The 258,668-nt window shown below is 41.7% G+C and overlaps 6 protein-coding genes across 8 annotated transcripts; 2 read left to right on the top strand and 4 right to left on the bottom strand.

Annotated features, from left to right (window-relative positions):
* Window positions 1–12,612: 12,612 nt before the first annotated feature.
* On the bottom strand, window positions 12,613–16,949 carry dact2 (dishevelled-binding antagonist of beta-catenin 2). The gene is made up of 4 exons (XM_073482522.1): window positions 16,668–16,949; window positions 15,222–15,354; window positions 14,804–15,094; window positions 12,613–14,631 (listed from the first exon to the last, which is right to left on the bottom strand). Exons 1-4 carry the CDS (start codon window positions 16,947–16,949, stop codon window positions 12,746–12,748), a joined length of 2,592 nt encoding a protein of 863 aa, XP_073338623.1. The 3' UTR covers window positions 12,613–12,745.
* Window positions 16,950–45,215: 28,266 nt separating this feature from the next.
* smoc2 (SPARC related modular calcium binding 2) lies at window positions 45,216–70,226 on the bottom strand. Of its 2 annotated transcripts, none has more exons than XM_073481599.1 (13): window positions 69,913–70,226; window positions 63,644–63,806; window positions 61,448–61,554; window positions 61,150–61,249; window positions 59,869–59,901; window positions 57,564–57,611; window positions 55,875–55,949; window positions 54,084–54,270; window positions 52,010–52,092; window positions 47,042–47,141; window positions 46,653–46,900; window positions 46,099–46,136; window positions 45,216–45,760 (listed from the first exon to the last, which is right to left on the bottom strand). In XM_073481599.1, exons 1-13 carry the CDS (start codon window positions 69,985–69,987, stop codon window positions 45,737–45,739), a joined length of 1,281 nt encoding a protein of 426 aa, XP_073337700.1. In that variant the 5' UTR covers window positions 69,988–70,226; the 3' UTR covers window positions 45,216–45,736. The 2 variants fall into 2 exon arrangements, with proteins under 2 accessions (XP_073337700.1, XP_073337699.1); XM_073481598.1 differs by having other exon boundaries at window positions 59,860–59,901; window positions 69,913–70,225.
* Window positions 70,227–71,754: 1,528 nt separating this feature from the next.
* eif3s6ip (eukaryotic translation initiation factor 3, subunit 6 interacting protein) lies at window positions 71,755–77,451 on the top strand. Of its 2 annotated transcripts, XM_073481596.1 has the most exons (15): window positions 71,755–71,904; window positions 72,222–72,264; window positions 72,466–72,676; window positions 72,800–72,879; window positions 73,852–73,913; window positions 74,025–74,094; window positions 74,203–74,276; window positions 74,368–74,539; window positions 74,797–74,951; window positions 75,094–75,264; window positions 75,541–75,674; window positions 75,934–76,107; window positions 76,454–76,643; window positions 76,941–77,021; window positions 77,284–77,451. In XM_073481596.1, exons 1-15 carry the CDS (start codon window positions 71,860–71,862, stop codon window positions 77,353–77,355), a joined length of 1,734 nt encoding a protein of 577 aa, XP_073337697.1. In that variant the 5' UTR covers window positions 71,755–71,859; the 3' UTR covers window positions 77,356–77,451. The 2 variants fall into 2 exon arrangements, with proteins under 2 accessions (XP_073337697.1, XP_073337698.1); XM_073481597.1 differs by lacking the exons at window positions 71,755–71,904; window positions 72,222–72,264; window positions 72,800–72,879 and having other exon boundaries at window positions 72,506–72,676.
* A 421-nt stretch (window positions 77,452–77,872) lies between these two features.
* On the bottom strand, window positions 77,873–91,230 carry LOC141009828 (cadherin-23-like). Its single transcript, XM_073482546.1, has 23 exons — window positions 90,843–91,230; window positions 90,621–90,737; window positions 90,283–90,507; window positions 89,940–90,109; window positions 89,237–89,374; window positions 88,863–88,982; window positions 87,606–87,783; window positions 87,157–87,368; window positions 86,436–86,630; window positions 86,228–86,341; window positions 86,009–86,138; window positions 85,426–85,689; window positions 85,183–85,344; window positions 83,389–83,645; window positions 83,206–83,303; window positions 82,957–83,077; window positions 82,787–82,866; window positions 82,607–82,647; window positions 82,401–82,461; window positions 81,549–81,678; window positions 80,802–80,921; window positions 80,361–80,471; window positions 77,873–79,724 (listed from the first exon to the last, which is right to left on the bottom strand). The coding sequence occupies exons 1-23, from the start codon at window positions 91,120–91,122 to the stop codon at window positions 79,383–79,385; spliced, it is 3,666 nt and encodes a 1,221-aa protein (XP_073338647.1). The 5' UTR covers window positions 91,123–91,230; the 3' UTR covers window positions 77,873–79,382.
* Window positions 91,231–91,541: 311 nt separating this feature from the next.
* Window positions 91,542–255,359, bottom strand: LOC141009724 (cadherin-23-like). The gene is made up of 47 exons (XM_073482415.1): window positions 255,240–255,359; window positions 254,610–254,667; window positions 239,893–239,986; window positions 235,184–235,258; window positions 211,952–212,094; window positions 211,614–211,661; window positions 211,130–211,222; window positions 183,818–184,012; window positions 183,595–183,723; window positions 180,312–180,390; window positions 163,225–163,337; window positions 161,232–161,420; window positions 157,365–157,370; window positions 152,875–153,024; window positions 152,052–152,210; window positions 137,116–137,180; window positions 135,885–136,122; window positions 133,835–133,940; window positions 133,543–133,670; window positions 128,849–128,921; window positions 127,793–127,909; window positions 127,263–127,375; window positions 126,981–127,088; window positions 124,918–125,107; window positions 124,414–124,559; window positions 123,897–124,116; window positions 123,207–123,359; window positions 122,849–122,962; window positions 122,208–122,356; window positions 117,389–117,449; window positions 116,734–116,882; window positions 116,265–116,400; window positions 115,254–115,642; window positions 114,766–114,867; window positions 114,314–114,463; window positions 113,525–113,653; window positions 113,091–113,219; window positions 112,780–113,007; window positions 96,345–96,566; window positions 96,130–96,249; window positions 95,274–95,454; window positions 95,051–95,184; window positions 94,439–94,648; window positions 93,190–93,297; window positions 92,475–92,577; window positions 91,875–92,000; window positions 91,542–91,783 (listed from the first exon to the last, which is right to left on the bottom strand). The coding sequence occupies exons 1-47, from the start codon at window positions 255,245–255,247 to the stop codon at window positions 91,542–91,544; spliced, it is 6,378 nt and encodes a 2,125-aa protein (XP_073338516.1). The 5' UTR covers window positions 255,248–255,359.
* vsir (V-set immunoregulatory receptor) lies at window positions 99,800–111,772 on the top strand. Its single transcript, XM_073482450.1, has 7 exons — window positions 99,800–100,067; window positions 105,776–106,189; window positions 106,487–106,540; window positions 106,632–106,742; window positions 106,991–107,018; window positions 107,629–107,804; window positions 109,972–111,772. Exons 1-7 carry the CDS (start codon window positions 99,980–99,982, stop codon window positions 110,007–110,009), a joined length of 909 nt encoding a protein of 302 aa, XP_073338551.1. The 5' UTR covers window positions 99,800–99,979; the 3' UTR covers window positions 110,010–111,772.
* Window positions 255,360–258,668: the final 3,309 nt, after the last annotated feature.

Here is a 258,668-nt window from a genome sequence, read left to right as displayed (position 1 = left end):
AGGCTAAATTGGCGCAAGATCCTGGTCAATTTTTACTGAGGAGCTATAGAAAGCATCCTTACTGGAAACATCACAAACTGGCATGGCTCATGCACGGCCCAGGACAGGAAGGCTCTACAGCGGGGGATTAAAACCACCCAGAACATCACTGGTACCCAACTACAGAGCATCAGTGACAATGGGGAAGTGAGATGTCTACACAGAGCCCAAAGGATACTAAAAGACACAACCCACCAGCCACAGTCTGTCAGCCCTGCTGCCATCTGGCAAAAGATACAGAAGTATCTGCTGCCGTACCACTGGAATACAGAGCAGCCTCATTCCCCAGTTCGTGACACTCTGAACTCTTCCTCAACACTCAATTGCCAAAAAAAAATGTAGCAGGACACGAGGACTGTAAACATTATTTTGTTTTTTAAACACAAGGTCAGCAGGATTCGTCTTCTGTTTACCATGAATATAAGTAAAAAAGACATTGTGCCAATCCATCATGTAGAAGCTAAAATATTTCACTGGATAAGGTAATGGATACATTTTGACCTACTGGGGGCACTAGAGGAAAAGCCATGGGGTCACCAAAGCCAATGGGGTTCATCCTCTGGGGAACATGAATGACTGTTCAAAGTTTCATTGCAATTAATCTTAAAGTTGTTGAGACTGAACAAGCAACAGACGGTCCCACATTGCTATTCTTTGAGCTACACTGCTAGCTTGGCGAAAATTGCTCTAAAATGACAAGTGATGTTGGTCATCCCAGTTTAAGTCTGTTTTGTCTGTATTAGGTGTTAAAATGTTGATTTATATTGCTAAAACAAATGTTGCATGCCAGATTTTGCAAATCAGATTTGCAAAGTGATGCTAAACAGACAAATTGGAGGCTTTTACCTTTTGACACCCAACATTTAACTGAGTAAAGAATATCTTAGTAAAATGGTCAAAACATTGCAATCATTACAAACATTCATTACAGTCATTACAAACATTACACAGTCAGTACTTTTTTATCAGTATTATTCAAGAGTAATGATCTCTTCCTACATGGCAAGAATTTCTCCTGTAGTGCGAGCTAACAACCCACCATATTGACTCGTGTTAAGAAACAGTAAAGATCTTTACATCAACAGGGGAGCAGGTTTGCCCTTTCATTATGCTAAACACCACCACACATCACTTCTTAATTGAGCCACTGTTTACAATAGGTGATTGATGACAATTATTCCCCTGCCACCACTCCAGCAAACTCAATGGTGCATTAAGGATTTACAGTAGTCCATTACTGGTGCATTTGCGTGCTTGTTGAGAAGGAACATTGTTTAGGAAATTGATCTCACACCTGGAAAAGCCACTTACACTTCCAACCCAGATTGCAGTCGGCTATAATAGCTGATGTCAGGCTAAAATAGGTCAGATCACTGTCCTCTGGCTTAGATCCTTCTATAAATACAGCCTGGTTTCCTGGTTTACAAAGCCACTTAGAGACAAGAGATGTCCTAACCTCTGCGTCAGAATATGCCAAATGTTAAGTCCTGCCCACTGAAGTGATGTGTGAGGTAAGAAAACGATGAGGAGGAAGGGAAAGAGCAGAGAGGATGTCTGTCATTAGCATTCTAGCCAGTACGATGGAAAAGTGACATAACGGCTCAGTCCTTGCACACCATTGTCATCTCAGATTAGCTTCCCTTCTCTGCCTGTGTGTGCTGCTCCTTCAGAGTGGATCCAAAGACTTCACTGCTGCCATTGTGGAGACCAGCATCCTGTGCCTCACTGCAGGATTGCCCAAGACGCTTGGTAAACACAGGAAGTACAAAGCCCCTAAATACATCCCTACTGTGTTTGGAGGACTGCCATGACAACACATAGTGGATCTCCTGGAGAGCCGGGGTGTTTGTTAGGTGGATACACACTGAGATATGCCCAAGCAGTGCCCTTCTGTGCGAGGGCACGCAGCTTTAGCTTATGCACTGTCTGTCACGCCACCAAAATAAGAAGCCTCTCTCTTGCAGGGACACAGAATTTGTTTGAGACAGGAATTCACTCTTGGCTCTCACAGCATGCCTAACTGTGAAGGAATGTCAGGATAAAAATCTCAACTAAATGTAAACACTCTTATCTGCTCTGTGGATCTTTACACTGGAATCTTCGAGATAAGGCTCGGAGGACTGCTCTGTGGGTTTTTGACACAGCGTACCTGCTCTGGCTTTCTGTTGCATGGTTGAGGATCTCCAGACAGCTTTAGATTAGCCCCTCTCTCTCCAGAAACAACTGTCAAGGCTAATCTGCTCTGTAAGCACAGGTCATCTGGACGCCAGATCCACACAGAGCCGGCATCAAAGCTGGACTCTCTCTCTCTCTCTCTCTCTCTCTCTCTCTCTCTGTCTCTCCCAAACTGTCTCTACCTCATTCTACCTACTACCTCTTTCTTTTCATCCTACTTTCCTTTAAGCTTTAATAGTCTCAAAGACCAGAGAGGAGGAAATCCACATCCACATCCTGCAGAGGATGTCTTCGCTGTCATCGATCCCACTGAGGGAGGTTATGTTTTTGGTGCCGGCTGTAAAGAGCAGTGAAAAGGGATGAGCATTGATCCAACTCAAGCACACCTAGCACTGATCAATAGAATAGATCTGCTAAGGAGCCGTGAGTGTGGTGGTGTCAAACTGTACTGAGAGAGGGCAGACGGCAGCCTCGCAGGAGCCTCCAAGGCCTTTCTTCACCCTATCCTTCATCTTTTGTCTTATTTATTTAATGATTATGGCATTTGTAAAGTGGCGCCATGAGGTAGCGTGACTGCGTAATCCTAACTGAGGTCATATTGTGCGGAGTTCCCATGGAAAATACTATAATTGTTGTTTTGATCTGGAAAACCTCACGACCTTAACATAGAAGAACCACAAACTTAAATATTGTTTGAAATAACAACTTAGCTGGAAAAACAAGCTGCTTTTTTTGCTTGATATGGTTTGAATGCTCTGGCACCCACACACTTACAGTACTTTGTACTAACACAGTGTTTTATGGCTCTTTTACAGCCTTTGTGCTGCTTTTATCAATACTATATAATGTACATTTTCATGTAGCCGCTGATCCTATCAATTAACCTCCTTTCTGTGACCTGTGTAGATAGTTGCGGCTATCACTGCCAACTGAGCACATGGTTTACTGAAGTCAGATAGAGTTTCAAGGATGCTTTGATGTTAGAACTTGACCTCATCAGGATATGTGTAAAAACACACTCAGACCCTCATATCTTCTACTCTCCAAGGGTACAGTGTTTTGATACATGTGAACCTCATCTGTTTTATTTTAATGTGAGGCAAAAAAAAAAGAAAGATGACAGATCTCAGTCGCCGTCCTTCTCTGAGATTCGCTAAATCCTCTGTCCTTCATGTGCAAATCCCTCAACAAACTGGCCTAGAGTGTCACCCTGGGTTGTCCTGTTCAAAGGAGCTGAGGGGTCAAACCTGCCAGGTCAACCTCCCTCAAAGTGACAGAGTTTACCCCCAAACTTGCCCCCTTCTCTCTAAAAACACATGGGGCCCCAGATAGACTGTCATCCTTCCTTACACTGCAGGCCTGTGGTGATTTACTGCCTCGGTACACAGCCCATATAAACATATCATCCGCATGTCATCATCCAGGCCTCTGGGGAGTCTTTACACAGAGCTGTGGTCCAGATTTTAAAGATTTATCCACTATCCACACTGCTGTTAACATGATGAAACATTGGCCATGGCCAGCTCATGATAGGATTTCTGAAGTCCCTTCATCTTTGCCACAAGAGCTTAGATCAAAATAGTAATATTGGTTTATCTTGAAGCTCATTCACTGTCAGGTGTCAATGTTTATCTTAAGAGCCATAAAGGGAAGTTCAGTTGCCACCCTTTTAACATATTTATGCCAGGAAGCAGTGGTGCTAACAGCCTGGAGCAGATAAAGGAAGGCTGGCCATATGTCACCTTTAGGTATCGCTGCTTCAAAATCAACATAATTAATGAAATAACAGTATTTTTGCATGTCTATCCACTGATAAATTCTTTCTTAATACCTTCTACTTCTGCTCACAACAAGATCCATTTCTTGTCTGTAAGCCATCCCCTTCAACTTTCCCTAATACCCCACTACAAAGGGTTAAGGCCAGCCCTCCCCCATCAGTTGCTTTTGTGTCATGTTTCAAAGACCCATTCATCAGTACAACATACACAAATGACAATACCATGCATCATTTCAAACATTTGCCCTCTTCAACTTTAAATTATTACGTTTCACTTGGCACATAAGTCTAAATATTTCCCCCGATAATCACTGTTCGCATGCTAAAACTCATTTAAATGTGTTGAATCACGCATGCACGCTTTTCTACCGATTATGATCAACTGAACTGGTCCTGGTTAGTCTGACGGTGACAGCTGTTTGAACCTGTCCGTCCTCATCATGTTTCCTATAGGTGCAGAGACTTAATACTGCATGGAGGATCAGTCTGTTCGCTGCATGACCCCCGACCCCTGTGCTGAGGTTGGGGCCGGCCTGTCCAAATCAGTCCAGAGACGAGACCTCAGGGTGTCCTGCAAAGTGTTAGTGGAGCCTGCTGAAATCACATCTATCTGAGCCTCAGTTTCGTTTTTGTTTGCTTTGTGCCTTGAGACATGTGGAAAAATGAAAAACAAACTGTGAGATAGAACTAACGTGCAACAAGAGGACAGAAAGGAGAGGAACTGCGCTCTAAGTCTGAGTCAGGGTGTGTTGAGAAAAGAGTCTTATTATCTTCCAGTTTCTCTCCGTTGGATCTTTTCCACTGCACCTGCGAGCTGGGACCTGTCTCAGATGGGGGAGCGCATGCTAACCACTAACTATACCTGGGAGACAAAGGCAAACAAACCAAACAGCAAACTACTGACCCCAAGGAAAAGCTGCAGTTTGCCCCATAACAAGCAATTTCCCCCCAGCTGAATAGAATTTAATTGGGCGGTCTAACATGCTTTGGAAAAATGAGTGAGTGTGCTGTATATGTGATTTTTTCATTTCTAATCTGGATAATTGTTTTCAGACTGATTGTATTTTTTCCCACATCACAAAGAAGTAATTTAAAAAATCGTTAAAAAGGAAAATCAAGGAAGTGAAAGAGGAGGACGAAGGGCCATAAAACTGTGAGCTCACCAAACGGTTTTCAGCTCATAAAATTAATAGAATATTGACTGTTAGAGACGTGCCAGCTGAGCCCGTCTTTAAAGGTGCACTATGTAGTTTTGTGGGAGATATTTTAAGATCTTCATCGACTGATTTTATGCCTTAAACAAACTAAATAAACAAACTCTCTTTGTTTTCATGACTGATTAAACTGACTAAACAAACTGACCTTAAAGGACAACAAAATTTCATATTGTGTTACTTTGTTTACATTTTAATATTAAAATTCTGAGGTTGAATTTTTACATAATGCCCCTTTAACTGGAGCACATGCACTGGAAAAAGACAAGCTTCTTTGCCCAAAGTCTAAAACATTTTTTATAGGTAGACTAGACTAGACTAGAGTCCATTAGGCTTGGAGCTGTAGGAAGCTCCTGCTTTCAAGTGGTCATTGTGAGCACACACCCAACGGGTTTATGGCGTCTTGTAGAAGGAGAGCAGTCGCATGTGAAGGGCAGACAAATAGTGTGGAGGCGATAAGTAGAGATAGCTAGAAAGAAAAGATAAAATGCTCATGTAGCGCCATGCTTGAAGATATATGCTTTTAAAGGAAATAAATGCTGTGTTCTACTTCTAGGAGGCAAAAAAAAAAAAAACAAAACGGCTGGAGAGTCAAAAGGGATGGACATGCTGGTGGGTGAGGGACTTGTTAGCGGCCACATGGGAGCAGCTAGGAGGGTGCTGGTGCGGGAGGGAGGTACCTGTGGGGTCCCATGTTCTTCTGTCACTCTGATCTTATCAGGGGGCCTGACCAAGAGGAGGACCAGCTGTCACTCTCGCCGCTCTTTTGATGTCCTCCTTCAGAGCTCTCTCTCACACACACAAACACACTTCAGAAGAGTCGAGGCCTGTTTTTGTTCATAATGAGGATCGGTGGCTTTGTTGGTGAGCCAGTTGACAAACCCCACAGCAGAAATAAAGCACGATAAAGCAAGACTATAAGGATATGTGGGGCCAGGGCGGTTAAATTTAGTTGTTTAGAGCCCGAGGCCTGACAAAAGAGAGGTAGGGCTCTGAGCTGACACAGGACATCCTGCTCATAAAACAGCCAGGACGTCCTCACAGAGACACTGGGGCTGATAAAAGGGGAAACAGCGTGTATTCATCTGCAACCCCTTCACAAATGCACTTGCCACTGTTGCTCATGAGCTCATGTCTTCTTTTCAAAATTGCACACTTTGAGTAGAAACCTCTGTAAGCTACAGGGCGATTGTGGAGTAATTATTTTTGCCTACCCAAGCATGAATGCTTGTTCCAAGAGTCAGCTAGACTGTTTTGTAAAGGTTGACACTCAAGTAGCACAAACATGTTTCAGCCAAATAAGAGTACGTTTACGCATTTGGAGGATTACTGGATTACTACTCTTATTTTTCAGATCCCACTCATTTGTATAATCTTGTGGCTCAACTGTTTTTAGTTGAGAGGGCACGTGTTCCTCCTATTTTCTACACTCCCTACTTTCTTAAACATATCTTCATTGTCACTGACAGACAGCACTCACATTAACAACAACAGTGTTTTTTAGCCATGTTAGTAATGGCAATATCTGTCTGTCTGTGTGATCTTGAAATATATCCATATTTTCGGTGATCCACTGACTTTTCTTGCAGGGCCACCCACACATTTTCATACCTCAACGTCATGCAATGACCATTACAGTGTACCAGTGACAGATGTACCAGTGACAGATGTACCAGACCTTCATCGTACAGTTGTGTGCTCTGTGTTAACTTCTTATTAGGAAATGTTAGCATGCTAAGACGCAGAACTGTGATAGTAAACAAAGTTAACATTAAACCAACTAAACATTATCATTTTAGTGTTGTCATTGTGTGCATGTTAGCATTTAGCTCAGGTATGCCCTCTCAGAGCTGCTGTACACTCTTAGCCTTGTTCAAAGTGAATTCAAAAAGGTACATTTTAAAAAAGACGACACTATAATATGACTTTCAGTATGTTTTAATAAGAAAGTCCAGCGGATTAATTAATAAAAAAATCAAACATCTGTCAGTAATGGAATGTAAATTTACTCAAGCACTGTGCTAAAGTACAATTTTGAGGTACTTTTACACAGTATTTCCATGTAATGCTACTTTATGGACATTTTGGAGGCATATATTGTACTTTTTGCTGCACTACACTTCACTACATTTATTTGGTAAGTTTAGTTACTAGTTACTTTATCTGCAATTGGATTAAAAAAACTGATTCCACTAATTAGATAAAAATGTTGAACATTGGAATACATACATGTATGTTTTTATTGTATCATTGTCTATTGATTGGTACGTTTTTCTGTTTATTGTGTGTGTTTTTAGTTATTTGGCATTTGTTGTATTTTCCCAAATTATGTTAAATTCATTTTGATAGTTTTTTTGTATGTATTCTATCATTTTATTAAATCATGTAATTGATTTAATTAGTTTGATTCTATCTATGTTTGTGTGCAAACAAAATGAGAATAATAATAATAATGTAAATATTATGTATAATTTTCTGTACTTTCAATACTTAAGTATGTTTAATTCCAGATACTTTAAGACTTTTACTACAGAACTAGTCATAAAGGTGACTTTCACCTTTACCAAAGTAATATCTTAACAAGATATCTTTGCTTTGACTCAAGTATGACTCTTGGGTACTTTTTACAACACTGCTATCTTTACATAACATTCTTTGGTAATGCAGGGCACGTTGCGGTGCACTGTAGTCCAATTATCTATCCCCAAATATTGGTTGGTTCACCTCAAAGAAAGTAACTGAGGTTGGCCTCAAAAGCTAGAGCCCAAAGTCTCCTTCACTTGCATGCACAGTGGTTTCTCTCTGCCTCACACAATTGCCTGGCAGGGGCGAACGCACTCACAATGCCCTCTGTTACCGTGAGTGCGTGCTCTCCATACACTGCGAACTTTTGAACCACCTCTTGACCACAGCTTGAAGGGAGTTGAGACAATGGTCAGTAAACACACTGGAGTGAATGAAGGGATTAGGTATTAAATGACAGGATGTGCTTAAAGAGGAGCAGGTGGTGGTTTAGGGAAGGACCAGCGAGGCCTTGCAGGATTGGAAACCGCATGCATCTCCCTGTGGCTTTTTCACCATTTTCTTCATCTTCATGCTCTGTCTCTGTTGCTCTCGATCTTTCACACTTGTCTCCCGTAGCTCATCTCTTCCTGCTCATTTCCCTCGCTTTCTATCTCCTCATCTTGCCGTTCTCTATCTCTATTGTCCTCCTCTACACAACCAGAGAAGCCTGCTCCTTAACCCCGGCCTTGGACAATTGACATTCATGAGGTTGGACATTCCGGTCCAGCCCCATTCATATGTACAGTAAGCAAAGGGACAAAAGCCACCACGCACTATAAACCCCATCCCCCAAGTTAAGAGTTGCCCAGGATCTGAGTAAATATCAGTTATTTCACTATAGATGTAGCTACATATTGTTAGTTAAATATACGTTGCAAAGTAGAATCTGCACATAAAGAGTCTGTAACTACTGACCTTGTTCTTGTTTGTTGCTGTGTCAGTACTGAAATTTATCCTAATTCTCGTCGTATTTTCCATCTGATATCACACCTAGAAAAGTGTTGATGCTAGCAATACAGCTTTTATGATTCTAGACAGAAAACTATTAAATGACATGTCTGAAGCTAAACAACTGAGTCTGTTTTCCTAAGCACATCTAAATTCGGTGAGGATATTTAACATGTCAAACTGAAGATAATCCTTCCTGCTTCACAGGACCCCCGAAAAGCATGACCTCCTCTGCCTTTCCAGGGGTGCATTGTGGGTAGGAGTGGAAAGATCCTCTCATCAGGGTGGTAATGAGTTCCTGAGCTCCCACTTGTCAACATAGTAAATCCACAGCTTATATCCCGTGGCCCAGCACCATCAAGAACATCCAGTGAAAAATACGTAAGACCACGATGTAAAGATACACAGACAAGAAACTGTAAGATAACATAAAACTGAGACAGTCTTGATGTAAATAGGAAAAACTGGGTATTAAATGCTGAACGGTCTGCTGAAATAATGCTGAAGAGAGAAAAAACTGACGGCTTGATGGGGAATTATGTGTTTTGTGCATGGAGACAGGCTGAGAAGAGCTGGTGTGTGTTGGGTTTTGGGATTACCTCATGCACGCAAAAGAGAGAACCCCTCCTCCAACTGTGACCTAATGTGAACCATGTCAAAGTTTAATTTGCACCTGTCTGTGGCCCACCCTTTGTTACTATTACCCGCCTTTCTGCTCTCTCTCTCTCTCTTTTTAAAAAAAATATTTTTCTTATTTTATGGATGTCACAGTGTCTTGGTGTCGTTCAATCTACTGAACAATGCTGGGTTTGATATTTGGATACATTTGGATGATCCTTTTTGTTTTTATCTGATTGAAAATAAAATAAGATGCGTGTTAGCAGAGTAAAGAGGAGTACAGTGACCTGATGTGTAATAAGATCACTGTCCAAAGCAGCTCAGAGGTGTGCGTTCACTGCATTACCTCAGTGTTTACCTGTCCCGGTGCTCAGAGTAGTTTAGCATGATACTTCCACCTATTTATATCCCACTGGACGTTGGCAATGTTCTACTGCAGTTCGGTTTAGATGGGGAGGAGGAGTGTGAAGTCAATGAGCCAGTTATTTTTATTTTGCTGGTTAAACCATGCACTTTCAGTACCTTTATTTCTTAGATATATTATTATTACATTTCACATTTCTATTTAAACAATGGCAGAAGTAAAAGTGAAAAAGAAAGATACACAACTGCAACTCTATTCATGAATCTCTAGCCATGTGGAAAAGGCATCAGGTCTGTGTGGTTGAAAGGCCTCACTTAAGACATTATATCGGCAGGTGTGGCGTCAGCTCAAAGTCTGTGATCTTGATTTGATGTGACCGTTTGAGCCATGTGTTCTCATGTATTCAATGTCAAAGTCAGAGCACCTCTGTGTAATGAGATCCCACGCGACATCTGTAGGGAATATTTTATAACAACCCCCATGCGCTTGCACTCAACTGTATACCCTATAAAATATCATGACTAAATCCTATTCGCAGGTGCACCCGTACACCTGCTGCACAGGTTGCTGCCTCCAATCCGACCCCCAGAGGTTTCACTCCCCAGCCGAATTACCTCTATCCAGCATCCAATTACAATATTCTGATGATTCTGCAGAAAAACTTCCAATGTATTTATTTTGATAGAACAAACTTGAGCAGGAATGGGGGTCTTAACTTCTTTCAACAGAGTCAAACCAAGATCCAACAGTCCCCTTTAAATCAATCAAGCTTAATCCAATATCAAATGAAACATATTTAACTCTGCTAGATCTAGATTTTATTTGGATCCGCATCAAACTTAACTCACTCATAGATAATAGCCACCTAAAAACTCTTTTGTTCATCAAGATTCATGCATTATTTACCAATAATTCTTTTTTAAATGTCAGAAAAGGCAATGTTAAAGAAAGCAAGAGAAATGTCTTAATCCATCCCTTTATCCAGATCTGCACGTATAGGTAATCGGGTCTATTCTTGACCAAGACACATCCACCATCCAAGTTTCGTGGAAATACTTCAGTAAATTTTGTGTAATCCCGCTGACAAACCAACTGATCAACCGATAAACAAACGGACAAAAACATAAGCTCCTTGGCGGAGGTAACAATGAGTCACAAGAAAGTAAATGGCAAACATGGTGAACACAAAAAAAAGACAAGCCCAGCAACAGCAAGGGTACAAAAAGGCCCCTGACCTCTCTATTGTGGGCCGATGTGCCCTCAGAGATGAGCCAGCGCTACAGCTGGAAAGGTCAGCCAGCACACAAGGTCAAGCCGACACGGTCCTGCTATCCTCAACATCAAAGACAAGTCCAGCGCCTGTCATGCTCCTTCTGAGCCGGGTTGAAAACAGCAGCGCTAATCCCACCGACCACTCGCTCTCACTCTTGTGAAGAGGTTAGAGGTCGGCTGGATGTACAAATCCTAATAGGCTGATTCAATTGTAGCAACTTGCTAAACTTAAAATTAGGTTTTTGCCCTTTAGACCTGTCTTGTGTTGGATGAATGGAGAAAAGAATGCTGCTGAATTAACACATGCCCGTTTAATGAGCACTTTTATTCAAAGAATGATGCACTTTTCCTCTTTGAAAGCAAACTCCAGCTATAGGAGAGAAAATGAATAAATGAATGATCCCTGAGACTTAAAAATAACGGTCTCCATAGTGATTACATCTGCAGGGAACACAACTTCAAAGGAAAAGTTGATGAAATGCTAAAAATGTTTGTCGGCCCTATAAGCTCCTTAGTTGGTAACTCTGAGGTCACAGTGGCTGCCTAATGGGAAAAAACATTATTATGTATGACCACGGGAGAGAAAGCTGATGTCTGGTAGGCCAGTCACTGGACTACTTACCTTCTCCAGTGCCCTTTTGCTCACCCCGTCTTTGAAAGAATTTTAATGGAAAGATACCAAGGCAGATTTTAGAAATGAGATTATTGGGCAACTCTGTGCAGCTGCCCACTGTCTAATCTCCTCATGACAGCTCAGAAATGAGGAGCCTCTGATCATCTGTCATTCCCTCTTAATCCTGTGTGCCCCTCGCCATAAACACCAACTGTTTTAAAACTTCAGGTCTCTCCTCAGAAACCTGAGCTTCTCCTGCCGTCATCTTAATGTCTGTTTGTGAAATCGTAGGAGCGTGACTGTGTGTTTTAGTACTTCAGTGTAAGTGTGTTTACTTACGTTCAAATGACTGAGGCTGATAAGTTTCGCCCTCTAATTAAACATGACTGTCTGGGTTGATCGTCGAAGCCGCAGCTTATTAAACCAACTGCTGGGCAGAAGCAGGAAACCAGATAAGGAGCCATTAGCACTATCTGTGCTAAATTAGTCAGCCTCCGTGGGTCGTTTGTAAGGATAAAGTGGAACATTTTTTTGTCGTGTGTTATAAATAGTCACCAGAAGAAGAAAGAAGTTGGCAGATGAGATGTTGTAAACACTGCTGATCAACACTGCTGAATAAATATTGGTGAAACTGATATCAAAGCCGCAAGGAGAAGACTCAGAAACTCAGTGCAAACTATCTCAATATATATTAAATATGTTTATTCTACCAAGACAAATATGGAAAGTTATAATCAATGAGCAAAATGGAGAAATGAACAGAAAATAAACAAAAAGAAATGTAAAAAGATTGTTTTTTATTTCTCTGGTACATACAAGTATATGACAGAAATGTCCATGAAATTGTCAAATGCAGCCACATGCTATGAGTAACTTTAATTACAACATAAATATCTACAAATTAAGTGTAAGTGTAATCATTGTGTTATACGTGTTTTATACAAGACACCATTTTGTACAGTTTCAGGTTCATCCATTGTAAATTCTTAACTTTTTTTTTTCAGTGCACACATGCAGTCCAGTTTAATTGCTGCCTCTCTGTAATGATTAAGGGTGCTGTGCCGAGGGACCAGGTGAGATCAGCACCAACAGTTTTGAAAGCATTTCCCACAGCTTTCTTTGTTTTCCCAACAGTTCTCATTCTGCCCTGGGGTAACTGTTTACACCAGGGTCATGACCTTCAGGGAGGCAGGCTGGAACCGACGAATCTTCTTCTTCAGGGCTCGGGAAGCTTTGATGCGGCAGGCTGATGGCTCGGGGCGTGGGAGCTGCTGGAGGGGCCGTCCGGCGGCGGTGGGCCCCAGAGCGGCCTCAGCCCACACCAGACCCTTCTCCTCCCCCTGGCTGTCCACCTGGTCCTCCTCATCCAGCGAAAGGCTGCTGTCAGAGTCCGAGAGGGACTGGAAGCTCTGGCTGGACTCGCTATCCCCAAAGCGATTGGTGGTGTTATCACTCATCTCCCCCTCGCTGCTTTCAGCGATGGTGGAGTGGAACAGTGAAGCACATTCAGCTGAATACTCGGACTCACATCTGGGTGGGTATTGGCTGGAAATGTGGAAGGGTGCTGGGGGGTATCTGGCATTAAGACTGTGGAGAAAAGAGTTTGAGGACATGGAGGATCGTAAGGATCGATGAGGCCCCATCCACTGGCCTGGCCTGGCACTCATACTGCGGACCATCTGCATGTTCCCTGGTCCCTGAACATTGGGATCTCTTGACCTCTGACGCTGAGCGCAGGAGGCCTGGAACATCTCCACATCAGATTGCCATTTGGCAGCCCCCTGCCTCCTCTTCCTCTGCTCTACAGCCTGCTCGTACTCCAGACTCTGCTGTCTGCGACTTTTGCTGGACTTTATCACAGCAGGGATGGGATTTGGCTTAGGATGGACCTTGTGGGTATACATGAGACCCGGGCTACAGTGGCTAGAGTCTGAACCTGAGCCCTGTCTGCGCTCCTCTGTGTGACAGTTGGTACATTTCTGGGTCATTTTTCCTTTTCCTGATCTTTTCTGTTCCCCCCTGCTTCCACCACTGGCCTCTCTGGTCCTCTCACCGGAGGAGTAGCCATGTTGCTGCCTCGTTGCTCGATGCTTCTCGCTGCTTTTTCGTCTCAGTTTCACAGCTTTCGTTTTACGGTCTGCCTGTCTCACCTTGACCCTCTGAGATCCAGCAGGGACAAATTTGGCGTGGACAAACTCAGGGGAAGCTGTGTGACCAGTGTGAACCTCAAAGCCTTGACTCTCCTCTGTGCTGGAGCTGTGGGCCATCACCGATCTTTGCCTTTGGCCGTTCCTTTCTTGTTGCCTTGACTCTGGATTGTCCCCAGATTTTTTCTCTGAGTTGCTCCTTGCTAGACGACCATATTCTCCTTGAGGTTTATCATTCTTCCTCAGGGATGAAGTGGTGACCTCATCGGAGCTGTACTCCCTCATGGTAGCAGGATAAGAGTATCTGTATGAAACCTCCGGGGCTCTCACTAACTGTTCGTGGTTATCAGCCAGCTCTTGACTGGAGTACGTCATACAGTGTCTCTTCTGGTCGCTATCTAGTTGGATGATATTTGTGGTCTTGGCTGGAAGAGGCTGCAGCATAGACACCTCTTTCTGTGCCACCTCAGGAAACACAGTTATAACTTCAGTGGGCTTCCTATGATAGTCACTGTTTGTCTGCATAGTCTCTGTGACTGTTTCACTCTGGATTTTGCTCAAGCTGCGCAGGAGGAGCTTGTCAATATAACCCAAGGTCTTGGTCTCATAACCCATTTGTGCCCTCTGGAGGGAGCCAGAACCGTTCACTGGGGGTCCTTTGCCCTCTAGAAGTCCAGGTGTGGCTGGGTCGTTCCCATTGGAGAAGATTGGGCTCTGGAGAGCCACAGCATGCAGGGGGCTGGGGTAGTGGTACACTTCGGTCCCACTGCGAGACACCAGGTTGCACTGGAACTTAGGGTCCATTGTGGAGGTCTTGGGGTTTGTGCACACTGAGGGTTTCCTTGCATCGACAGATTTGTAGTAGCCCAGCCCTTGAGCCATCATCCTATCAAGATCACCTGATGGGCAACACAAAAATACTGATTAACCTTTAAAAATCACTCATCCACTGAAAAATTACATGTAATTATGCAGAAAAGTACACGTTGAGTTGCTTAGTAACAACCGCTGCACGGTTCCTGTTACTACATCAGAGATTATCTTCAATTAGAGATGAAGAGATTTGGTTACCTGTCGACACAGGTCTGGGTCGGGCCTGTTCAGTGCCAGTAGTGCTTGCTCGGATCCTGCTGCTGCCCAGGTGGACGCCTGTGGCCCGCGGAGGGTTGGGCTGGGTAGTGCTCTCATCAGCAGAACGCCGGCGAAATACATCGACTTGTAATTGAGAGCTGATGTTTGAATTTGCCGGGCTCGTGGGAAGGAGAAGAAGGCTCGTCTGGGAGGATGACATACACTCGCTGTACACAGAGGTACAGGAGTTGGACAACGAGCACGAGCCGCCATCGCTCAGCTCATAGAAACCTGGAGAGAGCAGGAACAATCAGACGCATGAGTATTTTTCTTAAACATCATGTGATGGTAGCCTTGGTGGATGCTTAATTACAATAAGGTAAACAACTCCTGTTTGTTCGAGTGTGTGCTTACACACCTGAACTTGGCCTGCTGTCACTCTCCAGCTGCTCTGTGGAGGCCTTGCTCACATCCAGCTTCAGCTCACTGATTTGTTGATCCAGCTGTTGCAAGTGAGTCTTCAGGCCTACATCCTGTTTCCGAAGACGAGACTGTAAAACAGACAAACATTAGATTTTAGCCAACGCCCAAAGATCATTTGTGGTACAACCTTCACCAAGGGGAAAGTCTTATTTGATGTTCTCAGGAAAGGAGAGTTTGAGAACGGAAGTTATTCAACTAAGATCCTCAATGCTCACACATACAGTTACGCAGACATTCTCTCAACAGGAAGGTTAAAATTAGTGGAATCTTGCTGAGAAAAGGTCTGTTATTCAGATAAAGGATGCTCTAATGTACAGCCATCAGGAAAACAAAAGCGACTCAGCTGTGGCTGATGATTAACCCCAGCAGGACATGGGGGAGCATGGAAGAAGCAGTGGTGGGTAACTCATTTCTCCCCCACAGCGAGGGCCTGGCCATTGTGTAAACTACTAGAGGAGGAGAGCTTGGGGGTTGGGGTGAGAGACTGTTTGCTTTGCAGTTAGGGCTTGGCATTTACTGTTACAGTTGTTGTTAAAATGAGGGCTGGGGGTCAAAGCCTGTAAAATGCGCCATTTTAATTCATGCTTCATTCTCCTGTAAGATCAAGTCAGCAAAGTTGACTTCTGTTTAAACTATGGCAAAAAAAGTTATTGGACCATTTAAGTCTATATGTAGCCAGTGGTGGTTTTTAAACATAGCTTAGTCTGCAGTGGATCCATTTTGAGTGTAAAACACAATTTAAACCTTATGTTTTCCCAGTACCAGTTCCACTAAAAGTAAAGCATAGCACCTTAATCCCTGTACTTCCTGTGAAGGGCTCTAACAGAAAGCATGCATGGAAAAAGCTTGTCATGGAAAAAACTCCCCACAGCCAGTTGTCTCCAGGACTCAGTGGTCTCTGGTGACAGAGACGCTCACTGAGTGTCATTCACAGCAAAACATCCACCTTTAAAAAACACTCCATGATTAAAAAAAAAAGAGGAAAAGAAAAAATCCTGGCATTAGTGGTTAATGATTGAGGGCTGCTCCCCCCTGCAGTCTGCACACGCACGGTGTGCGCGCACATACACATCTCAAAATCCTGCTGGTCCTGCAGTGAACCTTGATTTATGACACCTATCTTACTTCCTACCCCCAGCTGAGAGCATGAAAGTGTGTCTGGTAATAATTGAAGACGGAATGCACATGAGCATCAGCTGACGACTTTAATCCAAGGGCAATTTAACTTCCAATTAAATGAATGGGAGCCCAGTGTTAATCCCATCCTAATAATAGGTAATAATCATAATGAAAGAACAACTATTATGCTGACATAAGAGCAGGCGCACAGAGGTGTTTTAATCATTCTGTTTTATGGCTTTAAATTGAAATGACTTCCTACCAGCTGTTGCTTCAGGGCTGTTAGGGTCGCCTCCAGCCGCTGCTCCTCAGCCCCCATCATCATCATCATCGCGGGACCCTCCGGGCCTTCGTGCACAGAGGTGACCGGCTCCTCTCGGTCCACCCTCAGCGCCCAGTTCACCATCTCGCTCTGTCTGTCCTTCAGCAGATGCAGCTCCTGCAGTCCGGCCAGGGCAGCCTGAAGCCTCTCCCCGACCCTGCTGCGGTCTACCCCGGCTGCAGCGCTCATCATCCCCGCGCAAGACCCCTTTCTGCTCAGCATGCTGAGGAGCGGCGTCCGATCATATCCAGAAACAAACTGCGGTCGAAGAAGCGTCCTCCTCGCAGGATAACCACTCCGTTTGTCACTGTCTCTCTGCTGCTGCTGCGGCTGCTGCTGTTGACCTGTTTGGTTTTTAAACTACCTGTTAGAATAAATGTTGAGCTCAGAGGAGAGACTCAGCTCCTCCCACAGACCAAATGGCCCTCCTCCCTATTGGCTGGCCGCTGGGTCCCAATGAACATCTGGTACTAATCCTCCCCATTCAAGTCCCCACTGGAGCTGCCCAGGCATGTACTATAAGTCCATCTGCATAATACCACATGGCAAGATGAGCATATTATTATGCTATTTACACTATCCTTCTGTTGTTGTTGTTGTTATTCTCTCCCTCTACCCAGAGATGTGTGATCGACTTTGTGAAAGTCTGTTTGAGGGAATGTGAATGGGGATTGCAACCACCCACCAAACCAAATCTAATCAACTGAGAAGCTTATATTCAAGCAACCTTGAGACACACGTGTTGTAGCTACAAACTGTGTGTAAAACCCATTTACATTGGACAGATCCATAACATATCACTTACTTTTCATCCTCTTCCATATAACGTATATTCTAGATTCCAAGCCACCACTAAACAATCTGATTTAGTGGTTATTCTATTTCCTAATGAAAATAAAGAGTCAACAGGACAAGTCCTGGCACTATAGAGCAGTGATAGATAAATGCTGCCCCCTTGTGGTAGTAAAGACTTCATCAGTTTGTTATCATCCACATCCCTTGGCTTCAGTTTGAGCAACATGCATGTGTTAATCAGGCTGAGAAGTCAGTTAAAGGTGCACTATGTAGTTTTTGGGGAAGAAATCTTTATCAGAATAAAAACGTTTTTTTTAATGCCTTAACAAACTAAATAAACAAACTCTCTCAAACTTTATTTTCGTGGCTGAATAAACTGAATAAACAAACTGAACTTAAAGAACAACACAGTCTCATACTGTTTTACTTTGTTTATATGTGGCGGACCCTGCCACCTTTCTAGCTTCAAACAGTGTTATGTTGGCCTTATTTTCTGAGTTTGTATTATTACCTCATTATTATTGTAAATATAAAAAGTCTGAGTTTGAATTTCATCCCCAAAATTACATAGTGCCCCTTTAAGTGATCTATAAATGAAAGTTAAAATAAAAAGGCAAGTCTAACCTTAAAGTCTCCTTCCAGTCAAAATCATGTGTTTCTTCTTGTTCCTACAGTTGAATGTTTCTCTCCAGAGTTAAGCATACTGAGTCTGATAGTTAAAACTGTCTTTTTTAGAGTTTGATGTGTTTCGTTAATAGGCTACCTTTGCGATAATTACTTTACCTTTAAAATGTAACTTTTTTAAGATTCCCTAATAATATAATAATAATTTTGGTATTCAGACAGAACATAAAAGAAGAATTTGTTGGGGATGGGCTGATACCTGAACACTTAAAGCAACATTATATAACTTTTTTTACATTAAAATAACAGCTTCAGAATCAATGTGATGCTACAGTGACTTGTAATAGGGTGAATGGTGTCTCTGTCTCAGTCACTTGTTTCTGCACTATGTAACTTCAGTGAGAGGGTAGGATCACAGCGTTACATACATATTTACGTCAACATACAAGTTTTCAACTTGGCACCTACATTACATCTGACAAACTGTTACAGAGCTGGGATTTGTATTTACGACAGTGGTGTTGCACTCAGAAACTGTAGGGGGCGCCAATCACACAAAATATGAAAGAAATATGTGTGGGAAAGTTGCTGTGTGTCTTCATTGGCTACTTTTTGAGATAAGTCAGGGTTGTTTGCTTTTTACAAAATCAGTTTTAACAGCTGTATCTTTAATTTAAAATTATAGAAAAAGGATGACTGATTTATTTGTGAGCTAAATATTATAGTAATGTAGAATCCTTGAAACTAGTTTGTTGTAGTCTTATGAATTCATACTCGTGAATTCAATTAATCCGTTATTTTATCTCTGTTGCTATTTCCTCCTCATAAATATGACTCATAGCACAAGTATAACTCTTGTTTTTGTCATCTAACTAAGACAAATGAAGCACTTGTTCATTGTCAATAATCTGATAACAAATAAATAAGCGAGTGATTGAGCCCTCATCACAGGTGAAGGCAACATGAGGTAGGCTGCAGACTATTCACTCACACTGCTGCTGTCCGCGCTGTATCGCAGGTGGGGAGATTCTTTCATGCTGATATCTGCAACTATCTTGTAGCTGGAGTTCAAAGGAAATACCTAAATACCAGGAGGGGTGAGCACCTGTGTGAGTATGTAACACACAATGAACAAAGATAGGGTGATTAAAGTGTTTTAAATATGAGGTAAATCAACTCATTTCCTGTTCATCAACATTTAGATGTTTAGTTTGAATGTTTTGGTGCTTGATTCACACTGATAACATGAAATCACTGAATTTGAAACCATCAACTTTGAGGCACTAGAGGGCAGTGTCACACTACTTCTCAATCTTGCGAGATTACTTTTATACTGTCATATACTGCTGCTGGATAGTTTATATATTTAATGAATGATGGATGTTTGTCTCACCTGGAAATGTGGAATCGAGTGAGCTGCCTCTTCCATTCACCCCGCACCTGATCGCAAAATTTACAGATTTATTTTGAAGATACGGAGCATAAATCACTTGTTTACCCATCCCTGATTGCAAAAACACACCCCCGTCACTTTGATGGTGGACTCTCATCAAGATGCTCATATTATATTGTGAAGCCCACTCCTCACAAGGATAGCGTCACGTCCTTGTAATGCTGCTGGCGTACAACGCTGCATTGTGATGCCTGGATGTCCCTCTGCCCCCATCCCCTTCAAAGCACTTCCTTCAGGGTGACATCAGCTGGGGTGCTGCTCCAAAAGGTGCCCTCTTTTTTTTTTTAGAAATCAAGTGTGGGCTTTGTACCGGAGTCAGCAAGGCTCCTTTAGCCTAAAACCTTTTACCTACCACTTTGCAAAGCTGAATCCAAATAGTTTTGTCTCACTGGAGGTTTTCTCTTTGTGTTGCTTCTTCTTTGTGCTCTGCATTTATCAGCAGATTTTTTCCATCCTCCCACCTTTTTTCCATCCACTTAAGAAATGATAAAGCGGCCAAATGTTGATAACAATACAAAAGCACATGAACAGGGATCCCTTTTACTTTGTCCATGCTGCTTCTTGAAAACAGCTTCAGTGGAGAGATAAAGGGTTTGTACCTGCTCAGGTAGACACACACGGGAACAATGGACGACGATGCCACAAACAGGATGCGTGGGGGGGTAAACATGGGGTGTTGTCATATGTGGGACTGAGCGAGTGTCTGTGTGTATGTGTGAGAAGAAGAGCCGGGGAGTGAATCTGTTGTCAGCTCTGTGTACATGGAAAAAAACAACCTATTCACATGTAGGCATTATGAGCTTATGACTTCAAAGGAGGAAAATCTGATATCATACATGAGACACTCTTGCACGCTTAGAAAGAAGCAGCAGAATTCCGATGATGGGTGTTGTTGATTTTGAGCTATTTCCGGGCGTTTGTGTATTTTCACATATTTCTGTGTGTGTACGTGTGTGTGTTGCGTGTCAGGGGATTCCCATGCAGGTTCTCTGATTGAAAATCCCTTTCCCAGGTATTCTGTCGTCAACAAAGGCAAAGATAGGGTGTTTCAGAGATCAAAGTGGCCTCTTGTGTCTGCCAACAGAGGCACCCTCGCTCTGCCACCTCTGACCGCTGCACAACTACAACCTACAGCACAGTCATCACACGCCAGAATGAGTGAATGAATGAACCTCGCACACTGAAAACCTACTTTTTGATGTTGGTATGTGGCCACTCCAGCCCAGTCGCCAGGATAAAATGTTGGCATGTTACCTTTTTGGTAAATCACAGGTACATTCAAATTTTTATATCATATGTAGTATATCAACATTTCTACACTACGTGTTATAGTATGTTCAAATTACATGTATATGAGTTAAATTTCATGACGTGACATTAAACCTGGGAGAGATGGATTCCAAGCTAGAAACCACTGTTTGAGGCCGTGTGAAACCACTGGATATTTTTCTAAGACATGGGACATTTATCCAGTAATGTTTGTGGCAACAAAACTATATGCTTTTGACGAGCCTTTGGGACAATTTGCAGCCATTTTTGTATTGACAGAATCAGGTAAGCCTAAACATAGTCTGACTCACTGGCCCTTCATTGGGGGTGTATTTCAGGTGGCCTCTCCTCCCAGCTATCTACATGTTACTGTTTTTTAAAATCCCTGTAGCTATATGAAACAACAGCATCTAAGATAGCAACCTAAACGCTGAAATTGGCAGGTTAACACTAACCTGGTCGCTAACGGTATGAACATAAACAAACTAGCAACTCTTTTCTTTTTTTTTGCGGGGATTAAGCCATTTTAATGCCAGGGCTTGACTCCCCACATGCAAAACAGTTCCCTCTGACACTGTTATGGAGACAGTGGCCCTGCTGCTGCATTCTGGGTTTAGCATCGCCCGAGATGATTGTGATTGGTTCAAAGGACTACAAACAAGCCAGAGTGTCTGGCTATGCAAGACAAGCCTTAACATGAGGATTTCCAAACCCTAACAAAGTGGTCTTTGTGCCTAAACCTGACCAGTCCATAAGCGCAAAATTGTCACAGCTAGGGCTGCAGATATTGATTACTTTAGTAATCAAGTATTCTACCTATTATTCCAGTGACTAATCAAATAATAAGAAACATTGCATGCTCTGCAATTTTTTTGTATTACTTTTGCTTTATTTAAGAGGAATAGTAATTATACAAAAAACAACGTAATTATAACATGAATGAAACTAAGGTTTTCACAAATTGACAACAGGTTATTATTTTCTTGTGCAAAACTCTTTAGGGACACAATAAACCATATCCAGCTATGCTATGTACAACAAATTTGATAACCCAACGTTAGCATTCAACCAATTCCTAGCTAACGTTACTGTTTCATTTTCTGGCTTAAATAAATGTTCATATTTTAGAATTAAGTTATGCCTTTCCTATTGCATTGTGCACTATCAAACAGTAATGTTTACTAGGAAGTGGTTGAATAACGTTAGCTGTTGTCTAACGGTAGATGGTGGGTTATCATATTTGTTGTTTCACCTTGAAATATGGCCTGAAGTCCCTACAGATTTTCACTAGGTTGAGGTGCAGCAGCATTGACAAAGTGCTACTGTGGTAAGCTACTGTACTGTTTTCTTTTAATTCAACTTGTAGTGATCCCACACTTCGGTCGTTTTCACTGAGCTGTCTCTTCTTTTTGTCCCTTGCTACTTTCTTTTCTTCCTTCCTCCATTATTTTGCGATCCGCACTTGATCTCACGTTCACATTACAGCATATCAACAGCGAAAGCAAGCGTTGCGTGTGTATCATCATCCAGTCTCGAGGAAAATCATTTGCCTCGATGATTTTTGTGGTCGAGTTACTTGAAAATAGTTTCAGCCTATTCACAAAATAAAACTGAAAATTGAACCTAAAGAAATGTAAAACTTCAACCTAGTAAAATGTAATGTTTCAACATATCCGTGGTTTGCAGAACCGTAACAATGTCGCCAACATGTATTTTTGCGATTGGGTTGGGCCACTCTCCAGTTGATCGCTTAGATCTCTTCTCCTGAGTTACTGAGGGAGATTATGGAATTAGATTTTATTTCCAACTGAGTTTTACTGGCAATGAAATGCATCTGTTCTTCATTCACAGCTTCTTAAAAAGATATATCCGTTTAAAAGAAAGGCTTCCATTGAATTAATCTCCAAACCTTTGACTTATTTTTAATGCCCCAAGTGAAATCCAATCTAAAAAGCTCTATCTGACATGTCAGGGATTGTAGGAGGCTTTTTGGGAAGTCTTTGTCTTAAAGTCCTGACAAACAGAATTCACATTCGTTGTTCCAAAGAAATTTGTAGTCAAAGCTGCATCCAAGAAACACAACTTGTCACTGCCTTTGACACTGACTGATTGCGATTTTGCGCAGAACATTTCCCAGGGATTTACTAGGTATTTGCGATATGTTCTGCTTCATAACTGGTAGCGCCTACAATAACTGTCAAACCTGCTCGAGAGCAAAAGCTCAGACAGTCAGCGCGCAATCCACCATATCAGTTTCCAAATCATTGTCAGTGGAGCAGCTCCAGGATTATTTTCCTGATGAAATCCAAGATTAGAGTTTTGTTTCTGTGGGTTTTAGCTCTGATTGAGAGTTGTTCATGCCAAGAAATGTTGAATGAACTGTCTAATGTTGTTGGAATTTCTTTCAGGTTAATTTACTTAGTCCAACAGTGATATTTGATCAAATAATACAGTGGGATGTTCATTAAACCAGTCAGAAAATTGGTTCCTTTAGGTAAATCAGTCAGATGTTGAGAAATTTATAATGAACTCATGTGAATTGTTGAGTCCTGTAAGTTTAAAAAGATCCATTGGATCATTTTTGAAGCTACAAAAAGGACTTTGACTGTTTTGTGGGCACGTGGAGGCCTGTCTCCAGTAGTGGACCAGATCTACCATATCTCCCTCTATCATCTTGTCCACCGCTTACTGAACCACCTCGTCAGACTTTCGGTTGATTTGCCCTCAGAGTGCAGCACCGTGGCACATGAGAGAGACCTTTATGCTGTGTGCTCGCAAAATTATCTCCTCATCAAATTTTATTTGAGCTGAACAAATTTTTGTTTATTCAGCAAGTGTGTGAGACTGGCTTCCATGCTGTACTCCTGCAAATCATAAAGACATCAGTCTTAATTAACTGATTTAGCATTGCCTTTGCCATGAATGCAGTATGCTGCTTTCAGCCAAGTTCCCATGGAGAATTTAAAGCAGTCAATGGTCTATACCTCTTGTGTGACAAGCTGGGGGAGCTGTTTGGAAAATGTATTTTCCCCCTGTGTATCGTCAAGGGGATTTGTCAAGGGGCACAGTGTGCCACGCACAATTGCCGTGAATGTGATGTGAAGTTTTTATCATATTTATATGTTTACACCTGCTTCACCCACAAGTATTTTATGGAAGGTGGAGATAACTTGTGCAGTATATGTGTCTGTTTGGGCCTCAGAAGGAGAAAAACAGAATTAACAAGACGTGAGTCTGAAAGACATCATTTACCTGGGGAGGGCTACATTTCAGGCGTGGATGTAAAAGTGTCAAAGTCCATACAAGAGAGACTTATCATGGGGAGTCTCTGATGGCCCGTATCTTTTCATAGGCAGGGAGACACACGTCTGAGCTGTGTAAGACTTGGACATTGTACTTAACTGACCCTGTCTGCAGAGCCCTGGAGAGCCACGCCACTTCTGCTGAGTCAGGACCAGACTGAATTCCACATCTGTTAAAAAAAGGAAGATCAGATTTGATTGATGAAATAGTTTTCAACCGTGCACACAGTATCATTGTCTATTGTGGTTTGCAAGCTGTCATCTCTGCTCAGTTTCTGCCCATAAAGACCAGATAGTTATTTCTTTTACACATAGTTTTTATTGCAGCTCTAATGGTGGCACTTTATTTTTCGGACAACATAGTTGAGCAACAGTTTCAGCGTGTGCACAAAAATGCCTGAGGGGTAAGGACAATTCTTCTTTTAGTCAATGTTCATTGTGCTACAGAGGTTGAGTCAGCAAGTCTTTGGGTAATTCAGCTGTGGTTCAGTGGAGCTGCCCAAAGAGATGTTTTGTGAAATTGTGCATGTAGAGCTGTGGTTGGTTTTAGCCGCTCTAGCTGTGTGGCTCTAGGGACGATAATGTTGGTCAGTCAGTCAGTCAGTCAGTACACCACTTTGGTCCAGACTGAGATTTCTCAATACCTTTTGGGTGGATTGCCATTAAATCTGGTACAGATCAGATACATCCATGCTGCCCACATAACTGACTCTTTTAGCACCACCATGAGGTTGATGGTTTTTGAGTTAAATGTCTAAAAAACTATTAGATGGATGGATATTTAATTTATTACAGACATCATTGTTCCCCTCAAGATGAATTGTAATAATTTGTGATAACTGATCCATTAAAGTTTCCTCTAGCACCATCATCAGATCAAATTCTTAATTTGTGGAACTTTTATGACCAGGTGACCTGCAAAACTAATGACATTCACATCATCCTCATCTGCACTTTCTCTGTACTAAGATGGTAAACATGACACCTGCTGAACATTATCATGTTAAAGGAACAGTTCACAGAAAATTGAAAATTCAGTCATTATCTTTTCACCCCCATGCCAGTAGAAAGACAGGTGAAGTTTGCTGCAAACTGTTTTACTGTGAAGCTCCAAAAATGTTGTGAACTATGAAACTTAACCCGACTTCCTATCTCCAAGGGGGGTGAGAAGATAATGAATGAATTTTCATATTTGGGTCTCCTTTAAGATTGTCATTGACAGCATGCTAGTATGCTGACTCTGACTCTTTCGTTTTTTTCTAAATGTATCCTTTTGAAAAGCTCATTTTTTTGTCCCCTTTTTGACTTTTAAATCACTATATAGCCAGAAAAGCAATGTTTACCTCAAATGTTCTTTTTTCACTTCATGCAAATGCTGTAGTTTATTTTGTATGGTGTTTTATTTTGTCTTTGCATATCCGTATCACATACTCTGTTGAATCTGTATCCTTTGTTTGGAAATATATGTTTTTTTAAAGAGTAAACCCAAATGAAAACTAAAGACATATGTGGATAGTCTACCATAACAGATCTCAAGAACTGACCCAAGCCTTTTAAAGTCAAAAGTGTAAAGGAAAGAATTAAAAATAAATAGTCCCTTATCACCATCTCTCTCTGATGCGCACGTAGAGAGGAAGTCTGTTGTCCAACCCAGCATCTGTGAACACCATCCAGCAAAGGGAAGCTATGTTGTCATAGCGAACAACAACACAATGTCAGTTGCTGTGTCCTTTGTCCTGTGTGCACTGTTTACGTACATTTATCTAGATGGTGGCAGAGACATAAAACCCCGGTTTGGCCGCAACAACTAAATCTCCTCTCCTCCTTTAGAAGGGCGGCTATTTTGACAGAGCAAGTTTCTTCTTGTACACAGGAACACCAGCAGACGTGGCTTTAGACATCCACTAAGCTATCACAATGCAGTTGCAACACAAAGTCAGACTCAGGAGAACCAAACTCTCTTGTCTAAACTTCCCTCATGTCTCATCAGCATCTGATTCCGGCATCAGATCTAAATCAGATGAGTTCGTGCTGAGATATTTAACCTTGAGGTTTGGGTTCATAGGAATATAACCACAGGCTATACAGGTTCTGAAATGCTGCAGCCGCTGTCTCCACACAGGTGTGCAGTTTTAAGAGGCCTCTTTATTTGCAAAATCACCTGAAGTTTTTCCACCTGTGGGGAGGGTGACAGAATTGCCAGTGCCCTCGGGGTGGCATTACAATCCGTCTGTCCACACAGAATTGTTATTCATCAAAATGTGCACACAACTGCCCCACTCTTCTTTGCCTCGTTCAGAAATAGAAAAAGATGAGGTCTGTGTTTCAGCTGTCTGTCTCTAAGGCATAAGAGCACTGCTGCTGAACACTGATGACAACTCAAATGTGCTGTGTGGTTTGTGACCACCAACCCCCATCCGTCAACCCAGACCAAAACAACCTGCAGCTCGATAGGAAAACATCAGACTCAGGTGATCTCAGACAAGCAGAATCCCCAGTGTGAACCTGGGTGTGAGTAAATTACACTTGATAGGTTGCCGAACTGAGGCTTATATCAGTGTAAGCCGGTTCAATCAAAATAATACATCAGAGGACATTAATTTGTACTCGAAGGGAGATCAAATGTAAAACCCCAGGCTGACCCTTGAACACTTGCTCCTGAACCCTTTATCCCCTCCTCTGGTGTGCTAATCCTCCTGAAGCCCTCCATGGGAGCTCATGTGGCCCAGAGGAGATGGAGCGGAGGAGGATGAGGCTGACAGCACCAACACAGCTGGCCTGCAGAGTCGAGGAAGCTACGCTCACAGATGTGCCAGTCCCCGATGAGCAGGAAAACCCAATTGTTCTATGCCATGCCCACCATGTGCTCGCCCCTTCAGAAACCACACTCCATGGTGAACATTGTGTTTTGGCCACTGATCTGATGGCTAGGAGAGGCGTGCATGAGTGTGTTTCATTAGGCACAGGACCACACAAGACTGTTGTTGGGTATTTCCATAAACATTTGAAATAAAAGGCTACATCTATCAAAAGCACCAGATTAAAGTTTGATTTTGCACAAACAAAGACTTGGGGGCCGCTTTCCCAGAGCCATCATACAGCGAAAGTCCACTGAAAAATGGACCTTTTGTTTTTGAGGTGTTTCCCCACAACCTTTGCAACTTGCATGTCATTAAAATTATGAGCAGACATTTACGGGGGCCCACACAGGGGAAGACAGGATCACTCTGCAGCATTTTCTTTTTCCAAGACTTTGATTTTATTGTATTTTCATCTCAGAGGCCAACTCACAAACATCAAATCATCGCGTTGATCTATCATTTAAGGTACACCGAATCTGGCAAACAGGGCTCGGCACAATAGGAGAAACAATTGCTGCGAATCTCTCCTCGAGGAGGAGCAATTATCTTTCCCTCCTATTAGGGAGAGAGCGAGGATTAGGAGTGTTTGTAACACGATAATGTGCAGCAAATGTTTGCAAATTCCTCTGCGTCACTCACATATTTGAAGAGTGAGAGCTCTGAGCTGTACTTGCAGACCTTTATGGTGCTGTTTTATACTGCATGATATCCTTCTCTGACCAGGAGATGACACCTTACTGTATATTGAGGGATCCAACGGTCAGGCTATGGAGCACATGGAGTCATATATAAAATGTCTGAGTGGTTGGTGGAGGCAGCAGGAAAGTTTTATCTGTTGGAGGTCTTAAATCCTCTATCCCTGCCTGTCCTTTCTGCTCTGAAAGTTCAGCTTGCATTATGTTTATGGAGGGAAGATTAAAAAAAAAATCAAGGCCATTCCAGTGTGGCAGGAGGACATGAGAGATGCTGGTTGATGTCATGTGTAGTGGTGGTCAGAGCTCTCTTCTGCCTTTATTGGTCATATATTTGTCCTGACAAGGCCTACAAAGCACTTATGTAAATCCTCCCTGTATCACATATCAGGGCAGGTATTTGAAAAGGTACAGCCAGACGAATATTTAAGTCCCAGCTCTGAATTAATTTATCGCTGTGTTTGGAGGGCAAATAGATTTTGATGGAGTGGCTGATAGCACCGACGTGTTTCTGGACATAACTGGGTGGTGAGTTTCCCAGCTGCCTGAGCCAAGAGCTGAGACGCGTGATTAGAAAGGGAAATTTTGGGGTGAAATAAAAAACTCCATCCCTGACATTTTCTTGTGGTGAAAAAGTTGTGAACTACAGGGGAGAGGCAGGGGCCAAGGCCCCATAATATAGCCCTTCTCTCCAAGGCCAGGTCTGACGCAGGGAGCCCGACGCTCTGCGGGGTTGGGACAGAGAAGGTCTGTGTGGTGAGCCAGCCATAGAAACTCTGTCACCTCTCTGCGGTGCGTGGAAACCCCTGTGCACTGTCACTAACAGTGTCCCACAACAGCCACATGTTGACTCTGTTCATTTATGAAGCATCACCTGCATTTTGTTTCACACATAAAGATATTTACAGACTATATCTGCTCCTGATTTAAACAACTCTTTGTCACTCACATTGTTATGACTAACTGATGGAATAATTAATTCAATCAACAATTCTGTAAAACATGTTTTCATATTTGACCTGCAAATGAACCCAGTCATATAAAATAACAACATTATTCTAAATAGACATGTACATCTTATGCATTTTTTCATTATGAGCGTCACTAAAGCTAGAGTTCAAATAAATAGTCAAAAGGGCGATGACCTGGAAATGAGAGTCAGTGAGACTCTTCTCAAGAATTGCTCACGCCAACTTTTGGGGAGAAAAAGAGGGAACAATTTGTGGGGTTTAGGGGAAGAATGGAGAAGAAAAATGTTTGCTATGGTACATGTTTAAGAGCTAAACTAAATTCAACATGGGATGGAGTTAGAATTTGCATAAAGCAGGTACAATGGTTTGAAATGTTATTTATGCACATATCAGCTATTTACTTACTTTTACATTTTGATTGGCTCCTGCATCTTCAACATTTTTCTTTTATTTGAGCCACAGTTAGCAGCTTTGGCCCTAGGAAATGCAATGTGCATCCTTTGTTTGGTTGGTTCACAACTTTGTTCCACACTGAAATATCTCAACATACTGGATGTTGAGCCATGAAGTTTTGTACAGACAACCGACTTTGGTGATCCACCAACTTTTCCTCTCACATCATCATGAGGTCCTCAACTGTAGTTTTTAGTGAAATGTCTCAACAACTAGTGGATGGACTGCCATTTAATTTTTGTACAACCATTCATGTACCCATCAGGATGAATTGTGTAGGCCTAGTAAAGCGTTAGTTAGTGTTTACAACACTTTGGTTTAGGACCAAATAACTAAACTAATACATTCCCATCAGCCTGAGTGGAACTTTGTGTTTAGTGCTAATCAGCTGATGCTAACTAACTAAGATAGTATACATGTTAAACATTATACTTTGAAAACATCGGCATGTAAGCATTGGCATTGTTAGCATGTTAGCATACTGAGGTTGGCATTTAGCTCAAAGCCCTGCTGTGTACCTAGCCTCATAGAGCTGCTAACGTAGCAGTAACACTTAACAATATGGTGCTCAAAAATGTGAGTAGTTACTGAGGAGCAAGTAAGGAATGAATCAGGGACAACTTGATAGTTAGTGAATCGTTAATAATGATGATGATGAACAGAATGGGGAATAATACATTAATGAATGATCAGGTAATGTTTAGTCCATAAACATGTTGTTCCTGATTAACTGTCAACCGCCTGGTGATTGGCATGAAGTAGTCAGTAAAGTGAGACATCATAGTAATTACCTTATAGACTCATTAAAGACTAATTACATAAACATATAATAGATTAAAGCAACCCCAACCCTAACTAATGATTCAGTTATTAGTATTTAGTGAGTCTGTTGGGTAACTACTCAGTATTCTGTTTCACTTACAAACAGTAACTAATGGTTCAGTAATTAGTCATTAATGAGTCATCACCAGTTTGTGCCAATCAGCGGGTGGTTGATAGTTAATCAAGAACAACTCTTGAAGAAAGTGGTCAGTGTGTTGATTCACAGGTATTTATGATTTACAATCATTACCTAATGATTCATATATGTAGTATCTCCCAGTCTGTTCTCCAGTAACTCATCATTATCCACTATATAGTCAAAAACTACATTTTTGTCTACCTTATTGTTAAGTGTTCCCAACTTAGCTGTACTTTGTGCTTGGTAATAGCCAAAATACAGAAGCAATAAGGGAATTTATATGTTATAAAAGTTGAAGTAAAAAGTAAAAGTTATGTTAAACTCAGCCTTCACACGGTGAAATACAGCATCGTGATATAATCTGTCCCACATTCAGACAACATGCTGGAAATCCTGTGAGGTCCAGCTCATGTCAGATCCCGCCGTGAGTTAAAACCGCCATTCACTGATTAGTTCCTATCAGTTGTCTGTGTGACGGGGATGTGCACAGTGAGAGGTCTGGGTATCTCTTTGGGTATCTGAAACTATGTAAACTCACCACTGTGGGTCATGACGCAACAACTCCTTCCCCCTGTTCTGCACAAGAGACGGTGGCATTGGTAAAAAAAATATCAGATTGCTCTCAAGGTTCTGGTCTGCAGGATGAGTCACAGATAGTGTCATCACCGTGATGAGACAAAGATGAAAGTGCCAGGGTGCCATGTCTTTATCACGACTGCTCATCTTTATCTCAACTGCAAGAGGATGCAGGAAAGGTTAGTATATCTTGTATAATATAAAATATGGGTATTGATCAGATCATTATCATCAGTCAACACCATTTAAAGGATGGCTGTGGTTACAAAAACACCGGCAGAGCTGAGGCGGAAACATGGTGGGTGGTGCCGGCACAGGCCTGTGAGAGCTGACCAATCAGAGCAGACTGGGCTTCTTGGAGGGCCTTAAAGAGACGGAAAATGGAGTGATCAGACCAAGAGTGAATAGAGGTGCTGCAGCAATTGGCAGTATGAGAAAAATAATGTTTTTTCAACATTTAAGCATGTAAACATTTTCTAGTAGACACCCAAAATAGAAGTATGAGCCTGAAAATGAGCATATTTATGAGACCTGTAACGTGAGCACAAAGTTGTATTGTTTCAGCCTTAAATAACTAACACATGTCCTGCCCAGAGCACTTCACATTTTCACAAAACTCAACAGATTTGCACCAAAGTTTAAGCACTAGTTATGTATTTTGGTTTTGTTAAGTTGCTAAGAGAGGGTTTTGTTGACTGTGGTATCCCAAGTCCTGCTGTGAGTCAACGACCTGCCACACACTCTGTGCCCAGTGGCACTAAAAGGTTACTTCACAGACTCAAACAGACGTATAGCATTTTTAAAAAACGACATATCTAGACTATAATTGAGAGCATGGGATAGAGGCTTTGCCTGGAGAATGAATAGACTCTACAGGTTAGGTCTCAGATGGTTGAATGAAGAGTTAAATTTGGGTTCTCTTGACAAATTTAAATTCTAATGAAAAAGTATTAATGATATGCAAAGAAAAATATCAGGGTTGAAGTGGGGTGGGGAGCCACACATAACTAAATCACGTACAAAAAGCCAATAAAAACTTTGCAAAATGAGGCATGAATGCTTTCTTGTGCCACCAAATATTAGATTATGCAAGTAATCCTCTCAGTCAGTGATGGCTTGGAATTCGACGAGGCACCGAAGGCCAAGTCATGTCAAGCCATCAACTCCTTTCGCCAGCTCGTCGCTACGCAGTCGCTGCTTTTTGTGATTGATGACCGTGGCTTGTACATGACCTAGCCCAGTGAGGAGCCTTCCCAGCACTGACCAACACTGAACACTGCAGGGTTTTACTCAGCTGATATCATGGTCAAAAGAGCCATAATGTAGCCCCATATTTCTTGAATGTTGATATTTGAGAGCCAAACAAGTCCACACCTTGATATGGTGGGCTTAGACCCAACGTACTGTCTGTATGGACTCATAAAACGTACGTCTTGAACCGGATGGATTAAGTGGAGAGTTTGAACTTGAGCGTGGAAAAACATACCTGGGTCGATGCCTCTTTCATGGTTTTGATTTCAGCTGGTGTTTGCCAGACATTCATCCGAGTTGCAACATAACGCACGTTATGATGTTTTCTTAAAGATAAGCCTTCTTTCTGCTGGGTTCAATCCCAGCATGGCAACTTCACAACTCCATCTTCAGGTGCCAACTGTGAGTGTCACACCTGATTTTATTGACAACTGTAATGATTACATTTCATATACTGTAATTGCTACAGTCAAAATATTGTCTCAAAGCCTGAGGAGGTGCAGGCTCTAAACAAAATACACACACAAGGAAGGGTTTGTGGAAGAAAATCCTGTTTGCTTGCACTGCAAATGTTGGCTTTAATAATTTCGGTAAAAAATGGTGTCATGCAGTGTTTTTCTGCCCGGAATTCTTTCGGTGGAATCATTTAAAGATGACAAATCACTGGCAGGGGATAGAGACGGAGACAGTGAGATAACAGAGAGGTACTGAGAGTGTGGGAAGGGAAGACAAAGTGAGAGAGAGTGGGTAGTGCCTTTCTGTCTATCTGAGTGCATGTAGACCTTTTGTGCGGTGGGGGGAAGTTTGAGCTCTGAATTATCTACATTGTTTGAAATTCCCATCCCTCTTGTGTCTTGGCAGACGAGGCACAGGCCGGCGGTGTCCATGTGGGTGACTGTAAATGAAACATTCCGCGCTGAGTTCAGGACGGGGTTTCTCTTGACTCATCGTCCGTCATTGCATAAAGCTCGCTCTCTGCTAGTGAAGCAGCCCATTCTTCTGTCCATGGAGAGCCAGGCAGTAAATTCTCAGGGCCCTCATTGTTGAAAGCTCCATCACCTCCCTAGATGCCTCTATCTCCCTAATCCAACTCTTGTGAACATCTGCAGCGATGACCTACAGTGTATAACGCACATCTGTGGCTGGAGCGTCTGTGTTCACATCAGTGATGCTGTAGACAAACTCAAGTGGATTATCTCAGAAAAAGATCAAAAGTAAACACCTGCATGATTTTAGCTGTTCATGTAGAACAAGTCTCTTTGTGCTCTGCTGAAAAATGAAGACAAACTGCGACATAATCAAACCAAGGACGTTCTGACTCAGACAAGCAACTCCTTTTTTAAACTATTATTTATCTAAGGAAATTTATAGCTGTGCATGCATGCTCTTTTTTATATTTAGTAGAATTACACACATACACATCTGGGAGCATCCTAGTACAAACGCTACCGTTGTAAGCTGAGCAGCTGTACAGTAGCAATTTGCTTTTCAGTGCCTTGCTCAAGGGTAGTTAAAAGAGGGGAATCCAGATATGCTTTGGTCGCTTGGATGAAAAATATACTACTCGAGGTTGTCTCTGGTGCGTGTCTGAGTCTGACTCTTAATTTGCAGGTGTTTATGTGGCTAATTCTTCATAATGCATTTTGGAGAGGAGTGAAAAGCTCTCCTTGGGGAGTGAGCAGGCCCAGGTAGCCCTCACATCTGAAGAGCGGCCTAATGGGAAAGCAAACACAGTGATTACCAAGGCCCCTTTACAAGGAGCGGCCTGCAGTGAGAGCGCTGCACCCGAACAAGCACGTGTGTTCATGTGTATGTGTTTGTATGTTTGCATGTTCTTGGGAAACATACATTTTCCTCCTCTCTCTGATACTGCCCAGTATTGTTGAATTCAATTTTTATATTAGAGGTAAATTGCTGTAGACTATTTTAGAGCAAACTTGCGACATGTCTCTCATGCAAAAGTGAACTTTGCTTGCAAGTGACCACTTTCTGCACGGCTAACTAAGCTAACTAGTTAAAGGCAGCTACAGTTTGCAGCAGTTAGCAGTTATTGTGAGGATATGCTGCCCCTATTTGTTTTCAGTATGGATTGGACATGTGGCCAATTCCTACATATTGCACCTTTAAAGGGGCCCTATGTGGTTTTATAGTATTTAAAAAACAATATAAAATCTAAATTTAGTTTTATCATAACTGACTAAACAAGCTGTTCTCCGAGGAAAATAAGGTCCCCACAACACTGTTTGAAGCTAGAAAGGCGACGGCGTCCACCAAAGTTTGTCAGTCTGTTTATTCAGTTTATTCAGTCACAAAAACAAAGAGAGTTTGTTTATTTAGTTTTTTTAGGCATAAAAAAAAATCTATCAGTGAAGACTTTCTTCTGTTTTAAGATTTCATCCCCCAAACTACATAGTGCCCCTTTAATATTGCATCATTATTGTATATATTAGATCATCATAAATTTGGCGTGCTGCAATATATTTGCCATCTTGGAATTTTTAAGGACAACTCAGACAACTCCTGAAGGACAAAGATGGTACCTCATGACTTTATGTGATGACACTTAATTCGTAAAATTGTACTCAAATGTGCAATGAAACTCTAATTCAAGTTAAATGCTGTGAATCATTGGAATAATGTTTGATTAACTGTCCATTTGAGTGGATTTGTAAATATTTTCAACATATAAATGACTGTATAATTATTATCTATTGACTTTGTATTTACATACTGTACACATTTCATTAATACTTTTATTCTTTTTTTTAAATGATTCCCAGCATGGCAGCCTTGTGCTGTGGTGTGCCATGTCTCCTCAGGGACCGCGGCTGTTGCATAGAGGGGCTTTCTTCGCAGCACACGGGCCCTCTTCACTCTGTGTTGACTTAGTAAATTACTTGGGATGTCAGGGCCCAACCACAGCTTATCCTCGGAGGGGGAGGTGGAGGGGATGCAGGGAAGTAGTGAGAAAAAAGGAGAGAGGGAGAGAAATCATTGTAGAGGGCTGGAGCACAAAAATCAGACACTGAAAGCTTTGGAGTCAAAGTGTAGGAAAGAGCTTGTTATGCCCTATTTCTGAGTTAGGGACTAAATAACACAAAACATTCATTATATTCACACGAAGCAAACGGCGTTAATAGAAAAGGGCCCCTCACATTTTTTCTCTGTGTTGTAATGTGTCATTGTCAATGTCTGGAACCTCAAAACAAAGATTTGCTGTTTTTTTGCTTTTTTTTTTCCTGGCTCTCGCAGTCGATCCAGGTGGATGCAGGAGGCCAGTCAGCGAGAAAGAGAGAGAGAGAGTCCTGCAGGGCACACGGCTGAATGGTATGCACGCCGGGCGCTTAGGGCTGTCTGTGCTGCAGCCTGTCTGTAGTCAGGCAGGCAGGCTGCACACCTGTGGCCCCTCTGCTCAGCCCTGTTTGCTTTGACACCTCGGATGCTGTCTCCTTCAACAACACATCTTTCATCCTTGCCATCGACCTCATCACTCTCTAAACCCTCCTTCCCCCAACCCACACTTCTTCTTTTTGTCAACTCAGATACCAGAACCCTTTTTTTTAATTTCTGGCAGAGAAAAAGTAAGGAAGGGTCCAAAATGTATGCAACCGCCAGTAAACTGCACAGCACCTCATTCTTTGACAGCAGATTTTACTACTTTCTCAGCTCAGTGTGCTGTACTCCAAATGTGGTGAATTATGGGGTGAAACAGGCTTTTTGTCTGATTCATAATGGCCCGGTTCCATCAACACTTGCTCTCACTGCTTTTCTCAGTTCCCTTACACTTCAGTGGCTTCTTACATTTTTTTTCTTTTCCTCATTTTTTTTTTCTTCAAAATCACATTTTCCCCTTCATCTGTCCACAGAGCACGCTAAGCCTTTGATAGGGATAGTGGCGGCGGGGCATGGGAGCGATGGGAGTGGAGGGTGATGTGTAATTGTGGGTCGGGGTGTCAGTGGCTCCCCAGGACCTGCTCTGAAAGGATGTGACTGAATCCCTGGCCAAGTGAAGAAAAAAAAAATGTTCTCAAAGAAGTGCTTTGTGCGCAATCATCAAGCCGTGATAGCGGCACAATCGCCTTGTCTAATTTGTCATAACATGCTTTGTCATTTGTTGACATCCCCTGTCCACCTTTAAAGGGAGGTTTCATCACTTGGCCACACCTCTGCAGGTCTTTGAGTCTGACTGGAGGTGGTGGGCAGGGACCAGACTTGGGAAGTATGGATAACATGATAATTGTAAAAACAGTTTTCCAGACATAACAATATATTTTTATTAGTAGTTTTTTCCATAATATACATACTGTATATTTACCATCTTCTATCACATTTCTCGGCATATAAAGAGAAAAATATGGCCGATCATTCCTCACATTTTCTTAACTTATTTCATCCTCTGTTACATACAGCACACTTAAAAAAAAAAATAAAGAAAGAAAAATGTGTTTAATTTAGCAAACTTCATTGATATGTTTTCATTTTTTAAAGAAATAGTTTGACATCATGGGAAACATGCTTATTCGCCCTCTTACCAAGAGTTATAGCACCAATAGCACTCTCATGTTTATGCACTAAATATGAAGCTCCAGCCGGCAGCCGGTTAGCCTACTGTGCATTCATGTGCCGTCGGAATGATCAGAAAAACGTTTTTCCAACTGGCAATATTCATGTGCATGCCCTCTCAAGTTGGAAAAACAAATTGGAAAGTCGGACAAAATTTTGGTACACGAGTTGTTGAGTGGACGTCATATGACTGTGAAACACAGGGATAAAAGTTTACATTGGGTTGATGGTAAGAAACTTTTACCAAAGTCACGGAAATGGGACCATCCAAGGAGCATGTGAATGCAGCATTAGCTTAGCACAAAGACTGGAATCTGGCGGAGGCCTAGCTTGGCTATTAAGTTAACCACCTCCGGCTACTAGCACCCCTAAATCCCACTAATTAACATCTAATATGCTGTATTTTCTGAAAGCCAAATCTTTTAAAAACATTTCCTCTTTATGAAGTTTGGCATTGTAATGAAATCAAAACAAGTGTATTTGTAGCATTTTTCACACAATACACACAATATGAAATTTCTGCCACTAGGGGTCTCTCAATCGAAACAAAACCAAAGACGTAAGTAGTGTGGGATCATGGGAGTTGTCCAACCAAGACGGCTGACGAAAATCTGTCGTGAGTCAGACAGAAATGTTCAAATTATACTTTAAGGTGGTTTATACAGTAAAACATAAAAAGCAATTGAGACAACGTATTAGAGAGAAATAGGCCAAGCTATGTTGGATTAAGACGGAGCCAATTAAAATACTCAGAGAATGAAAATGACCCAAATTTAATTTAATATAAGGCAGGGACAAGCAGGAAGGTTTTAAAAGACGTACGAGTTGGCGCAGACCTTCAGTTTTCTGTGAGTTTGTTTCAGAGATGTGGTGCATAAAAACTGAATGCTGCTTCTCCATGTTTTAGATTTGTCTCTAGGATCAGTAAGCAGACCCGTCCCACAGGATCTGAAAGGTCCATACGATTAGTAATGTGGCAGGTTATCAGAACAGTATTCGGGACCTGACACACAGGAAGCCAGTGTTAAGACTTGAGAACTGGAGTGGTGTGATACACTCTCTTGACGACTCTAGCAACTTTCAACAGAGACCTGTAAAGACAGCATTAAAGTAGTTGAGCCAAAGATTAATGTATGGACAAGTTTTTCTAGGACTTCCTGAGACAGAAGTCGCTCCTTTCCTTTCAGTATTCATCAGGAGCCACAGTGTTTCTTCATCTAACCCCTGTCCCACTCTCAGGCCCTACAGCAGGATAGGAGACAGCTTCAGTAGAATGGCGGGTCTTTGCTCTGATACAGACATTCAAAACTAATGCCATTTAAGCAGCCCTCTGACACTGGACATTCACATAACCTGACTTCTAACGTTTTCCAGCCGGGTGGAGGGGGAGGGAGGGCGGCAACAAGAGCCTCTTTCAGGGACATTTCAGCGCGGATTACAGCGGCTGACTGCTCCCCACGTTTGAACAATGTGAGCACAAGGCCTTTCGTGATTTGTAGCTTTGCTGGACTCGGCAGATCTAATAAATCATTAAATCACCTTATTCACCATTGAAAAATGAGGGAGAAAGATTAGAGCAGCATGAGAACCATATGCAGAGACAGAGTGGAAGGCGGAGGGGGCAGAGGAGGAGATATGTCCGCTGTCTGGCTCATAAATATTACACTTAGGATTCAAGTGACAAGCTACAACTTGGGTAAAATTTACTCTAGCGGCAGGGCAATTGTCTTTCAATAGAGGGCACCAGACTTCAATTACAGATGTGGAGTCAGTCAGAGTAGGCAGGATTAATGAAGGAAAGAATCATGAGATGTGTTTACCGTTGGCTTGTCGCCTCGCTTTCCTGTCGCATCTGGCTTGTTTGTGAGTCGTGTGATTTAGAGATCTATTAATCTACCTCTGTGTTGTCCTGGTTCTGTGCAGCGAGCGACTGGAGGAGAGTTGTGTGATGAGAAGCTGCTTTGTCCCGGACTTGTTTAAAGCCGGAGCTCAGCCGTCAGACTCTTCCAGGGAAAGTACAAAGCCTTGCCTGGTGGTCTGCACACATGCCTGGATGATCTGCCCAAAACAGCCTGGATGGTGGGGTGGCAGAGACACACCTGCTTTGTCAACACCGTCTTCCTCACTACTGCGGCCAACTGAAAATCCATCCTGTATAATTGCAAAGACTGTAAGGCACCATAGATCTGAAGTAGCCTCGGTTTCAGAGCACTGAGTACTTAATCTGAATACTTACGAGAAGAAACACTGAATTTGATCCAGGTGCGGAGATCTTTGTCATTTCCTGTTCTTTGATTCTTGACAAGTTTTACTTTAAAAGTACTTGATGTATGAAATGTATTGATTGCTTTAAGGAAATGTGGTTATTGCATCAGCAAAAAAACATTGTACAGTAATCCAGTGTGGGAAATGAAGAAAAAACTAAATAATTAAAAAGAAAAAGAAAAACTAAGCAAGCTAAAAGAATAAAGATACAAATAGCGTTTCAGTTCTATACCAGATAACAAGACTAAGTCATGCTTGTGGCTCTGTTAAACTGTATAACAGAGCATTGACTCTTTAGCTAAAGTACATAGAGACGTGTAGGGATGACGTATTCTCGGAGGCTTACCCGGAAGTTTACATTGCCCGGCTTTCCTTGTCAAAAAGCCTGTGAGATTTTTGATTCTGATTTTAGATTATTGCCGAAAATAATCTCTGCAACACCACTTTTGTGAGTTTCAAAGCGTAAATTAAACCGCCAAAAGTAAAAAGCTAATGTTAGGCTATAAACACACTACGCTGCGGTACCGTGATTTAGACGCCAGCACCACTAAGCGTCTTACTACACAATTATGGTAGACGTTTTCTATAATTGATCAATCTACAAGTTGTAAAGTTGTGCCAAAAATCCTGGGATATTTCATATCAGCGAAAGCTTTGACTGGCTTGTTCACCAAAATCAGTAGAAAATGTACATAATTTAATGTCAGTCTGTCAGACAGTTGCTGAGACATTTCAGTCTGGACCAAAGTGATGGACCAACTGAGCGACAGACAAATGAAGCAGTACTGTAAAAATAATTCAGAGCAATTGCCCCGAGCAGTCCCTATCACATTCACACTACAAAGTTACATTCACTTTAAAATGTACTGCTTCTACACTTCCCCTGTGTTTTTCCTTTCTTTTTGCCGCTGCTAACTCAGAAACCAGAAGTCTGCGACGTTCCTCCAGAGCATCCACCTGGATGCCAGAATGACCCCAGTTTATCACCTTTGACCTCTCAGAGACTCAAGACCCACCACCTGAGCCTTGTGTTGTCCCACCGTGTTCGCCTGATGTTTGGATAGACTACCTGCTTCTCAAAACAGGGGAGACATGGCGGGGCAGGTCACCGCGGAGAGAGCAAAACAAAGAGTCAGATTTCACAGACCCTCTATCAATCAAACATCTTAGAAGCACAATCAGGCTCGCACTACCTACAGGAATCCCAGCGGCTTCAAAGGGAAACGTGTGAGGGATTTTTTTCCTCACTTCTGAGTGAGGGATTGTTGCAGATCAGCAGCAGTATTGTCCTTTGTTGCTACTTGACACAACCTGAGGATGTTGCTAAGAGCGTGGTGCATTTACTGATATGGAATTAATGCAGCGTATAAATAATAGTGGAGAAAATTAATCCTTTGTCTCCCATTTCAGCAAAGTAATACTTAACACTGCGCGGCAAGCATGGGCAAGCTCTCGTACATTCCCAAACATAAATTATAGCAGGACAAATGAATTCACTCACTGTTGTGTGTGTTACCAAATGCTGCCATGTCTGCTTTGTATACAGCACGCTGGTTAAATGACTGGACTGACATACACGGGCATTGTTCTGGTGTGAAGATTAGACGCAGCTTGCTTTTTCACATTCAGAGCACAGATTCAGCTGACTCTTAAATCTGCTTAGGAGGGTGTTTGTGAGCCTTTAATTCATGGCCTGTTTGTGAAGCGTGTAAACTCCCAGAGTTGTTTTGAATTGCATAATAATCTCTCTACAATTACTGCGACAGATTGCTGTCTTCAGGTGGTGTAATCTCTCCACGCCACGGCTGAGGTTGATGGGCCAGATTGCTTTGAAACGCTCCACAGAGGATCTTTGGCCAAATTGTTTATTGATATACTTGTCAGTCCGGGGCTGCGTATGGAAGTCTGTTTTCCTCCTCACCACCTCAGCCACCCTGTCTCTCTCGCCCATCCACCCACCACCCGCCTCGCCTCGGCCGTGCACCTGTCTGTAGCAGGCAGCTGTGGGTGGGCGGGTCTTGGCTGTCAGTGGAACATTCCAGAGGAGAAGTCACCCCGTTAATCCCTTGAGTTTAGACCCGACAGTCCCCCCACCTCCCCCTCTCCCTCCTTCACTACCCCCAGTACCCCTCATTGCCTCCCGCTCTCTCTCCCATCGCCCATCGTCGCCCTCCCTTCCTCGCGGCTTTCCCTCTCAGCCCTGGTCAGGCTCAAATGGGATACCGCTATGTCAAAGGTAGACACTGTGAGAATGAGATTAAAGGACGAGTACCCCCCACATGCACACCCACCCTCCAGCTCCCAGGCCCAGAGGTTTTAATCCCCCCAAATATTCAAGAATGAAAGCAAATATTGTTATGTCCAGATCTGCAGGCTTGTTTTGGAGGGAAAAGGCTACGTGGACATGTCATACATCACTGTAACCTTCTAAAGGTTTGAAATCAGATGAATGCTCTACACATTTTCATAAGTATCTATTCAGTCTATTCTGTGAATGTGTGTGTAATTACTTGGTGTTTTTTTTTTAGGTGTGAAGGCCACGCACACATGCACAAATCTGTCTCTTGTCTACTGGAAATTTCACTCCTCTAATTGCCCATATCACTCTCTCAGTATCGTAGTTTTTTCTCTCCCACTGTCTATTAACTGTGATTCAAACAAGAGTCTCTTTATCACCCCGGGAAATTCTGATGTCAGGCCAGATCCCGAACTTGGCAGCCGCCCTATTCAGCTGGAACACATAAATGAGAAAAGCTGCACAATTCAACCCGACGAGCACAGAAGACGTCGACGTTCCTTTCAGTTTTCCCTCGACACTGCAGACACTCTATCTCAAGCGTAACATTTTATCTTGCTCGCTTGGCTGTTTTGGCAGGGATGACTCATGCTGTTTGTGTCCATCTCAAGAAGCTAGGACAGCTAATGTGACTTTGCAGCAGTCTTGACAACAACAGTTGTTGCTATGCATTTGATGCACTGACGAGGAAAATATCAGTTGTATGGGCTTATACAGATGGCTGGTATGAGCAAAATGTACAACACAAGACAAAACCATTGCACACACTTTATGTAGTCTGCAAAATGGTCTAGTTGTGTTTGCTTTAATATAGTTTTTAAACTCTAAATCTTTAAAATAGTTCAACATTTTGGCAGTGGTGGAAGAAGTTCCCAGATTCCACAGATCCTGCATTAAAACTGTAATACTTGAAGGGACAATATGTAAGTTAAAGACATTAAAAAACATAACTAAAATCACATTAGACATTACAGTATAACGCCTATTTATTGTGTTGTAGATATGTTAGCATGCAAACTTGCTAGCCGAAGCCTGTCACGCTCTAAAGCGTCTGTGCTAGCGGTGTAAACACCAACACACATCTGGTCCCCACCATATAGCTGCACGGCTAACTGAGCTAACTAGCTAACAGCAGCTCCAGTTAGAGGCAGTTAACCTTTTACTCTCTTGATATGCTGGCCTTTATTTGACAGGTGGCCAATTGTTACATACTGCACCTTAAAGTAAGTTTTAGCACCTACATTAGGTCTAACAAATTGTTACAGACCTGGGATTTGTATTTATGACAGTGGTGTTGTACTCAGAAACAGTAGGGGGCGCTAAATCACACACAATGCCATTTTCTACATAATGTTGCTTTAATGTAGCAGCTGTTAAATGTGGGGCTAATTTTAAGTACTTCACTAATTTGTAAAATGATCTGAATCTTCTAAGTAATTAGTAACTAATGTTGTCAAATAAATGTAATGAAGTAAAAATTACAAATGTAAAGTAAATGTAAATGAGCTTTCATTCCACCACTGCATTTTTGGAAATACCCTTGTTTGCTTTTTTCCAAGACTTAAATGAAAAGAGCAACACAACTCTGATGTGTGTAGCATAAATTTGACAGCCAGTGGCCAGTTAATCGAGCTGAGTATAATGAGTGGAAACAGGATGAAACAGCGTGCATGGCTTTGTCCAAAGGTAACCATATCTGCCTAGCAGCCCAGCTAAACCTCACTTAATAACTCTTAAGATCCTGTTTGTTTAATACATACAAAAAACCACAAAAAAAGTGTGAAAATGCAAAAAAAATAAAAGTTGTGATTTTTGCGAAGGTATGTGTGGAACTATTTTCTAGCCAGGAGCAGTAACTTGTAGAGTCTCCTCTGGTTGTTCAGCCAGGAAGTAGTCCTGCACATAAACGCCTGGAAAAGCACAACCTGTCATTTTGGCACTTTGGTTTTGTTGGAATTAAACAAACAAGATATATCATGTTAATTAGGGAACTTTAGAGGTGGTGCCAGGCAGAATTTGTTACCTTTGGACAAAGCCAGGCTAGCTACTTCCCTGTTCCCAGTCTTTGTGTAAAGCTAAGCTAAGCTAACAGCTGGCTGTAGCCTTATATTTAATGAAATGTGAGTTGTAACAATCTTCTTAGCAAAAATTCATATATCCCAAAACACCTAACTATTGCTCCCCCTTAAAGAATGAAATTATTTTGAGGGGAGATAAAGTTAGTGAAAAGGCTCTTTGTGTGAGTGTGCCTATACAACACTTAACGCCACTTGTATTTCTTTTGCACACAGTCCATTAAAAAGTCACACCTCTTGTAGCAATTAATTTTCTTGAGTGTAATGACTGGCGGTGTCCCGCGGCGCTGGCTTGACTGCTGGGGTGTTTGGGCCACACCAGGGGAAGCAGTAAGAGAGTGAGAGAGGGTCCCAGGGTGCAGTCCTCACGCTGTTTACCCACAGACCAGAGCCCCTCCGAGGGCCAGGGGGAAGCTGCGGCTGGGCCAGAGGCTATTAAAGCCCTGATGGCTTTTGACAGTAATTTCTTCATGAGTCCACAGCCCGCGGGGGCTGCCAGTGGTGAGATCGGGTGCCTCCTCTTGCCCATTAAAGCACACAAACTGTGCCCACAAATCCCGCTGAATGGTATCTCTGTGCTCGGGGAGTGTGTTTGTGCATGTGTGAGTGAGAGAGGTGAGGAAGCAGGACTGAGGAGCAGGAGAGGGGGAGGCCTCGCCAATCGTGAGACGGTCCTGGTAGCCGGCCCAAAAGGTTTGGATGCTTTTCTTCAGCTACTCCATCAGTTCAGGCAAGAGTCCAAGCCATCAGGGGAACATACTGGGAAAACCATGCCTTGACATTCAGCCAATTTGTAAAAGGTGTTTATGTGCATCTCAGCCCGGGGGAGTAGAAATCACATGACAAGGCTTTAGCATTGTGTTGGATGGGGGTTGGAGCTTCGGCAGCATTTGATGGGTTTGGCTAGAGGTTTAGGTGGAGGCTGATGAGTTTGTTGGATGGGGTGTAGCTCCTGCACTGCTACACCTGTAACCAGCACACATTAACAGATTACATGGCTGTTTGGGAAAAGCAAATGTTGTTCTGGGCATGGTGCTAACATCACCTTCAGGGGGATTTAGGTCAGGAACATGGGTGGAAATAAGGAACGTTGTAAAAAGATGGAGCTGTATTGTGAGTTTATAATTAGACAACTGTGTTTTAGCGAGCAAATAAGAAACACCACATGATTTTGGAAAAGCTTGGTTAGGGATAAAAACATATATATCCCTGCTGTTGCTTCATATTGAACTTTTCCTTTGCTGTGGATGGAGAAAGTGCTTAATAAGGCCATAGGTTATCCATCTGTAATCCACCGTCTTAGAGCTGAAAGTCATAATCTCTCCTCTGTGTTCCCCTGGGGTGCTAAAACCAGACCATTGGGCTGGATTATACCACAGAAAGGAGACTGATGTGTTAATCATAAATTAGAGGCTAAGCCTCAGCGAGCAGGTCAGTCTGAGGTCAGTCGTGCAGCCCTATAGGGGACTTTCTGTTTGAAAAGCCACGGTTTAGCCCCAACTTAATCAGACGGGAACAATGTACAGTAGTGTAATGTGTCAAACTTGCCCTGAGCTGAATCGTGTTCTTTAAGAAAGAATCCATTGACACCTCACTGACTGTTCAAGTGTGCATTCACTGTATACATGTAAGTATACCTTATGCAAATACACGTTCACACACACACGCACCGGCTCATATAACGCCCTTTTAATGGGCACTAGTACTACACACAGCCGAGATTGGTCCATTTATCTGTCTTCGGTCTACGTGGGAAATCTGTGACGAGGACAGAAATAAGTACCATCCCTTTTTCCAATTCTGAAACGTTGCCTCGGGGGAATTGGCAAGCTGTCTGAAAATGGGATGATACACGACCTTTGCTATGTATGACTAATACTTGGCTCCTAAAGACTGTGTCAACAAGGTGTTTTATTAAAGACACAGCGAGAGAACACAAAACGACAAGACATTACAAGACTTATATAACAAGAAGGAAAATATAGAAGGCTAATTGGATTAGAGAGAAAAACAGAGGAATTTGCTGACCCAATTAACCCCTCTTTGACGCATTAAGACCGGCAGAGCCTCAGAGAACAAGATTTATAAAAGAGTTCTTTATTTCTAATAAACATGGATACATGTGAACATGTAGGACGTTTTATGATCTATGTTTAAAACATTATTGCAAACTGCTGTACAAAGCTGAAGAAGAGATGCTCTAAGTCAGTACACGAGAGATGGTATGGTCGAAGTTATTGTAGCCGTGAAGATCCATCCATACATCCGCTTTAACATCATCAACATGAGAGGAAAAGTACACCGGGGGAGGGGGCACAAAATGCAACATCAAACATGAAAACTTGTACAACTCTGAAAAGTATACTTTTAGACACACAAAGACACACATACATTGTATGTGTTAAATAATTTTTGTTTGTCAGGACATAAAAAGCTAACTACATCATTCACAGATTCAGCAGTCTGTTTAAATACCTTATTTCTACAAAGTGAATTTACATTTTTTTTTTTTAAAGTACAAAGTGCAAATACTATGGTTTCCATTGTTGCCGATTGGTGAGGGCAGGTTCTCCATGAGGGAGGGGAAATCTCAGCTGCTGGCTTAGCCTTGCTTCTTCGAGGGATTCTGAGGAGGGAAAATGAAAGTGTGTTCAGTCTGGCACATTACCTTCACTGCAAAAACTCAAAATCTTTCCAAGTTTATTTGTCTTATTTCTAGTCAAAATGCGTATTTACACTTAATAGAAAGTAGCATTCAGTGACATTGTTTTTAGACAATTTTCTAAACTCATACTTGAATTTGCATTTTCCCTAGGGCTGTTCCTTTACACTGACAATGTTTTTAATGACTGTAAATTCCTGCCTCAGTCAACACTAAAGATAAAAGATACAGTCTGTACACTGTGCCACTAATTTCTCTTACAGCCATTTTATCCTCAATTACAGGAGGAGTAGTTTACTTACTAGTTTACTGGAAGATAAGACTTCTCCTGGTTTGGCCCCTGTGAGACAAAAATAATACAAATCTCAACAACCATAGTATGAAGAATACTGTGGGTCAGTTGAAGCATCAAATCCTTGCCTCCACTTAAGCCTGATAGTATCATAACTGTCAAGCTGTCTGCAAGTCACACTGATATGGTGGCAGTTTTAAAGTACTTTTGAAATATTGGGTCCATGATTTCCAACAGATTTCCAACAACTGCTGCCAGCAGACTGTATTAGCTGTAGTTAGCTAGCTAATTAATGCTAGCTCCATCAATTGGTTGTTTCAGTATTTTTTTGTGTTTCTCAAGCAAGACGATTTTTGGTGATACAGGACCTCCAACCAAACTTTTTTTAAGGCTTCCTACGGCCCCATGTGCACTGCTTCGGCACTGGGACTAGAGCCCGACCAGCATATCAGTCGGCTGATATTATTGGCCAATATTAGCCTATGGCAGATATCAATATCGGCACCGATATGAAAAGTTTTTTTTAGAGATTATAATGCAGAAAATGCTTGGTATTCAGCTCACCCTCTTCTTTGGTCACCCCCAGGCAACCCATCAGCTCCTGCAGGGACAGCGCCTTGTCATTGCTGATGTCGCAGTACTCCACAAACTTCTTCACGCACTTCTTTGGCTTGGATTTCTTGCGCAGGAAGCGTTTGAAAGGCTTGATCTCCTTCTTGCCTATGTCCCCGCTGGAGTTTTTGTCCAGCTGACTGAAATACCAATGGACCACCCTTTCCTCCAGGGTGTGGCTGGGGTCGGGCTCGGCCATCCTAAATGACAGATACCAGTTCAGTTTATAATCGCCTCTTCTTCACCTCATCCAACAGAATACTTTTATGCCTTTTTGTTGAATGACTGAATCCTCTCCTCAATAACCGTAAGATGAGCAAATCCACTTCCGAATGTCATACCTTCCGGCGGACGCTGGATCTGTGACAGCGTGCACCATGTCTGTCGACAGCGCGTCAAGAACACTTGTCAGGAACTCTGTTTTCTTTGCCCCAGGACAGCCTGGAAAATAAAGCACAGATACCTGAATGAGCATGTGCAAGCATACAGTTCATATGGAAGCAAGTGTACGTATATGTCAGCAAACACCGAAAAATTATCTCACAGTCGACAGCGCTACAACAATGTGGAATGCTGCCGTCATAGGTGGCCTAATAAATGTTTGGGGAGGGACGTCATGTAACAGCAGCGCAGTGTTAACATACAGTAAAGACGGCGGAGGAGAAAATAAACCCAAACAAGACTCTTGTAGCTGTCTTTTCCTCCCTCTCATAAAGTGTCAGACCTCCCCTCATCTGGAGGAGGAAGAGGGTACCTGCCAATCATCCTGGAGGCCCCTGAGTGGTTTTGACAGCTAGAGCAGAGGAGACGTTTTTGAATATTGTGTGTGTGGACAAGAGGCTCCAAACAGCACCTGAGACTCACCTGAGACTGACAGACACAGTGTTACTCTAGATTTTGTCAGACATCCAGAAAGCGAAACAGCTCAACACATGATCTTCATTGTGAGGTGGATTACTGTCTGAAATGTCAGCCAGAGAGGAGACTGATATAATTAGCCCATAAACCTATAACGTAAGCATTATTACATGCAGAATGACGGAAAAATCTAAAAATGAGGGACAACGGGGGTGGAATGACCCTAATTATAGTATTTGTCTGTTCGGCCATATAGTTTTAAGACTGAGGAGGCCAAGGTTGTCCTGGAAGAGCTGAAGGCTACGGACGTCTGAGAGATTCCTGGATTCCTCTCCTGGCTCTCCTCTGCTTTCTCACAGTCCGGCTTCCCTCTGCTATTCTGCCTTTGGAGGAGAAGAAATTCTCCACAGTGCACTACTCTTTTTATGGCCTAGGCCTGCGGGGCCAGATTCTCCTGTGCTGGAGATAATAGCATGCTTGGCTCGTCTCTAACAGGTGGCGACCAGCATCGGCATAAACACCCAGCCTCCACTCCACCTTTCCCCCCAAGTAGCGCAGGGCTTCAGCAGTCTGCACCGAGCCGAGGGTTCACATGTCCAAACTGTTCCACAGCCTCCTTTACATACTGAACAGACTTGCACTTAAGTTTTAGTAGGCCCTCCGTGGCTCTCGCCCAGTAAAATATCTGACCCACCTGTTAATGGCCAAACCGGTGCCTTGTGGAGCCTCTTGTGGTAAATTAGTCTAGACAGTCACACAATTTCAACCACAGAAGGCAAAGTGTTTTTATCTGGCTTGTGACTGAGGAGAGATTTGTGGGATGCAGTTGGACTTGTTTGAGGCTTAGTGTTTTTCATGGAGAGCGCACGTCCTCTCCGTAATGCTGCAAGAATCTGTCTGCAGTTCATTCAAACGAGAAGCCATCAGGTAAGGCTCCAGTCCCTTCCTCTTGGCTGCAAAGGTTTTTCATGTGGGGGCGGGACAGATCAGCTTCTGTCTGTCTGGACACTGTTTAGCTGAGGGGCTGGACACAAATGTTCCTGCTGTCATTCAAAGGAAATTGAGTCTGGCCATTTTCCGTTCAGTTCAAGGCTGCAGCCATAAACGGCCGCTGTCTCATTCTATAATGATTATAATTATGTAATGCCCAAGTTTGACAGATGCAGGATGGAATCAAGTTGAGAGAGCCTCAAATGATTACACTTTTTCATGTTGAAAAGCTGCAGCACCATTCATACGCCTCTGTATATCTGCTGCTTGTAAAAAGTTGGCCAGTAAGTGCATGTTTGCATGTGTGTGCCCCGTGTGTTACTGTCAATAAGAAGCAGTGTTTGTCTACGGAGCCACATGGGGCAGAGGCCTGTCAGCACTCACAGACGCAGCTCCCAGTGGCTGCCCCGATGCTATCCCATGATCCCGCTCTGGGGAGAAAGCAAGCCAAAATACTCTGCTTTCCTCTCCTGCCCCCTTTCAGAGCAAAGTTCTCCGTTCTCGCATCTCGCCCCATAAACCTCTCAACACCAGCGCTTCAGCAGCAAATGGGCTGCAGCGATGTGAAGGCAACATTTATAATTATCCCCGCTTCATACAGTAACAGGGTTTACAGCCGTTGACGCAGTTGCTCATAAAGAAAACAAGATGCTGTGTTTTTTCACTGTGTCCTGCTGTATTTTATAATTGGAGACCTGGCTGATACGGTTCAGGTTTTTTTTGACAGCTTTAGAATGAAGCCTGTGTGCTCTAGGTGATTGAACGGCTGAATAAGTATATTGTTTTCTGTCCGACCACTATGTGTTTAGGAGGTGTTTGGTTGGGCTTGAGGTCTTTCTCATGGGATAGTTGTGGCTGTTTTCCACCCCATCACCACCTCACACTTTCTGCTGACAGTTACACACCCCATTTAATCCTGCTCAATGTCTTAGCAATAATATACACCACCAGTGCCACTGGAAGGCAAAGATGAGTAACATTTGTTGGTGTGAGGAGCATTCGTCTGTGACTGTCTGTCCTCAGTGTTTTAAACACGCTGTACAGGAGTGCTGGATGCCGGAGCAGAGACAGAGTGCTGCTCTGCTGCTAAATGCAGCACCTGCGAGCAGAGAGCACAGCTCTGGCCCAGCACACTGTTACATAAACAGTTGTGGATGGGACAGGAACAGTGGCAGCTCTGTTCATATGCTGCTGGATTATTAACATGTTTACCAAACCACCTAAAAAAAACAAAAAAACCCAGCTAATTTGCCAAGAACTGTTCAGTGATTTGGTTGTATGCGGCACCTGAAAGGTATAACTCTACTTTGGCTATCATTGGTTGTAATGATGAGGACAAGTCACGAAATTACTGAGATCTTTGTTATCTAGTTGAGCTGAGTGCACTTTAAACACTGTGTATAACTGTCCAAGCAAAACTATGATGAGTAGAATAGATGAAGTTGAAGTTAAAGGAGACCTATTATGCATTTTCATTTTTTTGCTTTCCTTCAGTGTTTTATATCTTGTGCATGTAAAATATCTTTAAAGTTAAAAAGGTAAAAGTCCACACCACCAGAAGCTCCTCTCTCCCACTGAAAACACTGCTCCTGAAACACCTCGTCAGTAGTCCTGCCTTTAATTCCGTGACTTTGTGACATCAAACTACATTGCTATGTCACACATTTACATAATGTATGCCAATTCAGCACAGCTACTCTGTTATTGTTAGCTATACTGGCTCAAGCATGTGTGAACTGACCAATCAGAGCAGACTGGGTATTCGGGAAGGTGGGCATAAAGAGACAGGAGCTAAAACAGAGTGTTTCAGACAGAGGGAGAATATAGAGCTGCAGCACTGGACAGTATCAGAAAACTGATGTGTTTTTTGAGCATTATAGCATGTACTGTAAGCCTATTCTAGTAGTAACCCAAAATAAAATGACAAACCTGAAAATGAGCATAGTATGTCTCCTTTAAGACTGGAAGAAGCTCGGCAAAATAGGGACAGACAAATCAGGAAACAGTTTTAACCGTTACTTTCATTTTCACATCAAAAGAAACCGTCACCAAATATACATACATCCTGTAATTGTGTTAGAAATGGATTGATTTATGATAAAAATAAACTTTTCCCCTTTATACTAGGGACCCCCTGGATCCCTCATCCATATAACAAAGCTAGACCTGTTCAGAATTGATTGAATGGTTAATGTTTGCAATGCCATGTGGGTTCCACGGTTATTAGATCAACAGGTGGAATGAAGGCTATAAAACAAGATCTGACTTGTAAAAAAATGAACTGGAAAACATTTTAACACCAAGCTTCATATAACAAAATCAATATATCTCCTAGTTCAAACATAACCTGGTTTCTTTGATTGACCGTCTCCTATGTTCAGAAAAAACTGGATTCAAAACAGTCTTCCTAACTAAGAGCCATGGGTAGTCATCTAAAACATGTCCTTCAATTCAAACACTTTTAATAGCCCTCAAAAATGACACATGCGACAAGCATTTTCTTATGTGACATCCGTTATTGGCTGGACAACATGCTTTGTCACTTCCTCCCAAAACCGTCTTTTGATCTGATACCACGATGGTTATGGTTTGGTTAGCTTTATGGTTGGGGTTGGGGAAAGATCGTGGTTGAGGTTAAAATAAATACTCAGTTAGGGTTAGGTTACGCATGCTTAAGAGACAACATTGACTGTTGGTCGGAAGTGGACAGTGGTCTGTTGTGTAAAAGTCTGATGTTTTGTTTACCCATCGAACCATGTTAATCTCCTCTGTTGTCAGTTGAATTAAACAAATTTGGTTTTGCTGTTTTTCTTCTATGCAAACCAAGTGAAAACAGCCTGATATACCTGATCAGGCACTTTCTTTGCTACATTATTTGTCAAAATCTGCCTCAAAATAAGTTGTCACATGATCAGTGCATCTGCCTTTGGTTCAACCCTTTTGTAAATAACACTCACATACATAAACATTTAAAATGTGCAGTAATGAAGTGTCAAATCCTGACAAGCAAAACACAGACTCACCTGTATCTAAGCCCCCCCATGACCACCACCCCCAACATCTTCTTATCTCCGCTGTTGCCAGTCCCTCTATCACTACCTGTCTCTGGCATCCTATTATCCATTATCTCCACCTCTCCTGCCTGCTGTTTCTCCTCTGTGCTATCATCACAGTATCCTCCATCTCCCATGTCAGTTGAAGATTAATTCCACCCCCGATCCATCTCTGTCTCCTTGCTTATTGACCAGCGAGGGCCGGTATCTGGCAATCCTCAACTCTTTATCAAGCATTTCCTTGACCAACAGTGCTAATGATGTCAACAAACACACACACATAAACACACACTTGCTCTGTTATCACAACCTTGGAAACACCGCAGCAGTTGGAGACCGACTGCTGAAGAACTTCACCATGTGGTCTGAACAGAGAGGAAAAACAGAGTCCGGTTTTTGTAGACCTACCTTGGAGATGTCTGCTTCTATAATGGTCCTTTGGTTTAGTTGGGTGGGCCCTGGCATTGCCATCGCACTTTGGCTGTTCATACCTGTCACAGAGAATACACCATATGTGAAAATGTTGATTCATTCAAAGTGAAATTGGTGAAAGGGTTTGTTTATATCAGTAAAACTATCCTCAATGTAAAATCAGAGAGGAGTTCCATGTTTTCCAATTACCCTCGTACAGTTAAATCTCAGGGATTCGAATAATTGTTTTGTGGCAAACCAGAGCCTGTGAAACATATCCAAAAGAAGGGAGGGATTTGGGGCTGGTATGAGGACAGAAAGGGGGAGCGAGGGTGAGAAAGAGAGAGATAGAGGGAGAGAGGCAGACAGGGAGCGTGGGACACAAGGAAGCTTTCACGGTCTCCCTTGGAGAGCCGGCGGAGCCCCGATTGCTGCTGTGCGACTGGGCCAAAAGCTGGCCTGGGACGAGGAGAGAGAAGGGGGAAAATCCACGCTTCCATATGTGTGCTAATGTGCTGTCTGGCACTCTGCCTGAAGCCTTGTTAATCTGATACCCAGCCTCGCTGCTCAATAAGAGTGCACTAGTGCCCCACTCTGCCAGGCTGACTGACCTCCGACCTGACGCTCACTAGACCACTGAGTCACTCTGTCTCATCTGCAATGGAGATGTCTGTCTGCCTGCTTATGTCAGACTTACTGTATGTGCAGTCTCAGATACAGAAGCTTCTTTTTGAGGGATGCTTTATTTCTAATCATTTCTTCTAAATAGACAATATTCTTCCTATTCTTAGAAAAAATAATGTTCTGTGTTGTTCTCAGACATATTAGTGAAGAAGATATTTGGCACCAAACGGCTTGAAGCAGGATCATCCAGTTGGACAGCCTCTCTCTGCTGTGGAAGGCTGTATTCACACAGAATCAGGCATTGAGGCGAAAACGCCAGTCTTCCCATTCATTTGTGTGAGAGTAGTGTGTTTAGGCTGCGGAGATGCGGACCGCCGGGAATGCAAAAAACAAAACAAAAACACAGCCGCCTGCGTCAAAAAGTTGAGACAAAATCAACTCTCTCTCAGAGGACATTACAGTCTAAGTCTAATGTTGCATTCTATTGAACCGGGAAGTCAGAATTTCTAAGTTGCCAGTCAGCAATTTCAAGTCGGATTTCTCTCTCACCGTACCAACCCCAACCTCAAATTCCAAAACGGCTGTTCTAGTTCTTAGCTGTAAAAGCTGTAGAATATACTGTTTATTAGCACTTTTGTCTTATTTGTGTCTCATTAAATCAGTCTTACACACCATACCGCCCAACTTCTATCTGTGGACATGTTGCTTTTGGTTTTATCTGCGCAAAACACCCTGTAATTCGTTGATATCAACTTGGCTAACCTGACTAGAACTGTTTTTCTATCTTCTTGTACTGGAACGCAGTCAACTCCAGTATGACGCCATTGCCAGCTCTAATTTCTGACTGCTGAGGTCAATGGAAAGCACTGTAACTTTGGATAAACACAAATGTCACGCTGCGGCCAATCGGTTAAGGCAGCGATCAGACTGGAAGACGATCAGCAAGGCTAGCAAATGGTAGCAGCAGTCACTCGTTTGGCCTTGTGCACCAGTTTAAAACACATTCATAATAGGCGTCATATCCTGGTTATTTATTGAAGATACTTTTTTTTCAATATGGACAATCCCTGTAGGACCAACATGCTAAATTGTGAATCCTACTATGGTGAAGACATGGCTCGCAGATCAGAAGTAGAGTAGGACGGGTCATTCGTACAGTAGCATGGCTAAATACTCACACCAGGGGGAACACAATGGATATTTGTTTTTGTAACATTAACAAGTCTCACTTGTATTCCCTCAATTTGGTCTTGTGCAAAACCCACCATAATCACATGCCTCTCATCCTGGTTCTTTATTGAAAGTAAATGTGCTTTTATAACTTGTCAATGTGGACAAACAAGCAATAAATTCCAAGAATCTTTGTAAATTAGGGTAAAGGTACCATAGATAAGCCCCAAAATTGCCATATAACACATGGGTTTGGTCACGGTGAAGTCTGTCCCACCTGGTGGAGGTTCCAGGTATGGGCCGCCCAGTGTCCACCAGCACACACCAGCAGTAGCCGGTGGATGGGTGGCATTGGACTGGCTTGTACAGTCCTCCTTGGGCACAATCTGGCACGAATACAGCGTCATTCTTGTGCTGCCTCGCCTCTTCCTGGGCAGACTGTTGCTCCTGGTCACATGATGAGGCTGGAAAGAGGGGTCAGAGGTTACACAGGAATCAGCAGAGGCATCAGTGGACTGCTAACACACAAACACAAACCGCCTGGTAAGACAGCATTCACGTAGGTGGTCTAGGCAGTGTGACTCGGCAAATACACACCCCAGACACACACACTCGCCATGAAGAAATGGGTTTGTTTAAAGTCAAGAATAAGAGTCACTTCCTAACAGACCAGACTATTACATTTTGGTTTATAAAACATACAGGACGTTTGAATTAAGTTTGATCTAAAAGCCAAATGCATGCACTGCTGTGTCATTACACTAAGCATTGCTGAGGAGGAGGAGGAGGAGGAGGTTAGAGCGCTGGAGAAGACAAAGGGGTGGAGGATGAGTGCTGGGAGACGGTGTGTAGACTGCTATATCAGCCCCCTGTGGCACTGTTTACGGACATTAACGGGCTAATGACTAAGTACAGCTCCCTATGCCCTGAGTTAAGTAAATATTTAGACACTCAACTGCCCTCTGTGGATGTGTGTGACAGAGAGAGAAGCAGACAAGACAAAACCAGAAACAGTGGTCAGTCGAGCCCTCGCCTTCACACACCCACACAAATTGACACACTACTGCAGGGTACTGTAAAGTACCAGGGATATATATGTTTACATATTCAAAATTCCCAGGGAAAAATGCGATGCTTCCTGATCCGTTCTTTTATCCGCACGTACAGAGAATGCAGCAGCCTCGATGGGAGAAAGATAGGGTTGTGCAGAGCCTCAGCAGGATCTAATCAGACTTTTTATTCTGGGCAGAAACCTCCTTCTCTGCCTCAACATTAAACTCAGGGATGAAAGTAGAGCTCTTCTGGCCATGAGGGCTTTCATCGCCAATCTCTCCCTCTCTTTGCTGCTCGCCTCAAGGCTCGGAAGCTACTGCGGGATTATGGATATCCCTTTTCTTTGTTTATTTTCATTAGAGATCTTTACCCACACAAAAGAGACCAAATGAAATGCCTCCCCGCTTTCTCAACCGACTCTCTTCGCTCCAGTTCCTCCGTATGCGCTCTCTTTGTTGGGGCGGGTGTTTTTTTTTCACCCCATACCCCAAAGAGCACATGGTAATCAAAACCATCAATGCCGCATTTCTCTGGCTTTTTTTTATTGGTTGTAAATTATGATAATGGGATTCACACACAGATGCACACATGCACGCAGGGTTCTCATCTCTATGCAGGCCTCAAAATAGCATTGTTTTATGCAAAAAGGTATCATATTTCCCCAAAGAGCAAAGAGGCAACTGATCTGTACAATAAGATAAACGTGCATGTGTGTAAAGAGGAAAGCAGAGCAGAGCAGCCAGAAGAATAGGAGATCCTGTGTTTGTGCCATGTGCTGATAATTACACATATGCTGCAGCGCAAAGAACCACATAGAAGCAGATCCTCAAAGCCTGACGCACTCCAACACCAAGATGTATTGGTTTCACAACCCACCATCTGTCCTTAAAAGACAGGAACAACCTCAAACCATGATTGCTCAGACAAGTAGGAAAAAACACCGAGCGTGCTTTCAGTTGAGGTTTGCAAACACCCAATCGCCCTCATTAAAGAAAAAGTGGTCTTTGAAACTCACATGGTGCCCTGGTTCTATTGTTCTGTCGGCTGCGGACCTGCTCCGTCCACAGAGTGGGGTACTGGGAAATGATATCTGAAAGAAATCAGCGAGACGGCTTTATTAGCCTCAATCGAAAACACACTCGTATATTATGTGAGCCAAACCTGGTGGTTCCAAAAATCACAGACTGTAAAATGCACATCAAGGTTATCGTATCTCAAACTGCTGGAGTGGAGGCGGAAAGTAAATTGCATATGACAGCTGAGACCAGAAATAAAACAGCAAAAAGAGAGGTAGGTAAACTATGACTGAGTCTCCTCCTGTCTTATCAAATGATCACATTCAAGTGAAATCATTAAACAAACATAAAACTTCCTTCATTATATAAAAGGCTGATAAAAAGTGCTCAAATGCTACATTGCAAAATGTGAATGTCTGCTTCCCATTAACAATGATGGATTATTCTTTTTTGAACTGGAGACGTAGGAAGTTGTTTTCTCTGCCTTTTGGAGTTTAAAGGAAGTGATCGTAGCAACATCACAACATCAATTATTTGAATTTTTGAATGGGTTTTCGGTTAAATGCCTGAAATAAAGTCTGTAGTTACCACAGGCTAAAGATATTTACACGTTTTGTTCTATGACAAAATATTTCGGTAAATACCCCACTTTGAATTTTAAGGTGTGTATGTGTCTTAAAAAGGGCATTTGCTGACAGCTGGCTAAATGAGACTGAAGAGGTTGTGGGGGACATTAAACATCATAACACAGAACACAGAGACTCATCTACTCACTAGTCTGTCTTTAGAGGCAAAATCCAATAGAAAAACCCCATAGGCTTTGTGTCAAGGGAACAAGGGTGATGCTAACTTGAAGGTTAGCTGACAAAACTACGTCATCCCTGCAGCACTATATTGATGCGGTCAGTTATATTTTAATTAAATATAAAGTAACCAGTAACTGGAGCTTTCAGATCATTTAGTAGACTAAGAAGTATAATATTGGCGGTAAACTTAAACCTGACTTTTACATATGAATGTCCATGCAGGAATTTTTAAATCTGGAGTTTTGGCGGCTTTCCCATGCTGGTGCACTGGTACAGCGATGGATTTTTATGTCAACCAGTACAGATTGGTTTGCCGAGGTGAAAGGGGGAACAATTGTAGCGATGGAGCAGGCTACAGCAAACTGGAGTATGGTAGTCTATGGCGTCATAAGCACGTCAACAGTGATTGTGTAATTACTCTCAGTGCCAGAGGGGGGGACAAAAGTTTCATAAACACATGTTGCTCATTTACTCATTATATTACAGTAAATTTGCTAACTTAATGACTCTACTATAGTAGAGTCTATACTGCTTTAGCATTTGCTAATATCCTGTAAGGAAGGGTGCTATAAAAACAAAAATTGCTTTAACATCAACTGTACGAAAAAAAAGAGCAGAAACACAACTCATTCTGAAATAGTCTTTATACTTTCCTTCATATTATCAAATCTTATACATCTTACCGTTTTAAAAATGTTTCACTATCACATTTTCTTCACTGACCTTTTTAAAGCATGATGCTGTAAATGCCTTGTGTGCATGCTCCCTTTCCCTTTTATGGATGTTTTAAAGCTACGCTTTTGAGTCAGTCAGTAGTGTCTCAGTAAACACAGGCGCGGCATCAAACATTTTTTACTCACAATCTGATGGATAAAAGCTCACCTTCTTCATCGGCAGGAGGCTGTGGATCCACCTCTAGGCCAGTCTCATCTGCATTTAGAATGGAGAATATTTGCAAGGAGACTACAATTACGAGAGTGAGCTAGATTAGAGAACAGTTAACTATGTGAGATTTGCACATTGCCCGGCTAAGAAGGATGAAGGCAGAAGAGGTAGAGGGGAGGAGAATAAGAAAGAGAGGTGTCTGTGTGCATTGAAAACTGAAAGAGGTGACTTATAGTAAGAGAAGAGAGAAGGAAAATCAGAAATATAGTGGTCATATATTCCCATGGTGTCACTTCATACAACAAGGGAGATCATTATGCGATGGAGGATAGACTGAGGTCAGTGAAAATGAATGAGGAGAGGATGAGGACCAGTTGTCCCTGATGTTCTTCTCCATCCTTCCATTGCCTGCATTTGAGTAATGAGAGCTGTGTGAAGGTGGGAGAGACACAAGATGTGAACAATGCAGTAGCCAAGTCTGGGACAAACCAATTAACAGTGGAAGAATCCAGCTCAGTGTTTGTTTGGTCTCTGTTTGTTTGTTTGATTTGTGGTAGGAGGGAGGTTTTGAGCTGCTTAGGGTGAAACCACGGCCGTAGGTGTGGTTAACCTCAGTGTGGGTCACTCACTCTGCTCAAAGTAAAGCTCTGTTACTGCATGAGTCAGGGCATCTCTAATGGGCGCCTCCACAAACAGGGATTAAGCTTCAATTTCTTTTCTTCAACAATGAGTTCACCGTTGCAAAATCAGGATTTTACATTTAACGCAAGTTCGTTATGCCAGACATTCATCATCTCGAGCATGCTTGGTGGATAAAAATACATACAGCCAGTGTGACTGAGTGAGGCAGGCATGTTATTACTCTGCTCACTTAATGGATGGAAATGCCATTTCAAAACGTGTATTTATGATTCGGATTTACAATAAACCACTAATGACCTATCTTTACTTTGCGGCCTTTTACATGACTGTAACACCTCTTTTAGCATCTGCCAGGAAACCCCCGCGCTATTTGTGGTCAAAAGGCATTAGTTTAACTGCTGTTTGTCAGTCGTCAGCTGCATATGATTTCAGCATGTGAATGAATTTGTCAAGTCAAGCACCAGAAATGGGTTTATGGTAAAGCATTTGGTGTCGAACATTAGCAATATTCTGATAATAAAAGTGCAGCAATGGCCACTGTGGAATGCCTAGGCACTGATGGGCTTCTGCTGAATCAAAATATTGATGCAATCACTGCTATTTTCAGTGCTGGCACACCACAAATCTACAGTTTATTCTGCTTTTCACCACCCTGTTTATCCAACCAGTTCAGATTGAACCACAACCCCCCCCCCCGCTTTTCCTCCCTCTTTCCCCTCTCCCACCATCCCTCCTCCTCTCTCAAATTTTGCATTCCCACTTGATCTATGTGTAATGACTTGGCCGGGCTCAGACAGACACTATACCCAAGACTGTTTACAGAAAGAGAGAGAGGGAAAGAGAGAGAGAGAGAGAGAGAGAGAGAGAGAGAGAGAGAGAGAGAGAGGCGCAGACGTAAATGTCACACTGACAGTAATAACCCATGTGACAAACACAAGTGGATGCATACGCACTTTCTCTCCACCACACACACTTGCACACACACACACAATCACATAAGGAATCGATCGTAGTCGAGCCAAATTCCAGTTTTTCTTTGTTAGCCTTCAAATCACATCAGTTAAACAAATCGTCTCTCACAAGATGAGAGCAAGATATACAGTATCTGGAGTGGAGCTGGAGGGAAACTTAGTGGTTCTATATCTGGAAGAGGGTGGATGTTGATGAGAGACACAGTGAAAATAGGGTGGAGGATAAAGTGTGAAGATTTCCTTGTATCTTATGACATTGTTGCTGAAAAAGAACCAAGACCAAGCAAGGTAAAGTTAGAGAAGAAGAGCTCATGGTAAGTCAGTTTTCCTCTGCTCTGGCTGCTTCCTGGCCATTTGGCTGCCTGGTAAAGACAGCAGGCTGTTATAGGCACTGTAGCTGCTGGTGGTGTGCATTAAAGCTCACCACAGCCGCTCTCTTAAGACTTGTTACTCAGTAACAGACTGCTTTTATATCAGCCTTCAGGCTGCTTGCACTCTCTCAAATTGACAAAATATTAGAAAGGCAAGCCTTAACAGGCGACCCACCCTGCACATCTCCGATTCAGATGCCGGCAAACTGACAGAGATGCAAAATTAATACACACACATGTACATGCATGCTTAGATCGGTACACATGCACAAATAAAAGGAGTCCATTCTTCTTGCATTAAACTCTCACCTGATTTACCTGGCTCTCTTGTAGTAGCTCTCTCTGTTTTTCCTGAAAAGCAACAAGTTCAAATCGATTAAAAATTCACCACAACACACCTTTTTCATGTTATTATCAATAATGAAAAAATCTTTGGCAAGCTTGAAGAATTTGGACTCATTTTGTGGGACATGAACAAACAGCCACCAGATTTAATAAAGGAATGAACCACAGTGGAAAACTCTTTATTGACTTTTTATTTTCAAATGTTATTAAGTGGCTCAGATTACACAATACATGTTGATGGAGCTATGATTAAGTACAGCCGGCAGTTACAACTACTACTTTGCATGATCACATGCGGTGAACCTCAAGGATAGGTCCTCGGGCCGTTATCATTTTTCATTTATTTTAATGATTTATGTAATGTTTCACACAAACTGTTGAAGGTATTATTTGCTGATGACACAATTTGTATTTATTCACATAAAGACCCCAATAAAATCACTAGTATTAAATCAAGAAGTCATAAAGATAAGGGATTGGTTTGGCTAGAACAACTTTTCTGTCAATATTAAGAAAACATGTTATGTTTTCTTAGGTATTTGGCCAGAGAATGATGATCAGTCCTAATAAATACTATTATTGATCGAGTTCAGTCAGCACAAGTTTTGCAAAAAGTGCTGTGATCTCAGGAAAAGTGCGACTCATGATAAACACTGAGGTAGCCACTCTTCTATATTATGCAATGGTTTATCCATACAAATATTACTGTAACTCAGTATGGGCGAGCACTCATCCCACGAAACTTGTTCCTTCTAAGACCCACACTTCCGAGGCAGCCCCACAGAGATGCACAGGGAGGACATGTGGCATTGGTTATTTGATTGTTTGGCATCCTCCGAGAACACTTACATTCCTTACAGTTTAACTTTGTTGCTCAACTCTGCAACAGGGATTTTCTACTTGGCTTATTTACACCGCAGCCCCATGCCTTGAGCAACGCTCAGTCCTCGGGTGGCTTTCAAACCCTGTGGCCGTCAGTCCAGTCACTGACCGCTTTCCCACAGGACTGAGCATTATACCTCCCACAAACATGGAATGTCATGCTTTGCTGTGCTGAATCCGATTTATCATCATTGCTTCAGAAAATTAAAGGAACTACATTCTAGTACAAATCAGGGATTTTAAATAAATAAATACATCTGGCTTACTGCAAAATGAGATGCCTGTACCAGCGAACTGCAATGACAGTATGCATAACTGTATACATTATTGAAAGTTGGCCATTATAAGACATGTTGCTGGGGTTTTACAGACCTTGGCATCGAGGTTTTTTATTGGCTACTGCTGAGCCGCTGATGGGTCGGCCATTGGGGGTGACACACCAACAGTATCCAGTGTAGCTGTGGCACTGAACCTGTAATCATAATGGCATTTAAACATAAAGTCAGCACAGAGTAATCCAGTAAAGGCATCAGTAGTAATGAAATGTGAAGGCACTGTTAAAAAGTCATTAACAATTAAATTCATGCAGAGCAGTTCTTGCTAAAAGAGTTGCTCTTTTCTACTTCTGTCTACTCAAAGCAAGCATCATTCATGTTGTGTTTTTTGTTACCTCGCTATACGTGCCATCAGGGTTGCATACAGGCACGAAGACCTGTGGGAAGAGCTTCTTGGCCTGCTGCTCTGTGTACTTCTTCTCTGCTACACATCTGGATGTATCTGAGGAGCACCACAAATCACCAGAATCACGACACATCACAGAAACCCTCGACTCAACCCACAGCTAAACTATTTTCTTATGCTGCACAGCTATGAAACCAACACACTTAAAGTCAGCGGAAGATGTTGAATCTCGCTGATGATCAAGCATGAAAGAAAATGCGGGGAGCGAGGACAGACGCGGGGGAAACAATTCAAGACATTTCGGAAGAGGCAGATACTTGTGTGGCTGGGAATAGAACCAACACCCCCAGTCTTATTAGGAACGAGTCAGGCAAGCCTGCAGAGTGCCTGGTGGTAAAGCCATTACTGAGCGAGGCAGCTCGTGCTGCTCCTGTAGAACATTCCAGTCACCCAAGAAAAGGGCTGATGCACAGGGAAAACCTGACCCTTCCTTAATGTCTCTGAGTCTGTCTCACTCTCCTCCTAAACCTCCACCGTCTCCTCAGTTCAGCTTTCGCTGTCCTCTCGCTATTTTCTCGATATAAATATCGGTCAGCAACTTTTCACCTATGTGCACCTCGAGTCTTTTCACATCTCCCTGTCAGAGTCGTGGCTCATCCTGTCATCCCATTGCGGCTTCATCTCACCTGGCCAACAGCACCAGCTGTGCAAACTCTCAGGAAACGTTGGGTAGCGATTGGTTTGATGGTAACTTGGTGTGACACATGACCATGCAGTGTCTGGCTGGCTGGCAGGTTCAAATCGCATTAAAACAATGACTCATGCTGGGTTTAAAAACGTCTACCAGTCTGGTCATGAGGCTTCATGTCGCTGGCATGGCTTACAGAAGATTGTCCATTAGACACACGCAGGGGAATGTGCACTGGTTTCTCTCAGTCTAGTGTGTGTGTGTGTGTCACTGTCACTGGTGAGGAGAGGGGGCAAGGCGCTGGATGTTCTGGATGGAGGAAAACAGCAAGTTGATGAGCTCTAAAGTTAGCTCCAGTGGAAAAACCCAAAACCATCGTCCTTCTCCAGGGGGCTCCGACCAAAAAGCTGACTGGAAAAAATGACAGGACACTTGAATCATCTGAGCGCAGTGATAGAAAACAAATGTGGTGCCAGTCTCACCATCCTTAAACACAATCCCATCTCTGTGCTTTTAGACCGGGCCGGCCTTCGGGTTTATTTCGGCTGCTGACTCGGCTGCTGCTGCTGTGTCTTTCACCCCGGCCGTCCAGAAGCAGAGGGGGGTCTCAACTCTTATAGACCCAATGTTATTGACGCATACAATACGACTTTCATGGACTCTCGTCCCTTTCAGCTTCCTAGCTGGAATCCTCTATTCTGTGTCCCGGCGCTGTCCGCCACATCCAGATGTCCGCTTAGAGACGTTGCCATAGAGACCCAGCACGGGCATAAAATCGCGGAATGCTTTTCCATCATATGAGACTTCTTTTTAAGCAAACCCTTTTGCTCACGCTCCCTGCATTAGCGATCTAATATTGTAATGTGTAAGAATGGGGCATTGTCCCCAGTCTGTAGAGGGATGAACTAGCAGTATAGAGTAAGTGAGTGGGGCGGGGTGAGAGGGTTCGGGGCTGAAGCGTTGGGGTGTATGGGTGCTTCGTTCCAACAACGACTAACAATGAGGGAGTCTGTGAGCCGCCTGACCTCACTGGCTCTCCATCCTCATTTTGCTTTTCATCTCCAGTCTTCCATCGGTCACATACGTGCAGCTTTACATCTAGTATGATGAAAATGAGACCATTAATTCTTGTCAAGATATCTGTCACCTCTGCATGATAATTTGATTGTCAGAGAGCTGAAGCCATTTCAAATCAATGAGGAGGTTGTTGGGCCCATGATGCAAATCCAAAAATGTATTCCACTGAAAACAAAATCATTTAGCATTTTGACAAATTGATGTACACATCCTTCATCAGTACAAATTGTGTGAAATTATCAAACCAGCCAGACAGCAGCACCCCCACCCACCCACTTTCACTGTGTCAACTCCACTCGTCCTCCCAGCACTCAAAGAATCAATTATGCTGAAATGAATTTAACCCACAGGTTTCTACTATGACCCCCTCTGCGCATTTGAGAGCGCCAGGCGGCGCTGAAGCGTGACTCATGACCTGACCTTTGCATGGCCCTCGGATGACCTCCAGCTGGGGGTCGCGGCACTTGGCTCGGAGGAACTCGCAGCGAGATGTGAAGGTCCTGCCATCTGAGGCGCACAGGGGCTTGCGAGGAGTTCCGCTGCATTCCATGTTGCACTCCTTGTCCTGATCCACCCGCAGGAACTGCAGAGGTGAGAAGAAGAGAGGAGATAAGCAGAGAAAACATTTTATAAATGAGACATTTTTTTTCTGGGAACGGATGAGCTCTGCACCAAAACATTTTAATCTCCACAACAACAGGTGTGATTCTGGAGGGATTTATGAGGACGACTGGTGGAGGTTATGTGGGGGCAAAAACAGGCTGCTACACCAAAAAGTCAGTCACAGAACAGGTGTCCATTACCAAAGCAATAAAAAATGTTAAATCTGTTTCAAAGGTTTTATCATAACCAAGTGGAACATCCTTTCAGACACATTGATAAACAGTACAACACACAAAGACGAGGCAGCGTCACTTTAAGCTTGTCAGGGTGCAGCCAAGCTTTGTCTTTGTCTGAAGGGCTGGAGAAGACTTGACTGACGCTTCCTCTTTTCTTTGTCTGTGCCAACACCTGCACGGGTATTCACCTGGAATCGCTCCTGAGGATGTTTTACTCAGCCATGAAAAGAGAAACAAGGACGGAGACTCCTGGCTGAACGCATCGGATCACCTGTGTCAATGCCACCATTGTATCTGCCACCGTGGTATGAAACCCCCTCGCCAGGCCACACAATGGGGCGGCGGTGGCGGCGGCGAGGGGGGCTGGCAACAAGCTGTGACTGCTACAATGAATGAAAACAGTGAATGATAGAGTGGCTGAATAAACGAAATGTCAGAGAGCTTTGTGCGGCTACAGTGTGAGTGTTGGGTGTTCATAAAGTTCGCGTGATTCATTCAGTTGGGGTGGATAATGACCTGGGCCGAGTGGAGAAAAACAAACTCTATAGCCATGCCTTTGCAGGTGCTGTTTTCAGTCAGTCATATCCAAAGATAAATACCTCTCTGAGCTCTTTTTGTCTTCTCTTAAAATGAAAATATTTGCACATACGAAACGCTGTAATGTTTCATTCACTTCAGTTTTCTGTGGATGCACGAATATCCAGAATCTATCTGAATGCCCTCTGTCAAATGTTCTGTCTTTCACTCGCACACACTTATCAACCTGTCACACAAAGCAGAGAATTAAAGCCGTCACTAAAAGGTCAGCCATAAAAATCTGTTATGAGTTATCAAAAGAGAGGGCATGACAGAAAAAGAAACAAAGGGCAGGATGATCACCCACAAAAAAATTTGTTGTGTCTGACATCTTACAAATGAAGTGAGAGATGAGGTTTGGTGGCAGCCCCCTGCATTCAGACGAGCAGGGCTGCAGGGCTCAATGCACCTGGAAGAGGGTTGGCAGGGAAGGCAGTGTCGCCCTGGGCCAGGAGTGGGGGTGGGGGGTGGAGGGGTACAGCCCCACTCTGTCAGCCCTGCTCATAAATCTTCCTGGGGGGGATCAGAGAAGAGAGGCCCGTTCAAACACATCGGAAGAGCAGCCGCGAGCGAGGGAAGCTGAGTCTTTTGGTCTGAATGAAATTTTTCAAAAACCAAAGTTTTTACAAGCTGCTTTCTTCCCAGGCTTTTAAAATGATGTGTTGTCATGAGAGGAGCACAAAAAGGATCTTGTCACTGCCCTGCAGAGCTGGCTGCTTCACAAGAACAGTCTCAACACCAGCTCTTCATTTTTTAGACAGAAATATGGAGAGTAATACCTCTTCTTCCTTTGGTAATAACAGAAAAGGAGATGTTGTTGTCTATTTACAGTGGTCAGGGGGAAACTAATACAGACTTGTCCTTAATCTGGCCATAATAAGACTTACAGTTTAGTCTACAGCAGTGGACTTCATATTAATCATGGAGTTTGGATCCTCTGAAAACACTCCAAGATAACTTTGAAGGGTTAGAAGATGATAAAAGAATAGAAGGAAAGGGTACAAAAACATTTATGTTTGACAAAATTATGTTTATTTTTCAGACTTATTTTACAGAATTTTTGCTTTTCCTTGTAAAGATAATGGATTATATTTGGCTATCTTATGCCTTTATTCAATACCAACAGCAGGGAGATGACAGGAAATGGGGGAGAAAGAGATGGGACTTACATGCAAAAAAAGTTCCCCGGCTGTGTGTAAACAGGGGATGATGAGCTTCATGATTGGTCCCCTGGGCCACCAGAGCACCCCTGATACTAAATATTTTTAGGTCTTCTGCCCGCTAAAACCTTCAAATGGAACAATCTCAGAGGGAAACATCCTGTTCACATCCACATCAACACTAGTGCCATAATCTGTCATGACAGGTCACAAGAACTACTGTTATACAAATAGTTAAAGGAAAAGTGAAAATTCAGTCATTATCTACTCACCCTCATGCCGATGGAAAGTGAAAGTGAAGTGTCTACAAAACATTTCAAAGCAAAACAGCGATGCAGCATTCTCCTAAACAACTGAAGTAGCTGGTGATTTGTTTAAAATGTAAAAAAACAACTGAAAATAAGCATACATTGGCTCCATACAGCTCGTTCAGCATGATCCAAGTCTCCAGAAAGCCCTGAGATCCCAAATTGATTTGAAAAGACAATATTTACTCTCCTTTTACAGCCAAAATCTTTACTGTAGCCACGAAGCTAAAAGTGTGAGTGTGCACCCCACTGAGCCACACGTCCGGGCTTTAAATAACATCTTTTCATCTTCTGCAAACTTGATGATGAGATTATGCAGGACGAGCTGTATGGATCCATTTTATTTTTCTGTTGTTTTATTATGTTTTAAAAAACATCCCCATCTACTTTGGTTGTTTAGGAGAATGCTGCAACACTGTTTTATAGTGAAGCTCCAGAAATGTTTTGTGGACTATTTAACTTCACCCGACTTTCCATCAGCATATGGGTCAGTAGATACTGACTGAAATGTCATTTCTGGGTGAACTTATCCTTGAGAATATAACATAACATACTGATGTGGGATACTTCACCCATTTCTCTGTCTAACATCTCCCCTCCTTGCTGGTGTCTCTGAGTTTCTTGGATTGTTTGCATCATTGCCTCTAACTGACAGTCTCCCGCCGGTACCCTCCCTCCCTCTCCCCCTTTCCTGCCACACCAGTCAGGACATCCCTCCGTGGCGGTGACCTCCTCTCACCCTCCAGTCTTGTCTCTCACAGTTCACCCCATCACATAAAGTCCAGCCGGCGTGACAGGCTGGTCTGATGATGTTTTTTTTACAAAGACCACAAGCTTCTACAGCTCTGATGGTGTCTGAGTGTTTCCAGCCATGCTTGGTGGTGGACCGCCAGCCTCGCCACAGCTCACGCTGACCACCCCAGTGCTTAAACTACACCAGCATCAGCATCAGTAAGCCAGTGGACTTGACAACCCAAACAGAGTTATTCAGCAGCCCAGCATCCTGCTAGATGTTCAGTGTACAGCACACAGCAGAGCGCCAAGTGCCTGCAAGTTCGCGACAAAGCTCCAAAAACGCAGCATGGAGAAACACAGTTCGCCATGAAATCAGCCACCCATGAAATCCACCACCCAGATTCACTATCAGGCATCCAAGTGTTTATCTCAAAGTCACAGTCGGCCACACTGAAGAAGGAGAACAAATAAGACGTGAAAGCCAGTGAGAGGAAGAAGCGTCAGAGACTAATGGCGTGTTGAGGACCTCTTCCTCCTGTGTACTCCTAATGGTAGTTAGCTGTCTGCTGCACATCTCTGTGTGTTTGGCCTGTGGTGATGGATGGGCGAGGCCGAGGCAGAGCCCTGACACTCCCCTGATGTCTCATTCCAGCCTTGCCAATCGCCTCGCACAGCAACGCGGTGGAGAGTGATGGATGGCCTCCGCCTCAGCTACACGCAGCACACCCCGATTTATCATAAAAGGAAACTCATACAAGACAGAACACATATTGTGACTCAAATCCATTTATTGCTCAAATCCTTTTCTTGTCTAAACTTCCAAACAGCTGGTTCTCACTATCTCTGTTTTTTCTTTCCTTTCATGATTTCTTTTTTTTCTGTTTGTGATCTCTCTTGGAAGATGCTTTTTGCATCTGCTCAAATAATATGAGAGGTTGGCAAAGGAACAAGAGACAGGCGAGAGAGGGCGAGACGACCAGAGTGTAAGGGAAATTTTTTTTTCTTCCAAGATCAACCAGCATACAAATCAAATCCTATTACCTCCCCCTGGCTCTGCGGCATTGTGGGATTGAATGGAGTATGGAGGAGGCGAGACTCCAGCAGAGAGCACATTGTAGGCTGATAAGGGCCTTCTGGGCTGGGAGGCCCCCGCTTCCAGCACCCCGAGAGGCCCCTCACACCACGGCCCCGCAGGGTCAATGGGGGCCCCAGCTGAGAGCCATGGCAAACGTGTTAAATGGCCTTGGCGGGAGTTTCCTGCGTGGACGCGAAGATGCAAAGGGGATCATTAGTTTCCAGCATGGTGGAAAGGGAAGAAAGTGACAGCCTTTAACCAGGCTACTAACTTAATCAAAGGAAAAGGTGTTTAATTGCTGTGAAGGATGTTAAAAAGAAAAGGAGGTGGTGTGAAAGGCCACAGTGATAAGAAAAAATCTTGCTGGGCAGGTGCACAATTTTATGAAAGCATTGGGGGCACTGGAGACCATATGTCATACTAAAATGACTTTAAAAGGAGGCAGCCAATGTTCTATGCTCCCTCATCCCTTCACACACTATTTCATACTTCCATAAACCATGGAAAAAGTCTGCCTCATGAATAACCTGGGCAAATATCCCACTTATTTAACTGCCTGTTCGACCTCAAATATGCACAAAGTATCACATGGAGACATTTTCATGAAACCGACAGTGACCTCTCCTGTGTCATTCAAACAATAAGCCATTAATCACTCACAAAGTCCTGTAAAAGTACAAGTCCATGCTCCATGTGCTGTTCCAATAAAGAAGGTCTAATGAACCACAGAGGGGAGGTCTGACACAGACACAGTTACCACTGAAACACGCAATGAAATAGAGAAGTTACAGTCAAATCCAGATCATAGAGGATGTTGTGTCACATCCAAACCCACTTCACAGCTGGTTATGTGTAACCTTTACATCAACTGTCTCTCTAAATACAATATTACCACCCATGACACGTCAAAAAAGAAACATTCATATTATCTGTGCTCAAACTGTGTGTGTGTAGATTTGCTTCCTCCCACATTCCACAACTCCACAGTGCCGTCAGGGAGAAAGGATCTCCGACCCCTCACCTGCAGGTTAACGACTCACGGCCATTTGTTTCCAATTGGATATTAAGGCATCTTCACTCGGACGATAAATAACAGTGCTGGGGGAGGCGGCTGTCACATCAACCTCTAAATCAGGAGGTGAAGCCTCTGACAGTGCACATTCCGCTCTCTGTTATCCCTCCTTTTGCGCCGTACCTGCACTTGATCGTGACCATAAAACTCCTCTTATCTCTGATGCACTTTCTCATGCAGTTTAAGGTAAAATATGAAGGATGCACCGCTCTGCTGCGGCTGTAAACAATGCCATGTGCTTTGCTGCAGTAGACCTGCTGACACTGGCAGAAGAGCCTCGACACAGCCGCTGGCACAACAAGAGTGAACAGGACAGAGAGGCAGGCGAGCGGAGAAGCTGGCAGGCAGGTGAAGGCACTGAAGAAAAACCACAGCGGTGCTGCTCACAGACCAGTCAACTCCTCACAGGCAAGACAGCAGCTCTGCCGTCTCTAACACACTGTACAGACACCCTGAAACACTGGGATGTGGAGGTTACACAGCTCATGGAGCGCACTCCTTTTCCAATGATTGATGATCTGTTGAGTTTTAAATTCCATTTTAAAATCAGCCTGAATCTGCCAGATATGAAACATTAAAACAGTAAAAACCCTCTTCTTTTAGGGGGAGATTGTGTAGAAAGTATCAAAATGGACCATAATGGTGTAAATATGGATTTTAAATGTATTTCTGCGCTTGTACATTATTTTGAAGAGTTTCTGATTTTTAGAGGAAAAGCTCACAAGAAAGCCAAAGGTTGTTGGAGAAAAGATTTGTTTCAGAAATGTATTTCTGTCATAAAAAAACATTTTGCCAGATTGTAACCCTTTTTAGTCTTACCAAATTTTACGCATGTAAAGCACAATCGTATCCTTCATTATAAAACCACGTTTTACACATGGATATGAATCAGAAGTAGTCTGGGAGTTATGTGGCTCTTCCTACCGTGAGAGCAGAGAACTTTTGAGCGCGTCCAACGCACAGCAGACAGAGGAAGAGCAGCAGCGGACAGACGCGCATCCTGACGCAGCGTGGCAATAAACTCTCCAAATTACGCACGGTCCAAATTTCACTCCGTGTTGCCTGGACTTCACCAGAGCACAAAATCTATCTCGTGAAGAAGTGGAAAATGCTTGAAAAATCCACAGTAGTCCTTGCGCAAAACTGCCAGTGGCGGAGAGGGGGCTGCTGGTTTATTTCACGTCGTCTCCTTGGTTTCGTCTGCCAAACCGTTTGTGTAGACACTCTCCTTATTTCTGGCAGTGCGATAAACCCCCCCGTGTCCCTGACCTTTTCCCCTCCCTCAGTGTGTCTTCTCCCTTTCTCCCTCTCTCCAATTCGACTTCTTTCTCCACACCCCCTCCCTCCACACTTGATTTTGTCGACTAGATCCCTTATCGGATGCAGGCAGTTCCCTGTCCGGTAGGTAGGTGTAGGTTTAGGAAGGACTTCGTCTGCTGCTGGTAGCTGAGGCAAAAGCGTCAGGTATTGTTTCCTTTCACCCCCTTTTCTTCTGCTTCCAAAACCACAACAAGAAAGAGGACCTTGTGATGATGTTCGACTGGCAAAGAGAGGAGGAGATCAGACAGGCTACTGTCTAAAGGGAGGGTCAGCGAGAAGGAGAAACACAGTGTGCGCTCAACCTCTCGTACAGCTGGACACCCCCTACACACACACACACACACACACACACACACGCACACACGAACTTCAACTTTTTGATTATCACTCAGTTTACAATAACATACTCCCAAGAAAGTTAAATAAAGTTATTCAGGTTAATACAAGACACAAACAGAGATGATACAAGGTGGTGGTTCGGTTGAAAAAAAAACTAAACAATTTGGCAAACAGCCGTTTTGGCTGCTGGATTCAAAGCAGGAAACGTCTAAGTAGTCGTTAAAGTGAATTGAATTAGTATGATAAACATCAACACTGGTGCCAGTTTTGGAGGAACATGATCATTTTGGCGTTTATGTGTTGCTGCTCTTCTTGAGATCACTTTTGACAAGTCAGGGACCATCTGAGCCTTTATAACTACTGCAGAGGAGCACCTTGCGACTTTGACGCCACCTAGCGGTATTTAGAAGTAGTTACAAGTTATCACGGTTCACTCAGCAGGCATGATGAATATCATCACGTCGTCAATTTATACCTTTGTTTACTTTATATTCTGCTGCACACCACGAGAGGCTTTTTTCTTCATTTCTTTTTTTTTTCTCAAATGAGCTTTTTAACTAATTACAATTGAGAAAAAGTAAGAATTTTGAATTTAAAGAAAATCATATCAAAGTAAAACCAAACAATGCTGCTGCTTCACAAATAGGCTGTCATGTGACACAATATTTGTTTGTAATGCTGGTTGTTTGTCATCACTGTGGTCCCTAAAAATGTCAAAATGTCTGCTGTCATTAAAAATGATTTGATGTAGAGTGCAAAACTACATGTTACGTACAAACATGGAAGATAAGAAAAAAAACAGGTGCTGCTCTTTAAGAAAAGACATCAATCATATCCAAAGTATGAAGGGACCTACCTTTTCTCCAGACTGCTCTGTCAAAAGTGTCTTTTGTGGCAGTTTGGAGAAAATTAACTTGCATTTTTCAGCAGAAATGAACAAAAAACATATCGTCGACATTGTTTTATCTACAAAACCCCCCGAACAGTCACCGGTTAATGACTTTAAAACAGAAGTTTAACAACCAACCTCTACTCTTCCAACGTACACATTGTAGACACTCAATTTCCCATGATGCTTCACACTACTCGGACGGCACACCTCCTTCTTTCCGCTTCCGGTCGTCTCTCCAGCGCCAGCTGCGTGGTTTAGCGGCTTTAGCTAGCCGAGCATACATTCTCCTTTTTCACTCCAGTATCTTACTAGCTTGGACTATGACTACCACCATGCCGTTCCACGAAGAAGAAGAAGCCACTACTGTCAGTTTGTTTTAGATTTACGCACTCTTTCATGATTATTATAACAATGACGCGCTAGGTAGCTTTAGCCGGTTAGCTAGCTAGCTGTCTAGTTGCGATGAGCTAGCATGATTTTAATAATAGCTGTAGACTTGTTTCTTAGCAGAATGCAACCACAACATCACAGTCTATATAATGCATCGTTAACATTAGGTAGATTTGTGAGATAGAGGATAACTATTTAGGCAAAGTACGCTAGCGTTGATGATGACTGCCTGTTTTAACAGATGTTAACTTTGTATTACTATCAAATGTCTGACTGCTCTGTTTCCTTTCAGTACGATCCTTACACCTACCCAAACGACTACGACCTTCACACCGGTTAGTATACACACATTTATTTATCTCTGTTTACCTAAATGTGTGTGATCACCTTTCATGTATTAACTCTTCGTGTATACAGTCAGTCTATAATCCATTAGATGCAAAGTCAGGACATAAACTAACAAATACTGACATATGATGTACATGTCATAGTGGTAAAGTATGTTAATTCCTCCTCATTCTCCCATCTGTGTGCAGGTGACCCAAAAGCAGACCTGGCCTATGAGAGGCAGTATGAGCAGCAGACCTACCACGTCATCCCAGAAGTGATCAAGAACTTCCTGCAGTACTTCCACAAAACCATCTCTGATCTGATCGACCAGAAGGTTTATGAGCTGCAGTCCAACCGTGTGTCCAGTGAGAGCATCGAGCAGAAGATCTACGAGATCCAGGACGTCTATGAGAACAGGTACACTGAACTCTCTGTGTGTAAATTTCTCCCCATGGTAATGCTATTGCCTCCATTATCAGAGACATTAGATCTGTGTGTGTAAGATGAGTGTCTTACCTTTCCTATCTTGTTGCCGTTCAGCTGGAATAAGTTGACTGACCGCTTCTTCAAGAACTCTCCCTGGCCAGAGGCTGAGGGCATTGCATCACTAGTTGGCAACGGTGAGTGTATCATCCATCATTTGAACTGTTCGATTAGATTTTTGTTTTCTTCCTGAATCGGTTCTTAGATGTGACAAATGAAACACTTATTTGTTCAATAGTTCTTTACTTAGCAGTATTTCTCACAGAATGACAGTGTAACTGGTCTGTAATACCCCTTTCACACTGTACAAAAAATCCCACTGGCTTTGGTCTTCAATGGGAAAGGGTACAATAGGCATTCATTTGCAGGTGAAATAATTTTGCAGTAGTCGCAGGTATTTACTGACTCCAGCTTGGCAGAGTATGGAAACATGACACCTGGCTGGACAGGCTAATTTCTATCCTGTTTTCTGATGCGATGCTGTGATGCGCGTTGAGGTTAAGGACACTGCTTTGTCAGTACTTATCCACCCGTCTCCGTTCAAACAGCATTCAAGCATTGTTCAGTTGAGTTCGAAAAGAGAGACTGAAGTAAAAGATTACCGCTGTAACATTGTCACTGGCCTCTATGTTGCGCTCCACCGTTTCTACCTGCGATTGTGTGCTCTCCTGTTTTCTGGCGCTTTCCTGACATCGAATGTGATACATAAGAAAAATAACCTAGAACACTATAGTTGTCTCCTGGCTATCAGAAAGAAGTCAAATGCCTATTTTTATGTCGATCACAGATGGCGTCGTTCTCTTGGACGGAGAATAAATTAATAACAAAAATTGTTTGCCAAATTTGATTATGTGGCTGTTGATATGCTTGGGTAAAGTAAAACTGATATGTGAGAAACACTGGAAGCTAACACTTGTTTGTGTCTTTGCACAAGTAGTGCAAATGGCAAGATAAGTATGTATTTATAAATTATGTTGTTTTGTTGGTTAACAGTTGTCTTTACTGACAGAACTTTGTTTGTTTTTTAAAGTTTTCTAATCTACTGATGACTGAGCTGCCTGTGTAGTCAGGAATGTTTGATGTCAATGTTCCCCTGTTATCTCCTGCAGATGCTGTGTTCCTCATCCTCTATAAGGAACTGTATTACAGACACATCTATGCTAAAGTCAGCGTGAGTAACTCTAAGAACACTCATCAGTCTCTCTCGATTACTGAGGAACCTGCAAAATGTGTGAAAACATTTCCAGTATTTTGTTGTAAATATTGTTTTCTTGATAATCAGGGTGGACCAACTCTGGACCAGAGGTTTGAGTCGTACTACAACTACTGCAACCTCTTCAACTACATTCTCAGTGAGTCACAGAATGTTCTCTATAACTCTTCTCTCACCTGTATTTATCAGTGTTGAATTACCGCTGATGAAAGATGAGTTATGTGAGAATGTTTGTGATTGTAAACAGATGCTGATGGCCCCGCCCCTCTGGAGCTGCCAAACCAGTGGCTGTGGGACATCATTGATGAGTTCATCTACCAGGTACAGTGCATTATATTCTTGTACTATACTATGCAAAAATGACGTTGAAATGCTGTCAGTACAGATCTTGGAATTACTCTTTCCTCTCCAGTTTCAGTCCTTCAGTCAGTACCGCTGTAAGACGGCCAAGAAGTCAGAGGAGGAGATCGAGTTCCTGAGGAATAACCCAAAGATCTGGAATGTCCACAGCGTCCTAAACGTTCTCCACTCCCTTGTGGACAAGAGCAACATTAACCGCCAGCTTGAGGTCTACACCAGCGGAGGTACGGGAGATTGTTTTGGAGATACTTGTTGATGGTGATAAAAATAAAGTGAGCCTTAATGTTTTTGAAATTGGAATTCTATAAATTAAAGGCCTTATACCTTGTTAAAGTTACCAAAATAAGGTGCAGTTTAGATTCTGTGTAGATTTATAGTCCTGTAAAACCTTTTTCTAAGTAACCTCAGCATGTAGACTTGAGTGTAATGAGTTTAGGTGTTATACGAGGCAGCTAACATGTTATTTGTTGGCGTGTTGCAGGAGACCCAGAGAGTGTGGCCGGGGAATATGGGCGCCACTCCCTGTACAAGATGTTGGGTTACTTCAGCTTGGTGGGGCTCTTGAGGCTTCACTCACTGCTTGGTGATTATTACCAGGCCATCAAAGTCCTGGAGAACATTGAGCTCAACAAGAAGGTAAGGCTTTATTCAGAGCATCTAATGTAGAGATGCTTCTTTGACATATTTTCTTGATAGTCATTTGATTTTAAGCTGCATCTCCTTGTTTTTCTTCTGTTTAGTCCACACCCCTGAATCTGTGTTGTTTCCTGTCTTTCAGAGTATGTACTCTCGTGTGCCTGAGTGCCAGATCACCACCTATTACTATGTGGGTTTCGCCTACTTGATGATGAGACGTTACCAGGATGCCATTCGAGTCTTTGCCAACATCCTGCTCTACATCCAGAGGACGAGAAACATGTTCCAGAGGTCAACGTACAAATATGAGATGGTCAGTCCGAGCAGTGCCTCTAAGTTTATTTCAGAGTTTCTTTTAGTTTTTTTTTAAACTTTGGCTAAAGATTCTCCTGCTTACCCCCATACTGAACATGTGCAGATTTGTTTTTGTTCAGACTGATATCACAATTTTTGGACTGGTTGATTTACTGATTTCTGTGATGAATGAGTAAGACATATCAGGCATGTTTATCAGACATTCTTTGACATTATCAAACAAATGTCCTCTTTGAGACCGATTTCATTTTACTCATATAATATGTTTTTTTAGATCAACAAACAAAATGAGCAGATGCATGGCCTGCTGGCCATCGCTCTCACCATGTACCCGATGCGCATCGACGAGAGTATCCACACCCAGCTGAGGGAGAAGTACGGAGACAAGATGCTGAGGATGCAGAAAGGGTAAGAAGGAAACGTGTCCAATTGTGCTGGAACAACTGCATGTTGGATCCGGTGTTTGTTTTGCTTTTTTATCATTCTTTATTGCATTTGTGTGTATTCCAGTACCACTTAAAACACCTTTGATTCTTTACTGTTATGTTATGATACTGTTACATTCAATTTAATCATGCATCCTTTTGCTCAATTAAGTTGTCAGTAACTGTGGTGGCCAGCAGCAGTATTGTGTGAGATGACACATATGTTGCCTTCTCCATCTCAGAGACCTGCAGGTGTTTGAGGAGCTGTTCAGCTTCGCCTGTCCCAAGTTCCTGTCACCGGTGGTGCCAAACTACGACAACGTCCACCCCAACTACCACAAAGAGCCTTTCCAGCAGCAGCTGAAGGTCTTTGCCGAGGAGGTGCAGCAGCAGGCCCAGCTCTCCACCATTCGCAGGTAGAGCATGTCAACTTGTGTGTGGCATAGTTAAAATGGCACCCAGAAGTATGGCACATTGCAGCATATCTTGTGTTACCACCAGCTTTAGATCAACAGGGACTTGCTCATAGAAAAACAGCTCCTTAGTGCTATTACAGGTGTAAAACTCCACAGGAAACCTTTAATGTTTTAGTATGGAGTGGTTAATCTGACAGACATTTTTAATTAAAAGTGTTTTTGCTTTAATGTTGGAAGTGTATTGAGTACTTTTTTAAAACTGTGCCTTTCAGAAACACTTGTTGACTCAGGTATGGTTGGAGGGTGTCTACACGTATATCATCTCACTCACAATATGCCCTTACAGCTTCCTGAAGCTGTACACCACCATGCCAGTAGCCAAGCTGGCAGGATTCCTGGACATGAGTGAGCAGGAGTTCCGTATTCAGCTGCTCGTCTTCAAACACAAGATGAAGAACCTGGTGTGGACCAGCGGCATCTCGGCTCTGGATGGAGAGTTCCAGTCTGCTTCTGAGGTCGACTTTTACATCGACAAGGTGTGTTGATGTCTGTTTAATGAAAGGGATGTCTTTGACCTTTCTATATCGTCACATACAGTATAAATAGTATGTCACAGGGACAAACAAACCATAGGGAGTGAATCTGCCATCAGCGCTGTTGGTTTGGTTAAAATGATGGATTCAGATGAAACCTGTTCTTTTTTATAGTAGGTGATGATTCACATGTGCTGTATATAAAACAGTAGGTGAAATAGTAATGGTAGGTGTTGATATTGCTCACTGTTCCGTGTCTCTGAATGTTTGATGAGTTTTTTGTCTGTCACACTCCCACAGGACATGATCCACATTGCCGACACTAAAGTTGCTCGTCGGTACGGAGACTTTTTCATCAGACAGATCCACAAGTTCGAGGAGGTGAGTAGTGATACATCATGCCTCTGGCGAGGAATATAAAAACACTGAATTTTGGAGTCGCTATTTGTTTTGAGGCGCCAGAAGAAAGTGGTGTGATAATGACACGTGACAACAGAAAGAAAGTTTTAATTTTAGAGCCACTTAATTAAAAGCATTGTCACCGATATTTGTATAGAAAAGCTTTCTTGTGAACAGATTTACTCTAAATATAGTTATATCTTGTGTGTCACAGACTGAAAAGAATTGGTTTGTCTCCCTACAGTTGAACAGGACACTGAAGAAGATGCCAGCCTCCACCACCACTGCAGCATCTGGGAGTGCCACAAGCCGATGAGTCTGAGTCCTCTCTCAAGTTTTTTGACGGCTATTATTGACAAAAGCTTTTCTATGTGACCTGGTAATAATAAACGGATGGAGTGGTGTGCTAAAAGTCTTGATTTTTTCATTTCTTGGTCAAGTGTTTACTCCTAACAACCACTAGATGACAGTATTTACCAAACTGTGGCATTGCCTCAGATGCAGAGTTTTGAAAACACTATTATGTGTATATATGGTGAAGGAAAGGACACATATAGACATGCAAAGGCACAACACCCACGTTGTTATCAGTTTTGTTTGTCTTGAATTGCCAGTTATATTTTTGTCTGTTCATTGTACCTGTGAGTACAACAGAAATCAACCTTGAGATAGTCAGTGGAGGACAAATATTTAGTGTCATGGGTCATTAGGGTTTCTCAGATTCCCAGACCTTTCTTAGTGTCCGTCTGCTTCTTTTTAATATCCTGCTGCAGCAGTCGCCATGTTGTTCTTGGCTGCTCTTCCACATAATCATCCCATTGACCGAGGTCAAAGGCTGTTGCATATTTCTTTTATTATCACAGATCATCCAACATTTCCCAACACAGATCTCAGGACTGGTGACAATAATGACAAAGAAATAAAAACTTACAAAATGGGAATATAAAAATTAATCTTAAAAACACACCACTCATCAGAAACAGCATCAGTTGTCATACAAAGGAAAACAGAACAACATATGTCACCATAACACGATATACACATACTCCAAACATCCAAAATGATCCCCTACCTATTTTGGTAAGCCAGCATTTTTCTTCAAAAATATCTTTTAATTCCATCACATTTTCTATAAAATAAAAAAATAAAGCAAACATCGCTCATTCAGAGCATAACTCTTTTAGTCCCGCGGGTGGCAGTGTGAAGTCTCTGTGGGCACAATGCCATCTTAACGTCTATAAAAAGTGGATAATTCATCTTTTTTAAATTCCATCTATAAGTCTTTGACTGCCTTTAATATCAAATTCTCATAAAAGATGCAAAGTTTTTTTTTTCTTTATGTGGCTCCAGTCTCGGACAATGTCATCCTTTTCTGCATTTTCATCACTTGAGAAGACATTCAGTTATTATTGAGGAGTCTCCTGCGTGACTGCCTCAGTCCACGCTTAAGATGAAGAGCTGGTCCAGGGTCTGAATGTTCAGTGTTGCCCTGCAGACTGAGAGTGTTTCTTCTTTTTGCCATTTATCCATAAAAGCTTTTTCATAAAACAGTTATTTCAACAATTGCACAATGGCGAGGGCTCCTCTAGCTCTTGGTGTCAGGTGAAAAGTCCACTCGACAAGCATTACTGGGGAAAATATTTGATGTGCTCTTTTCTGCATTAAATGTCCATCTATAATTTCCCAACAACAAAATGAAGCTAATATCAGAAAGAGAAAGTCTTCGTGTTCCAGCCTCACTCCAACACTGATTGAATTGTCTTGCAAAAAGAAAAAATACCATAACATGATAAGGAATTGCGTCATTTTCTCAAAGTCCCATTGATGGCCATCCGCTGGTCTGAGTGTGTGTTGTTTCATTTTTTTTGAGTGTGTGTATTTGTGTTTGTGTGAGTGTATGCAGTCCAGGTATGACTTCAAAAGGATACGTGAGAATGAGGCACCTTCTGACGATAATAAGGTCACGGTTCAAGCTTCTCCAACGTGGAGGCTTAGTCTCTCCTCCATTCAGCTCTTTGGATGAAAGTCAGTGACACCAGTTGGTTTTGTCTCGGTGAAGACAAGTGCCCTGCTTTTGATTTTTCATTCCCTAAAGGTCATTTGAATAAACCTTCTCTTGAAGCACCTACTGTGAGACCTTCAACATAAGATCCACTCAAACCAACCCAATGGTGAGTAAGTCCTCTTGCAGGCTGTCTCACTGATGCACTGAAGTTGGCTGATGGGGTTCCCTAGACTACACACACTCCTCCTCCAGTCCTCCCCATCCTCAGGGTGGTAGCGTGGAGGCACAAGGACACACACGAGTCATGGTTGTGCTCAGACCAGCGAGGCCTCGGCTAGTCATAACTCTGTGATCTCCAGGGGACTCTCCGACAGGGTGTCCCCGTCCTTGTGACGGTGCATCGGGGTGGACTTGGCCGACTCTGTGCGGGCGTTGCGCTCGGAATAAAGCCCCCCGTCAGCGTTGAGGGCCTCCAGAGAACGTGCCAGGGCGCGCTGGTCGTCTTCTGGCAGGCTGTTAAGGTCAGAGGTCAAAAGGGTCCCTGTGCTGCCATGGACCACGTGAACACCTTCGGGACCCTTTAACTCCACAGGAAGTTTGTGCTTGAAGCGCAGAGTGCCACGACCTCCGCCCATGCCCAGACGCTCATCTTCATCATCGTCCAGGTCACTCTGGATCAGCTGTTGAAGGAGGACAGGAGAGGAGAGGGAGGGGATGAATGACAAGATGAGAATGATTAAAGCTGCTGATTCATAACATGTTTATACAAGACATCAGGTTAACAACAATATGGCAGCTTTGTAAGTGAAAGCTTTGGAAAGAGGAAAATCAGTGGAAGGAGAGAAATTAGTAGATAACTGTAAAAGAAAGCAACCTGAAAATGAAGAGAGACAATAGATCAGCAGAGAATAACAGATTTCATCCCAGATCTGGTTTAAATACTTGCAAACAATTCTGAAGTTGTCTGAGGAGTGCACTGGGAGTTTCCACATCAGAGCATTTCAGAAGTGTAGGCAAGCGTAGAAATCGCACTCAATGCTCCATTTCCAGTGATTGTCTAAATCTTCTGGCAATTTCAATCTGGTAAACACCATCCTCAGCTGAACTCTGACAAGTAAGTACATACTCTATGTGACCCAAAGTCTGATTCAGGGTAGCAGAGACGGCAAAAGTAGTGAGTAGGTGCCATGTCAGAGCAGAAGACAGAGTGTCAGAATGGGAAATCAGAGGAATGCAAGGTCACTCTCCAGCGGTGTCAGACAGGAAGAGCACAGCAGCAGTTGCAGATAGTGCAGCAGATTTTCCTTCGAGCCCACCTCAGTGACTGATGAGTGATCTCCCTGGCTGGTGGACACATTGACAAGTCGAGCTGCAAAGAGCTTTTTCAGCCTCAGGTAGTCGTCCAGGACCACCTTGAGCAGGGAACCCTGGCAGGACGGCAGTTAGGATCAAACAGAGTGTGTAACACCATCCACCTGACACACCCTCACTGTAATCATTAATGAGAACCCACAGCCCCTAATCTGAACTGCTGCATCTCAACAGCCTATCTTCAAGTCCTTGAGGTCTCTCTCTTTGTTTTTCTTCTCAGGACATACTGGAGGAGGTCTTAGGAGCCGTCCTCTGACCTTGTCCCCCAATGCGTTTTGGGAAGGGTGGAAGGAGAGACTATATGACCGACGAAAAAGAGGCTTGTGAGATCGGACATGGTCGTGTGTGTGTGTCTCCCTGGATAATCTAGCATATAGGTGTCTCACCTTGATGGGCCCCTCCCTCATGATCTGACCCAGTTTAGCAATGTTGTCGTACTCCTGAATGGCTGCTCTCAAGTAACGATCGTCCTCAGGCTTCGCTTGAGGCTCTCGACCAAATGTACCCTGTGAGAATCACACACACACACACACACAAACACACACACACACACACAAAGATGCAAACTCCTATTATTCTGAGAAGACAGATTTACTCGCTACCTCTCAGCATTGAAGCCTATGGCAAAATACAGAGTTTGTACAAAGTCTTGTGAGTTTGGAAAATTCTTAATTTTAACTGTTATATTTTGAAGGTTAGGAATATGCTTGAATTTTAATAAACCACTTTAAAAATGCTTCATTTTCAATATAATCTGATGTTTCATCTACACATTCTCTATTCTTTTAATAATTTAAATGAATCGATCCTGTCGTCATATTTGTTTTTGTCACCTGGCATCAAAATTGGAAATAATTCTGAGCAAAACATGAAATCAGTTAATATGGTTAACAGCTGGTAAAATAAACAAAGTAACAATTTACATTGATTGCTGCGTCTACAAAAGAATTCTATAAACTTAATTTTCTGCAATTGCATTTATAGTATTGATTTATATGCCATGTTAAAAACTGTCTATAAAGTCTATATATTTTTTTTTGTACTACTAAGGCTGAAAATATAATCTATGAAGCTCCTCTCTTGAGAGTGTTGTTGTGAAATATAAATGAGCTCAGGTTGATGTTGGTACTGACGTGGGTGCGTGCAGGGCTGTTCCACAGGTCAGTTATTTCACTGAGGTTTTCAGGCAGGTCGTCCTCGTGGTCAGCCTGAGTGGCCAGCTCCAGGTTGCGGCAGAATGGGTCCAGCCACACTGGATTAGCCCTGCAAGGGGCAAACAGAATTAAACATATCAGCAACAAAAAGACAAGGAAGTATGAAGTAAGTTTTTACCTGTTTTTACCGTTGTTAGATTAGTGTCATGGGCTCTAAAGTTAAAATATTAGATTCCCAGCATGATCTGATAAAAATAAACGACATTTTCGGATGTGAGGTTACCTTAAGGAATAGTGTGACATTTTGGGAATTATGCTTATTCGCTTTCTTGCCAAGATTTAGATGAGAAGATTGATACCACTCTCATGTCTTATGCTAATTTTGAAGCTAGGGCAGGCTTGGCTTTGCTTGGCTCTTTCCAAAGGTAACAAATCTGCCAACCAGCTCCTTTAAAGCTCCCTAATCATGTTACATCTTGTTTGGTTAATCCTTCCAAAAATCAAAATATAAAACAACACATTGTAGTTTTGTGAGGAGTTACATACTGGAAATATTTCTTGGCTGAGCACACTGACATCCTGGAGTCTGTGCTGGTTGCCTGGCAACCTCAAAGTCTCAACTAAACCTTCAATGTATATAAAACCTCTAATTTTTAGGGTTTTTCAAGTCAAAGAAAAGTTTGTGTTTCATCTTCAGAACTAGTAACTCATATCTACTGAAAAAACCTTAAAAAAAACACACAAACTATACTTCGCAGAAGTGTTGTTGAGTGTGAATTCGCTTTGAGCAACGTGTGAAAAAAAAGCTGTGAAATGAAGCCATTATCTCACCCTTCAAATGAGTACTTGTTGGTGTTTGGCATGTCCAGGATATCCATTAGACCCTGGTTCCCTAGATGGTAGAGGACAGATAATTTTAAGAAAACAGCCACGCTGCAGTAAACTGACATGTTGTACTGCAATTTAACGGATGGTAAAAGCCACATCCTGTCGTTAACAGCTGGTGGGACCGTCCCCACGTTGAAGCTGCTTCTCACCTGTTGATCCTGCAACGATAGCTTTCAGCTTCCTCTGGTGTCTGCAACACAGCAAGAGACACAAGTCACAAGAAGGTAAACATGTTGATCACTGCATGTTTCAAATGACTCAGTAATTCAAAATTCAAACTTAATCTACATCGAAATTGCCTATTTTAGAGACTGCCGAAGGATTCTTACACTCTGCGATAGTGCCAGTTCATTGTGACAAACAAAATTCCTGCCAAGCACAGCAGCACAGCCAGGATAATGATGACCAGCTGTGAAACAGGAAAATAAAGTTTAAAAGCACAGAAACACAAAACATCTGCATCAGTCTTTGGCCTTCTGGAGATCCAGGCTTCGCAGACCTGTAGTGTGGTGATGTCGTCTGGTAGTTTGTCAGTGACAGCAGGCTGAACATCCACAGTGTTGTATGTCCTGAACAGGTTTCTCAGCTGCTCCTTGTTCTCGTCGATCATCTGAATAACTCTGCAAAACATGAAACACCAGGGCACAGGTAAAGTCAAGTCAGAACACAATCCATATGGGAGCTCTCTATAAGCTAGTATCATCATGTATCCTGGAGTGAAAGATTTATTTTATCGAGGAAGGCACACCTTTCAACATCCAGGATGGTGTTAGTCTGATTGTTGACAAAGTGGATGAGCATGTCTGTCTGTGCATAATTCACCCTGCCCTTCTTGTCCACATGGAACTGGATAACAGGAGACAAAGAGATCAGATAGTTATACAACACAAACAAAATTTATATAAAAAACATTACCATAAAAAAGCCTCACCTGTATGTCATCTAAGTTGACAATGGCTCCAGTAATGTTGGACAGCAGGTTGACAAAATCTTCCTGATTATCACGGACTATATCAGGGATCTCATTGAAGACTATCTTGACCCTCTGGTCATCTCGGAGAATATAAATATTCACGTTGGTAGTCGTACTGTGTCCGGCGGAATCACATGCTAAGATCTCTAGCTGAAAGTAGCCTGGGTTGAAGGCAGTGAAGAGGTCGTATGTTCGGATGATGCCATCTGTCAAACCTGTGGAAATCATGGGACAGAATATTGTTTCTGAATAAAAAAAGTTAATAGCTCATCGTTGTATGCAATGTATTATGCTGTACGTTTTTGTCATATCTCTGGCCAAGTCCAACTGAAACGTTGTTGAGAGATCTGAAAATATTCACTGGTATAAGGAACCATCCCTGTCTGGGACAAACAGTATGCACAAGATGAGAAGTGTGCCTGCAAGAAGCAAACACGTCTACAGGAAGTGTGAGAGTCAAGTCATGATGAAAGTCATTCATGGTGAAGCCATTTCAATTCATTTTTTGCATTAAACTAGATGCATTACATTTTGATTCAAAAACATTTCATATTACCCTTCATGTAATTAAAAGATATGCAGGGTGATATTCTATGTTTTTTCTTAGTCAACAAATCCAAAACTAAAAACAACAATGTCTCCTACCAACAAGCACTGCTTGTGTATCCAAAGCCTGATATATCTTGTCCCTCTGTGTCATAGAGCTTCATCCTTACCAAAAACAAGTCAGAAGCTATTGAGACTCAGCATGGTTGCTTTGGGGCTTTTCACAGGATGTAGTGACTTTTAAAAAAGCTTACATTGTGTATATGTCATCTTCCTGAAATACCACTTCAAGTTTGTTTAAAGATCTTGTTGTAAGAGGTAAACTGTATCCAACATTAAACTCGACACATTTAACTGATCAATCTGGGCAGTATGTCGAACGAAGCGAGAAGACTGAAGTAATCATCTTTTGTCCTTCTAAGTCCAGAGGCTGTCTCACCAGTATGCTAGGCCACCTCACCCCATATGTGAAGTCACTTGGATAAAACCTGGGTGTTAGCTTTGCTTCTGACAAATGTCTTGATAAACAAACCAGCTCTGTTGTTAAAAATAGTCATCAACAAAGAACCATTTTCAAACTCAAGCCAATGCCGTTTTTCCACAATATGAAAAACTCATTTATGCCTTCATTTCATCACAACTGGACTATTGCAATCCCCCACACTCAGTCCTTTCCCAGTCTTCATTAACTCGTCTATATTTGGTCCAAAATGTGGCTGCAGGAAAGCTGGTACTAAAAGTGTCTTCTGTGGCTACCTGGTCATTGTAGAACTCAATTTAAGACCTTGCTGATTATTTTCAAGGCTTTGAAAGGTCAGGCCCCGTCTAACATCACAGAGGTTATTCACTGGCACTCAGTGTCTGGGTCTTTTAGATCCGACAACAAATCCCTCCTCTATGAGCATTTGCAGTTGCTCCCACACGTTTGTGGAACCAGTTGCCTCCATTGCTGTTCTTAATTCTAATCTAATCTAATACGTTGCCTTGTCTATAAAATTATATTTTGTCCCTTGCTGTTTACTGTTGTTTTCGGTATGTCTTTTTTTAACTTTTAACTTTGTATTTTAATGCTCTTTTGTAAAGTACTTTGATTGGCTGTGTTTAAATGTGTTCTAGAAATAAACTTAACTTGGTTTGACAGGCATTGTCTTTAAACTGTGTATGAAGTTTCAAAGCAGCCTGAATGTTATATGTAAGGAGGCTCACCAATGATGAAGATGCTGCCAACGTCCTCACTGCCATTGCTCTGTGACTGGAAGTAGCGGATTGTTACTATATGGTATTGGACCAAGCTGTTATTGCCAATATCATTATCTATAGCCAAGACCTTGATCAGCTCTGAGCCCACTTTGGCATTTGCTGCAACTCCTGAAACAAGGAAGCAAAGAGGAAAAGTTACGGTGGTTCTACATAGACCAGAATGCACATACATGACAGAATGCAGATTACCTGCAGTGTACTCCGGTTTAGTGAAGTGTGGTTTCTGGTCGTTGATGTCTTCCAGTTCAATGCGGACTTCTAGCAGGCTGGGATCCCGGGCAGGGTCCAGGGCTTTGGCCCGTGCTGCCCTCTGACCCTTGGGAGGAGTCCAGCTCCTGTTGCTGGAAGCCTTGATGATGATGGAGTAGACCGGGGTCTCCTCCCGGTCCAGATCCCTGTGCAACTTCAGCTCTCCATCTAGACTCAAGCCAAAGTTTCCATCACTGTTTCCCCCTGCAGGAAGACATGGAAAGAATGTGTGTTGAGTCATCTAAAGCACTAAAGGAATTAGCTTTAAATAGAAAAGAGAGACAGATGGATCTATACAAATGTCCTCATTATTCCAAAGCTTTTGAAGTAGACCGACTTTCATCTGACCACACAAAGGATACAAGAGCTCCCAGATAAACTGGCTGAATATAGACACTGTGAAACTCTTTATCCTTTACTTTAAGGATTTTACTTTGGGTGGGTTAACATAAATCATGTCAGTAGCAGGTAACATGAACTGCAATATACAACAACATGCTGTGTCTGTTGAACACTGTATCACCTGCAATAAAGTAGTAGACGACTGCGTTCGAGCCCTCATCTGCGTCCACAGCCCTGGTTACGTTCCCCACCACAGTACCTGGACGGGAGTGCTCAGGAACTGTGAGCTTCTGGTAAGTCAAGCCGCCACTCTAAGGTGCACACATACACAGACAGTTTGATAGCACTTCTTATGTACAGATAACCACATTAGGACACATTCAGAGACCTTCATACTCACCGGTGGTTTGAGGAAGACTGGTTCATTGTCATCAATGTCCAACAGCGCCACCTGCAGAGGCTGTGTGGTCTCGTAAGGCACTGGCTGGCCCATGTCACGGGCCACAATGATAAGCTGAGAGAGTCGTTTACACTCAGTTAGAGACACACGTACCTATAAACTTAAATTCATTAACTGCACATACTGCTCACACAGACAGTTGACTCACGCTGTGCAGGGCCTGTTTCTCTCGGTCCAGTTTGACAGTAGTGGTGATGACTCCAGACATGGCATCGATGTGGAAGTTTTCCCAGTCTCTGTTACCTGCTCCCGTCTGCAGAAAGGCATAGCGGACCTCTCCGTTCACCCCCTCATCAGAGTCTGTTGCATGCACCTCATACACTGGCAGGCCTGGGGGCTGCTCCTACATGGGAAACAAAGATGGTCAGTGTGTGCTTGTGTGAACTTCTAAAATTGAATCTTACAGTTGCAGTGCGTATTTAGAATTATGTTTTTATTAGCATATAATCACCTGAAACTAAGAATTAAACAGAGGGATGCAACTAAATCCTGCACATCAGGTCTTTAAAGGTCAACTGCAAAAGAAATATTTGCAGTTTTCCAGATGATTCCTCAAGTTTAAGTCAAAATCTGGACCTTTTGCCCCACAGTCAAATTGACATCACATAGCAAGAAGAGCATAGGTGCAATTAATAACATTAAATCTGCAAGAACAGATTGTGATTTTAAATGAAAGAGAGCATTCGATTAGTTTGGGTATCGAAAGAGGAAAATGTGGCCCAGTGAATCTCTGCTTTTGTGTGAATTGTCATTTTTTTCTACAAAAAACTTATATCATCAATAAAATCTGTAAAAAAAAAAAAGAAAAAGAAGAAGAGCATGCAGACAAACCAACAATGACATACATAGGGACACGTGAATGTAATTACCTCTGAGATATGAATAATGGTTCCATTGGCAGGCCTGACGAACACTGGTCTGTTGTCATTTACATCTATGACCGTAATGATTAGATCTGCAGTGCCCCACAGTGGAGGACGCCCCTGGTCTGTAGCCACCACAGTCAGGTTGAAACGTTCAGAGGACTGAAGCAGACGACGAGAACGCACCAGCCCTGTGTTTGGATCGAGGGAGAACGCATCTGAAGAGACAAAGAATGATCAGGGACTGAGTATAGATATAAAGGCTGAACAATACATAGTTTTATACATGCCTTTTGATTGCGATTGACATTGTTTTCACTAACTAAATTTGTCATAAATAAGAACCACAATTTACTTTAAGAAATATTAAAGTTTTTACTGTGAAAAAGTAAACAGTTTTACTCAGACCAATTCATTCAGAAGATTCATTTCGGCTTTTATCAGTATATTCATACCTAAGTGGGGTCCCACCATGCTGTAGAGTACTGCTCCATTTTCTCCTTCATCCAAGTCAGTAGCCTTCACTGTGATCACAGATGTCCCACTGGGCTCATTCTCAAACACGCTGGTGTTAAACACTCTTTCCGCGAAGCGTGGCCGATAGTCATTGACATCGAGAACTGTCACCAGGACCTGAAAAGTACCAACAGGCAGATGAAGTGTGAGGAAGCTTGCAAACACAGAATATTCCTGACAGAAGGTTTTAATCAGTGCTGGGGAAGAACTAGTTACATGTTACAACATTATACTTCCTACACACTGGTCCAAAGTTGTGGCATCTTTTGGCGTATTTACGGACAATGCAGGTCAGTAAAGCCGTATCAGTGCAACGTAATTAATGGTAGGATGGCTTACAAGGAGGTGTCTCTCCATTCATTGAGCATTATGTACTCAAATTTTAAGGCTTTTTTAATTGGTTCTCTTGTTTTCGAATTTTCACTGCTTTTTGTCTGCCCATCAGACTATTTAGCTTTACTGCGGTTTGAAACATCTGTTAGAAAAGTATTCAGAAAGTAATCAAATGTAATAAGTTACATTACATTGATGAAATAATCAAAATAGAACATGACTTTTTACATTTTTACAGGGTTACTAGTAATATGTAACCTCTTACATTTCAAAAGTATGGTAACCTTCCCAACAATGGTTACATTCTAGAAAAGTAGTAGGAACCCTAACATGTAGAGCCCAACCAAATCACTGGCATGGCCACTATCATCTGCATATTGTAACTTTTCAGAGTATCACACAGTGTGTATTTCTGACAGTTGAATACTTCAGTTTTCCTGCTCAGTACAGACACATTACAATAACCAGAGACAAAGACTAAATTGAAGGGTTCCTTAAAATTAAGGTAAATTTAAGGAATGTTTATATAGTGTATCATGGTTTGCTGTTAAAAAAATTGAAGAATACTTTTTAAAAATGTTTTATTCTCTATTCTCAAAAAGACATAATCACGGGCTTCAAAAATCCAGAATTGTTGGGCCCTATTTCATGCTGATCTCAACATCCTGATGAAGTCTTTGCTCAAATAAATTAATCAGCAAAATATAATAAATAAGTATGTAGATCAAGGTTTTCATAAGACCTACAGTGTCAGTTCAATGTATCATATTGAGGTTTCTCATTTGCATAAAGTTTGGTAAATGATACATATTCAAACCCTGATTCACAAGAGATCTTGTGTCATTACAGCCAGTCTCCTCTACCTGGACAGAGTTCTCTCTTCTGTTGTTGGAGCTGCCGCCAGGGTTGTCACGGGCAACAGCTGTTAAAGTGTAGTGGTCCTTTGTCTCTCTGTCCAGAGGGGAGAGGATGTAGATCTCTCCCTGACACAGAGGAGAGGAAAGGATTAGGAAGGAAGTACAGAAACTGACTGGGAGTGGTGGTTGTATCAAGACATTTATTTAAGTGTGTGACAGAAATCGAGCATGGAGGTCAAATATGTAGATTGTCTTTACTGCACTCAAACATTTGTTTAAACTTTAACTTCCAGGCAGGATGATGTTAAATGTTGACATCCAGCTCTGATAGGGAGCAGTGTGTATGGCTGATTCAACTGATAGAGTAAAGGTTAACTCACAGTGGATGGTTTGATGGCGAACTTGCCTTCCCCGTCTACCAGGCTGTACTCAATGACAGCAAAGAGGCCGGAGTCAGCATCTGTGGCGCTGACGCGAACTATGATGGTGCCCAGGTCCACGTTCTCAAACACAGGCTCCTACAAACACAGATAAAGATACAATTACTGTATGTCAAATCAAATGACAATTTATTTTATATATATCACTGAGATCTAGTGTTGGGACAATGGGATTTGTTAATAACTCTTAAATTATGCATTTGCTAAAATGTGGCCTTTCTCAATAAATAAAATAATTACATAAAAAGTATATTATCTTAACTTCTTTCAGTTCGCTTCTCATCTTTATGATTTCATGCTCATGTGGTCGTTTTTGTCACATGGTCTCCTCTTTAATTCAATCAAGCCTAATCCAATGTCAAAGCAAAACATATTTCAATAAACTAGATCTGGATTTTTTTTTGGATCTGCAACAAATTGTACTGACTCATAGATACCAGCCACCTAGATCTGCCTGATTTTTTTCAAATAAGATCCATACATTATTCCCTAAAAGTGAGAAAGTGAGAAAAAAATCCTCTTAGTTAAAGGGGTCTATTCTGGGCCGAGACCCATCCTCCACCTAAGTTTCGTGAAAAACCGTTCAGCATTTTTTGTGTGATCCTGCAGACTTTTTTTCTTCTTCTTTTCTTCCATTTATTACCTGATATGAGGGTTGTAGGAAGAAGGGGTTGTTGTCATTCACATCCACTATGCGCAGATAAACTGGCAGCTCAGCTATCCTGGGAGGAGTGCCATGGTCCTGGGCCCGAATCGTGAAATTCAGCCATTGTACCTGCTCAAAATCCACCGTCTGGTTGGCTACAATCTTGCCTGGAAATTTTTTAACACAGTGATAGTAGGATTAGGACTCATCTGACCAAAGAAAATTGCACAGAATCACATTATAAGTCATACTTTACTTGGGGACGCTAGAAACTTTTGATGTGACTGATATTCACAATGTTGTTGAATTTGAACATGTTTGTGGGTGCTGGTGGTCATACCAGTGGAAGGGTCCTCCAGTCTGACGTATCCCCCTCGAGGCAGGTGGAGCAGCTGATAGATGACCTGGCCGTTGGGACCTTTATCCGGGTCTACAGCAGATACTGACAGCAGTGTCGTGCCTGGCTGAGCTCCTTCTAAAATCTTCTCGGTGAAGTTGGAAACTCCAAAGGGCCGGAAACGAGGGGCATTGTCATTCACATCCAACACGTTTATGGTTAGTCTTGCTATAAGGGAAAAGGTCATATTGATCAGGGAGAGACAGAGTGAACATTAGAAACATAGAAAATTGAATGAGGATGAAATCGAAGACAAGTTTAATGTAAGAAAATAGACTTACCATTGGGAACACTTCCTGACTTGTCAATAACTTCACTGGCATTGTCATGAACGGACACAATTATCTCAAATGTTGCTACCAGCTCTCTGTTGAGTGGGTTGCGTACAAACACAGCACCTGAAAATTCACCAAGACACATACCAAGTGTTATTTATTTATTTACCAACATCATGTCAAAATTAAATTATGTGAATCAAGATTTGACTGAGATCCATGTCTCACCAGTGTGTAAATCAATGCCGAAGGACTCCTGCAGGCCGTCCACTGGATTGTTCCCATCATCCTTTGCCTCCACTGAGATGATGTAATACTCCAGCCGGGGGTGCAGATCAGGGTCCTCAGCGGTCAGTGTGGCCACCACCACACCAGGCGGTGTGGACTCATTGACATTTATCATGGTAACAGGCTCTATAAAACGGGGTCGAGAGTCGTTTACATCATCCAGGATGACCGTCAGGGTGGCTGTGCCTGACATGGGGGGTGTGCCGCGATCAGTTGCCATGACGACCAGGCGGTAGGACCCACGGTCTTCTCTATCGAGGGTGGTGTTGCCCACCAGGACGGCTCCAGAGAGCGAGTCGACCACGAAACGATCCTGAGCGCCGCTCTCCAGTCGATACATCAGCCAGCCATTAGAGCCAGAATCAGCATCGGTGGCGGACAGCTGAGTCACCACCACACCTGGAAGAGATAAAGTAGTTACAAGGACACAAACACACTGTTGTATTCTTGTGGTCAGTCATTGCCCTTCCCAACATGTAAACCCTCAACCTTCACACAGTAGAGAGCGACGAAAGTGTAGATAATCACTGGAAGAAACTTTAAATTATTGATTCCAACTAATATTCTGTCAATTACAACTTAAACCTGCTGAATGTTGATTATATGTTGATTTATTATATCATTTTGCTCCCAGCCCACTCATATACAGATCATTAGGCAGAAGATGATCCACACACCAGTGGGGCTGTTCTCAGGTAGTCGGACACTGAAACTGGATGGGCTGAAGACAGGAGGGTTGTCGTTCTGGTCCAGGATGGTGACTGTGAGCGGGACGCTGCTGTTTAGACCTCCTACATCCTCCCCAACCAGAAACAGCTCTACCCGAGGCTCCTGAAACGCCTCACGGTCCAACCTCGCCCCCTGACGCACATGTATCACACCTGGAGGGAGATACAAAGACATAAACAACTGCATTACAACTTTTTTTTTAATGTCTTCCTCTGTCTATTTGCTGAAGAGTCATTATGTTACCAGTATTTGCATCCACAGTAAAGAGGTCCTGCCTGGCTCCCAGCAGGTGGTACTTCACTACAGCATTGGGTCCAATGTCTTTATCCTCAGCCAGAACTGGCCCATTTAACACTGTTACAGTGTTGCCTAAAGGAAGGGCAGAAATAGAGGTGGAGAAGAAAAATGATCACAGTCAGGTTTGAATCTTTTACACTAAGCCAGCAGCCTCATGTTGATGTAGCTGCTACAGATTCAGTCGTTTTTTCTTGAGAGTTGGCAACAGCAAGATTTGCCTTTCTATCAACGATGAAGGCCACTGGTAAAATGTTGCTGCTCTGATAAACAAGGAGCTAGCTTGTGAGTCCTTGGTTACAGGTTGGTGTATGTTGTGAACAAATCCCTTTGAAAATGCAAACATTCTAGCTCACCCCTACCTTTCAAAGTGAAAAAAAAAAAAAAAAAAAAAAATCTTCACTGAATGTAAGCCTTGTGTAAACAAAGCCAGGAAATGGGGGAGACGGTGTACAAGACAGTGTGTTGGCAAGATGCTCTGTGGTGCAGTTACACATTGCCCCCACTCAAGGGAGAAGAGAAAGATAGACACACCAGCGTGAGTGCTACCTGCTGCAGAGTTCTCTGTGATCTCAGCCCTGTAGCTGCTCCTGGTGAATATGGGTCTGTTGTCATTCTCATCCAGGATGGTGATCACCAAGAGGTCTGAATCCTGGTGGTGTGAGACAGAAGAAGTAACAATCTTCAGAGCAGAGGATTATGTTGTTGTGAAACATCAGAATAGAGTGGTCTTGCAGGTGTTTTGCTTTGCACAAACCCGACTTTCACAAGTGTCGGTGGTTGGCTTTTTTTTGCAGCTCTGGGTTAGAACAGTTTCTCACCTTTCCCACAAAGACAACACTTAAAGCATCTCACATTGTTTTTGTTGCCAAAAACCTTGCAACTGCACTTTGAGCATTTCTCATGTTTATTTGAAGTAAATAGTGTGCATGAGATTCGTATTATTAGGAAAGATACAACACTTGTACTGTAGGCCCATAAAACCAAGCCAAAGGCTACAATGGTACTTAACTGCACAATATTTAATTTATGCCATTCAGGGTCTCTCAATCAAACTCAATCAAAACAACGAAATCAAAAGATGTAGTGAGATGATGTGACGTAGGGTGCACCTCAATATGAATTACTCAAAAACTGACTTGAAAGAAACAGGTTTTAAATCAGTGGCAGTGCTTTACAATTGTTTCAGTGGTCTCTCTGTGAAACTGCCAGTGTTTAAATGTGTGAACACTTGAAGCGTACGTGCACAGGAGAGTGAGATTACCCTGCGAGCGATGCGAGGATTCTCAGGGTTGTCTTTGACAGTGATGGTGAGTCTGTACTCTGCCACTCGCTCTCTGTCCAGTCGTCTGTTCACCTGCACCACACCTGTCTGACAGACACAAAGAGGAAGAGGTAAGCCATCACACATTACCTGTGTAAACCCACATACTACAACAGTATTTTCTTCAGTCTTTTCATATACAGCATTTATATTTATATTTATTGTATATGTGGTGATATATTTATGCCATAAATTGACAAATGTGTTTGCTGGAAACATCTGCTGATCTGTTAATATCTTTGTGTCAAGGAGGTGATATCTACAAGACTGTAGATGAAAGGGAGCAGCATCACCTGCCCCAAGTCATGTTAAACTGGCAGCTGGCGTGTGTGATCAAATCTGTGAGATGCCAGCGACAAGACTCACACTTGCACATGCTTCCCTTTTTTTTCCCACCTGCTCCACCTTCACCGCATTAGTAAGTTGTTTTTCACTGTTCAAGTTCCCATGTCAAATGAGAGTTTAAGAGTCTAAGAGTTTTTGTCACATATGTCTTGTGTGATGTCATCTATATTCACTGATTTGTTTGAAACTGGATCACATTTTATGCCAAAATATTTACAGTTTATCCCTGATACACTCTGCCTGCTCTGCCTTACCTCTCTGTGATTTACATTTTCTTGATGGACAAATAGCTTTACTTGTTGCTAAAGTAACCGCTAACTGCTGCCATTAGTTAGCTTGCTGCAAAAAAAAAAAACACCTTGGTACTGTATTCCCTCTTGCCAAACTGGCCTCTGTTGGTCTTGGGAGGCTGTATGCGGTCCTGGTCTGGCCGTGTTCACGGGGGAACTCAAGGGAAGAGCCAGCTAATCGTATTGCTAGCTGCATGGTTGGGGAGGGGCAGGTCCCTAGCCAACTGTTTTTTTTACAGAAAACACGTAAATATGCTGAACCAAATAGCACTCCACCAGTCGGTTCATGGGAACTCTAAAGAGTTTATTTCCAGGCTGAAAGGCTGTGTTTTACTGCACTCTCTGGCTGAACGTTTCAAGCCTGTTTCACCCTGTTGGGTGTGGTTGGATTTGTCAGATGTGTTGCTTTATTGTGCTCTGTGCCCAACAGTGATGTCAACAAGTCCTGGAGTACACCGGTACGCTAGTGCAGCACGCTGAAAAAAATCAACTAGATTAGCAAAGACATGTTTCTAAGGGGTTGTTGGTGACTCCACACCACCTCTTTATCTCACCGTGTCATTGATGTAGAAAGCTCCATCACGGTTACCAGCAGTGATGTTGTAAGTGAGCAGCGCGTTGCGTCCGCTGTCTGCGTCTCGAGCTCGGACTTTGGCCACAGAAGTGTGTATGGAGGCACCTTCGCTCACGCTGGTGTTGTGAGGCAGGTTCAGGAGGACTGGGTCGTTGTCATTGATGTCCCTGACGTGGACCCCCACCACCACCTGAAGGAAACACATCAAGACAAAAAATAGAACTCCTAACTCATGCCTTTTCACAGTCACTCTATCTAGATTGTATAAAATAATGTTGGACAGATCACACAACAACTCCTTATAAATCCTTCAAAAATATTAATTAGGAGCTGCACAAATGTTTACATTGGATGTACATGTAAAATTATGATGCGGCCCAAACATCTACTGGGGATTTTTTGTTTCCATAGTATATATGGGCTAATACTACCTTGCTGAAGTAGTACACTACAATTTTTTCAGTATGTGGGCCGTATGTTGTTATTGAATTTGCAGCACAGAGGTGAAATTTGCAAGATCATGATTGCTCAAGAGGATATGGTGAGAGTGTGGGGCCGATTGCATGTGTATGTTTGCGTAATGAAGGCCCACCGAGCTGTTGCGAGACGGGGTTCCCAGGTCTCGGGCAGTGACTGTGATGTTATAGAAGGCTGTTGTCTCTCTGTCCAGCTCGACGTCCTTTCTCACTCGAAGCTCGCCCTCCACTGGAGAAACCATGAACTCATCTGACAGGAGGATAGAGAAACACGCTCAGAGACACATAGTATGGATTTGATAATAAATCAATTTCTCGACAGAACAATCCAATACTGACTCTGGTAATCTCCACCGGTGATGCTGTACTCCACTTTGCCGTTGAGCCCAGAGTCTTCATCACTGGCTCTCAGAGTCCAGACCCGTGGTCCTGGCTGGCCTTCAGTGACCTCAAAGGGTCCTTCATAAGCTCTGGGGAAAGTGGGTGTCACATCGTTCACATCTAGGACATTAACCAGCACCTGAAGAGGGAGCAAGAGGGGGTGTTAAACACATCTGTTATAAGAGAGGTGACTGATGAACATCAAAACTAGCTCTCTCTCAGCTTTAGCATGTATGACTACCTCTACCACTAGTATCATCATAGCATAAATACATTTTTGAAGGTAATAGAAAGATTTTCACAATTTGGACATTAAATTCAAAATGACTTTCAAGGGTCCTGTGTCTTGAGATCTTTGAGAAATCTTTGTTTCTACTGACACAAATACACATTATAGATTGCATTTATAAGACTAGACTTTGGTGTTTGGAGTATCTTTTAATCAGGTCTCTGCATTTAATCTCAAAATAGAGAGCTAGCAAGGCCATCCTTTATTTTTTTAAATGCCAAATTGCACAAAATGCCAATTTCTACATAGTGTTGCTTTAATCTTTCTTTTTTTTTTTTTTAATAAATCAATTCAATGCTTCATTTTTAAAGTGAAAGTTGATGTCTTTGAATTGCTCATTTTGCTTAAGTCCAAAGGTGGAAGGTATTTAGTTTATAATTATATAAAATATATACCGGAACCAGCAAATGATGAGCATTTTTGCTCGCATTACTCTACTACTCAGTTCATCAACCAATTGTTTCAGGTTTAAAATCTAAAATGTTAAATCTAATTCTAAATACAAAATCATGTGTCTCTGATTACTGTTGTGCTGGATGTCAAGCGAAGAGCAGGATTTGGACACTGGTCCGTAGCTGTGACAACCAGGGCGTAGTGTCCATTGCTGATCTCGAAGTCCAGCTCCTTTACAGCCGTAATCCTCCCCTAAATGCACACACATGCACATCATACACAGAAATTAGTGTTTTTGTTTTTCCAGTTGCCTGTAACACCACAGTATAACAGTTATCATGTCTCACCGTGAAGCTGTTTATATGAAAGGTCTGGATCAGGTTGCCGTGAGTGATAGCATATCGCAAGGTGCCGTTCAGATCCTCATCCGGGTCGATGGCTGTCACCGTGGCGATGGTGGCACCCACTGTGTCTGGCCCTTCGCTCAACACTGTGACGTACTCCTCCTCAGGAAACTCTGGGGCGTTATCGTTCTCATCAACAATGTGAACATAGATGGTAGTTGAGGTCTGCGTGAGAAACAGAGAGACATGGGAACAACTTTTACAGCTGCTTCTGCTATTAATGGCTTATTGTATTAAACTGACAATATGTGATTCACTTCCAGCATATGGTGTGAGTGGGCCTGCAAGTGAGTTACAATTTGATCTTGTAATCTATTCATCATTATAACAGTGAAAGATTTTCCAGTCATGAATCACAGCTGCAAAATATATAATTTCAGCATTTACACCACAGTGTAGTCACATCACAGTATGCACATGTCAGGCGAATTAACTCAAACATGTTCTGCGACAACTTTTTTCTGCTTGATACAAAAGGAAAACTCACAGGGTTCCCATCAGTGACTAATCTACAAAAGAAGTCTGTCTGGTATAGCTTAATTTACTCTGATTCAAGGGTTGTTTAATACATGGGAGTTTGTTGCTTATGAGCGACTTGTAATCGATTGATCGCCGACAGCAGGGTCTACTTGGATTGTTTGATAAAGTGGTCCTCTACAAAATCACCCCAATCATCAGATTCATTCTTCCCCAAAAAAGTTATTCAAGTTACCTTGTGAAATATCCTGTGTTTTTTCATGTTGCAATTATATATTGCAGAAAACCAACTTATTGCAATGCGGGTTTTCTCCAATATTGTGCAGCCCTATAATGTATCATCATATTAGAAAGCAAAGATCACAACAGGACTCTAGTTGAAGGCCAAACCTACAAAACAGTAAGATAATCTGCTAATCCATGTCTATTATTCAAAAATAACGACTTGACAGCAATATCTTGTCAATCATCAGTAATTTCTCCAAACACCTTTTCTTCACCTCACGCTACAACCACTCCCACACCTTCATACATTGTTCATTACAGCGTGACTCATGAGGTTTTTGGCAAGCAGGTAACATACAGGTTTTGCTGTCTTTACTTATGATGGCACATGTGACATCCAGGACTGTAGACTGGAGTGTATTTTGTTACAGCAGAGAGAAGATGCTGTAAAGGAGTCAAAAGTTCTGATTCCTTATCATTTCATCTACTCCGCCTAAAACAAATGAATCTAAAAAATGTGCTTCTTTGGCTCTAATGCAGCGTGCAGCTGCAAAGTAAGTAGTAACTAAAGTTATCAAATAAATGGAGTGGAGGGAAAAGTACAATATTTGCATCCAAAATATAGCAGAGTGGACGTATAAAGTAGCAGAAAATGGAAATGCTCAAGTAAAGTCCAAGTATCTCTAAACTGTTCTTAAGAACAGCACTTGACTAAATGCACTTAGTTACATTCGATCACTGCTCAAAAGTAAGTGAAGTGGAAGAAAAACAGTAGTGGATCCTGAATGAAACCACTTCACCAAACCACTGAGACAATCTGATACATAAGCCAAAGTATCATTGTGTGGAGTAAAGGTTGAGTGTTGACTTAATTCCTGCTCCACCAGTCTGACCTCCCAGTTCTCCTCCCAGTTCTCCTGAAAAGACGAACCAACTGACAGGCGCCCTCAGGCTGGTGCAATTTTAGGAGGCCGTTGGAATTTCATGATACTGTGATTTCTGCTGCAAGCGGTTTGTTTGTACGTGTTATAGAGCAAACACTGACAAATAATCAGAACTGAGGTTATCCAGAATGACGCTAACTTTATACTACACAAAATATGCTATATTCATTGTAGTGGTGACAAATTGTAACTACATTATTTTGGCATGCAGTTCAGTTTATTATCACGTGGAGATCTGCTCAGCCTGTCAAGCCACTTTTATAATATCATCTGTGGCACATGGTTAGCTCAGCTTGTGTTTGAAAAAACAAGGACAGAAAGTCTTTGTGACAGACTGGGTGCTAGGTGCTTGCAAGATATGGACATTTTTTAAGTCAAGTCAGTTTTATTTATATGGCCCAAAATTACAATCACATTGTAAAGTCATGTTAAGTTTCTTAGTGCACAAAACATTTCTGGAGCTACACAGCAAAACAGTGTTGCAGCTTTCTCCTAAAGAACTGAAGCAGATGGGGACTTGTTCTAAAATGTCAAAAAACAACCAGAAAAAAACAAATTTGAAAAGACATTTTTTACACCCTTTGGTCGGTGCACGAGCTTGACTGCGAATCAACGGTGTAAATAATGTATTTTCAAATCCATTTGGGATCTCGGGGCTGCCAAGGACTTGGATTACAAGCTGTAAGGAGCCAATTTGATGTTATTGTCTGGGTTTATGTTTTTTTAACATTTAAAAACAAGTCCCCATCTACTTCCGCTGTTTAGGAGAATGCTGCAACGCTGTTTTGATGTGAAGCTTCAGAAATGTTTTGTGGACTACGAAACCTCACCCGACTTTCAGGATTCTGCAGAGAGAGAGAGAGAGGGAGATAGAGAGAGACTAGATAGAGACTGCCCCCTCTCAGACACAGTCTGACCAGCCTCACAACAACACTGCTCTCCAAACACCAATCAGAGTAAAGCAAATTATAACACAATGTAAAGAAACCTATCTGGAACATTGGAAAGAAGAAACTAAAAGCCAAAGTAGATCAGAATGTTATCTAGCCCTAAAAAGAGATTATGAATTAGCAGAATATCTCTCTACTGTCAGAGATAGAAAGCAGAGACAGATCCTCACCAAGTACAGCCTCAGTGACCACAAACTGACAATCCAAACAGGAAGACACAAAAAATCATGGCAACCAAAAGAAAACAGAACTTGTGGTCACAGTTCGACAGGTGAGGTTGAGACAGAGATGCACTTTCTCCTACAATGTAAAACATTCAATGAAACAAGGAACATTTATTTTAACAAGTTCAACTCTGTAATCTCAGATTTCAAAGAGCTGAATGACGTCTCAAAATTAAAAATACTCCTGGGAGAAGGAGACAGGGCATATCTTGCTGCCCAATATGTATCAACGTGCCACAACCTGAGGGACAGTGAATGACCGACACACACACACACACACACACACACACACACACACACACACACACACACAGGATATACTGTATATATAATTAATGTAAATCAATCTTGGTGTTGTGTTGGTGTTCATGTTGCTGTTTGTTGTGTTCTGTCCGAGTGTTTGGACAAGTTGTGTTTTGATGCTTTGGCAACATTGTTGTTGAAACTTTCATGCCAAATAAAGGGAAAGAGAGAGAGAGAGAGAGAGAGAGAGAGAGAGAGAGAGAGAGAGACTGACAGTAGTGGGAGGAGCTTCTTGCTTCAGTGTATCACGTTGCTTTAGCGCTGCAAAGTTCATTTGAACCAAATCAACTTGGAGACAAAGTGACAAGGACCTGTCAGCTACCTCTCTGTGCTTTGGTGTAAAGTTGTGAGAGTTTGTTTAGTCCAAGAGCGAAGGGAGAAAAACTTTTTAAAAGGTCTACTTGTAGAATAAGAATAGTAGTGAGTGTGAGTGAAACATCAACATCCAGTCAGCCATGCAGCGGGGATTACCCTGTCGGACATCACTTTGGGGACAGACGCTGACGCTTTGGCTCAGCTCTGCTCTGCTTTACATCGCTGGAGGTAAGCGCGACTTAAACTATTGTCAGCTGCTGTTTACTGTCCGGGCGTGTGTGAACTTGTAGACATCTGTCTTTTAGTGACTAACCACTGGACTGAGCTCACTGATGGATAACAATACGTTTTGTTTTTCCAGCTCGTTAAGAAAGTCAGTGACAGGCCGAGGTGTAAACCTCTGTAGTAGCCTCAGTCTGGACGTCTAAAAGCATCCGGGTCATTAATAGGAAGTTTATGTATCTCAAGTGTACACAGGGTTGTCAGAAGATCTTGTGTAAATACACAGCGTGTGTTTATTTTTTAATAACCGCGCTCAAAAAGTGCGTCAAGGTGGAGCAAGACCTCGACGTGAACCTTCTGTAAAGACTCTTTTTCAGAAGCAACTGCAGATGTGTCCCTTATTTTATCTCATTTTTATTTCATTTTATTTTATTACATTCATGTTGTCTGTGTGGAGTGAACACGTTTTCACGCTTTTCAGACTGGGTGCGCTGCTGTTGTTTTGAGACAGAACATCTGGTGTGAAGCTGTTTTTAAAGCCCCTCCCATGGGATGTAGAGGAGTGTAAATCCACCTTATACTAACTCTTTACAACAAAACCGCAAATTGAACACTGGCCGTGGACGTTTTTAGACCGAGGGGTCGTAAAATATTCAGAAACATACACAACTTGGTACATAAAATCAGGGAAGCATTCCTGGGCTGTGTGCGCCTGTGTATGGTGAGTTTAAGGACCTGTGCCTCCAGAAATATATAACTTGACTGAAATGAGCTATGGCAACATTTTCACGAACAAAAAATAAATAAATGAATAAGTGTGTAATCAGCTTTAATCAAAACGCAGGTATTTTTTTTAAAGGACTTTGGCATTGCTTGAAGTTTAAGGAACTCAGGCTGGAGGAGACTGGAGAAACAGCTGTTGCCTTCAGGACTTAGGCTGCTTCACTTCAAACACCACTGAAACCTTACAGAGGTTATCAGTTGTCGGCTTTAGGATTTGGTTTATGTAGATAAGTCTGTCAAAGGCTACCACTGATGTTTACTTAACTTTAAGTCTGATCCACCCCACACAAAAATCTTCATATATGTTGTTCACAACATGTTTAAATTTGAAATGTTTCCAGATGCTAAGATATCCATTAAAAAATATCTAAAGTCAATCTGTAGTCCATGTTTTTGTGTATAGCTACAGTTTTTTTTAATCATGTATGTAGACCTATAAAACTCAAGAGGCTCCTATAAAAAGTCTAACTTTAGGTCTCCATGGTGCCCTCCCTTCAGCCCTGTTATGTCGTCTTTGTTCGGAAGTTTCCTTCCTTTCAGCCTATGATGAAAACAGCTGTTTGTGCCACGGCCAATAATGGGTTTCTCCTCTGCAAAACATGACTTGAGATAAACATGGCAATAATCAGTGGCTCTTTTCCTCTCTGTCGAGATAAGCATTTAACTCCCTGTGCAGGACAATGCCACAGTCAGAAATGGTCAATAAACTCCACAGGATGTGAGCGCCCACTCCCTCTCTGTCTCAGCTACTTTCTCCTCCTGTTGTGTCAGAGCCTCTGTCGTGCATTGATCCCCTGTCCTAAATTAATAAGTCATTATTAGGGTGCAGCTCTAAAAAAAAATGGTTTCCTGGGTCGATCTCATCGACGGGAACAGGCCTGACCGGGGAGGGACTGTCAGTGAGTGTGTTGACGTGCAGCAGCTGTGTGGGCACACACTGCATGTGCATGAGTAATAAGGAGACAGTGGAGGAGGGGGAGTTCCTTTGTTCTTCTCTGACTTTTGTGGGTATCACAAGGGTCTGTCAAACATTTGTAGCTGAAATCTTGGTGTTGGATGCTTAATATGCAGCGAGTATGACTAGGAAAAAATGCCCACGCACATCAGTGGCCCTCACACTTCTAGTAAAGATGCGTCTCCCACACTGGTGATTCTCTGAACAGCCCAAGGGTATGACATTGACTGTCACTGAGAGAGCCTTGGCTCTGCTTTTAGTCACAGCATTAAAAAAACAGCAACCTAATGTGGCGTAGTGGGTAAAGATCTAAAATATATATAATAGAAACAATATAGCCACACTGTCAATAGTAGAAAGGACCAAAAATGAGAGGGGAAGCAGGCAAACTAGTTGATGATAATTAGGTCACATTCTTAAAACTATGTAATAGTGCACTTTTATTGTTTCAAAAGTATAAAAAGCCCATATACACTTTCAAAATGACATTTCAGCTGTGTGGTTGCTGCAGTTAAATGAAAAGTGATGTCTATATAGAGCTGTCATTATGCAATCCTGTAGTAACGTAGCTAAATGTGTGACGTACATACAGAGGAAGTTGTTTAAGTCGTACTTGTGCAAGTAAGTTTATCACAAATTGGAACACAAAGGCACAGCAAATGACTATAATTAAATGTCATGGTTCCCTGAACATGGTGACCTGCTTCATTGACCTGTAACCACTTCCTCTTTTGACTTGGTAGAGCCTGAAGTTCCACATATTAACACTTCCTATTGCTGAAGAGATGCTTAATGTATGTGTTTGTTTTGCCAAGGGGCTTCACCTGAAACTTTCTGTGTGTGGAGGGGCTAATCTGGGGTCCTCCTGCTGGTTTCATTAACGCCCTGTAATGGGTTGGATAATCATTACCATTACAGTAGGTGTGAAAAAGGTTGGGACTTGAGCTGTGTTTGTGGGGGGGAGAAGCAGCCGTTGTACAAACACAGGTAGAGAAACTCATGCCAGTGAAAGGACAGTTGATTTACCAGCAGAGTTTGTTCAGTAGCCTGTGTTGTATCATCACCTCATTAATACAGAAGAGTAATAAAATATACTCTTGCTGTTGTAGATCAAATAGTTAAACTTGGTATGAAGACATGTTTAATTAATTCACACAGGCTGTGCTGCATGTCTGAATGTAAGAAAGCTGTCAGAGGCAACATGTCCCAAACAGGTGGCATTCAGGCTTAAAACAAAGGAGAGCCTGTTTCTGGGCCCTGAGGGGCTATCAGGATCCTGAGAACGGAGATCAGAGAAGGAAACTTAGCTCTATAATGGAGCCAAAACTCAGATGTCTGGTGTGCACAAGTGACAGGAACCTTGTCTGTACCAGACACGGGGCAAAGCTTGCTGTCTGTTTATACCTGATTGTAACCACATCAAGCCAGCTCAGAGTGCCGACACAATGTTAACACCACCCAGCTGCCACCTTATATGCTTTCAAATCACATTCTTTGTCACTAAAGCTATTTAGAAAGGTCTGGTCTTGTCAGTAAGGCATACCTGAAATACTTCTGATTATGATTATAATAGTATTTCCCAGCTGGCAACCTCACCTTAGATCAGGCAATATTTAGACTTAAATGTATATTTTAATGCATTCTCAACAGAAACTCTCCCTCCTTCAGCTGAAATCCATCTCCACTAGTGTAAATGGGGTCAGAGTTGTCAAAAAGAAGGGCATTGAGGAAGGCAGGGCGGGTGTGAAACGGGAGAGGCAAAGGGCTTCCCCTCCTATTGTCCCATCACGCAGGCAGGAACAGCCGTGGGGGCAACAGTTTCACTTTAATCACCCTCCCTGGTCTTCCTATTGCTTTTCCTGGCACACAATGGCTACTCCACAGCTCAGTCACACACACAGGAACATGGCACACACCTCACACTCTAACACTTACACAGGATGCACACATACTGAATATACAAACATTCACAGCTAATCAAAAAGCAAAGGTCGCTGGCTGGTCAGCTACTGTATTTCCACTCCAGCAGAGTGTAAACCAGCCACTTAAAATAGTAATGACATTTAAGACTAAAACAATTCATGTGCTTCCTCGTTTATATTCTGGCTGACCCAGAAGGCCTGCTGCATCTGCTGCCCTCTCAGGAAAGCAGTGGTACTGCATAAAAACAGCCAATACTTAGGTCATGGTTAAATCTATAGTGCATCAAAAAAAAGCTGCTGCTGCACTGCTCCCTGTGGGTTTATACTATCAACCATGTTGCAGTCCAATCTGTGATGTAACAGCAGCATGTGTTTTGTTTTTGATGGCAGATGGAGAACACCTGCAGTGACATCATTACTGATTGGGGTGTAGGTAGAGGTGCAACCTGCTTGAAATTTTCAGGCTGTAAAGAGCTGTGCAGCAGCAGCTGGAGCTTTTCAGAGTCAGTATTAAGCATTAAGGAGCCAGACAGAAGCAGGAGTGGGAGGAGTGGGCGCAGTGTTCGCGTGTCAGGACAACTCAGGAAGGAAGTCCACTCCTCAAATACTTGCACACACTCGTGTGTGTGTGTGTGTGTGTGTGTGTGTGTGTTTGGAAGGTGACGGGTAATCTCTGATCCATGGTGCCACTGCAACAATATGCACTTGCATGCATGCTTCTCTTTCACTGCAGTCCACCCCCACACACTCACACGTAGCCTTCCTGTCTCCTTTGCAGCGCTGATCATTCTGGGATGCTAAACCACACCGCAATCTGTTACAGACAAGGAGGGTAATGATCTGTTTAAGACAGAGAGTGACAGAGCTGGTCTCTTGTTGTACATGCTGGATATATGAGAGTCATTCATTATGTGTGTTAATGCTGCACCATGGCTGTGTAGTGTGGGGCCCTTATAGAGAGTGGTATTATATAGCAAGGTTTACAGAGTAGTTTCAGAGGGCTTAGCCTGGGGATATGTTCGTTTTGTTGCGTTATGAAATGAAATAATCATTCAGAGCACACATTAAAGAGTTTGTCTATTTGTGCTTTCCACTGCTGCACTGCAGAAGTCAAAAAAGGATGTGGTTGAAGGCAGTATGTGAGAGGCAGGACGGTTGATGCAATATGTAGAGAAACATCTCACAGCTGTATATTTGGTTTCCTGAATGTACTTTAAAGGTATCAGCTGAGTTTTCTGAGAAAGACTATATCATGGCCCTTTGTGGGTAATCGGACCACACAGCAATAGTCAGTGTATAATGCAGAAACTGCAGAACACAAGTCCGTTTCTATACATTCCTTGGTTTGAAGGCTAAACAGATGTCACATGAGGTCTTGTATATGTGTATCTGTAGCTGTCTGACGAGAACAGGCAATTTAACTCCCACAGGATGTTAGTATATTGACTTTAGCTAACCACAGTACGAATATACAGAACAGGAAACAAACTGTGCTAACCCAAAACGCACAAAAACCAGGAAGCATGTAGTGTTCAGAAATAGGTCTTGGAACATTGTTGGACATTAAGTCCATGTTGAGATGCAGTTTTTGTACTGTGATTATTTGTTATGACTGGTAGTACCAGGCAGGAACTTCATCCCACTCAACTTTATTTTATGAACTAATTTAAATAAAAGTGTGATTTACCAATTTCCTTTTTGAACATGTTATCCAATGATATCAGGGCCTTTACAAAATGTTACTCTCCAAATAAAAGAAATCAGGGATTTTGCAAAGAACATCATGAAGTACCTGCATTAGCAGAAATGATCTGTAAACTTGATGATGTTGGTTTTTATCTTTAACCCTTTTAAACTCTGGTTAGATGTACTGTTCCATGCAGCTTCTGAATATAACTCTTGTAGATTTTGTATCGTGGAAAAATTTACTGTCACTGCCTTCAAATTAAACTTGTGACAAACGTGTGACTTTTTTACTAAATATACCTCCTTATTTCCTCTGGAAATTATATATATATGTACATATTTATTCCTTACTTGTCTTCTCTCTCCAGCTAAAGGCGAGATGTCCCACGCCCACTCCACACTGGGTGTTTCAGCCCCCCACCTGTACTACACCTGTCCCGAAGGTGCAACTGTCAAACTGCTGTGTAACCAGAGAGGTGCTGCCTTGCACCACAATGATATCTTGAGGGACAGCTGGCTTTTCACACCCCACAGTGACCAGCACTGTACAGGACGGATGGGCCCACGCCATACTGTCCTTGGCCATTTGCATGGCAACCACAGCTGGCCGCCCGGATTGCATGTTGGAACTTCAGGGCAAAACTTCTGGCTGGTTCTGCAGAACGTTACCCACGCTGACCAGGGTCGCTACTGCTGTATGGTCCTCGACATCCAGGTGGAACATAAACATGGCTCCATCGTGCAGAAACCTCACAGCCACATTGTTCTTCAAGTTACACCACGTAAGGACATCAAATGTCTGGCTGTGAATGTGTAGGAAGTTAGTACATGGTAAATTGGCCAGGGAAGAAGTTAAACCATTGTGGCCTTTGCAATGTCGCTAAGTAGGACAGGTTTATGTTAGCTACCCATATTCTACATTATGTGGTCTATACGAGATCTCATTGTGGTCTATGACGTTGTCCATAAATGTCATATAGTGAGGGGAATGACAACTGTTGCATTTAATGGGCAGAAACCCAACCCAATGCTACATTGTATATGAGAAACAATATACTTTATTTGTTCTCTCTTTCCAGGGAGAAATGATGGAACTCAAAATTGCACTGTCTGGGATCCCACGCCACCTGGAGGTACGTCACCTCATTCAAGCCTTCATAGCCAATAGATGACTTGCTAACTATTCTGTTTATTTTACTCTCAGTCTCTCTGTTGCTTCCCCAGGCTCTGTGCCAGTGGCCCTGGCTGTAGCAGCTTGCATCTTGGCTTTGCTCTCGCTGCCTCTTATTCTGGTGCTTGTCTACAAACAGAGGCACAGCGCCCATTCGAGCAGACGTATGTATGACTGATATGCACAAACAAGCGTACACACACACAAAATCGTTTCCACGTCCATGCAATGGGTCGAATATAAATCTCTCACACTGGGTTCCCCATAGTGTTTTGTCCGACACACATTTCCTGTCAGTGAGGTGGATTAACTGTATTTCACACAGTACGAAGCACATTCACACTCAATCTGTAGTGTTCCGCTCTGTTTCAATTCATTCACAATGGCCCATTTCCTGTTTCCTCTCTCCCAGGTGCACAAGAGCTGGTGAGGATGGACAGGTAAGCTTTCCCACAGTCTGTCAGGCAGCTGGTTACATTGACCAGCTACAAAACACAGCTGCTCTTTAGAATAATAACACTGTGTACATGGATATTCTACTGTTTGGTGACCACAACATTTCTCTCACAATAGTTACATTTTAAGCCAAACAACCTGATGACAAAAATGTTACAACACTGCAGATCATTCCTATGAACCATTGTTTGCCAAAGGTCTACATAATGCTTTCAAACACCAGCAAAACATTATTACAATCAGTTGGAGAATTTACTTTTATTACTATACAACAAAAAGGACTTCTGCCCAGAAAATCTGTGGCCTTTACTTGTCTTTACACTGATAGTTGTGTGACTCTGAAATATGTTTTGTGGGAAATGTATTGGATTGCTTTTTGGCACAAAGTGAAAGGTTTTTACGGATCACAAAGAACAACTTAACATCATAATTATTTTATGTACACAGCCTACCGTAAACCATTTTGGTGTAGTATTTAATGTTCTAAATGTCTTGAGCAACAGATGAGTGTTGAAACTGTTACTTAGGTCATATTTGCAATGTCTTACTCATTGGGATGCTTCTCTTTGTGTGCGTGTATCTGTGTGTGCTCAGTGAGGCTCATGGCCATGAGAACCCCGTGTTTCTTGGGGGATCGCCGCAGATTAAGACCCGCACTGTTTCTCAAATCATGACCAGGCAATCCTCAGAGACAGGACGCCACCTGTTGTCTGAGCCAGGAACCCCCTTTTCACCTCCTGCGCATGGGGACGTATTCTTCCCAATAGAAGGTAGGAGACAAACACAAATCTAGGGCTGCAACTAATGATTATTTTCATTATCGATTAATCTGCCAATTATGTTCACGATTAATCGTTTGGTCTATAAAATGTCAAAAAAATGCTCATCACAGAGCTCAAAGTGACATCTTCAAATTGCTTATTTTGTCCACCCAACATTCTAAAACCCAAAGACTCTTCTTTTACTCTCATAAATAACAAAGACAAGCACCAAATCCTCACATTTAAGAAGCCGGAATGAGCAAATGTTTGACATTTTTGCTTGAAAAATGACTGAAACAATTTATCGATTATCAAAATAGTTGGTGATTAATTTTCTTTTGATCAACTAATCAACTAACTGTTGCAGCTCTACACAACACAGCGTCTCTTCATATAGGGCACACAATATTCAAGCCAAAACAGAGAAACTGATACAAGGTAAGATAGGACACATTACCATTTCTTGTTTAGAGACGCTTATTAAAAAAGTGGAAAAACAAAAAAATCACCTAGCATAGGCTGAGGTATACCATCATCAATCCTATTCTCCATTCTCCTTAGCCTGTCTCATACCTCTATCGGATCAGCGCAATAACACAAAGAAAGCTGAGTATGAATTATCTCAGTTTTGGAGTGTGCGTGCACTGTATCCATTTGTAGGTCATGCTTTATCAACTACATTCTGAAAGCATTCAATCTGACTCACTTGTTATTCACTTTTGGTACTCAAATCATGTACAAAAGTACTTATGTATTCGCACGCAATAGTGTTACACAAGGACATAGTTCTGGGAATACGTATTTCAAAATGTACAGTCAGTATGTTAAAAGACTCTGATGCAATCAAAGAACAACCCTGGCTTCTAATACTTCTGCTGAAACATCCTGCGTGTGGTGGAAGTGTTGGCGGAAAGATGTTCACATTCTTGTGCAAAACTGCACGCTCACACTCAAACCAGCTGGGTTGTCTCTGATATGAAAAAATATTTGTCGTAGGGAGTTTAATTCCTCCTCCCCACACACCCGAAACCAGCTCCTTATGCTGTCATCATCTGAATTCTTCTCTAGCCTCGCTCGCAAGTCATTCTCAACCCATCAGCGCTCTCATTTAACACTAATGGCCCCTTCAGCCGTTCTCTCCGACTCGACTTGAAATAATACTGAAACATTAGTTACGGTGAAGGGGTTCAATCCTGAGTGTTTTTCTACTGATTCCCGGGGCACCTGCGCAGACATTCCAGGCATACTGAGGTGTATTGCCCCGTTTCCTGGCAGCACGGTCTGTGATGGTACAGAAGCAGACTTACTGAATATCCACCCTAAACCATCACATATGTTACTGCTATGACCCTGAACAGTTTAGTGTGCAAACATGAGCATGTCTCATTAACACATAAAGGAGTTAGTCTGTTGACATTTTGGCAAAGTATAGATATAAGGTAAAACTAGGCCGCAGATGCTGCAGTTTTGCCCTGTGTGCCCAAATAGAATTCTGGTAATGTGTAAAAATGCTGATAGTGGGAAAACCGCTGCTTATGATAAGTGACAGATGGAAACTTCCGCTGCCTGATTGCCTCTCAGATTATAGCTCTGCTTCTCCTCTAAAGAGGCCCACAAATATTGATAAAACTATCAAAAATCCTCAAAAAAAAACTGTAACCATATCTTACACATTTTTCAAGGTGGATTTTCCCTGCAAGGGCTCATTTCCTTCAGCAGTCTAGAAAACGAATGCAGAATACACGGCCTGTTTAAGGTTTCATGTAACGTGGATAAAGCCTCACTTCAGTTTTTGTCTTCATCTTTTTTGGCCCGCTGACCTTCAGCTGAGCGGAATTTGACATGCAGCAGTTCCCTCTTATCTTCAACATGTTGCAACTCAGACGTAGAGCCTCATAGTTCCCCTTTGTAATGCTTTTCCAGTGAAACACGTCATTTTCTGAGAAATCTATTAGTCGGTCTGTGTACAAGTCTATGGAGAAGGAGGTTAGGAAACAGAAATTATGACGGTTTTAACAAGATCTGTTTTGGAAAGATTTTGGGCAGGAAGTCCTTAAAAGTACATTTCCACATGTCAGCATACAGACATGAAATGTGCGTTTGTGCAGGTTGATACATGTGGATTACCTGCTATCACACCTGTGCTCTCACTGACCTGCACTGTTCTCTATTCCAGACAGCATCCTTGAGTCTCCAGAGTTCCTGCAGGTTTAAAGGGGGTCGAACCCTCGTTCATTGCTCTAACTGCTGATCTGGAGACAGTCCTGCAACTCTCTTCCTCTTCTGTCTCACAATAACTTCTGCCGGGATTGTCGTCTGTACATTGTCTGGACCGCAGGAGGGAACGGAATCCGTTTTCTTTATTCAAAAAAACTATTTCCACCTGCAATAACAGCTGGAGGCTAAAGCAAAGTTTTGCTTGTGAGTGCTTATGTTGGGCGGGGGCTGGGTTTGTTTGTGACGTTCCATCTAAACATTGACAATGGCTCATGGACCAACAGGTGCCCGATGTTTGAGAAGAACCCTGAGTGTTGAGGGTCCCGCCATGTTGCTTGGGTTCTTCTGTATAATTTGGCGGTTAAAAGCGTAGCTGCCTCAATGACACCAACAAGCCCCCCTGTTATGTTACAATACAAGAAGCCTTGTTTCTGTTCAGTTTCCTGCCAATACTATCCATGACAGAAGTGATAAATATTAATTTTCACTTGCCGTCAGTTACTGGAGTAAACTTACTTTTGGTTTTGTGTAGCGCTGATGATGAAAAAGGAGAATAACCAAAACTGTCCAGTGAATGTGTCTCACTTCAGTTTTAATAAGTCAGTGGGAACACAAAATGAACTGGAACTAAAAAAGATGATGTGTAACATTTTGAACTAATCAGAGGTGTGAAAGCGACCTCAGGTTTTCTCTCATCCCTGCTATTGTAACAAAGTGCTCGAATAGCTTCATACCAAAGGAGGCTCAATCGTCAGAGAACTGCCATTATTCGTGTACAAGTTGACAGTAGTTTGTTTTTAAAGCTTTACAATGTTTCCCTTTACCATTTCCACTTGGCCTCAGCTTCACTTCTCTTCTCTCTTTCCTACCTCAGTTCCTGTCAGCTCTGCTGCTCTAAATATTCTCTCTCCTTCCTGTACTCTCAGAATCACAGCACTTCACAGTGGCCTTAAATACAGTATATTCAGAAAGTGCTGAAAAGTGCACTGAGTATATGGAAAAAAAAACTGTTGGTCTTCTTTGATCACAGTGGTTTATGAATGGCATTCACACTTGTGTACAGTTGAGTAATAAAGAAAAATGTGGAATGTAGCCTCATAGATTCACCATCATAAAACAGTTTAAATCACTGCCGTCTCAACGCTGTTTTTGTGAATCTTTTCCTTTTTTTTGTTTTCATGTGCCTTGATTTATTTCTTGGGATGATTATGTTAATGTTAATTTGTATTTTTTTTTGTGTGTGCAATGGAATGTTAAAAAGTAAATATTGTTTAGCACAGGAGTGGAGGAATGGCATTGAAATGTTAACCAAATCTTATCAAGGTAGAATGAGAGAAAATAAGGAGTGATGCAATGATGTTCTTGCTTAGTCTACGTATGTGTGATTGTGAGAAACCACTGGTGGTTTTGTCATATTGAGGTAAAATGTGTACAGCAGGTGTTCAGTGGAAATTATCTCCAAATGATGTGTAGCAAGTGTGTAGGACAGGGTATTATGTATATATGGTGTGTGTGTGTGTGTGTTTATAAAAACTGGGTTATAGTTTCAGGAGTTAGTTTGTGGTCTGGTTTAAATGTGTGTGTGCACACTTGCATGCAATGTTGCACCTGTATGTGTTCACTGTCTATTTTATACTGTAAAAAACTTCCATTAGACATCGACACAGAGCAGTTCTGCTAAAGCCTGTTTGTTCTATATATTTCATTTAAATTGTCCCGGTTGTAGCTTGTATAATAAAGTGGAGCTCTTAAACCTTAAAGCCAATGTGTCGTCTTTGAAATCATTGTTCCTTTGAACTGGCAGGTCTCCAAAACCATCACTACACACGGACGTGCTGCACTTGCTGCCTAGGGAGCCATTACAGACGGAACAAGGTTGTTCCACTTGTGTGCCTCTAAGATGGTGTACACCAGAGGGAGACTGGCATTGAGGAGAGAAAATGATAAAACAATCTTAGTATCTTGTTTTATGAGAAGAGACAGAGAGCTGGATGGGAGGAGGGGATCTCTGTTGCTGGCCATTTCCTCCCTTCAGTGCTTTTCTTCAGTTCCACATTAGCTTTTTATAACATATTAGCAGGAGGATCATTATCATAGGGTTGTACTGTGTGACCTAGACAGGCAATCAAAAAATGAAAAAAAACAGCCACATATGTGCAACTTTCACTAAATGCATGCATATATGTAGGTAGCTCATGCTGTCTGTGCTTTTAAATGTTACATTTCTAAACAGGAAAAGCAGCAACACTCATCTTCCTCTTTTGGAAATTTAACGTGTGGCTTTCCTGTTTACAGAAGGTGCTTCCTGTGCCTTCACAGCTGATCAGCTCACACAGAACATCAACCAACCACTGTATTTTACCTTAGTGCGGACTATGTGAAGAAGGTAGAGCCGCCCAATTAATTGAAATATTATATATTTGTCAAAATAATTGCAATACGATTGTTTTAACCATATTGTGCAGCCCCAACAGAAGGTCTTTCTATGGTCCACATCTGATTTGTACTGTATCTTGTCTTAAAGCAGGAAGAAAGAGTTCCTAAGAGAGTTCCCAAGTGATAGGTCTCTGCCAAGTTCAAGTCACCATAAACCGATCAGATTGATGCCCCTTTATAGAGGTTACTGCGTTTTAATACACTAAAAAGGATGTTTAAAGATACATTATTTTTCATCATAATATGAAGACTTAAAAAAACAACAAGATCTAGATAATTGTATCTGATATGTTGAGATATCAGATAACAGATGCTGTTCCTTGCATCTTACCGACAGAGGTGGCGTGCCGTCATCTTCCACAGTGACAGTGAGTCGGTACTCTTGCTGGCGCTCTCGGTCAGGAGGGGCCGGCCGTGTCACCATCTCTCCGGTCACGCGGTCCATGCGGAAGGTCAGGTCCTGGTTTCCAGCGGTGATATAGTAGAACAGCATGGCATTGGGACCGATGTCTCGGTCAGTAGCCATCACACGGAGGACTGACGTACCACCTCCAACATTCTACAATACAGCAAATACAGAGGTAAGTCAAGCTTGGATATAACGAATATCATGCTGCATGTGATGCGTGAGGGCATCCCTACCTCACTGATGCTGACGTTGTAGCCCCTCTGGCTTTCAATAACAGGTGCATTGTCATTGACGTCCAAGATATTGATGGTGAGGGAGTGATCTGTGTGTCTGGGAGGCGAGCCATTGTCGACGGCACGCACCTGTAAAAGCATACACATGCACTGGTGTATACTAGTATGTAAGCTTGACCATACATTTGAACACATTGCCTAAAATCACAGCGTATGCACTAAATGTCTTTGTGCAAGATGCTGTGTCATTTCTTTGATTTGAAAATATTGAATTGAATGATATTTTGAAATGATCAGATCAGTTCAAAACCTAATAAATGGTCACACATTATTTGTATAGGTCAGTGTGAGTAAAAAATAAGTGCCTACGAGTCACATGGCCATATAGATTTGTGGTGAATGATGTTATAACTACATGTGGATTGCTGGCTGACCTTCAGTAAGTAGCGGTCTACTGACTCTCTGTCCAGAGGGGCATTGACATAAACCTCTCCATAGGTGTGGTTCACTGTCTTGATCTTGAACACATCTTCCATATTGCCTGCCACCAGAGTGAAATTGACCTGAGAAAAAGTAATGAGTCAGAATGAGACAAGGAGAGGGTGGGACTGAGAGTGAAAGAATAAAAATGTCACATGACAACAGCAGTTTATGCTCAGTCAGAAACTCTAATCATAAAATTACACATAGTGTAAAAATAGTTTAAGAGTTGTTTTTGACTGTGCAGGTTCTAAATCTTGAGTAAATCCCAGCACAAACAATCAATGGTTAAAAAAGATAATTGCGAAATCATAACTGAGAGACAGAATTAGCACAAGCAAAGTGAAGAAAACTAAAAAAGCTGTCTGCAGCATGTATAGCAGCTAGAGGTGATGAGAAAAATGCTTTGTGGTCGACTTTAGTGGACCACTTTGCTGAGGTCTCAAAATCAGAGTAAGTTGATGTGAAACTGAGGGAAGCTCCGTTTGACTTAATGGACTGTAATCTGCTGAAGTCAACATTTATAGTACTCATGTCATATGAAAAGAAACATAAACCAAAATGAGTCAAATATAAGTTGTAACTTATCATATTCACTCTTCTGAAACCTGGTAATTCTTGGGTGATGGAAATTCATTAATGTTTAAGTGCCACATGTAAAATCTTTTACATTTTAATTGGAGATTTTTTTTGTATCCACCAGAATGAGTCAGTTTTTTCCCAGCGTTGCTCTTTATTCCTACCAGTCCGTTTAAACCGGCATCTTTGTCCCTTCCCAGCACCACTGCCACTTTTTTCCCCATGGGAGAGTTCTCTGCGATGTCCACTGAGGTATCAGATGTGATGTCAAACTCTGGACTGTTGTCATTCTCATCCAAGATGGTGATTGAAACCTGTCAAGAGAAGAGCTCAAATGTCATCTGGCAATCCAAATCTTGCCAGATCAACGCAATACTTACCTATGACGAGAATCAAATGGCCAAAACCTAAAAATACTAAGACACAGAATATGAATACATTTCATGCTGCGTTTAAAAAGAAGAGCAAGTCTTACCTTCTGCTCTTCCAATGAAAGATGCAATGAATAAAAGAGGAATGACATTAAGCTTTCTACAACAGAACAGACACATACTGTAAAATAGAGCTATATAATTGAAAAGAAAGATGAATGAACACAATTTGAAATGAAGCGTACCACAGTGGAGTCCTTTCTAGGTCCTCCATCATCAGCTACAACAGTCAAGGTGTACATGTCCCCCCTCTCTCTGTCCAGCAGGCCGGTCACTGTGATGCGACCCTGAAACACAACACACATCAGCAAATATTTCCACCTTCATAAAGATTCCATACAAGATAGGAAATGTGACATTCAAGGAGCAAGAATAGAGGTAGAGAAATACCGACGCATCACAAAAATCAACAAAAAAAAATCCCCATTTCTCATCTATCAAAGGAAACAAATGACTTCAAAGCAAACAAGCTCTTTGATCAGCTTACAGTCATGCAGCAACAAGAGTGCTAGCTTAAATCACAGAGGAAGAGGTGTTATTGAATCGCACTGCGGTTAATGGATGGAACATATTTGACAGAAGGTGGGTGTAGTCTTTGAAGTGTACAAAAAAGAAGGCATGTACATTGTGCTCATATCATCAGGGACCTTTCTTCCACTGCTCCCCAGCTCACCGTGACACTGTCTATCTTGAAGAGGGCCAGGGCAGCAGGTGACGTGTCAGGGTCGAAGCGGTAAGTCAGCTGGTTCAAGTTGTCGGCCGACTGGGCCTGCACCTGCACAATTTCTGTCCCTGTGGCGATGTTCTCACGCAGTGAAGCCTCGTAACCGGCGGAGAAGAAGGCCACGGCTTCATCCAGCTCATTAAGCAACGTGACATAGACGGTGCAGAAGCCTTGGTGGAAAGGTGGAGCCTGGTCGGTGGCCGAGACATTCATCAGATAAGTGGTCTTGGTCTCATAGTCCAGGTAGTCCACAGTGGTAACCAGGCCGGTGCTCACATCCACCTCAAACTTGCGGTCTGAGCCGGATACAAGGGCATAAGCAACGGCACCACCATCACCTGAGCAGGAAGAAGGGGATGGATGTTAGGGAAAGTAGACAATACCACTTTAACCTTGCATCTTTCAGCTACTGAAGGAGAATGAAATACTTACTAGGATACTCAACTTAAAAACTTAACAACATTGTTATACCAAAGCTATATTTACAACACAGCAACAGCTTCCTCCATTCTGTGTTTTATTTAACACAGTTTCCGTCACCCTGTTCTGTTGCCGATGTTGTGTTTCAGGCCTGCTCCAATGTTTTGGAAAATGTATGTCACGGCACCAGATGCGTCATACAGTTAACTGAAAAACATTTTACAACATGGGAAGTGAATAGAGGAAGTCTGTACTGTGGAGCAGAAGTGGAGATTTAAATGCCAGTTAAAGGGACGGCCATTTTTTGTGTGGTGTGATATAACAAGGCGGATAAACTGTAGGGGATTTGATATTCCACATTGGAGTGGCACCCACTAGTGTAAGGGTTGGTGACCTGCAAACAACTGAATCACAGAAGCGCCACCCGAGCAGAAGCTGGAAATTTTAAGCCACAGTCAGCTAAATGTCTCTTTCTGTTTTGGGTAAAACCTGATGTTGAAGAGTCGACAGCAAGACCTGACATCAAACAACTGGACTCACCAGTGTCAGGGTCTGTGGCACGCACCACAATCACAGAGGTGCCGATGCCAGCTGTCTCCCTCAGGCCCAGGCGGTTGTATTGTTGCTGAGTAAACACTGGCAGCTCGTCATTGGCATCGTCCACATATATGATCACCTGCCGGGGAAGACATACAGTGTGTGCATCAACTATACATATCATCTTTGAGGAAATGGCATGTGCTTAAGACCACAAGCATAAATATCACATATCCTGGATCTCCTTAAATCTACATTTCTAGAATAAATTTGTTATTATGAATCAACAGGACTGTGCATTTTTAAAAAGTAAACCACATTCTTCTTTTGAATATTTAAATCTTCATTCCCTATAATAAGAAGGACCAATAACTTCCACAATACTGCACATATATTATGAAGCACTGGGATGAAACTTGCACATGTAACAGCTTCTTCCCCATTCTCCCCCAGCTATCCTCCTCTTCCTCACCCTCACGGAGCTCCTCATGCTGCCCTCATCACTGTTGTAGGCCTCCACTTCCAACATATGGGAACTGCTGGTTTCTCTGTCCAAAGCCCTGAGGCCTCTTGTCACCAGGCCTGTCTGTCTGTCTATGCTGAAGAGTTTGTTGCTGTTCCCTGCCACGCACGCATGCACGCACGCACGCACGCACACACACACAGACACACACACAAACATAGAGCGGAAGAGAGAGAGAGAAAGAGAGAGAGAGAGGGAAAGTGAGACAGGAAAAGACACGTCTACAAAAATGCACATTTTAGCAAAACATTTAATCCAGTCTGGGTCTAGACAATTTTAGTTGCTTCCAATGCAATTCAACGTTTCAAGAACCTGTCATTACTGGTATTTTCACTGTGGTGGGAGTTGCCTCATACACACTGACTGCCTCTAGACAAGAGAAAGAGCACTGGAAATGTCAAAAGCTTGAATCACTGAAACTTTTTCTTGGAGGTCTTGTTTTTTTTGTCACTCATCAACAACACAACCAAAAATAAATGCTTTAAACTAGCATATCTCGGGAGCCTGTTCTTTCAGTGCAATTTGCAAAGTGCATTTCTGTGAGAAAGTAGACAAAGTGAGCAAAGACCACCTGGGAGGAAAATCAAAGTAGAGCAGCACTTACCAGTGAGGATCCTGTACAGAACTCGGCCATTCTCCCCCTGGTCTGCATCTGTAGCTTGAACCTGTAAAGACAATCACAAGCATAGAGTCGGTACAAAGTGACACAAACAAATCTACAATACTCAAACAAAACCAACCCAGTCGCCAGTATAAAATGCTGGCAGTAAACATTTCTGCAAACCACTGATACGTCCACATTTGTATGTGTCATAGGCCGACATGCCATATTGATTCTGTTATATCATGTTTACATTTCATGTTTATAGCCTTGTGGCCCCTTTTAATAGCCGGAGGTGGACGGGATGGTGGTGGAGTAAGGCTTGAAACCACCGGATATTTTTAAGGAGACCGCAGGACAATATCCAGTTGAGTTTGCGGTGACAAAACCGGGCAAAACCGGACATATTCAGCTGTGATTGTGGCTACCAAAACAGGTATTTTAAGCAAAAACAAGATGTTTTATTCTAACCCTAACCAACTGGTTTCTGTGCCTAAACCTACCAAGATCATAAGCACAGTGTTGTCGCAAGATAAAATAGAAAATTCAACCTAAATTCAATCCATCGTTGACAACATTTATTCTGGCGATTGGGACAAAAAACATCTACCATGGTGCATCAATGCCATGAATCTCTCTTTACACCTGCTACCATTACAGAGTCAGAAAACACTTCTCATTTTGCAGTCTGACACGGTACAGATTGTAAAGCCCCCTGAGGAAATGTGATTTGTGATATATGACTCTATGAATAAAACTGACTTGACAATGGCAGGAGTGCAAAAATATGCAAGAGACAATACATCTCTCATTATGTGAGAATAGAGCAGTTGGATTTAGTTACCAGAGAGTCTGTTGTTCAGTGTTTACCTCTGGGGTGTGTTTATCTCCATAAAGTCACATGATAGACTGTACATTTCATACAGATTTTCTTTTCTACAAACAGATGGATAAATCGGTATTCTCCCTCATTCACCACACATCCACTGGTGCCCAGTGTCTTGTTGCCACAACAACCCCAACATGGCTTGGCAGTCAGTCTGTAATGGTAGAACCTCTCTCTCTCACAGGCAGATAGCCAAAAGCAGCCAAAAACCTAAACCCAGCACAGACAGCACGGCTCCACAGCGTACACAGATAAATAGTGCAGCATGCTGGGCTGCTGGTGAATGGGCCATGTCATAAGACTGACTTCTGAATCCGGAGAGGCACAGAGCCGCTGGCACTGGATGAGTTCATGTCACACCCCGCTCCTCTGTGGATGTGTCAAAACCTGTGGAGGTGCCTACAAAGTGCATATGCAATAGCATACAGAGACCCACACTCAAGACACTTGAGCACATGAACGTGAACTCTGGTACGCACACACACACACACATACACACACGCGCACATGCACACACACGCACGCACGCACACACACACACACACACACACACAAACACACACACACACACACACACACTCACTCTGCAGTCTCTCTCTCTCTCTCTCTCTCTGTCTCTCTATCTTGCCCTGCGTGTCCTCCTTTGCTCTCTCTCACTCCCCCTGTGAAGAGGGGCCCAACTTCAGTCTCATTAGCTTTATAAAGAGATGTGGAGAGAAGAGGAGAAAGAGGAGGAGAGGGGAGGGGGAGACGGGAGAAAAAAGAGGCTGGGGGGTCAGATTGGTGAGTGATGAATAGGGTATTACACAGCGGACTGCACCACTTAGGCCATAAAAGGGGTGTATAAAGTGTAAGACTACATTGCAGAGCCAGATGTTGTAAGTGTAAGCATGTGGCGTGTAAGCATTGGGAGATTATTCACTAAACCTCCGCGTGGTTCAGGAAACACACTATTGTTTTTGGCCTCCTGGGATTAAAACAACAGTGACATTTTTTAATCGTAATGCTGTTCCCCACATTTTTACCCCCTTTTCCTCCTTGTTCCCCTCTTCCTCCCCAGCGTTTTCCCCTCTGTCTCTGGGAAAGCAGCAGTTTAAGGGGGGAAAAACAAGTGTGTGGAGCCAAGAAACAGGTCTGACCTCAGTTACTGGAATTAAGCAAGGTGCTGTTTTTAAGAGTGTCTAAAGTGTGGGTGTGAGTATACATTTTTGAAGGGTTTTATTTCAAATTACTAAAGGTTTAAACTGGGAAAGAAATGTTAATTGCTTAGCATTTTAGAAGTAAACATAATTCCACTCTTTCAAATCTTTTCAGTCCTAAGATTGCTGACAATCTCCTTTATGTCTCTTACAAAATGTATTTATGTCTGCGGTGGAGTCTCAATTTGGAATTTGAAACCCTAAAAGGCATGTGAGCTGCTTGACATGTGCTTGAGTCACAGCACATTGTCTAGGGGAGTATATGGAGACTGTTGCATCCAGTTGTTTTAGTTTGATGAGGACTTATCTGAAAAGTAGTTTTGAATGTTAGTGAACAGAGGCTCCACATTTGACATTTATGAGCTGTTCCTGTGTTCTCCATTCATTTGTTCTACCACTATGCAAATAATACAGTGAAAAATACCATAAATCAGAGAGCAATCAAGTGGCAATAAAAAACACAAACCCAAACGAAACTAATAGGGAGTATAAGCAAGAACGCTACTAAGAAACTGGAGAACTTGCGAGCGCATAATTGGTCAAACTTTACAAATGTGAATAGGTTAGAAAAAGTGTTCCTGAGAAGACGAGTTTGGCTGTTTCAAAACTAGCTGAGTAGACAGATCTGTGGGAGCAACAATGTGGGGTGATAGAGAGGGAGAGTACCTAACAGCTAAGCTGCCAAGCTTAAGAGCAGCGTGCCTAATCACGAATATGTGCAGCACAGTCTACAGTATGTGTGGGTGAGGAGGAAAGTTTGTGTTTGAATAGTTTTGTGTGTGTATGTGTGTGTGTGTGGCATATGTGCTTGCAGGCGCTGACTAATGAACTGACTCTCTAACGAGCCATCCTGCTCCACTGGCCTTTTCACAGCTTTCCTGGCATTTGGTCTTAAAAATAATTTCACGTCCCAATGTGTTTCCCTTAAACCGATAAGCCATGCTTTGTCTCCGCTGAATTAAGGACGATGACATTTACAAATGTTACTATGCTGAAGATGGGGGTGCGCAGAAGAGAGGGGGGATAATTGGAGACCGGGGTTGGAGAGGTGGGTGCCTTGCATTTTACAAGGGGCATTTTAATAAACCCAATTTGTTTTACATTGAAGAAAGCCTGTCAAGCATTGACTGTTTTGTAGTCTTTGATTTAATAGCTACATAATTGCTGCAAATGCCAAACACTCACAGCATCTGCATGTGCATGCAGGCGTTTCTGTGCGTATTTGTGCATGTGTGTGTATGTGTGTGTGTATGTTTATCATAAGCCCTTGAGTGTCTGATCCAAATAAAGTGAAAATGAACCCACTCAGCTTGGATAGGCTTGGTTAGTGAGGCAGGGAGCTGCTGTGGCACTTTGGCAGAGGCTGACCCCAAACACACAGAACACAGACACCCACACGCACACAACATGCTGGTGTAGACCTATAATCTAATGTTGTTTTCTCCACCTAGGGCTGAGACAACATGAACACCACTGAACCAGGCTCCAACTTCACCTTTTCCTCCAACACAGAAAATGTCACTCTGTCCAACGTGACCACCACCACCACCATCTTACAGCCTCCATCCTACTCTTCAGACAACTACGACCCAGAATTCACCATCATGGTAGTGCTGGGCTTATCACTGCTGCTGGCTGGGTTAGCGGCCTTCCTGGCAGTGTGCAGGCCCTCAGAACAGGATGGGGATTCCGAGGCGAGCTGTGGCCCAGGGGAGAGCTTGACCCGTGGAAGAAGCCGGTCCAGTGAGCCTCAGCTCAAGGTGTGGAAGAGGCTGGGCTCATATCGGCGTTCCTACAACTTCTCCTTCAGAAGACCACCCCATCGCAGGCCGTACGAGCGTGAGAGCACACGTGCATCCCAGTCTCCAGCCCGACAGACACCACAGCCAGAGGCCAGCGTGGAGCCCCACCTCACTATGCCATGTCTATTTGACTATGTCACTGAAATCTGACTTGAGGACTGGTTGAGGGCTGACTGACTGAAAACAAGCAATACACGGTATATTTTCTGGTTGGTGCTTTGAACACCACTAATACCAATTGTGTAGTACATAAAAGCATACTTTGAATGTTAAGCAAATAAGGTTTGCAACAAAACGAGGCTTAAAAAATAGGCAATCAAACAGCCGTTGTAGCAGGGTTTACACATTTTTTTTTTTATGACTGATCATTTCACCCTCTTTGACAGGTAACGTTGTTGTGCATAGATGTTCTTTTTCAGTAGATTCACAAGACAGAAAATGGAATTGATCCGACAACAACTCAACTTGATTACAATTCTCTCAGTAAGAATTTGATGCATTATCAAATCTCACATTCAGCACAGGAATAAACTGGATCTGATTTGATCACATTACATTTTTTAAGGCATATTAAAGCAACCAAACAAGACACAGTGAGAAATAATTCAACAGCAAGGCACTACTTCACAGAAGGACTTTTATTCTGAAGACCAAACTTAGGTCTTAAAAATGACTTATAATCACATCAAAGTGTAGGCCCAAGTATCATCTGTCTGCTAATTCATGTACATTTAGACAGATACAGGGTATCATTTATAGTACGATTTCATGCTGGTCTCAAAACCTGATGAGTTACCAGTGCAGACAAGACAAATACAACCTAAGCCAAAAAGAGACCCCTCTGTACCTGATTCTTTGTGTTTTGTGATTGTTATGTTAAGAAATAAAGTGACAGCTTGTTGCTAGGTGTGTTTAGCAGTGTGTGTGTTTTCTACCTGAAGGATGCTGGTTCCTCGAGGCACACTCTCTAGTATGCTGGTCTCATAGCTGTTTTGCAGAAAGATGGGTCTGTTGTCGTTAACATCCTGCACCTCAACAAATACAGTGGCTGTGCCCGTCCTCCGACTGCCTGCTGGACCATTGTCTACATTCAGACACAGAAACAGAAATCATTCAGGTTAATGCTAATTTTAGGGGCAGATGACTGAAATAGACGTAGGCATGGCTCATTAAAACTTGGGTCATTTTCAGCTGCTTGTGAATTAGGACAATATGTGTAATTCTGTTTCTCATGCACCGTTTTACATTATCTATGCCTCCTCTCCCCTCTCTTGTGTCTCTGGCCCCCTCTGCAGATAAGCCAGCTTGACTCAGTGGTTTCCAAAACAGGAAAACCTCAGAGTTTTTGTTCTTTCTTTTCAAACAGGAACAAAGGCAGTTGAGCAATAGTCTGAAATCACTGCAGATGTGCAGGCATCGCTTTTTTTCCTATCAGTGCTGTACAAGAGTACAAAGGAGCAGCTTTTGAAGATCACAAACAAAACATGTCTGACTATAACACAGACTGTAAAGTGAGGATGATAAGAGATGATAAAGGTTTTCTATCATTATGAAATGGTATGAATTCATGACACACCTATAGCTTCTACAACCAGAGTGTACGCTGCCTGGGTCTCTCTGTCTAGGCCAACCACTGTCCGAACAACCCCGTCTCTGAAGCCCACGCTGAATTTACCGTCCTGATTACCACCTAAAAATACAGAACACAAACACATTTACAAATTAATTTACAGCTTATTAGTTAAACATACCAATTCACACACACATAGTATAGCTATAACATGTAAAGAAGCATGCAAGAGGAGCTCACCTCAGACACAAAGTCACACAGAGATGGATGGATGGACAAAGGTACTGTATGTGCACAGTCCCCATAACTGTACAACACTGTAGTCCACAAACATACAAAAACAAGCCCGACTGTGACCTCTGACCTGTGATGAAGTAGCTAAGTTCAGCGTTGAGGCCAGCGTCGTTGTCAGAGCAGCTGAGGCGTGCTACAATGTGGTCTCTAGGGACACTCTCCTTCAGGGAAACATTGTACACGCGGGGGTTGAAGGTGGGCGTCTCATCATTTACATCCAGAACTGACCCACGCACACAAACACACAGACAGAAAGACATGAGGACACACAGATAGATGTACATGAGGACAAATAAGGCAGCAGGGTGGTGCAGTGAGTAGAAAGATTATTGCTAAATCAGAAGATCTGGAGACTCGAAATACTAGTTCTAGCCCGGCTGTGCTGTTCTACAAGGGACAGATGAAACAGATCTCTGCGATACAGTTCAAAATATTTTGACATGTCTGACTCATCTGATATTTGAGAAATGCCAGGAAACCTTATTCAGGTTTTCCATTCCTTTTTTTTTATCAAGTTCACAGCAGTTTGTCTCCTTTTAGGATTTTTTTTTCCAACCAGCAGGGGGTAGCACTGTTAGTAGAATCTCAGGAGAGAAGTCAGCAGTTAACTCTCTAATGAAGTAACTCTTCATGTCACGTAGAATCCAATCATACCGTGGCTTGGCAGTTTCATATGTATGCTCATTTCAGATAGAGCAAAGTGAAATAATAATATAAAAGAGCTTTCTCATCATCATCAGCCACACTTGCAGACTCCCACCTGTGACAGTGAGGGTGGACGTGGAGGTGCGAGGGAACCTCCCGGCATCATATGCAATAATTCTCAAATGGTACTGTCCAATCTGCTCACGATCCAGGACTTCCGTGGATGTGAGAACACCAGTGGTGGTGTTCAGGTAGAAGTCGAGGCGAGGCATTCCCATCTGTAACGCCATTGTAATCAAACCATTTTTATCCTCATCTGGGTCCTCAACCTGGATCTATAGTAGCGAGAGAAGGGACGACACGGGGGAGAGAGAGAAAAACCAAAAAAACCCACCACCAAATAGGTTATTGAAAGGACTAAAAAGAGAGATGTGTTAATAAAGTTTTATTTTATTTTTATTTTCAAGTATTGCCAGGAACCTTTTTGAAAATCGTATTTCAAAAACATCACGTCAGGAAACTGCTTGTTTCAGAGAATTTGCACCCACAAAAAAGAAATCTTCATCTTTAACACTTTTTATCATCATTTTATCATTTTCAATCATTGAAAATATAGTTATATCATATTTTACCTTAAAAACTGAGGATCCAATGGACAGCCCCTCTGGCACTTCAGCCACAAAGGGCAGGTTGAGGAAGGTTGGGTCGTTGTCATTGAGATCCAGCAGGTTGACAAACACTGTGGTGCTTGCTGATGCACGCAGTGGAGGTATACCGCCTAAAGATGGCGCCAGAGGGATATGTAAAGACACACACACACACACACACACACACACACACACACACACACACACACACACACACACACACACACACACACACACACACACACACAACCCACATCTCACGGTCAAAAGAGTTTATTAGCCACAGTAAAAAGTTTCATGGTCAACATAAAACTTGAGGAATGAGGCTTGAAGAAAGAGGCTAAATGCTCAGAATTGAAAGCTCTCTGCTGAGAATGATATAAAACTTTACATTTATACCAGCTTGCTTACAGATGGTTTAGGTGTTTCATGAGTAAGACAAATTTACACAAGTGCAAACGGGCATCCCACCACACACACATTACTCACGGTCGACAGCTGAGATTACAATGGACCTCATGAGTGCTGCATCCCTGGAGTTGGAGCTTTCCCTGTCCAGGGTTACCCCACTGGTTCGGATCTTCCCTGTACTGCTGCTGATGGTGTAGAAAGGGTTTTCTGGACTGATGCTGTACATCACTGTCCCATTTTCTCCATTGTCAGGATCCAGTGCCAACACCTGGATGGTGGAGAGAAAGGAAAACCTTCCTAAGTACTCTGGCCTGAACTCTCTAACAAAAGGTTAGTTAAACTGTGTGGTTTAATAAAAGTGTGTTAACAAGGAGAACTTAAAACTGTGTAGACAGGAAGATATACAATTCTGGGGAAAAGAGTAACAGGAATTGTAATAGCAATGGTATAAGTAAGAGCAATAAGCACATTCCCAACCCCAGCATCTTCACACAAAACCCCTTCCGACTGCTCTAACACATCAGTCAGCTAAAAGAAAAATGGTAACGTCTCTTTTCTGACACAAAGTGGCAATGGGTGATGAATGTGTGAAGCCGGGAGCCTGGCTAAAACTCTGGCTGATTTTTAAAGAGCTGATCAATTATTCAGTATGCTGAGTAAAAACGCTAGAAACTGGTTAATTGGTCATTAGAGGAACAAAGGTTTTGGAGGTATTTAATTATTAAGGGGACATGGTAGGCAGGCATCTCAGAGGCCCATTGATTAGCAACTGCACAGACAAAGGTAGGTGATATAAGATGTGGGGAAGTGTCTAGCAGCGGCCAGTTGAACTGATCAATGCTGGCCTGAGCAGAGCACATTAAAAGATGGTGAGCTAATATATTAGCCTTGTCTATTGAACTGCAGTGCTGGTCTGACGACAGAGTGGAAGAAAAGAGAATATTGTTTTGAAATGAGATATTTGAGGGTGCTGACTGTGTATGTACAGGTGTTGAATGTGAAAGGCTGCAGTAGTGATGGTGGGGTGATCTGAGGTTTGAGTGGGCTGATCCTTGCTCCGGGCGCAGCAACCAAATTCATCGGCTCGCTGGACACCTCCAGGAGGACTCAGCAGGTGGCCTCTTGTCACCATGGAAACACTGGTTGGGCCAGGGCTATATTGGGGCCAATTACAGGACTGTAAGCCTGGGTGGTCTGATTTATTGAAAAATGGTCAGAGAGGTAACAGTGTCTGTCCACTGAGCGCAGAGTCACATATGGTATGCATTGCATCGTTGGATGCACCGTGAATGAACTCACCTGACGAAAACCTACAAGAGAGCAGGAAAAGGTGGAAAGTGTAGCAACGTTTGAGTAGTCCAACACTTGTATGTTGAAATTCTCTTTCCCTATTATTTCTCCATTCCACTCTCTTGCTCTACAAGATGAGTTCTCGCTTCCTTTTCTGCCTAGCAGCTGAATAATTTGCTATGCGTATGACTGCAGGCTACATTTTAATTAGCAATCGGACTCCCTTAATTACACTCACTGACGCCTCTTTAATTAATGGACAATCAGGGCTTAATTAACAACAACACACTGCCAAAGACACCAGCAAGACAATGAGAGAGTTTGGGCTAATATTAGAGTGTTTACTCTGTGATGACCTACGCAGTGATGGCAATTTGTTCATCAATAGTGAGGAGTTTGCATGCAGATGTATCCTTCAACACACATTTTTCACATACAGTGTATACACATGCCTTTAATGAACTTCCAAATCAAGATTGTTGTGTCACATCTATTTTCGGTATTCACATTTTGATCTTTTTTTTTATTAAATCACACCTTTTGCCTAATCTAAGTTTGCAAACTCAGAGTAAACAAATTAAACCACAGACTAAAATAATGAATCAAAAAAAAAAAGACACCGCTGTAGGATACTGGTGTTCTCTCTACATCACACTTGCGTTTAAAGTAGAAGCCAACATTTCAATAAAATTAATTCCTAATGCACCAGACACCGCCTAGCCTTCTCAAAATAAGATAAAATGCTAAGAACTTTTCTCTCCCATTGTGTTTATTTGTGTTGTTGATGTTACCATGTAGTTAATCAGCTATTCAACCAGCTGAATGACCAAAGTTAGGCTCGGTGCACTCACAGAGATAACATCAGTGTTTATTGGACTCATCTCCACTACGTTGGCATGGTATGGCTCGTCTCTCCACACAGGGACGTTGTCATTGATGTCCAGGATGGTGATGTTTACCTTTAACAAAGCGGGAGTGAGGGAAATCAGAGTAAACAGGAAGTGAAATATTTATGATGTCAGTCCTATAAGAGACTTTTAACCATCATAGTTCAAGGCAAAACGTCATAGTACGATATGGAATACAGTTTTACTCCAAATGATAATTGAATAAACAGCTGGAGGTAGGATTACCGTGGCGATGCCAGTCTTCTGCTGAGGGCCCACCCCGCCATCCACAGCTCTGACGATCAGGATGTACTCTGACTTCAGCTCTCGGTCCAGCAGGGCTGTGGTGGTGATCTCGCCTGAAACACACACAGAATCGAATAAAAAAAAATATGAAATGTGACAGGCAGACATGACATGACAAAGCAGCTTCTAATGTCAGGATGAATTGGATTGAAATTCATAACCACAAATACCCACGCAACCCAGCCACAATCTGCATCCAAGCAGAGGGAAAAGCTTAAGAAGAAAAATAGATAAAGGAGGTGCAGACACAGATCTAAATAGGCACAGTCATTTTCAGGACAAGTATGAAGTGACGGCAGAATGAGCTAAAGAAATTCAATTCTTGGTTAAAAACATGGAATCAGATCTCATAAAATTATGTCTCAATTACCTTTCAGAAAACACATACACACACGCACATGCACACACACACGCACGCACACGCACACACATACACACACACACACACACACACACACACACACACACACCTGAGCGCGAGTTGAGACGGAACTGAGAGGAGCCCTCCAGGGAGTAGATGAGCGAGGCCTGGCCAAACTCCCGCGAGGCATCCAAATCAGTAGCATTCACAAGCAGCACAGTTGCCCCTGTGGAGGAGAGGGAGGGATGCAGGGAATAAGACAGAAAGAAAGTAACAACTGATGGAGTGGGAGAAAGAATGGAAAAAATGAACTGAGTTCTGGGGAAAATGTGAGAGGAACTTACTAGAGAGGAAAGACAGCCATAGAGAGACAAGCTGCAGAGACAGACTGAAATGGCATTCAGAGAGCTAATTTCTTCACCGCCCCCATCCACAGCTCAACTGATGGCATGGCAGTGAGTGGGTTTTATGGATTAGTGGATTATCAGCTTGTTTGGCACAGCCCAAACTTGGCACAAGCCTGATCAATACCCCGGCAGGCAGGGGGATGAGAGGCTAGCCAGAGCCGCAGGGCTAGCCCTGAGCTCAGCCTTGCAGTCCAAGCCGTGGGCCTCTAGCTCAGGGCCAAGCACTTTAGCCATAGTCCCCTAAACCTCAGTCATAGCTCAAGCCGCTCAACTGTTTGCGCCTTCAAATCGGGTCCGAGACACAAAAAGTGGCCAGTGTCTGTTGGAGCTCAGAGAGAGAAAGGGGCGGTCAAACATCTCATTTCCCTCTAGCGACTGGAAACTAATCTATTGTCTGGGATAAAAGAGTCTTCTGAATGCATGCATGAGAATGAATATAGCAGCCAGTGATTTTGCCTGGAATAGTCAATATCCTGCATTCTGGCTGAGCATTTAAAAACATTATGCAAAATCAAAACAAATAAGACAGTAGAGGCCAGAGGAAGCAAATAAAACAAAAACATAAAAAACATACCCCCAAGAAAGCAAAGCTATTTGTTGAATATGCTAATAGTGAGGCAATTCAAGTAAGGGGTGACTGTATGTGCTGCACACACTGTTTGAGCTGTTTGGAGTGTTTAAGTGCTGTGCTGGTTATGCAGTCCAGAAAATGCATTCCGGCAACTAAACTGTAACCCCAAATGTATAAAGTGACTCACCAGCAATAATGTTCTCGGGGATTTTGACGATGTAGGACGGCTTGCTGAACTCGGGTGGGTTGTCATTTTCATCCTGGAGGAGGTATAAACATCAACAACAGCTCAAATCAACGTGCTAAACAATGGGGAAATGCAAATGGCAAGCAGAGAGGGTTTGAAGCTGTCATCACACATTAGCACTGAGATTAACATATTTGAGAATTAAGATAGTGAGAGCACAAAGTGTTTTCAATAACAGTAGTAGAAATGGTAGTATCTCTTCAATAATGGCTACTGAGCTGATTAAACTGGAATCTATATAGACCACTTGGTTTTTAACTGTCCCATATTGTAGAAAGTGATATTTCCATGTCTTTTCTGAATAAAGCAGGTCTAGGTGCTACATAAAATACTATGTAAATATCAAAACGCTCACTCCAAAGAGAAATGCACACTGCCCATATTCATAAACTGTGCCATTAAACAAACCGTCAGGACTTCCGTAAGGTTGTGATGACACAATCATACAGTCACCACCCTCAGCCATGACCACAGCATGGCTGCGTTTGCAGAGCTGATGCAAAATTATGGTGGGTGGTGCCTGCTCAGGCTTGTGAGAGCTGACCAATCAGAGCAGACAGGGCTTTTCAGGAAAGGGGCCTTAAAGAGACAGGCACCAAAATCATATGTTCAGACATAAGGTGAATAGAGTTTTGTTGCAGCAATGACAGTGTGAAAGAAATAATGTATTTTTTGAACATTAAAGCATGATAGCATTTTCTATGAGACACTAAAAATAAAATGATGAACTTGAAACTGTAATAATAATGGACCTTTAAAGCTTCATACAGTTTTAGTGGCTCTGGTTCTGTTTAGTAAATGCAATAAGCTAAATTAACTATGTTAACCAGGCAGTGCAGTGTAGTAAACTGCATTCATTGCTTAAGAACTACAGAGGAAAAACTAGACTAGGAAAAGAAGTGGGACAATGCAAAAGCTGAGGCAGATATTTAGAAGACACATTAGCAATAATAGGCGAGAAAATCGTTCATAACATTATTACTAATGGCATTACCCGAAACAAAGGGTAATCAAGTCCCGTAATTTGACAGAAATAAATGCCTACAACATGGAAAAGAATCTGCTGTCACGTGGACTTTTCTCAGTGCATTTATATTTCTCACAACATCCCACTCATTGAATTAGACTCCAACACATCCAGTTGTGTGGTTATTCACAGAGAGGCTCCCCACTGTGTGCTGCTGAGAAATGTTAACACTTTAACAACAGTCACTGGCACCATTATCTATTTGGGCTCTGTGTTACTGGTGCGAAGCATTGTGTGTGTGTGATGCTGCCAGCCACTGATAAACCCCTGTGGTGTGAGTCACGACACTGTGGAGGACAGAGAGAGGGAATATGGCATTGTGCTCGTCTCTCCCTGTTGGTTTTTGCATTCCAGCATAGATTCCTTCATTCTTTCACACAATACTTCTCCCTCGTGTAGGATGTGTATAGATATGCTTACTGTCCTTGCATCTCTGAGAATATTCCAGCTGGATTCATTCATTCTACTTTGTCATTTCGTCTTTTATGATGAAAAGTTACATGTATAATGGATGCCTGCCAAGGGAAAATTACTTTAAGGGTCAGCAGGGATATGAGGATATGAGTTCTGGCTGCTCATTATAATTTTACTGCTGTATTTATAGTATCTTAGAAACAATCAACATGCATGTTTGCTATTTAAAAGTTGACAGAAAAATACCGAAACAGATTCAAAAGATAACCCCTGACCTACTATTTTATAAAGTCAGCAGCACACTATGTGCACCACATACACGCAGAATGAGTCTCACTATGCAACAGAGAAATAAGAATTCTTAATATTACCAATAACAAAATCTTTTAAATTTTTCAACTTCTACTGTACATACAATAAAAAAATTCTGATCTTAAGTGAGTGAGTGTGTCGAAATCTTTATAGAGATACATGGATCGCAGTTACATCCGCAGGTACCGCAGATAATCCGCAGATAATCCGCAGATCCGGAGGGCTGGGTCCAAATGATTAACATTCTGATAAACAAGATGGGTTGTGGATGGGTTTTTAAATATCTGCAGGGATCCCCCAGCAGTAGAAAAGCTCAGTGGGTCTCTCCACTAAGAGAGATGCTGTGCGTACTTATGGATGAGGCACAGTAGCTTTACTTAATTGATTATTTAAATCTTGTGACACGCCTACAGAATCGATCAGGATCTAATGTTCATTAATGTTCTGTGTTCTTCTACATATCCAAACACTCACACACTCACACATTCCACATTCGTACAGTATAATTGTTCGGAGTACAGCTGCCGTCCCCCTGATAATTCCCAAGCTCCATCAGAGCTCTCTAAAAATAATATATTTCAGAAGTGAAAAGTTTAATTCTGAGTTCCCTCTGTCCTGTCAAGTATGTACCGGCAGCTTTGTGCTGATTAAATGTGCCACGATATTTGCTGCAGTGACATTACTGCACACATAGAAACAATTAAAATACTGAGAACATGCTCTTTGATCTTTAGTAAGGAAAATGTTAAAGAAAACCCTCATATATCAATACAGGAAATCACCTGGAACGCTTGGACTACTCAACGTGACTTAAAAGTTTTTTTTTAAACGGGTGCAGGTGTCTAAATTGGAGAAAATAAATGTTCGGGTGGGTGGTGGGTGGCTGAAAATGTGTACATACAGATTGGAAGAAGTCAGAGACTGTCCGCGCATCAGTAGTGGACAAGACTGCTTGTAGTGCCCTAAAATTAGAGTCTTCAATAACTGACAGAGGTGGCAAAATCAGCAGCACATAGTGATACGTTATTGACATAATTTGATAAGAGCAACACAGTCAGAACCAAGTTTAGAAAGCTACAGTGAGTGCAGAAAACCTAAAAAAATGGAAAACTATTATGTAAGAAACAAAGAACACCATGTAACAGGAGACTGCCGGAGCATGACACCGTGACATGTTCTTTTATACATAAGAAAAAAAAATGACACATAACATTTACAAAAAAAGGCCAATGAATACAATAAGTTTGCAGGAAGTACGCAACAGAAACAGCGGGATTATCTGGTAGAATTAGGAACCTTGTGCAGAGAATCTTTTTTTTCCAAGTCTCTCTGATCCATTGTGTGTGCGAGTAGACGGCTGTGACTTTCTACAGTGCCTTTAAATAAGACATTTAGCGATAAGACTGACAAAAGCAATGGAACTGGAAGCTCAGATAGCTGCACAGACTGTGATAAAAATGCAAACAAAGCTGTAGTCAGACATGGATCAAGAGGTACTCAGAATAATTCAGACAGTGAGGAAACACCAAAATCCAATATGTAAGACATACGAAATGATCCACCATGAGACAGTGGACTCCTGTCACACACTGGATCAACATTTAGATAAATACAAGACGGCTTAGTCTTCATTCAGTGCACATGGCATAACAGCTCCATAAGTTCCTTTACGAAATGCTGGCCTCATCTGAGGGGAAACTTAAATGAAAATATTTCTGTACAAGTTTGGAGATCGTGCCTTTGAAATGGGAACTGAGAAATTTGTCACAGGGTGTGTCTGCTGCAGTACCAAGAGAGTCATTAAATACTTTCTGAAAAAATAAAAAATAAACCCACGCCTGAAGAAATATTTAAAAAGTGTGAATTGCAAAGTTTTCGAGCTAAGAGGAAAAGAGCCATCAACAAACAAGTTTTAAACTATTTAAGTGCCTCTCTCAAAACAAAAAACAAACACAGTGCCACGTCAGGAAGAAGACAAAGGTTTTGCTTACAGTGCTTACAAGAAATCTAGATACAGAACCAAGGTACAACAGACAACTGCAATAGACACCAGTGTACATGAAAACTATTAGATAGATTAGATAGAAAAGGATCAATTTGCATCTTGTCGATTATTAGCAGCTGTGTTAGTTGTTTAATAATTTTTATGCTTATTATTAACATTCTATTGATCAAAGATGCATTAACATTTAATCATAACATATCATGTTGAAACATTTTCCTAATCAGTGCCTGTGGATCATTTCAGCCTGAGAGTCTTTAATGAATCACATGCACGTTCTCAACAAGCACATTTTGTTGATTTGAAAATAGTTCTTCTCATGACTGTTTGTGACTAAATGAAGACTTCTTGAATTGCAGTGTGTGCTTTCATTTTACTTTATAGTTTTTCATGCAATGTTTACTGGTATGCACCAAAAAACCAATGCAAATTCCCTGTATACGATAACCCATCTTCTGATTTTGAATTCCACTGCGCTTGGTTGGTCACTTGGCAATATCAACGTTTTTAACAAACTACACCAGTAGTTACACTAATCTGGACTAGAAATGCTAGTCTGTTAGACTTTTACTAAACTCTACTACTACTTACGTAAACAAAGCTGGTATCAGTGGCGACTAAGATGTCCGCAGCCACCTGCTACTATAATATAGACATTAAAATTTAAGCAATATTTTTATTGCTTTAATATACGATATATTTTTGTGACCAATTTTTTTATGGATTAAATAGTGCACAATTCTGGAATGATTTTTGGGAAAATGTACTGCAGATGGCAGATTGGTTGAGGAAAAAAGAAAGACAAATGTATTTCCAAATTGCTGACAGTGGCCATATTTGAAAGAGTGTGTGTGTGTATTTTTGCAGGGTTGTACTTACAATCACCTCCACTGTGACAGGGACGGTGCTGTTGAGGGCTGGATTTCCCCCGTCTTTAGCCATCACTGTCAAGTAGATCATCCCATTGGGAACTTGCTCATAGTCCAGAGGCCTGGTCACACTGATCACTGACAGAAGAGGAGATCAAATAATTAAACAACAAACCAAAACTTATGTTAGTGAAAGCAGGTGTAGAAACTATTTCACAACTTAAATGTGAGTTTCGCTAGTCCAAACATCAACAGCATCAGCATTATAGACTGAGGCTTTATGCTCCTAAAGGTAAGCATACCTGCATAGCCCTCCACCATGATGATGCTGAAGTAACTGGGGAAGGCTGAGGCTGAAGTGATGCTGTATGTCAGGAAGTTGTTGGGTGGAGAGTCCTCATCTGTAGCCTGTGGGTGGGCAGACAGTGGTGGAAGACAGGAGTGCCTTTAACATATGCCTCAGTGACAGTCAAAAGTCCGTAGAGAGAAGAAGTTTTGAGTGAGTGAGACAAGACGACAGACAGTGTAACAGGACAGATGCTGCAGTAGACAAGTGCTAATTTTGATATGTGTATGTTTGCACAGTATGGGTGTCTGTGAGTCTGTGCATATGTGTGCAGCCAGGAAGCTGTCAGTCAGTGATGGCATGTTATCGGACAGATTAAAGCTGGCTATTAGTGGTGCACACGTCAATACTGGATGAACACCAACTGAGCCAAGACAAGCCAATCAGGCAGAGGACAGATGAAACTATACTTTGCAGGGCTAATCCACAACAACATCAACAACAATGATGACACCCCCTCATTATTCCCAAGTTGGCAGGAACTTAAGCATGAGTCCTCCGGCTGTGAGGAGAGTCTACTAGGCCTCACTGGCATCATTAGACGCTGGACAGGTTGTCAAAAACACTTACTTGTATCTCTCCATAACACGCATATCTCTACTCTTTGATTTAATGCCAAAAGTGTTGAGTAAGCACTACCTTTCTTCCCCCACAACTTCCTAAGCTGTGGCTCCTCTCTTCCAGACTGTCCTCTTATATCAAATTTCAACAAATAGTTTCATTTTAGATCATTTACCACTCAAAGGTAAGAGGAGTTTGGGCCGGCAAATCAAATAGATGAGTGGCAAAGGAAGGGAAGGAATAGGAAGTGTAGAGAAAAATTTAAAAAAAGGTTTGGATGTTAGAAAGCAAAAGCAGTGTAGTAGGAGGCACAAACCTTCCAGGCATTTTTAGAAAAAAGAAGCAAATGGCAGAAAAGCCTCGCTTTACTTAGTCTCTCAATTCATTCTCCCCTGCCATCGTTTTCACTCTTTTCCCTCTTTCCTCCTTCTCTCCCTGTTTTCCGGAGTAGTGTGCGTGTGTGTGACTTTGTGTGTGTGTGTATAGTAGGTTCCAGGGCAAATCGCTGACACAAAGAGTTGTGCGAATGGCTTCCCTGTTCCTCTCGGGCAGCGTATTAATATCAGCAGCGTTTAAGGTTAGCTCAGACTAATCAAACACAGTGAGCCAAGCGTTGAGCCCAGTCATCAGCTCAGCTCCCACAATGGAAAGGCAGGGCACCACACAGTGCACTGTGGCGGGTGAGCCACCGCTGTGCCCACCGCCACAAGGGACCTAATAGTCTTTCTCTTGAGGGCACAATCAAAGAAAACGCTGAGCCATTAGTTACCATTGTGCCTGTGTAGCTCTGCCTTTTGTGTGGCAGTGACTGATGACCAACACACCGGGCAGACCAGTTCTTCTTGGATACAGTGCACACAAACACATAACTGCATGATTATAGTAACACAGGAAACAAGGAAGAAAGAGGAGGAGGGCAGCACAAGCAAAGGCTTTCGAGTGTGATGACTGGTGCTATTAGTGTCAGGATGAGATCCTCTGCTGTAGGTGTAGTGTTTATGTGAATGTGCTGTGCACATGCACGTGTGCACATTGTATTAATGCAGGTATTTTTGTGTGAGTGCACAAGTTTGCTACTTGTATGTGCATGTACGTATCTTTTAAATAAAATGCACCCCAATCCACAGTGACTCAGACTGAAAACTGCTTAATTTCATAATAAGCAAAAATGTTCCAGGAATACATTTTAAATCAATAAAAACAAACCTTTTTTTGTTGCAATGTATTGTAGCCTAACAATTGCTAAGCAACACTACAATACTATTACAAGTGTGGATTTTAGTTTAGCGTATTAATATTTAAAATCAGTGATGGTCACAGGTGTATGTTTATGGGGTATTTTACAGCAGCCATAAACAGGAGAGTTTTACTATCTAGTAACAAGAGTGTACTCTTGGCCTCATATGTCTCTTTTAAAACTCCATACGTGCATGTTTTAAACACACCCTGATTCGTGCCACCGGCTGGACAGCCTGTTCGTTCTCTCTCAGCGAGCCCACGTACGCCTCCTTCTGGAACAGTGGTACATTGTCGTTGACATCCAACACATTGACACGGATCCTGCCTGTCGTCTCCTCCCCGCCGCCGTCCCTCGCCAGCACAGTCAGCGTGAAGCGCCGCATCAACTCATAGTCCAGACTGGCCCGCAGAATGACCCAGCCTGTCTCATCGTCCAGTGAAAACCTGCAACACAAACAAGTGAAATGAAAGACGGGCAACTCCTAAAAGTTTGAGGAGGTTTATTATGACAAGATCTTTTTCTCATTTTAACAAGATCCTTTAATTTCATGTTATTGCAGTCATACCAGACTGACTTGTAAATCTTGCAAGATTCATTCCTAGTAATCCAGAACATGATAGAGATGTTAGTATATCATGACATATTAAAGTTTCAGGTTATAACAAGAAAAACTTTACATCAAAGACATTGTATGCATTGTACAGACATCAGATAAAAGGTGGATGTGCAGTTGGGAGGTACTCACTGATCTGCAATTGTTCTACTGCTTTTTTTTGTACCGTTTCTTTCTGGTAATGAGATATACTAAATAGTTAATGGCTTCTCAGAGCCTTAGTTAAAATCACATTACAATGCATCTCATGACTGCTGAGAACTGTGTCATCTTAGTTAACAGAAGATAAAAACAGCTGCACTCAATGATTTGTTCTTACAATTAGAAAATCTCCATGTTTAAACAAAGCAGGTTTATATGTTGTAAAACTAAAAATGTAGCATGAAAGTATTGTTCTGTATAGTATTGTTATAATCTTATAATAATTGTTGTTTCTCTTGTTTGCAGCATAGAAAAGAACTTTTCTTAACAAAATAAACAGAGCAAAAACAAACAGAGAAACAAAAATAGTAGGAAGCCACGTTATTTTTTTTTATACTGAAAATAAAAATAATAAATGGATGGACTATGTGAATGTGTGTTTTTCTCTGTGTGTGACTCTGTGTAAATTTGTGGCCTGAAGAGAGCAGGCATAAAGAAAAGCGCCAGACATCATTGTAGCTCAGCTGTCTTTGGCGAGGCTCCGTTGCAGAAACAGTCCAATCATTCTCAAGTGGCCTAATAAATGAAAAATTTATGTCTTTGTGTGTTTTTGGGGACTGTTTGAGTATGTGTGTGTCTGTGTGTGTGCGTGCATGCATGTGCGTGTGTAGCTGTATCTTACTGGTCTGGCTCGTCACTGAAATAGTAACGCACAATCCCGAATGTGCCTGCATCTCCATCTGTAGCCTGCACAGTAAAGACAGGAAAAAGAAAAAAACATTTAATTATGTTTACTTCCTTGTAAAGTTTTATAATACATTCAGCTTCTGTTGTCCATCAGTTTAGTTTCTCATCTGGATTATTATTATTTGTTTTTCTCATCTACTTTTTTTTTTATTATCACATGTACCTGTTAAATCTTCCATTCTCTTTCAGGATTAGATAGCAAATGTATTGTCATGGAAAAAAAAAAAAATTGTCAACTCGCAATCAAGTTTTGACTATATGACTATGTGTTGCTCAAGTGGCTACCTCCGGGGGCTGAAAAATGAAGCAAATGCGAAATTGCCAAAAACTGCAGTTCCTCAAATGGCCACTTCAAGCTGGTTCCAAAAGTGAGTCAAGCCTTAAAGGACCACATGTTAAAATGCCCAACTTTACAGCAGAAATAAACATGTTTACAGGCTGGTACGAAAAACTATTTTGGTCTCTATAGCTAAGTGCCCTCTTAATGTAAACTAAACGGGGGGTGTGAATTCTTATATAATGTAAGTTATGCATAATTTGGGGTGTGGCCGCTTTGAGTGACAGCTAGCCATGAGCTGTTTGCTAGGCTAATTCCAGTCACTGAAATTCACCTCTTGGCTGTGTTTGTAGTGTTGATTCCTTTTGGAGATTTTTTAAAGCAAAACAATATGTCTTGCTGTAGTTTTAAATGTACTAACAGACCAGACCGGAGGGACAGACACTGGTGTTTTGGATTAGTGTTAACTGGCAGACAGTTACTGGGGCTGGCAAACTCTGGAGGACACAACTGTGGGCAGAGCCCAGAGCATCTGGAGGAATAAACAACCAGAGTCAAGGAGAGCACAGAATTTGTTTTTCAGACCTTTGGGATTTAAAAGTGGATTAATCTCCACTCTCGCTTCTCAACCTGTCTGCAGCAATGAGGAATCCACTGTAATGTACTGTAATCCTCTCTTCTTTGACTGTTGAATGCAGAAGAAATGTACTTGACTTCATAAACGTATAAAGGGATGGTTAAAAGAAAAGACACAGGATAATGAAGGAAAACAGACAGAAACAAAGTCTCTGGTGAGTGCTGACTTTGGCCCGAGACAAAACTAAACACATCACACAGATGTAAACACCCTCGGTGCTGGTTGTTGCTCACTATCTTACAGCTAATGTACAATAAGGTATTAAACCCACCATCCAACTCCCACAAATTATCAAATGATCAAACTCTTGAATTACTTGAAGTGAAATTGCTAATCTTTATCTGTGAACACAGATAGCTTGTTAGCCCTAGCTAGCTTGGAAGCTTCCAGCTAGTTGGGCTTGTTTAACTAAATAGGCTCGCTTCAGCTTCACCCACACTCTTTACCCATTTTTGATAAGCTGGGTGTTACGCGGAGTCACTTACTGCCAAGATGGTGATGGCTGGTGCCACCCACTTTGCGCTTCACTCTGGCTCTTCAGAAACATATGTGACATCATGGTGGTTGTGTCCATTATTCTGACCGTCAATGGTGTACTGAAACTAAATGTGCTTTTTTTTTTTAAAAAACAGGAAATCCTGACTGTGACATGTTCATTAAAGCAGAGTAATAGAGAGAGAGAGACAGAGTTTTCTCCATTCCATGTTAATGTGACTGTTATATTAATCCTCAGCATATATTTGTGCTTGTTTCTATGTTTGTGTGTGCTTGTGTGAGGTCAACTCCAGTGTTTTCAATGACATCTGTCAGTGAGTGAGTGTCTATTACTGTATGACTTGATGTTAAAACATGCAAGCCACGCTTCACTCAGAGGTGTTGATTGGATTAAATCTGGGAGAGCTGATACATTTTCCTCATCCACATGACCCACCACTGCCATAAAAGCAGCTATAACTGCTGTCATATGTTTTGCAGATAAAAAGGGGTGTCAAAGAAATTCAACATAAAGAGCAACACTTTCAGGAATCTTGTACTTTATGAAACGGCACATTAACACAATCTGTCTTTGTAAGCGTAGGCACGCGTACGTGCACACATGCACCGACGCATACACGCAGGCTGTTGTGTCGGCGCTGATGGATCGTGGCTGGAGAGGCTGTTGTAATAGAGTTTCACTTCAGTGACTCTGCAGTCAGTTGAAGGGCCAAACCCGAACGTGTCTGCTGCCTGCTCTGTCAACCACGATGCTGGTCACTGTGATTCAGTGATGCCCTGATACCGACCCTATTATGCAGGACTCTGTGTGTATGTGTGTGTGTGTGTATGGCACATGGCTTTTTGCATGTCATGTGCCATACACACATGCATGTTTTTTGCAATATACGTATATATTAAGTATATTATACTTATACTTATACTACAAATTAGTGAGAGCAAGCGTGTCCATGTGTGTTGAATATGAGTCTGATATGAGGGTATATATATAAGTAAATACACCAAAACGTGTGTTACGTAATGCTGGATGTATGTGTGCTCATTTAATGTGTTCGGAAATATCTTTGCCTTTTAAATTGAATGCATTTATGGTTATGTGTGTGTGCGTCCGTGTGTGTGTGAGTGCCCCGTCCATGATGCCTCTCACAGATGGAACAACGGCTGCAGCTATCAATGTGCTTTTTCTCCTTCTAAATATTACACCATGCTGTTAAGCTCAAGCCCGTTATTTCACAGAGAGCTTCCCACCACGATGATCTGGATGGTAAATCGATGTTTCTTTTTAATGTCTGAATGGTCCTAGCTTTGTTGTCAAGTGCACCAAAGCACATCGTGCTCAACGACTAGAGTGTGGGACGCTAAATACATGTGAGGTGTTTGGGACTCCAGTCAGGTTCTTATATTAACCTTTGAGTTTTCATCTGTCGTGTCTCGATGACCTCATCATTTAATGCCACTCAACTGCTTCTCCTGCTCTCCTCTTTTTGCATTCATACCCATCCCTCCCTTATCTTTCCCTTTTTCTTTTCTGTCTTTACCTCACTTTCCTCCCTGCATCCAAAGCTCCACCCCCATCTCCTCTGTCTCCCTTCTCCTCTACATATCTCCCTTAGCACACTCTTCCCCCGTCGATGCCTCCATCCCCCCTCCTTTTGCTCCCTCTCTCCCAGGTGAGTGACAGACCCATAAGTGCTCCCATGATAGCGGTGGGGGTGTTAGCGTGACAGCTATCGCGGCGGTGACAGGAGCCAGGCTCAGTCTGGGAGCTAATACTGCCTCTGCTTCTGCGGCCGAGCCCCTCCCGCCGTGACGACAGACAGAAAGGAAGAGAGACAGACAGACAGACTGAGAGAGAGAGAGAAAGACGATAGCCATCACCCCCCATCATTCACCAACCCGCTCCCTTTCTCCAACCAAACAATCAGCATGACTGTAAGGCCCAGTCACTTTGCCAACTGCTCGCCAAAGACTTTCAACTTTAGACGCAGAAGGCCTGCAGCAGATGGATGGAAGAGATTGGTTTGTGCAGGGATTTGCTGTAACTTAACACCAAGGCCCGAGTCCTCGACACCAGGGTATTACGCATTTGCCCCTCATTGCCATGGTAGCTTAAACTTTTTTTGGTTAGGGAATTGGAGGTGATGGAGAAGTTGGTGAGGTGGGGTGCACAGGAAGAGAGTGAGTGTAAGATTTAATGAGGAAAGAAATGACATGGAAATAAAGCTGGGCTAACTAATGTGCCTAATAGCCTCAGTGACAATTACAACAAGCATTTAACGAACTGCGTTTGTTCTTAGGGATAAATAGGTTTCGTGCTGATGAAAAAAGTATTTTTAGGTCGTCTCCAAAATAACTGAAATGAGTTACAAAAGTCAAAAGAAGTCTGGAAGATGCACTGCCATTGACTAAGATGGTATAAAACCCTGCTTGCTTGTTAGATGTTCTCTGACTTTCAAGTTGCACTGAGATGACTGAATGGCAGTTTGTGTTGTAGATGAATACTGGGCCCATACTGCAGCGATGAAAACCTCCCCTGTGCTAAGGAGCTGGGCACTGAGGTATGAGAGTCAGCGTTCTGATCAAAATCCAAACTAAGTTGTTAAGGAGTTTCTGCACAAAGAGTCAGTGCGCTGCTGATTGCCAATATAAACTCTGCAAACCCTTGGGTCCTCAGGCAGTAACTACAAAAGAGAAATTAGTTCTCAGTTGACCAGTTTGGTTAAATGATGTGTTTCTTCCCTTCAGAGAGGCAAAGCCAGCAGGCAAACAACTCTGTGTGTATGTGTGTGTGTGTTGGTAGGTATGTGGCTGTACCTGTTTATGGGTGTGGTCATGTGTGTGTCTGTCTGCATGCCATTTAATGCCAGTGAGAAAGTATGTGTTTGAAGATTGGATGCGAGTAGACAGTGTTTTTGAATGTAAAGAATGGTGTGTATGTTTGCGTGCATGTGAAAAAGATACACATGGACAGATGTGAACTGAGTTTCCAGGATCATTCAGTCTTAGGTTAAATATGCACCTCAAGCATTTACAGTATAAACTCCTATTATCACACTCAATTGCTTTCAAGAGAAAGCGGAAATGAGAACCTCCCCTCACGGGCAACAGAAAGACAGGGGCAGTGTTTGTGTGTGTGCATGTGTATGAACTGGGGTTGGGTTGGAGGGGCTACAGGAGCAGATTATCAGCCCAGCTATCTCATGGACAGGGAGGGAGGTTAAAGCTGCACAGGCTTTTCTATCTTGAGTGAGCTGGAATTTGAATTGATTGGCTCCTAAAATTGCTTTTTCTGCAGGAGCTTTGAGAGGCATGGAAAAGGAAACCAATTACTGCCTGTCAAAGCCCGCTGTCAAAATAGAGATGACCCCCAGTCCAAACACAGACAACCTCTTCTGTCTCAGTGTTGCACACCTAAACACAACCCCAAAGAATAGATAACAAACATACACCCATGCATGTACACACACACACACACACCAGCACCACTACCACCACAGTGAAGATGTCCAGTATACTGACAATCATTGAGGGAGAGACAATGATGAAGACACGGTTGTCAGGTTATCTTCCTCAGCTCTGGTTAGTTCCACTCATGCGGGCTTCTTTCAAAGACTGTGTTCTCACTTTCTCATATGGTCTGTATCCATGACAAGACCAGGGATCAATCTTCACAAATGCTGTACAAGTGTGATACAGTGAACAGCTATTTTTAAATGAGCACCCCTTCATTTTGCTTGTTGTGCTGTATGTATGTGTGAGGCACACAAAGCAGAGTTGTGGTCATGTGGCACATTCCACACTGTATACTTATGCATATTTAGGCAGCACATCATCTCAGCAAAATTAAGTGCCTGTGGATCAGCAGTGTGGAAGTCTGTGGCTCCCACTGCACTCACAGGCCCCATGGGAATCAAATGCAGACTGAGATATGCTTGTCCTATCAGCATGCACATCGGTTTACAGCAGTCGAGTATAGAGAATCACTTTCTGCACATCATGTTGGCTTGATTATCATCAGTAAAACACATGTGATAGCAATGAAAAGAGATTTGTTGCAAATTAAAAAGATAGGCTCACATTTTTCAAGTCTGTTTAAAAACAACACTCACATGTCTGTATGGACATAATACAGCTATTGGTCGCTGTTAATGTTCCTCTTGTCTGTAATGGCAGCAAGAGGCGCCTTCCTTACAGATTTCAGGTCCTTGTTCTGTACAAAAATGCATTATAAACTACACCTTTTTACCTTAAAATGACATCTTCAAAATCATTTTGATGGTACTAACTTGTAATAACTGAAGTCCGCCTGAAGTAGCCTGGCTGCTCTGCCTCAACTCGCTGTGATTCATAGTTTCCTGATGGACAGGTAATTTTACTTGTTGCTTAAGTAACCCTTATTTGATGCCAGCTGTAGCTGCTGGTCAGCTCAGTAAGCTGGGAAGAGTTGGGGTTTACACCACTGGCACTGGAAGTGTGGACCGCCAGGAGGAGATGTTTTTTTATGCCTGGGGTGTTAAATGTTGGCAGGGTGCAGGGCTGCACCACAACTGGAACCGGGCTCAGCACATCATGACACAAGGACGAGAGGACCAAAGAAGATGTTGACAGAGGAGACTAAGAGGAGAAAGAGAGAGTAAAAGAGCAAGGGGCCAGACAAAAGTAAATGTCACACTGGCGTTTAGTTGTTGGCGAGAGCTTAGCAAACTAAAAAGCTAGAAGACAGATGCCAAATTGTCTTCATGCTGTTGAACTATAAAGTAATATTAGCTGGCTCGTTATGTCTTGTGCTATCGCTTGATGTTTGGCCGTGTTAGCGAAGATGTTGACTGGCTAGTTTTTTGGTCATGTAATCATAACAAATGCACGTGCAACAGCAGTCCGTATTTTCAACACTGGCATTTAAGGGAATTAGAATCTCAAACTGCAGAGGCGCCAAATCACAAAATATACCAATTGTTGTATAATGTTGCTTAAATTAAATTAAGTGGGTATCTTCTTCCAGTTCATTTAGTAATAAAAAATCCAAGTTTCCTTGCTGAGCTGCAGTGGAGTGATGGTGACATTAAGAGATACATTTGCACTAAAAACTGTAACTTTGGAAGATACCACTTCTCTCAAACTCAAACATCTGGAAAATCAGATTTGCTTTGGTTAGACTTTGCAATCCCTTTCACATAGTGTGACAGAAGTCAAATATATTATTTGACCTTATAAATTATTAGTCTACTCACAACACACCTAAAGGAGAAGAGAATGAAAGAATGAAAATGTTTTTATTGTTATTTTTATGGTGTTGACCTTCCCTCTCTTCTCAGTAACCTTCTTGGTCTTTGTTTCTGTGTACAGAAACTGCCATGAGATTGTGCAGAGCCTGTTTGTATCTCTGATCAATACTTCGGAGCGAGACTCAGAGCAGAGCAGTAACCTAGAAAAAGCACAGAAACTCTGGGGGTGGGGCGAGATGTGTCCAATTAATGATCACATATTTTGAACAGCTTCTCACTTAACACTCCTGTGACTAAACTAATGAGTGAATTTAAATATTCTCCTTAATTTTTTTTAATATCGACACATGCAGCTGAAGCCGTGTGAAATGACGTAAAATCCAAACCTCTTCAGAAGAGACGAGATGCAAAATGCCTCACCTACTTGGATCAAATGAGGACCAACCGCATTTCTCGCTAGTCCCCCAGCTGTGACCTAGTGCACCTACGGGGGTTGATGGGAGCTGTGTGTGTTTTTACTGCGGACACTTTAGTGTAATGGCGATTGCGAGCGTACGTTTACGACTGCTTTATTTCTCTAAAGCATTAACGAGCAGGTGGGGGTGCCCACAGCGACTGCTGCCTGCCGACAGGATTGAACAGCCTGTTCCTATTATCTCCTGACCACCCAGATAACAGCGACACAAGGAGAGAGGGAGAGAGAGAGATACAACTTTAACACTTTTTTTTAACAATGTATACTTATACTGTGACAGCTTGAAGGATAAATTGTACCGTTGGCATACATACACAGCCACTATATAATGATTACAACCACATAAGAACTGCTGAAAAAACAGCTGTTACCTCTGGAATAAGAAGAAAAGAGGCGGAGAGAGAGAAAGGAAGAGGACTGCATTGTGGGCATAAGCTGGAGACAGTTTGAGCTGCCAGTGAACAGGCTTAATGCAGAGCTCCGTGGTTGGCAGCTTCACTTTGCCGACAGGCCTTGGTCCTCCCCCTCTCTTTCTCTCTCTCTCTGTCTGTCCTTGATGATGAAGGAACGAGATTAACACAGGAAAGGGAGGTTGTTGAGAATGATAGAGTGAAGAGTATACTACAGAGACACACTGCATATAAGGGGGAGGAAACAGGAAGCATGTGTGGATGCATGTGGTATCTTGTGTGTTGAGGGAGCAGGGCTGAGTTCAAGAAATGACACAATCACCTACAGGGGTCACTTGCAAAAGTCCCATGATCTATTGGTTCTAGCTTCTCAATTGCTTTAGAGGTGCAGGTGTTGATGAAGGTTCTTAGTCATCCAGGTCATCGTAATTCTAAGTGCTATATCGTAGGCAACTGGACTTGTTTCAGTTTCTCCTCAGGTCAAGACTCTGCTGTCCACTTACATCTGAAGGAGAAAAATCATTCCTTTGAGGACAACAATGTACTGTAAATATATTGGCCAGAGAAGACAGATGGTTTGAAAGAGGAGTAAATGAACCCATCTATGTCAAACTGGAACAGCCGTCTTTGAACAGAAGAGGTGGCCAAGACATTACTTATCACCCACCTACAATGCTGTACTGAGTTCACTCACCAGACAGCTTAACAACCATTCACACCTGGGATCACCTAGCCTTAGAAACCCACATGAATGCCGGTTGGGTCAACGACCCACAAGGGGCCCTAACGACGCTGAAACTGAGAGTTCACATGTGTCCTTAATGACTCTGTAAGGACACTCCCACACAGACTTTAAAAGCCTGCAACTCCCATCCAGTTAGTTGGAACTGATGAAGCCTCTTGGATGAAAGGTGAAACGTCTTCAAGTCCAGTTGCCTACGATACAGCACTTAGAATGCATATGTAGTTATTTATAAAACTGTACTCTGATGTGGAAATGCTCTAATCTGGAAGCAAATCTAGCAAAACTTGACCTGAGTGATTTTTCTGCTGGTCATGTCCAAGCCTGTGGTGAACTCTGCATGAGCTCTATGAACAATGTGACAGGACCATTTCTGCCATAGTTCTGTTTCTTTCTGTACCACCTTGTTTACTGCAGCTGCGACGCAATATCAAGCTGTTTGCTTGGCTTTGTTTGTCAACCCACTATTAGGCCCACCGAATGAAAGTGTTGCCTGGCTTCAATCTCTTTTACCATTGCTGTGATCTTGTTTGATTTTCTCTTTTATTCCATGGGTCATCCTGACCAAACTTTCATTTGTGCTGAATTATATAAAGGGAAATTGCAAGACAGTTGCTGTCAATTTAAATTGAATTGAGATTATAGATTACAGGTGCATAATTTATAAATGGGACTCTTAGAACCTGCTTAAGCAAGATTTTTCATGCTCAGCATCTTGTATTAATCAAATGTAAGGGGAAATGATCTTAAGACAAAGATCAAGCATATAGTATATCTAAGAACATATTATAAATGAGGACCCTCATCTAGGACTCCAATTTTCAGACATTTTATGGACTAATTTCATCAATTAACTGAGAAAATAGAAAAGTTTTTCTAAATTTGAAATTTAATTCAGTCCGCAACCAATAATAGCAATGATAAGACGGGAAACTATACAAAGAAAGGCATTTACTCAAATACCACAATTGAAAACAATACAAACGCAGTTACTCAAATATTAAGATTTCTGCAGTTTAAAAAAGGTGTAGGCTGAAGCTACAGCTCATTGCGCCTACCCTTTTTACAACACACAGATTAACTGAAAATAATTACGAGCTATAGCCGTAGTTTTATCTGTAATCATAGCACACCTTTTGGCCATCAAGTATACTTTTTTTAAATGTTAAAAAAAATACAGTGGTGCAGAACATTTGTAATTTTATTTATCAGTATTGTCTTAATGTAATGAATGGATTAGCTGATGACAAAACAAATGCTCTGATGGAGACCAATCCTTTAGCTTCATGACACTCCCCGACTCCCTTTTCATCTAAATTTGGCAAACTGATAGTGAACCAACTCTGGGAAAGTTCAGACTTTTCTCTACTGTCAGCTCCCGCCTGTTCGTCCTCTGCCCTGCACACCCATTCACACCCCGTCTCACAATGTCAGAACACCCATGATAAGCACCCCATTATTAACAGAGGCACTGTGTGAGCTACAGCATGCAGGAGAGAGCCGGGCCTCACCCCTTTTATTACAATAATGAATTATAATTACTGTTGTGACTATTACCCTATAAAGGCCTGTCTAAACAGTGGCGGTAGCAAAACATTCTCCACTCTGTAATTTATAACCATCTGCTATAAGCATTTATCAATATGCCGTAGCCCTCAAACATGCAGCATCTGCACAGAGCCCATAATACACACAGTGCGCCATTGGAGGAAGACATAGAAGATGTTAAGCCAAGAAGAATGGTGCATCTGATACATTTTAGAGCAGCAAAGACACTATAAGAAGATTGGAAGATGCAGGTAAACTGTGCTTTTATATGCATACAAGACCTGCATATATCCTCATCACATACGCATCCTCTCAGGTAGAGCCTGATCGGTAGGAAGAGCAAGAGAGAGAGTTATCCAAGCAGAAACAGACAGAGAACCATAGAGTGAATCGATGCAACACCTGAAAACCATTAGCAATCTAATGGTAAAACAGAGAAAGGGGAAAAACAACAATAACTGAGGGCATACAATAAATATGAAATGAAAGAAGGAAAATTCTCTGAAACCCAAGGAGAGAAAACCAGAGTGATTCCACTGATACGAGCAGCTGCTGGTGTCTAAAGTCTCCAGGGTGTGGAAGAGACAGAAAGAGAGAGCGAGAGAGAAAAGCACCCAGACAAAAGAGTAAATCACAATAAATATTTATAATGATAAGTAATGCTGCAGACCATAAATATTAAACAGCCACTGCCTCTGTGTGTGTATATATGTGTGTGGTCCTATGTTAAGCACAAGTGTCCACAGGGATGGGGGAGCGGCCACTGAGTAATGCATTGGCTAACACTGTACATAAGCTTTGATCAGATGAGCTATGAATATTAACCCAAACAAAGCATTTCAATTACATGATCAGATTGCTTGTTTGGCACTTTTTAAAAACAACTGGGAGTCAACATGCATAATTTCAATTAGCATAGGTATAAAGTATTATATAAACATCATCCAGACCCCACCCTCTTTACATACAAACTACATCCAACACATTATTGGTATACTGCACAACTGCAGAACACCGCCGTGTACTAAGCTCTAGAAAAGAACTGCTTCACTGTGGGAGAAATGTATCATCAATCTCGTAGTGACAATACAATACAATCATTTGATGTGCCTCTCTGCTATTGATAGCACTGAAACATGGAGGTCAAGACTGCCTGACAGGGCACTGAAAATGTTCTTGAATACAGGTTTTGAATACACCAGTGTACAAACTAATATGCATTTCTTGACCAACTCGAAAAGGTACATTCTGCTCTAATACTAATCCACAGATGTAACCATTGTGCCACAAAATTGTCTTTTTCCTTACACATTCTTGTAACGCAAAACTCTTTTCAGTACTGTTGTCCTAATGGCCAGATTGACACTGTTTCATAACTATCACCGGTAATTAAATCACTGATGACAAGAGCTATTCTGAATATCCAATATATATTCTGCGCCACAATATTTTTCCATTCATAGTATATTTGAAACAATTGCAAAGGTTGTCTCCAAAGTGTAAACCTATCATGACATCACCTACTGGTTTGTGGACCACTGTTTTGAAGCCTCGGTCTGACTGTGAACCTGCCTGTAGTGTCTCATCCATCACAAGGCAGACATGCTCTAAAGAATACCCTGCTTTATCGTCCATTTTACTGTAAATGGGACCATAATTTACAAAATGAACATCATGGTGTACTTAAGACGACTTGTAACTAGCGATTAAGACCATAAACTAATTAGGAAACTGTTTTCTGAGTTAATAAATCAAATGAGAAGCAGGGTCGTTTTCTCATAAGCTTACATCCCATTGGACTTCTTTTTGAAATCAGTGGAGTCGCCCCCTGCTGGCCATTAGAAATAATGTTGGTTTATGGCACTTTTTCATTGGTTGTTCATTGGTTTTCAGACAAGGAAGCTCTGTCCATATTTTGTATAGTCCATGTCTCCAACTCTATTTAAAGGTCTATTGTTAAGTCTCAATCCCAACTCGTCAAACACAGATACTTTGGGTTGATGGCCAGCCTGACCATCCAACCCAAAGCATCTGTAATTGACGAGTTGGCAATGAAACTCAGCAATCAACTATCTTACAAATTGGACCTGGAAAGGAATAGTTCAACATTTTAAGAAATTCTCGATTGCCTCATTTTTTGAGAAATAGATGAGGGTTGATTACCACTCTGTATGCTCAATATGAAGCTAGAACCAACACAAAATTAGCTCAACATAAAGACAGAACAGCTATCTTGGCTCTGCCTAAAGGTAGAAAGAAATCCTCGGACTGTGCCAGCACCTCCAAAGCTTTCTCTCAAGTTGTGGTTTTACAGGAAGTCACATGCTTTAACAATTTCCTGCCCTTCCCAGAATCTTGTTGGAATTGTGAGTTTAAAGTGTTAATTAATGAGCTTTATAGGTGCAGGTAGGTATATTTCTGAACATTTTTCCCCCGTTAGCAGTCTTTATGCTAATATAACCATAGTGGCTCATGACTCTAGCTTAATGCACACACAGGTGAAATATGTGAGTGCTATTAATCTTCTAATCTAACTCACAGCAAGAGAGCAAATAAGCTTATTTCCCAAAGTGTCCAACTATTACTTGAATGAATTCCATCTTGTGTATGTGTGTTATTGTATATCAAAGGAGGCTGGCCAGGCCATCTTGAGAGGATAAGAATGAAAGAGTTGTTCTCCCTTTAGGTACTAAAACATAATTTGGCCACCATCTGTTGCACCTCACAGCCATCTGACAAAGAGCACCGAGAGGCTAGTCTCAGCCTAACAGTCTGGTTATATTGTAATGCCTCGAGTTGTTCGCTGCACTTAGACAATCAGATTGTTTAAACTGCTGAAAGAGATTGAGTGTGACAGGAAAACAGGAAATACTGAACATGAAAAGGTGCACCCTGTAAGGAGCTGTAACATAAAGCTTGGAATAAAATGTGCTGGAATTAAGTACAGATGTAACAGAACCAGTTATTGGGGCCGCATACATAATCAACACTTTTATTCAACATGCTTTTCTGCACTTGGCGAGCCACATAATTGTGGGGTGATGGCAGGTTAAGTTATATTATTATTTTACCTGGTGCTGAGTCACGGAGTAGGTTGAAAAGAGTTCTAGCACAAGACTGAATGTCATCAGGGCTCATTTCTACTAAAACAAAGTGCCTCATGGTGATTAATTTGAAAAAATGTCCCCCCCCACTTCCACTCCCACTTCTGCCTGAACAATACGAGGCAGAGAACCGGCAGTTTGATGGATTTAACTTCTTTCAGTGCTTCACTAGACTTTCTAACTTATTCCATATAATACATGGATGCAGTGTCAATCCAAATAAATACCGCATTATTCGCACAAACACAAGAGAGGCAACTGTGGCTTGTTTGATCAGACTGCAGCACATAAATAAACAGTCTCAGCTATTGTCATTGGATTACAGCCGTTGTAACATATTGTCTAAATTACTAATAAACTCAATTATGACAAACCCACATATGTAAACAAGTCTGTGCAAACACATTACTGAACACACACAACCATACATACAAAGTAAATGGTAATCTTAGGGGATAATAAATGGAAAAAGGCCTACGATGACCAATGACTTTGTCTGGTTTAGCCATGTGTTGACCTTGCGGGAGGGAGATGTTGTGTATATATGTAGATTGGGATGCGTATGTGTGTCTATTTCTCAGCCTCAGAGCGCAGCTAGTTGAGGGCTGGAAACATCTGTTTAGTCTATATGTGTGTTTTGTCTCCAGTGGCATCTCAGAGGGCTTGAGTGCCACACTGTGTGTGTGTGTGTGGGTGTGTTTGTGTGTGTGGGGGCAGGTCAAAATGTCGAAAACTCATCTAACAGTGTATATATACGAGTGCTGCCATCCGTGCCGGTGCAGTCCTCACCGAGCGGCGTCACATCTCATTCTATTTACAGCCCGTTCACTCTCTACAGCCAGCAATCAGGATTCCACGTCGGGCCGCACGCTCCAGCACGAGGCCGACATCAGCCAGACTTATCGGGTATTAGACTGCCCCTGCAATCTCCATTTCATGAGCACCCAGTCTATAAACACTATTGATTTTCACACTGTGCTTTTTTGCTCTTGTATCTAGTGGAATGTGGGCGTTCTGTCACAGGAATGACTCGTAATGAATAATAATGTTTTTGGAGATGGCCGGAGATTTTTTGGGGGGAATCTGGTTAAAGTGGCTGCTGGTCAAGTCAACAACTGAGATGCTATATTGTGGTACTCTGATAAGATGAGGAGGAGCCGCCTCAAGGACACTTCAACTGTGAGAAACTAAACAAAGGCTAAAAGGCCTGGAGGGAACAAATAATACAGCACTATTTCTGAAAAAAATGCTGAAACAGTGTTCTAATTGGATTAGTTTGAATGCAGGTGGTCCTGACGTTTTTATCGATATCTGTAAAATTAATCCAATATGAAAAGTAAGACATTTTAAGATCCTCTGATAAAAGTAATCCAGTTTGAACTGATATTTCTGTAATGCTATGTAATGCTTGCAAGTACTCTAAGTTTGAGGGCAGAAACTCTGTCTAGGCTATGAGCCGCAATTTGAGAGTAATCACTTGAAAGCTGCCGAGATGATTCTAGACTTACATACATAGCAATTTAACCTTTATTACCAAAATTGAACTCACTATCGTGTTGTATTTAATCCTGTTTTTCAGCAAGTTTGCATAATGATGTGATGAAATGGGGTTTATTTACAAGCCACAGTTGAATCACAGATTGTACTGAATATTTAAAAGATGTTTTCGAGCATATGTGAGCAGGGTAGCCTAGCCTGAGTCAGTAAATGACAACTCATATGGTGAAGTCTCAAGAGAGCAATGGTCACATGGGGTACACAAACAAGCTGAGATTTGATTCCCAATAAAACAAATCCAATAAAAGTTACTTGTACAAGTCAGGTTTTATTGTAATCTATTTGGATTCCAGTTAGATTTCTCCTCAGGAGTAAATCACACGAATCCCCTCTGTGTGAAATCTATCACATTATCAGCTGTGCATAGTTTACACTGCACAGTGGTTTCCTACAATACTCACCAGGATGCGTAGCAGTGAGGTGCCAGGAGGTGTGTTTTCAGGAAGGCTGATGTTGTACAGTGGTTTGCTGAAGATGGGCCGGTTATCATTCTCATTGATTAGCTCGATGTAGACACGAGCAAAGCCCACATGGTCGGACATGGACTCGTTGGCATAAAGCTGAGGAAAGACAATGAGGAGTATATTTACACTAAGATTTCAATATAGTCTTAGATATTACAATTCAGTTAGAGGAGAAAATGTACAGGTTGAACATCCTAACAATTATAATCGCAACTTTTTCACTGTGACTTGTTTAAGATTTGGGGATCTTGGATAATACACAGAGCAGGGCACCCTCTGGTTCTGTAAATGACTGAGGGGTAAATTGAGGTGATGAAATACCAATTTCACTGTTCAAACAAGTCTGCAGTGTGGAGAAAGTGATACAGCCTCAGTCTGACTGAGCCTTGTGTCCAAACAAATAAGTTGCAAGAAACATAACAAAGCTACATTCAGTCATGTTGCTTAAAAATCAGCCTCAGTCCAGAGTTCATTCAAGGGCATTCTCATAGAAGGACAATGTACTGTAGCTGATTTGTCTCCGACTGCTCAATGATTGATCATGAAAAGAAGATTTCCTTCTCTTATTCCACTTTGTATCTCTTTACAAAACCAATCTGTTAGACATTTACATTGTAAGCATCCAACTTCTTCAGCAATAATTAGCTTGAAATCTGTGCCTTACATTTATTCTCTGATACTGTATGATTTTCTGCAGACTCTCAGGATCCCAGAATTCACTCTCCCACGTAAGAATACTAGTAATAAGTTTCAAACCCACTGAGAAACTGTAACTGCGAATGTGTTCGAAGTCCAGCGGCATGGCCACCCTCATTCTGATGTCGGCACGCCCCTGTACTGCCGTGGGGGAGATGGTGAAGTACTCTGAATTGTTTCCTGTCAGAAACACCTGGAACATGCTGTTCACCCCCTGCCACAGGAAGGATAAGAGAGAGGTGAGTAGAGAAAAACAGAGACAAATGGGTTGTTGTGAGAGAGCAAGGAGTGGTGGTGATATATACACCTTCTTGCACCAGTGACGAATGCAGACGAAAAAATCTCTGCTATGGTATATCTATCCAGTTTTCTATGAATAGGTGATGGACAATGATACAATTTATAAAAGGTACAGATGCTATCTATAAATATATACAGAAAGGCAAATTTCAAGATTCACCAAATTGTACCATTTAATTTTTATTGACATTTAAGTATTTAGATAGTTGTTAATCATTCACACTGACAGTGACAGTGACAGTAGAATAAAATCACAAATATCACAAACAACTAATCGTAAGAGGTCAAAAGTCAGGATATTGTGTGAACTGATTATATGATAGAGAAGAGCTTGAAAAAACTCAATTTAAGAGGGAAATATATTTGTGTGTTTAGGTTAAAAGAACATGACTGTTTTTTATTCCTTTGTCGGCCTGGTGATTACAGCATGATATTAGAAATCTTGGAATGCAAATGCTTCTTGGTCTTTGCTATTATATTGATGTCATGAATGACTACATGTGTCACACATTTTTATTGTCGTTTTTTAAAAAAACAAAATGCAGTTGATAATAAATGTTCTCCATAATGATGCTGATCATGAGGCTTGACAAGCAGCATCAGCAGGCAAGCAAGCTCCATTCACTCTTATCAGTTCTGTGCAAGATGTTTTTTTTTTCCATCTCAGCATCTTTATGCAACACTTCCCTCAATATCCTTATATATAGTAACAGGGTACTCTATTAGTAATCTATCTGTTCTCTGTACAATCAGCATGTACAGTATACGACACCTTCTTAGACCCTCGATTCAGATAAGGAGACTCTTTATTAATCACATACAATCATACAATGTACAACATAGTGAAAGTGGTTAAGGACAGGGAGGGAGCGCTTACGTAGAGAGTGGGAAGAGAGAGCATGAGAATATGAGCTGAAATGTCCACATGATATAAAAACTTTGTTGGATCATGAAACCTAGTGTTACTCTACAACTCACTGGTTTACCAGTCAGGTTTATTAACTATACTGCAGACTGGAGTCTCTGTTAACAGTGACAAGCAATCAGGTCTGCTCCTCTTCTCTATGAAATGTATCCTCACTGTGCTGCATTATTGTAAACTATGAAGGTGGTAATATCTGGTATTAACATGGGTCTTTGGTGATCTGATCACAAGTTCATCAGTTCACACCTAGCATTAATGTGGATCTCTACATGCCTTCCCCACACTTCCCCACTCTACATGTGACAAACAGACATTTTTTTTCCCACAAAGAAAGAAAAAATCTTAATGTAGGCTTGAAGCATTGCTGAATTTATTTAAGATGGCCAAAAAATTAAGAATTTGTCAGAAACAGCATCTCACAAAGTTGTAGGAACCTCTGTCCATCGCCTCTGCATTATATTGAGGCCTGTTGTTTCTCGTTAACCCTTTCATCTGGATGAAGACGATTTACAGGCTACAGGGGTGCCATCTTATCTCCTGGCAGAGAGGATAGTGTTTCCTGGACCATAAAGACTTCAAATGAGGACAGTTTTAATTAATTTACAACTAAACTCCCATTTCTGAACTCTCTTTTCCCTTTGACCAGAACCTCCTCACACAGGTCATGAAGTTACCTGTGACAGTTCACCAGGAGGGACGAACGAATGTCTTCAGAATGTGTTAATACAATGTCTTTACATTTGCAGATTAAGTAACACGCCTGATCACTTTCTACCTATTTCTCTCTCTGTCTCTATGACTTCTGATCCACAAACATTCACAGAGTGGACATCGGACACCTTCTGATGTGTTTTTCTATGCTGTTACTCTGTCTTCTTTAAATTTATGACACATCTGGATGCTATCTGCTCACATTCCATTCAAATGGCCTCTGTATTCTTCCAGATTTCAGACCATGTCTAATTAACCATTAAGTCAGTATCTCACAATCTTATTTCTAACATATTAAGAAACAGTAAGAGAAGCTCATAAAACTGATCTTTCTCCCGTTTCTCTACGATTAAGATTGACTGAGATCAAATTTTAATGTTTAATCTGTACTGTGTTCGGTGGAACCACAGCACCTCCTGATGGTGAGTCCTGATACAGTTGGACGAGAAATATTCTGTTTAATATGTTCATGGTTATAACCAGTAAATGACTCTGATATGTCTTTGTTTTAACAAGTATTAAGCTGAATATGTATAATTAATGTTTAATCACGTCATAATCCTTGTCATGATAGACAAAGTACATCTATTGAGCCATGGTGAGAAACTGAGAAGGTGAAGCACGGTTTAGTTCAGTGAGTTTCTGTGAATCTTAACACCTCCACTAAATCTTGGAGATAAAAGCCGGTAAGCCCCGCCTAGACACGCCTCAATTTGCAAGTAATAAGACGGAGAGATCACGTCTCTCGGTTCAGTTTGAGTTTTTGTTTAGTTTTGTTTACAGGTTTAGGTTTAGTTTAGTTTTTGTTTTGTTTTTAAAAGTTTTGTTTAAGTTTTTCTTTTGTAACTTATTTTGAAGCTCTTCACTTTACTTTGAAACACGCTCCAAGACAGCGATCTCAACAGAAGTGCTCACGCGTTGATTTTTCTCATTTTATATTTTTCGCAGTATTGATTAGCTTCTTTTATTAAGTTTGTACCAGAACGAAGTTCTGTTTTAATTTGTTTTATACCGTTAAGTATCGTAACCCGCTTTTGAAGAAGTGAACTTAATTTAGATTATCTTGCATTAACTAACAACGGAAGATCCGCCTGATCAACGTATCGACCTCAGTTATTTTATTCAAGAAGTTAAATCTAGTTTACAAAGTCAGAGCCTGAAAACCACTCGAAGAAACGAAGAAGAACATCTTTATCACAATCATCATCACGACTACAGCAACTTGCTGTGTCCGAGACCGTGCAAGCGGTTCTCCAACGAAAGACAGACTCTTTGACAAGCCCCAGCGCTCGCTAGCGGTATCATCCCGCTGGGCATTGAGCCAAGATCTGCACCGGATCGGTACGGGACCAGCTGCCCTCTTCCTAAGACAAAGGACCGAGGTGCCCAACCGACTGATACCGGACGAGCTGACCCCGGCCATCGGACCGCCAGCTAGAGTCGCAAATCACCCGAGGGAATCCGCTGCCGCGGCCCCGCAACTCGGCTGAGAAAGTAGGCTCTCCATCACTCACAACAGCTGGATTCACACATGATACATGAGATGGTTTATGGCTCTGGTTCTGATCTTTTAGCTTAAGAGAAATTCGGTTAGGGTCTCGTTAGTATTAAAAATTACTACCGTAATATTTAAATGCTTCAACCTAACCCATAATCTCACCATCAGCCCATATTCCACTAATAACCCATGACCTAGTTATTTCACATTTCCTGTTACCTGTGTTATTCATTTAAATTGCCATTTCATTTATTTAACCTGAATTATTTAGTCAATAAACATATTTAACCGCATGTCGTTGTCTGTGCAGGTTTGTTTTTAATGTGGAGAACCGATGGATATGTGTAGAATCTCACTGCTTCATATATGAGATGAATAAATTGATCTGAAATTGATTAGAATTGATACAAGTTAAACTTGTCCAGTCGAATTTGATTAATTACCTCCGGATTATTCAAATAGACAAAATAACGGAGGTGGTGCCCCATTAACGAGTGTTTATTATTAGTGTATCTCCTACAAAGTTTATAATGTTTCTCCAGACTCAACAACGCTCAAACATTTTTTTAAGGGAGTCTGATAAATTTATCCATGGGCTACAAAGAGATAGACTATATTGGTTACTGTTTAGAATCAGAATCAGAATCAGAAAGAGTTTTATTGCCAAGTAGGTTTTCACATACAAGGAATTTGTTTTGGTCTCGAAGGTGCGTGTGCCATACAGTAAACAATAAACAAAAAACAATAAATAGACAACAAATAGAGACAGGCGAGACAGACAGAACCATAAGTGACAACAAAGTGAGAGAGATATGTAGTCACATGTCTCTCATTAGTGCAACGTGACTATAAGGTGTTATTTTTCAGTGTCAGTGTTCAAACTGTAGTGTAGTTTACTGTATTTGTAAAATTTGACATGATTGCAGTCAATAAAATGTTGTCTTTCATAATCTAATGTAAATGGGGAAATCAGTTGAAACAGTGTTCAAACAGCTGCTAAATGTTGGCAGGTAGGACGTCTCTCGCCTGTGTCTATCATTGTCTCTGTGCTGTGTAGTTACTGTAGCTGCTTTGACCTATAGTATGTTGGTTTGTAAGTTTGCTGTCTGCTGTAGTTTACAACGTTCTCAAATTGTTGTGAATTGTCGTTGATAATTAGTCTTTCAAATTTATACAAAAAACATGAATATTGCACACCAATTACTTAATTAATTATTGAAGTCATTATATAGACTGACCTCTCAGCACCCATTACTGTGACTGACTTCTAGGGTCCTTGGTGGCACCCCATCTTATTAAGCTCTATGCACACACACCATCAGCTGATGGTTTAGATTACATTTTAAGCAGTTTTGAAAACTATAATCACAATTAGAATGAGCCTGCTGCATGAAATAACATGAACTGATGTCAAGATTAGACCGCAGAAAACATATAAGAACCAAATTATAGTCCATAACCACACGTTCATCTCGTATCCTCATCTGAATTCTTCTTTATCCCACACTACATAAAGCCTGCACTGTTCTGTTTCACATCAAGGTCATTTGAGTGCAACATGTAGTAAATCCCCTTGTGCTGACACTAGAGCTGTATATAGTCTGTCCCTGGGATGATTAGCCAGCTAGTGAAGAAAGTTTAAACCATGTGCTGTGATCATCGTGTGTTTGGATGGTAGATGATGATCTCTCATGATAGCTATCTACGTCATGACTATCTACCTTAATGCAGATACATGTGTCTGTACTGTATGTTGTAAGTCTGATTTAGAAATACAGTGTGCTGTATTACTTGGTGGGTCTGTACAGCAAGGTTATTTTATTATATAACAATTCTGAATAACCTCTAAATATGGTACCTTTAAACTTGATCTTTCTCTGACTTCTCTTTCTTAGATAAATCTTGAAGTGCAAAGGCATTGTGGGTAAATATAAACCAAGTCAGGGTCAAAATGGCATCAGAGCCTTTAGAAGCCTGTGGCTGTCTTGAGTTGAGAAAACATCTCTAGATCCCTCCTGTCTTGATATATAAAGCTGCAGGGCGGCCAATCATGTAGCCATCGTGGCAGACAGAGGAAGACGGGTGCGCTGGTCGATTGGCATTATGCTGGCGGTTAAAATAGCCCCCTTGTTTTTGTTTTCATCTCTGAGAGAACCATTGTGGTTGATGACTCCTATTTAAAAGACCATCCAATATGCAGGGATGTCACCTCAAACTGCCCATAAATGTAATTGCCCGTCCATTTGCTTCTGCCTTTAGAAGCCCCCTATAAAAGCACCCTGTCAGACGCAACTGCCACAAAGTTTAGTGACAAGTTCCAGCAGCAAAAGTTTTATAGATGCTAACCCGAGCAGAAGAGGATGTGAAGGCAGCGACAGACACAGAGAGAGGTAACTACCACTTGTGTCATAGTCTAAGAAATGAAACGTCTGCCTATAATCCCTCACACTCGGAAAAAGTGAGATTACAGCGCAGGTGTAGCGGAGTGTGAATGAGTTTGTGTATCGGCACTGACATGCAGGTTTAAAGGATCAAAACAGCAATACAAAACTCCAAGACAAAAAATGTCTCATAGATTTTCCTTCTTTGAATGGATGTATAGGTGGCACTCTGGCAGCAGGGTCTCAATGCAAGTCTGGTAGAGTGCTGGCAATTTATATGTATTATAAGCACACAATTTGAGAGCACAACTGCATTTTACATTTTTGAGTAAGATCCGGTTTCCTAGAGCTATTTCTGATGCAGTTTGTTTTTTTTACATGACAACTGAGCTGTTGTTGCTAATGGACTGGTCCAGAGGGAGTGCTTTCTAATGCAACATCTTTGGTGAACCTGGTTAAAACCCTCTCAGAATTACCATAGCGATTTCCCCCATTTGCAGTTAGCAATCTCAGTTTAGGGATACTGGAAAGTTAAGCGGCTGCTTTTGGTAATAGTGATAAAATGTTGTGTGGTAACATACAGAGAGACCCCTTATTACATGCCAGGTGTCTGGGTCCTCACCCCACCTGCTTGCAGCAACACACTCACGGTACTCTCTTCTCTGCCTCGCCATTTTAACACACCATGCTTGGAATGAATAAACAGACTTGCTGCTAAATACTACTGCTATCTCTCCTTCAAGTGCTTTTTTCCGCTCCTGGCTGCTGTTCTCGCTGCTCCTCCGTGCTCCACTAATTATTCAGACTTCTGGTTTTGCTCCATTGCAGGCTACTTTCTGTTCAACCATTTTTCCTCCTCTCCTCTCCTCTCCTCTTGCATACGTCTGTCTCTCTTTACTCTCTACCTTTTTCTGTATTCACTTGACTCGCAGTTATCTGTCAAATTCCACCCTGCCGGCTGCTGTGCCTGAATCAATCAGAGTTGACTAGCTTTCGGCTTATCTGCACCCTAGGTGATTGATTTTCCTCGTTAGGTATAATTTGATGCTCTATCCCATCTCTTCCAGAGCAAATTAAATTGTAGTCCAATGCGCTCGTGTGAGCGAGCATTTGCACATGTGAGGGAAAGTGAGAGAGACAGAGTGGCAGAGCAAGTATAAAGTGAAAAAGTGTTGAGTTCTGTGTGTGTGTGTGTGTGTGTGTGTGTGTGTGTGTGTGTGTGTGTGTGTGTGTGTGTGTTGGTGTCTGGGTGTGTGTGACTGTGTGTCACCACAGTAGGTTGATAGATACAGCTAATGGGAAGTGGCGGACACACTAAAACACGCTAAAGTGTGCTGTTGTACACTGCTGCTGACAGTCCATACACACACACACACACACACACACACACACACACACGCACTGCTGCCATCCAAGTAGTTTTATAAAGTGGCTGAGTGGCTTTTTGGCTGCTGCATTTATAAACAAGATAAATCTAAACCTAGAAATGAAAACAGTAAGTACACACCACTCACATGTCTTGACTGTCTTTGAACTAAATCTTACCGATCAAATCAAGAGTGAAATGTATTGCAAATGAGACGGCTTTACTAATCAATCCTTTATTGATCTCTTCTATAATAGCCAGTTGTTAGACTTTGGAGTACATGCTTAGTCCCTACAAATGCCACAGATTGTTCATTAATAATACCAATAATAAGAAGTTTATTTGCACAAACAATTAGAGATGTTCTGATCAAGTTTTTTAAGCCCAATCACAATCCGATCCCTTTTATGTTGGGTATCAGCTAATATAGAGCTTGATCTGATACTTAGATTTACTTAAATGCTGATTAAATAGTTATCAAACACACTAATATCTGTAGTATACTTAACGTGACACACATATTTTTCACAAGCCACTTGATCCAAGTACGGAAGTGGCTGGTTCAAACCTATTAAGTGTGTTCAAATGAAATTATTGATATAATATGAAGGTAAGATTAACTGAAGAATGAGGCTTCTGAGAATGAGGTGAAATTATCAGCTTGAGAGTAGACTGCAGAGAGCACTTTAACCAGACAACAGACACAATTAGTTTTTGGACTATCGTCAAGTCATTAATCTTATAATTAACATTAATAAGCGACAGCTGACATGGCCTGCTTCTTGCTACGTTTACTATTTTAACCGAGGAAAGTGATTGTTAATGCTGGCTAAAAATGAGGAGCCAGCAGATTTGTTAGCAAATCCATGTGTTTTGCCAACCTCTGTGTCTGAACTCAGAGTTACCTGCACCTGTGCGCTAGAATAATTTTTCACATTCACACAATATAAACAAAAATGCTGCACAGTAGAGGCTTGCAGTCGTAAAAGAGAACAGTGATGCAACACCATCTGGCTGAGGTGGAGAGAACCACAGAGTACAGTAAAAGGATTATATTTTGATCAGTGTTATTTAATCTGATTATTATCCATTAAAATATGCAGGGATTGGCCCTGATATTGATACTTATGGATTGACAGAGAGGCAGCTTAGTGTCATTCCATTCATATCTTGATAAGAGTATCAGCTTAATGTTAAGAATGTTGTGACTGTGTCAGCCATCAGGATGTGATCCACCCACCTCGTCCTTGTCTTCAGCCTGGATGAAAAGAGGAAGGGCAAAGCCCACCTGGGCCAGTTCGGTGATGCGGACCCGATACTCAGAGCTGTTGAATTTTGGGGCGTTGTCATTTTTGTCAATTAGCAGGATGGTAAAGGTCGTCATCACTGTTGCGTCTGATGGACTGCGATCATCCTTCAACTCTGTGGCCTTGTAGAGAGCAACGGAGGAAAGGGGGGGGGGGGGGGGGAGAGAGAGCAACAGAGGGAAGGGGGGGAGAGAGAGGGAGACATGAGATGCATTTGATTGCACCGAAAATGTCATTTTGGATGGTGGCGGTCAGCACGCAATCTCAGCCAGGTATTTACAGTTGTTCATTTATTGGATCAAAAGGTGGACGGACAGACTCAAGGCAATCATAGAAATAGGCTCAAAGTGAGGCCAAGAGAGGGCCAGCACATGTACATGCACACTTACACACACACACACACACATGTAGACACAATGAGATTTAGGTGAAAGGAGTCCTATTGAGAAGACACAATTACACACTGTCTCTGTTCCTGGCTGCCTGAGTATTGAAGATGTGAGGCCTCTGAAATGAAAAAAAATAGGTGAAGAAGATAGGAATGGGCAGCCGTGGTCTTTTATTGATGGAGGAGTGTCACAGGCAATAGGAGAAGAGGCAGGAACAACATGCTGGTCTCTGGGTAATCAAGGTAGTTTAGCCTCTCTCGTCCCAACGCCACTGAATCATTTGACCTCCACCTCCATACGCTCAGCACTATCTAAGCTGCCTGAAGTTGAGAAATTAGTTGTATTACTATGGCACACCACAATCAATAGTAGCACCACCTAAGAAAGCACAAGCAGAGAGAGGAGAGAAATACAGAGGGAAAAAATCCATATCTTATAAATACATTTTTGGGCGACATTTTTTCGTTTTCAGCACTTTCGCTTATTCTACTTTTCTTCTATGTAATTATTGATTTCAATTAAACAGATAGACTGAGGCTGGAATATGTAAGCCAGAATCTTTTTTTTTGTATTAAACCTTAGCGACAGTTGTATCTCAATGGTCTCTCATATAAAATTGTCAAACAACCTGTTTTTTATGAGTAATAATTGCAGTTACGTGAGTAAATAGATGCCATGCCAGAGGCCATTAGATTCTTTTATAGGTCATTTATTGTGCAGTGCAGGTGCGACTGATTTGATATACCATCAAAATCCAAAATGTATCAGTGCAGTTACACAAAGAAACTAGGTCTTTGATCACAAATCCTTCCACTTTCAGTAGCACTTAGAAATCCATTTCACGCACCCTCCGACACCCTCTGGGAACCACTTGGTGTACAATACTGGGAGAGAAGAAATGACAACAAAAAAAGTATTGGCATGGACAAGGTGGGAAGGCCGTGGGTGGGGTAAGAGGGCAGGACTAAAATTCTAAAAAGAAAAGTGAGATAGACTTTAGACTCAGCGGAGGGATGGAGGGATTCACAAACGGCACCTGCTTCAAACAGAAGAAAAAAGAACGAGAGGGAAGAACAAAGGAGCCCTCAGCATTGAGGACTCTAAATCCCGTTCCTTTATCTTGTTCTCCTCCGCTCCTCCTGTCCTCCGTGGCAGTACACTGAACAAGCCTCTCAGGAGGCGACATTATCATAGAATCACAAGCACAAGTGCCTCTACTGAAGCTACATAGAGGTACTTGAAATTGTCAGGGTCACATCTGTGTGTAGGCATATTGGTAAAGCATCTGTAAACACATATGGCACTGCAGGATCTTGTGTTTAGTCAGTGTTAAGTGACTGTTGACCTTGAAATCTTTACTAATTATAGAAATTATGTTTACTTCACTTATAGTACTGCATCAAACCCAGACACTGCATTGATTCAGTACACTATAATATCAAAGCTTTCTCTTGATCCATCGGTGAAACAGACTTTCGATTTCTCCTCTAGGCTGTGACAGTCCCTCCATCTCCCACCCGCTTCCCATTCAGCTCACCTTGACAGTGAGAGTGAATCCAGCTGAGTAGAGTGGGTTTTCTCTGTCCAGCTGACCATTCACCGTCAGGGACCCACTGATGTAGTCCAGTGCAAAAACACTGTTGGTGTTCCCTGGACAGAAAGAAGGTGAGAGAGAAGCAGAGACAGAGATAAGAAAGTCAGAGGGACAAACGCAACTGGCAATGTGGATAATTCAACATTACCCCTGGGATGCAGGAGCCTCTGGAAGGGAAAGTGGTGGATGAGTTACTTGTATGTCTCTATTTCATACAATATGGATACAGTTTTTGTCTCTCTGTCTGCCTTAGGCTGACCCACCACCTCCAACCAGTCCACCACATGCCTCTCCTGCATCCCTTTTTTTCATCTGTCATTGTCTGTCCTTCTTTCATTGCTTCTATATCTTTGCCAGCTTCCTGTTCTTCTTCACTTTTTTACTGAATGTATGCTAGGATTACTGCCAATTCACATACACTAAATTCAAGTTGCACCGTATATCAATTACAGTTCAATTGTAAGAATGTCATGACACCACTGTCAATAAATTTTGATGGGAGAATGGCAAAGTTGTACATCTTTAAGGAACCCTGTGGAGTTTCTAAACACTAGCAGTGCTACGGCGCATTGCTTTTATCAAATGAATCTCTGTTTTGTTTGTGTTCTGCATGTGTTCTCACGTGCAAGTACACAGACGACGCAATACAAATTTTTGCCAATGGGTTCACACTCATCTAAACTATCTTAAAAGGAGGGTAACCCACAGAGTACCTTTTACAAATATTTAATCATATCATTAAATATTAACCAAATTTTGTATATTCTTCCAAAGACTTAAACAATTAAATAATTTGAGTCCTTTCTTTTGGATTTTCTTTAAATTTTAAGATACAATAGATACATAAGAAGTTTGACCAAATTTAATGAGATGTGACACATTTGGACAACAGTATGTTGCATTTTCCACGTGTGCTCTGCAAACACTGTCCAACATGACCATTTGAAATATGGAAAATACAGTATGGTTGCTTTATTTATAGAACCTTTAGGCCAACAAATAAGACAGAGTTGAGCTGTCAACGCCATTAAGATGGAGGAATCTAACAAAGGTAGCACTATTTGCAGATGAATTGAGCCCACCAATTCATCTGCAAATAGTGCTACCTTTGTTAGATTCCTGAGGAACCGGAAAAAATCATTTATAGGACTGATAACACTGCTTGCTGATTTGGGGTATTTATCAGGCTTAAGATATTAAAGAACAGATAATGACTCCAAACTTTACTGCTCCAAAGAACCTGCAGGACAAATACAACCTCCAGTGGGAGAGTGAAGCATTAAAATATTTAGGAATAACTGTGACAAAAGAGCTTTTTCAAAATTATCACATGTGAGCCATTTAGATAAAAGCAGATAGATGCATAGATGCAATCTTATCCCCTGTCTGAGTCTAAATTTAGGGATTAGAATTTTTTATTTTTCTTTACACTGTCCTATCCTGTCCTTTTTCCATATAAAAATAACAGTTAAAGAAAAAATGCTGTTCGACTCTCATCACCCACTGGAGCACAAGCTGGGGGTCATCAGAACCTTAAACCATCGGGCTGAGACCGTGCCCACTAAGTCAGAGGGGAAGGAGAAGGAACAGAAACACATCAGGGGAGCACTTAAAACCTGTGGCTACCCAAACTGGACCTTTGTCAAAACCACTAAAAGATCCAGAGCAGACAGAGAGGAGGAGACGAGAAAAAAAACGTAACAACATCATCATTCCCTATGTCCCTGGAACATCTGAGAAACTCATAAGGATCTTTAATAAACATCATATCCCGTTTCGCTTTAAACCTACCAACACGCTGAGGCAGAAACTCGTCCATCCTGAGGACAAAACACCCAGACATAAACAGAGTAATGTAGTTTATGCGGTTCAATGCAGCCAGGACTGCACAGATTTGTACATTGGGAGACAAAACAACCTCTCCATAAACGAATGGCACAACACAGGAGGGCCAACTCGTCAGGTCAAGACTCTGCTGTTCCTTTGAGGACAACAATGTAAACATCTTGGCCAGAGAAGACAGATGGTTTGAAAGAGGAGTAAAATAATCTGTCAACGTCAAACTGGAACAGCCGTCTTTGAACAGAGGAGGTGGCCTAAGACATTACTTATCACCCACCTACAATGCTGTACTGAGTTCTCTCCGCAGACAGCTTAACAACCATTCAGACCTGTGCTCACCTAGCCTTCGAAACCCACATGAAGGCCGGTTTGACCAACGACCCACAAGTGGCCGTAACGACTCTGAAACTCAGAGTTCACACGTGTCCTTAACGACTCTGTAAGAACACTCCCACACAGAGTTTAAAAGCCAGCCAACACCTCTCCAGTTAGTTAGAACTGAAGGAGACTCTTGGATGAGAGGTGAAATGTCTTCAAGAAACTGAAACAAGTCCAGTTGCCTATGATACAGCACCTAGATTCACCATGACCTGGATGACTGAGAACCTTCATCAACATTTATTGAAAGGAAAATATAGTATGTTTATTTAATCACTTTAAATAAGATGAGCGTCTGCTGAGAATAAAATCCCACCTCAAATTTTTGAAACACAAGACACTTCTTTAAAGTTCTAAGACTAAGAATAGTGACTGTCTAGCACACTGCACATTTCTCATGAACTACATCACTTCACATGGGCTGATGAATTGCATTAACTTTGTTATAGTCTCTGCACTCCTTCAAAGAGGGGCATTTCAAATTATGAACGCTGCACTGTTCTCATTAACAAGTTCAAGTGTGCCTGGTGTTCTCTATTCGCTTCAGTTACACAGGTTAAAATATTAGACTGAGACCCACTTGAGTCCTCCTCTCATATTTTCTTATTCCCTCTCTTCCTTTTCAAATTACAGTCCTTCTCATTAGCTTTCTCACCTCTCTTAGACTTCTCTGTGACACTCTCAGTCTCGCTTGCTCTCAGGCGTCTTGTGGATGTGGCTGTTGCCTGCTAATTATACCCAGCAGATGGAGACAACAAACGAGAAGACACCCAATCGCCCTCACCTCGCCACACTTAATGTTCTCTCTCTTCCCTCCTGCATTGCCCAGCGTCTCCCACCCACCAAAAAAATTCCTCACAATTCATTGTGATTATTTTTGCCTGCCACATGAGTTTTATAAGACCTGAAGAAGTCTTTACATAGTGACATGTGAATGTTATCAGAAGCTCAGTCAGGTCTACTGGGCGCTGATTCACCTATGCCTTGTTAATACAGAGCAGCTGACAGCACAGCAGCTCCTCTGTGCTGCCACATACTGCATGTTTAACAGGATGAGTGAAATCATTCCCCATATATGTAAAAATACAAAAATATGTGAATATATACTGTACACCATTAAAACCAGGTTATCAGGTTGAAAGCAGTGGCTAAATCTCTAAAGAGAGACAGGAAGTGCTTGTCATTTTTTTAAGAAAACCTTAAAATACATAAGAAAATTCTGATAATATATAGAGAATAAAATGTCAAAAGTTTACTTAAGTATATACATAAAAAAACTAAATGTCTTCCAAAAAACAGTTTGATATTGTATATTTTTGCCCAAACTACAAGCAGTGGAACCAAACACTTGAAATTCATCAGACAGACAGTACTTTACTGCTGGTATTGCCTTTACACTTACTTGTTAGTCAATATTTGACACAAAGCTGGTTTTCATCTGCTTTATGGCTTTGATGGATTAATTTTGAATACATTTTTACCATTGATCTGTAGTTCCTTAACTACTAATTACACATATTATCATTAAACCAGTAATATTTTTATACTACATGTTTAAAAGGGAAAAGTGTAAGTGTAACACTAAACATTAAAGATGTGGAAGAAAAAAATGACATCACTGAACTTTGGTTCACTCTAGTAATTCACAGATTATTTCATATGAGGAGGTTGGTGATGAACTGACCATATGTTCAATAAAAATAAAGCACAACTGGACTGAAATGATCTAAATCCAAAGTGGCAAGCTTCCCTTTGCAAAGTTAACATCCCTCCCTCTGAGAGCTCTCTTTAGCTCATTAACTGGCTTGGCCTTCACAGCTTTTTGTGCCTGACCAAAAAAGTATTTTTCTTCTGTCTTTATTACAGGGAAACAACAACAATTTTACAACAATTTTATTTTAAAAAGTCTCTTATAAAATGAAGTGCATGCAACTTCTGAGAGTCAGAATTCATGTTTTACAGTATTTGTTCGTTAGTTTTGTATGATTGTTGTGTCGTGAAAATTGTTAATATGGGATGATATTGACATTTTTATTTATTTTATTTTACCTTTACTTTACCAGTGAGAAAAAAAAAAGACTTCTACATTAGAGACCTGGCCAAGGTAGAAGCCGTACAAAATCACAACAGATTAAAATGCAACACATAAAACATGACTGACAAAAATTCAATATAACACAGAAGAACAACTATTTAAACACAGTTTCACCTTCACCACATTTTTAATGATTCCCTTAAATTCATTTATGGATATAAATCCATCGAGTGTATATAGCATCTCTATTCTATTGTACTATTGTATTTTTTATTTGATTTTATTACTACTTTTTGTTCTTTGTTCCCTTTGCTGCTGTGCCAAATTGAATTTCTCTTATGGGGGATAAAAAAAAGGTACATCTTATCTTATCTTATCTTAAATGTGTCTAATTGTAAAAATTCATCTTTGACTTGCATAAATATGAAAAAGTCAATATACTGTATGTGAAAACTACAGGATATCTTTCCTGCATGTTTTCACTTATTAGTACATGTGACAATATTCTATGTGAAGTATAAAAACCAAACCAATATGCCTCCAAAAATCATGTTTTCTGAATACACATGTATTTTCACATTACTTAAGGGGACACTGTGAACCTTCAGTTGCACTTTGAGGGTTCAAGAATCACTCACTTTCAGGTAGTTTATAGTAATAGCTGAGGTCTAGACTCCAGAGAATCATGGTCAGATGGTAAGTCTACAGTGCACAACGGCTAGGGTCAACAGATTAACCCATGCCTGTGTTCCCCACTCCCTGCTTGCTGCTCTATTATTGCCCTGTACCTAGCCTGGAATGGAGAGGAGGGAAGCTTCAGAACAAAGCTCACAGAGTGGGCGTAGAGTAGAAGAGGCAGGCCAGCGGAGAGAGCAGAGCCTTTGGGTAATTAGTCGGGATTGAGGCCAAAAGGTGGAGAAAGGGAGGGAGGTAACAGGGACAAAAACTACTGCTGATTACATCTGTCTTACTATTTTATTATGGGACTGGAGAAAGTAAAAAATGGGAATGCAGTTTGACTCCTGCATTACTCAGGTTCTCAATATGATAAAACCAACTTAAAATACACACATGCATTTACATTAATCAGTTTAATTGATTGGTCAGGACAACATTGTTCAACTGTGCCTTCTAAATTTGTTACAAGTTACCATTTCAATTGCTAATCAATTTTATTTTATGATTAATCCCCTGTGAGTAAGATCGGGTTAGCTTTGGGCACAGAGGACAGATCACCCCTACTTAGTAGTTGTAGTCAAGATTAGAAGAATCAGCTGGCCACTATAATAAACACCTAGTTAAGGTTAGTCATGTTAGAAGAAACTTAACAGTCTGACATTCTGTTTGATTATGTGGCTCTGTTCCTTCAGCCGCTAGAAGGCTTTGTCACTTGTGTGACAATGTCTTGGCTTGTCTTGACAATGGCTTAAGCAAATTTTCTCCACTTTTTTTTCATAGTTTTCACAATTGAAAAAGAAACATTGTATATACAAAAGTACAGAAAAAAAAACAATGCATTTTTTTTAAATCTTAGAAGTAGGTTGTCAGTTTTGAAAAATTCCCTGTCCTTGTGCTTAGAAACTGACTAATACTGGACTGATAGGCCTACTACTGAAATGATCATCGGGCAAGGAAACTGTTCACTTATATAATAAATCAAGTGAGAAGTAGGTTAATTTTCTCATAAGCTTAGATACAATCAGGCTTCTTTCTGAAACCAGAAGAGTAGCCCCCTGCTGGCTATTAGACCAAACGCAGGTTCAAGACACTTCAGCATAAGCTTCACTTTTCAGACCTGGAAGCTCCACTCATATTTTACACAGCCAATGGTCCTACACCAATGAAAATAAGTGGACAAACCATTAATAGTAACATCTCTTTTTTTGCCTGGATGGAAGGGGCAGGCACGATTGGTGGTGGGAGGTAACGTGCATCAGGGACTCAGACCTACTCAGTGTGGACATCATGCCTCTAAATTAGTTTGTCAGCTTCAGTGGCCTGACTAGCATGCCAATCAACTCAGACAGCCGCTCCTTACCCGGACGACTGGGCACTCACCTGGCCCTGTAACAATAGGCGTTTGTACACACACACACACACACACACACACACACACACACGCACGCAACACACACACACACGCACACACACACACACACACACACACACACACACACACACACACACACACACACACACACACACACACACACAACTGCAAGAGTACACAAGTGGTGTGCAGACTGCTGGTTCTACTCTCTGTATGCATCCGATAAAGAGGCTCTAACTCACTGATTCAGGTTCCACAGAACAGCCTCCCACCTCAACTCCGCTGTGTGTCGAGCTTGACCAGAGAGACAGACTGAAATTACACAGAGTGACTCGGGGGGGCCCGAGAAAGAAATAGAGAAGAAAATATAATCATTTTCTAATTGCTGATAGAAAGTGTTCTCCAGTGATCTGCCAGGACACTGTGATTAGACCCCCAGGGGGTGAAAATGGCTGCACCCAGATACGCACACGCTAAAGTTCAGCATAAATAGATGCACACTTCCTATGCACACTTCACATTTCATATTCATATTTAGTGCTGGTGTTTATGTGTTCCATGTGTGTTAATGCATAGGTATTTCAGTTCTGAGTTCTTCTGTAGATAGAGTGTGTGTGTGTAGTTTGTGTGTGAGTGTGTGTGTTTGTGTGAGATGCAGAGTGCATGTGGTGCTAACTGGCAGAGTTTGATTCTATGATGTGAGACTCCGGGGGATTAGCCATGCTCTCACATTACCGACAGTACTGGACTGGAAAATGAGAAACCATGCCACGATTTTGTCTAGTGTGGAGTACACACTCAAATGCACTCACACGCGCACACCTAAATAAATGCCCACAAGCATGCGCGCACGTACAAACTCACACAGCCATTATTTCCTTGTGGTGCAAATTTAGAATGTGCGCAATGGCTTCAATAGCTCGTTGTACATTTACAAGATAAAAGTAATCCAAATAATTTGCCACTTTGAATAATCTGAGCATTACCAAAGCATAAAGAAAAACACAAGTGCGGATTTAATATTATCTATTGACAAACACATTTGAATTCTTGTGTCTTGAACAATGAAGTGAAGGCTCATTTACTGAGAACAGTTTCCTCATTTAAATTCTCTCCTGCACTTACAAAGAGCAAATGGCTGTGTGCAGAGACAGAGAGGGGAAATTGGGAGGCCAGAAACAGAGAGACAGAGTGTATTGAGTCGCATAAGTGGAAAACATACATATGTAGTTATTATGTGGGGATCGCCCAAAAGAACAAGAGGTATAAGGCATTTGATCTGATGAGTTCAATCGGACGTGTGACAAGTGGATGACAATGACTTTCTCCGAGTGATGAGCTTTTGAGGACAGCCGAAGCAAGAGTTCTCCAAGTGTAATCGCCATGACTAAGCCAGTGACAACTGTTTTCTCTAGTTTGTGACAACACCATGGGGGCGCTGGAACATTCTAGTAATGTGATATGGCATACAGCCAGTACTCAGTGTCTTGGGGCTAAGATTTTGTGTACTTTGCTAAATGTACACAAATTAGTGTCACTTTTAAGGATTACGCCTACAGGCAAATCATGTTGATGATGAGGTTTTAGTTATTGTCTTCAAACTACACTCACTTCTTACAGCTTCTCACATAGCCTGACTTGCTTGTGCAAATGCTCATGTGCGCATCTGTGACACACACCCCTCAGTGTGTGACAGCTACCAGTGCATATGTATGTGTATTTGTGTGTGTGTGTGTGTGTGTGATGCAGAGTGATAATGGCCCTGTGGGTGTCTTGCCATTGGCAGACAAGCTGCATTTCATGAATACTCAATGAACTAGTTTCCTCTAAACTTTTTCTTCAAAATAGGTTCAAGGACAAATATTCTGAGACAATGCATTGCAGATGAAAGCAACTTCCATTTTTGCCCAGGTATTACACTCTGTGTGGTTGACATTGCTGGTTAGATGCACCTCCACTGTCATTGAGGAGGTCTCAATGCCTCAGCTTTTACTAGCACCTCCTCCTGCTGTATCTCGAGGAGTTCCTGTTCATCAAGCCCTTATATTTCAACTGAGCAACGGAACATGGTGGCTACCTCCACCTTGTGACAAAATGGTGTCGGCTTTATCAAACACCGGCAAAGGAATGTAACGGCAAGGAACAGTGCAACACTGTTCCAATGGAAACCACCCCTAGTATTGAAATATATATTTAATAAAGTACTTGCGATGTATAAATTAATGTATAAAGTGATCTATTCTCTCTATTGCAAAATTAATTTTAAGTTAAACATAAATACATATCAGTACATATTACCAATGCATTAACAAATGTACAGCCATTATATTTAGTAATATCTTCTTGAAGCAAAATGACATTATATTGTCATGTATTGCCAAATATACGTGGACTCCCTTTATTTATTAAAATGTATTTTTGATATATTACATGATATTTCTCAGTATACTGTATGTCAATATATGCTTGTACCTGCAACTGAACATGGGCAGAGAAATGATTTTAAGCATGCAGGTTATCCAACCTCTTCTCTCTGAGTAATGTTCCACTTATTATGGTACTTACTTAGAGAGAACTGTACTACAGATACCTGAGTGTTTCCTCCATTGACTTCTGGTCCAGATGCAACAGTAAAAGCTCAACTGATTCTCAACCTGGTCACAGACGAAAGTATCGATCCACAGTCTTCAGGTCTCATGGAAAATAATCAAACCCAGAGCTATTGATTGCTGGCTTTGATCTGTCAGCTTGAGGTGTTTCTCTTTTCAACAGAGCATTGTGCTGGCAGTGTAGTCTTATCTCTTCCCTTTGTGTGTGTGTGTGTGTGTGTGTGTGTGTGTGTGTGAGTGAGAGAGAGAGAGAGAGAGACAGAGAGAGAGAAAGCATTCGTCTCTAAGTGTAGACTACAGTATTCTGGATTTACCTTCCTATCTGATATTTTTGCAGTTTTCTAGACGTTACAAAATATATTTCTGCACAGCCTGTACAAAACAACAGCTGGCTGGAAGACAGCAGCTGAGGAAATTGGGTTTGACATCTGGAAATGTGCTTGTTCAGAAGCAGATAGCTTAGGATAACATTTCTCAAAGCCAGCAGGATCCCCTTTATCCCAAAGATAAATGAAAATAAAGGAGAACCTCTAACATCAACAGATAAAGCTGAAATATATATTTTAAGGATGAAATGTTGCTAAGAAAATTTGCCTTGAAAGGACAACAATCAGCTAACTGCTGCTCTCTATACTCTTTGCTGCACCTATCTTTGACTGTAGTGACTAGCTGCCATTAAAAAGGAGCTCAGTCAGCCCTGGAGCTCAATAGCCCCATTAGCGGCCACATCACAACCTCAGGGGGAGTCACCATGGGCAACGGGGCACAGCTCATCTGGGCTCAGCCACCTCCCAGTGAACATGACTGGACACCAGACTGGAACTGAGTGCAGCCTCTGGGACAGATGGACTCCAGTTTAGAGCAGGGGATACAGTACAGAGGTGATTTACAGCGACTCAGATCAGGACTATGACTCCAGGAGGAGAAGACATGGCAGGCAGGGACAGGGTAGGCATGACGTGGCAGAGGAGTAAGAGAGAGTTTCTCATTGACAGCAGATGACAACGGTGTAGAGAACCAAAATATTTTCACATCTCACTCGGTGAAGTGAGGATTTGTTTCAACCAAACAAGAGTGTATTGTAGAAAGGCAAACTGAGACTGTTTGGGTGAGATTTATTACACTTATGTTGAGTTTGAATAAAGTGTGTTTCACAATGAGTTAATGAGGCAGTTAGACTTGTCTTAGTTCAGTAAAAGACAGAAACGTAAATTCAGAAGATGTACGGTTGTATTTGTCTGTTTACCAAGGAAATGTTATATTGTAAGTTTATTTTATTTACTTATTGGACTAAGTAGCAAACTTGCCAAACGCATTCATCTCCCAGCTGAAACTACGGGGCTATCTGACTATCACCTCTTGAGCTACAGTGGTATTATGTGACAGGATGAGCCAGGGCTAGCTGGTTAGCATGCTAACTTTAGACATCTCTGCATCAAAATACATTCTTCACATTCTGTTAAGGATGTTATTTCATTTTTTAATGTTTTATACAAACATTTTGGCTTTATCTAAAAATTGTCCCATTGTGTATGCACAGTAAGTGCATAAAGCTGTCGGGCAGGGACCACCTGAAAAAACCCTTACTTAAGGATAGAGGATAGGAAAAAAGGTAGAAGAGATCAAATGAGGAAACGTACTTTATGAGACCTACAGTATATCATGGCCCAGTGATGTCAGGACTTGAATGTGAACAAAACTGCTCTACTGGAGTCGACTATGCTTTGGATTGTGCTGTGATCAGTGTCCCGCAGACTATCTGCCTTCTCTAAGAGATTACATGGCAACAGGCTGCGGAGAGCCTCAGAGCGTCTAATTGAAAACCCGGAGAAATCCCAGCGACGCAGCAGTCACAATAAGAGCTCCCCATAGAATAACAGGTATTAGTCTTGTCCATATTACAGCATGCCTGCTGATATGAGTTAGGTAGTATGGAATCAGAGCATCGGGGTGTATCAGTACTGAAGGATAAAGATACGTTTGGAAAGGCAGACAAGGGGAAATAATCGCCTTTACTACCTATCAGTCTGTCCAGGCGGGAAATACCTGGCCATACCTGTCTGACCTGTATGTTAGAAGGAGGCTGAAAGACAACCCAGTTGTCTCACTCACACCCACATCACTGGGCAGACAGGTGTTCACATGCTGCCTGGACAAAGGCCACAGAAGTCAGTGCCTGCCTGTGGCTACACTGTGTCAGTGCATTATATGGTCTGTACAGCCGCCAACAAACTTCAAAATAGTATATGAGTTTTTTAGCAAATAGAAAAATTGAGTTATCATCTTTTATCAATTTAGACAATTATTCTGCTTGGGTTGCTGCAAATTAAAATCCAATGCAGTCAGGCAAGAGAATGTGAGAACTAGGAGTTTGCTGGCATTGTGACAATTTCTTTGCTGCAGTTTCACCAACACCGAGACGATGCAACGAGAGAGGAAGAATCGTCCAAAAGGAAAGAAAAGGGTAGAGATGGAAAAGGGCTTAAGATGGGATTAGTTGTGCTTGCGTGTGACAAAAGAGATAGAAACAAGCACACACAGATAAACAACTGGCTGATATGAAAGGCTTGGGGGATGTCCTTTCATTCGCTAGGCTGATTTTTGTTCTGCTTGTTCTTACACTATCATTACAGCACATGGAAAGGCTACACAAACTTTACACAAGGGCTTAACTCTTATCCTAACGGACAGCAACACTCTTGGACAAGACTTGTTGGCCTCTAAGTCTCTGTAAGAGGAATCACAGATAGCCAAGCTCATTTTAAAGAGGTAAAGGTTACATCCATTGGGCCAAATATGGAGTATTTTCATATTTCTTGAGAATAATACTTTATTATGATCTACTCTTTGTCCTTCTTCCTCTCTCCCTCAGTCTGAATCTGTGTGTGGGAAGGGGAGATGCCTGTCCATGTATGTATGCATGCACACATTGTGAGAGTGAGACTGACCTTGGCTGTCTGTGATCCTGCCTTGCTCATCCTCAGGGTGGGTTTTTTAGCAGATACTGGCTGACACTTTGGGACTGTTTGTTGTTAAAGCTTATTCGGCAATTAGCTTTGGTAAAAATATATCCCTGAACAGCTGCACACCTGATCTAACCTTTGTACCAGTCAAGTTTGTATCAAACTGTTAATAGTCTGACTATGACAAATAGTGTGTGAAACCTAACCTGGTGACAATGACAAAATAAAGCTTTCACCATCAAAGTGTACAAAAATGCTTATTATTATTTTTGTCACTCAAAAATGATTATTTACAGTCTATTTTTTCCAGGCATGTTTATTCAGCGTTTGTATATTGTTAAAAAAACAGGTAACAACTGAGGTCACACTGGAGATCATGCAGGTGTAAGACTAGAACTGTTAGAGCGAAAAGGACATTTAATATTCCCGACAGTGACTGGAGTCATAGCAACCAGTGAAACATGAATGAGCAAGTAGATATTTGATTCCCTGTTACTCAAAAGAGATACCTGAACACCTGGCGAGTTCCTCTACTATCCTCCCTGCATCTCCTAATGGGGAAATTACCAGCATGAGCCTCGAACAAATACACTTTTTTAAACAGGACTAAAATGCCCATTTAGATCACACAGAGCAAGTGTAAAAAGAATCACTTAAAAAAAATAAAATATTACCACTGGCCAAATTAGACAGACTCAGATCCTATTTATGTTACACAGAAAACGTAGAGTCATTTTTGGGGGAGTTTTTCATCATCATGCATTTGGATTTTATCACATATCAAATATTTGTCCGAACATTAGAGAGCTGGGTGCTGGTGATTATTGCCACAGTAACTTTTGTCCGATCAATAAAGATTTATCAGTAACTCTGCACAGCTTTTGCAAATAAAAAAGGCTTGCAGAAATTACAAATTCATTCATCAGAAAAATCTCTCAGACACATGATTTCATTTCAGTCCAGCATGCCTCACAGCAATCCAAGGCGTGCTAACATGATTACTGGTGGATTAGAACTGAAGAAACTATTAATTTTTTATCTTGTTTGTTTAAATGGTATTGCAAACACATCACATGGTAAATGTTGCTTTTTAGCTGTTTTTTGATAATTATACTGTAAATCACAATTGAGGCTAGCAGGGGTCTACATCATCAAGTATTAAGTTCACATTTGGATATCACAGTTTCACGTTAAAGAGAGGAAATAAAGGCAGCAATTATAGCAGCATTTGCAATGATGATAAATCAATATCACGTCTCCAATGTGTGTTTGTTTAGGGAAACAACCACTAAGGGCATGTAATAAAATCTTATTTTAATTATCAATGCTGGGTGGAGTATTTGTTATTGTTAGAGCATTTTGGGTCAGAAAATACAATCAAAAAGCCAAAGTATCTGTTCAGTAGGACTGAGTTTTGGTTAGAGCTTTTGAAATACGTATAATGAGACCAGTAGGTCAGAAGGATACAATAAGGGATACATCATACCCTGCGGACCAGGGATTTACCATCAGAACTACCCCCCCCTGAATCTCCACCATCATAACAAACAATAACAACTGCAATATTGGCGGCAGAGAGCTGCTGTGATGCTATCACACATCAAATCCCAGATTCGCCCTCTGATTGGAGGAGGGAGAGGAAATCCTCATCTTGAGTCCCACAATCATTAGCATAAATCACAGCTGCAATTAAAACCTCGTTTATCTTAATTACTGAACTAATGAGACGAGTCCCGCAGGAGTGAGCCACACTCTCTGAGGACACTCGGGGCGAGGAGCGGGAAGGCAAGGGAGGCGTTGTGCCGAGTCGCACTAAAGTCTGCAAACAAGCACGCCCTCACACTAATCTGACTGCAGCGGGGCACACAAGTCTGGATAGACAGAGACATATGCGCAAGTACACATGTACAAGCACACGCGCACAACCCCCCCCCCCCACACACACATGCTTAGAGAATGCATCGTCTGACAACCTTACCCTCCCACCTTTATCTCCTGGCACTGCGTCACCCTTCAACTTCCATTATCTATCAAAGTTATAATGATTTTATCAAGCCTACAGGCTCCATCTCCATAAGGGCTTAGTGCGGTGCTATAACTCTTGATTTTGCAACGACTGGGAATACATCGCACCACCTAATTAATGTCTTTTTAATGCTCTTCTCCTCTAGAGCTTAACTCAGCCCTTCAACTTTGCAACAAACACAACACATACACAACAATAGAACATGTGGCAGCAGACGGTAAGTAAGACTGAGTAGGTGTGTGCACTGAATGGGAGCCGAGTGTTTGTGGTGAGCTCCATGGAGAAGTGGGCTTGGCTGTGGACTGTGCACACATGCGTTAGAGCACACTCACAAATAATACATACAACTGCGCACATGCTCTCATGCATGCACACACACAAGGGTCAAATTCCCTCGTTCAGCTGTGAGGTCAGGCAGTGACTCAGCAGATGGCAGAACAATGAATATCTTCATCACCCAAAAATTCCCATGGTGCGCCAGGTTTATCAAGCAGGGCCAGCCCTTATCAGCCAGCTGGCAATACTGGAGGCACTGATGTCTTTCCATCCTGACCATCCTGGGCTCGACAGGGGGCACGCAGAGTTTAAAGGACACGGTCCACACACGGCTGTAATCCTCCCAACTGGTGTTTATTTTCACCACACAGATCAATGTTTCAGACCTGAAGGATCTTAGAGGGATTGTTTGTCCTTTAGGATCGAAATGTTGATTGTGGTGAAAATAAATACCCTACGGGGGCATTAAGGCAACATTACATCAGTACATGGATCGCAAAGTCAAAAGTATTTGCGCTTTTTATCTTAATGGGAATATGGAGTTAACCAGGAGTGGTAAGAAGAATAGAGGGCTTCATCTTACAGAATATCTTACAGGAAAACATATTGTTTTTTGACAAGAAAAAACAGGACATTTAGATTAAATAAGTAAATATCAGGTCAGTTACAGGTTCTTTTCCTACAACACTCATACCCAAAATCTTCCTAATTATTTACATCTGTTACTTGATAGTTTGTTTGTTATATACAAAATCAAAGAAGGAAAACAGAACGATTTACTTTGCATCCATTTTATCTTCTGACCTTTGTGTGCCTAATTAAGAAACCAAAAGGAACCAGATGGCGCTACATACCGTAGATGCTACAGCAGGAGTAATGTGGAAGACTACTTATTATTATTGAGTGGCGTTAACTGATTTATGCTTACCCCATTACAAACTTACTGTGACTAAGATAACCTTGTTATGGTGTTAACATGACAGTTGCATTAATCTGAGTATTGACTTAATGTGTATAATCACATCGCCAGACTGCAGGTAAACTCTGTGTCTTCTTATACATAGCTAGTCCATCTCTCTCTATTTGCAAATTGTAATTTTTTTCCCTGCCTTTTAACACAAGCTCCACAAAGGTTTCACCAGATTACAAATCAGGTTATAAACAGTGACCACGGTCTGTTCAGTGGAGTGTACTGGAAGGTAGGGTTGGGCCGACTGCCATCGACTACTAATCCTTGACCATCGCAACATCGTGATTTAAAAGGCTCCCCACCAGAGCACAATTAAGTGGCGTGTCCCCTCAGAAATGCCATAGGGCAAGAGTTGTAGTTGTTTGTGATATGTGGGGAAATGAAAAGAAGTATGTTGCTGCTCAGTGGACTAACATTACGCCATTATGTCATCAAGCCAGCTCAGTTAGGCGAACCCAAGACACTCTGTTAAATTTGTGGCAGCAGTGTTTCTTTTCCCGCGGGCCGCTGTTTCTGTCAGGCATGCCGTTTTTATATAGTTTTCTTAGCTTAGCTTTCTTGGCTAGATGGCCAACATTGTTTTATGCTTATGAGGCTGAACAAAGCTAAGTTACGGACATGTCGTGCAGAGACGAGGACGCTTTTAAACCTGGCACAGGGATGCATGTTGGCGGTAACGGGAGATAGTTTCCTCTGTAGGGTGAGACAGTTGGATATTCATGTCAGAGCAATAGTGGGAAACAGCAGCGGCTACGATGGTGAGCTAATACGCAACTGCTGTCTTAGGATAACACTGAGGGGACACGCTGCCTCAAATTCATAAACAACGATGTCATCGTCCATCACGATGTTTCACCGTCATATGCCAATTCGGCAGACATCGGCCAACCCTACTGGAAGGTTTCCAGTTCAAATTCCCAATCAGAGGATTAAAGAGGAATGCTCACTGGAGTGTCATTAAGGATACATGCCAAACCCAAGTAAGTTTGAGAGTACAACAGTGTGTGCAGGCTGTTACTCCCCTGTCATTAAAAGTTTAAGTTAAATGGATTTCCTTATTCTACAAAATCACCAAAGGGATTTGGAATCATTCTTGTGTTTTCACATCATTACATAGATAAGGCTGAATGACGAGATACCTGTCTAATAGTGACAATCCCAGATATGGACCAACAACAAAATCTAACTTAGAGTTCCTTGCCCCTAGGTAAATCTGTCCACCAAGTTTCATAGATATCTGTTCATGAGTTTTGGAGATATCCTCCTGGCAGACAGACAGACAAAGTTACTGGCAGGCACAAACATCACATCCTTGGCAGAGGTAAGAAAACTCAGTTCAGGAGTATTAAAGCAGGATCACTGCTATAGCCTTATCAGCACAGTGCAAACTCTAACTTCCTCCCTCTTCTTTAAAGTTAAACTCTCAGATATAGTAACACCAACACAAGTTATGGATCTTAGGAGGAGGCCCAATGTGGTGGTCATTAGCCCTGACACTTATTTTACCCAAACTGCTCATGTGGCATATCTGACAAAACATTATAACAACACAAGTAGGCAACAACAGAAAGTCATGAGATCACCCTCTTCTGCCGAAGGTTAAACTCATCACTCTGACAAACTGTAATCCTGTTTTGATGGCACGAGCCAACTTGTGAATGATAACACTAAATGACGGCTGACTTCCGCACAACTGCACCAAACTGTGATTAATAATTGCTCACGGGCAAGCCTATTCTCCAACTCTGAGGCTCTGCTCTCTGCTTGTATTGACTGTTGTGCTTGATGAGACTTGTCTATAATGGCTGTGGGATTATGATAAGAAGTGATCGATTCCCCCTCTCTGTGCTGTAGATGTCAGATTGATTATGTGACTCAGACCTGAGATGATGGTGTAGCCGATGCCTCTCGGACGGCCGAGATCCTGGTCAATGGCTGTTATCTTCCGCACTTCGTATCCCTGCAGAGACACACACACACACACACACACACACACACACACACACACACACACACACACACACACACACACACACACACACACACACACACACACACAAATCATACAGTGTAAGCTGTGTGTAATCTTTTACTGTTGCATTTTTGAGCATTTTCTACAGTAGTTCCATTTTAATCTGACTTTTTATGGCAGGACAATTTGTATTACAGTGAAAAGGTACCGGCAAATGAAATGAAATTAGATTCCTGTTTTATGGATTTTGTCCTCTGTCTGTGGAATTAATCATATTGTTAGAAAGTGTTAATGTTTGGGCTTCAAGATGACACTGAATCATTCAAATCTGTAACTGGAGCATCAACTTAGAGACACATTTCCCACTCCCACAATGAAGACCACGAATGAGCATGGGTTAGGGAGCATGACCCTAACCCCCCCCCCAACAAATTCATCAAATTTGTTTTTCATTATGAGTGTGTTTGAAGCATTTCTTTGGAATTCATTTCTCTTTTCATTGTTTCAAAACTCTTTAGCAGCACCAATGAGTCCACAACCCAACAAAACCACAATATGACAGCTGAAAAAAAAAAAAAGAAAAAGAAAGAGAGAAAGAAAGCTGTTTGAAAAGTCTTTGATCCACTGAGCTTTCTCAGCCTTCGTGCCTCAATCAGACACGGTGGTGATACTTAAAAACCCCTGTGCTGCAGTGAGAGATGGTGAGACCCTCCCTACTTTCCAATTTCCTTCCTCCTCTCCTCCTCCCACCCGCCTTCCCTCCCTCACTTCCCCCGTTTAGCTCCCTCGCTCACACCCAAGCAAGCTGCCTCCCATTGATCCTGCAAATTGTGTCTAAGGCGTGTTTATGCTCCATTTCTGCCAAAGCATCTCCTGTCATTGACCAATTACAGCAGAATCAATTACAAGCCTTTTAGAGAGACTGATTCACACCAATCACTAGCTGAGAGGGAAACACACACACACATACACACACACACACACACACACACTCACACACACACACACACACACACACACACACACACACACACACACACACACACACAACAGATTTAGGGACTAAGAGAAATAAAGGATAGAGAAAGCGAGTGAGGAGAAGAAGTGATGCTGAAGTAATATGAGCAATATTCTCGAGCTGTCCACACAAGTGGAATATGTTCAATCAACCGTCAAAGATACAATCCCCCCTCCTGCAAACACACACGCACATGCACACACACACACACACATACACACACCAGTACTTATACCAAAAGCAAACCCCCTCTCCCCCTCGTCATCCTTTCATTTCTAGCTACACAGTGCATTACCCCCCAACCCATTCTCCTTTTCTCTTTTTCTCCTCATTGATTTGACAGCCAAATTGTGTTTGTCCTAGAAGGGGCTTAAACGTCAGTCCAAGCAGCGTGGATTCACAGCTATAACAGCTGAAAACGCTGCCCTGTGATTTCATCTGAAAAAAAAAATTTTCCTTAACTCCTTTGTCAAAGTTTTCTACGGATGACGGGTTGATTGGCTGGAGAAAAAGAGAAAGACAGACACAGAGAAACAAACAGGAACTGAGGGAGACAGAGGCAGAAATAGTGGGGAGGTTTTGTTGCATGTGTGTGAGTGTGTGTGCACTCACACCTTTGAGAAATGACCTATGACAGGGATCCAAGTTTGATTTCCCTTTACGTGTAAATGTCATGGGCCTTGAGAACAGTTGACACTCGTTCCGTCACTGTACGCCCTCGGCTTATCACCGCCCAACACTGCCTAATGGAAATGACACATGCCTGTTAGAATAGCACATGAGGGCATCGGAAGTGTGTGTGTGTCTGTGTGCAAGCGCGGTGGCACTGTTGGCCTGTATTTCTGTCTCGCTTTAAGCACTGTTGTTATCCTGTCTGTGTCTGTCTTGGGGTCAAAGGGGCTCACTAACAGATTTTGGTTTGCACGCCTGCCGTGACCTCCTCCTCCAAAGTTGCAGTAATAGGATTATACACTGCCCCCTACTGTCAGAGGCAAGAGCTACAACACTCCGAGGCAGAATTACTGAGGCTTAACGCTGCTCAGTTGCTGTGAGATTTCTGGAATCCACTCACCAATGTCAACTTAGAGATCCAATGTAATACCGCTCTTTTTAACTCTCTCCTCTAACTCTTTCCTCTCTCCTTTCACCTTTTTTCCATTTCACCCCGGCATTCTCTTTGTACCCCTCTCACACCTCCCCCTCCTCTTCTTCCTGTTGTGACCTTCCTGGTGACAGTTGATGAATCAGAGAGTTGGGGAGACACCGGGCGTCGACTCCGTCACGCCCCGTTAATATGCATGCAAATGTAGCACTTGACATTTCTACTACAGCGCGTGCAGGCCGGGGACGAGGCATATGCGGGTGGGTGTTAAGGCTGGGTTGGGTGAGAAAGGGGAGAGAGAGAGACTGATAGAGAGAGAGAGAACAGAAATAAGGACGGACAGTATTATGCCCCTGTGTGTAATTCCCTCTCTACGAGTGGAAACATCAATAGCCGGACCATTAGCCACCTGGGAACTGAGTTTAGAGGGCTGAGTCAGGGGAGTGAACATAATGGTGTACAGGGAAACAGACACTCAGTGTATTAGATACCCGTTACAAACCTACTCTCAATAAAGACAAAGGTAAGGTCAATGGTGAGACTCCACTGCTTAGTGCTTCATACAACACACAGGCTTCATACTTCACACACATGCAGCACATGGTGAGATAAATCCTATAGCCTCTGTGACCTTTGCTAGAGGCCTCCCATCCCTGAAGCAGGACTGTAAATCTCCCACAGTAATTACAGTCTCAAACACCTGCAGTGCTGTGTGTAGGGGCCTCGGGGGCTAAGTTTGGGTCTATGTGGGTTCTTGGGGGGTGGGGGGTGGGGGGGTTCTCAGGAGTGAGGATGAGAGGTGAGTCATCCTGCCCCGATAATAACTCAGGCCTCCATTTTTTAACCATATTTCTCTTGCACCTGTTCCAAGCACCTCCTGAATAATCAAAGAGGAGGATGAACTTGGGACAGGAGGAGCTGCGGATGAGCAATGCGGTGAAAGATAAGTGGAACATGTTGGCAACAGAAAAAGGATGGGAGGGAAAGAAATAGACAGATCACAGGATTTCACATAAAAGCTGCATGAATAGGATACAAGCAGTGTGATGCCAGGTGGGACTGTATCACTGACCAGGGGAATGTCCTCCTCTATGTTGGTACTGTAGGGCAGATTGGTGAAAATAGGGTCCATGTCCTGGACATCAGTGATGCTGATGGCTAAGTTGGCAAGCCGGGACAGGGGTCTCACTTTATCTTGATCCTGATAGAAATAAAAACAGAAGTTAAGTATATGCACATGGATTCATTTGACTTTGCTAATGTAGAGACAGAATGCCTCTCATGTGTGTGCTAACCGTGGCGTTGACAGTGAGCTGGTATGCTGAGGTTGTCTCGTAGTCTAGAGGTCTGATGACGGTGACGGTGCCTCTGGCTCCGTCGATGGCGAAGAAGGGAGAAGGTGGTTGGAAGGAGAAGAGAACACTGCCTCCGGTACCCTGGTCTGGGTCTGTTGCGTTCACCATGAACACCGATCTGCCCACTGGTGTGTTCTGAAAGACACACACACAAATGTTGGCATTAGGAGTACAGACTTAGAGAAATGTTCAGGATGAATACTAATATATGACTGCTGAAGTAGAGACTGAACTTATGACCTTCATATGTGGTTAACACAGAGGCCTTATCTAACTACATAGCCACAGAGGACAATTTGATTCAGTGATAATTTTTGGAACACAGTGACCTAGTTGTGACTGTGAATGTGTATATTAATTCCCTGCAGCTACTCGTCCAGATCATGACTGCAAATAACAATGTATTCCTGGTCAAACTGGATAAATGATGGCAATGATGAACAAAATGAGATCGCACAGAGTTGGTTTTAAATATTGACCATTCTGGATACCAAACGTTGAAGAGGAAGAAGATTAAAGGTGAATTCAACTCCTTCGATTCCTCTGGGTGCTTGCTCACCGCAACAGCATCATTCACTCACTATAATAAGACAAATGTTGGAGCCATCCAGCATCATTTTAAAACCAAACCCTTGGAATACGCTGCATGATGGGTGGTGGGTGAGAAGAGGATGTTAGCTAAGCTGACGTCAATCATGGAAAACACCTCTCACCCCCTGCACCAGACTGTGGAAACCTCGAGCAGCTCTTTCAGCAGCAGACTCTTACACCCACTGTGTAAGAATGAGCGCTACCTCAGATCATTTATCCCCAACAGCCATCAGACTGTTTAACTCAAGCACAACCTGACCAATCACTTTCCACTCACTTGTTTGTTTTTTATAAATATCTTACTGTAAATATCTTGTTTTTTGTCTATTTATTTTCTATTTAACTTTATGCATATTTTTCTGATTCTTTTTCCTGTACTGTTGCATCTCGAGCTGTTGTAACAAGTGAATTTCCCAGTTGTGGGATAAATAAAGCCAATCTTAATCCTAATCTTAATCTTAATGATTGGTCAGAAATATGGAAATGTTTGTTTCACGGCTCTAAAAAAGAGGAATGCACTGGGCATTTCCAGCTAAAAGTTTAGGTGTAGTGTAGGTTAACGACTGATTTTTTTTAATCGGCAAGTTGTTCGTCCCTTGATTTCAATTGGGAAAGGCTCCTGTTCGCAGTGTAATTGCAGTCTCATCAGCATTATTTGGTTTGACTGATACTTATAGATATTATTAGCCGTGTCAATCATTTGGGAGGAACAATAGTCGTTAACCTTCTCTCTAAAGTGTGTTCTTTCCTTTTCTAGAGGCTTTCTTCATCAGAATTCATACAACATAGATATGTTCTTTAGTGGGTTTCACCATGCATCTCCCATAGACTTTAATACAGCCAACACCGCAGTCGGGCACCAAAGCACGATTCAGTGACGTAATGACCCTTCCTTCTTTTAGAGTTCCTTGTGCACATAGGGATAACCTACAGCCAGAAAGTATTTGTCTTTCCTTGTTGTCATTAAAGATAAGCTTTGTCTATCTGTATTGCCACCCAAAACTGCCTTGAGTTTAGAGTTAAGAATTATCAACTGGGCAGAAAGGCTGCACAATGCCACATCGGAGGACTGTTTGTCTTGGTCATGGTCATTGTTGAAACCTGACAAAAAGAGGTGGCCATATGAAGAAACACTCCCCAGGTACCGCAGAGAGGCTTGACTGTCTAAGTTTAAGGAACATCCCCATTAATTGGAATTTTATCTCTCTCTCTCTCTCTCTCACACACACACACACACATGCACACATTATTGTGTAAACTAATGAGAAATGAGAATGCCTACAGATACAAGGAAAAATGGTTGTGCATGAGGACGGGAGGTTTTCCAGATATATTACGGGACAGAAATGCTCGCAAAAGCCCATATTCTCTCCCTCTCTTTGTCTCTCACACACTCACCTGTGCGCGCATACACACAAACACACACACATACACACACACACACACACGCACACACACACACACACACACACACACACAGTCCAGGGTGTGTGGCCTTGTTTACTGCAGGGGGAGAGTGTGACCACATGGGGAGGTCATGGTGTTGAACTGAGCTGGGCCCTGAGCCAAAGCTAAAGTGACACAGTAAGAGAGCAGTTGACCCCACAGTCTGTCTGCATGGGTGTCAGGGGAGTGTGGAGGTGTATTTGCATGTATGTAAGTTTTTGTGTATTTGTGTGTATACTACCTTGTGCTAATGTCTTGCTGTGTCATGGTGTATAAAATGGTGTGTGTTTGTGTGAATTCTTGGGTTGGAACATGTATATGTTTGTTTGGACAGTATGAACATGTGGGGTGAGACTGTCTGTGTGTGTGTGTGTGTGTGTGTGTGTGTGTGTGTGTGTGTGTGTGTGTGTGTGTGTGTGTGTGTGTGTGTGTGTGTATGTTTATTCTAATTTGTGCGGTAAAATGTGTGTGACTGAGAGCTGTTGACCCACTATCTTACTCTCAAGGACAGGGGGCCATCAGCCATGTAACAAAACAACATAACAGTGAGCTAACTGCCTCTGTCTACATGACTTTACATTATAGCAGCTGCACATACACTTCCTCGGTCTCTCTGCTTCTGGCATTCCTCTCGCTTGATTTCTTTCCTTTAACTTACCCCATTGGGCTCTACACATGCATGAGCAGTGCTGGAAACTGGTCTGTCTCAGCAGATTAAGCCAGATTTCCACGTGGGAATTGAGGGACAGACAGAGGAAAGGGATCTGAGGAGTGTAGCTGCAGGGGAAGACGAGGAGAGCAACAGATGCCAGAGAGAGCAACAGATATCTCAATCTCTCAGCCTTGAAGTTGGAAATGCCCTGATGTATGCAGACAGGGTCACAGGTCATTTCTGAGCCTGATATATTAAAAGTTATTGTATTTTAGATCAAAATAAGAATATTTGAAAGTTTTCCTGCCTGTTGAGATCTTAGGTGGGTAAATTCAAAACTCTAACACGCATTCCCAAGTTCCCATGTTTTTTGGAGCCTACTGTTGCTAAGACTTTGGCAAGACGAGGACAGGGGATAAGGAAGCCTTTCTTTTCGACAGAATTATTGTGATGTCACATTATCAACAGCAGTCACTTCCAGGTCGACTAGCTTGGTTTGCATCGCAGAGATATGAGAAATCAGCACAGCTGTTATATCTGTCGTCTTTGATAAACCAAATCTACCCAATAGCGACATCTCTCAAGCTGTCATTTTCTTTCACCGTGTCCCAACGGGTAAATCAGGTCTCCTAACTAATGTTAGTGAAACTTTTGTCAATAATTAGATATCAAAGCCCAAACATGCATTTAAGATAACTTAGATGAAAACAAAAAAGAGTGTAATTGTGTATAAGGAAAAAAGAGGAATAACCAGAACAACAACATGACTTAGAAAGTCTCTTTGGAAAGTCGGTCCGTAACTCATATTCTGCTCACAGAAGCTTCACTGCAGCACACAGCTGAAGCAAACCTCATCAATAGTTCCTGAGTGAAGGAATAGAGTCTCTAATCCACTCCCCCACGACAATTACTGCATTTGAATAAACATCTAAGCTGCATTTCTCTGATATATTTATTATCCTTGTCAAGTTGTCTGCTTACGCGAAAGTGGAAACACCTGTAAAAGGTACCCCTCAGCCTGCAGCATGACACTGTAGCACAGGCACAAATTAAATGGATAAAAATGCACAGATTCAAACTCTAGGTGAGAGAATTAAATATTCCTGCTTGGGCTTGTTTGTTTGTGTGTGTGCACTTGTACACCTGTATGTGTGTCTAGCATGGTTGTCTGCTTTATCAACTTTGCTTTGATGTCAAGGAGGCAGTTTGACAGTTAAGCATTAGGTGAGTGTGTCTGTGTGCGTGTACATCTTTTTGGAAAGAGGACTTGTGTGTGTATGGATGAGATCTGGATGTGTGAGGAGAAAGTGTGTGATATGACGTTTCATTTTCCTCCCCTAAAGGATGCCAGGTTCTATCTCTCTCAACACAGCAGCCTGTGAAACAATGACTCATTAACACCGCCCAGTGTCAAATGCCACAAGGTTCAGTAAATAATGCTACACACTCAAACAAGTAAACACACACACGAACATCAGTTTTGATCTTCCTGATTTGACAGTGCCACGGTGTTCAAAGCAGTTCAAGCAACAACAGTTCAAAGCTTTGCTGAGAAGCACAGATGACCAACTATCAGCCGTATGTGCCAATGTGGTACTTCAGAGGTTAGCAGGCTCGGCCATATGCAGGTGAAGACCCTCTTTGAGCTGCTCTAGAGGCTCTGATGCCTGCTAACAGAATCACAGCGTAACCACCATCCATTCACCTTATTCATTCTTATCTTCTTGTTTTCCCTTTATCCCCCCTGGAAGGCTTTCAAGGTCAAACTGCCCCTGTTTGCATAAGTGGTGCATATCAGTCCTAAGAGACAAACAATAAAAGAACCTATTTAAACAGCTGCCTTGTGATCATGAGCTACTTAAGATAATTTCACTGCATTCCAGCAGCCCACTGCTACAGAGAGCACTACACCCCGTCTGGTAATCTGCTCATTGCAGCTCACCGTGGAGCTCATCGGAGAGTAAAGAGCCTTCAGACATATAGTCTTCTGCTTGGCCTTTTATACCTTCCACTGGGTCTCAATAGCTTGCCATCAGACCATTGATTGGACCCGTGTGATGCCGATTACAAGTCAATGTGGGTGACCAAGCGCAAAAGGCTAGACAGTGAATCCCTGGGTTTTTATTACCCTATAAGACTGTCCAATTACTTCTTCATAAACAAGTCACACAATAAACAATTCCTAGCAAGGACTGATGAGACCAGTGGCTGTTATACTGGGTACCACTGTGAGCTAGCTAAGAAGAACTGTTTGTGCCTCTACCTATTCCTTCAAGTGCAAAAGCCATTTGGTTAGCCATGGTGCATATTCCTGCATATGTGCCTTGACGGTGCTTTGTAGCTTTTAAATAAATGGGGGCTATTTCCTATGGGAACCAGAATGTTAAGTGGTAAGACAGTTGGAGAGGGATGAAGAGAGCTCCCTGTTGTGTCTTATCTGAAGTGCACTGCAGGAATCATCCCCTTCTCCATCTGAGAAGCTACTACTTATGGAAGGTGAGGGGGAGGAGAGACATACTGTAGTGTATACAGAGGGGGATAGAGATACAGATATTTAAAATTTAGAACATTCTCACTATTCAGGCCCCTTGTGTTATAAACCTAATTGAGAATTTATTTAAATGTTGCGTCAATTTACTCTTAATACTTCATAATAATGAAATATACATTCTTGCAAACTCATTTATTCTGAAAGAGAAAAGCACCCAAGTATCTAGACCCTTGGCTATCACACCGCCAGTTGATTTTTGTTTTTTATGATCCCCTTTTATCTGGTCATCATTGTAATGTGCCCAGAATTTGGTCAAAAGCCACTTGTGAGAAGTTCAGGCACACATTATTGTAAACAAGGTCCCATAGGTCACAGTACATCCAGTACCAAAAAAGAAACCCCTGGAAGCCCTGAAGACAAAATTGTGATGAGGTAGAAATCCATGGAAGAGTGGAAGAAATTTCTAAATCAATGAACACTCCCAGGAGCAATGTGGGCATAATTGTGTAAAAGAAGGAGTCTGGAAATGTATGATCCTTTTGAGACCTGCCACTACAGCCAAAGTCAGCAAATGGGCAAACAGGGCATTGGTCAGGCAAGTGACCAAGAACCCAATGACCCTGATAGAGCTTCAGAGTTTCTCTGCAAAGATGGCAGAGCCTGCAGCATTTCATCAATCAGACCTTTGCAGTAGTGTGGGAAGATGAAAGTCACTTCAGATGTAGCACACAACAGCCGAAAGAAGAACCTTTTGGCCTGAACGCCGCATTCCAGCAATCACGATACATCAGGAGAAACCACCCCACAGTTAATACATTATTTATTACAGTCCAATTACAATTAAGTATGGCGCTTTTAGCATGCTATGGGAATGGATTCCTTTCACAGAGATAGATCCTTGAAGAAGACTGCTCCAAAACACCCTCAACCAAAACTCCATGTTAAAACAAATCACACAGTACAGACATTGCTGGATTGGCTTCAGAAACAATCCTTGGCTCTCAAAGTAAACCTAGATGAAATAAGTTGGAGACATCTGAAGACCACAAATGCACTCAGTCCTAATTGAAAGAGATTGAGGGATTTGCAGAGAAGAATGGGGGACACTAAAGGGATACCAAGAAAAGACCATTGCAGCTGCTGGAATCACTGCCAAGGGTTGTTCTACAAGGTAATAAATAAAGGGTCTGAACACTTATTGTGTCTACTTAGAGCAACATTATGGAACTTTTTACCTTAACATAACAGCTTCAAAATCATTTTGATGTAATAGGGTGAATGTGTGTCTTTGGGTCAGCCACTCCGTCCCCCATCACTTGTTTCTGCACTATGTAACTTCAGTGAGAGGGTAGGATCACAGTGTTACATACATGTTTACTTCAACATACAAGTTTTCAACACATAACACTGTTGTGAGCTTATATGTTTTGTTTGTAGATAGCCATTATTACGTCTGACAAATCGTTACAGACCTGGGATTTGTATTTACGACAGTTGTGTCCACTCAGAAACTGTAAGCGGAGCCAAATCACACAAAGGGCCAATTTCTACATATGGGCTTTAAGATGAAAGATTTCATTCAATATTGTGTGTAGTTTGATTGCAAGAAAGTAATATTCAAAGTAAAATAGAACAAAGTGAAGGATATTGATTCATTCCCAAACCCACAGGCTCAAAAGGAGGAACAACAATGTTAGAAATGAGTGAAAAAGACAGACCACAACTTGTAAGGAGATTGATAAAAACAAGGACTTAACGGAAGACAGACAGTGAGAGAAGAACGAAAGCGAGAGTATATGTATGAGCATATGAAAGTCAAAGTCCGTCACTAACAGCCGTGAGACTTCTGTAATAAAGCAGGGAGACAGTATTCCCTTTTAACTGTGTCTCTGCTGTATAATACGGTGGTGTTTGCACCGCTGTCTCTACTGCCTAGGCTGAAGGCAGCAGAGTGCTTGTCTCCTGTGGGCCAAATCTCAGGTTCAACATGACAGGGAGGCTTCGGGGGGCCCTGGAGAGTCAAGGCTGGCCAGACCTCTGGACTACATGGCCCAGCTTCTCTCTGGGACCATGAGGGATGACAGGGGATAAAGTCCACTGAGTGCTGGAGCTCTATGTGTAATGGATCTCAGCGGTTAAATGTCAGCTCTCTCTCCTGTAGGGAGTCCTTGAGGGAGCAGTCAGCACAATATGATGATGTTCTGTCCAACAACAACTTAGTTTAATTCATTTATGCATTAATCAAGTGATGGAAGAGCTGAAGCCAAATTCACTCAGACTGCAGTGCAAAGGCAAATTATGCTCTTCAGGTGCACAAGCTAAAAGCCGCAAATTAGAGTACGATTTGTTCCAAAAATCATGCAAATCACCCAGTCACAACTTTTGCAATGGCAAAGTGCTATGAAAAGCATACTGAAGTAAACAGCAAGAAGAATAGAAATTCTTAGATCCTACGTAATATTTTTCTTTAAAAGAATAATCATTATCAGCCTGAATTTGAATTATACTGACTTCCATTGGTAGCATATCACTGTTACTCATTAAAACAGGAATGCAAAAGTAATACCTCTACACTGCACTTTCCCTTCTCTCTAAGGAAATGAAGATTGGTCTCCATCAGCGATGGAATTTATGCCATAATGCCTCTATTTTTTTAACAGTGCAGAGGACAAACATGGTTAGTATTCTTCTATTTATCTACTAAGTGCACACTGAATGCATTCATTACCATTCTTGACAATCAAACTCAAAGTTAATACATCAACCAAAAAAATTACCTGAACAGCCCTAAGTACTTTGTCGGATACATGCCAGCATCCCTCTCCACATTCAAGTACTTAATTTCCTCCTGATTTGCTTATCTGTTATATTTATAACAACAAAGAAACTACACTGATTTTATATTCAAACCAGATTTTTTTTAACTGAACTATCTACAGATAGTTGATGATAGGAAAAAACACTACTGTGCTTAAAACTGTAATGTTCTGTTGAATATGCCTGTGACAGAGTGAGCACATTCACCAAAAAAATGCAAATAAAATATGTTTGGTTGTGTATTTACTGCAATGCCTTTATTTGTCAGGGTATGTTGGATCAAATCTCACCTGTACATATGTGGAGATGGAACCTGAGTGAACCACACTTGTTCCACACACGACAACTTCTGTAAAACTGGTCTTTAGTTGTCTTTGTGTTCAGGCTTGAATGTGTATGTGGCTATCAGAGTGCTTTATGGGTGTTCAAGTAGCCCACTTGAACCTTCACCACATTTGGTTGACTGTTCAACTGCTACCCAGCTACTTGTAGGCCAAGCTATGTTGATTCAGTAAGGAATGGCAGTCAAAAGTCAGTCTATGGCATATTATTTCTGTTATTTGAAGTCGACTCAACTTTTTGTTCTACCTGGTAAAGGCCATCGCAAACCCACAGACTTGAGTACAATGTTCTGCTCTTATATTGTCAGAAATGTTAAAGACATGGTGATTTGCAGGGGTAGTGCCCAGGCTTTGGCCCCCTGCTGCTCGCAGCTCCAGAGGCCCAGCTGTTCACTACAATAGAGTCATGATTACACCTACACTGCTCACAAGGTTCTCAGTTCCTCCCCAGCTGTCTGCTCTCCGCTTCCAACCCAGCAGGCATGTGATTGTACCAGCACCGCTCACCCTTTCACTGCCTGCCTCTCACAACCTCTGTCCCTCCATCAATGCCTCCCACATGTGGCGCCTTATCACATTGCCACTGGCATTATTCTGACCCATGTGAGAGAATGTATTGCAAATGAGGAGATGAAGAAGTGAAATAATTAAGTGAGAGGTAAGGCAAGAAAAAGGCTTTATACATACATGTAAAATGTTTCTGGCTTTTGATTAGCTGGTTACATCATGGTGGTGGCATCTAGGAACGAGTCCAATCACTTGTTTAATAGATGTTCCAATTCAATGTGAAGGGTCTATATATAACAATAGAGACAGTGCTACTGTTGTGGTACTATCTGCTTGTCACTGGAGAATCAATCCTAACCCTGGCCGTAACTGATGAAACAAACACAGATGATCATATCATGAAAGTGAAACTCTATAACTGGAATAAGTTGTTTAATTGAAAACTAAAATTTGTTGCTTTTTATGCTTAAAAGCAGCTCAACCAACAAAACTGTTGCACCTGCAGAGTGAGTCTTTTACATATAAATGAACGTTTGTTACATTTGACAAACAAGTTCACGCGATGCTGATTAAGCCTATTGCTGATGGGTAAATCTCTTTGAATTTCGTGGTATAGAAGACTTTTTATATCTGGTGCCTGTGCTGACTTTGCCGTGCTGGTGAACCACTACTGATGCGTTTTACATCAAACAGCAAAGCCTGGTTTGCCAGAGCTGAAGGAGGGAGCAATCGTAGTAACAGCGTAGGCTACAGAAAGTAGGAGTATGGCAGAGCATTTAGCGTCATAAGCGCATTATCAGTGTTAGTGCAATTACTCTCAATGCCAGAAGGGGGAGACAAAGGTTCCACACTGCAGGTTTAACATAAATTAAGTAGATAGCAATTACAATTAAGTGCTACTAACAATAAGCACCATAGCATCAACAGGTGTTCCACAACTTCATAAAAGGACATGAGACCCCAAAACAACAATTTCAGGGATCACAAAACAAACACAGTATCAATGAAATGCTAATCAATATAATAATATAATCTCCACATTGATGACTGACCTGACTTGGGCAGGCTGATTCAAAGCCATTTGGGGATATTGTCACAATTTGGAGCACTAAGTAACACTTTGAACTACAATAAGTAAAAGCCAAAAGTGGACATAAAATATTTTTGTTCCTAGTATGATGTCCCATTCCTTGCTATTACGCTTGTGAAAGCACACTCCATACAGCCCTTTCTTTCAGGTAAAATTCAACATTCAGCTTCACCATAAGAGACTAAAACATGCCATATGGACAATCCAAAGATTTTAAATCTTCAGTAACAGTATTCTCTGTTTTAAATAATCACTTTTGTGTCCTAATTGGTCACTCTGAGTGCTTAATATTTGCTCAAAGGCTGAACCCCCCAAATGATGCTCTGATCAGCCCAAGTGCCTCCCAAGTGTGCCTCTGGTCAGCCAAAGAGCCACTACTGTATGGCAAGGCACTCTGATGTGACCTTCGGGCAAAATAAACCCCAACCAAACCATTAAACATAACCATAACCCTGTACACAGCCAAGTGCCCCTGGATTTTTGCCCATGTTTGGCAGTCAGTGCACACCACAACCAGGTTCAAGCAAGGACTGGCATCGATCCTTTGAAAAGAAGAATGTTGATCACAAATATAGTGCCCGAAGTTGAAAAAGACTTGAATCACAAATATACCCCAGGGTAATTTGAATCTATCAATATAAAGTATATATTCATGAAATATATGAACTGCACAACTTCTTGATGGATTTATAATACAGACTCCAGTATATAAATAGGTCAGGTCAGGGCACTGGTAATGATTTCGCAGTGTGCAGCTCTGGCAGAGATGCTGAAGCAGGTGAATCACGAGAACACTTAAATTAATCATAGAGGTGACACACAAAGCCATATTTCACATTTGAAATTAGCTTATCAATAATTCACTCATATTGAAACAAGACTAAGTGTCCTTCATCTGCAAGGCTCCAACGGTAAATGGGGAAAATTATACAAAAATGATTTATACTCCATTTGTAAAGGAAGCCAAACCACACTCTGGCTTTTCAGCAGTTTGAATCCTCCTAATAAACATGAATATAGTTCGTGTAGAGTTTGTGTACTGTGTGTGTGCCGCATGAGGACCTCTGTATATATATTATTCTAATTTGATGATGTTGATGATGATGAAATTATTGAGCTGTTCAGTTGTTCTTCCCCATGGTGCCAAACAGATTAAAAGAGACAGAGAAAATTCTCCCAAAGGAATCAGATTCACAAAGAGTGAGGACTCTACCATCACAATTTCAGAAAAATCTTGATAAATGAACCAGTCCAATGTGCTGTGCAGAAGTGCAGCTTGTGGCTTAACATTCATACAATATTTCTTGGAAAGACACCTAATGGAATCAGCTCCCTGTTGCAGTCATGTCCCTGGTAAAATGAGCCCTTAGGCCCAAGGGGGCTAGTAACAGCTTTAAATCATGTGTCATAGCAATAACATCCACAAACCAATGAGACGGCCCTACCCATAAAAGGATGTCTGTCATTACAATTCCACTCATGGCAACAGTTGTGCCAGAGGTTCCTTTAAAGCCCACGTGTTCCCAGTGGCACAGAGCAACAGTCCTCTTGTATGCACCTGAGATATCAAGGCGGACACTGTGCTTGGAGCTGAGGTGGAGGTATGAAACCCACCTCATAAAGCCCTTTAATCTTAGAAGCCCCAGTGGTAAAGCCTAGGTGGCTGATGCCATCATTGCTGCCTGAGTGTTGAGTGGTATCTTGAGCTAAGAGACAGACTGCCTGAGCGACAACATGCAATCTGGTGATAGGTGTGCCTATCAGTAGTTTTACTCCAATTCCAGGACTGATGCATTCTTGGAAGACAGATTGCTGTGATGGAGCTTTGCTCTGAAACTGAGGGGTGACAGCTGTGAAAGCACAACTCATTGAATTTGAAATGATAAGCCAGTTGTCTATGTGTGACTGTGAGTCGTCCAGTTAAAGTGTAAATGATATTTGCATTTCTGTTTAACAGCCGGTAAACATGGTGCTATAAGAACATATACCTATTGCAAACTGAGGTCAATTAATGAAACTTCAAGCCAGGTAATAAGATGACAGAACTTCCTACAGGACTAGCTAAAAGTTAAGTGGAGAATTCCTATATTTATTTGATATCTTCTTGTCTCAGTGCATATATTCTCAAAGGACCTTATCCTCAAAATACATGAGATTAAAAGAGGAGAGCGTGTACTGAGGGAAAAGATTGACGTTTTAATGCAGTAAGTATGATGAATCCAGTGGCAGTGAAAGACTGCTACTTGTAAGCTGTCTAGTCTCAGAGTTAACAACTTAAAGACAGAGCAGAGTTCCTTAAATGGTGTTTATACCACTGATAAAGTTTTATGAAAAGTGTACAGCTCCCTTTATGGCAACAGTGTATGAAGTTAACTGTTAACCTATGCTTCTATCTTCTGTTTAACTATACTGCCCTGTGATTATTAGCTAGGCTAGAAACAAGAACAAAGAGTTCTTCTCCTAAAATGTAGAACCCTTTTTTGTCCCTTTTAACTTGTCTAACTTAGTGCAAATACCTATAGTAAATACAATATGGTCACATGAAATTTTTTGACTCCACTGCTTGACAAGGATGCTCTTTCGCTGTGATTTCCCCCAAAGTTTCTGGGTTGTTATTGTGTATTAGTGCTGCAGTGGGGGCATCAGTCACAACAACCCACCTGGTCCTCCAAACCCTGATTTTGCTTTTCTTTTTCCTCCCTCATCTGAGGATTCCTGTGGTGATGGCAACAAAGCAGCAAAGAATGAGAGGAGCCGATCTTTAATGAAGTGAAAGCCCACTCTTTAGAGAGACTAATAGAAATGTCCCTACAAATGACAGTAAGCGAGAGTATGTTAGAACCATCTGTATTTCAAAAATGATGTGTGTATGTGCGTGTTTTATCCTAACAAATGTTGCTTTTTTTTATTGGATTATGATTGGTCTTGTCAGAAAATCAATTGCTTCACTGACTGGATTGGCGTTATTGTTTGAATGCACTTCCCTCACAAAGCTGCCATTCATTTCCTTTTCTAACAGCAGTAAGCCTTTCTCTGGCAATTCACTTGACCTCCTGTACCCAATGAATTTCTGTTAAACTGGTCAGGAACACATAATACAACACATAATACGGAGCAGGTCTTTGTGTGCTGTACAAAAACAGATGGCAAAAAATGTCTCACATTATATCCTCCTTGCATTCCATCTTGCTCTTGCGCTCTGTCCACTTGGCGGCCTGGCTGAGCGATGGGCGATTTGAGAAGAGGCACTCAGCCGAACAAAATGATTCCACACCAACAGACAGCGAGAGGAGCCACGTTTGAAAGGCAAGGACAGCTTATGAATTTGTGTGTTTACTTGCTTGTGTATGTGTGTAAGAGAGCATGTATTCAATTTGTTACATGTTCCTGTAACTTCAGTTATAGCTTGATTAAGGACTTTCTGTTTTGTCATGTACTCACTTCTTTGACGGCCTTAAGGCTTGGAGTTTGACTTTATACCTTTAGAACTACTTAAGTTATAATTGGGATTTAAGTTCAGGTAAAATAAGAGGAAGAATTGATAGTTAAAGTAAAGGGTTAGGAGGGAATCAATGTAACCAATGGAAGGTCCTCATGAGGAGAAGTACGATGTGTGTGTACTGAAAGCACATTTTATCAGCAGAGAAAAGAAACAAATAATGTCTTTATCTCCTGATCAGTCTTCTCCCCTGAATGCCTAACCTCAGCCTCCCTGTCACAGCTCATGGCTGACTGCCTCCAAAGAGCTGGGACTGTTTGTTTAAATGTAAAGGTAATCAGGTCCGGCATGCTGCAGGGATCCACAGGGCCAGAGAGAGACAGAGAGAGAGGCAGATGGGTTGATCCCAGGGGAAGGGTACAAGGACGGGCCACATCGACAATCCTGCACCTTCTTTCTACCTGTTGTCGAAAGTTATCCGTCTCAATCGAGAATACCAAAATGGGAAGTGAACAATTTGTTTTTATACCTTTATTTATAGGAAGTACCTGTAGCTATATTGAAAGTTGAGCAGTGTCCTTTTTTTGTTGACCTTCAGTATTTGGAGCAAGTTGCTTTTGGAAAATAATGTGCATCCACCAAAGTCAGAAGGCTATTTTAATATCTGTTAATAAAGGAAACTGGGATTTATCGGTATACATATGAACATACAGTAAAGGTATACATGTATGTTTTTATTATGGAATGGATGGCCCCCAGGAAATCTCAAATTGGCATGAACAAAAGAAAATTAACTACCTGATGAAAGACAGTGAAAAGGTAAATGATAACAAAGCCTGTTTGCTTTTCCTCCTACAGAATATCTTGCTCTCATACATAATTTTTTCCTGTTCTTCTCCACTTCGTTTTTTCAAGAAGTCATTTTTTAAAATAGAATTAAATGCAAATTGGAGTCGAGCTGATTATCATATAAACGGCTGGTGCCTGGAGGGGTAAGACAGTCTTGCTTTATTTATTTATTTTGTCATATTTTTCGTAGCTCCCCGTAAAACTCTGACTTTAATCAGTCCACACTTTCTTTTAAAGACATTGGGGAATCAGGGACCAGTTGAAGCGATGTGTGTGTTTGTGAATGTAGGCAGCTTGAATTTGTTGTTTGTGTGTGTGTGCATATGAGAGTTATTTGACCAAGAGCAGAGCAAGAGGCAGACAGATCAACCTGCAGCATCTATAGACCTGTACAGCTTTATTAGTAGCATGTAAGATTGTGAGCAAGACGCATGTTCCTTCATGTTTTCATGCTTTTACTATACAGACTGATGGTACCTGTAAAGACATCTGGAACAGCATTACAAAGGTCCATAATCCAATACTGAGTGGTAACTTTACATAGTGGAGGAGAGGCTTTTTATGGTAGCTGGATCAGGTTTGCAGTCATTCATGGTTCAGCCAGTTACCTGGAACTAACATGGTGGAGAGAGATGAAGTGAGGTAAAGGGAAGAGACTTAGAGAGTCTGAGCAAGACAAAATAAACGTAATTGAAAAGTTGCATTAAAAAAGGCAGTTTGTGTTTGATGCCAACACTTGAATAAAGGTTTGATTATTATTTTGATAACCTGTGAGAGATTGACATTTCACTTGAAACAAGTGACTGTAGCCAAAGTAGCTAATCTATGCTAAAACATGCTTAAAATGAATGTGACTTCCGGTAGAACTTTGAGGTTTGGTAAACATGTTTCATCAGATGTACTATTTCTGACATCAAGGTTTTTTTTGTCCGTTGACATGGACAGTCATTGATGCACTCTTTTCTTACTATCTCAGCTGCTGTAATCTGCAATGTCCCAGAACAGTTCAGCCAGAACACAGAGGCCAGACTCCACAGATCCCCAAAGAGATCTTATTGCTCCTTTTTGTTGTCAATTAAAGCTCAGGTTGATAAATTATTCTAGAAGCCTTTTTTGTGATGTTTGTAGAAAATCCTGACAACCAATCAAAAAATTTGGTTAGCTATGACATCGGCATGCTGCACTAACAGTAGCCTACACAGCTGAGCGTGCTGGTCAGCAGCTACCTGAGTCAATTCAGTAGCAGAAAGCACACAGCCCCTGAGCCCAATAGCAGAGCCACTGCAGCTTTATACTGCTTCAGCGGCTGACATTAGCACAAAGTACACACCTATTGCATCAAGGAGTGAATGTCACGCAGGGTAGCCTCATTGGACAGAGGTACATTTGTGACAGCTATTTTGCTTGCGTTTACATGATTGTAGCATTCAACAGAGTTGTATATGCAGGCTAATTCTAAGGTAACAAAAACGCAACAGTTCTTAGTTTCAGGTGATTATACACTAATGAAAACAGAAGTAGAAATATTATATTCAATTTCTTCCAATAAATCATCCTAAATCCTTCCCACTGGACCTTTAATGTTTCTTTCCTCAATTTAAAATCAACTTCCAGCAGTCTACAGTATAGCAGTATGATCTCATCCACTCTAGTAGCTATTTTCTGCCCATTTTTCTGTCAACATTTTTCTACCATTGGCACAGAAAGATGATTTTCGTATTCTCAATCCCACCTAAAGCGCTGGTTGGCTCAACATCAAATCTATTTGAATTGCTGAAAAAAAGATGTGGGCAGTGATTCTGTCTGGAGCCAGGCTAGTTCCCCCTCAAAGTCCAAATATATGTACATTAGATTTATTGTGGGACTGACACACAATATTATATGTGAAAGACTGTGAAAGACTGGGAAAATATTGTCCATCCACAGAGTTATTTCCCTACATCTCAGTTTTCCTGGTTGGTGCTCGATGGTCTGCCTCTATTCTTTCTTCAATGCAAGATCCAGAGATACATGACTTGCCATGACTTTTGTGCGAACTATGGCACTTCTTCATGTAAAGGCGGCGAGTGTTTGGGGGCTGATGACCAAGACAAGCTGCACTTTACACGGCACATTTTCAAACGAACTGCTGTCTAAGTAGCCGTTGAGGCCATCTCATTTCTATAACATCACATGGGACTCAGTGCACTCTGCTGTTTTTCAATAGATACCCTGCTCTCTTTCTCCCACTGCCTCTCTCTCCTCGTATCCCTGCGTGTGCTTGTTTTAAAGCCTTTTGTGTGTTTTCACTTCATTGTGAACTCTATACCCCTGAATCTCCCCGCTCTGCAGTCTGGTCCTACAGGTACGCTGCGCTCTGTATCAGCATCTCTTTTCTATCTGTTGCCTGGGGCATGGGGTATCATGAGGGCAGATGGGGCTCTACTTCCATGAGTCTTAATGTCTCAGGTGTCTTTCCACAGATAGACACACACACACACACACACACACATACATACATACACCCACACCCACACACACACATAGAAATATACATGCTTCCCATCCAATGCATAATTCACAGACTTCAAGCTACTGCAGACACATCTTTGTACCTATATCCAGGCTGCCTTTCTCCTGCACTATGACCCCCGGTGTCTATAATTTCCCATGCATTATTCCTGCGTTATAAGAATGTCAGTGGTTACTTGCAAACAATGTGTGTGAGTGAGTGTGTGGTAAAGTTCATATCTACTATCTTTGTCTTTTAGCAGGGACCACACAGCCGGAGCAATAAAATGCCTCTGTCTGCTTACTAGCGAAGGAAGTCCAATAGGACCAATGTGTTTAAAAATAATGTGGAACCCTCAGATATGCATTAGTATGCAGACTTTTTATTTTCAATAACTGTAAGCGTGAGAGAGAGAAATAAGCAGAGGGAAAGGTGATAAGCAGATAGATCAGCCTGGTAGAAATTATGAGCAATTAGAATAAAAATTTAAAATTTCCATCCCAACATAACAATCTGCCAAAAACGTTTGAATCCTCTCCAGAGGAACTATTACTTTACAGCACTGACATCTTTACCACCCATCTCTTCTGGTCAACAGTATTACCTCAGCTGATGCTTTGGCAGCATAGAAAAACATTTCACTGTCAGTAAAGCATATTTGTCTGACACATTTGCTCTCTGCACTGTACTGAGTTTAACTACAAGGAATAGATAAAAATTGTTCATTTCGCGACAAAATGTCAAAAGCAAGTCAAACACTAATGCAAGAAAATCCCTGATTAGTTTCAGCTTTACAATTAGCTCTTGAGTATTGACACTGGGATGGCAAGTGATGAATTTAAGAGTCAATAAAATGAAGTGAAGTGGATGTGAACATCACATACAGAAATTCAGACAGATCTGAACAGACTGAGAGCCTGTACGGAGAGACCACATCACTACTGGGGTCCGTTTGCAATCACTTCATGTAGCTCTGCAGCAGAGAAGAGTGGGGACAGGGAGACAAGCAAGTAAAAAAAGCACTGCATGTAGGAAGAAGATGGACGTGAACAAGACAAACACTTTCAGTGTAATACAGGCAAATGTAGCTGAGGTTTACGAGGTTTAGGCTGGTTGCATATTGTATGACTGGCAGCACTAATGACTCGAATGCAGAATGGCAATGTGTATAATCATCTTCTGTATAAAGTGATCATTACATGGCAATTGGTACTTCCTACAATAAAGCAAATACCCAAACCTGTTATTTCCATCATTTCAGTCCTCTTTCATCGCTCTCTTTATCTCAATTAGCAGAATGAGACGTTGTCAAATTAACTTACATCTTGTTGATGAGACATGACACCAGTTATGGAGCTCTCAACAAGCGGAGTGTTGAAGCTTGTCTATATCTTCGACTGTTTCAGTCCCCTTTGCCTGTGCAACAACATTTTGTAATAGCTTTTTATTGATTTCTTTGTAACGACTCCTGAAATTTTGCCTAAGGTTTGTATTAGCAGTGGCTCTTACCTGCATCACACTTTTCTTATAAAATAGTTGTGTAACAATCAATATTTCCTGCCAAATTCTCTCTTATGAGCTATGTCTGTATTTTTTCTCATCTCTTGCGCCCTTTCTCTTCTCCCCTTTAACCTACCTTTTCCATAAGCTGGGTCCTTGGAGGTGGGGGGGCATAGAGGAAAGAGAGGAAGAGGAGTGGTCGAGCACACAACTCAATTATACATCAAAGCACTTATGTTGGGGACACCACTGAAGGGGGAGGCGTAAAGGAGGTGGAGGGAAAGACGTTTCAAAAGGGGGTATGACTTGGATGAGAGCGGACCTTGGTGATGGTTTCTAGTATCAGTGTTAGTCGAGACTTCAGGGAAAACAGACTTTGCTTACTTAAAGAGGTATTTATCCCCTGGGAAGATGGCCCTTGCATAAAACTGGTCTGTCTACACAGTAGAAAGATGCAAACATTTTTGAAATTGTTGCTACATTACCAGAGAAAACAGCAAAAATATGATATGGATATGATATTTTGCTCAAGGGTAGAAAAGCTACAACAACCAGAATGCGCTGCACCGGACCAATAAACACTCCTGCTGACGGGTGACATCTGCAAGTTGGGCGGTGCTTGGTTTTGGCTCGTTGTCCATTTTCAAACAGGAAACAGTACCAGTTGGTAAAAAAGCAATATGGTATTACAGCTAAACAGTACTAAAATATTTCTGAAAACATTTTAGGTGAAAAACAGTATTGTGGTTCACATTTGATCAGCACTGCCTTCTTCTGCAGTTTGATCAGAGTTTTTCCAGCCTCCGTTTTCACAATACTGGAACAATATGGCAAAAGATGTTCACAATCTGTCTCTATTGCAGCTAAACAGTGTGCCGGCAAGAAAAAGGCAGTGTAGTAACAGGATCTTGGTTTGTGGGACTTTAGTGAAACCTCCCGCGTTTGAGAGTGAAAGTTCTCTCTTGAACCATCAAGAGAGTACGAATGTGGGCATACAAAAATGCAGAACAACAATCTGTAGTTGATACAACAGCTCTAAAATCTGCCAGATGATGCATTATCTGAAGAACTTTTGCTAACAAAAGAGTGTGGGGCTCTTGTTGCAGGCAAAATGGAGAGAAGTTTACCATTGTTTGTTTAAATATACTACCAACATTTTAGTGTTACCAAGCTGGTTGAAAATCAAAGTTCCTGTTTAAGGATGTAGAAGAAAAAGTGACTTTACCATTTAGTCCAATGAAAATAAAGACTACAGCAAGCAAAAGTATTCTCATCTCACCAAAGAATATCTTGATCACTAACTATCTTGCACTCAGTCCATAACTGAACAATGTTAAAAACCTACCAAACACCTGCAGTTAAACATAGAATTACAAACTTTCTATGTTCTGCTGTACTCTCTGATGAAAGGAGAGGCTAACTCACACACCATTGTACATTATTGTCATTTAAACCAAGACAATGGAGTAAATAACTTTCAACTTTTTTATAAAGAATGCAATGAATTTGCTGTCTTTGCAAAAACAAACTTTGCAGTTTGGGTCCTCGATTATACTGTGCGGATATCTATCATACTTCATATAAATTTTTCTTTGTACTATGGGCTGGCCACACGTACCTAAAAAACTCAAATATAGTTTCAGAGGTTCATTACTCACATTCAGTAAGAAGCAGGCTTGACTTTGCTGGATTTCATACTGTAAGCATTACCATAAAATTCAGTATGAAACTTGTGCACACTAAATTATATGATGATATAAAACCATAGTAAGATATTGAGTTATAATGGAAAGGAAGAGGTACATCTAGACCAATTTAAATAAAAGCTGTGAGGTAATTTTGTAACACAACAGAAAAGACATCAAAAGACATCAGCATTATTTATATTTGAAAAAATACGCAAATCACTGAACATCATTATGTAATCATATATAAGAAATAATGGCATAACATTTCATTCTTCCAGGAAGGCTGAGAATCTCCAAGTTGTTGCAATGAAAGAAGGTTCCTCAGAGTACAGTCTCCTCAAACGTTTAGCCAGACAATCCTATAGAGAAAACTATTGAAAGCCCTGCTTGCAGCCACTAGTGCTGGACCATGGGGCAAATATAACATTTGATGATGGTGCTATTCAACTCAAACTGGTTCAGCCCCTGAGGAGCATAAATGTGCAGTGTAAATCTCTTTCCAATCTGCTATTAGATATGTGTCTTAAGAAAAATTGACATTTCATGGGCTTCCAGTGGGGCAAGAATGCTGTTTTGTTCTATAAGAGGAAGTGCCAAACTAGACACTACTAGACAACATCGGGCTGACTGGAATGACAACCTGAAAATGCAGCAGGGATCTGACAAAGATGGGTTGTACGTTGGAGCTTAAACATCTGTTTGTCACCGTAATTAGTTTGAGAGGTGTTTGTTGTGGTTATGTATGCCTGCTGTAACATAGCTCTGTAAAACCTGGTATCCAAGGTGTAAACTAAACAGTAAAAGCAATGGCAAAAACGGCATATTTGACTTAACAAGCATTGCTTTTATCAGATCAGTCCAAGTCAGTCAGGCTTTCTATAGCGTGAGAAAAAATGATGAGTTAAATTAGTCATATTTCACTCTACAGCAAGCTTTTGTGTATGTATGGCTCACTGTATTTAGTTGAAAGACAATGAGCTCGACTACAACGTTATTATACTGAAAATACCAACAAGAAAGAGGTAGCATCTGTTTTTCTCTTAACTGCCCTCCATATTTCTCTATTATGTATCATTTTTCTTTAAAGCTTCTCTCCCTACCACCTCGATTGTGGAAGTGACAGCCAAAACAGATTTGAGCAAATTGGAAAGGCTATAAAGCTCTATTAAGGCAAATCTAGCCACGGTTGGAGGAACAGTGAGAAGGGAAACAGACGAATGGGAAGGGAAGTGCATATTGAGACACAGAAGAAGACGACGGAGGGAGAAAATCGTTGAGGAATTTGCATAATGCCAAATGGAGCCCTGGTGAGGTTGAAGGCACAACTTGCAGCTGAATATTGTTCCCATAACCAAGCTATAGTACACGCCACAAAAAGCCAGGAGAGCCAGCACTCTGTTTTTCTTTCTCTCTCCCACACAAACAACCCTAAACACAAACACACAAGCAGCTGTAAAATATAGAGCGGCCGTCAAGATGCACAACTGTCTTCCATGTTAGCAAAACCTTGTCGGAATTCACGATCCTGCCAAATGAGTGTTCGAGGAAAGGAGAGCGCCTAAGGCAGGGTGGGGGTGGGACCCACACACTTGAAAGAAAGGGAGAGAGGGAACGACAGGTTGATTTATTCAAAGAGTGAGGAGTGGGTGAATCAAACTTTAATGGTTTTGGGGAGTGAAAGCTGTTCTCTCTCCCCCTTCAATCTTGCCCCTCACACTCAGTCTTTCCTTACTCGCACCTTACTTCACTTCTGTCTCTCTCTCCCTCCATCCCTCTGTCTTAGACATACACTTTTCGATGGTCACTCACAAACACGAGCCATCCCTTTTTTTGACAGACAAATCTGCGCTCATCGCTGCATAGCACGCAAATCAAGGTGCTCTTCATGCTCAGTGGGATAAAGTAAATGACAGAAAGATAAAGAGAGGAAGAGGAGGTGATTTACCTTCACGAGTGGCAGCGTATGTGATGCCCAGGCAGTATTTGTTGCGTTAACCCCTGGACTGGAAAGGATGTGCGGAAAAATTGTTCTACAGGCACGACATCCTCCCTGACAACTCACTTAAGCGGCCCTGAAAGGCGTGCTGAAGTCTACAAATGAATCATTATTCATGGAAGTGAATGACTGCAATCACTCCTTAAAGAATCCACACATGAACACAGGCTTGCATAGAGTGAGTATCTGCAGATGGAAAATTACACCTCAATACACACACACACTAAACAAGACCCATCAGTGAAATGTGGACTGAAATTAGGCAACTCTTTCTGCATGAAATATTTGAACAAACAGCTGGTAAAACATCCTGGTCCTGTAGATAAACTGGCCATATGTACTGCATTTCTGTTGTATAAAAAATGAGGAGTTACTGTAGGAGTTAGTTTGTAAAGGATGGTCATGTGCTGTGGTCTGATCAGCGCTGTCAGACATAATCAGATGGACAGATGAAAAAAGATCGACAAAGATGAAGAGTCAACAGAACTACCATCACTTTACTTCCTAAAACACTTTCAACTGTCATTTCATTAGTCAGCACAATAGATATGATGCAGAGAATAAGGATATGTTTTGAGAAGCCACAACTTTTGCTTAGAAATGGGTCCCAAGCACCAATTCTATGTCGGAGAAAGTTATAAATGGAGCCTGAGGTGAGTAAAATATTGACTGCTTCCCATTTAACCTTCTTGCTTTATCCATTTTTTTCTCTTTCTCCCTAAATCCCTCCATCCCTCCCTGCGGGGCTCAGGGTCTTAGTGTCAGGCAGAATTCTCTTTGAGGCCTGCGCCTGTCAACCAGCCACCACTCAGCTCAGTAACCACTAGATTCAATTATACTACAGGAGAGACCAGGAGCGATGATACTGAAATCATTATGGGCTAAATCCAACTTCTAGGAGGCAGTGTGCGCGTGTGCGTGTGCGTGTGCGTGTGTGTGTTGTGTTTCAGAGAGAAGCTGTGTGTTCGTCGATTTGTGTGCAATCTATGTGCAGGATGACTGTGTTGAAGTTAGTATTGTATATACTGTATGTAATTTAGCGATAAATGTTTTATTTAAATGTAATTTCAGAATTTCACTACAAGTAAGACTCATTTCTTTAAAGTTCCCAGGGAACCTTGAAACCCCGAAGACATTAGTCATCCATATACTGTAGTTGCTGCTTTAGAGCTGAAATATTTGTTTATAACGTGGTAAACAAATTACTTTTGGATGCTGTAACCTGCGGAGGTACAGGGCAGAAGGCAATAACAGATTAGGGACTGAATTTCAGCTTTCAGAAGTGAACAAAGGCAAAGAAGAAAGGAATCTAACAGATTCATCTGTGTTCTACCTGACAGCGACAGAGGGCACATCAAATAACAGGTGCCTCTGTTTTGCTGCCAGAGCCCACATCAAGCACTAAACAGCTCATTCGCAGGCGTAATAGGAGCTCTCAAACACCCTCTGCCAATATTATCGAAAATATGAGTGCATTTGTGTGTGTGTGTGTGTGTATTTGTGCTTTTCGTGCATGAAATGCTGTCATGCTATTCAACTCAAAATTGTTTGGAGGAAGTAGTAGCCAAAAGTTTTAGGCTAAAAATGAGGCTGGTTTGAATTTCCTCTCTTCTACAGTACACAACTGTTTCCATAACACCTTTGAGCAGTGACCTTTTAATGGAACACACAATTATCCAACAAATCAAAATTAATAATAAAACAGCAGTATGCTTCAATGCTTTTATTGAACATTAGTTACTGATAATTGATTTAGGAACAAATAAGCCCAGGTTGCTGTTGCCTCTACTAAGGGATTCTGTTACAAACAAACTATATACAGAAACCAGACCGAAGGGCTTTTTCTTCTCTAGATGTCTGACTTTCACCTGAAGGGTTTCCACCTTGGGCAGCCAGGTTCTCTAACATCAGCCGTAGTTCATCAGAGCTTACTGTAGGTTAGAGAGGGACGTTGAGATATGGCTGATAGAAAATAGAGGCTGAGGAGGGATTTGCTCACCTGCCTGACATACCTGAGAGACAGTTACAGATAAATTTTGGATATCTATCACTTGGAGCCTCTTGCTTGTCTGCCTGTTTGCCAATACGTTTAGTCCATCTATGTGCTGCATTACCTTGCCCCTTCTGAAGACGGCTATACAATCTTCTGAGCATCATTACTGCAATATCGAAGGCAATATTCCACTGTACAGCGTATCTACTGTGGGTCCAGATGAATGTGAGTATTGACTGGAGGATGAAAAGGAAATGCTTTTCAAATTCTAAAATGCTATGAGTTTAGGGGCTCAACCAATTAAATAAACTGACAAAGTTATACATTGTTAAGGTCATTGGAAACTAAGTATGGATAATATCTATAAACTATGAATAAATACATGGAAGGCGAATGTGTTTAGAGGTGGCTGTGGCTCAGGAGGTAGAGTGGCTTGTCTACTGATCACAGGGTTGGCAGGTCAATCTCCACCTCCTCCGATCAACATGTCAGTGTCCTTGGGAAAAACACTGAACCCGGAATTGCTCCCCAGCCACTGGCAATGCAGGTAGTCCATTCCTAATTTCAGGTTCCAAGCTGGGAAAAGCAGGGAGCCAAATCAAATACATGGATCAAAAATCAGATTTTCCAAGCCAAGTTGGGAAGGGCCCAGTTAACGAGTGAGAAACAGATGATCCATTGTGGAAGTAGCCAAAATAGGATGAAGAGTTAATTGTGTGTGATCCAATAATTGCATACAGAAAATGTGTTTTGTGTATATATACTGTATATGTATGTGTGATGGACAGACCGGTGCCAGAAAAAAAGAACAGACTGCAGAGGAAAAGGAGCAAAAAAGTACAAATGACTAAAAGAACAAGAGAAAACTGTGTTTGTGGTCAGTTTATGGAACCGCAGGAGATGGCACACACTGGGCCCAGTAAGAGAAGTTGTTAGTGTTGGCATTTGATATTATCACAGGGACAATGACAGAGAGACCGCCTCCCAGTGGGAGAGTGTGAGGGTCAGGCAGCTGGGGGGAGGCTGTGTGTGAGTGTTTTTGTGGAGGGTTGCTCTTTAAGACCTGGATGTCCCCACAGTTCGGCAGAGCTGTACTCCACAGTTGCACACTTGGCAAAACATTTTGAGTTTGTCAATACAGGGCTTGCTATATAGAGGACTACCTGTCGCGCTTAGGGAATGTGAAAAACACCTCTCAGTATGTTGTACGCTCCATCATCTCATCCAATAATGGATTTGGGTTGTGGCCCATCTGCTGTTCTATCAAAACATTATTTCTGGTGATAGTCGTTGCTCCTTGTATCCAGTCTCTGCTGCTGGCTGCCTGAGTGTGTGGATGCTGTAAATCTGGCCAGCTCATTAGCACTGACAGAGGGAATGCTAGCAGCCCACCTGCTCCCCTTCACCCTCTTTATGGCTCTACAAATTAAAACGACATTTACACACACTCTTCCTCACTCTCCCCACTGCACTGCTCACCTTGCCACTCACAATGCTTCATCTGCTCACTGCTGAGCTGCGTCAGGCCACCTCAATATACCTCCTCCCTAATATTCTGCTGTTTCAAAAACCCTGAAGCACTTTGTGTTCATTCCTTTTGGCTTCTGTCAGTCTGTTTGGTATTCTGTGTCACTTTTTATTATATCAAATCTCACCATTTGAATCCTTTTTCTTTCTGTTTTCACAACACTTTTACCTTTACTACTACCATCATCCTTCACTTCCATCTCGCTCTCTCATCTTTTTCTCTGTGTACTTAAGTTCCAACAGCACTATATAGTAGTCCTGATTGTACTCTAACCCTCAGTTACTGTAGCATGTCCAGTGAGTGACAGCATGATAGAGTGATGTCGCAGCATGTTTGCTTAGCCCGCTAGAGGTCACTCAGGGGCCCAGAGGTAATGAGGCCATAAAAATGCAGGCAACGGAAGTTGTGGGAAAACAAGATATAGTGGAAGAAAGGGCAGAAGAAGGGGAAACAGGTTACCAACAAGGAACATTAATCCTGGATGAACACGGTTCCCAACACTCCAACTTCCAGGTGGAAGAGGTGGAAGGCTTTAATGAAGAACTCTGTGTACAGATTGGACCATGACACACAAATGCACACTATTTATTTTTCTTATCATTATTATAATTATTATTAAGATTTGTGATAAAACACATTCCCCCTGCATCACACTCACACTCACCCTTAGTAGAAATGCCAGTGAATTAGACTCTAGCTGTGTCCATTGTTTTAAGGAATCTGATCAATCACCACATCCCATTGCCTCAAATAAAAAAGCTTAAATTTTGTACTAGGAGTGCAGGACTGATATAAGCAGTAATTCAATGAGGGATTCAAGGGAGTGAACAATATGTGAGTGACTGAGGGTCAACACAGCTCCGTTTAATGGCTTCTGGAGGCTAAACTGATGCCTATTGTTTGCAGAGCTTGGAAAGTCTGTATGTGGACTATAAGTCCCACACAACTGAGCAGAGGTTGCACTGGCCTGACAGAACCTTCCCTGGTGGGTGGTCTGAACAGCCTCCTCTAAACAGTCCTCCTTTCTCCCATTTATTTGCCTGACTTTATGGATTGGGGAGAGAAAAAGCCAGTGGCTTTGAAGATTTGGTGAAGACTCAGAAAGGGGTATGTGCTCAAACTCAACACAACAAGATATGTGGATGTGTGTGTGTTTGCGTGTGTGGATTTCAGCCCCTGTTTGAAGTCCTCCACTCCACTCTGGCAATTACTTCTATCAAGGATTAGATGAGGGAGAGGGCAAAGAGGAGAGAGAAAGATGGAAAGAAGTGGGAGCTGAGAAGGGAGGTAGCAGATTCAGAGAGAGGACAGAGAAGTGAGAGAAACGGAGAGAGGAGAAAAGAGATTGAGGTCTCCGCTGCAGTGAGTGTTTTTCTTCCTTATAAAGGAGGCTGTGCACACTCTCTAAACATGAGCTAGAGGACAACTCCTCAAATCTTAGGAAGATCACAGGTGCAGCAAAACACAGCTATTTCCAGGGCAGCAGAGACTGAAAAGCACTATGAATAGTTGATGATCACCATAAGTTGAATGCAGCAACCATACAGTTACTTCTGTAACAATATCCATAACATTGTGGTGAATTTCATACATGTTTTCTAACCTTCTCTTAAGTTCCAGAAGGAAACCTTTGTCGGAAGCACTTTGGAGAAGATATTTTTGTGAGGAAACTGTTGGCATCATATATTCTCAAAAATGTTATTGAGAGAGAAGAAATAGGTGCCATTTTAAGGATTTTAATGTAGTAATTATACTACACACATCAGAGAGTTTTTATGTTATCCTTAACACATGTATAGAGGGGGTCATTAAATGACTTTCTGTCAGCCTTACCTCTGGGATATGGACGGTGTAAGGCTGCCCGTGGAAGATTGGCGAATTATCGTTCACGTCTCCAATCTGGATGTTGACTGTGTCTTTGACCACCTGAGGGAGGAAACACCTTGGTAAAATTGTTCCCAAGCCTCATCCACATGTTACTTGTCAGAGAACTGTAGTCACCGCAAATGTGCATCAGCCACACCAAGCCAAGATTCAGAGTGAAAGAAAACGGGACAAGTGTGTGATAGATTACCCGCGGGGAGAGTAGGATGAATGTCAGTATGTTTCAGCAACTAAACTGCGTTGAGTGAGACAGGTGTCAGAATGATTACATGTGAGAAAGAGAGAAATAAGGGTGAGAATGAGAGCGAGAGACCGAAAGGGAGACGTATTGAGAGAGAAGGTCTCTATGTGACATGTGGTCAGGCTATATCCAGTTGTCAGCGTGTGACGCAAGGTGTCATAACTATGATCACAGTGCAGATCTGTCTCTTACCTCTTGAATGTCACTCACGTAGAATTCGACCTGCATCTCTGACTTGGTCTGGTGGAGACAGAGACAGAGACATCAGCATAAACTTTGCATGGATATGTGTAGTGCAAAATAGCTGTGCAGAAAAGTATAACAAGACAGAAATACCACTCTGAACCCACAACCCTTTCTTTTTCATCCCTCACCGCTGAAGAGTATTGCACTTTGCACTGCTCTTTCATCATTTGATAATTTACATTCCATCTCCTATTTTCAAAATTGTCCTGACTGTCTTTTCTTGTCTATAGTGCATTTGCTTTGGTAATGTGTAGTCGGGATGTGTGTTTGTTTGGTGTTCGTACCTCACGGTCGAGCTGCTGTCGAAGCCACACCACACCAGTGTCTTTGTTCACAGAGAAGTACCTCATGGCCTCTTCTCCTGAAACCCCGTACATGAGGGGCTCCCCCTCAGGATCAGTTGCCTTCAGCTGGGCCACTGATGAACCTGCCAAACAGAGTCAAAGGTCAGCGGTCCCACAGGGTCAAAGGTCACGCGGTCTAACAAGACTTTTGATTGGTTATATGACCTTGTTCTCGCTAATTTTAAGATCAAATCAATTGCATTTTCTCTAGATATCCCATCATGTCTACTGAGCCACATAAAAATGTTATACACATAAAAAAAACCTTTTCATTGTATTTCTTATCCTTATGTGTATTTATTATCTATATTTTTAATGTGTTCTACTATATTGATATAAATATACAAATACATATATAAATAAATATTAAACTTAAAATAAATAGTGTTTCCTTTAAATTTCTCATACCCACTAAACACACTCAGTAAACAACTTGACCTGTAGGATCAGGAGAAAGATATGAACAATGTGTTCTTCCAAAAAGAACTAAATGTGGGATAAATAATGATAAATATGGCATTACAACACACAAACACACAGAGCACACACAAACACACTAGCATGTATAAGGGTAGAAGAGTAAAGTGTTTTTAACTGGAGCTGCGGTGGTTCACAAGCTTCATTCATCACACACACTACAACTCAGACAGGCTGGCTAATCAAACCAAGAGGTGGAGCCATCCAGCCAGCTAATCCACCATGCTGGACAGATGTGTCGAGAGGGGCGAGGCTGAGGTTAGGAGGCGCCTGGAGGACAGCATGAGAGCCCTCGGCCCGGTGGGGAGGGGACAAGGCTCATTTCTATCCAGGGAACAACTACATGGTAATGGGCTGAAGGGGAAGGTATGCTGATATCAGTCACACACAATGGACCCCAGTGGTCATGAATATGTATTATGTCCCCTTCCATTCATAGTATACAATAGTCAAACACACCGTTAACACAGCTCAAATGTAGACACCCATTTACAAATACATCCAGGTAGAGATAAAGAGTAGTTCTGAGGGCATTCATTTGACCTGCATTCATCCCTAAACCTTGAGCCTTTGACAGAATCAGTGCTCTAAAAATTACCCAAAATACATACTTGATTAAAAATAAACATATTAAAACATTACAAGCAAAAGTCACCCATATGGATAGCACTTGAGTAGAAATGTTTGCGTGTTTGCCCTGCAATGCTGAGCTCATACAATGCATAAGGGCTTCGGAGCTGAAAGGTGGGCCTACGTTTCACCACAAAAAAAAAAGAAACAAGAAGGTACTGAGTGCACGGATGGGAGAGTAAAAACACGGATCATACACATGCAATGAATGCATGTAAACACACACATACACACACACACACACACACTAGCACACACACCCTCCCCCCGTCCCTGCAGGTACTCGGTCAGACAATAGAGGTGAAGCCAAACTAAATCAAGCCTGTCACTTGTGCACCAAAATGCTTAACACAACGACCAATTAGGCTTCACAATCACACACCCCTCTCGTTTTATTAATACACCCCATTTTCCTATGAAAGGGTGGCAAAAATGACTAATTAATATAACGATTTATGAACCCCTCTCATTGCGTCTAATGAGATTTATGCAAATTCAGCTGCTTTCAATATGAGTTATAATTTGGTTGAAGACGGTGCAAATTAAGCATTTTACCTCATAGTCATCAATAATAACAGAATTTTTTTTCCTTCTCCTTCCAGCCCCCTCGACTGTGGAGGAATTGTCTGCTCCATGTGGGTAGACATACACTCGAGTGAAGGATAACAAATGAATGATAACAAATCATTTGAGACTAAGACTATGTATGAGAGTCACAGTCTTGTGGAAGATTAACTCCCACTCTAGAAAAAAGAGGCAAACTTGGACCAACTCATTAAGCATATGGGTTAGATTCTCTGCTCAGATTAAGAGCAAGTATGGAGAGCTGGCACATGTGCTGAAGTTAGAATATGTCCATATCAACTGAATCAGTGAACGGTTTTATATCTTTAGATTAAGATTTGCCATTGTACTTTATTTTAAAGATAAAGATTTGATACTGTACTGGATTCTGCTCTAATTTCTCTTCATTTTCTCATATTGTGTTTTATCGCATTCATCTGCAAGCTTACAATAGGCAACATACACTGGCAAAGCAAAATGGCTGCAATTAGGCAAAGACAAAATCAGTCCTCAAGGATGAAGATATGTAACAATTTCCGTTAGTAACAAAAGTTTCTCTATGTGTTTTGTTTAATGTCTAAAATGTAAAGCTGTGTGAACTGGAATCTGGGATGGAATCTGCAGCAGCTCAGGCTTGGGTCAAGTTAAAAACAGTTAAGTTACGTTAAGGTTAGTCACGTTTCTTAGACTCTCTTCCAGAAGTTATAGCAACAGGTGGCTAAATGAAACACACCGTTATGCTGAGTGAAATTAGGATTTCTCTGGGTTTGGATATTGTCGAAAACACGGTATTGTTAGTACACTTCAACAAAATATGTAACAAAGGTCTAGTCGTTTTGAGACATTTTAATGCAGAAATGTTACATATTATGTCTTTATGGCATTACTGGATCTTATAATTATTGATAGGATTAGGTTCTGTTAAGGTATTTTTTGTTTAATGTTTTGGGTTCAAGACTGGATTAGAATAAAAGTGAGGGCACAAATTGTTGAAGGTTTGGGTAGAACATTGCTGTAAACCTCACAAGTATAGTAGTATAGTATAAAGAATAGTGTGTGTGTGTGTGTGTGTGTTTGTGTAGGTAGGTAGGTAGGTATCCTTCTAGTGCTTATCTGTAACACTGTGGCACCAAGCCCTTTCCCTGACAAATGATGCTATTTAGCAGCAAGTGATGCCAGTATTACTGTTATGAATGATACAGTGCACATTAACATTGCCCCTCCCCGTCTCCTCTACTCTGCAACACTGCTCTCATGACAAGAGCGATGGGCTGGAGGACTCATCTCTCTACCTCACCTTTCTCTCTCCCATTGTCCCCTGAACCCCTCACTCTCTCTGCAAAATCAAACACCAGTTCCCCAGTTTTCTCTCTGTATTCAGATAGTAAGGTCAAAACATCACAACCAAAGCAGAGCAAAACACAACAAACCAAAAGCAGCACACCTGCCTATCATACTGACCTGATAGATTAAGAGATATGTGTGCCCTAATACCAAAGTGAGAAAGCCGACAAGACTGGCTCTGTGATGACCATAAAACCAGAATGCATGCTAGTGTGTACTGGTACTGGAATTTCTTACTTCAATAGAATATGTCAAAATATTGATATTGGATATCATTTTCAACACCAAGAAAAAAACTTTGACACAACACTGAGGGATTTTTATTAAAAGATAAATGTAACAAGACTATAACATGCCAAAAAGGTATGAGGTATTCCTGCTGTTTTCTTTGTCAACCAAAACCAATCGTGAAAGCTCTGCCCTTGCCATCGTTAATGAGCTAACACTGTGAGCCAAGTGACAAGAAGAAGACAGCACGCTAATGCAGGGGAATGTGAATCACCTGTCAGTGCTTAATGTGGGCAGTCCAGGATGCGAGGCACACGGAACTGAGTTTACTCATTTGTAGTCTGTTTGAGGGGTCAAGAACACACACATGCGCACATGCACACACACGCACACACACACAGGCATGCTTTTGGTTGTGGCTGCGACAAGTTCACCATAGTTGAACTCCACACAAAGCCAAGGTGTGGCTATGTGTCGCCACCGTATGTGAATGTTTTTGTTGCTTTTCGTGCACAGAATGGAAGTGAATGGGAGGCGAATGTTGATTTTGAGTATGTGTGACAACAGCCTTAGTGAGTGAGAGGAGGCAGGGCTATGTGGGCACTGCAGTGGTGTGAAGAGAAGAGAAAGCGAGAAAGCACAGCGCAGTCATTGATAATGCTGAAAATGAGTATAGAAACTGTTTCAATTATTTAGAATTGATAAGTATCAAGAAATTGATATTTTGACAACACTACTACGTGCAGTTTTATTTGGTCTCTTTTTTTGTCTAGCCCATATGAATGTGAATTCAGGGCATTGCTGCCAAAAAGAGCTTTAATGCTCAGTCATTTTTTTCCTGATAAAACAATGATTGCTCTACAAATATTTCACAATGAATTGAATGTATGAGTACATTTTCAACCTTTCTACTTATGTAGCTCTAATAATAAATATAAACATATATGATATCAAATATTTCACTGACAGAAGCAAGTATCAAATACATACAGTATATGGTTTTATCAATATGGCTTTACTTTGAAGCTACTGGGGTGAAATTTCAAATATTGGAAGCCTTTAGGTTTGAATGGTAAATTGAGAGCAGAGGATGGGTGAGCCAAAAGTGTGAAACGTGCAAAATAAAGGACGCGTAGCAGAACAAATAAATAAGTTAATAGACTCCATTACCATTCTTCTCCCAAAATTACAGTCAGACTTCCTGCATGATATAAAAAACATTGTTGCAAACTCACTGCCATAAAACATACAAAATGACAAGCCTCGACAGGCTGAAAGTGAGGAGGAGAGGAACAGTAGGAAGACTCGCTAACCTATACACAGCAGCAGCTGCATGCTTTACTCGGCCCAACCTTTGAGGAAAGGCAAGGGGGCCAATGGGGGCGCTAAATCAGCTGCTGGAGAACATCAATCCCTGCTGGATCAATAGGAGTCGTACGTGTTAGACGGGGACTAGGCTCAGCCCTGCCCTGGGGCCTCAGGCTTGTGAAAGAAAAGGGGCTATAGGCCAAAGCCCTGTTTATTATGTTGGTGACATCTCTAGACCTCTCGTTCATCTGAGCGCTGATTCAGTGGGACAGGCACTGTCAGGTCTGCAATTTCAGGCATGCTGTGAATTATAGCTTTGAATTTTGTGGTGCACAGAGGCTTAATGGGTATATGGGCAATATTCTGTACGCTCTCTACCAAAGCAGCTGCAAACAAAAAAAGAAACCACCTCAAGACAAGTGGAGAGATGACTTACTGTGGAGGATGGGACAGGGAGAATCTTGATCTTCACCTGCTTTGTATAAATACTTGATGAAGTGTCTTGAGGCAGGGTGAGTGAGCCGCAGGGTTGAAGTCATACAATCAGTAGGCTGATGAGTCAGTATGATGCCACTCATGTTACCACACTGTCTATCCACTGACAAAGAGAGCCTTCAAACACATCATCAACACCAAGTTGAAGCCACGCTGCCTCGCATCAATCAAACCCATCAAAAATTCACACAGGCAAATAGTCTCAACTGACTGACAGCATGAGCTCATTCAATACACCGCCTGTATTTTGTTCTTACTTTATAGTGCCGCATTTGCCACTTTATTTTTTCAACATGTGAGGAAAACTGAACAGTATACTGTAGAGAAAAGCTGTGTTGTAAAGCTTTCACATCTGTTACATATATAAAATGTGATGATGAGACAGTGACTCTAAGCAGCAGTGTTGTGCACTTCACACCATCAGGTCCATCAGGTCTGGGATAACAGGAAGCACACAAAACCATGTCCTACTAATTAACTGTGTGCCATTATGAGAAAATTGGTCTATTTCTTGCATGACGCTATTACAGAAAGTGAGTGTGTCGACATTTGTTTGAATCCCTGCAGAGGTCTCTACCAGGGCTGCCCAAAGTGGGGCCGGTTTAGAGTTTGATTTGACCCACCAGATGTTTCTGGCAAAAAATTATCCATTCATTTCATGAACATTAAAACATCATATAGAGAATCTGAACAGCGGGCAGAGTGACACTTTGTCAAGTTAGTCAATTAAGGGAACTTGGAACCATTTTGTTTCATTACAATAGGTGTTATTGGCCGGTGGCCCACCATCAAGTTTCAGTTTTGGCACCATTGACCAAACAGTCAGGGGTGCCATCACTCACTGGGAGTGAATGAAGCACACTGATGCAGAAATACCACTTTAATTTTATTAAAGTTTAATTTTATGCCCAAACTCTGGGCACTGCATTTAAAGCTGCTTTAAGCATTGTTGCTATTTTAGCTAACTTCCTGTCTGTTTTGCAGTTAGCCACCCCCTCCCTCCTCTTTATGTCACCACATGAACGTGCACCGGTAATCGCGAGACACAGCAGCGAACAGGAGGATCCTGCTCTCTGTGCGTTAACAACTGTTTCAGTCAATCTCGTTCATGTAAAACATCTTGAGGGTAATTTACTAGTCTGATTCTATCAAGGGATTTTAGTCTTTCTTTCAGGGTCATCCTTTTAAGAGACCCCTTGGGGACACATGCATTAACTTGCACCCTCACCTCCAGTCAAAAGCACAATAAATTAAACTTCCCTTTCTTCAGAAATAAGATGGAAATGAGTTGAAATTAACTCATCGCCGCTTTCTCTGCCCATGGTGCTGAGTGCTGCGTTAATGTCCACAGATTCAGGCTCTTTCTGGGAAGCTAGTTGGATGTGGAAATAAAATAAGCAGATCTACCTGGAATGACAATAGTGCGGTGGCCAGAAACTGGGTGCTTGGACCTCCATTTCCATACAAAGAGAGGCGTATGTGTTCAGGGGGCATCTTTAATAGCGGAAAGGAGGGTGCATTCAGATAGTTTATTTTCCTGTAGGATGAAGACAGCCATGGAGAGTGACAGTAAAGCATTTTCCCCAGGGAGGACAATTAGACAGCTAGCAATAAAAAAAGATGGAAAGAAAGAAAAAGCTCACTGATTATGTTTGCAAGCCTTTGTGCCAGAAATAAACAAACGCAACAAATTCTCAAATTGATACAATTGCTGCAGATAAGTACAATTTACATATCAAATAATGGGAGTGAATAACAGCCGGAGTTCTTCAAAGGAGGTTAGATTTGTGCATTGGTAAAAGCTAATTTATCACACAGAAATCCCTACGTTTTAATAGCTCCTTTGAAACAAGACATTTACCAAATCTATCTCATTTACCCTTTCTCAATTTTTCACTGGCCTTCTCTCTTTTTGTGTGTTCTTGTGTGTGTGTGTTCGCAAGCATGTGTGTGTTTGTCACATCAATAACCGTGATGGGGAAGAGAGGCGAAGACAAATAGTGCCGGGAGTCTGGCTTTAAGTGACTCCTGTGTTTCAACAACACACACCATGAGAGTCCTTGGGAGGCTGTGTATTAATCCAACAGATTTATGACTAAATCTGTCACGGATGGGAGGAGAACACCCTTTGCCTTTCCTTTAGCCATTCCTGAGAGAAATATACACATCCTAAAATGTGTGTGTATACGCAGCTTTTAAGTGAACAGACTGTATGTACATGCATTTATACACGTGGGCAACCACCCACACTTAGGAAACCAAAGGGAATAGCAAATCTTTTGTTCAGTGAGATTTTGTCACTGAGTGAGAGTGTCGGTACAGGAGAGTTTACTGTATGTATATATGTGTGTTGTGGCTGTCTTCAATAGAACCTAGGCTGGGCTCACGGCATGACTTGAAAAGCCCAAACGCAAGGAGCTAAATGTAAACAACAAATGGTTTATGCTTAAAATCAAAAACCTCATTGTGGTTTAACCTTGTGAAAGTAAGACCAGAGTGAAGACTGCACTCTGTAGTTTTTTGTTCTCCTAAGCTTCCAGAAAGGTGGCATCAAGGGATTTCTACAGTGATGCATGCCATCAAAAAATGTATTATGAATACAATTTGGCACTTGTGAAAAAATTGTGGAATAAATATTAGTTTTTACATAAAATACATCAGTACATTTGGTTATCAGAGTGTATTTGAAGTTGACTCTGCTGTCTAGATATGAATCATTCATTTGCACGGCATACAATGAGAGAGATTCAGAACTGAGGAGGACGGGCGTATGATTGGATGTCCAGGATTGGCTTTCTAATACACCCAAATGGCGAAATGATGAAAACACTGAGTGACAAGGCTGTGACTAACCAATCACATTGCGAAAAGTCGGAGGACAGTGAAGGACATTAGTGGACAGTCATCCCACGCGTTGGTGAGGAGAGGCAGACCTGTCACTGTGCATTCACACGCAGCTCCGCTCACTCTCCGATCACACGGGAAAGCTCTTTGCTCTTGCTATTTTCTATTCCATCCCGTCGCAGTCTTGCTGTTCTCCAACTCCCTCTCTTTCGTTTTTGTCATCCTCTCGTCACGCTCCATCCTGCTTGTGGAGGCCAGACAGAGGGACACAGGCAGTGCTGATAGGAGAGGACAGGTGGCTGTGTGCTACTGAGGCTGCTGGAGTGACGGCTGAGCCAGTCTGGCCTGTCGTTGTCACAAAAGCCTATGCCGCCCCAAACACACACGCATCCACCCCAAACTGCACCGATCCTGCCAACATGCCAAAATGTCCATCAACACAGGCACCTCGAAACGCCTGCCCAATTCTTTTCTTTTCTATTTGTCTTTATGCCTTGCTTTTTTCATCCAGTTTGCTGCTCACCTCAGTTTTTAATCCTGTTCTTATTCTGTTATTTGCCCCCTTCTTTCACCCTCCCTACACTCCCTCTCTCCTTCGCTGGCCCTCTGCTGACCTCACCGGGACTGACTATTACCTGAGAGCGAGCTAAATCATGGTCGGGTAATGGAACATGCCACCTTCACTGCGAAGCCACACACACACACACACACACACCCACACCCACACACACACACACAGAAACAAAAGCCTCTCACTTTTGGCCTTTCCCCTCTTCGCTCCCGTTTACATGTTTATCATTTGGCCCGTGTGTTACTGAAATATAAGGCTGATGTTGTTTCTGTCAGCCCTGTGGATGTAGATGGGGATGTTGGGGAATGGCAGGAACTGAGGTCAAGAATGAGGCTGTGGCAACTCAGAGTTGACCTCCAGCCCTGGCTGTCATTGGAAGAGAGTGTGTGGAGTATTGCCTCAGAAAACAAAGGCTCCTTGTCTTGACAAATATAGCTATAACAAGTAGGTGAGAGCTCGAGGAACTGCAGTGGTTTCCCTGTTTTGGACAAGAATCCAAAAAGAAAAAAAGGGTGGATGTATGTATCAGCAAGGCACAGGGGGAATCTATGGGACTATATCTTCAGATATATCTTGTATTTGAATGTTCCTCTGTTTATTGTCTAGCATCTATGTATTTTTTTCACCACATCTACTTTTGTCAGACCAGCCTTCTAGCAGTTACATCAAAATAAATTCAAAAGCACATATACTTTGAAAATTTATAAAATGTCGCATTGGCCGTATATACAGTAATATTAAAGTTCCCAAACAGAGAAAAGGTGTCATCCTCACTAAACACCAGAGAGGAGACACAAAGACTCAGTTTATTGGCAAAGAATTATAGCTAGTGGGACATTTTAATATACCAGTAATATACCAGCGCTTTTCCAGTCTACTGACCCCTCAAAGCACTTTACAACACTTGTCACATTCACACACTGATGGCAGAAGCTGCCATGCAAGGTGCCAACTAGCAGGAGCAATTTGGGGTTCAGTATCTTGCTCAAGCACACTTCAACATGCAGCTGGGGGAGCCATGGATTCGAACCAGCGACCTTCCAATTACTAGATGACCCGCTCTACCTCCAGAGCTACAGCCGCCCCCTAAAGCCACTCTAATGTTGCTACTGATGTACAAACATTTACAGTGTGTTCTGTTCTGTCTATTAGGTGTGTAAAGCCCTGTCACTGGCACATAGATTGATGTTATTAGTTCCAGCTGTGTGTCAAAAGGTCAACTGTCCACTGAGAGTATGGAAGACATTCTAGTCTGTAAGTAAAAGTAATATAGTAATAGTAGTGCTAGCCACTACACTGTATGCTAATGAGTGAAAAACTCATACTAGAGTTTTGTGAAGTCAACTTTTAATTAGGAGGGAATGAGAATAATTAACTTTTAACACACATTTTAGGCCGGAATAACATTTATAGTTAAAAGAACTATGTCAGAACTTATTAATGAGTTTATCAGACTTGTGTGATTTCAAATATTGAATGACGACTCAGAGTTCACTAAACTCTCTTATACATTGATGAAAAGCTGCTTGATGAAGACTAGTGTCTTTTTAATGCTAGTTGAGATAAGATGTTTTCTCTTGTGAGTATTGAAAACATTGCAGACATAATCAAGTATCCACTTCAGTTCTTGTCAGCAGGTGGGAGGGTGGACTGCATTTAAGATACACTAAGTAACATAAGGTTTGGTACCTTGGCTAGGAACTAGATATGCAGAAGAAAAATGGTTCAAATAGCAATGTAAAGATCAGGACTTCCTATTTAGGTTTTCATGTTAGCAGCTATAGACTGTGTTGAATTGGCATTATCAGCATGCTTACAGTACAAATTGAAAAGGTCACTTTTAAAGAAATCTCACTACCTTTTAGAAATGTGTTTTCCTATTCTGTTCCATGCTTTTTAGGCAAACAAAAAAAGAAAAGAAAAAGAAAGCACTGTCTGGCTTTGATTTATTTGAATTGACAGGGAAAACCCTGTTTGATGTAGCAGCCAGTTCTCGCTAGCAGATGTTGCAGCCTTAAACCAGCACACAAATGGCTCATTTAACACCACATCTCATTTCTGTGGTAACATGTAAAATCTTCACACTTTGTTACATTTTTGAAAAATTCCGTTCAGAGTTAGCATTAAAATTGACTTGCCACGTTGGCCAAGTGAGTGGCAAAGGTCAGTAGCCCAACAGCAAGATCAACTTGCCACTGAAAAGTGGATGTAACCTAGCAACAAGCTGTCGCTGCTACTTTATTACCGATTCCCTTGAACTTGTGGCGGCATGCAGGCTTGGTAATCTCCACCGGAACATATCTGTAATGGTGTTTTCTCCACAGCCCATATGGAGGAACGGTTGTAAAATTGCATTGTGCTCCAAATGCCACACTAGCATGTCTGATCCTGGTGTGGTCCAGCTCAGCTTAGTATATCTGACTGACTAGCCAGGCCAGGCCAGGCCAGGGCCAGCTGGACTTTATCTATATGGGCAGACTTACTAGTGCATTTCTATCTTCCTCATCACTCTCTCGCTCTCTTATGTCCATCTGCTGTGAAGCCTCCTTACCCTCATCCCCCCACCCTCAGCAAATATCTATTCCCAAATCTCCATGTGTGTATCCCTTACACTTTCACATCTACAGTTTCTGCCAGCTCTCCAGCTGTTTATCCTGCTTTTTTCCTTGCATCCATCCTTCTCTCCCTCTCTCTCCTTCACACTTTTTCCTGCTATATTCCCTGCATATCCTCCTCTCTTCCTTCCTTTCATTTCTCTCTTTCTCTCATTCCTTATCCCATCTCCTTCCCTGTCTTTTACAAGCACACCACTACGCCTGTTTCTTCTGCCATTATCAGAAGTGATCCACATTTTTCCCATGAGAGAGACGCATAATGACAGGGAGAGAAGGAGAGACAATGAGACACAGGGGTAAAGAGAGGGAGAGAGGACAGAGTATCATTAAGAAGGGAGGAGGGGGAGGTAGGATGGTCAGTGTCCGAAAAGCTCAGCTGAAAATGTGCTCAAGTTGACCAGCAGAGGACTGCAATGCAGACAAGCCAGAGTGTATAGTGTGTGTGCGTGTGTGTGTGTCTTAAAGCATGTATCCAGATTGTTGCTACACTGCTGCCTAAATTTGATGTCCGGCTGCCGCCATTACAGCTTCTTTCGTCCCGTAACACGCCACACTTGTTTTATGGATTATAAATGAACTCATTATCTGTTGCGCTCATTAGCTTCAGGTCCTAATTAGCCAAAATTAATATTGTTTCCTGACAAAGACATTGGCACTGGCAAATTGGCAATTGACCTCCTTGGTCAATCTGGAGAGAGGGACAGAGTGATGTGCAGAAGCATAAAAAACAGCAGAGGTGAGCAGGAGAGCCGGGCGATGACAGCTGCTCTGGGTGATCAGTTTTGGACTGCCTCGCTCTCCCTCCCTCTCTCACACTGTCCTGCACAAACTCTATCTCCCTCTCACACTGTCCTGCACAAACTCTCTCTCTCTTTCCATCAAAAAGTAGCTCCTTAAGTAGACGTGCTGCGCTCATATCACTATCACCAAAGAACCATGACAGGTTTGGGTTGGAAATGAACATTCTAGGTACAATAAAAGCACCTAGGTATTCTGTATGTTCAGTGTGTGAGTTTGTGTGGGCGGGAGTGGAGAATGAACAGCTAGAAAAACCACAGTATCTCACACGCACAGTGGCTGACAGCAGAAAAGCCCTGGATTTGTTAGCAACTGGAACTTCTCACTGGAGACAAACTGCTGCACACAGAAACAAATAGAAGAGAGAAAGAGACAGAGAACAAGAAAGTGTGCTGGGCAGAGAGGAGGGGCTGAGACAACAGACAAGGGTGCATTCAAAAAAAGATCCATGCTTCCAAGGAGGCCTGTTAAATGTCAAACACCTTCTCGGTTGTGAGATAAGAGAGCAGTTCAATTATACCGCACTCTCACCATCACACAATCCCACACACACACCCTACTTCCGCTAACATGAACAGATGTAGAAGACTGGCACATACTTTACGTATCAAAAGATACTAAGTGCAAACATCAAAATGACAAGGTATGTGGAGTATCTGTGCTGAAAAGGCTGCAGTTGCATCACCTCGCAGTGAATGGCAACATACTGAGAGCATAATGAGTGCATAACCAGGGTTAGAGAGAGTAAAGAAGTGAGCAAGATCATTCTCTACCGGTGAAGATGATGAAGAGATAGAGTCACCAGTAAACAAAAGCAAGCAGATTCGAGCCACAGACTGGTCTGTAAATGGGGGGCATGGAGTGCAGGCAGCCCACTTGTCAATTAATCCTATCTGGCACCAGCACACTGGCCTTTATGAGAACAAATGTCAGCTTTCAAGACAAGGACGCTATAACCTTTCTTCATAGAGTGCACACCAGCCTCAGACGACCAACGCTGATATTACACTGCAGGCATCTCATCTAAGCTGATCCAGCATGTCATCCAAACAACAATTCAAAGCATTTAGCAAATTTGCTTTTTGAAACTTAAACATATCAACATTGCCACAACATACCTCCCAGCACTTACAAATGCAAAGGAAAAAAGCAGGACATATTACGCGAGTCTGACCTGTGGTCTTACACAAATCAGAAAATGGACTGCATGTGAGACGGTAATGGCTGGCAACAACACGGCTGTACAAAATATGGTGACTAAAGTGCTCTAAACACAGGTTCCTTCACTTAGCAGGAATCCATTTTCCAAGTAATATTCAAAACACTATGCACACTCCAGGAAGACATTTTTTCCTATTTCCAAATCACCTCTTGTGGACTTTGAGACCTGTAACCTTTTGATTTTAAAAGACCATTGGGAGTTTTACATGACACTTCATTATCTCCTCATTTTTTTCTCAAATTTCTTACATCTTCTCTGTAAGTGAAAAAGTGGACATTTTTGTAGGCATGAAAACACTTACTGAGGAATCAAGACCTGTGAAACATACAGTACAAGCTGCAACAATAGTATGTGCACTTGAGTCACAGCTACATGTGTGTTCATCTCCAAAGGTGCACGGAGAAACAGAAAAAAACAAGAGATACATTCACACAAACTGACAGACACAAAAACCACGCACACACACATACACACACATAAGCATTTCCCCTCCTCACTCCTACAGCTTCCCTGCAATGGAGCAGGGAGAGGTGGTCGCTGATGTGAAACATCAATTTCCAGGTTAGCTGCTCTGCGTGGCTCAGGCAGGTATCAGCCGTGACCCACCTGGGCCAGATAAGCAGCTGCAAGAAGCTGATCTGCCACCCAGCAATGCACCTCTCACTACTGGAGAATGGAGTAACGCGTGCGTGCGTACACACACACACACACACACACACACACACACACACACACACAAGTAAACAAATATTCAAACCTGAAACAATGAATTAAACGTGAGAGGAGAATGAAAAAAAAAAAAATCAGTAATACAAAACTGGCCACATCACATTTCCAGTAAATAAATGCTGCGGTGTTTGAAAATCACCACTTTCTCCAAATGAGGGGGAAACTATGCATCCCTGCATTAACGTACACATACACAATGCACGAGCACTGCTCACGCAGAGAGTTCACCTTCTTGATACTTTGATCACACTTGCTGGGACTGCTGGGATTAAACTGGGTTCAAACCTGAGGCATTCCAGATAGGAGTCCTACACACAAATACACACATACACGCACACGTGCACACAAACGTGTAAACAAACTGAACTCTGTGATGATGCTGATAATTTGGGGAAACGAAAAAAAAGTTTAGCTAGAATCGCCATTACAAATATTGTGGTGTTCTCTTTGATGATTCTGCATGTCTGATCCCACACACACACAGACACACACACATACAAAACCAGAGCAATTATGGTTAAGTGTCTTTCCCAGTGACAGAGGACGGTGTGTGGAAATGCTACACACTGAGATAGTGTGTGAGAGCCCAACATCGGCTGGCTAGGTAATCTAACCACTGCCACCATCACAGTGACGCCTGTCAGCTCAGTGCCGGGCGCCTTGGCAGTGAAGCTCAACCTGGTGTCGCACCACATTCCCACAGACAATTTCAATTAACTTTTACAAGCAAGAGAAATATCACACACACAGCCTGCAGCTATTCTCCGTATTCTCACTCTGTCTGGTCATAACACAGGAAAAATGGAATAGAAAAGGAAACACCACAGAAGAACAATGTCTTTTTAAAGGAGACGGGCAGAGTGTGAAACGTCCAAGATAGCGTCTCGGAAGAGATACTAAACGAGTCTTACATAAGATGCCAGATCATGCAGCTGAAACTAGACACATGGTGAAAGCTGATTATTCACCTCCTCGTGGCATTGTTTTAAAGGTGGACCTACGATGACTACGAACACCCAAAATAACTACTACAGTATAAACGTTAAACAGACTGTATCAGTCAGTCAAATGTACGGATCTGAGGTCATGTGAGGTGGGAGTGCTCTGCCGTTTGCTGACTCACCTGTAATTCACACCAAAGTGACACATCAGAGGCATTTAAGAACTAATTGAGTGTCCATTTGTGTAACCAATGCCAAATCTGATCTCTGTCAGGGCTCTCACCTTTCTGCTCCTGAGGTGCTGAAAGGACAGCAGCCAGCCAAACTTTCTTCATAAACCCACTGTCACAAATTATCTATCTTAAGTCATTAAGTTTCCTTTTACTTTTTAAGTTTTATTTTTCCTTAAGCGGGTAAACTACAGAACTTTGACACTGGAGTAGATAAAATACAAATCAAGTTGTTTAAATGTCAATTACAAAAGATTCAATGTCGTTTTCCTGTTAGCAGATAAGTAACCTGACTTGTTCTGCCTATTTTATTTTGAACAGTTCTGAAACATGTGAAGCTGTATTGGAGATATGCACCATCTTCTCATATCACTGATGAAATTATATATAATTTAAGACTGCCTATGGACCTTTTTTTTTTTTAACTAAATGTTTCCCAAAGTGCTGGCAGAAAAGCAAGACTGAAAGTTAGATCGCTAGAAAAGAAAAACAAGATCAGGGAGAAGTGAGGAAATTCAAATTATGCATGAGTATGAGCAGGATGCTTAGCATTCGAGAAAACTCAGAGGCAATGTTGCAATGAGAAGCCAGAGTGTTGTGAGTGTTTGCATGGGCCATAATAACACTAACACATCACGTGCTGCGTAAGTGCAGACAATATAGTGCAGCACAGCGTCATGATGGATGGTGTGTTTGCAGACACCGCTGAACCGTGGACCCCATTATTTCCTGGGGGAGGAAGGGGGGAGCAAGGCACCGCTGGGGAGAGATAAGGGATGATTGACTAAACCAAAACAGAGGTCCCTCATGGATGGCAGTGTGCTGGCATTATTGGGAAGCCATTGTGGGAGTCAATGTAACAGCTCAATGACAGCAGAAAGCTGTCATAGGAAGTAAGAAGATCAAGTGTGTCCCCTTCCTAAAGTGAGGTAGGGGAAGAATTTTCACGTGGGGAGAAAAACTTCCAGTCATTAAGAATATCTCCCGGAGATGTTGGGACTCATCTCTTGCTGAGATCGGGTGGTTCATACCTCAACAGGGAGGGATACTTCACTTCTGCAGCTGGTGGATCAGATTATAAAGACACACAGGAACTAACAGATACAGTCAGTCTCACTCTCATGCACACAGCACAGCCAGCGTCTCAAACTCACCAACAGTGACAGATAAGACAGAAGTTAACAGAGATGCAGGAAGGACACACACACCGCATTCCAAATTGGCTAAATGAGGGCTGAAAGCAGGAGCACAAACAGACCTGAGCACTGCCCTGCTCACAGCCAGACAGTAACAAATATATAGTGCATGTATCCTGCAAGCAGACACAGTCCTGGATACCAACCAACATCTCTAAAACACAGAATCAACTCTCAGAACTGCCCCCCTCTTCCTCCCCTGACAATATCCTGATTACCCTTTCATTTTACCACTGCTCATTGTTCTTTATTTCGCTTTTTATGCTTCTGTTTCTGCCCAGGATTATCTGGTCTGTGAGGCAAAGACATGCAAAATATTCTTGGATGTCTTCTAGTCTTCTAGGAAACAATCTGCCGGCCTGATGAGGTAATTTCAGATATTTAAAATTTCAAAAAATAAATTAAGGGTTCACACTTATTCGAAAGGTTTTAGACTATGTTTCCTGATGAAGAAAACATAAAACATTTAGTGGACATACAGAGACACTTAGGCTTTAAGTCTGACATTTTTCCTCCTCCACCACACAAAAACAGTTTGTTTTTCTTGTGCATACAAGTCAAAAACTGGATCCTTTGTTGCCTTTTGGATATATTGTTTGTTGCAGTTGACCGACCACTTCTGAGCACTACCTTACTCTGAAGTCTTTTTTCAATGCAAATTAAACAAAGTTTTTCTACCATAAAATGACATTATCTTGTGTTTCATCCAATTTGATATTTTCATTTCCTATGAAGCAATACCAAAACGTAAACCCCATATGATGCCCATTTTCATTAAAAAATAAACATTGATATAACTGTGGTTTGTTTGAGAGTTACATTGGTAAAGTAAAACTGACAAAATGAGAAAAAGAGCAATTATCAACCACAAAGAGTTTTCAAGAGTATTAAGGCATGTATAATACTAAATCTATGTGGTGAGAAGAGCAGGTGTTATGTTAATAGACTTAAATATTTATGTTTAATTTCTGTTCCAACATTGTGTTTTATTAATTATGTTCATTGTTGCTTTTCCAAAAATAGCACATGCCATCTATTTCCTAACCCTGCCCACGTATAAACCATTGCATGTAAATGTTACAAATGTTGTTGGTGTGTACAACAGGACAATTAGAACTAATGTCAGAGAGTTTGAATGGATTCATGCTAAATCTGTCATGTCAAGGAACTTAAATTAGTTCATGCTGGTTGGTATGATGTACATGCATTACTGCCCACAACTAAACTGCTGTGGTGGACTAGATAGTTATGCATTGCGGGGTACATTTAGCTCTGAACACAGCTCCGAAACAGTGTTTGGGTAAGTTGTTTCTACACTAATTCATTCAGGGTTGGTTTACTGTATATGGATGTTGTTTAACAGACTGTTCATACTCACACAGTCGCACACATTCCCCCCCAGAAACATACAAGTCTGGTCTGTTGGTCACCACTGGAACCAATCGCTTGCATACTTACGTACCTGGTAGCATGTGAATATGCACTTGAGACAGCGAGTTTGGATACTGGGGCTGATGTTTAGTCTGAGCACTGTCATAATGAATTTCTAATCTAGATACAAATTTAATTAACATACATAATGTCAGTACACATTTGCATGGGTGGTATTTTCAATAAAGAATTTGTGTTTCCATAATAGACATCTTGTCAGGAGTTCCACATAGGCTAAAATGTGTCAGAGCTAAAGGAGATGGTGCAGTGGGGCAAAAACATATTGATGTTAGTTGGGAGAGACAAATGGAAAGAGGGGTTTTTATCTGAAATGTGTCACAGGGCTCACTGATGTAACAGCCCTGAGCTAAAGACAGAGCAAGAGTACGTACATGCTTGGCTCTCCTTCACACTACTGTGCAAATCAGCTGATCGGTCAGTGATGTGTATCAGTAGAGTCAGTCAGGTAAGGAGGCCGTTCTCTCCAACCAGGTAATGGTCTGGCCAATCATTTGATCAGCAGCAGAAAACACAGAGCACTTATCTCTAGCTAACTGTCACTGACGGGGAGTCAAATATGGATTTCACAACACCAAACACAAAAACCCTCTTGAGCAGGGGAAAAAAGCCTATGTCTCCAAGCAGCACACATTCTTCCTGTAGTCTTTAACATAAAAATAAAATACATTGATGTCTGCTTCTAAAATGTTTTTCATTGGTATAGGAATGGAAATAGAACAGTTCATGGCACAATGCATACGATATGTTGCTGTCTATTAAATTATTAAAGGAATCTGAGACCCTGAACCATGAAATTTCAACCAGAACTTAAAGCAGAGAGCAAATGCAGCACTTAAAGCCAAGACAAAGAATTAAAAAGCAACTGACTTTGGACTTAGCTAGTTAAATAAAATATAGCAATTTGCAAAATCACACTTACACATTTATTTTTAATCCATAATACAATCACATATTCAGTAAAAGGAAGACTTTTTGAATATGATCAGGGCTTTCAGATGCTCAATGAAGCTTCTTCATCAGGTCCAATCAAGATAAAGAAGCATTCACATGACAATATCATCAATCTACAATAGTTAGCAATAGTTACAAACGCTACTTTGTTTATGACTGCAGCTAACATAATCAATATACTGAATTAGACAGCTGGAAAAGAGAGAAAGAGAGACAGTGTCCGCAGGAAAGAGTTTTGACAAGCCATAGTTAATGTAGATTGAGCTGGGCAGCTGACAGTGGGGAATTGGCTGGGGAGAAAGTACACAGACATTATCAACACGTTTCGGGGAAGGCTTTAATAAGTCGTTCCTTGAGGCTACTTCCTGCGCCTTAATTATTATTGAATTAGGAATGCCACGGAGCTAATTAAAAGTGCAAGGTATTTACTGTGGCAGTAGAAGAATGTGAGAGAGCAGAGGAGAGCGAGTGGAAAAGAAAAGGTGTCCTAAAACTGCAGCTAAGATACTACATTTTTCATGCACAGGACCATAAAAACATAAACATAAAAAATGGCTGAAAACTTTGGCTGAGTCTTGGCTCTGGAGCAATGTTTCCCTCCTGGCATTGTAAGAGAAGAGAAAATATATAACCAAGGAAATATGTGGTAAGAAAAGTCTATTCGGCTGAAATAAGAGCTGGTATACTGCCACCTCGCACTGAAACTGGTAAGTGTGATGTTTTGGAGTATAAGGACTATAATATTGTTTCCTTTAGTCTTTTTCTATTGGAAATTTCATGCTCTTTTGTTAAATGACAAAGGATACAAGGGTGCTGATGGATATGAATGACTCACAATGACTGAAATGGTTGTTAGAGAGAGAGATAGAGACCTTCAATTTACTTCATTCACTCATGTAATGAATAGTTCCAAAAGCTTCCCCCCTGTTGTACTCTCTGCCCTCTGAGGCTTCTCACTTCCTCAGAAAAAATAATTGAATTTGAATGTATACAATAACTCATCCCATCTAAATGAACACGTGTTTTAATAATGTTAGCCTAAGCGGAATTTGAAGCCTTATGCTCAACTGGCATAAACTACAAGACGTGCACAAGCCATCCCAGCAGACTGTGGAAGTTTCTTATTTTGAACAAATGTTGTGTTCTTTCCACAAGTTAATTACTCAGTAGAGAGCTTAATCTGCCGAATCAGGGCAAAGTGGATTAGGAGATGAGAGCGTTTAATCAAAGCGTTCTCTCGGTCTAATTACACATCCCATTTCCTGACACAACGCACACTGTTATCTGCCACTGCATTTAAACATCAGCTCCTCTGTTTAGCTGCCACCCCATCCCAAAGAGTGAATGATCCCAATGCCTGGATGTGACAAAAATTCTTGAAACGTGGACAGATGCATGCACACTCACACTAAATGCACACAGAGAACACACCGGCGTGCAGAGAATAGATGACTTTGTCCTAAACACTGTGAAATATTCCTCTCGTCAATATTTAAATAGAACATCTGATGCATCATATCACTGCAGTGTACAGCAAACCATTAATGCAGCCTAATCACGCATCACAGGCATCATTCATACCAGTGGGGACTAAAGATTCCTCTTGGGTTCAGTCTCAGCCATGAATCTGCATTAAAGACAATTAAAACTGTACTGGACTCAGAGTTAAAGGACAGTATATATATCAGCGTGGGGTCATCTCCCATTGTGTTACACCTGTATTTATAGCTCGCATCTCTGCATCCTCCTTCAAACACCTTGTGCTGGTTCCTGGACCAAACCCCTTGCTGGTGAGAGGGGGGGAGGAGCGGGTGTAGTCTCAGATCAAATATCGATGGTTTTTGGATGTGTTCCTTCATCTCTCTGATAAATAATCATGTGCTCCTGCCTGCCATACGGAGCTCTAGTCACTGATCTGTTGCCTAGGCAAGGCCAGATAGAGTTGGGAGCGTGTGCACATGCATGCAGACATGGTTTAACTGAAAAAGCCTGCTTTGCTAATCTCTATAACACAGTATCAATGGTGCTACTGTGCAGTCAATACACAAACTGCTCCAATGAACCCCAAGTTGTTATATCATCACCAAGACTACAGCCTGACAACCTCCACGGTAACTGAAAGCGACCAATCACGTGGCTGTGGAAACCTGATCACCAGGTTCAAGTTATGCAGTTTGGCTTCAGTCAGACAGGTGCTCATTTGTGTTCATCACATCTGTGGTAAAATGATGGCCTAATGAAGTATAGAGAAATGTATGAAGGTTTGAATATGATTAAACCGCCTCCATTGTGCCCTGAAAGTCCAATTTAACAATTCTTTATTCTTCGCACAATCTTTCCACTGAACCTTGAGATGAGAAAATATGTATTTTCAATCTACCCTTTATTCAAATCAAGAGTAAGAGCGATGTCAGCATTGAAATTGCTGCCGGGCCACTCTATTAAGCTGGTGGGCTGGATGATAACTAATCTTGACTGTGTGTGTGGAAACATGTGGGTGTTTGTGGTGAAATGGATCTTATGCTGTTCTCCACTATGTCACAAACTTTACTTACAAAACACACACACACACACACGCTGGAGGGGTGACACCCATGGAGATTGCGAGTTCATTGCCAGGGGTCACCAGATGGTTATGGAGAAAAAAAATAATACAACATATTTTGGACTGGGAAATAGTTTGTTCATTACATCACCTGTACAATTGATAGATAGCCAGATCTTATTGAGTGTTTTTGTGAGAGTCCCAGTGTGCCTGGACATGAATTCTGATTGGACAGGCAAAAAAATCCTTTTTTTTATTTGGCACTTTCTGGATGCCTTAAGTTTAAAGTCCCAGTGCTTGGGGAGGTGGTTAGGCCTCAGACATCAACCTCATTTTCTGGGGGGGAACCACACACATAAAGCATTCCCTAGCCCGTTACACTAATCTTAACCATCACAAATAAATGTCTAACCTAAACTTATTTCTTCCTTCAAACAACTATTTGAAATTGTGAGGACCAGCCAAAATGTCTTCACTTTCAAAAATGTTGTTACTCACACTTAAAAACTTGCTCTGGTTCTCACAATGTTGCAAATACAACACACAAACATGCACACATGCATGCACACACACACACACACACACACACACACACTTGACTCAGTAGCTTGTGTGTTCATGTGTTTATGAATTGGAGTGCCTCTTCGATGAGGACATCTGCTGAGCTAATAAACAATAATCTTGACAAATTGTCACTGTCCGATCACTCAGCCCACCCTCATAATCACACCGCTAAAAAAGCCATCATAGGCTGAGCCAGAGACATGACTGACAGCTCTCTGGACCAATGGAAGCCGCTGCTGGACCGGAGCCCAGCTGCCTGAGGAGAGGACACAATGATTCATGGCCAGAGGGCAACCTGGGCAGAGTGGTTAGGGAAATTAGCAATGCCACCCACCAACACATCCATGCCCTTCACTGGTTGGAACACAAGCAGACTGAAAGAAGAGATGGCCTTCTGCCAGAAACTGCTTAGTACTGTTGGACAAAGATGCCACACTGGGCAAGCATGAGGGTAATGTTGTTTGGGGTCATGGTGATGATGATTTACTGTAGGCTCTGTGGGATACTGTAACCTTCCCTGGCTGCAGTGCAAAACACGTAACTAAGATAATGATGGAGATGCTGAAGTTGAAGTGACTGAAATAGTGATGATGATGGAGGCCCAGTGATGTATTTGAACTTTCATGACCCCAAGAAAAAATATGAGAAAGGAAAAAAAAATCCAGGTTGACAGTGCCGGTGACTCGTAGCCACTAACATAAAGCAACTCTGAGGGTGTAGACATGGATAAGCCAACACTCCATGACTCAGATTGGGAGTGTTGACAGACTGGCAGAGTGTAAAGGTCATGTGATAAAAAAAAAAAAAAAAAAAACCTTCTAGAAAATCAATCCAATATAAAGGATTTTAATTCTAAGCCACTGACACCCTCAAAGAAGATGAAAAGCCAGACATCTCCAAATTGCCCTGTCAATCACTGCAACCAACAAAAATGACAAAAAATAAATAAGGAGGGGGAATTATAGATCCTGGAGGAATCGGACTCAGCCATGTGTTGTGGCATTCATACCGTAACCCCCAACTGCCCCCAACAGCAGTGACACACAACATAAAAGCAAGCTTATAATAACATGGATATATGAAATCTGGACAATCCCTTTCATCCACACATGAACAACAGGATGCAAAATATCCAAAGCATCCCAGCTTTCTTCTGTTGCAGTTATATATTACAGAGAATCACTCAAACAACCAAGCTCTGGAGTTTCCTTCTCATCACACAAACAGACACACCACACACATACAAAAACAAACACACGTCCTGATAGAGGACATCCATTGCCATCACTGTCAGTGTCTTTTATCACAGCTCTCTTTACTTGTTGTTTTCTCTTTCTCAGTTTTATATCCAAGACATACAGAGGACACACCATTTCTATGCAGTAAACAAGTTGGCAAAGCAATGCACAAAGACACCTTTACAGTGATACATCAGAAAACAACATGCAGGCACTCCACAGAGACTCACCGACGGGCATATCTTCATAGATGAGAAGGTAGGTGGAGAAGAAGTAGTTCAGGAAGCGAGGTGGCTGGTTGGAGCCTGTGATAACGAGAGGAAGAAGAATGGTCATTTAAATTCTGCCCAAAACCATCTATTGAGGTAAGTGTTTGAGTTCATCCGATGCCAGTACAAACATTAGAGAGTACAAAAATCTATATTTTGGCCGATATGCACACATTTTTCAAAATTATCCCTCATATGTGGCAATCAAACACTTGTGACAAAGACATGTAACAGAGGCTGGAGATTTAACAGTTTAACAATACGCTATATTGTCTAAAGTGAAAGAACTTCATCTAAATTAAAACAATTTGAACTATCCATAGCATCTTTTTCTGCATTGTAATCTCTAAAACCAAAGTTTTCATATGGACGCATATTGGACAACTTAATTGCAGATACTGATACATCTGTGATAGGCCTATATCAGCCAACCAATATATCAGTCAGGCTTTGATTATGTTGCTCAAGTGATTAACGGCTAATATTATATGAATAATCACCATCTTGTCAATTTCAGTACACTATAGTGTGAGAGATTACTTATTACTAGCCTACTTACTTCTTAGAGTACTACTAGCCTGAAAACTTGTATAAATGTTGCTCCTCGTGTCTGGCAGGTCGTTGACACCTTTTTGATGCATTTAACATCATTATTTGTAAAGAGATCTTCAAGAAGGGGCAAAAACACCACTGCAATGAGCACTTGAACTGAAACATCAAATTGGTGCAGCTGATGCCAGTACAGACACCCTTGTTCCACTGTTTAATTCAAAGGCTGTTTTCACACCGTTTTCCAAACAAAGCATGGCCCCTCCCTCCAAAATGTGGACTGTGGCAAATATAGAGTGTGTGAGAATGTATAAGTGGCTGTGGCAAATATATTCAGTGTATGACACTGTGTGAGTACTGGAGCAGATGCATTCAGTGGAAGAGTATGACATCTGGAAACGTGCTGACATTTAGAGGTGACCACAGCTGCTTTTGTGTAAAGGAAACAAAAAAAGTGCCAGTCGTGTTTTCACAGGAAAACATATCAACACGTAATGACAGAGGTTCATAAAGAGAAACATCAACCGGTTACTTTCAGACCTTTAACCTAGAATGTACTTCACAAATGTCGCTATTTGTAGATCTGACCAAGAGATCCTATTCTGCTAGACAAGTCTTGCTCGGAGTAGCTAATATAAACTGAGTAAACTTTATTTTTTAAGAATACCTATCTTGGTACATTTTCCCAGCTTGGTGCCACTGATCTTTTGGCAGCACAGGCAATCCTTTAATTCTGCTATTCTCAGATGTGCAAGCTGGTGTGTACATAGTGCAGCCTGTGTACCTCTGAATATAATACAGGCATTGTAATGTAAAATGGGTCAATGGCTCCGTCTTTGTCTTAGGAAACTGACTAAATCTTAGGTTAAGAAGCATCTGAATGTTCTGTTCTAAAAATCCTATATAAAATCCGTCCTAACTTTCTCTTTAATCTGCTGGATTAGAAGCCTTAGTGTCAAATGTAAAACTGGACCAAGTGGGAGGAACTGTTGACAAAAGTATCAAGAAACAGACAGCCAAGATGGAGCTGGTTTGTGGTGCTTAAAGCAGGAAAAAAAGCATGTAAGAAATCAAAACAGCAGTGTCTTTGGAGCGGCAGTAGCACAGTATGCAGGGACAGGGTTTGGGGACCAGACCAGTCTATACGGAGTGTGGTAGCTGGGGAAGCGTCAGTTACTCTCCATACAATAATCAGTCCTTCCAGAAAAATGCGGAGTTTTTTTGTGATTGTTGTGGGCAAAAATCCTTGATTATGCGGCACGTTTTCTTAAAAAATGCGATGGAATATGCGGGATATTTTTGCAATTTTATGCAATGAAATTGCAGGAATTTGCAAAAATTGCGGGAACTTGCAAAAACTGCGGTTTGATGAATAAGAAAAAAAAAAAGTGATTCCCCCAACACTTTGTCATCCAACTCTGAGAGAGGTGTGTGCAGCAGAGTCAATAGATGCCTTATCTTAAAGCTGCCATGTGAAAACAATATTGTAGATTACAACAAACGTGAAATGCACTGCAGATGGATAAATGTTTTGTTTTTGTAATGTTAATGTACTGAGGTACAGATATTGAAAAAATGCAGCTTTTATTTTGTAGACTGCTGTAGTCTGATTATTGGAGGGACTTTCTGAATAAAAGGGGAATTGAAATGATGGGAAAGTAGCCACGTGCAGTAATATAGAGCATTGAGGATGCCATACACTGAGATGCTCGCGATGCATTGAGAATCGTTTTGCATTCAAATCGTTCACAGCTGAATCGTAATTGAATTGAATCGTGAGGCCAGTGAAGATTCACACCTCTCCCATCCACTGCAACATAGTTTTACACAGGGTTATTGTTTTCATGCAGCAGCCTTATACTTGAAGGCCAGTCCGAACACCAGTTTCTATTACTGTTCTTATATCTTGTGAGTGCTTCTCTCGTCCCTACTATATGTCTACCCATTTTAGATGTTTGACTGTTCATATCTGCTCACTGTTGTATGCTGATTGACTGTGTCTATGTCAGACACATCTCTGAAGCACATCAATCACTCAGTAGCGGGAGAAATGCATAACATGACCTTGAACAACAACCCTACCCTCGTTTTAGGTCAAATTTAGATAAAGAACTGTACAAATCGTACACAGTGCCTCTTATTTATATCTCCCTATTTGTTTAAAAAAGGTTTTGCAGTTATCCACTTTCAAAAGCACTTAGCAGTCAATATAAAACAGTGTAAGCTGAGAACATCAATTACACACAGAGAATTGTGCTGCTGTCAGTTTTGGTCATTATTTTCATGCTTTTATAAATCGTTTACATGGTCTGTCCGTAGGTAGAGTCATTCATGCCTCCGGGGTCCGTATGAAAACACCATGGTTAATTTATAACACTGCATGGCCATCAGACTAAAAATTGATGTTGTGGAAAGCTTTAAATCTAAGTGCTGTGATAAAAAGGGATAAACACAACTTTTAACATATTGAATATACTACACACATTTGGAGTGTGAGTGTGTTTTCAATCATAACATTATGTACATAGTATATTCAGGCCAAAATTGCATTTACCTCATATTGACTTCTCTGTATAGGACGGAATGTGATCCATTACAGCACCGCACTTTTGAGGGCATGTTTAAGGGTTAATAGTCTGCTGTGGGCAGGTTGTGCGGTGTCGGAGGGCAATGTGAAACAAGCTGTTTTGTTGGGAAGATCAGGGAACAAAGCTGATGGTCTTTGATCAGCTGAGCTGGGCGGCAGACCACAGAGACACTGAAGCGAGAGAAGGGGAAGCCAACTTGTTTGAAGCGAGAGCGCTTGATAGAGTGATTCAGTGCTTTGAAAGTGGGAGCTCTATGTTCAGTCATGTGCCCGCCTGTGCGGAAGAAGATGCTTATCTCTGGCTTGCCAGCGTGGCTCTTAGTGGGTGCCAAGAACATGGAGCGTGCTTCACGGGATAGGGGGTGGTGAGGAGGAGGGTTAACAAGCTCCCGTCTACACCTGTGGCTTAATTACTACGAGGCACTGCGTCAGGCTTGGATAGCTGAATGCAGATTGATTACAGCCACAAAATAATCACAGCAATGATCATCAATCCAATTTGCTGGATTGGGGGGGTAATGCTCAAGAGGTGTGCAGGGTCAGTGTGCTAATGGGTTAGTTAGAGAAGGCAAGGAAGAGGAGATAGTGAGGGGAAGACAAAGCAAACACAAGGTCCTTCAGAGACATAAAAAAAGGCCTTGATAAACTCATTGTGCTTGATGGAAAGAGGTTGTGGCATTCACTTAATAACTTTCCTCGCTGCTTCAGCGCTGTGTGTGATTGGAGGTGTCTCCTGCCTGTCACCGTGAGACAGTTAACGTGACTTTCCACAACATCGAAGCTCTCTCTCACCATTTCTTTCTCTCTCTCTCTCATGTCCTCACAGACACACACTCAGCAAGGAGGGAAATATTTTAATGTAGTTCTTAAGCTGAACAATAATGCAAGACATTATGCAAGACAGACGATGGCGGAGGGGACAAAAAAAAACAGAGCAGGAGTGAAGTAATGACAGTGATAAAATGTGAAAAAATAAATAGACCACGTTTGGGGCTGAAAAGAAAAGCTCCACGAGACAAGAAAAGGTAAAAGGAGTGTCTCAGTGACAGACAATCCTTTCAGGCAGCTAATGAAGCACTGACAAGGAAGAGGGAGATGTGCTGTAAAAGTCCTAAAATTGAAATTGTGCCGTCAAATCTTCACTAAGTCACAGAAAAAGATCAAAACATATTTATTCTTAAACCTGTATTTGTCCAACAAAGGTAGATTTATAGTTAAATGTTGATGGCACAGTGGTATTTTTAAACCGTCATTCCTTTATACAGGAAACATTGAGTGAACATACTCCTTTTCAATTATTCAGCTTCAAATTCACACTATTGCACATATTCACAAAAATAGCTACAGAATAAAACCACTGTCCTCTCATATTTTTGCCACTGAGAAGTTACACTACATTAAATTAAAATATAAGCACGGCACCAGGAATTTGGGGTCAGTGCATAAATGATGAAAAATAAAAGCCTTCCCTCACAATCATAAAATAAGTCTAGTCTTTACAGATTTACACATTAATTAAATGAAGAGGACCCACCTTCACAGAAAGAGTGGAGAATGAGGAAGGGAAGGAGGAGCTTGGCAAATGTCATCCTGCCGCCTAAACCCACACTCCTCGACATCACCTGCACCTGGAGGAGCACACACAAACACAGAATACTGTTCAGTCATTTTTTATTTGGTTAGCTGATAATCCACATTGCAGTTTCAGTTAAGCCACATAATGTCCAAAGACATTTCAGCTCCTTTATGTTCAGTAATTACCGTGTAAGTGAGTAGGAGATGTGAGCAGTACAATTAGAGCAGAGAAAAAAAAGATTTGCTGCACAGCATGTGCCAAGTAGGTGTTTTAGTCTGTGTGTGTGTGTGTGTGTGTGTGATGTTGATGAAGGGCAAATTCACAGCAACAGCTCATTTACACACACTGTTAAATAGCCATAATTAAGAAGTTGCAGCGTTAATTGTCTGATAAAAAATAAAATAAAAAACTGAAAAACTGTCGTCTTGCGTTAATTACGTTTTCAAGATTGGTTTGACCAGTCAGTGATTCGTTAATTTTTAACATGGGGGAGCACCCTGTGACCCCACACCCATAAACAGTGATGTTCCTGCACTTTGACCATGAAGTTCACACTACTCCACAAAGTATATAGTCTACAATATGATGATGTATGTAATTAAGTATTCATAATGTATAGTTTAGAGAATATTATAGATATAGATTGGTGGGGACTAGGCGCACATACAAATGCATCTACTACTTCAGCACCATGGACAGCGCCATAGATTTTACCTTGCACAACTTCAGTCAGATAAAAGATCAGTGAGTGAGGCAGACTAAATCAGTGGTTCTCAAACTTTTTTTGGCAGAAATAAATCAAGTTTACACTTCATCCTCCTTCAGTCATTAACATGACAGGGAAAGCAGCTCACAAAAATGGATCATAGTTGAATTTTAGTAAAATAAAAGTCAGCACAATAGCATCAGTAAACACTTGTTTGTTTAATGTCCCTACATAGATCATATTTCATTCAAATTAGTTTCAGTCCATATTTTCCCCTGGTCATTCATTCCCTGCTATACCCCATATCTTGAGAACAACTAGACTAGACTACTAAACAATCGCACCAACGTAACAACTCGGCCCTTGCACTCTCTCTGCCACGAGGTGATGGAGAGCATTTTGGTTAGAACAAGAGGGATGGCATATCCCCTCAAATTGCCTACTGGGCAAGGCATAGCTTCACTGGACCAATTGTTAAGTCAAACTTGATAAATAATTAAACCTAACGTGGAAAGCAGAGAGTGTATTCATGGTCAGGTGTTGTTGGAAGGAGAGCAGTAAATCTGCTGTAAATTGCTGTACAAATACCTTTAACTCAGAGATTCTGATAAACTTCCTGCAAGCGCACGTTGGAAACATTGTATTGGTTGCATGAAGCTTCCTGTCTGGAGGCAGCTCAGGATATGCAATAGCCCTCACCTTCATCGCTCCTTCTCCCTCTCTCCCCTCATCTGCTGCTTTTTCCCTTCCCTCCCATTTGTTCCCTCTCTTTACACTGTCATCACTTGTCCCAACAAGGCCTCACTGGTCGGCAAACTCAGTGACAATTTAATTTTGAAGGGTTATCTTTCTAAATTCCCCATCTCCCCAAAGCCCACTGTGTTTGGGCTCACAGTAAAAGGAAGCGGCACTGCTTGTCCTTCAGGTATCTGATGGCAAAAAAGCTAAAATAAACTACAGAAACTGGTGTGAGAAGCAATAAAATACAATACAGATGCTGCTTTGTGTTGCTGCTTGCTGTCCTGTCACTGTGCTGCTGTTAAAGATATACAATATGGGGTGGTTTCAATTCAGACAAAGCAGCTAAAATTTACAGGTGAGTGAGAAAGAGACACAAGGTAAAGAATAGGCTGTCAGTGCTTATTGTGTATATAATATATATATGCATGTGTGTACGCATGTGTGCGTGCTAATAATAGCTGTGCATGTGTGTCAGTTTGAATAGGCACATTTGTTTTCATTTGGATTCTTGTTTCCTCAGCATTATTGCATTTCACGTTCTGTAACAATGCAACCTACATGGCTATGTCTGCTACTTTTTTTACTCCATCACTTCCTCACTTCCTTTTCCCTTCCTTCTTCGCTCATAAACATTCATTCATCTCTCTTGCAGTGCCCCAAAAACCTTGTCTTCCCCTTCATACCCTTTCCTCCCTTGTTGTCCTCTCTGATACAGTTGCCGTCCTCTCATAGAGGATATTATCTCGACTCAGTGGGAATCTCAGACAGAACGCTGCCAACAGTAGCCTGAACAGATTACACATTTACACAATTTGTCCTTTCCTGGATAAAATGTCACATCCATCCCTTCCTACTATTTGTATCATAAACACACCTGAGGTAGCATGACTTAGACACCCCGGAGCACTTTAGGTACACTCATGTACTGACAAACACAGTTTATCAAACCCAATAACTACAACACAGCAAAACCTGAGGGCAAAATCTGAGTGTTTCCCGTGTTCCTCTTTGATGCTTGCTTAGGGTTGATCAGTCTGGATGAGGACAATCAATAAAGCCCATTCCCAGCACTCCACACTGAAAAAACAAGTGTTGAGTCTCTTTTTGTCCCATTTGCTGAATGAAAACACATTTAATTGAAAAATTTGTTGTCTCTGTATCATTTCTATGTGCTATCTCCTTTTCTAATAAGAGGCAGACCATGCTTTTCCGATTTTTCTTAGTCGAAATAAAAATGAACTCAAACTGATTGAAAATATCAGATGTCATAGTTAAAATCTTGTGAAAGAACTGCTGTAATCTGATTCTTAAATTGAATGTGGTATTAAAAACATTGTACTGTCACTGTGTTTTTCATCTCCCTGTTCTAGTGTATAACATAGAAAAGTTGTTGATGTATGTATGATCTTTGTTCTCAGCCATACAACTGATCCTTTTTCTCTGCCCACACACGCCTTATTCAGCCTCTTCACTAATTCCTCCTCCAAATGCTAAAGGACATTTCTGAGATGACGAATGGGTGAATATGAGTGATGGATACTGGTTGAGACAGACATGCTGGGTTTGAGAGAGCTGAGGCAGCCATGGAAAATACAAGCAGTCATCCTGCAGCAGCATCCGGATCTAGTCTCATCAGGATGCAGGAGGATTCAATATTAAACATTCTCAGTACGAAAGCATCCCCACAAAGTTACAGATGCACTGTACTTTACACTGACCTACCTATCCACCACTATCTTCTAGTGCTTATCACTCTAGGCTGCTGTCATAGCTTGTCTGAGGCAAAGTAAGCAGCTGCTGAGGACCCTGCTCTGAGCAGATTAAAAACATAAAGATAATGGATAATAACTTTTGTTCAATGTGATTAATGTGTCCTTTGTACTGTTTATTGTACACAATTTAAATTGCGGCAAGTTAATTTATTGTGTTTCTTGTCTTTCTCTCGTTCTCCCTTTGTCACTCTGCACACTTGAAAAGCACAAATAAAGTATACATTTAGTTTTGCCCAGGTTTTCAGATATCATCTGCAGAGAATATAATTTGTGATTGAAAATTGATTTTTGAAAAATTCAGACAACATAGCTTTCCAGAAAGACTGCACATAACTCTCAGTGACTATTTTGTATAAAAGGTTAATAAATAAAGGTATAAAGGATTTGAATAAAATAAATGAATACATTTAAAAAAAATAGAAACGATTTCCGATAATTAGAAAAAATCTGAATATCTGATCCAATAATCAGCCAAGTGGTAAATAAGTTGACCCAGTTTGTAATGGTAATATTTTGACACAGTGTCTTTACTTTTACTCAAGTGTGACTTTTGGGTACTTTCACAACACTGATGATAAGATACTCTGAGGACTATGTGGAAAAATACATATATATATTTATTTTTTGTGAATTTGATGAACTGACCATCAAAACTTCAGGCAAGCCAATATGTTGTTACTCTCAAATAAGTATTCCTAAGTCCACTACTGTATTGTTTGAGCACCACTTGATATCACATTATTCACAATGGTACGTGAAATAGTTCTTTAGTTTTCCTTGTTACTGAAGTTGCAAGGGTATTAAGTGTATGCTCCACACACTGCACACTGTATGGTAAAGGAATAACTTGAGTGAGCCATACAATAACTATGTGGTAGAGAGGTACGGGAAGGTTGCTGGTGGTAATCAAACCCTGCTTAGCCCCCCAGAACACTATCTGTGGCCCTGGTCTCCCTATTACAGTGTAAAAAACCCATTCAGTTAAAAATTTACTTACTTACTTTGTCATTTTTGACAGCATATATTCAAGGTAGAGTGAAACATAGAATTGAAGACATGCAGATTAAATATGTACTGTCCAGTTGATCATAAATGAAAATACAGACCGGTTTAGAAACTAAGAAACTTCCCTGATGTAAACACAACTTTTGTAGCATTGAAGAACCTATATTAACATTTTTGTCTAGTGTTAGTGCACTTCTCTGTGAGAGCATGTTAGAATTCGGACATTTAGATCACAGACTGAGCGATTAAGAATAGTGGAGGAATGCCATTGTGCACAGACAAACAAAATTGAATGAAAGCAAGAGCCTTTGATGAGGAGGTAAGTTAGTAATTAGTGCAGAAGCATGATCTAGGTTTACATTTAGCAGAGGACAGAATGACATGCTCCAATAAGTCAGTTACGCATAGGTCAATTACACTGCAGGGAACAGGACTAAGCAGAGACGTGGTCCTCAATGCGAGCTGGGCCTCGCTGCGGCACTGTCCCACTCCACTGGATATACTGTCACCATCTATCAATCCCTCACTTTCTTCACCCCCTCCGTCACTCTGTCAGAGTCACTGCTCATCTTCTGCTCAACTCCCCCCCCACCCATCACAACATCTCGTACCAGTCTCTCACTCTCTCCACGCTAGCCTTTTTCTGTCTGTTTTCCTTTCTTCTTCACTCTTTTTAGTCATCTCTCTCTTTCCATTTTCTCTTCTTGGTCTAATCTACATTGACTCGTGTCTCTTCCTTTCTTGAAATACCACGCAACTTGGCTTGTCCAATTATATGTATTCTGTAGTCATTTCCAATTCTTTTTCTTTGGCAGATAATTGTCTCTCCTGTGTCCTGATGTACAATGTCAACATAACAAATATATGTCTTCTGTGGGCCTTGTTGTGTTGCCATGTTGTGTGTGAGTCCAAGATGACCGTTTCCCTGTACCCAAAGAGTAATGAAAAGTATATCTTATGATTGAGAGTATTTCTCTTTGAAAAGCAGGATATCCTTTGACTGCTCTGGAGGTTTTTCGTTTTAGTTAGAAGAGTTATTATTCACCAGGTATTCATGAATCATCAGTTTACCACAGTTATGCAGCAGGCTTTTGAAAGCTGAAACTATTTTGAGTCCATTAAATCACGTCCAATGTTTACACCTGTAATACTTGCCAATATGCCTGAGATCCTGCCCTGAATCCCGATTTAAAGGCAGACTATTTTAAGGCCTAGAATGACTATTAGGAACACATACAGCTCCCACTGGGCAAAGCTTAGGGTGGCTGAGATCCAGGTCTATTTAATGAGTTGTGGTCCTATAGCGTATCTGACAGTAATGTGTGATTAAGGCAGTGTAAAGTGAAGAGTAATATCTGGACCTGCTGTGCTCTCTCCAGAGAGGCCCGCCTGCCCACATGGCTGTATCTCATAGCTTACTGCACTCAATATTATTGATTACATGGCAATTGTGTCTGACTTGCCTTAACCTCAAAAGGCACCCTTCTCGGAGGGAGTGTTGGGCCTCAGTCGGCAGCCAGATCTGGATTATCACAGCAAATCGATGGCAGATTTCTGCCCGCCCTCGGTCCTCATGAAAAAGCCATCACTCATTAGCACAGTGATCACAGACAGATTAGCGGACATTTGGCCTCGTCAGGGAGGAGGGAGGGATGGCAGTGCTCTGATGAGCTGAGTAATGTCTTCCTTCCCACCCTCCTGATCTCTTCATCTCAAACATGACATGACTCTCTGAAAGCCTTACTCAGCAAACCTCACTCACATGACAAGAGTGCAATGTAAACAGGATGGCATTTGGACTGCAGAACATGTAGTGCTTCCTGAGGAGAAATGATAATCAAGGTGGCATGGCACACGGAGGCTGAGTAAACTGTTCACTTTGGCCGGGTCATGTGTGAAATTATTGCTGCTGATGTTCCACTTTCTTAACAAATTAGTAGCCAAGGTCTTTGGACAAACAATGAGATCTCCTGGACAACATAAGTTCAGCAACCAGAGTAGTTTCAGACCTTTTCAGACAGAGGCACGTAGTCGTGACCGACCGATGTATGGACAGGCTGATATTGGCCTATCGGAGATATATCGGTATCAGCATATACAGTATATTGTTGATATCGGTTAATATGAAAACTTCTTGGTTTTAAAGAACAAAGTGCAGAAAACAATACTTTATAATACAATAATTTATAATTATTACATTTCAAGGGAAGTTTACTGTTTCAGTTCACTGATGTCATTTTTGACAGTAAGGTTTATTACTAAACTGTAAAAATATTCTGCCTCCATTATATATCTTTGTCACAAGTGTTTGATAACCACATTCAAGGGATCACTGAAAAAAATGTGTGTATATCGGGCAATATACTGATATCAGGGTTTTTTACGTCCCCATATCGGTATCAGCCCCAAAAACTGCATATCGGTCGATTCTAGACCAGATAACAGTTTTCCATAGAGGCAGAACCATCTAAGCCGTCCTCATCTTTACCTACGTTTTTGAAAAAGTACCCAAAATCACTAAATCACTGCTTCTTCAGAATGCAGCTGGACTATTCTGGACACACAACATCTACTGCATGCCTCCCCACCCTGAAAGAGACATCCGTCCTCTGTTCTTCTTCTGAGGTTTCTTCCATTTTTTCCCAGAGTTATAAAGACCTTTTATTCTTTTTACTTATCTGAATCGAGGCTCTAAAGATAGAGAGTAAAGCCCTATGAGGCAAATTTGTGATAATGGGCTATATAAATAAAATTGACTCGACTTGACTTGGCCAGGGCCTCCTCTCAATAAAAGATCACTAACTCCCTGCCAGGCAAACACAAGACAGGCAACTGTAGGACACATGCCAAGCCAAAAGTGTTCTTCCACTGGAGACTCTGCCTGTAACCTCTTTGATCCTGTATGGACTGACAGTAAAACTAAACACTGTGGGAGAGACGCGGGGAAGCTTACACAGGACCTAGGGAGATGGTAATTACCAGGAACAGGATGGGAGCGCTGCAAGGCGCCGCATTACAGCACCCTGTCACAAAACGCTTGAGCAGGCACAACTCATACACACTCTGTCCTGTGCTGACCAGCACCATGATGTGTGTGTGTGTGTGTGTGTGTGTGTGTGTGTGTGTGTGTGTGTGTGTGTGTGTGTGTGTGTGTGTGTGTGTGTGTGTGTGAGAGAGAGAGAGAGACATGGGGCCTGAGGGAGGGGTGGGGGTTGATTAGTGTTCACTTGGAGTAAATAGTGGGGGAGAAGCCCCATCATGTGCCGCACACTGAGACACATCTGTGTGAGAGTGTGCACCGCATTTGTCAAGTGAATGTTGAGGAGCTGTGTCTGTAGTAGGAGCATTAAAACCTGATCAATGACTGACAGTGCAGTGATGGAGGTTACATGTTGATAACACTCCATCTTGTAGACATGTCAACTGTACTCCACTGCAATGTCTGTGCATTGCGCTCAGGTGACATGGTGAAAGAGAGACAACATGGATGAAACTGATAAATTCCTATTCAGACATTCAACACTTCACTGATGGGCAAAAAAGGCGGTAAAATCATAAGATACTGTTGGTTCAGTCAAGTAATTTGTGCAATGCATAGCCAATGTTTGCTTAATCTGCATATACAAATGAAACAAAAGAGCCATATGAACAAGATTAATGTGGCACTTATTACTGAAGTGTTGGAATATCAATTCAGTAGTTTGCAATATTCACTGAAGTACACTATAACACAATGAAACCCAAAGTTCTGTTCATCATTATGATTTCAGTCTAGACAACAAAACTCCAGAGATAAAAAAAAAAAAAGTTCTAATTCTCAATTAGTTATTATCTCATTAGAATTGTGGGACATGAAATCTCAATTTTAGGCTTGAGAATTATATGGAGAGACGATAAGCGATAATAATGAATTATTGCTTCACAAAGCCCAAGATGATGTGACTCAAATGTCTTGTTTTGTCGACAATAAAAAAGGTATTCAGTTCAGAGTTATAAAGGAGTAAGGAAACCAGAAAATATTCAAAATTAAAAAGCTCAAATCAGAGAATTTTCACCTGTTTTTCTTTAAAAAAAATTACCCAAACCACTAATTGATAATTAAAATAGTTGGTGATTAAGTTAATAGTTGACATTTAATCATTGCAGCTCTAATGAATACTAAATATAAACGATGTACAGAAACAACTCATAAGCAGACTTCTGTGAAGCTAATTGTCTCATAAGATACGAGTCTAAAAAGAACAAAGTAATGTGCGACAAAGAGGTGTGCAGGAGCAAGAAACCATGCGTGCTGCTGCCACCTTCTTTCTGCCTGAGTGCAGACTGACATAACAATCTTAGCTCTCTGATTTCAGGCTTTTAGTGTTTTTGTGGACAAATTGTGGTGAGAACATAATGATACACTCCATGACTTTTCCCCCCTCACATCCATCTACTGATAGAAGCAGCACAGATCAATATGTCGTCATGTCCCTCTCGTCCTCCACTCGACTTTTATTCTACTGAATAACAATGTTTTCAACTTCACCTGTTTCAACATATGCAGGGACTAGAACTGTTTTTATGAGACAATTAGATGTATTGTTAATGAGTTTCCCTTGTGTTATACTGTAATCACAGCATTAGCAGGCTATTCATCTGAATGTTTATTTGCCTCAGCTCTCCACTAGCTCAAACGTTATGCGAGTAAACAAATTCAAAGCCTCCATAATGTGATCTGATTGCCTCTTACCCAAATTTTGCTGTCAGTCTTAAAATGCCCATTTTCTTAGCCTGACTCTCTTTTTCACTTGGTCGTTATTTGCTGCAATGAGCTCGGCAAAGCTGTCCCAGCAGAGGCCTGTGTGTATATCAGACAACATAAACACAGACAGCTGTGTCAGAGGGCAGCCGATAGCCTGTAGAGACTCATTCATCTCCTTTTGTCTCTCTCTTTGTTAGAGCGCAGTCATTCCATCCCGCCAACAGCTGACTGTTTCCATCCCGGTTGAAAGATCAAAACAAACCATTTAGTAGCTCCTCTCCGGCACAGATGACCCGCCCCGCCTCTCCTCTCACTTCCCCCCTTCATTGTCTCTCATCCCGTCCCGTCGTGTCTCTCCCTCGCTCCGTGCTGTTTCAGCCACACTTCAGGGCAGCATTCAATGCATAAATACCAACAACAAGGATTTGTCACACAACAAAGCTGCCATTAAATTGCTGTTTTGTTTGTTTTACATGGCATGTTTTTTTTTCAGGGGAGAATATGACTCGATATGGTAAATGCTACCGGCATAGATATGAATGTTTTAACTGCGAGGATTGAGAGGCCTCCATTCCTTCCTGCAGGAAATTTCAGTTTCCAAATTGCTTCATAATGGTTTCACACTTAATAATGAATTAATACAGGGACTAGGAGCAATAGACTAACACAAGATTAATGTGGATGGCTGTGTTTACAACCAACTGTTTAAACAATTGTCCTCTCAAAAAAGGCTGTCAGTGATCAGATTCATTGTGAGGCTTTTACCCACTGAAGTTAGAAAAGCATGTCTTCACATCCATAAGGACAGCGGCATGTGGGAACTGAAGGTTTATCTGTAATACAGTTGGCTGAGAAAAATCATCTCCTTAGCCCTCCCCTCCTCTCAAACCTGTTTTCTTCAGTTCTGCCCGACTGCCTTGGCTGATTTAATGACCACACACAGCTGGACCAGTAGAGAGAAGAGTGAAGAAATGGGAAAAATGGGAAGTGTAAGATGATCATAATTGCAAGTACCAGGGATGTTGCAAAAGCAGTGAAAAGGCAGAAAACTGATGTTTAAGGTGAGTTGTGTCTAAAGCTGTCATATACAGAGCACTGTACTAAAACCACAAGAGTGAATTATTCTGTCAGCATAAATACACCACGGTATAAATACAAATGCAATAAAAATCAATTCCTGTCAACCGCAAACTTAGTGTGCCAAAAACAAATGACGCTGATATCCTTAATATAACCAGGTAAGAAACAAAACAATAAATAAAAAAATGAAATCACTTTCATGAGCTATCACCTAATAGTTACTCAAGAGCAGGTATATAGACTATTGGCATGCATCTCCACCTGGAAATCAATGCCAAACCCCTCCAAATGGTTCCACTCACAGTTTGCCTAAACTTCAAAAATTATATCGACACCACTGGGGAAAAATTAGATGCTTAATTCTAATATCCACCACTTTTCCATACTCTGCATTCACTTAACTCCAAGTTTACCATTCTTCAATTTTATGTCGTCCTTTCTTGCCCTCATCCTTGCTCTGCTGCCTGTCTGTGTTCTCATAGGATAGTCCAGAAGAGTCACTGTATCTGCAATTCATTCCTCGATCCCTCATACTGGGTTTCATTTGAGCCTGTCAGTCAAGGTGTCCGTCAGATATGGACTCTCCAGTTAACTGTTTTTTTTCTTCCTTCTTATATTCTGTATGAATTCAGGGAGACTGACAGAAACTCAGAAAGGGAAACTGTCATAGGCATGGTGTGTGTGTGTGTGTGTGTGTGTGTGTGTGTGTGTGTGTGTGTGTGTGTGTGTGTCAGTACTTTAGTACACATTAGATAAGAGTGAACCTACAACCAGGGTTACTCAGGCCAAAGTTCCCACCATATTTCAGCAGAAATTGAGACAGCATTTCCTCAGAGACAGGACAGGCTTGCTCACCCCTTTTATATCATTTAACTCTGATTCAGTACAAAGACATCATTGTATCCAACAGGTTGAACGAAACATATTTTCAGCCTCTTGTCTGGGCCAAAAACAACTAAATTAGTGAATTTCTGCTTGAGGATGACTTATTTATGTGATAATCCAACTGTGATAATAACTTGTTTGCTTCCTCACGACAGTGTCATATATTATAGCATACTACTGTTGAACATATTTAAAGTAATTAAGTGTGAACACAATTTTCAATTACAGAATTATAATGATGATTTAATGTTAATTTGCATGTTAAAGTTTTGATAAACTTTAAAGTTTATCAAAAAGCTCCAGATGCAATACATTGGCCTTGCTTGGAAAAACCTTGCAGGCATTACAATCCACATAATGTCATTCAGACTTGAGATATGGTGCTTATAATAAATCGATTTAAAATTCAATTTGAGCACAGGCAAAAAAACAAAACAAAAAAAACACGAAATGGCTGAAAGGTTTGGGAGCTCAGAGCAGGGGGTAAAAAGAAAAACACAAATATCTGCATTACATTACTTTGCATTGTTGCATCCCTTGTCTATGAAGGTATTCCTGAAAGAAGACTAAAGCGCCATTCATTAAAATATTTAGCGACTGGTACGGCTGTATCTACAGTTACAAGAAGGACATATGTGATGGAAAAAAATAATAATATACTGACCCAGGCCGCAGGATTAATAGTTAGATTCTCAAACTGAGTGGTGTTCCCCTTTAACCTGGCGTATCGTCGCTGCTGCGTTCAGGTGACACATGAATAAATAAGTGGGCACCGAGGCGCTTCCCAGCCGCCACTTTGGGAGACGCCAGGGCTACCTGAGATAACACCGTGCACCTGACACCTCTGCAGGCATGCACGCTGCCTCACGTTTACTGACGTCTTAATTACTCCGATAAAATAACCCGTGAACAAACAACTGCAACAGTTGGAGTGAACCATTACCAAAGACAACATAACTTGAATGAAGAGGTAGCAAATGCATTACTATATTGCCCATAATCTGCCCGCACCTCCCATTCAACTGACCGCTCATCAAAACACTACTTCGTTTTTCATTCAACTACTTCTACAACTCTTTGGTGCGCAAATTCAAAAGACACCGCATAGCCATATGCCAAAGTAAGATAACTGTTAGTGAGCGTAAAGTGGTGAATTACGCACAACTCGGCTATAGTGATTAGAACATGTTACACTACAGAGTGAAAAACATTCTCCTTGATGTGAAAAGCTCCTCTGTGCCGCAGTCACCCCTCTAACACTGCTTCGTGACTATCAACTCATAGCAGGATGATCATGTCATTATCATATTGTCCTACCTTCCTCGTCCGTGTCCGTCGCTGGCTGAGCGCCTTTAGATTCGATTGCCTGTCCTGCTGTGATGCGTTACCAAGTATCTGCTACCCCTCTCTCTCCTCTCTCCCTCCCTCCTTTCTCCTCTCTCTCTCTCTCTATGCCTCCCGTTAGCTCCACTCTATCACCACCAACGCCCTGGTCATTGAAAATTTTCACTTCCCCTTGTTCAGAACTACCAGTCCAAAAACCCACCAAGCCCAAAATAAACCTCCACCTGTTTGGAGCTCCTACATGATGTCCCGTGTTACACCCTCTCCTACTGGTTCCACTCCAGAAAACCCAGCACTTGCAGGTGCAGCCCCAGAGGTTTTAAATGTTCTTCCTAAGCATCTAGTTTTCTCAATTAAAAATCTCTCACAAAGTGCCCATGCATGCAGTCTAAAACGAGTTCCATATTTGCACAGAGCATATATAAAAGCATGGCCCTGCTGCGTTTCTGTCAGCGAAGAATGTAAAATAATTACGCTCAATGTGTTCACAAATCATTTGAAGCTTCCCAGAAGAGGCTGAATCCACTGAGATTAAAGAGATCTATTTATGAGCCTCCTAAATAAGCTTATGAGCTAATATATTACACAGATTAAATTTGAAATCCATTATTTAACCACAGAGGTCAGGGATCTGAAGAGCAATAGCCAGTGTGACAGCATCATCTAGTGTGTAAAATAAGAATTACAACAAAAAAACAAAAAGGCAGCCACAGTACTCCCATTTGTCATCTGACGTGGACATTGCAATAAATATTTATTGATCAAAAAATCTCTCCTGATTAAAAGTTCTCAGTTATCTGCATTGGATGAAAAAATCCCTAATTAATTGACATTGTCTCGGTGAACATTGTCAAACTCATACTGATCATTTATTGCCGGTCTACTCAGACAGAGACAGCTTGAACTGCTCATCTATGAGATTAATTTCTATCAGAACCCCTCTGATCTACACTCTTAATCTAAAAATTATTTGGCTTCATTTTCTGATTTCACTTAACATTTGTAAATCTGTATGTGGACAGCGTGCAGAATGATTTACCTGTCTTATTCAGGTGATAAAAAACAGTCTTTTGTCTCTCATGGCTGATGTTTAAGGGTATTTGGATAGAAATGACTGACTGGTCTGGCTTACAGCTACAACTAGAGGGAAAAAGGTGAAGGAAACCACCACAAGATACCCTGCCAGCTGTTTTAGTGGAACTACTTTGAGGTCACAAGGCAGCCAGCTGGATTTGTGAAAGCAATGCAATGCTTTGGTACAATCAGATTTGTTTTTATTATTCAATATTCTTAAATGGTCATGTCAGTATTCCACAATAACTGTCATTGTGAACATTTTTCAGAGGAATGAGTAGTGGATTTAGTAAATCTGTTATATTTTAAAAGGCACAATACATTACTGCTATTTTATTACAAATATATGTATGTGAGCAAGACAATGAATCATCATCATTTTCTTAAGATGCACAAGTGGAAGAAAATGCCTTGACTGTCCTTTTTTACACCAGCAAGATCTACAAACTTTATTTCTTATTCTGCTGAGTATTGTTTTACGGTGCAGCAAAGCTGACGTGCCACTGAAAAAGTTCTTTCCACACAATTCACGGCTTCATGGCCTTACAACCATGTTTACTTTCAAGCCTTGATAAAACATCACACATCACTTGTCTTCAGTTGTCATTCATGTATGAAAGACATTCCTCCCATTGTTAGTGGTCTTAAATGCAACTCTATTCATGACAAGCTTTAGAAAAACATCCTGTTTCAGAGGAAAAATCTGCTTGCTCCTTAAATATCCAACAACTTCTTTCTGATGTGAGAAGTGGTTCTAATTTACATAAGGCAAGGGCAGTAATATCCTCCACTTGTGCTATTTTTAACCACATATTGCAATGATGTAAAACGCTTGCTTCCAGCATGACATTTTATCCCACTATCCATGGCTATGTAATATTGCAAACGCGCTATGGCAAGGAGCCCTTTATACATTGACATTAGAATTCAAATTGAAAAGTTACAGTTTGTGAATTTTCTGCTTTTATTGTTGGTTTCATTTATAACGCTAGAAAAGGAGAGAGATTGTTATGGCAACACATCCTTTTATTGGTCATGCAGGCCACTCAACTTCAGATAATTGATCCCCTGCCACTAATTCTTTGCTGATAATGAGATGCCTTTCTTCTTGTATGTTACAAATGTCATCACTAAGAGGGAGACTCACTGAAGGAAGATATCAAAGCATGACAAAGCTCTAATGTGGAACTAAATGCAGTCCTGTGGTGGAGTAAGGCAGCAGATGTGTTTTCCAATTCAGCCTTCAGTCTGAAGTATGACGGCCTTGAATTTTCTTTCAGTATAAAGGTAAACAGAAAAACAACAGAAAAAATATTTCACTCACAATGCTGCTATTCTGATGACTTTTGTTCTTCCTGCATACAAGTGGTACAGCTGAAAGCCTTAAAGCACAAACAAAAATGTGTCATGGCTACATGAACAGGTTTCAGTAAGGTTCTTTACAGCTTTGTTACAAACACTTTGTTACCGTCTTTGTCATAGAGAAACTGTATTGTTCTACATACAATTACTGAGACTTTGCATCACTGTAGCCAATATACTGGAAGTTCAAGTAACAGCAGTATAATTCATTGTGATTAAAGCAGAAAATAGACATTTCAGTATATATGTTGTGCTTCATGCTTAGTCGTTGGCAGCACATCTGTTTTCTTTGAGTCAATCATGTTGAAAACAGACTAAGACAAGCCAAGTTCCCCTCTCTTATCACCACCTTCCTCCTTGCATTTATGATGCAGTGTGTACATGATGATGATGCAAAGTGATGCTTTGCTGCTCTCTGGTGGATATTTTTCTCAACTGCAGTTTAGAAGTGTTTGAAACTGAGGTGCCTCAAATAGGATTCAAGTTTGAAGCCATTTTGTTTAAAGCACCAATAAAAGGGTCACAGAAGAGATGAAGATGATATCAAGCATACTAACATTTATATTCAATGAATGGCAAATACCTGACTTACCTGACCATCCTTCTTGGCTGCCTGTAGAAAATCCAATATTATTCTTCCCCCTCTTCACAAAGAACTTGTTCAAAGACAGTGTCTGGAGAGAGAAAAGCGCTTGGGCCACTAAATCGCTCAGACATTGGTATTGGCGGATGGATGGATGGATGGATCCCCAATTTCAGAAAAGTCAGGATGCTGTGTAATACATAATAAAAAGAGAATGCAATCATTTGCAAACAAACTGTAAAACTATTGTCAGTAAATACAAAGTGTTCCTGATCCCATGTAGTAAAATCCTTTAAACAATCATGTGTGTCACATAGTGAACCTCGCCCCATCCTTGCCTGTGAATGACTGAGCCTTCCTAGGATGCCCCTGTCATACCTAATCATGAACCTATCACCTGTTACCAATCGACCTGTTTACCTGTGCAATGTTCCTAACAGGTGTTTTTGGAGCATTACACAACTTTCCAGGGCTTTTTGTTGCTTCTGTCCCAACTTGTTTGAAACATGTATCTGGCATCAAATCCAGAATAAGCATTTATTTGCAAAAATCAATGGAGATGATGTAAAATTTGAAAGATAATGTCTTTACACTGCTGTACAGTGGTCAAAAATCATTAGCAAATTATCACATTTTTACAATTTCATTTTTAGATACGAGACAGACAGACAGACAGACAGACTGATAGATAGATAGATAGATAGATAGATAGATAGATAGATAGATAGATACTGGTACTATTAAACCACAACCTCTCTAAGTTACTTTTCATTGTCACTAACTGTACTAACTGTAAATGCACACATTTTAACAGTAAACATGCAAATTCACCCAAACTTCAAGATAACTAACTTGTGTTATGCTAAGTGTTTATTAAGCTAAAGAACAGTTGTTGTTATCATGTAATTCATCTAGTTAAAAGTGTAAACTGCAGGGTTAAATATAGGACTCTGCTGCTTTTTATAACGTGAAGAAAACTGACAAAATATGCTCAGCATTAGCTAGCCAACATAACTGAATTATAAATGTTACCTTGCTAGTCAGAACTTTGGGCAAATGTTAGCTTACTAGGCTACTGCTTTGCTTCATACAGTAAGTACTTCTGCGTCATTCATTTCACCTCCACCTACATAAAAAGTTATAACGTACCTTTTTTTTCTGAAGTTGGCTGCTAAATTCTCATGAGCATGTGACTGCGCCATATAACGATTTAAAGTCGCGGTGAGTTACGTCCACTTCTTGGTGGCTAGCTAGTCTCTTTGACTTGTCATAGCAGGAAATGCACAGCTGTAATTAATTATATTAATGACGGACCTGAAGCTAACTAGCACAAATGGTACACAGCCATTACACAATTTATCAATTAGCTGCACCTGTGCGTTTCCTGGCCTGACATGAAAACATGTCTGCTGTGAAAATATACTATATGCCTGTTGAAATATGCAGTTTAGATAAATTGAGCAGTCATTCTCTTCTTCTGACCCATTTAGCCTATAGATATACACAGGCACAATACATTCAAATAGCCATAATGGTCATGAGTCTCACATTACACTAATATTTCAGTGTGAAAGCATTTTCGTGTAATCGTAAATTATGACTTTTAGTTTTTAGTCCTTGTAATATGTGTAATGCTTGTTTATATCCACACTTGCATTGTGGAGACACAGTGCTCATTTGCTTTTAAGATTTCCCATGTCTGCCGTACCCTTTCATGAAACTCAGCAGCAGTGCCAGAGACCTTGTGTAATGCCACTTGGCAGCAGTGACACAAACCATGAAAGTGAGGATTTGTACTAAATACCGCAGTGTAAGTCTGGAGAACTGTGTTTGTGTGTTTTGACTGAAAGGAAGATGTAATTATGACAAAGACTTCCAGACTGACCAAAGTGTCTTCACATGTACGATGTACACACATGATATTTGGACAAACCTTTGAAATGACACAGCATTCCCATTTAAGATTATAAAGCTTAGACAGGACATGCAGAATTCCCTCAGCCTCGTCCTTTTTCATATTGTTTAGAGGCAAGTATTTGTCCCCTGAAACCCGCACCGACATCGAACAGTTGCATCTTTACACACCGAGTGAGAGAGGTCCTTCTGTGTTTTGAGCAATGTGGTAGTTTGCTAATGACTTCCCAGCTGTCATCTGGAAGAAGCTGGTGCCAAAATGGGCAGGAGGATGAAGAAAGCTCAGCCTATTACACTGACACTGCCACCACAGCAGCTTCCCTCGGCAGTCATGAATACCTAGACATAATCTGGCCTAGGTTAATGTGTACCCCTATTAGTGACAGTTACCTAACACCTTTGGAAGGACTCACCGCTGGGCCATGCCAAGCTGCACTGGGGGTTCCAGCACTGCACCCGGTGTCCTTTTATTCCTCTCTGCTGAAGGAGTGTCTTGTGTCTGCTTCACAGACCTGCTCGTGCACTTTAGACGTACTGCTGTGCTCTTTTCAGCCCACTGCCAGGGATAGGAAGAAAGCTTGTTGGTCAGAGACAATAAAAGTAGCCTTTTTCTGATGGCAGGAGATGATACAGAGCATGACGCAACAGCAGGGAAGCGTTGAGGGATGATTTGTTGACGGAGAGAGTAGTTTCATCCATTGGCACATGGGAATCAAATTCATTATGAAAGAGGGAACAAAAGAGAATATTCATTGAGTTATGACATGGTAAGAATATCTATTTCAGCACAATAGGCCATTTTGACTTGTCACAGCAAGAAAAGTACAGGTGTAATTGATGAGAATTGATAAATTCCACTTAGCTGCTTCATTTTCAGGGCCCTTGTGCATGATACCTGATTAATATGACATGTCAAAAACGCTGGACTTAGGGTTGCAAAAATTCCAGGAAGGTGGAAACTTTCCGTGGGAATAACAAGAATTTAAGGGAAATAACTGAAGGAAAATGTAGGGTGGTTGTTTTTCCAGGCTGTATGTACTGTATGATGTCATGTGCAGATAGAAACAAACCTTTTTACCATCTTATTGGGATAATTAGCCACAGTCTGGGCAGGCAGATGGTAGTTACAAAAAGCAAACCAAAAAACACAAGGCAGGCAACAAAGCAAGAAACCAAGAGAATTAAAGTAAGTGCAAACCGAGATGACGTGAGGAACAGAAGGAGCGAGCACAGGTGAGACACAAGAGCAAAACAGGACAGTGGAACTTAAGCACACTGGGACTAATTAACAAATGAGACACAGGTGAATGCAGAAAACAGTTGGGAAGACAGGAACGAGTCTTCAGCGTCAAATAGGAAGTAACTAATCTAAAACTCAATACCTTGACAATTATAAGCAGACATAATTAAAACCTTTCTAATAGAAATGAAACAATAAACTTTTTCATTGACTTTAATTAAATGAGTTGACTCCCTTAACAAGAATGAATGGAAATAGGTTAATTAAAATTCCTCAACCTTGCC

Source organism: Pagrus major, chromosome 15 (assembly GCF_040436345.1).
Source record: "Pagrus major chromosome 15, Pma_NU_1.0".
Lineage (NCBI taxonomy): Eukaryota > Metazoa > Chordata > Actinopteri > Spariformes > Sparidae > Pagrus > Pagrus major.
The sequence above is the reverse complement of the archived record's forward strand: the minus strand, read 5'-3'. Positions and strand labels throughout refer to the sequence as shown.

Excerpts from the sequence above, each read along its gene's own strand:
- dact2 (XM_073482522.1), bottom strand. The coding sequence starts at position 16,949 with ATGCTGAGCAGAAAGGGGTCTTGCGCGGGGATGATGAGCGCTGCAGCC. Across the intron at positions 15,355-16,667 it reads CAGCCCTGAAGCAACAGCTG|TCTCGTCTTCGGAAACAGGA; the intron begins GTAGGAAGTCAT and ends TCTGTTTTACAG. Across the intron at positions 14,632-14,803 it reads ACCCAGACCTGTGTCGACAG|GTGATCTTGATAGGATGATG; the intron begins GTAACCAAATCT and ends GTTGCCCATCAG.
- smoc2 (XM_073481598.1), bottom strand. The coding sequence starts at position 69,987 with ATGCGCGTCTGTCCGCTGCTGCTCTTCCTCTGTCTGCTGTGCGTTGGA. Across the intron at positions 46,137-46,652 it reads GGGGGTGACCAAAGAAGAGG|GGGCCAAACCAGGAGAAGTC; the intron begins GTGAGCTGAATA and ends TTTGTCTCACAG. Across the intron at positions 45,761-46,098 it reads TCTTATCTTCCAGTAAACTA|AATCCCTCGAAGAAGCAAGG; the intron begins GTAAGTAAACTA and ends TTCCCTCCTCAG.
- eif3s6ip (XM_073481596.1), top strand. The coding sequence starts at position 71,860 with ATGACTACCACCATGCCGTTCCACGAAGAAGAAGAAGCCACTACT. Across the intron at positions 74,277-74,367 it reads TTGATGAGTTCATCTACCAG|TTTCAGTCCTTCAGTCAGTA; the intron begins GTACAGTGCATT and ends TTTCCTCTCCAG. Across the intron at positions 75,265-75,540 it reads CAACGTACAAATATGAGATG|ATCAACAAACAAAATGAGCA; the intron begins GTCAGTCCGAGC and ends ATGTTTTTTTAG.
- LOC141009828 (XM_073482546.1), bottom strand. The coding sequence starts at position 91,122 with ATGGCAACTGATCGCGGCACACCCCCCATGTCAGGCACAGCCACCCTG. Across the intron at positions 83,078-83,205 it reads ACCATCCTGGATGTTGAAAG|AGTTATTCAGATGATCGACG; the intron begins GTGTGCCTTCCT and ends CATGTTTTGCAG. Across the intron at positions 80,472-80,801 it reads TGAGGGAGGGGCCCATCAAG|GGTTCCCTGCTCAAGGTGGT; the intron begins GTGAGACACCTA and ends CCGTCCTGCCAG.
- vsir (XM_073482450.1), top strand. The coding sequence starts at position 99,980 with ATGCAGCGGGGATTACCCTGTCGGACATCACTTTGGGGACAGACGCTG. Across the intron at positions 106,190-106,486 it reads TGTTCTTCAAGTTACACCAC|GGAGAAATGATGGAACTCAA; the intron begins GTAAGGACATCA and ends CTCTCTTTCCAG. Across the intron at positions 106,541-106,631 it reads GGATCCCACGCCACCTGGAG|GCTCTGTGCCAGTGGCCCTG; the intron begins GTACGTCACCTC and ends TTGCTTCCCCAG.
- LOC141009724 (XM_073482415.1), bottom strand. Across the intron at positions 235,259-239,892 it reads TCTCCACTCTTTCTGTGAAG|GCTCCAACCAGCCACCTCGC; the intron begins GTGGGTCCTCTT and ends TCGTTATCACAG. Across the intron at positions 122,963-123,206 it reads ACTTAGCTACTTCATCACAG|GTGGTAATCAGGACGGTAAA; the intron begins GTCAGAGGTCAC and ends CTGTATTTTTAG.